The sequence below is a fragment of the Barbatula barbatula genome (assembly GCF_947034865.1).
Source record: "Barbatula barbatula genome assembly, chromosome: 16".
Lineage (NCBI taxonomy): Eukaryota > Metazoa > Chordata > Actinopteri > Cypriniformes > Nemacheilidae > Barbatula > Barbatula barbatula.
The window spans coordinates 11,252,068-11,477,659 of record NC_136779.1 but is presented as its reverse complement, the minus strand read 5'-3'; the positions used below and the strand labels follow the sequence as shown (position 1 = coordinate 11,477,659).

The 225,592-nt window shown below is 39.0% G+C and overlaps 11 protein-coding genes across 20 annotated transcripts; 2 read left to right on the top strand and 9 right to left on the bottom strand.

The window, feature by feature from the left end:
• Positions 1–3,841: 3,841 nt before the first annotated feature.
• cpped1 (calcineurin-like phosphoesterase domain containing 1) lies at positions 3,842–33,399 on the bottom strand. The gene is made up of 4 exons (XM_079476982.1): positions 32,865–33,399; positions 31,282–31,500; positions 18,732–19,154; positions 3,842–6,500 (listed from the first exon to the last, which is right to left on the bottom strand). Exons 1-4 carry the CDS (start codon positions 32,926–32,928, stop codon positions 6,277–6,279), a joined length of 930 nt encoding a protein of 309 aa, XP_079333108.1. The 5' UTR covers positions 32,929–33,399; the 3' UTR covers positions 3,842–6,276.
• A 3,015-nt stretch (positions 33,400–36,414) lies between these two features.
• Positions 36,415–63,839, top strand: shisa9a (shisa family member 9a; the record flags this gene model as incomplete). The annotated part of the gene is made up of 4 exons (XM_079477106.1): positions 36,415–36,929; positions 37,623–37,729; positions 56,082–56,207; positions 63,436–63,839. The coding sequence occupies 4 exons, from the start codon at positions 36,415–36,417 to the stop codon at positions 63,837–63,839; spliced, it is 1,152 nt and encodes a 383-aa protein (XP_079333232.1).
• Positions 63,840–99,970: 36,131 nt separating this feature from the next.
• On the bottom strand, positions 99,971–185,807 carry snx29 (sorting nexin 29; the record flags this gene model as incomplete). Of its 7 annotated transcripts, none has more annotated exons than XR_013787755.1 (22): positions 100,607–101,250; positions 101,716–101,917; positions 105,851–105,990; positions 116,486–116,626; positions 136,004–136,085; positions 136,543–136,598; positions 144,677–144,793; positions 151,941–152,047; positions 169,554–169,639; positions 175,124–175,252; positions 176,046–176,109; positions 178,578–178,654; positions 178,738–178,825; positions 179,114–179,235; positions 179,448–179,805; positions 179,955–180,209; positions 180,562–180,632; positions 181,771–181,951; positions 183,180–183,304; positions 184,681–184,733; positions 184,999–185,063; positions 185,389–185,807. XR_013787755.1 is itself a non-coding variant. In XM_079476381.1 (21 exons), 21 exons carry the CDS (start codon positions 185,393–185,395, stop codon positions 101,788–101,790), a joined length of 2,454 nt encoding a protein of 817 aa, XP_079332507.1. In that variant the 3' UTR covers positions 99,971–101,787. The 7 variants fall into 7 exon arrangements, 4 of the variants coding, with proteins under 4 accessions (XP_079332507.1, XP_079332506.1, XP_079332508.1 ...); XR_013787756.1 differs by having other exon boundaries at positions 100,607–101,276; positions 185,389–185,798; XM_079476381.1 differs by having other exon boundaries at positions 99,971–101,917; positions 185,389–185,798.
• A 166-nt stretch (positions 185,808–185,973) lies between these two features.
• On the bottom strand, positions 185,974–189,132 carry tnfrsf17 (TNF receptor superfamily member 17). 2 transcript variants are annotated; one of them, XM_079476710.1, is made up of 4 exons: positions 188,541–189,132; positions 187,172–188,279; positions 186,660–186,803; positions 185,974–186,420 (listed from the first exon to the last, which is right to left on the bottom strand). In XM_079476710.1, exons 2-4 carry the CDS (start codon positions 187,326–187,328, stop codon positions 186,197–186,199), a joined length of 525 nt encoding a protein of 174 aa, XP_079332836.1. In that variant the 5' UTR covers positions 187,329–188,279; positions 188,541–189,132; the 3' UTR covers positions 185,974–186,196. The 2 variants fall into 2 exon arrangements, with proteins under 2 accessions (XP_079332836.1, XP_079332835.1); XM_079476709.1 differs by having other exon boundaries at positions 187,172–189,127.
• A 1,011-nt stretch (positions 189,133–190,143) lies between these two features.
• On the bottom strand, positions 190,144–193,096 carry rsl1d1 (ribosomal L1 domain containing 1). The gene is made up of 9 exons (XM_079476202.1): positions 192,932–193,096; positions 192,507–192,646; positions 192,272–192,410; positions 191,857–192,005; positions 191,640–191,741; positions 191,326–191,419; positions 191,126–191,251; positions 190,893–191,042; positions 190,144–190,773 (listed from the first exon to the last, which is right to left on the bottom strand). The coding sequence occupies exons 1-9, from the start codon at positions 192,971–192,973 to the stop codon at positions 190,630–190,632; spliced, it is 1,086 nt and encodes a 361-aa protein (XP_079332328.1). The 5' UTR covers positions 192,974–193,096; the 3' UTR covers positions 190,144–190,629.
• A 375-nt stretch (positions 193,097–193,471) lies between these two features.
• Positions 193,472–200,743, bottom strand: gspt1 (G1 to S phase transition 1). The gene is made up of 14 exons (XM_079476388.1): positions 200,301–200,743; positions 199,456–199,497; positions 198,027–198,263; positions 197,849–197,882; positions 197,688–197,765; positions 197,396–197,576; positions 196,803–196,957; positions 196,584–196,724; positions 196,120–196,213; positions 195,386–195,466; positions 195,074–195,247; positions 194,896–194,985; positions 194,636–194,804; positions 193,472–194,524 (listed from the first exon to the last, which is right to left on the bottom strand). Exons 1-14 carry the CDS (start codon positions 200,464–200,466, stop codon positions 194,472–194,474), a joined length of 1,695 nt encoding a protein of 564 aa, XP_079332514.1. The 5' UTR covers positions 200,467–200,743; the 3' UTR covers positions 193,472–194,471.
• Positions 200,744–201,142: 399 nt separating this feature from the next.
• dmc1 (DNA meiotic recombinase 1) lies at positions 201,143–204,436 on the bottom strand (the record flags this gene model as incomplete). The annotated part of the gene is made up of 13 exons (XM_079476991.1): positions 201,143–201,212; positions 201,651–201,767; positions 202,294–202,354; positions 202,470–202,584; positions 202,676–202,749; positions 202,854–202,945; positions 203,040–203,112; positions 203,221–203,262; positions 203,373–203,425; positions 203,798–203,880; positions 203,999–204,145; positions 204,236–204,280; positions 204,380–204,436. The coding sequence occupies 13 exons, from the start codon at positions 204,434–204,436 to the stop codon at positions 201,143–201,145; spliced, it is 1,029 nt and encodes a 342-aa protein (XP_079333117.1).
• Positions 204,437–205,247: 811 nt separating this feature from the next.
• tomm22 (translocase of outer mitochondrial membrane 22 homolog (yeast)) lies at positions 205,248–208,098 on the bottom strand. The gene is made up of 4 exons (XM_079475825.1): positions 207,315–208,098; positions 206,780–206,898; positions 206,562–206,679; positions 205,248–206,185 (listed from the first exon to the last, which is right to left on the bottom strand). Exons 1-4 carry the CDS (start codon positions 207,405–207,407, stop codon positions 206,111–206,113), a joined length of 405 nt encoding a protein of 134 aa, XP_079331951.1. The 5' UTR covers positions 207,408–208,098; the 3' UTR covers positions 205,248–206,110.
• On the top strand, positions 208,019–211,303 carry maff (v-maf avian musculoaponeurotic fibrosarcoma oncogene homolog F). 2 transcript variants are annotated; one of them, XM_079475823.1, is made up of 3 exons: positions 208,019–208,213; positions 209,239–209,311; positions 210,247–211,303. In XM_079475823.1, the coding sequence occupies exons 2-3, from the start codon at positions 209,276–209,278 to the stop codon at positions 210,688–210,690; spliced, it is 480 nt and encodes a 159-aa protein (XP_079331949.1). In that variant the 5' UTR covers positions 208,019–208,213; positions 209,239–209,275; the 3' UTR covers positions 210,691–211,303. The 2 variants fall into 2 exon arrangements, with proteins under 2 accessions (XP_079331949.1, XP_079331950.1); XM_079475824.1 differs by having other exon boundaries at positions 208,185–208,561.
• An 853-nt stretch (positions 211,304–212,156) lies between these two features.
• tmem184ba (transmembrane protein 184ba) lies at positions 212,157–220,538 on the bottom strand. Of its 2 annotated transcripts, XM_079475821.1 has the most exons (10): positions 220,136–220,538; positions 219,309–219,530; positions 218,611–218,776; positions 215,984–216,074; positions 215,760–215,835; positions 215,496–215,587; positions 215,227–215,396; positions 214,909–215,103; positions 214,588–214,614; positions 212,157–213,899 (listed from the first exon to the last, which is right to left on the bottom strand). In XM_079475821.1, the coding sequence occupies exons 1-10, from the start codon at positions 220,142–220,144 to the stop codon at positions 213,670–213,672; spliced, it is 1,278 nt and encodes a 425-aa protein (XP_079331947.1). In that variant the 5' UTR covers positions 220,145–220,538; the 3' UTR covers positions 212,157–213,669. The 2 variants fall into 2 exon arrangements, with proteins under 2 accessions (XP_079331947.1, XP_079331948.1); XM_079475822.1 differs by lacking the exon at positions 214,588–214,614 and having other exon boundaries at positions 220,136–220,537.
• A 214-nt stretch (positions 220,539–220,752) lies between these two features.
• Positions 220,753–225,328, bottom strand: csnk1e (casein kinase 1, epsilon). The gene is made up of 12 exons (XM_079475922.1): positions 225,216–225,328; positions 225,032–225,093; positions 224,357–224,453; positions 224,167–224,277; positions 223,924–224,072; positions 223,184–223,412; positions 222,918–223,088; positions 222,464–222,612; positions 222,005–222,203; positions 221,777–221,913; positions 221,622–221,688; positions 220,753–221,546 (listed from the first exon to the last, which is right to left on the bottom strand). The coding sequence occupies exons 3-11, from the start codon at positions 224,430–224,432 to the stop codon at positions 221,656–221,658; spliced, it is 1,254 nt and encodes a 417-aa protein (XP_079332048.1). The 5' UTR covers positions 224,433–224,453; positions 225,032–225,093; positions 225,216–225,328; the 3' UTR covers positions 220,753–221,546; positions 221,622–221,655.
• Positions 225,329–225,592: the final 264 nt, after the last annotated feature.

The window sequence follows — 225,592 nt, the reverse complement described above, 5'->3', positions numbered from 1 at the left end:
TGAGACTATATTTAGATTTGGTACCTTATTTGATGCCCTTGTGTATTCTGTCTTGTGCTGGTTCATTGTGGTTGTTGGGTGAGTTCCTGTGTCTTGTTAGTTTAGTCTTGTTTAAGTGTAGTTAGTATTCGTACTGACTTGTTATTGTTTCCCTCTGTTTTGTTATGTTACACCCTCGTGGGTGTTTGTTTTGTCATTTATTAAAGTCTTCTGTTAACCCTTTACCCGCTGTCTGCACCTGGGTCCTCTGTCCCTGTCTCACCCCCGTGATCATGACAGGAATCCCTTAATTCATCAAGTGATTTGGTTTCCCTTTTAAAATAAAAGACTGGAAACCTTGAATAGCCTACGTCACTTTAGGAGTAACATCATTCCACGGTAGAAAATTATGAAATTGGCATCATAGACTGAACACCTAAAAAAGACAAACTGGTGAATCTGGAGGAAAAAGAAAGGGACCTTTGATTTAACCTGGTGCAGAGTTGAATATGAGCCATTCTAAAAGCTCATCATGTCAATAAAGACTGCGACAGTAATAAAAAGCAAACAAACAAATGTGGAGTACAGCAGTGACTGGAGATGTCAAGAGGCATACGAGAATAATCGAAGCAAGAAAAGATGGCAGCTCGGGGAGCATCTGGGTTTCAAAATGTTTTCCAAAGAGGCTAGAGTTATGTCACTCATTTCAATAGGTCCAAATGTTAACCTTACCATAAAGAGGAATTCAGAATCAGTATGTAAATTATGTATACACCATACGAACGAAAGAGTGGCTTCCCAAAAGAACAGATATCACTGAAATAGATGTTCTGAGAAATCACACCTGCTGTGTGACAGCCACAGGCTATACCACAAAGTTTAGGATGAAAGTTACTAATTTTCATAATACTGCCTGATATTCAGTTTGCGAATGAAAACGCCGAATGAAGAAACGGTGATAACAGTGTGACCCTGATTATATAAACGCTCAAATCACATTCTCAGGTCTTTGAACCTTTGACAATACACAATAAACTGGCAGGTTTTGTAGTAGTGTGATGAATGATCTATGTCAAACTAGAATCTTGGCTCCCATCACCATTTTGAAAGCCAGTCGCATTCAGTGCAGATGGGCAGTTCCATGCAAATGTTAACCTTACCATAGGCTACTGAGGTCAGATGTCAATAATGGGGTGTATGCCAGCTCTCTTACATCTGGCGCATGTGCTAACGTCCATATGCTGAGCCGTAGTGCTGTCTGTTCGCTGAAATTTGAATGGTTTATAACATCGTTATCGCTTGGTAAAAAATGACCTCAGCGCCATAAGAACGGAAGTGGCTTAGCTGGCTAAAATTTAGCGGAAGTACATCATGTGCATTAGTCCAAATATTATGAGTTGTAATCTAATTGAAGAAGGGGATGAAAACCAAGGCTGTCCAGTGTGAGAAAATCTGGCAGATTAACCGTATTAGTTGCTAGATATTTATAAGAACCAAAAATAAATGAATGTTCACATAAACCCCTCTGCATGTATAAGGCTAGTTTACAGTTTCACGTTGAAATGAGTCAAAACGCTAATTAAAGATGTTTTTAATAAGTTAATAACACAGCTCAAAAGCATAACCAACAAGGTCACATGCAACAGCATTAGGTATGAGGAATTATATATAGCGTGTTGTTGGGTTGAACATTTCATTTTAGCCTCTTAGACAGGCATTTATAAACTGTATCATTTTGCAATGCCAATGAAGCATCTTAATCTTAATGATGCAGTGTGTGTCTGCATCTCCTCATTTGACCTGTGTTCTCTCCATCTTTGCTAATGTGCCATCCACCTCACTGTCTGCTGAAAATGACTTACTGACCAAACCCACTGCAATACAGCATTCAGATGCAGACTGCACATCAAACTGTCAAAGTCTGATTGACAACCCGAAATGCTCACTTGTATAAAGTTTTTGCTTTAGAAAGTTTGGACCAAGTAATAAAACAATGGGTTCTAACTGCAGCATAAAAACCTTAGCTCTGTATTCTGTGGTAGGCTATATGAGACCAGTTTTACTGCACGTATGCTTTTTGTTGTCCTTATGTTGTTCCAATTGCTTCTATTGTTTATCTTATTTGTAAGTCTCTTTGGATAAAAGCGTCTGCTAAATGACTCAATTTAAAGAATGCCACATTTCGTGTTTATTGTTCGTTTTGTTTTATTGGGGTTGTGGTTTAGCTGGCTAGTGTGAGTATTATTTGAAACACTGAGAAATGTTGCCTCAGCAATAAACTGAAATACGTTAAAGGGATAGTTCACTCAAAAAATACAATTCTTTCATCATTCACTAACCCTCAGATTGTTCCAAACCTGTATTAGCCCCTACCTAACAGAGCTTCTATCACACTACAACCCATCACGCTCTCTAAGATCTCAAAACGCACGACTTTTGATAATACCTAGAATAACTAAATCCACCAAAGGGGGTCGAGCTTTCTCATACGTAGCACCTAAACTCTGGAATAGCCTTCCTGATATTATTCGAGGATCAGACACACTTGCCCAATTTAAATCTAGATTAAAAACGCATCTTTTCAGCCAAGCATTCACTTAATGCAAAATATGCTAAATAAACCACCAGGAGATGCTGACATTAGATATTATTTACTAGAATAATTGGATTTATTATATAAAACACCATGTAGTGTGTTTTACCCTTTCTTGGGTTTTTTCGTTTTTCCCCTGTAAAGCTGCTTTGGAACAATGCAAATTGTGAAAAGCGCTATATAAATAAAATAAAATTGAATTGAACTGTATTTTGACAGAATATTTTTTTGCAGTGATTACTTGATATAAATTGTAAATATTTCTTGATGCTATATTGTTAATGTTTTGTAGTGTCACGCTCTTACAAGCATCAAATGGAATTAACATCACAGCTCAGGAAAGCCGCTATAGTGAATGGTTCTGAACTCTGCGTGTTCTTGTGGAGCCTTATTAGTCACAGGCATTTTTTAGCTCAGGTGATTGGCTAAAAATAGGCTGTATTACTTTATCAATTCTATACCTGTATCAATATCGCGAGTGAAAATAAGATAGTTCTCCTTTTGATGCACTATATAATTTTTTGCTCTAATTCAGTTTTGGCTGTTTGGCAGGTGGTTATTATTGGTGGTTTATATGTCAGGCTGTTAATGCCCTGCGATTTTTACTCAGTGTAGGAGTTCATTATGCTGTGTGAAAAAAGCCAACCTGCTAAATGTCAAACGCCGTCCTGTTCCAAGTCTGAATTCATCTACATGCCAAACTGCCTGTCCATGCGAGAAGCCAATGGGGAGGAAAAGAAACCCCTCTTTAAGCTTTACAAACTAACCAATGCTAATAATTCAAATGTATACTTATATATTCCAATTTCTATGGCATCACTGTAAAGAATATTTTGTAGCACATTTTTGAAAGGTTCAGTGTGTAATTGTTTGGAGGATCTATTGACAGAAATGCAATATTTCATACCTATGTCTTCAGAGGTGTATAAAGACCTTACATAATGAAGAGTTATGATTTTATTATCTTAGAATGAGCTATTATCTATCTACAAGATATATAATATCTATTTATAATTAAATATAATTATATATATTATATACATACAGTACATACCCCGTGGGTCCCATTCACCATGTTGTTTCTACAGTAGCCCTAAATGGACAAACTTCTCAGAGTGTTTCGTATATACGTTATCTCCATCGGCAAAGAAACAAATACATTTTTTGACTCACTTTGTCCTGTGAGTTCTTTGTAGTGCTTTGAGGGGGGTTGGAGTTCGCAACCTCACCGCTATATGCAACTAAAATCTTCACATCGATCCTTTAAGTGTGTGAAGAAACGTGTCACGTTTTATTGAGTTTGACCATGATCTGCTCAAGCATACGACATACTTACAGGATTGCAATTGTTATGAAGCCATTACTATGGTGTGGTCACGGACCTGGACAAATTATTGTTATCATGTTGTACATCCTTCAGTACTGAATGTTGTCTAAGAGTGACATACAGAACCGATTACTTGCCCTTGGGCCCGAGGATTGCAACAAAGAGCATGGGATCACGTTTTCAATATACAATAATGCTTCAGCAAGGGACTAGAGGGAACATAAGGTTACTTGACATAGGCTAACTTCTGTTTAGCATCACTGAGCAAGATATTTGCCGTGAGTTAGCAAGCAATAGGTACAAACATTTTTGTTTAGGGTTAGTGGATGAAATTAAGAGGAAGACTAAGCAGATAACAAAAATATCTCATTTATAATCAATATTATGTAATTACAAGGAAAAAATACGATCATGTACAGAATATGATCATCTTTAAACATCAATACGTGAAAAGAAATCGAGGATCTGAAACAGTGCAATTTTACACATCAAGCACGCTTGCACAAAGGAAGGACACATGAAGTACGAGGTCACAGATGGAAGAGTTTGGTCTTTTGAAAATGTCTCTTTTGGACCCTTCTGGAAGTCACTCATGTGAGGTGAGGTCAGTTTGTGGTGATCCACCCATGGAGCAAGTGACTCGCAGTCCGCACCGTAGCCCCGTCCTTCAACGGTTACCATGGCGATTGCCTCTTTCCTCCTCTCAGAGTTGGAAGAGAGTAATGAGCAGAGGAGAAAGGAGTGAACTCATCAAACTGTCATCTATGATGTCCAGCGCTATTAAACTACTATTGTACCACAGCATTGCCTCTCTCCATTAGTATGATGAGCTGATTTAACTTCAGTGTTTCAGAAATTCTCAGACGCATTTGCATGATTAAAGTGTAGAGAGCCATGATCTACGTATCAAAGATCAAAAGTATCACTGGCTCATGATTTTAATGCTTGCTAATGTATTCAGAAGGTGAGAGTCATTTTTGTTCTGTTAAAACACAACTCATAAAAGCTTTACATGTAGACACAATTGCTCTACAATGAAATTATTACAAATTAATTCGTCCCAAATTAAAATTCTCACAAAAGCTAAAATATATTCTACGTGAATTCACACGATCTTATGATGCGTTCACACCAAACGCGAATTATACGGTTTGCACAAGTAAATTACATGCAAAGTTCGCTCGCGCGAAGGTAAACTATTGCCATAATAGTAATAAGTAATAGAGAGCGAGTTGAACATAGCACAAATCTATGCTATATTCACCTTGCTCTTTATTATTAGGGGTGGTTTTTCTACGAGTCGTACATTTTGTACGGTTCACATTGTACGATATCACATGAATTAGCCATCTCGTAATATACGTATACATTTCCATGAGATCAGGTTGGGTTATTCTTCTGTGGAACACAAATCCACCTCGGCCATCATTCACTTTCATAAAAAAAGACTTACACGAACACTCTTTTGTCCAGGTTTGGACTGCCTTGACAGTTACAACAACGAAAAGCAAGAAAGCATTGTATGCTTTAAGATGTACTTTTCCGATCACTGTACATACCATTTTCAGAAATAGACATTTACCAAGATACCTATTCTGTTGAAGTTTCGATACAATTCGTTCTGAACATTATGTGTTGTCACCTTAAGCATGAACGATTTCTTCCATCCATTCGTGATGTGTCTGACTCAGAGTCTGTTTATTTTGTGAAAATTCTGCCCAATCCTCATGACAAAAGGCCCCCAGGTCACAAGTTCTGTGCTTACTCTAAATACACTGCATGTTTGAGTTTTCCCCACAGTACCTGAAGGACACTGGGGTCCAGGGATAGAGAGGACCACTCCAGAACTTTCACTTTCTTCTTCAGTAGTCATTGTGGATCCACTACTTTCTATCAATGTAAGCTGAAAGTAGTTGGCTCTGAAATTCTTCTTGATCTTATCTTGGTCTCTACGGATCTGGTACTTCACTTGATCTTGACAATCTGAATAGTGCTGAATTATCTTTTTTGTAACCCTCACTATCATCTCTCTGTTGAGAACTCAAACCCACTGTGGTCCTTTTAAGAGAGTCCAACAACTAAGGGACCTAACGCCTGTTTGTCAGAAGACTATGCAAAAATTGCCACTCAAGACAATACAGGAACTCATGCAAAACTATCACAAATGGTTGCAAGCATTCAATAGTTCATAAGGGAACAGACAATATTCAGAAACAAGGATATGTACACTAATTTGCATAATTCTTATTTATTTCGTAAAGTATATGCAAAGACTGTTCTGTGAGATAGCTTCCTTGGGGGCAGTACTGAATAAAAAAATGCAAACAATTTTTAATAATTACTGTGTCTGCACAATGACAGACTGTTGGTGGAGCATTCAGGCTAGCAGTTTCTTCAGGTCTTCATCTATTCCTCTTTCTGTTAATTGGTCCAGGCTATGGTAGCGATGGGTGACCTCATCTTCCGTAACCACCACCACCCTCACGCCATGCGTGTCATCTCCCAACTGACAGCCAATTGCTGAGCTCACCACCATATCCAGCCCATCATAGATTCCCCCGGCATTTCTGTGGTAGTGACCGGCGAACACGGCTTTCACTCCTAAAACAGAGAAAAAACCGATGTCACTAATATTACTTAGAAAATGACAACATTCTAAAACATGCATGCTGTATGACTTTGGATATACGTAGTAGAAAGCTGAAAAAATAAATAAAAAGTCCACACTTGAATGGGAAGTCACTTCAGATTCAGTTTTCATAGTCAATTTGCATAACCACAGTATTTTATCTCTCCCTGCAGCAACGTTAAAGACTCTACCCATCGGGAATTTTAAACAAAATCACCATAGTCCATCAAACAAGTCAAGCAACTCAGAATACTAGTCACAAATATGCTCCATCTTTTTAAAAAGAAATGAGTTTGGGGTGATTCTTCTTAAAAGTTCATGCATGGTTTAGCTTCTGATGTGGAATTCTACTCTGGGAGGTGACCCCGTACTGGGGTAATGGATGCATTCGAAACAAGGATTTCATATGAATTTTTCATGCGCACAGAGTAAAGGTGCCAAGACCCGCAATGATGATGGTAGATGGCAAACCAAAGCACAAAGAAGTGAGTAGAATAATAGTTTGCAGCTTGTGTGTCGATCTGTATTTCAGCGGTTGATTCACATACATTCCATTTAAGTTTTTAATCTGGGGGTCTATTGGACAAAAGTCAAGAATGATGCTAATGAACACAAATTACAGCGACCTTGATACAACAGAAACAATTAATGGAAACAAATCATTAGGGCGAACCGTAATTACACGTAAATGGGAATGGGAAGACTATGGTCATTTCAAGCATCTCTCACATAGGATAACATCTAATCCACTGCATGGATAAAAAAAAAAACGGAAATACTACAGACCAAAAAAACCACAGCATCCAATTATCTGGAGATCTCAGACGTGAAACTGAGGTGTGGGATGAAAAATCAAAGCTTTTCCTCAGAGGACATCCTCTCTACCGCACTACAGCACAGAATAATTAGAAATGCAATACAGTTAATTACTGTAACTGCATCTACTGAAAACTGTAGGGTAGAAGACATTGACATATGGTTCAGGACTTTTTCTATTATTGTGATGACTAAGATTTAACTTGTTTATTTCTCTGTTTTGATTTTATGTTTTGTCTGCCCTAAAAACCTCGGCGTTCTGCAATAGCGTCTCAGCTTTGCTTCATTTCTCGGTTATGAATTTTGGCTGTGACTGTGTCAGTGACTCTTTATACTCCCACCCGTCCTGTAATTCAGGCTGATTAATAAGATTTGATTTTTTTAAAAACAAACAGTGCCGCGGTGGATTTAATTGTCAAAATTTGCTGTACAGTAGGTCTGACCACTCTGAGCTCTGTGGTGCCATGTTATTAAGATGTCAATCTAAAAATGATCAAAGAATGTGTTTCCAATGGGGATTCTGGGATTGGAGACACCATTCACGCCAGCATATCAACAGATTACAATCCCTGCAGGATTTTGCGATCGCAGAATTTAACCCATAATCAAACAAACTCCCTAAAATTTACTTGAAGGCCGCCAATTTTTTTTTATCTTTTGCAACAGTGAAGCACATTATTCCATATATAAAAGTAAAATATAACATGTACAGTTCAGTGGTAAGGTTGTGGGTTTGATCCCAGGGGATTGCAGATACTTAGAAACAAATGTATAGGACAATGCAATGTAAGTCGCTTTGGATAAAAGTCTGCCATATGCATAAATGTAAATGTATGTCCTATTGACATACTATTAAAATGGATTGTATAATGGCTAAAACATTGTGTATATAATAAATTCGAAATAATTTTGGTTATTAATATGCATATTTGTATTGTTTCTGACAAACAATATTAAAATGTATGAAAATACACCAAATAGCGTCTTTATTTATTTATTTTCTTTCTCTTTCTTTCTTTCTTTCTTATTTTAGCATTACATATATAGATTACATATATAAATTATCAACCATATCGGTATCAGATTATCAAATTTAGGCCGATATATTAAAGACGATAAATAATTTCCTCTGGTTAAACTTCTGCTGCTGCACCCTGCTCACAGTTAAAACCCAGTACAGTACTGTCTTTCTATCGTGATCATTCACTTACTGCTATTAGCAAAACAATGTTGATGCAGGTACAGTATGTAGATACAATATTTATGAATGTGTAAATGATAGGAACAAAAGCATATTGTTTGAATGAGACTGCTGTCTACATGCTTTCTGTCTTGAGACCTGTTAGACTTGAGAATGTTAGTTAGGCTATTGAGAACCTTCTTCTGGGTTGGTCGGGAAGAACATCTTTAACTTGTTTGTTGAATAAAAAATATACCAGAAAAGTTTGAAGGTTAAATAATCTTTAACTAGTGTAAGTAGACTTGGTACATGATTTTCAAAGGAAAAAAGAGAACTAACGGTTACCTTGTTTTCTGCCGTGAATGTTTTCATATAAAAGCAGTTTCCACTTTTTGCCTTTTGTTTCAGTTTTAGGAAATCTCCTTAGGTTAAAATTAGAATTACATTTAGTTTTCTTTTATAATTGAAAATATTTGTTTGGTTTCTAACGACAAATGCTTGTAGTGTAAGGCTATTACAACACACTAAGCCATACATCACTCTATACACGGAGACATTTCATACATTTTAAAACACTTTTTGTTTTAATCTGTAACATTGCCGACCCTTTAACATACATTTACTATATGATTATAAGATAGCACAACTAAACAGTCTTTGTTTGTGATATCTCATTGATGCCACATAATTTAGAAGGGTGGGAACGAAGCACAAGAGAATGAATTGAGCGACTAACCCAATGCAAGGTTTATTAGAAAGAGAAACAAGGCAAGGCTAAACGCCTTCCGTAAAGAGCAGTACACCTCACGGTTATTCCCAGAGACTGCCCTTCAGCCATTTCAACTCTTTATCCTCCAACCATGTTTTTTTAACAACCGGGTGTAAATGGATCTTCCACTATTCACCTACCTACTCAATTATTAAATTCGCAAACTTTAGCATATTTTTGTGAACTATTCCTTTAACGTTATATTTATATTTTAATATTTCTACATAATTGCAATATAATGCAATACATTTTTCAAATGTGTATTACTGTATATTTCTATATACTGTTGTTACGACAGAGAGACACGGAGCACAGAAGTCTGAAACAGAACAAAGGTTTATTAAACCACGACTCTTAGGACCTCGCGGAGGAGGATTAGGGGTGAGCAAAACTGGAACCAGGGAGGACACAGGAGACTGGAGACGAGGAGGATGACGAGGAGGAAGACCAGAGCTGGGAAGGCAGGTTGGTTTGTTCTTAGGAGTCCTTGACATTTACGTGTGACGTTAACGAGACCGGACAAGGAGTGAGGGAAACTGTGGTGGTTTAAGTGCTGGTGGTGATGAGGTGATGATGAGATGCAGGTGATCGTGATCAGAACTCGGGGGAGGTTGCTCGTGATGCTTGGGTGGAGCCTGGCGTGTTCGTAACATTACCCCCCCCTCCACGGCCCGCACCCGAGGGCCGAGGACCCCGACGACGTGGTGGTCGGCCTCTGCCTCGAGGTGCTGGTCGATCCGGGTGGGATACATGAAACTCTTCGAGTAGGTTGGGATCAAGAATGTCATCTCTGGGTACCCAAGATCGTTCTTCGGGACCATACCCCTCCCAGTCCACCAGGTACTCGAGACGACCACCACGCCGCCGGGAGTCCAAGATCTCCTGGACCAGATAGGCTGCGCCGTCCTCCATGATGAGTGGAAGGGGGGGTTCCGGGGTTGCACCAGACTCTGGGGAAACAGAAACAGACGGATGGTGAGGCTTGAGAAGTGATACATGGAAGGTAGGGTGAATCCGATAGTGTGGTGGTAGTTTGAGTTTGAAAGTGACAGGGTTGATCTGCTGGATTATTGGAAACGGGCCAATGAACCTGGGACTCAGCTTTTTGCAAGGTTGACGAAGACGGATGTCCCGGGTAGACAGCCAGACCTTCTGTCCTACTTGAAAGGGTGGAGTGTCTGAGCGGCGAAGGTCGGCTGTCATCCTCCGTCGTCGTCGAGCACGTTGTAATTGCTGGTGTGCTGAGTCCCAGACCCTCTCACTCTCCCGGAACCAGAAATCCACAGCCGGAACGTCCGATGTCTCCCCATACCAAGGGAACAGCGGCGGTTGGTAACCGAGCACACACTGGAATGGAGTGAGACCCGTAGAAGGTTGACGAAGCGAGTTCTGTGCGTACTCGGCCCAACCGAGGAACTGGCTCCAGGAGTTCTGGTGGCCGTGGCAGAAGGTACGGAGGAAGCGACCGATCTCCTGGATTTTCCTCTCTGTTTGCCCGTTTGACTGTGGATGGTATCCTGACGTGAGGCTGACGGTCACACCTAGGAGTTGGAAAAACGCCTTCCAGACCTTAGATATAAACTGGGGCCCTCGATCGGATACAATGTCTTCAGGAATGCCGAAATACCGGAATATGTGGTTAAACAGGAGTTCCGCCGTCTCCATGGCGGTGGGTAACCCCTTCAATGGAATTAGGCGGCAGGACTTGGAGAACCGATCCACCACCACCAGGATGCAGGTATGTGTCTCAGAGGCAGGGAGGTTAGTTAAAAAATCTACTCCTAGGTGTGACCAGGGTCGATTAGGCACAGGTAGAGGAAGGAGCTTGCCGGAAGGAAGGTGGCGGGGGCTCTTGGACATGGCACACTCCTGACATCCTTTCACGTACCTTCTGACGTCGAATGCCATACGTGGCCACCAGAAGCGCTCCTTTAGCAGCGAGAGGGTCTCATTGACCCCCGGGTGGCCAGTGCCCAAAGAGGAGTGAGCCGAGTGAATGAGGGGGATACGCCGAGTGCGGGTGACATACTGGAGATCTGGAGGGCAGCCCGGCGGAGCCTTTGTGGAGGTATTGGAGGCGGGCAAGGTTTCTTCTGACCAGATAATGGGGCTGACAAACACTTGGTCTGGGAGAATAGGTTCAGAATCCTCCTTTCGCTCTTCAGGACTGAAAACACGGGACAGGGCGTCTGCCTTCACGTTCTTGGATCCCGGTCGGTAGGAGATATTGAAATGGAATCTGGTAAAAAATAGTGCCCATCTTGCCTGGCGAGGGTTCAAACGTTTAGCCTCTCTGAGGTATCCCAAATTTTTGTGGTCTGTTATTACCAAAAAGGGATGTTTAGCACCCTCTAGCCAATGTCTCCACTCATCCAAGGCCAGCTTGATGGCTAGTAATTCCCTGTTTCCAATGTCGTAGTTGACCTCCGCCGGGCTGAGTTTCCGGGAGAAGAAGGCACATGGATGAAGTTTACTAGGGTTCCCCTGCTGCTGGGATAGGACTGCTCCCACTCCGGTGGTTGACGCATCTACCTCCACGATGAAAGGGATCTCCGGGTTGGGATGGACGAGGAGGGGAGCAGTAGTGAAGGCAGTCTTTAGAGCTTCGAAGGCCTTCGTGGCTGTTGGGGACCAGGACAGAGACTTTGGTTGGTTGCGAAGAAGATGGGTGAGGGGACTGGCAATGGAACTATAACCCTGGATGAAGCGTCGATAAAAATTTGCAAAACCGAGGAAACGTTGGAGTTGCTTGATATTTGTGGGAATGGGCCAGGACCTAGTGGCTTCCACCTTCCTCTCGTCCATCCGGATGCCACTGTGATCAATGATGTAACCAAGGAATTGTACTGAGGATTGGTGGAATGAGCATTTTTCTGCTTTCAAGAATAGCTGGAAGTTTCTCAGGCGTTGGAGGACCTCCGCAACGTGACGGCGATGTTCAGCCATGTCTTTGGAGTAGATTAGGATGTCATCTATGTAGACGAGTACGGATCTGTGGAGAAATTCTCGAAGTACCTCGTGTATGAAATCCTGGAATACAGAAGGGGCGTTGGCCAATCCATAAGGCATGACCAGATATTCATAATGGCCCGTGGGTGTCACGAATGCGGTCTTCCATTCATCCCCTTCACGTATCCGGATGAGGTTGTATGCGCTGCGGAGGTCCAATTTCGTGAACACAGTGGCACCACGGAGATGTTCGAGCGCCGCAGGGACGAGAGGAAGGGGATAACGGAATTTTACGGTGATTTTGTTGAGAGCTCTATAATCGATGCAAGGTCGTAGTCCTCCATCCTTCTTTGCCACAAAAAAGAAGCTGGATGCAGCAGGGGAAGTAGACGGACGGATATATCCTTGTTCTAGTGCCTCCTTGATGTATTCTTCCATGGCCTTCTCCTCCGGTCGTGATAGTGGGTATATCCTTCCACGGGGCACTGGCTCACCCGGCAGCAGATCGATGGCACAGTCCCATGGCCGGTGTGGAGGAAGCTTGGAGGCACGTGTGGGGCAGAAGACGTCCTTGAAAGAATTATAACAGGCAGGGACGTCTATGGACCGCTTCTCAACAGGACTCTCGATAGATGTGGAACAGAGGGGTACCGTTGTGGGCACAGGAAGCGCGTTGAAACATTCTGGAAAACAGTCTTCACCCCACTTTAAGATTTCCCCGGTCCTCCAAGAAATCACTGGACTGTGTTGTTCCAACCACGGGCGCCCTAGGATGATGTCAGCGGTGGATTCCTCCAGAACCAGCAAATATTGTTGTTCCTCATGGAGAAGTCCCACTGTTAGTTGTAGCGGCCCCACGAAGGAACGCACATGGCGGCGACTGAGGGGTTTTCCAGTTATCGAGTTGACCTGATAGACGGATGGGGTGACTTTCGTCTTGAGTTTGAGCTGGCGGCAGAGAGGCCCCGAGATGAAGTTCCCGGCTGACCCAGAGTCGAGGAGGGCGACAACTGTAAAAGATACACCAGCAACAGTAAGCGTGACAGTGGTAGTGAGGGGTTTCATCTGACGAAGAGAAGGGATGACGGCACTCACCACTGGTCGCGGAGGACGGATGGGACATTCAGTGATGTAATGTCCCGATGCTCCACAGTATAGACACAGATTCTGGGTCAGCCGTCGTTGCCTCTCTGCCATGGATAACCGGGATGAGTCTATTTGCATGGGCTCGGGGGCTGGTTCTGGAGGGCTGACAAAATCTGGTCGGCGGAGGACCGGCATGTGGGATTGCTGGCCCTGTTGTTCTTCCACACACGACTGCATACGAGTGGCGAATCGTATAGACAGCTGTATGAAACGCTCTAGCCCGATGGTGTCCTCGTATGCAGCGAGATGCAATCGCACCTGAGGATCCAATCCTTGACGATATGATGTCAACAGGGCTTGTTCGTTCCACCCACTCGCGGCGGCTAGAGTACGGAATTTTATGGCATACTCCGTTATCGGGTTCAAACCTTGCTTCAATTGATATAATTGTTCACCTACTGCCGAATCCCACGAGGGTTTTCCAAACACCTCCTTGAAGTGATCGACGAATCCAGAGAAGGAGCGCGTAATAGGATGGTCTTGAGACCACAGGGGTTCTGCCCACCGGAGAGCCTTGTCAGATAACTGGGAAATGATGAATGCCACTTTGGATCTCTCTGTAGGATACAGGTGCGATTGCATCTCCAGGACCAGCGAGCATTGGAGTAGAAATCCGTTGCAATCCTCCGCCGAGCCAGAGAAGGGCGCCGGTTTGGCCATGGGACTGGCGTTCACCGTAGGCGAAGGAGGCGTGATGTTTGTGCTTGCGGTGCTCGTTGATGCTGAGACGGGTGGAGTGGTGGTGAGTGTTCGCCGGAGGACATCCACCAATTCGCGAAAGGGATCTGTGGCACTCATGTCGACACTCTGTTTTAAAGGTCCGGTCTTCTGTTACGACAGAGAGACACGGAGCACAGAAGTCTGAAACAGAACAAAGGTTTATTAAACCACGACTCTTAGGACCTCGCGGAGGAGGATTAGGGGTGAGCAAAACTGGAACCAGGGAGGACACAGGAGACTGGAGACGAGGAGGATGACGAGGAGGAAGACCAGAGCTGGGAAGGCAGGTTGGTTTGTTCTTAGGAGTCCTTGACATTTACGTGTGACGTTAACGAGACCGGACAAGGAGTGAGGGAAACTGTGGTGGTTTAAGTGCTGGTGGTGATGAGGTGATGATGAGATGCAGGTGATCGTGATCAGAACTCGGGGGAGGTTGCTCGTGATGCTTGGGTGGAGCCTGGCGTGTTCGTAACAACTGTATACACTGGGTTAAAATCCTGTAAAAAACCTTGGGACGCCAGAAATAAACCGTTTGTTTCCTATAAATTAACATCTTTATTCCTGTTTTCCTGTGGTATTTTTCTGTAATTTTAAAGTATTGATTGTGTTTTAAAAAATACACAGTAAAATTCTGAAAATCTTTTTCTGTAATTAAATTTATTCTGACCATTGCAAAATTCTGTAAAATAATTTTTTTGACATAATACGTGAAAAATCGTTAGAAAATAACAGAATAATAATGTAAAATTGTGTTATTTTAAGTGTATGTTTGTATATATTTGGTCAGCTGTTATAGTGACTCATTTCCATCCCATGAACTTTAATTTCACACTTCAGAAAATCCCATTTATCTGTGAATGAATGGGCTAATTACTTACAATAGTAGTATCTAGAGATCAACATGCTTTTTGTCTCAGAGAGGTAAACGTTTATGAGCGGCAGATAGCAGCACTAAAAATAAATATTCACATAGAATAAGTGGAGTTCTGGCCCTATTAGGAAGCACGATGCCGTTCTGGATTCATATCTCCCGAGACGTGCTAAACGCGAGAGCCTTGATTTCCAGCTGGAGAACTGACGGATCTGCCAGATTTTGATGATATGTAAATCCTCACTCTCGTCTATTTAAACAACCGAGACTGCATTAACGGTTTAGTTTGTGTGTGTTTCTGCCCATTTATGTCAGCTGTCATTAGGCCACTGGGAAAATCTTCTTACCCAACTCTGCCAAGGCTAAATTGCATGATAGAAAGAAGTACAAAATGATTTTGTGCAACGAGAACATTGCCTATGCCGGTCATTTATCACTGTGGATCCTGTAACAGCTCTACAAATGAGGGACAGGAAATGATTTAATCTAAATATGCATAGAAGGCAACCGGCATAACAAAGTGGTTGTCAATATCAATGATTCCTGTACACAGTGGAGCTATGTTATGTGGCAAAAACATATTTGAAAGCAAGACATATTTTGACTGTTATTGCAAATATATATCGTGTGATTCTCTTCATGGATATTTGTTAATTTACTCCTTATTGAGCGTTTCTTCTGTGCAAAGCTATGACAAAACCAAATTACGAATCGGATAACCGACCTTATACAGTCTGCATGTTACGCATTAGCGAATACTACAAGCCAACAACATTACAAATAAAATTTCACTATATGCAATTTTCACAAACCAACTCATCAATAATGTAAAATACTCAAATGTTCTCTGACCCTGTCATTTTCCACCATTCGTTGTTTCCATTTCTTATCTTTCCAAGCGACCTGAAACACTCTTTCTAATGGTGCAAGACCTTGAGATAAACAAAAATAACAGCTGACCCTTTACTGATAACCATGGACACTCCATCATGCAGTATCTCTCTGTAAACGGTCTACAACAGTCTATTTTTCATTCTCTGTCCAAAACAACATGTCTTCCAGTTTACCTGCAATTCTCCAATGACAAGCGTTCCTGAGATTAACCAAAGCCTGCATTCATTTCCACCGGCTTGCATTGAATGAGAGCCGTAAGCCAGCAGAAATCGTGGAGGAAACACGGAGCTTATCGCTGCCAATTAACACGCTACACGATCGCACCACTGGCAATGTGAGAAGTATTGACAAATTAAAATGAAATGGGGTTTTGCATTATAAACAAATGCAATGGGGTTAGGGATAAAATAAAAGTTTTGATGTTTTATTTGTCCATTTGATGTTTTTGATAGATGATTTATCAATAAGATTTAGTCAAGGATGTTTTCAGAGCGTAGAGAAACTTAATCTTTACACTTTAATTCAATGCTGGCTCAATCTTAAAATGCTATTAGAATGGACGGGGAAGATGAAACAAAAATCACATGGTTTCTTTATCTCTGCATCTGAGAAAAAAGCATACACAGTATACATTTTCTAAACCTAAAGTAATGGTTAAATGTGTTAAACAAAACAGTACTAAATTATTACTTACTGGTAGCTAGAGCATAATGAAATAGAGTGTGGAGCCTTGTAAATGCGAAGCTTTTGTGGAAATCTCCAGAATCCATGTGCACCAGAGAATAATTTAATCATTCTTTTCAAGGACTTTGCGAGTAGTTTTTTCAGGAAATAAGGTCAGTTCAGTGTGTGCAGATTTTTTCAATCCTGACCCCTGATGATACGGTGCTATTAGTGACATTTATAGATGGAGACCCCTTAAAGAAAGCCTGAAGATGACCTGACTGCATTTGAAGTGTTATTTTCCACAGAACAGATCTTCTGAGGCTCACGGCCTTTTTAAAAATAGCTAAAATATATATAATTTTCTGCATTATATTGAATCTAGAAGCTACCAGCAAGATTTCTTTGCCCCCTTGCTGTATATTGCTCTGGGCCTCTACAGTCAATTAAACTAAGACAGGCTTATTTTTGTTTAAGCTAAAACTTTGATTATTGAGAAATACAAAATGTGAAGTGCAAATAGTGAAAGCTGTGTTTGGAAGTAAGCCGTGGGGTGGATATGTCTGTCCTGGAAGATCACATCCAGCCCCCTCAAATGATCAATGCACTATGATGCCACCTTGTAACAGTAACACTGACCCTTGCGTTAGTTAACATAACCTCTAACCCTGATGCTTTCCTTTTAAAAACAAACACAGCATCTCATGTCATGACTCATAAGTGCAGGTTTCTTGAGCCAGTATTAACTCCATGTAATAATAGAACAGAAAACAAACTAACATGTTTCACAAAATGAAAATCCTTTGCTTAGCTGTTACAATAATATAGATTTTTCAGGTAAAGATAAAATTTTCTTCAGATTAAAAAAATGCCTGGTACAAGTGAATATATTAATTCCCATTAGAAAACAACATGAAAAAAAGTTTATTGGGTGTTGAATAATGTACACAGAACGCGTAGTCTGCACAGTTGTTGAATAAAATAACATTCGCTCTGATCCAAACCCACACTGGGTTCTACAATCAATAATTAACCAATACATGGCTGTCATGTAGTCCAGACTCATAATAAAATCTGGAACATGCAAAAATGTGTAGGAACAACTTTTATTACACATCCCGCACAAGCACTTTGGGGCACTTGCAGCATAATTAAAGAGCCTCAGGCAAGACAAAGGCATTATTCCACTCGGTAACCATAAGAGTGCCATTTAGCATTTAAGTTTCAGGGGAAACATCTACTGTATATAGGTTTAGACACTGTTTCCTACAAAATCAGTGCTTATTTCTCTCACATTCACAATATGTTTTAGGCATATTTGTCAATACATCAAAATGTGCCACTCTTATCTCAAAATTAGGTGCTAGCACCCTTCTAATTTAAATAACCCATGTTTTCATTAGTTCTCTGTGCTGCGGAAATCTGTGAAATTGTGTATTTCAAGTGTTTTGATGGCAGAACGACCGGCATCCCGGTCCAAATCGATACAGTGTAATGCAGCACTATGGACTTTTATCCCTCTCAGCCTCGTTTTGAAATCAACATCGCGGCAGCCTGAATAAGGTATATTGGTAGTCGCTCTCTAATGTCGCTCATTATTTGCATCAAGTTGAACAATTCTTAACTTTGTTTTCGTCGCTAGACAAGGAAACTTCCTTGACGGTGTCATCCGGGTCGCTGGAAGTTGCCAAGCTTCCATTGAAATCAATGAGATTGCATGTCTGAACCTGGGCGTTACTTATTCAATATTGAAGATATTAATGTTTAATTTTTACAAAATGTTTGCTGGGTTTCACAAACGAAAGATATATATATAGATAATACATATGTATATATATATATATATACAAATTGTTGTCGTCACTGTAAAAACTCTGTGTAAGTCGCTTTGGATAAAAGCATCTGATAAATGACTAAATGTAAATGTAAAAACAAACTTACTGTAAAACTTTCTGTCCAGTTCAATAATGAATCACCTGACTGGTGCAGTTTTATATAAATCAAATTATTTTGCACATCAGCCTGAATACAACTCACTAAAGAAATATGAAACTTTAGGCACATCTCATCCATGAATTGTATGTGCGATCATCAGAGAAAGGGCAAACTCTTCAATAATTCACTCTACTGTATGAGGTATGGACACTCACAGCTCCACCTGTTTGATGTGCAACGCTTGAGTTCTTTGTACTCACCTGCTTGTTTGAACCTCCGGATCAGGCGCTCTCTGATCCCTCTCTGCAGGTTGAAGTAGTCGTCCTCTTCCTCGGGCGCACGGAGGAAGAGTGGAATGTGCTGAAAGACGAGCACGTGCCGGCAGGGGGTCTGGGCGGCCCTCTGTAGCTGCTTCTCCAGCCAGACCTCCTGAGCCGCCGTTAGCTCAGGGCAGCCTGATGAGTCGAAGAAGAACTGAGAATTCAGAACCAAACACAACACCCCGCCCACCCAAAAACTGAAGTAATCGTCGCCCCAGTCACGGCAGAACTGCTCCACGGTGTCCGGAGTGGGTGCGTTGCCGAGATCGTGGTTGCCGCTGACAAACACGAGAGGAATGTTTGGATCAATGCCTCTTAGTGCTGCTTTGAGATCCTTAACTTGAGCTTCCCTGAATGAATTTCCTAGAAAGAGGAAAGACATGTGACTCATTGACAGTTTTTTTTAGTCAAGAAATCAAAGCCATATCATAGCCAGATGTGTTTGAAAAACAATATTAAATTTCAACACTGAACAGCTGGGTTGGGTTATTTTGACCCAACTGGTTTATTCATTCTTCCTCTTCATGGATTTCTGGATTCTTCACTTGTCTTATTGTCAGACGGTCACGCACATCGCAAAAATACTTAAATATTAGTTATGTTTCAAGACTGAGTGTCATATATTTAACAGGTGGAGACCAACATGGTGAAATACTTGGGAGAATGCAGAGACCAGTGATGTATTCCTGCACATTTTGTGACTTGGAGACGAGGCAGCAACAACATCCCAGACCTTCGCCATTGTTTCGGGCCATGCCAATGATACTGACTGATCTGGGTTTCAAATCCATTTTTGTGCTTGATGTTAACAAAGCAGTGTCTTCCTTCCTGGGAATTTTCTCCAGCATGCAGATTATCGTATTGATGGACATGAGTCATGTGGGAAGTTATTTAGGGCAACAGTTTCTTTTCTGGACACTTGTAACATGTTTTAAGTTGTCACATGTATTGTGTGTTGTTTAAATCTCGTTTGGCTTAGTTTTAATAGCACAATGTTTGGACTGATTCTCATGTGGAAATAATACATTTTTGAGTATTCTAATGCTGCAATGTCGAATAGGAAACGTGTTTTATCTGTGTCTGTAGGTGTTGAATGAAATCTATGACAATTGCACCCATTCACAAATTGTTTTAAAAATTAATTTGATAAAAATGTATATTTACAATTGCATTTGTGTTGTGTTACAGAAAAATTATAATAATGTTACATTCCTTTGTGATTATTTATTTTTATTGGTAAATATAAAAGTAGCAAGGCAATGAGACAACATATAACACAATGTTTAGTGTTTAACCCAGAAACACAGTTAACCAGACCCACTGGTTGGGTCAAACAAACACCCCAACATTCTGGGTGAAATGGTTAAACCCAGCACTTGGGTCAAAATAACCCAGCGCGTGTTCTGTTCCATTGTTACCCAGCAGCTGGGTTAAGGTTGGGTTATTTTTAACCCAGCAATTCTTAGAGTCGATCGAAACCATGAGCATGGCATTGCTAGCGCCATGCACTAACCACTGAGCCACAGGAAAGCTGTATACTCCCAATATACTCCCATTTTGTGAAGCAAAACAAGATTATTTATATATTTAAATAATGGTGGCCATTCATATTTTTTAACCTAGTGTCCAAAAAAGGGACTAACCCAACCATTGGGTTATTAATTAAATGGGTTGTTTTAACCCATTATTGGGTCAAATATAAACATTGGCTAATTTAAAGGTTTAAATTCTGTAATCACTTGTTCACCCTCGTTTCATTCCAAACCTATATGACTTTATTCTGCAGAACACAAAAGAATGTTGATAACCAAACAGCACTGGGCTCGTTTGACTTATATTGTTTTAACACAAAACCATTGCGATATTTCTCAAAATATCCACAAAAGGAGTATAGAGGTGGAGGATTTTTGATAAAGTTTAAAGGCCAAGCAGCTTTCTTCTTTGGAATAATTGAACTGACAAATCATGCACAAAAAGACCTAGAATGTGCATTAGTAGGCTACATAGGACCAATTATAGTTTTATTGCACATTATAATTTTTACATTAAAAAATTATATTATTAATGATAAACTATATCTTTTTAAAAATAATAAAGAAAAGCATCCAGTCTTAGCACAGTTCTCTCCAGTAAGGCCAGTAGTCTGTCAAGTATTGAGTTTTGGTGCTTATAATAACAGCCTTAGGTTACCTCTAATATGACAAGTAGGACATCTTGCTAATTGCCTGCTGTGGATTTAAAACTCAATGAGCAGCGGAGCTGAAAGAAGAGTTGGCATTAGTGATTGCGGTGTTGTGAATGTGGTGTTGATGCGAGATAAAGAAAATCAAACCAACTGACCATCATTTCGATCTAAATTATTTGATTAAATTGAAAAAAATGCCTTTTCAGCTGCTTGTATCAAATTATTAAAATCGTTACAAAATCAAAATACAAAAAAGTGAAAAGTGTGGTAAGAAGGATGCGTCCATTAATTCTGTATAAAATTATTTTAAATAGTTGAGGTGTTTACTGTAGCTCAATTGGGAAAGCAATGAATTAGCAACACATAGAGTAGGTCATGGGTTCAACTCAGGAGGACAAACGCGCAGATAAATAAACATATAGACAGAATACACTGTATGTCGCTTGAATACAACCGTCGACCAAATGTGTACTTTTCATTAGCAAGTTTAAAGTCTATTAATTTACGTTACAACCACATTTTTACATTTTCCATTTGAAAAGATTTTAAAGGAATAATCTACCCAAGAAATGAAAATGATATAATGAATAACTCCCCCCGTATAAATTTCTTTGTTCTGCTGAACACAATTAAATATATTTGGAAAAATGCAACCAACATTTCTGGGACATCACTGAGTCCCATAGAAGTAAAAATAGCCTAAGGTGCCCTAGAACTGTTTGCTTTCCTAAATTCTTTAAAATATCTAATTTGATACAAATAATACAAACATTTTCCTACTATGGTAGTCAATGATGTCCCAGAAATGTCAGTTGCTAACATTTTTCCAAATATCTTTCTTTGTGTTCGTCAGAACAAAGAAATGTATACAGGTTTGGGACAACTTGAGGGTGAGTAAATGGTGAAAGAATTAAAAAATGTTTGGGTAAAGTATCCCTTTAAATTGACAAGTTATTCCAAAAGTATTACCTACAGAAAACATCTATTAAAATTGTCTAAGATTTTTTTCGTTCTATATTACAAATGACAAGTTAGATTTGAAAAAAGGTTAACCCTGTATAATGAATGAATTTGTGAAGTGTGTTGACTGGTTTGACGAAAAGAACAAGCTAAAAACATTTGTTAACTTATCACACCGATACAGTTCTCAATTTCAAGTCATTGACCCAATGATCTGGTCGCAGTGGTTCACAAATGAACAGCTCACTGGGGAACAACTAATCAGACTTCCCTTTCTGTCGGTTCTTCTGAATATAGCGCAGAAATCATGTGTACCTACAGTACTGTATGTAATGGTGCCACAATTTCCAAGATCTAAGGTATCTTTAAAACATCACTTTTTTGTTCCAGAAAGCCAATTTGTACAATATAAGGTAAAAGAAAAAATGGCAGAATCGTCATGTTTGCTGTAGACAGACTGTTCCTTCACAAAAAACAATGCAATCCTATGAAATCCTTCACACAAAGTGCACTTTGTTTTAGCTGTGAAAAAATGACTGACGAATAACATGGTTATTTTGTCTCAGTCTGTCGGTGTGAATAGGCCAATTACTACTCCTTCTTTGTGATCAATAGAGTTTCCCAATATCTTGCACAGAGCTTTGTTTTGACTTCCGCTTATTTACGTAACACTCAATCCCAACAGGTCTCCTTCTCTTACAGAGAAAGCAGAGCCAAATCCCAAAGAAACCCATTAAAACCCCTCCCAAAAGAGATGTCTATCAGCTAAACATACAGAGAAGCAGGAGCTCCTTCAAAGCTGATTTCCCTCTGGTCAGCCACAGATGTGCAGCTGTTCCTTAGAGAACTTTGCTTTTATCCGCTTTCAACGGCCATTAAAAGCCTAACGTTTGTAAAAGAGGATAAAGAAGGGAGACGATACCTCCTCTACTTCTCAGACATCCCCCGGCAGAGAACACGGCAAGTCAAACGTATTTACAGTCCTCATCAGGCCTGCATCAGGTTCAGCGCTCTCCAAATCTAATCACCTCCCTCGATGATCTCTCCTGCTGTCAGGCAGGAGAAGTCCTTGAACCGGAAAGCTCACAAAGGGTTCTTTGCCGATATCACGGAGCGACCCTTCCATTACAGTGTGGAACTTTGTTCGTTCTAGATGTTCCCCCTCGCTGCTCATTACGAGGTGGAACGTGGGGAGGCAGAATGGCTAAAATAGAATCAGATTTGACCACCAATGAGGCTTGAAGAGGTCGCAGCACGCGTTTAATTAAGGTACAGTTGACTGACAGAGGGCTGATCTGACCTCAATTCCTGTAGACAATAACAGTGCTGGGATAACTAATGTAGTGACATTTTTCAGCATCCAGGACCTCAGATTCACAGCTTGGCGAGACCCTCAATCAAAAACGTACAGTAAGCATACTTGGAAACCAGAGGGGATTTAAAGGATGCTTTTTAGATGCCAGTGAAAAGAGAAACTGATTTGGATGACACAGCGACGCCTTCTTTCAGGAGTCTGAAGAAGTTCAAAATGTCCCCCCAGACACCAAACTTCTCTAACAGGTGCACTATTGATGTTTGTCAGGTAGTGTTATGGTTGTTATGGTCCGAATGTACCACCAAGGGTGTACTGCCCATCCTTCAGGATATCCACACCAGCCGGTACAAGACTAAGGCCAGAGAAATAATAAGGATACCTGCATTCCTCTCATTGCTGTAATGAGAGAAAAAAAACTACCAAAGCCTCAGGGTCAATACTGTGGGGTTCAGGAGGAGTAACAACCCTCAAGCCGTTGAGACACTTAATGAGGACTCAGCCAGGGGCCAGGAGGACATTAGACAAGATTATCATACACCCATACATCTCAAAATACTTTCTGTATACAGTGGCCTCAAAAGGAATTATAACACTTATGGGTTGTAGCATTTTTTTATTTTATTTTAAGATCTCAAACTAAGTGGCTAGCTGTATGACTTAATTTCTTCTTCAGAACACAAAAGAAGATATTTAGAAGAATGTTTGGAACCAAACAACGATGGTACCCATTGCAGGGCTGTAGAGTGAGACATATGTTATGAAAAAAACGATCGGTGCTAAGAATAAATGTAATAGTGTAGCACACGTCTGATATTATTTTTGAATATGCATTGTGCCGTGGTTATATTAGACTTTGAGCATGCGAATTGTGGTTGGAATTCTGTAAGCGGAATTGTACTATTTAAATGTCACCTGCTTGTTCTGCGTGTGAACGAGTGAATGAGTTGCGGTCTAAATTTGTTACAAGCATGACAGTCATGGATATGTGTGTCTCTCACTATACGAGGACATGAAAACATGAACTTCACCCACAGAGTTATTTTAAGTTTATTAAGCATTTTACTGTTTGAGTGAAGCTACCGTCAAACACACACTGAACCTCAAGCGTCTTCGTGACAACCAGCCAAAATAAAAGTCTGCTTGATTTGCTTGAATTATCTACTTACAATTATTTACGTAGTAAATTTATAAACGGTTGCAAACACTATTGTTAAGTAGTGAACTATACTACTCTAAGAATTTAACTGGTTGAGGCCAAGTATGAACCAGATTCCGGTCAGAGAATCAAGAGTGAAGGAAGACATTAAGGCTTTGTTTGGCAATTCTATTTATTCCTGTTGCCACTATGATTGGACATGTGTGTTTGTTCTATAAAGGAACAAGGGAAATAATAACAATTACAAATTATCAATAACCATCGCTAACATTGTTAGCATAGCCAATAGCTTATAATGCAAATATGCACAGTACAAATGTATAACCTACATCTCCACCTGAACGCTAATACAATGAACACCACATATGATAATATATTACCCTAAATATTATAATAAGTAGTTATGTGTAAACCCGTTTGTAGCAGCTACATGTAGCGTTAGCTTAAAAACATCGGGGCAATCACGTCCGCAAATAACCGCTAAAGCGGAACAATACAAACAATGTAAACATTCGAAACAGCAGTAGCATACATAATACTGATTTCAACATTGTGCAAACTCACTTGTAATAAATGAACACATTACGGAAAAGGAGCAGCAACATGAACAAAGGATGAAACCTTTACTGATAATGATTTACACTAATACTGGTCCGTCTAGGAAACACTAAAAACACTTTAGTTCCTAGTTCCCAAGGCAGGCTTTCTGACTTAGCCGCCCCAATTTATCTGGCAAGATAAATGAACACTAAGAAAGTCTGTCCGGGGTGTCCGTGTAAGAATCGTCAAGGTGAGGTAGTGGGATCAATCGCACAACTGGACGTGTGTAAATCTTGTCTTTAACCTTGACTCTGGCAACTCTAGTTTTACCATCAGGCCCAGGTAACGTCTCAGTCACTGTTCCTATAGGCCACAGCAAGCGTGGAAGTTGTTGGTCGACCACGAGAACGACTTGACCTACTGTGAGTTCTCTGCCATTAGTCTTCCACTTGTGTCGTTCCTGCATCCCTGGGAGGTACTGACGAATGAAGGCAGCCCATAAAGAATCGTCCAGAACCTGGCTATATCTCCATCTCCGTTTTCAAAGCAGGTTGTTAGGATCATACAAGACCTGAGGTAGGGAGGCATCTTGACGTCCCATAAGTAGTAAGTTGGGGGTGACAGGATCTGCATCCGCAACATCTGAGGATACGTAACCAAGCCGCTTAGAGTTCAAGATGCTCTCAACTTCTACTAAAAGGGTCTGTAGTACTGGTTCTGGCACTGATTGCTCTCGTAGGACTACACGGAGTGCTGCCTTAACTGACTTTATCTCGCGCTCCCAGGTTCCCCCGAAGTGAGGAGGAAGAGGGTGGCGAAACCGGATCCTTTGCTCTGCAAGCTGTTCTTGTAGCTTTGGTGACATGGCTTCAAAGGACTCCCGCAATTCCCGATCACCTCCAACGAAGTTGGTGCCGTTATTACAAAGTAGCGCCAAAGGCTTGCCACGGCGAGCAATGAAGCGGCGTAGAGAGAGAAGGAAGGCATCAATGTTTATTTGCTCCAATAAATCCAAATGCACACATCGAGTTGTTAAGCATTTGTAGAGGATCCCCCATCTTTTCTCCTGGCGACGACCAATCTTGACTGTGAATGGGCCAAAGCAGTCTACTCCAGTCTTTAAAGCCTTGACCTCAATCGGAAATTAATCCATCTGAGCCTGTGCAAGAAGAAGCTTCTCTGCCTTGATGTAATCGGAGGCCTCTTTAGGAGGGTCGGTATTTGTGACGGCCGCCCCGTGCAGAGATCCAACTGTGGCCTAAACAAGATCTTGCCATGTGTGGAATTGGACTGGATCAGGAAGAGGATCACTAGGCACCGACACATTTCCAATAAAGGCAGATTTCTTTATTTCCCTGAAATCAGGTCCTTCTTTAGTTTTGGGCATGATTGGCCAATGTTCGGGTGGCTGAATAAGAAAGGCTGGTCCTACACTCCACTGATGAGGGCCTGCCAACTCTTTCAGGGTAGGACCCCGTGTGATGTGGTCGGCTGGGTTCTGACCTGACTCCACATATCTCCATTCAGCCTTCTCTGTTAGAGTCTGTATCTCAGCTACACGTGTCCCCACAAAAACTTTATAACGGCAGGACTCAGATGTCAACCAGTGTAACACAGTGGTAGAGTCAGACCACAAGGTGACCCTGTGAATGGGTATAGTCAACTCAGTTTGGATCAGCTTGGCCAATTGGGCACCTGTAAGGGCAGCACACAGCTCCAGGCGAGGCATAGACAGGCACTTCCGAGGAGCCACTCTAGACCTGGCCAAGACATAGTTAACGGTAACCTGTCCTTGGTCATCTGTGTTGGGCAAGTAAGCCACGGAACCATAGGCTCTTTTTGATGCATCGCTGAAGACATGATTGTTGGCAGAGGCTGTGGTGTATGCCCGAGGGAACTGCAGCTGAGGAAGTGTTGGAAGTTCCGCCACCCAAGCGAGCCACTTCTCTCTCAAATGTAATGGCTCTATGGGGTCGTCCCAGCCAAGGTTGTGCTTCCAGAGGTCTTGAATAATAACTTTGGCCCTTGTTAAGAATGGGTTAATGAACCCCAAAGGGTCATACTGACTTGCCAAAGGTCCGTGGTGTTGGAGGGCATAGATGGCACAGCAGGGGCTGCAGGTAGTGCCAAACGGAAGTACCTGCCACTCATAAATGTCAGGTTCTGCATCCCTACACATGTTTCTCCAAATGAAGCGCAGCACTGATTTGTCCCTAGGTAGTAAGCGTACCTGGTGGAACATACCTTTGATGTCCCCGCTGATGGCAACGCTGTGTTGGCGGAATCTCAGGAGGACGCCTAATAAGGATGGACCCAAATTTGGACCTGGCAGCAGCTGATCATTCAGAGACAGTCCTTGATGTTGGAAGGAGCAGTTGAAGACTATTCTGCCTTTACCATTGTGATGCACTATGTGGTGTGGAATAAACCACGACTCTGAACTCCGGTCTGCTTCCTCTTCAGTTATTTTGGCCACATAACCAGCTAACTCCAACTTACTGATTTCATTACAGTAGACTTCAGTTCTCACAAGATCTCGTGCCAGCCTGCGCTCGGTGCGACGCAAACTGGTAAGAACAGCTGTTTTATCCGCATGGATTGAATAAAGAGGCTTCCGTCTCAGCAATGGTGTTGCGTACCGTTGTACACAGTCTACGGTCACCCTGACAGTGTCATTCTGTAGTAAGGTATAAGCCTCTTTGTCCTCTTTGGACCTGGTCACCATCTTGGTATTATACGGGAGGGTTTCAACCTGCCAGAGTCTTTCAACGTGGTGAATCAGATCACCATTGGTTGGAACTGTCATGTGAAGACATTGCTGAATTCCCCGTGAGGGCTGCATTGGACTCATCAGGCCTTGGAGGGACCATCCAAGTGGTGTTTAAATAGCAATGGGTCCTCCAATTGGGCCTTGGCATATGGGCTGAACTGGTGTCAGGAGATGCAGCATGTCAGATCCAAGAAGGAGCAACGGTTGCACTCTGTCCACAGGAGGCAGTAGCAGGTCCTTCAGGTGTCGGTAGGCCTTCTGGAGAGCAGCCACAGGGTAGTTGTGCTCTGCTAGACACAGCCCAGTAGCGGTGAAGGCATTATGTATAGCATAACTCTTTCTGGGTTTGAATACGGATGACACTTCAAAGGATATGGATGATCCATCAAGTTCTGTGTGACATTGTTGAATAGTCTGTAAGGGGAGCAATTCAGGGGTACCCATTAACTAAAGCTGCTGCACTACTGGCTGAAGGACTATTGTTCTCTCTGACCCGTCATCAAGAACTGCATAGGTTTCCATAGTGCGGCGACCATTGTGTAGACGCACTTTAACCACTTTCAAAAAAATTATTTGGGACGATTAGGTCGATCAAGGTAGATCCTAGTAGACGGCGAGCTGACCATGAGAACAGCCCTGGAGGTGTCATTAACTGAATCATGGAGAACTGTGAGGTGTATCTCCTTACAGACACTACATGGGCGCTTGAGGTTGCAGGTGGCAACTAGCCCAGTAGACGATCCACATGAGAGCCACATATGAGCTCGTAACCATTCTGGCCTTCGAGAGTCCTCAGCATTCCTACTAAGGATTGTACGGAAAGTGAAAAGGAATCAAAGGCATTAGCATCGCCAAGTTTGAGTGATGGACTTTTCATGATGGAGCCCAGCTCTGACTGCACAAGCTGTCGTGGCTGACCGTACTTGTCTTGAAGTGACTGCAGGGCAGCTGAGTATGGATGGGAATGGTACATGTAGGCTTTAGCTAGCTGCTGGGCACTGGGAAGTTTCAAATGGCTTAACAAGACATGGTATTTGTATTGCTCACCAAGATAGCTGTGGTTACTCAACAAGTTGTCCAATGCCAATTTGAACAAGGCGAAGTCACTCTCATTGCCCCTTTCAAACACTGGGAGCTTAGGTTGTGGGATGCCATAAGCAGAGGCAAACATTAGCTCTGTGCCAGGGTATGCAGAATGCCCACTGGGGGAGAGATGCATGAATGAAGGTGGCTGAGTAAAGCTTGGAGCCTGAGGTGGCACAGCTGGTGTTCGCTGGCTGGTAACTGGAGGCTGCACTGGATGAACGTGCAGGGTAACCGGAGGGAACAATGTGTATCACATATGGACTTTCAAACTGCCTCTGCTTGATCATCTCCTCCAATGCAGCAGTCTGGACACTAGAGAGCTCTGGTGGAAAATAAACGCCTGATGAGATAACTGAACGCCTGCTGGTCCTGGAATGAGAGCTGGAACCACCATGAGACGATTTCCTCGAGTTGCTTCTTTGCTGGGCTGGACAGGAGGAAGAAGCTTTAGGAGAAGGGTCCCTTGCGGGTTGGTATCCAACCTCATAATCATCCAGGTGAGGTGGCAGGTTTGTCCTGCGGCGAGTTCTATCCGTGGTCTCTGCATCATTTACCGCTGGGTCCATACTGGTTTATGTTGCTCTCAATCCGGCTCGAAGGACCATATGTTAAGTTGTGAACTATACTACTCTATATGGAGTTAACTAATTTAACTGGTTGAGGCGGCCAAGTATGAACCAGATTGAAAGAGTTCTGCAAAAGAGCTAATTTTGTGACATTTTGTAGGTTATACTGTATTTTAAACTTTAAATAACCTGATCCTGTTTGATCAAGGTATGTTTCTGTTTCAATATACGTAAGTGTGTTTAAAGTTTAATACAATGGTCATGTATTACTTGGCCATTGTAATCTGATTTTTACTGGACTTTTTTTTAAATATCTATAGGATTGTATTAAATCTATAATCATTGACTCGAATCGAGAGATTGTGAACAAAATAATTTTGTCACAGTTATGGACTGGGGTCACATGAGTTTTGGAACATAAAAATATGGGTCACATTCTTAAAAAGGTTTGAGAACCCCTGTTCAAATGCTTTGTGACGAAATGGTGTTAAGGAACAGTAGAGTTTAGGAAAACACCATACAGAACAGAGAGGGGAAATCAACTGCATGATGGGTAAGGTGTGTAATGCATATGACATCCTCTGACTGCTCTGCTGGAATGAAACTAATAGGTCTTGACACCAGGCTGTTTAAAGGTCCACAAACCTTATAAAGTTTCATAGCTGTGCAGCTTATCATAACTTGACCTATAAATTAGATCCAGAAGGGAAGCCACAAGCCCCAACTGATTTACTATAAGCAAATATGACAGTTCCCCCCGATTCCAAAATGTATAAACTGATAAATCAGTCAAGTGAGTTAATGCCAACATTCAGATATTTTTTTTTATAAATTCATGTGCTGCTGAGAAATATTTTTGACAGCCTCAAGTGTACTTACACTCAGCAATCCAACACTTCAAGCGGTCGGTGAGGAATTACGCTTTTAAATATTTTCATCACCTTTGCGATTGACATTCTGTCAGCACATTCATATTTGCAGGAGAACTGCCTCCTGGTGTACAGAGTCTTTCATTTCCCAATGTGCTTTTCAGTTTGAGCCGAGGCAATTAGATAAGTGTAGAGATCGCAGGTGGACGGCTCAGGCAGATGGTCCACAGGTCCATTTCATAACTGCCATCTCAGAGATTAGAGGCATCAAAAGAATAAAGGACTAGAAAAGGACTTTCTGCTCCAATCCTGCCTCTTAAATCATTTTAAAATACATAAGCCTACAATGAACATTTTATTTAAATAAATTAATTCTTTGTTGTAGAAATCAAACCGTCTCCAAAATATGTAACACAAATGTTTCTTTGTCTACAAAACATGACTACAAAATGGATAAAACCCTTTAAAGGTATTTATTACACAAAATTATTTGGCTAAATATGCTAACTATAGCATATCAGGGAATATGGGCTTCATTCAAAATAAAAAAGTGAATAGAAAAACAAAAAGCTTGCATTGGTTACAATTTTTTGTGTTATTTAGCTGTGTTTTTAAACAGCAGGAACAATTACAATTGTAGTCAAAAGTACCCCAGAACTGTTTGCTTTACATTTTTCAAAATATCTTCAATATATCAAAATATATTTTGTTCAACGGAACAGCTATTTGTTCTACTATGGTAGATAATGTTGGCTTAGAACTGTTTGGTTACAAGCATTCTTCCAAATATCTTTCTCTGTTCATCAGAACAAAGGAATGTATACAGATTTGGACCAACTTGAGGATAAGTAAATGAATATCATTTTTGGGTAAAACCTCATTAAGCCTGAGGGAGCATTAAAATCAAAAACTTTAAGCTCAGCCCATTTGAGAGTTTTCCAACAGCATCTTTTGCATTTCAATAGAAAAAAAAACATTTGAACAAAAGAGTTAACACAGTCAAGGTCAGAAATTTGCCTAACCAAATAAAAAAGACTGCTTACCAGGCATAGCGTGGACCAGGTCTCCACACAGCACAACGAAATGAGGTCTGGGTTCAAGTTTGTTGATGGCCTGAACTGCCTGCATTGTGAGCTGCACCTCCTCAGACCACTCATCCCCTCCTGAATCACAGTCACCTATCCTCCACGCCTTCATCAGACCAAGCTGGGGATCAGCCACCTTGATGAAATAAAAAGGGCCATTCCACTCCTTCTGCTCATCTGTGAGAAACCAAAAATAATGCTCAGTTTACTGCAGCGTCGCACCTCTACCTGATGTAAAAGAAATATGTTTTGTGGATAAAACAAAGGGATGCGCCATTTAAGACAAATTGCTTATGTGTCTTCTGTCTTGCAAACCTGGCAATAAAGCTTATTCTTCTTAAATAATCATAAGACATTGTAAATTAAACTCTAAAAAACAGACAGTCCAAACACCTGGAACGTGTGGAATCGATCGGCACACGAAACTTCAGCTGTTTATGTCACCTTCACAGCTCTTGTGTTATAAGGAAACACAGTGGTATAAATTAAATGAATTTTCACACCTCCTCAAAGTGTTTACAGCACAAATAACAGTTATTTTCTGAAGTTTAGAAACGGTTTCTTCCCATGATTCTTTGAGGAACTTTCCTTGAAATACAGGATCATTAAGTCTCTTTGCTTGACAGTACACACACATATGCCTATGTGAACAGATTTTGTTGACATGTAAAAAATTATATCAAAACATGGCAAGTTCATCCTCATATTTCAACACAAATCCCTATAAACAGACGGAGATGTTTCAAACGAATCACTTTTATTCAAACGAGTCGAGATACCCTTGCCACTCACATCTCCATCATAAAACCTGGTTGCAACTCAAACAGCATTTACAATGTGCCATTGAATCTTGTTTGTAGTCTAGTTCTTTCATACACAGTCCCTGGAGACTAGAAACTATTTCCAACTTTAAACAACATGAATTGAGAGAAACTTAAAAATCTCAACAAAAGCGACTTCTGTAGCTTTCAAATACTGCTAATCATAAGTAAAGATAAAAGCATACTGTGGTTAGGCGCAATATATCAACTTAAATCTGATGCGTCTGCTATCAGTTGCTGCTGCAGGTTTTCCAAATAAACAAATAAAAAGAATTGGCAATGTCAATAATGTAAGTGCAAAGCAAAGAATACAAATCCAGACTTGATTTACATATAAAGCAGACAAGCAAAGAAACACAGAAGAACACCACGTTCTTTGGCAAAATGTTAAGTTAAACAGTCAAATGTGCAACCTTTCATATAAATTGTCTTGCTTATTTAATTATTTCTGACAAACCAGATCCCATAAAAATAAAAGGCTATGGAATAAACGATGATCAAAAACTATTAAAAAAAGAAATCGCTTGCAATGTCAAAAACTTGTTTGCATGTCTAAAACCACTCAATGTTTAACATGTGTAGTACTATAAACGATACGTGTTAATACAAACAAAATCACATTCATAAATGAAACTGTCATCAAGTAAGTTGACTTCATCTTTCCAGCACAAATGTCAATCGATGTTAGCTAGCATCAGCTAACGTTAACAGTTAAGTTACCTTCTGTCAGTCCCTTATAAGTACGATCCTGTGCTCGCAGAAAAATACTATCGTTCCCTGCCATTGAATACTAAAATAAGTTCTGCATATCGTTGTAAGCGCTGCTGTTTCGTTTTTTGCTGGGTAACGAAATGAAGGCGTTCACTGCTAAATCTGAAAGAGTCATTGGTTGCGGTAAATCGATGTGTTGGTGTGGTATTAGTAATGTCTGTCACTGCTCAGTGTGCATATAGGCTGTTTTAAACAGAACCTGCACTAGTTTCGCAACACCAACGGATTTAATAATAACTTTAACCAATCAAGGAGTGCCAACTTTTTTATTAAAATAACTTAGGGATACCTATATCATAAGGATCCTTGCGGTGATAATTGCGGTATTCAATGTTTGACGCATTCTGTTGGCAACAGATAGGCTTGATCGACATCAAAGTACCCCGAGAGCGATTCGAGAGCAAACTTTTTACGTTTTTTCGATCCGCAAATCGGACAAGTTTAATACTGTAAGGGAGACCGAGGTACATCAATTCCTCCAATCAGAAACAAGCTACAAGCGATGACACTTATTCTGCACATGCGCAGCTCTCTCTGCCTGTGGAAAAGTAATTGTGTGTTCACACCAAACGCGAATGAAGCGTTAAGCGCGAGTGATTTACATGTTAAGTCAATGCAATGACGCGATTGCGCGAATGACACGAATTGAGCGTTTTGAAATCGCGCGAGTTGAAAAATCTGCACTTTGGCGAAAATTCGCGCCGCGTTAACCAATCAGGAGCTTGCTCTAGTAGGGCCGTGAGCGAGCGGCAGAAGCCCCTCCCGTGACGCGAATTCGCGTCTTTAATGAAGCGAATTTCACGCGCGAATGATGCGAGTAAACGCAAAATGTTCAAGAGTCCAACTACAAGCGAATAGCGAGATTTACCGCGTTTGGTGTGAACATTCTATAAGGAGCGCGATCTTTATACCTCAGCAGAAGTTTTCATCAAAACACTGATTTCTTTAAGTATGAATGTACACTTTTGATCTTAAAGTAGGCCTATTATTCTTATTCTGTCTAAAGTTTAGATGACTGCGAAATTAAAATATCATATTTTATCTCAAGATTATTGATAAAAAATGTATATGAACAATCTTAGTAGGTGTTGCTCTAGCTAGCATACGAAATGTTATCATGGCTGCAACATCAGGGGCAATTGTAATATTGTGTTCCCCGAGCCACATGGTCCAATGTAAGCACCTTGTTTGTCTGTGTTCACACACTTATGCTCATTCACACCAAACGCAAATGAGGCGTTAAGCGCAAGTGATTTACATGTTAAGTCAATGCAAAGACGGGATAGAATTACTTGTGGTGCGATTCGCGCAAATAGAAAAATCTGTACTTTGGCGAAAATTCGCGCCGCATCAACCAATCAGGAGCTTGCTCTAATAGGGCCGTGATTATGACATCTACAGACAACACGTCGCACGAGTACAATCACATTAACTTTTTCTTTGAGACTGTCATCAGTTCTTACTTTCTTGTTTTTCACAACTGATGAATCCCCGGATTTCAACGCGGCTTGCCGTTTAAAAGTAAAAGTTCTAAACGGCGCCATAAATAATAGTAAAAGTTGTATAAAATCCTACCGTCACTCGCAGCATCCACGCTCTGGCCAGCAGCTGGATCCTCTTGACGCATAGACGAAAGACACCAATTAAGGATCTTCAGGAAAGACGATCCGACAGTGAAAATTACAAACCATTATAACAAGCTCTCTGTGGTGATTCCCGCAAGGGTAGTGACACAGTTTTAAACACCGTTCTTTCATGTACTTGCTCAATAATTGGTTTTAGCAAATGTTTACTCAAAATAACTTACGGACTGCCACTTTAAGCATGGTAGTGTCCATGACATATCAGACATATAAATGTTTGGTCTTGCCAGAATAGATCTGCTATGCTGCTGCTGCGGCGGAGCAAGTACAGAGACTTTCCAATGCCAATACATCCACAACATGCTGCTGCACATATAACATATATGAATAACCCCCATATAGCTTACATGATCATCTTGTAGCACAAGTGGAGCTGGGGAAGGAGGAGGGTTTCTGAAGTGAGCTGCATTGCTTCGACATCACTAGCCAATATTTAAACTTTGAGAAGCAAGCTCATTGGCTGTTGATACAGAAGGAACCTATCAGCGCCGTGTGGTCAAGTTATGATGTCAAACTGTGTTAGACTACAGGACTGCGCCATCTACAGTTTCAAGACAGAACTTTCTCTGTCATTTAAATCATACAAAATAAAATCTGTTATTAAATACTACACTGCAGCAGTAAAGTGATTACTTTGATGCAGGCTTTTATTTGACATATATTGGGTTAATTTGACTTATATTTCAGTGTTACTAACCGCCAAGGGGTAATTGTAACACTCTTACTTCTTGTATTTAGTTTAATATTTTAGTCTCGTCCTTATTAGTGAAGATATATAAATTGTTTTATTAATGAATGCACCCATCTTTCTTTATTGTATCGAACGATGACTATTTTTTTAGAGTTATTAAGGAAAATGTAAAATGTTCATATAAAATGTAACTTACCAGCAAAATGCCTTTATCTACAGACAATAGGCCTAAGTAGGCCTACCAACAGGTGCATATAAACATAGCACAATAGTTTTCTTTTAGGCTATTTATTTAGTTGCTGCAAATTCAAAATAGAGAAAATATGCTGTCAAGATTGGTAATGAGCAATCTAGTATGCTCTGGTTTACTCTTAATGCTTTAAATCAATTTGACCAACAATCCTTACTTTTTTATTTGCTATAAAAAAATAATTTAATGTTTTTACATTTTATACAATTGCAAAAAATATCACTCATTGACATTTTTTATTCTAAGTGGCTCTTTAACAGTCTCTCTAAAATAATAGCTCTGATATGTGTAAAGCTCGAAGCGGTGCCCACAGCCCCATACATTGCGCAGATAAATGCTGGACTTCAAAATAATAATGAACCATTTTAACAGTTGCCTTTTTCAAGCACAGCTAGATTGCTAAATTGCTTCTCTTTATTTCCAGACTATTTTATTTATAAATGCACGAGCCTCGTATCGGTTTAAGTCGTTGTAAAACCAAACTAGCAATAGTGAAATTTTACAGTGCAACTTTTCACTATATGATTATTTTACTAGTGCAATCCCTCCCATGTCTCCTCCTCTTTACTCTCTCTCTCTCCTTCTCAGACGCGCGCTAGTGTTCTGCCTCTGCGCTCCTGCATCTCACTTCTGTCATCTTCACAAACACAGACAGCCTTCAGGGTAGCGCAGTGCTTACAGAGGGATGAAAGTACTTCAGAATCATCATAACAACTGAATTGAGATAAGCAACTCTCTAAGTGGACTTCACAGAACCAATGTTCGTTATTTAGCTCCCCCTCACCAAAGAAGCTTTTTGAAAATGCAAACCTCCCCGAATGGCTTTGTTCACTCATGTGGATTTATGCCCTTCTGTCAGTGGTAGAACCAGCTCGTTTCACGGTTTCTTTTTGTCCTCTAAAGGAAGACTTCAGGATGAAACGGACAGTCTTGCTCTTAAAATACTTCTTGGTGAAAGTTCTGGTGCTGCTGTGCTGCGCGGACGGGGAAGCGCAGCAGCAACTCGAGGGCTTTATAATGCTCTCAGGATCGAATGGGTCCCGGGATGAGGAGAGCGGCGTTTCCGAACCTCCACACACAGAGGACAAATGTCGGGGTTACTATGATGTCATGGGACAGTGGGACCCGCCGTTCGTTTGTCAAACTGGCAATTATTTGTTTTGTTGCGGCACTTGTGGCTTCCGATTTTGCTGCGCGTATAAAAACTCTCGTTTGGATCAGAGCACTTGTAAAAATTACGATACGCCAGTATGGTTAACGGGACAGACACCATATAAGAAAAATGACCCAAGACATGATCCAACCAAGGATAAAACAAACATGATTGTTTATGTAATATGTGGAGTAGTTGCGATCATGGCACTAGTCGGGATATTTACGAAACTTGGACTAGAAAAGGCGCACAGACCTCACAGAGAAAGTATGTCTCGGTAAGTTAAGCACAGTTTTGGGGTGTTTCTTTGAATACCAAAATCTATTACAATCTGTTTGTGATTATGAATAAAAGTAGTCTGATTCACTTTGCGTTTTTTTGTTGTTAATTTGTTTGCTTCATCCATTTGAGGTTGCAGAAGTTATCTAGGCATTAAGGAAATACTTGCCTTTCATTAAGGTCCAATCTTCGTGTTTATTTTGAGCCTTTTCCATGTGCCTTTACATTTGATCTTTGTCTTTGTTTATAAATCTGCATTCTGTATTACAAATAAACAATCACTTTGATATTTGTGAGGGTTAAAACGGAAATAATTTTGAAAAAACAAAGGCAATGAACACACACGTTTTAGATTACAGCATGTTGCATAACGTCCAGTTGTTAGTTTTTACCCTTTAGCTACTCAGCTCGTTTAGTGGAGGTGGGAATCTCTCGTTGCCACTGATACAGTGGGTCAGAGCCTCCGATGAGAACTTCGCACCCCACAGTGGGCAGGTTGCTGAAAGAGTGCTCATTCATTTTGAAGGCAATAATGTTCTGCGTAAATCAGCACCATAGACAGCGATTACAATGTGACTGAATGAATACTTGTTTACTTTATATCATTGTGTTCCTGTGCGCTCGCTCTCTAAATCAAAACAAGACAATTCATTACAATACTAAATGTGGCAAATTGCTTGTTATTTAACAGAGCGGTGGCAAGTGTGATGCAAGGTGCCCGTCAGGCTCAACACGAGGAGGCCATCGGAATGCACACACAGCATTATGACACCGTGCAGGCGAGAGCAACCAACATGCGTAAGTTGCTTGTTGCCTACTTTGTCTTCTTTTCCCATGAGCTAAGCGTAACCATATGGACTACATTTAAATTGGTCTGAAAACGGACTAAGACGGTTCGAAAATAGTTTCTCCTTTCTCCATATTTTCCAGTATAATGCACTTTTAGTAGTTTTAAATTATACACATGAAAAATCCAGTATTAAAATTTAGTTTTGCTTGTGTTGCAAAAGGAGGCATTTGCTGGTTGTACAAATGGTTAGATTTTGTATTTTAAGATTAACTAATATAAGATGAGCACAAAGCGGTTTGAAACCCATTTTTATGAGCAGGGCTGTGCGCTGGTGGGCTGGCACTGCTGTTGTGTGTATTATCATGCTTAATACTGGGATCAAAAAGTTCAAAATGAATGCCTTTTTCACACGTTCAAACTCTCGTTTGTTATGATTCTAGAGTGATTGCATCACCACCTTTGTGGTTATCAACTCCCTAAATGCATCTGTGTTGAAATAACACAAAACAGACTATCAAAGCCCCCCTCAGAGGCATCCATTTTGCTTGCCACTGAAGATGTGAGTCAGTAGCTGGAAAATGTTTCCCTTTTATCTGATTACAAAGATAATGTCACAGTTTCCTCGCTGCTATGCTCAGATCTGAAGTTGTTGAAAGCTCAGATCACTTTTATACACCTTCTCAAGCCATGCACCTGTAAAGACTAAATGGCCCAAATATGGTTCTAGACTCTATTTATTTTACTTTTTTATTTGTTTTTCTTTTTTCTTTGTAACATTAACGACCCATTTGGCGATTGATGGAAATGTCCATTTATGCATTTAGCAGAAACTTTTATCCAACACTCCATGATGGAGATATAATTTTTTTCCCTAAATAACCAAAAGCTCTTAAAGGAACCATTTCTTTACATTTTCGTCACTAAAGAGACCTTTTCAACTACTCATAATCTGAATCAGAGAAGTTCTACTGTAACACAGAAGACGAACGATGGCACACAGGTTGAGTTGAATTGGTTTTAATAATGATTGGTTCCACGGGTTGGTGCAAAAACAGGATAATATCCACAAAAACAGCAAAAACACTGATAACAGCCATGTGATGAGGCAAAACAGGTAAATTCCAAGGAAAAAAAGGTCTGAGCTAGGGTAACAACAACAGGTAGATAATAACTAGACCGGTCAGGGAACAATGCCATTGTGATTCTGGTGCGGGGGCCTGGCCGGCTGACTAGTGAGATTGTTACAGTGCTCCTCCCTCCCCCGGCGAGTCTTCGCGCCTTAATGAACCAAAAGGGGAGGGGGGGCTCAGGAGGTGGACGGGGGATAGGTAGAGGGAAAGTGGCAGGGTATAGTCCTTTGGGATGTGGAGGTGTAGATGGAGGGAGAAGGCAGGGAGGAGTCCTCAGCAGGGTGAGCAGAAAGATGACCCAGAGACCAGCCAGGAGGAGGTCCCAGGGCAGAGTCGAGGGAGAGAGGAGCCATGGTGGAGAGCAGACAGATGACACCCTGGGGATGAGAGCTGGAGACGACAAGGGAGGAGGCCCGGGCTACACCCAAGGTCTGAGGCAAAGCTGATGGCTCAGGCGACCCAGGCGAAGGCATGTACACAAAAGACCGCGGCAGAGCCAGAGCAACAAAGGTCAGCTGTGCCTGGTGGTCAGAGCGTTGGGCTTGTGATCAGAAGGTTGCCGGTTCAAATCTCAGTGCCAGCAGGTCATGACTGAAGTGCCCTTGAGCAAGGCACCTTACCCCTGATTGCTCTGCAGTAATGTGCCACTGTAGAATAAAAAAACATCGGGGGCAATTGAAAGGCTGTGCTGGACCAGCGGTGAAGGGAGCAGCCAAAAGTCAAAGTCATTAGTCCATTCCAGAAGATCAGATGCCATTTGCAGCCCACCCTCAACGGCAGAAGTATGGGCGGGGCATCCCTCAAGTCCCTCAGTTCACCAGAACTCTCACGGTGGCGGAAGATGTTGCCGCCTCACGCACCTGGACATACACGTCTCAGGCCGGCCAGTGGGGTGCAGTGACTGATGGAAAATCAGGGTTAAAAGTCCAGTGACTGTGAACGAGTATAACGGTGAGGCGGCTCTGTTGCAGGCGTGTGGTCGGCTGACGAGCGGGATTGTTACATCTACGGATGTTAATGGTATTTTTATATGTTCTATTGTTCTGGTAACTCATAAAAATAGAAGCACCATAAAATAAGCAACTGGAAAATTATTTACATTCTTCTTAGTATGTCAATAATGATAAACTCAGACAACCATTACATGGAATCTCACGTAACAAGCTTGATACAGATTTTACCCTTTACCGTTCGCTATGAGGTCAGGTCTGTCCTCTAATACTGCTATTTTTCTATTAGAGTAATGACCGCCAACCTCTTATTCGACAATCATGATCATTAGTCACACGGTACCAGCTCCTAATTCATAGCCCTGACTGTAATTATGTGGAATGTTATTAACCTCTGACCTCCAGGATCTAATACCATCCTCTGGGCTACACATATGAGATAATGATTTGACTGGAAATAATGAAGAGCAAGTCATTCCAGAGATTATGGAGTGGATTACTTGAATTTAAATTTGCATTAGAGTTTTTTTAACTCTAAGGTCGACCAGTCAGTGGCGAATACTGAGGCCTTGCAATTAAATCTTAAAGATGTGTTTTAAAGCTTAAAGATACTTCAAACTTCTGGTTGTTTTCGAATAAGGCATCAGAGAGATGAAGGGGTAAGAGAAACCTGACATTTTGTTCCTGTTTTACAGAGCGGAATGTGAAACGACCTGTCACAGAGAAGATGATTAAATCCTGTCACATTAGAAGTTAATACAGTCTGAATTTCAAAGGATAGATGTGAGATTATTACTTTCAAACATGGCAAAAGAAAAGACACATCAGACTTTAGTGTTCTGAATGTTAACTGCCATTAATATTTTAATGTAAAGCTGGTCAGTTAACAGATTGAATTAAAGTGAATCAATTGACCGGACAACACTAGGATTATTTTTTTTACATATTGAGCAAGGTTACATTTATTTTTTGTCGGATTGGTCATGAGAACTTTTAGTGGTCATGAGACACTTCCATGGATGGAAATATTGAAATCCTACCTTGCTTCTTCCTCCGCGCATTTTCCTCCATTGACAAGCTGACAAAAAACCTAGCTTACCCAGTGTGCTGAATGATCCCATCAAAAAGGTCTTGTTACCTAAGCGAAGGTGCACAATTACTAGAGGTTTATTCGCTATATGAGCCACAATTCTGGAGGATACAATACTGTGCTCTATTACCATCACAGCTTGGCATTACAAGAGTACCCATGGCTTGGCGAGAAAGAAAGAGGAATTGAAATACTCAAGAGAGAAGCCAAGTGTTTTTCTTTTTTTATAGTTAAATTCTGAATATCAGTGACCTGAATTGTATAGCAATTCATGAGGAACATTTGCATATGACGCCAGATCAACTGGGGCTTTAAACAGCGAAACAGCTCAAACTAATTACTGTAACAGGATCTCCCAATAGAAACAGCATAACTCCATTAACCTGTATTAATTTTAGTTACATGCCAGCACAAACATCTGAAATCAAACACAGCTATTTGTGACTGTACAGGGAACAGTGTTTCAGAAACAGTCAAAGAAAAATGTTCCAACTCAAATTCAATTAATGTACCCAAGTGGAGATTATTTTAAAATAACGTGTTATTCCGCTTATGTTTTAAAGCCTATTACATTAATAACTTTGTCATTCGTCTTTCTATTGACGCTGTTTGCAAAGAGTCAATTTTCAGCAAATTGTTCACTCTTGATTCAAGCTTGTATTGTACTAGGTTTTTTGTTGAACATATTCTACCGATTTGATACCGATCAGCAAGATAACTTTAAAGGACTAGTAGAAAATCCTCTGACTTGCCCTTATGTATACGACTTCCCTTTCTTCAGCTGAGTACAAACTGTTTTTTTTTTAATATTCAATATCTCCATAATGACGCAGTTAAAATTATTCTTGATCAAATGATAGGAGTGGACTTTGAAATGGTAATATTAAAATATTGTTTCATGATATTGTGACTTTATAAAATGTTGACACCCATATGTTTTTAAAAAGGACAAAGCTTCCATTTGACAAGTTAATCAATTTTTTACATCAGCTATGTTTTCCACAAGCAAATATGCTAACAACCCCTTCATGATAATTCAAAACTGGTATATGTAGTATTTTCATTTAAAACCACTTTTAGTTTCAATTCTTGGTGCTAGTTGGCCAAAAATATGTGCATGTGCGACAGCACTTCTTTATCTAGCATCTACAGTATGTGGATTACTGCAGAGTACCCATAGACAACCATTATTTTTGTGTTGCATAGCACCATTCTGGTACAGTTTACTGTACATTTTAGGGACTACAGTATATCTTGCAGCAGAAGAACTATGCTTAATGAATAAAGATAATTCATTTTGTTGAATCTGTTGGGTTGCAATTAATTTGATTTAACGCATTGGCTTTCTTACTTTATGGCTAAAATAAATTCTTGTATTTTCTTCATGTTGAAATTATGTAACAAACAAATCACAGCTTCTAACAGCTGTCTTATTGTATTTAAAATGAAAGATGTGTCAACATAATGTTTAATTTATGCAAAGATAAGAAAAAAGTCAGATGATAGATTAACTGTTATCCATACTTGCTTTATCATAAGTATAAACAATAGAGACAAAATCACAAACAGAGATAAATATTTATGTTAAGATCTCTAACATTTCAGGAGAAATTGTGAAGTGTCCTCTGCTGTGTTTTTTGGAGCTTCAAAAAGTCAACACCCATTCACTCCCATTCTACCGCTTGGAAGTCAAATGATACGTGGTATTATAACTCCGACTGCATTATTCTTCAAAAAGAAAAACATATTCAATTGGGATGCCTTGAGGGTGAGTAAAACATGGGTACATTTTGATTAGATAGTAAAGTATTCCTTTATGCTGGGCAGCATATTTCTCTTGGCTGAAACGCAATGACAAATAACCCCCCCAAGCACATTCAGGTCAGCATGGTCTCCCCACGCTCAGAGAACTCCACCTAGGAGAACTGGCTCTGATTTCACACCCAGAGGACAGACTGGCATTCTGTTTCCTCTATGGCAGTCGACACACTGGGTAAACAGGGACATGTGGCTATCTAATGTGCGTCACTGAAACACCGCTCATACAGGTCTGCTACTTGATGCCAATGCTAAATTTACTTCATAAATTGACTTTCCCTTAAATTCCTTCTGAATGACAAAATGATGCAACACTCACGTCACATTTTATTAGTTAAAATCAATTACGTTTCGGCCACTATCAAGGCCTTCATCAGACATCTAGAACAGTAAGGGACAAACACACTTTATACACACTTAAACAAAGGTGTTTGCTACTAATTGTGCTTATTGTAGGAGGGCTTCCAATTAGAATTAAGAAAACAAGCAAAGCATCAATAGCTGCATTTCCATTACCATTCAAAATGCGCAAATTGAAATAGCCCAATGGAATGGGAAACACTTAAAAAAAATCAAAAACTACCACGTATCGCAAAAAAGTTCTCAAGCTCGCATGAAATGTTTTTCAGGCATTATGATAAAGGCATATTTCTCAAAACTGCAATGGAAACACTTTTTGCAGTATAAACGGTCACTTACATACACATGACCATTCGTGATATGTTTTGGAACATTTGGAAATTCATATTAAGTAATATTTTATATGATGGCCCAAATGCAGTATGGAGATTTATTAGGAACAGTGACGTAATATGAAAATATATAAAGTAATATCGACATTTCTCTTCACTCTTTCATCACAGTAGGTGGCACTTTGCACTAAAGTTGGTTTGCAACATGCCACAAAACGTACAAAGAAGAAGTATGGAGAGAAGGACTTATCGCGAAAAGAAACAAAATACAATTTAAACGCATAACATAGTTTAATGGAAACGCTGTAATTACTCAATCTACTTGATTGAATACGCTCAATCTTTTTTTAATCGACATTTAGAAATATTGTGTAAATCTGCAATGGAAACCTGGGAAATGTCCCCTCCCCAACCAAAAAATATGTTAAGGCGCAATTCCTTTCAACCTCCTAGTATATTGGCATTGGGGGCAATTTCCACACTTTAAGTTACTGTACAAGGTAGTAACACAGATGATAAAGGTCTAGGATGACTTTTATAAACATTGGCCCTAACTAGTGAATTATTTAAATGTTTTGCTCTACGAATTTTGGAGGATTTTGAAAAATGTAAGATTAGCCTGGATCAGAATTATTTCTTTGATGTATTAAAGTCCAGAGAAAAATATTGGGTTTTCACTCTAGATACATTGTTCCCCAAAGGGGTGAATTAAGAAGTTGCTTTAAGACTTGTGCACACCGGAACGATAATCGCACGCACTTATCGTCAATGTTTTTTGATACGTTTTTTGGCGTTCATCGCCAAACGATTTTCACTGGCGATGAGCCGTGTGAACGTGCAAATTCACTCCCTGACATAGATGGCACTTGGTAAAACAGAAATGCGTACACAAGGTTGCGCTCTCTTGTCACACCAAAGAATAATGAATCTTGCTTCTTCTTCGTCAATGTGTGCTTGGTAATACGTTTTTTGTGCTTGACCACCAAGTCGTGTTTTACTGTACCTGCAGCAGCTCCAGGCACGTGAACAAAAAAAAACGAGCCAGAGGCGTTTAAAATGCTTTTATGCCTGGGTGTTTTGTGAGACAGTTTGCACACTCACTTTGGTGGCCCTTTGTTTAGTCACAAGGCGTTAAAGTCCCAGTGGAATTAAAAATGAAAAATGCCTATTTTGTTATGAAACATTGCAGCTTTTATTGTAAATAACTCTCTTCTTAAGAGTTTATAAAGGGAAAATATTTTCTCCTTATAAACTTCAGTTAAAATCTGAAAATGCACTTCCGTCCTGTAATGACAATTCATCTTAGATGATGTATGTTAGACGGCTTCAGTGGAGCATCCGTTTACTCCTCCCCTTCAACTATCGGTCTGCTGCCAGATCTATTTCAAAATGCAATGGCTGTATTTATACATCCAATCAAATCGCAGAGAAAGACAAAAGTCATGCCCACTATTTTTCTCATTAAAAATTCAATTTCACTTAGAAATGCATCAAAACACGGAAGTAAAAACGATTGCAACTTCCGTTTCACGTGGACATGAAATGCCAACGAAAAACCGGCACAATTATCATCCCGGTGTGCCTTTACTCAAGCTTTGCCTTTTTTTCTTAATTTTATGAGGAAGCCACTCCTACAATCAGCACAATTAGTAGCAGACACCTGTTGCTGTGTTTGAGTGTGTATAAAGTGTATTCGTCCCTTGCTGTTCTTGATGTCTGATGAAGGCCTTGAGTTGCTTTTTGTAAAAGTAAACTGTAAACTGCCAGACTCGCAAATTGCATTCAAATAAAGATGATCTAAATGGCAGCACAGTACAAAATTTTGGAAGATCGTAAATGTTAATTGTAGGTTGCTTCCTTGCCCTTTACTCTGCTTTTTATGTCATTGCCTACATATATGCAAATGTACCATTTCAGCATGGCAATACATCTGATAGATGTCTGAATCTACAAGCATTATGGGTCACAAAAGAGTCTAACAGACTTTAATGTGATTATTTAATCAGAGAAGACTCTGTCTTGCAGCACTAATGCTTCATACATGTGTGTCAGGATCGTGGAAGGCAGGGTACGTGAACAACTTACAATTTATTAACTACAAAAAAAAGCCCACAATGGGGAGTAAAACAAGATCTTCACGCATCCTAAACAGATACAAAAGACTTCCCAAGTCCCTTGCAAGGCAATGCAAAAGGCAAAAGGCAAAAGGCAAAAGGCAAAAGGCACCAAAGCTGGATACAATCATGGTATGCACACACAGCACAACGAAACAGCTCAGGACAGCAAACACGAGGGCATTATATAAGGGAACTAACAAGGGAACTTAAGAATGGGCAGGTGTGGGTAATGAGACACAGGCGGGAAGCTAAACAATGCAATGTCTCTCTCCACATTAAACATGTGGGACTGTCTTGACCCTTCACAAGACTAGAAAATCATGACCAGAAGAGGCAGGATCAAGATTAAAATGCTATATTTCAGAAACACATTGGTTAGCTTAGAGAAATTCCTGATACGTTGATCCTGAATACAATAGATTAAAAAAAAAAAAGCAAATATGTACAGGAACTGTCCAAATGTTATTGATAAAATTTTTGTTTCATTGCACATGTTCAAGTTCTGTTGGGATCTGCTTGATAAAAAAATTCTTCTTTCCAAGTGCACATAACGCACATAGTTTGTAGAAATGACACGAACGACGATGAATCCATATGAATCCATTTGTTCACAATAAAAATAACATATACAGTTTTGATTTTCACATAAATTCTTGATTAAGTTGTAAAATACTTTTTTTACCGTGCAACAAGACATAAATCTATGGCAGAGGCTTTTCTGTTATGAGGCTCCTACTGAATTGCATTCAACCCAGACTGTTGTCACATATTGATGACATTCACGTACTGTATGCATTGATTTCGTCGGTCCGTGCGTTTTTTCCTTCCCTCAACATGACTGATTGTGTCTATTGGCACGTAGGATACGTTCATAGCACAAACACATAATCACAGACACATCGTCTCCAGTCCTTAGATCAACAAACCGTCGTCCAAATATTATGCATAATTCATTTCATGTAACACTCAGCAGTGAGGGGAAATTACAGATTAATGTATTTGCTGCACAACACTTAGCACCTCAAGACGGTTTATCATATAAAATGACAGAAACAGCAATCCTTTCTGTTCTCTGTCTGTTCAATTCTGGTTTTAAGTGGGCAGTCTTTATCACAATGAATACACAGCGCAAACACCCTAATGAATTATGTGCTTTCCAAGAGGACAAAAATTCAACAGAAAATAACATTCTAGGAGTAACAACACATTTAATTGATCATTTAGCTATTCCATTGACATATCATTGTGACTTGGTCAAGGATTATAGTTAATATGTGGTTTCTGTATTCATTGGAATTCATGTTGAAGCATGTTGAAAAGGCAAAATGCACCATTGAACATGACAAGATTACTTCTGGTTTGTTAAATTTTGGATTCAGTAACAGGAATAGTATACAGTATACAGTATGGCCGTTCATAATGTCTAGAATCAAACCCATGACCTTGTTGTTTCTAGCTCAGTTCAAGCTAACAATGTGACAAAATGTAAATATGCCTTCTAGAGTAGAGTGTGAAACAGAGGAGACAAGACACCTAAAAAAACCTATGATAAAAAACAAGGTTATCACGTAAAAAAACATTTTTCTAATATTTAATTAAAAAGTACTTTAAAATTCCGTTAATAAAACAGGTACGTTTCGTAAAAGTACTTTTTTTATTAATGTAAAGACTGATGTAAGTAATGTCATGTTGAAACTATCAAGTGAAACTAATTCTAAACGCTGGGACAGTATAAACACATGTTAAGTTATTTAATAAGGAATACGTTACATTCTGTTCTCCAAAATTATTACTAGATGTTTTTTTTGTAAGCTGTCCCAGACATACTGTCATATGTATCAAAGTGCATTTCCCATTAATCCTGCTTTGATGTCTGATATTCATAAGCTCCAAATCTCTAAACCTCTCTGTTTCTCATGCTCTCCTTCTGCAAAAGAGCTTGAAACTTTGCTCAATGGAAAACTCAGGTTGCATATGGGATTACCCTTTACAAGGATGTTTCACCAGTGGAAGAACAGTGTGCCTTGGCATCAGTTTTTATCAAACTGAAGGAGATCTATTGCTCCGCAGCACCATTTGTACTCTCATTTCCACCAATGATTTTTTTATTAGAAAATCAAGCCAAATAAAAAGAGAGTAAGAGAGAATGTCTGCAAGAGGCTGCATGGAGTCACATGTGTGTATGAACATTGTTGTGGACTTTGCGTATATGATCTTAACAGTTTATTGATGTGATAAGTTCAGTGACAACTGAAAATCCACAAAGTAGCTCTGCACTGTGAAGGTAATATCCGCCCTAACCCAATGCCTTTTTGGACTGCATGACATACCATAATGACTGATGTCAGATAGGTTTCAGACACAAGGTGTAATGAGCAGGCACATGTAGTCTGTGCGTTACAGAGTTTTACACAGATTTCCTGTGGAATTTAAACATCTGTGGATCACAAAGTTTTGCACGGATTCTACACTTGCATGTTCATTTATAAAAAGAATAAGGATAATGCCATAATAATTCCAGCGACCAATAAAATTGGTAAACCATGTTAATGTCTGTTCCACAAAATTGCCCATTCTGTCCCAAAATCAGTGCAGGCAATGAGTAAAAGAAAAAACGCTTCTGGTTTTGATTTCCTGTTCCTTTGATGATTTGACATGCAATAGTTTGAAAAGTGTAGAAAATGTTATAAATTACAGATAGTTATGAATGAGAGAATGATTTTAGAACGGTCAGTCAATATTTATATTTACATCAGCTATAAATTCATTTTAGACATCCTAAATCAAACAAGTATCTCCAAAAAAATCACACAATTAAAATGCCACCTTTCTAGTTTCCATCCTGGAAATGAATTACCAATGAATTACCAAAAACCTAATATGACCCCATTGTCCACAGCCTAAGTGGTAAAGATGATGTGACACAAGCCTGAATACAATGAGTGACACGTAGGCAATGATACTTGACATCTGGCAATAACTGTGCTCCACTCTTCCTGCCATGGCTGCATTTTGCTAATGTCAAGAGTAAGTGGCAGACAAACAGAGAATCGTGCTCTCTGATCTGCAGCAGATATCGTTGGTGAGCTGGTTCTGCCCTTACCGCTTCCATCCCAAAGGGATGTGCATCTCCTGAAATACTCTCCTGCATCTTTAATGAGAAACTGGAAAGGTATCTTATAGTGACACTGTTGAATTGAACTCCATGTGCTTTGTGATAACCTTGACATTTTTAACCTCAAGACAAATAGTGTGGGGACTTTTAGACACTTGGCAGCTGGTTAAAGGCAGATGACAGAGAGCTGAATCGTGGTAAAGGTATAATAGTAAATGAATGTGTTTGCATCAGACAGGTGTGAGGGTTGATTGACAGGCAGGCGCAGATGCAAATGGTTTATTTGTTGCAGTTTTGCTCTACCGACGTGACTAGACCCTGGGGTGAATTCTGTAAACAGTTGTGGCAGATTTGCGTACAGCGTTTCTTTTTACTTACCACCTGCAAACTACTTTGCAGGCTCAAAATGAATTGCTAAATGAATGTAATTGAGGCACTGAAAAAACAAAGCACTAATAATTCTGACTCTTTTTAGCACTAACATTCATTTCTATGTCAGGTAGGTGGATTAACGATTTTTGCTTTCCACAATGAGTACTTTGGTATTATGAGATAAATATATATGACGTCTGCACAATAATAGCTCCAATAAGTTTAATAATAGTTTCATACAAATGTGACTCAAACATGCAGGTTCTTTATTTTGATTTAACTTAGATTTTTAGCCACCTTTTATACCACCAGGTCATTACCAATACAGAAAAGACATTTCACATGTAATCACATGTTGTAACATGTTTAACATGTACAAAATCACATGTGAAACATGTGGTTTTGGATCATTTTTGTGTGAATCAAATTTAAATGTTAATGTGAAACCCATGGGACCACATGTTAAAACCAGTGGGACCATACAGTATGTGCACTTAGTATGTTGTGACATGTGAAAAACATGATCACATAAGATATAAACATCACATGACATAACACACTAAGACAAGTTTTATAAACAAATTTGTAAATTCTTATCCAAAAATGATCCAAAGCATTTATTAATAAAGGAATATCAAGAAAAAAATTAACCACATAAAACTAAATATAAAATCTCCAAATCAACATAAACGAATAAGAATGAAAATTAAACCTGGATATCCAAGAAAAATGAACCCATTCTCATCAATTGCATGTAAATAACACGGACTGTTGAAATATCATGTAATGCGTTTGCCAAAGTTCAATTATGCGTGCATACAATACGGCTATTTTTGCGTGTATGTGCGTACATATTAAAGGGGTCATAGGGTGCAAATACGTGTTTTTCTGTCTTTGGTGTGTTATTAGTTGTTCATGCATGTATTAGACACATAAAATTGCAAAAATTAAAGTGTCAGAACAAAATCTGCATTGTATCTTAAAGCGAATGCTCGCCCAGACCTGCCCAAAACACCTTGTGTAACCACACCCCCACAAATCTACGTCAGTTTGTGGTATGATTTGACTAAGATGGCCACCTGTAAGAACAATTGTTTTGAAGGCGTTACATTTCCGCCACATTCTTACAGTATTCCACCAATCACTACTCACTGGTTAACTGGCCAATCACGCACACCTCACCTTTTAGAGCGATGAGCTCTGTAAAAAATCTGCACGCTTCAGAGAGGCGGGGCAAAGAGGAGATACAAACATGCATGGTATGTGGAAAATATAGTGTTTTTGAACCATAAATCGTGTATACACATTGCATTACATCTAAAACAAATGACAATATTCATTTGAGCCGTGTCATATGACCCCTTTAAACAACAATTTGTCATATTAACATGTACCCTAAAACTAACGGTATTACTTTAATTATGTCAATGTTTCCTCTTCGTGTACCTTTCCAAATGGCTGCTGTCCACCGGGGTGCACTTGAACTTTGGCGTACGTATTATCGGCCTGTTTTTTATATGTAGATCGTTTAGAGCGGGTAGGAAAAATCTAAACCAATAAATAAAACATTTTAAGAAATGGGCAAATATCAAAATCTTAATTTAATCTTCAATTAAATGAACTTCATTTAATCACTTTCATTTTATTTTAATCTAAACAAAGATTTAGTTATACAACCATTTATTTATTGATTTTGTTTACTGGATTATTTTTATTGTTTAATGAAGATGCTTGAAACGTCCATTTACTGCTATTGGAAAGTAGGTGGCTAAACAAATAGCATTTTAATGGTTTGAGTTGATGACCAAATGATGGAGTAGTAATTATTGCAGGACATATCTAGACATGCACCCTTTGAGCATTTTCTAAAGCTTTTTAGTGGAAAGAACAATGTTGAAGTAACTACACTCTTATAAATAAAGGTGCTTCATGATGCCCTAGAAGAAACTTTATTGTCTAAATGGTTTCATAAAACACCCTTTAACATTTATGTTTCACTAAGGGTTCTTTGTGGCGAAAAAGGTTCTTCAGATTATAAAAAGGTAAGACAGAGATAGTTCTTTGAAGGGCATTTGACTGAATGGTTCTTTGTGGAAACCGTTCACCATTAAGTGAAGCAGTTAACTTGGAGTTACCCCAAACCCTAAACGTTTCATTTATTGTCTTCCTTAGCCGCACTGCACACAGACCTTCAAATGAAAGACTATAGAGTTACATCTTCTATCACATCCATCATTCGTCTAACAAGGACCGTGTCCAAACACAATGGTGACATTTTGCAACTCAGCACTCGTACTACACTTCTGCTGTCCCATTCAGTTGATCTACTTGAATGAAGTGTTTTCTTGCAGCACAGGGTAACTGTGATACTTTTCCTTACAGAAATGGTGTAACAGAAGCTTTTAAAAGCATGTGTAATCATTTTCCTTAATACGCAATTATTATAATATCCCAGCGCACAGTCCAGGAGAGGTTTCCAGGAATGCCGCGTCTGCCAGTGTTTATCTGCTGTTTTAGACACCGTGAAGGCTGCTGACCCAGATACACAGTGGAAAATACCCATGCATAACTTACCTGTGCTACCTCTAATAAAAGCCTCTTTTTTGGGCCAATAAAGTATTAAAAAGGGTGCTGGAACGGAGACAGGGTGAAATGACAGAGGCAAGCTGCGTTCTGCAAACCCTTGCATTCTTTCGAAAAAGAAGGCTGCTTTTCAAGAGGATTTCGTTGAATGAATTATGTTTGAATGTATGGTGTTTTATCCGTCTTAATGTAGCACTTATAGACTATCTGTGATATTCAGGTGCTTTCTAGAACTGTAATTACAGTGCATAATAAAAACAGACACATTTTTTAAACCTGTAATAGCTTAGAATCCATCTATTTGTTAAAAAATATATTTACTTATTCATAGACAAGCAGTGTTGTTTCTTTTTACAGTGCGTATCAAAATGCTAAACTTTTAATCAGATGTTTATGCAGGCACATATACATTCGTCTTCTTGAAGCATTATCTTGTCGTGCAAGAGTCAGGTGCTCTGCAAGAAAAGAAACTGTATCTATCGTTCTCCAAACTAGTTACTTACAAAAAACCAAAGTTGTTTTGTTATTTATTTAATCGGAATCATTTTCATTTTACAGAATAACAAGACTGATTTACTTTTTGTATTCTTTCCACTAATGTCAAAGTGTACCTCTTTGCTGTTTAATGACATTGCATCAGCAGAAAAGCGCTTGTAAGTTCTTCGCACTTTGAATGCGCGGCTGGCATTATTGTAATTCAAACTCATCACAACATGATCTGAAATATACAGTGTCTTTTGGAAATGCAATAATATGCTGACATTTGTGGGGTGTTGGTAATGACTCTGTGTTGATTTCTGTGGCGCTCTCTCATGAGAGGCAGCATCCTGCATGTCTAATGAGCACTGGTGAACAAATAAGCATATGGAGTGGATAATGAGGACATCAGTGTTTATAACACCAAGTAGTCCAATCTCACACTTTCTTACAGTTGCCAGTATTCGTATGTTTAATATGAATTGCACTGTATATTGTGTTGTTTGTGTAATATTGTGAACCCTATTGATTTCATTTTCTATGTTGCTCATGAAAGTTCTTCTCCACATCTTCGTTCAGCGTCGGGGCAGAAAGTGCTCATTATTTCCTTCCTCTTGGCATGTAGAGAGAAATAGATGTAAGCAGGAAGCAAGAGGTCTTACTGTGCACTCGCCCAACACTTAACACAAAATCTTTATCATCCAGTCACAACATGACCTGTGATTTAAAATGGAAAAACCTTATCAATCCTAACATCTCTCATGCGCAACATTCATGCTTGTTCGCCTGTAACATGAAATATCTTTAAAAAAAAGATTTAACAGAACTGTTCTGTTACTTTCTGTTATTCAGATTTTCCAAAATGTAAAAAAAGAAATTACTGCTTAAATTTTTTGGGGGGGGGAAATACGTAAAAAAACTTTACGTTTGTCACGATTCTGCCACATCATGTCATGTTTCTCTTGGTTTAGTGGCAGGATCATGACAGAACCTCATGTTTAATGTGGAGAGAGGCGACTATTGTTTATTTGGCTTGCCATAGGCTCTCTCTTGTCATGTCTTGTCTCTGTTCCCATCCTCTCGTTTCCTTGTTATTGATTCATTCCCTACACCTGTTCCCCTCTTGATTTGGTCCCTCATTTAATGCCCTTGTGTCTTCTGTCTTGTGATGGTTCATTGTGATTGTGTGGTGAGTTCCTGTCTTAGTTTAGTCTCGTCTCGTCTCGTCTCGTCTCGTCTCGTCTTGTCTTGTCTCGTCTCGTCTAGTCCAGTTATTTGTATTTAATTCAAGTGTTGTCTTAGTCTTGTCTAGTTTAGTTAGTAATCCTTGTTCCTGTTTCTATGCTATGGTTACACCCTGTTTCTATGGGTGTCTCAGCCCCGTGATCATGACAAAGTTACAGAAAAAGACCTCAGATTTGCGAGATAAAGGGGGGAAACTATTAATTATCAATTAATCCTTAAATCCTGTTATTTTACAGGGAAGAAACTGATATTTTACGGCATATTTCTGTCGCTCCAGCTGACAGAAAATTTCCGTCATATTTACAGATTTTTTACACTGCGTTATACTCATCATATAACTAATGTAGAGTCTCTACACCACTTTGCAAAATGTAAATGCCTCTAAACTTTTGAACTTGTGAACGTCTATCACTTGTCTGCAGCAGTTTTCAGTCACTCCTCTCCTTTAAAATCAATTTGTGACATTAGAAGTAACTTTTTTTCCAGCAGCTCCATTATTCCAATGGTCCTGTTCCACTTCTGTGCATACAATCAAGCCTCCTCACAAACCAAACATGGGGGTGGCTGTCATGTTACTAAAATCCATAAACAACCCAGTCCGTCACAGCCAAACATACCACTGTCCATTACAAATCTAGATGTTATCCCTGTAAAACCAACCTTCTTCTTAGCGGTACTGTAGATAACACTCATAAATGCGTTTGTATGTTTCTTGTTTAGCTGTCTACCGGAGACTTGTATTTAACAACACAATACAAACACTGAACTTCCATCGATTGCAAACACTGAGCTCACTTTAGCATGTGGGTGGTAGAAACCATACAAGAGACTGGCTGCATTCACTGCAAACAGAGCACAAATGGCTGCGTTGCCATGACGAGAGAGATAGCACGAGAAGAAGATGGTGTAAAGACAATTTGCAACCAAACACTTGGGAGGAAGTTCTCCCGGTGGAGATGAGTCAGCTTCTTACACAAAACAAAACAAACACTGAGATACCCAGGAAATTGAATAGAGCCGAGCATGGGATCACTCCCACCTATCTGCTACTTCTGTCAAATATTCAAGAGAGTAGGACGCAAAATCTGTGGTGTACAAATTGAACAGCATGTATGGTTAACAGGAACGTTATGGCACCCCCAAAAATGTAACAAATGTTCATGAAAAAAGAGGTGCTTATGTATTTTTGTTGTTGTTATTGTGAAATGGTTAATTCAACTCTCAACTTCCATAAGTGTTTTGAATTCACAAACATGAGTAACTTAACTAACTTAAGTAACGCCAATCATTTATGTAAAATCAGATTTCATTTTACTAAAATTAAAACTTTGAAAACGTTTCTGTTTATTGAAATCAAATCAAATATTGACCACTGAAGTAAGTTTAAAGCACTAAAATATAATGACAAAAGCATATCCCAAAATAGCTAAAACTTTACCTAAAATTTACATAAAAATGTAAAAGTAAAAGCTTATTTAAAATATTAATAAAACAAAACTGTAACAACTTTGTGTTGCTGTTAAAAGTAATTTTTTCCCATATTTTGACCTTTGACCATAAATGCTAGAATTTGGTACATTGTTTAAAGTTTGTCTAATGGGGGGACATGCACTGAATTCTGAAATTACAAAATGAGAAATTGATGCAAAATAACACTAACACTTAATGCCACAAATAATGCTGTTTTTAATTGTCTTTAAAATGAAAATGTTTGAAAAAAATAAAAGTTCGCTAAAACCTCTGTACAGAAAACAAAACATTTCGAGTTCTTTCTTTCTTTCTTTCTTTCTTTCTTTCTTTCTTTCTTTCTTTCTTTCTTTCTTTCTTTCTTTCTTTCTTTCTTTCTTTCTTTCTTTCTTTCTTTCTTTCTGAAGAGTGTGAAAGTGTCAGTATTACTGGGTAAAAGAAATCTTGCCGATTCTGGTCCCAATAAGATTTGCAACAAGATGCATTTTGACCGTCCCACAATACTCTTTCATTTTCTTATCCATGCACTGAATTTTGACCAACATGCACATACTGTATTTGATGTAAATAAAGTCACTTTGGCAAATCAAAGCAAAACGATTGATCATATTTGAAAAAATCTTGCCGAAACATAAAAACCCTTACTTACTTATGTGCATCCAGTAATGTGTAGTGTTTTTCAGAAGCGCCGTTGAGCACTAATCTGTGTTCTGTCTGATGTGCTGTGACTCATTGCATGGCTTTCAGTACAGACTTGTGTCAGCAACCCCGCCGCAGGGCTAAGTGATTAATTAGTCACAACAGGAGCTCGACGATGACAGCTCCGCTATACGCAGGTTACACCTCTTTCACTGCTGACAATTCATCTTTATGAACAAGAGGGATTCAAAGAAGAAAATCAATGGGGCCGCTTGTATATACATATCATTACTTATTCTGTGTGTGCTCACTTCGTAAGAGAGAGATTGAGCCCGGTTGTGACATTTGTGGCGTACACGCATCAAAAAGGTTTATTATAAAAAACCTTTCAGTTGTATTTGTCCTCCTTGTGTCTTCTTTATGAACTGCGGTTCGAGTCCCAGGAAATACACAAATTGATAAGAATGTATACATTGAATGCTCTGTGGGTCTCTTTGGATAAATGTGTCTGGCAATTGTGTAAATAATGTTAGTACTGATATCTTTGTTTGCCATTATTGCGAAATATGCAGATATGCAAGACGAATTATGGATGACTAAGAAAATGCTGTAGATTATGTGAAATTAATTCACCACTCTTTAACAATATTTTGTTTTGTTTGCAGAAGGCGGCCAAATAAACAACATGATGCAAACCCACCCGTATCCAGCTCTCAGCCAGCTGTCCCATGTCTATGAACAACAGCAACCAGGAAAAGAGTTCAACAAATATGCGTCGCTGAAGGCTGTGGGTAAGAATATAGTTTGAATGATAATTTTTAGCACCTCAGCGTTATACTCTCATGTGGATCTTTCCTGTGCAAAACTCATAAATTATTCCGCTTATTGAACGTAGCATTTACTGCAGAATGTATTCCAGATGATTAATATGTCTCAGAAGAAGAGGTCTTGAGAGGAAAAACTGTATTATTATCGCTTGCTCGGTATTGAAGGAGCCACTGTACTGCATTACAGTTGACATAAAGTCACTTGGGAGTTTTCAGAAATATCTCATTAGCTTTTTAGCCCAGCAGTAAAGAGGACCGTCTGTGGGAGTTATGCCCGAGAGAACGTTCCAAACATATTCAGGATGATTACAGAACATCTGAAACAGAAAGTTTTATGTTTTAAATGAGTGGTTACAGCAGTTTCAAATGTGTCTTGAGCAATTTCTTCTTTTTTGTTTTATTTTAAGTTTTCCAATGACCTGCTGAAATCATAACAACTACAATTTTTAATGTAGCATACAATCTAACTTTTATGTACTGTAGCTCAAATGTAAAGCATTGTACTATACAGGCATGTGATCAGCCAAGGACAAAAAAGAAGGAAGACTGCACGCACCCTCATCCAACCCCCCTCCAAAAAATACACAAAAATTAATGTTAATGTTAATAATTAACGGTCACCCTGGACAACAAAACTTATGGGTCAATTTTTCGAAAGTGCAAAATCTGAAAGCTGAATAAATTAGCTTTCCATTGATGTATGGTTTGTTAGAAAAGGACGAATTTGGCCAAGATACAACTATTTGAAACTCTTGAATCTGAGAGTGAAGAAAATGTTTAAATATTGAGAAAATCGCCTTTGAAGTTGTTAATCAAAGGTGCTGTAGCAGGCCGTTGCTAAGAAGAAACAGGTTTGTTTTAACGCTCTCTGTGGGCTTACCGTTGATAGACGTTGTGGAGAGCATATGAAACCGAAAGCTGAAATTCTAAGATTTAAAAAGACAGAACTCTAGTGGGTATTTTCCAAAGAGCAGGCAGCAGCGAGCGATGTTTGTAGGCATGTTTCTGGCCAAATTTGCTTCATCTACTCACAAAAATAAAGTTTTGATATATTTATGGTAGGAAATTAAAAAAATATCTTCATAGAACATGATCTTTACTAAATATCCTAAGGACTTTTGGCATAAAAGAAAAATCGATAATTTTGACCCATACAATGTTTTCTTGGCTTTTGCCACACATTTTCCTGTACTACTTAAGACTGGTTTTGCGGTCCAGGGACACAAATGTTACTTCATTCAAAAACATTAACACAAAAAGAAACTTAATTATCCAATTCTGGCAATTTTGGTATTATCAGTTAAAATGTTTAGTAATTTAAAAGTCACCTAAACATTGTTTAATCAAACATGTTGATACTTTGTGCAAATATCTTATTCTAATGTTAATAAGATTAACAAATGGCATGCCTTGAGAAGTTTACATTACTTTACATTTATTGTCATCAGCAATAATTCATAAAGTAATAAAACAATAAAGTAATTTCCAAACATATGACCAAAATCACAGTCCAATTCCAAATCAGGTGACTCTACACAGCCTGAAAGGTGTAGAATACAATGAACAAAACAGGGGTGCATTCAAAATTCTTTTTAGGTCCGGTCGACTTAAAAACACCACCACGTTCAGCGGCCTCTAATTAGTATAAAACATGTCTTTTGCATCCATATGTCCAAATAATTAAGTGCGCCCCCCAAATATGTCACCAAACCTGCCTCAAAACACTCACCTTGGCCATACTATCGGCCGTCCGACAATTAGTATATATACCAGGTTTATTCCTAACCCTAACTAAGCCTAACCTATATATAGCAGCGTTTCTCAAACTGTGGGGCACGCCCCACTGGTGGGGAATAGAGACGTGACAGGTGGGGCGCGCCAAACGGGAGGAAATGTTCCTTTTTATGCCTTATATGGAAACATGAGATCAAATCTTCCGGAATTTTGTATTCATGGTTACAAATGAAATTGTAGTGAGGTAGGCGGGGCGAGAGCCGGGATTCGAGGACGGTGCGTGAATGATAACGACGCTGTCATATATCACAACTATGCAGTGTTTTCAACCTAATAATGTTTATTTTAGGTTTCAGCCATTTAAATACACATATGCACTAGTAGCACAATACATTTGGAGTTTGTAAGATACACACTCATGTCTGTGGAAGCAGCAATAATAATCTATTCAAATGTAATTTGACGACGTGTGTTATTCACATCAGACAAACATAGTGGAAGTCACTATAAAGTTTACAAGAGTTAAAGTTCACCGGCCACTTTCTTGCATGTATTTCGGGAGAAACTGATGACAGACAAAACTGTCTGAACTGCGTCGCAAAGAAACATGGTGGCACCCGTCTCACGTATAGATCAAGATTATTTATAAATGACCAAACACACTCACTTACACATTTTTGAGAATCGGAATATCAGATAGTTGATGACGTGGTAAGCAAGTTTGTGAATATTTTGAAATAAAAAATGAAATTAAGGCGATCTGTCATAAGGCGTGGCTGCGGTGTGTCACGTGAAAAATATGACGCGTCGCCATGGAAACATTAAGGGGTAATCATTACTAGTCTACATGGAGTCTATATTAAAAGAACATTAGATATGAGACCCCGAGAAAAATATAACCTGGAACCGAAGTGCCAAAATAACATGACATCGGCATATTAATTAAACAAACTTTCGCGGCCATATTTAATAGTTTTTTTTACAGATTTCAAAATGGCACTTTTATATCTTTTCTATTTTTGAAATTAGTAGTGCACAGCTGCACTTTTATTTTCTCTATTTTTTTTATTTCATGAAAGTTATTATGACACAGCTTCACTTTTATTTTCTTTATTTTAGAACTTTCTGTTATTTGATGCATATAGTTTTTATTTTAGATACAACTTGTTACTCTGATACTACTTTTTAGTTCAATAAATTGGAACATGTTAAGCTTGTTGCGCATTTCATTAGCATTGTGTTGGGGCGATGGGGGCAGGCTTGAAAATTCCCCTTGTCTAAAGTGGGGAATGACCAAAAAAGTTTGATAACCACTGCTATATAGTGCAGCACAGCCCACTCTTCTCCATGTATGCCAAGATGTCCCCTCTGAAGAAAGCTACACAGGCTTGAATTGAGGGAGTCTCTGTTGGCATTGTGAGCTCAACGTAATCCTGCCAATTCCACTTCGCCTTCTGGTTATGGTTCACGTTCCAGTACTTCATACGTGAGAAGTACTTAAACGAAGACAAACCCAGCTGGACACAATGGTAGACGTCAAAACCAGCAGCAGAGACAATCTCAATGGTCCTTCTGTAGAATTGAGATAACCGAATCCCTTACTATCAACCAGCTCTCTTGCAAACTCTGTAATGGATCTGAAATCCATAAGCATTCCAATGGGCATGTCAGTCCCTTTGAGCATCTGCACCGGCCACCTTTCGTTTCGTTTGCATAAATGGCCCAACAACACCAGCATCACAGCTTTGCCTATGACCAGAGGACTCGATTGCACACATTTGGTGACTGGTAACACTTTCAACACTCTGACCTGCTTACTCTTGTCCCTAATCCAAGTGATCAATGGAGGTGGCTAAGGTGGGTGGAATTGACTCCCAGGCTGATGGCATAGGGTCTCGAGGAGTGAAACACCACGCAGCCAAAAAACATCTCCTCCAGGGCAAACTCATACGGCAACGCTTTCCAACTAATGAAACTCGATGTGAGTTTCACAGAGGTAACTTGACACTGAATGTACAATGTTGTGTAAGCCAAAACTGTCCTTCCTTTCACGGATCTGAACAGACATTGGGAACCGTTCTGATTGTAGAACTGGCTGGACACGATGACAGTTGGGAATTCACCTTTAAAGACAAAGACACATTCTATCCTGGCATCACAACGACAGCAGCTCTTCCTGCTAAGATCAGACATGATCTCCACGTAACGTTGGGCCTGCTTGCAGGATAGACCAGCTGTGCTTTGAGCTGTGTAGGTTGCAAGTAGTAATCAACTTGCTTGCTGGGTGAATACAAAGTTTGGGTTACGAACAGAAAACTGATCTATTTCACGACAAATGAATTGCAACTCATCTTCGACATTTTAATGTTTAGATTGTCGATATTCATCAGAAAGTTGGCAGTCTTGAACATTGAGAAGGCTGAGAACATCGTTCCTCTCGGTTCCTCAGGCCCAGGCGACCCCTTTGAGGTTAGCACCCATGAACAAATCCAGGATGTAGTACTCATCGTCCAGCAGGACACACATCTTTCTGATATTATATGTACCAATTGGCTTCGTAACTCTGTCTCCTTTCCACCAATTAGATCGTGTGTGGTGGGCGTTCTGGCATTACAAACAGTTCACTTTGCCTTTATATGTCTTCTAAAGCCATAAAGATATCATTGTGTAAGAAAAAAATATTTTTTAATCAAAATCTTTTGTGGATGATTGCGCTCCAGGAATGCATGGAGTCGTGCTTGCAGGTGACGCAATCGGAGCAAGACAGCCAATGCCGTTTCATAACGTAGCTAGCATAATGACGCAACGAGTCACACGACACACCTGACCCTATGCCATTTCACCATTGACGTAATTCTTCACACCGTGGCGGCAATTAAAAAAATGTGTCACTGCGTGCAGCCGGTCACAGTTTTATGGCGGACGGAGAAGGGGATCGCTTTTGGGATCGCATTTACGCTTGGAATAATGGCACTTTTTCAACAAACAGCATATGTAGCCCTGTTACGTATTCTGTGTATCATATTGTATAATGTACAACCTGTTTTATTTAGGGGCGGGTTACATGCTCAAATAAATATGTCTAAATAGTGTGCACAAAATATATATAAAAACATGACCTCTGATTAAATTCAAAATCATTAGACTCCAATATAATATATATGTTGTTAATGTACTCTTGTTGGAACTCGTTTTGCCGGGTTGCAAAATGCACCTGATGGTACATATTGTGTGGCACTGCAAAAAGTGTACAGAGGCAGGTACAGTCTTTGCTATGAGACCAGGTTGGCAGTTTCAGTTCATTTAAATTCATTTCAACACGATTTACAGACAAGGACTATATCAACCATTTGTATTTCAAGCCATTCAATTGTGGCATTGCTATTTCACAATTTTAGTGTCTGTATAGATAATGTTTCTCCAAATGCTCACCTCAAATATTCTCAATCACCATGACATGACTCCTAAAATCGAGCAAGATTATCGCAGGCACACATACTGTAATTTAATACTGTTAAGTTTACGGTACATCCCTGCCCTTACAAAGACAGCTAAATGTCCTAACCTTCGGATCAGTGATGACATACGATAAGATAATCGAGCAGAGAATTAAATGACTCTCTGGCAGCCTGGTTATAATTTTTTCCTCTTTAATTGCCTCCCTGAGTTCTTATCCTTACAGCTGATAAGTCCTAATTCTGCCAATCGATACGTCTCTCAGTTCCTAAATACATCTTTAAGGTCACAGAATTGGATTTCCAGCCAACACAGAGAAGTTGCACTAACTAATGAAGGCTTTTACCAATCTGTCCGCCAACTAAACCCACGTCACCCATCCCTTTGAGATGACACTGACTCCATGTGTTGAGGCACAGGCTGATATATATTTGAACAACGTCATGGGGCAGCAGATACAAAACCTCAGATTCATCTTGATTATGGCTCCTGAGGATATGCACTCTTGAGCACTGTAATTGATTTACCCGTCTGTTGTGATGATCAGTGTATCTGATTCGGAGGACTGTGCACCAGAGCAAAAATGTCTGCACACTCAACGTCTCACTCCCCTCCCATGGGGGGCAGACAAGCGATAAATAAGATTTATCATCACGCCACAGACCAAACTCGTTTTAAGTGTGAAAAGTTTATCTCCAAGGTCGTCAAAGCACCCGACCATCAAAAGCAGACTGAGGAAGTCACACTAGGATGCCCAATACTCTAAGAGTAATGATTCATCCTGTAACCATGAATCACCTGGTAAAAGGACAGTCTTTCAGTCCCGGTGGAACACAATAGGCCAGGCTTTCACTGCCCACAGATTCTGATTATTACTATTGCACTTTGTAGCAATGTCATAGACTTTGTTAGCTCATTTATTAAGGTTATGACCAAAACTATTCATTATTTCATACCGTACCGTACCACAATTCACAACTATATGCTTTTAATAATGATTCATAATTTGGGGTCACATTTCATGGGAAATATCATTTAAAAAATTGTGTTTCAAACAAATATGGTGACAGAGAGACAAAATTTAAGAATTGCAGATTTTGATGTTCAGATTTTAATTTCTGGCTATCTATATGTTTTATTTCAAAGGCTGCGTTTTCTAGAGATCGTATTTGTTGGCTGCATACGTCATCAAGTTTTATTATTTCAGGTTCTGTCTTCTGAAGATTAACTGTTCATTTTATAAAGTCTTAACTGAAATGAGACAACCACAATGACGTATGTGGTCGACAAATGCGAACTCTCGCGGACGCAGCCTTCGCAGCATATTTAAAAAAACTGAAACAATTTGGCTTCTGCCCCTTAAACTGCATTTAACATAAGCCCCACACAGGTTTGCTGTCAGGTTTTCAGTCTTGCGTCTATTGTGATGCCGTCATGAAAAATCAGCATTAAATGATCTGGTTGCTTGTTAGGAAATAAACCATGATCATCCATCAGGATCCTTTAAGTCCTGATGGGTGATCATGCACCAATGATCATGTTTTAGTGTGGGTAGGAATCTAATCACTTATCTATATAAATGACTGGATTTCTCATGACATCATTACACTGAAGCCACTGCGCTGTCATGTTGGTGTGCCCAAACAGTCTATTGAATTAGGGAGTTCTCGGTCAGTTGGGCATACAAACATGGCGGCTCGAACACTTCCGGTGGCTTCACCTCCTTCACCTGGTTAAGCGTTCTATGCGCAATACAGTCATTTATATAGATCAGTGGTAGGAAGTTAGAAAAAGCAATGCTGAAGCCCCACCCCTAACCTAATTCTTAAACTTAACCATCCCTGGTGCAAAAGCAAAACGTAATAAAGCATACGAATGAGATACCACAAATAAGCAACAGTGTAAAAATCTTGTTCCAGCAGCTGGGGCGCACTTTTTGTAAAGTGTTATATGTTTTCCACATTTTCATCTAATTCATTCTTCCTTTCTACCTTGCTGTCAGCGGCCAAATCAAATGGAGACTTTCTCAACAAGCAACACCGTCACCTGGTCGAGATGGCGTCCAAGGGAACTCTGCCCCTCCATCCGGTGAGAATGGAGCATGTTGAGCCCACAGCCTCTTACGTCACCGAGGTCCCGTGCCTGAAACAAAACGGACAGAAGCCCAGAAGCAGTAAACCCAGTGTGCCCCATCCCGCAATGGCCTACAGCTCCAACACCATTGCCAACCCCGGTATGCTGAGGAACTGGGAGGCCACAGAGACAATGGGTAGGCGCAAAACCTACGGAACTAGGAAGCTGTGCACAGTACAGCAGGTTCACGAGCTACACACTGCCCGCAGTCATCATTACCTACCCACGCAACCCTACTTTGTAACCAACAGTAAGACAGAAGTCACTGTGTGAAAAGCAGAGAGCCAAACGTGATAATCATCATGACTCTCTGCACTACCCCCTAGTGGACCGGAGGCCCGACAGGGTGAATATGTTATGCTACGACTGGCACCAGAGACAACATCAGCTGACTGTGAGCCAGGAACATTTGGAAATGTTCAATATTTATTTACACTGTAACGATGTTTGTGTTCCGCCGACAACAAGAGCAAAACAGAATCAAATTGGCACAAGAAAATATAAAACAAGCAATAAGATCTAATAAAGCTACTGAATGTGGAGAGAATGGCTATGACGAGATAAGACATAATAGAAAGAAAAGATTCCACATTATCGATTTCAGATATTAAAGGGCTGGCGTGAAGTATGAAATACAAGGTGATGATCTTATCCAAAATAATAAAGCGTGAACGGATCAGGTGCAGATATTGATTTGATGACAGGAACCTTGTCTTTAAAGGTGATATAACAGACACTGGAGTGAAACACAATGAAGTGGGCTGTGCCTTTAACAGTATAAAAGCAACAAACAACTAAAGGCTTGAAATATGTTTGAGTCTTGAGACAGAAGAGTGTGCCACAAGGTAGCATTGTCATGACGCAAGCAACACTGTTAAAAGGACACAAAAGCTTGGTCTTTGAAAAGAATCTTTGAAATACAGTATGTTTGACCTTTTTTACATACGTTTGACATTGATTTCATACGTGTACTCTCAATCGCATAAGAGCATGTTGAAATATTTGTCAAAACATTTCTTAACATCAGTGTATCTGCAACTTGGTTGCTGCCACATTTGTTTCGCAAGGTTTTTGCACTTGTGTGGTACGGAAGCTACTTTTTTATTTATTTATTATTTAATTACCAGACAGATGAGACTTATGGTGAGAAACTATATGTTTATATATATTTATACCTTTGCCAGTATATGTATGCACACTATACAGTACATTGTGCCAAGAAGTAGCTGGTTGAAGTCGTTGTGTTCCGTTATGATTTAGCTTATTTTCTGTTTTATTAACCCGTGTGTTCGAGAGAAAATGTTTCTGTGGCTTCATCATGATATAATGGAGTTTAGCTCTGGTAATGAAGATGTACTTTAAAGAACTGGAATAAAATGAGCTGTCCATATTCCCTTCATGTTTTTTCCTTCTATCGCCGTCTTTGATGTTAACAGAATGTTTCATTGTGAGAGTTTCGTAAACAGGTCGATGAACTTTGTTGTATCCAATTGAGTTAATTCAGCAATGCGTAAACCTGGAAACATCAGCCCAAAGAACTCAAAGCCCGTGTTCAGTGTGGAGGGGAGCCAAATCAAGTGGAATAGCCGAAGTCTAGGATGAATCCTGGGGACGTTACCGTCTGGCGAAATGTCTGGTTTATGATCTGCTGTGTTGTGAAACAGTAAGCGAGGACTTGCTTGTTTTTGCATCGTGGGATATGAAATTGGAATTGTTAGTCCATGGTTTTATTTTATCACATCATTCACTACACCACTACACAGAGAAGCATAAAAAAGTAAAGTCTAACAAAAACTTTTTAAAGGTCCCATAACTCTAAATTTCCTGAAGTTGAAGTCCATCAAAGGCTGTGGTTGTGTTTTTTTAGAGATAGATGGGAAATCTTTCATCTCCTGCAATTCAGAGAAAGTCCCATATGAGGGTCTTTGATTGATTTGATTCAGGCACTTTGCGCAAGAAAATCCAATCCTCAGCTGCACGCATTCACCTCTGAACAGGTGCCTGGAAACAGGGATTGAATGAGCCTGATTCTGTGGGGGCCTTGTTGAGATGCCAGAAATCAAAGTTCTGCTCGGCAATTTAAGCAAGTGACCTAGTTAACAGAATCAGCACTGGTCTGTTCAGCATACAAGCAAAATGTTTTAAGAAACTGGGTGGTCGATTGGAGCTGAGGTTTCAGACCTTTTAGAACCTGGTATTAACAGCTAAATATTTAACACACATACCAAACTTTATATGAGTAAATGCAATAATGGCAATCATTGCAACATAATGGTTTTAGAGTCAGACTTTTTTTAAATCAGGTCCAGTTATTCTATGTATCTTAAAATAATATGTATTCTAATGTTTGCTGGGTTAAAAAAATGTATTATTAAAAGTTTTTCTCATTTTAGTCACCCTCGTGTAATTATGAGACTCTTTCTTCTGTGGAACACCAACGTAGACATTTTGAGAAATGGTTTTCAGTGGATTTGTGTCTATTCAATTGAAATCAATGCAGGTCCATGTTGTTAATATATGTTTTTGTGTTTTGCAAATGAAAGAAAGTCATAGAGGTTTGGAATGAGGGTGGTTAATGATTCATTTTCATTTTTGGGTCACTTTAAAACATCGAATGATTACATTTAATTCAAAAACATAACAGAGGATTTACAATAATTCTTTTAGCATATGCTGTTATCCAATAGTGGAATACCTAACAGCATAGTACTGTCTCCATTTTTTTTTTAAGTCAACATGTTCTCACAGATGAGCTGTATCTTCAGACTCTTTGCCGATCAAACAATCAAATGCATGCATATTATTCCAAATTCTGCCATTTGAGATACGATTATTTCACATATTCACAGGTATTATGCAATGGCTATAGTCAGAAATCTCAAATTATGTGCACAAGTTAATTTGAATTCAAAGAAGAAATGAGGTTGAGAAATGCTATTGACTGTGATTAATGGATTGTGACGGAGATAAATCTGATTGTTAGAAGGTTATGATTCATTTGAAGTTCTAAAACTATCACATGGACCCCTTCTAAATAAACTAATCAGATTAAGGGCTTATCTTTTCTTTTCATACTCCAGCATTGCCACTTGTTCTTATCTAGGGGAAATGCAATTAATTTTGTTTACAGTTTATTGGGATTATTATGTTAAAATGTGGCGGATAAGATAACTTTAAAACAGTTGTGTATATTCAATTTGTGTGCAATGTGTTTGTTTACATGCGATAATTTAAAATGCACAAAACCCACTCCCAAATCTCAATAAATATGTTCATTTTATTGTTCTATGATTTTTCAACCATTTATATTAGATTGGGGTATTTTCATGACAAATGCTGTGATCATTGCTAAAAGCAAATGTATTTTATTTCAAAATTATATGTTAAATGTTATGTTCTCCAAAGAGGTTTATTTATTAACAAAACTTATGTCAAATTTAGGAAGATTTTTAAATGTTTATCAAACATATTCTGTATATGAGTTGACATTGCATTTGAGTGACCAAAATTGATCTTATCGCAGGTTTACACATGAATTAAAATGCCATTTTGCTTCACCTTTGTCTCTGTCATTATTTCCACTCTAGAGATTGTTGGCATTTAAGGCTTATCTTCTGTCTTCTTCTGTATGTTTTTTTATTAATAAAGGTATAAACTGAACCAGCCCAGCATCATCTTACCTTTGTGTTTCATATAAAACGCCTGGTTCTTTAAACACACCTTAAATGTGTCTAGCAGACCCCCATAAAACCAGCACAGTGGGCACCGGTTATAAAACAGGACTACAAGATTTTTACAAGCATAAGTTTCATGCTTTATCCTGCTTGCCATCCTCATGTGAGTTTGCCAAAACATCAACTAAAGAGAACAGAAATTGTCTCCTTAAATTCCAGAAGCACCCTTTTCATTTATACGGTTGAAAATGAGAAACCAAATCCTAATTAACTTCATAAAACAAAACCACTGATGCAATCTCTCATGTCAGAACAGAGGCTGCTGTGCTCACATCTGCATCTCATTCTCTACATTCAAGACAAATATTTAACCTATGGTGACTTATTTGCTATCCAAGTTGTAGTTTCTTTGGATCACAGAGAAGATCTCATTAGCAAAGCAAAGAAGCAAAGCATTAGCAAAACTGTCAAATATAGAACCGTAAAATAACCGTTTTATCATGTTCTTGTAAATTTACTGTTTTTCTGTATTTTTTTACTGTATTTCAAAAATATGTGAAGTCTTTAAAATAACTTATTTTACAATATAAGTGAAAAATCTGTCAAAATACCAGTAAAATTCTGTAAAACTGTTTTTTACCAGTGAATGTCAAGCTCAGATTTTTATTTTTTATTGCAGAAATTACCCTGATCAGATATGGCTGCCTTTTGGCTCAGTATGTGCTCACATGTGTGTCTGTATACATTTTTAATTGTTGGTCCATGTAAATGTGTGTCCTTGGAATTACATTATATCACTACAAGTGTCTCCGTCATTTTAGAATGATATATTAACCCTGACAGGTCGTAACACAGGTCATCAGGAAGGAGTTGAACTGTAAAATATTAATATTCTTTCAATTCTTTTCTCTCCACCGTGAGATATCCAGCTCTGTAATTAAGACCTGAGTGGCAGTTTTGGAAATTCTAATAATACCTTTTTGTTACTGTCAGGATCCCTTTTGAATCCTTTGTGCTTCTGAATAATATTATGATGAAATTATGACAGGCGAGCACTCGGCGGAAATGAAGCTCGCCAGGGCAATTTTAACGTCTTTAGATCTAACAATTAGGTTTTCACAAAACCCATTCTCGTTTAATGAACGTTTGAAGGAAGAGGGATTTTCTCATCAGATTTTTCCATAAAGAAAAGCTGGGTCACTTAAGATGCCACAAGCTCCTTTTAATAAGCTTCCACCGTGCAGTCCGTTTCAGGAATATTTCTCAATGGCAATCAGGCGTAATTTACTGCTTATTCGGCAGGTTTGTTGCGAAGTCGGCAGTCTGTTGGTGGTCACTTTGACAAATTTAGGAAAACTGCGAGAACTAGACCCCCAAAGCCTTGATGAAACCCATCCGTTGCCAAGGCAACAGAACTTGAGCCGCCTGCTTACAAATCTCTTTGTATGTTTCCACGGCAACAACAGTAGATGGGTGGAGAGGGGGTGGCTGTATGGAGGAGTGTGTGAGTGGGAGTGCTGTGTGCATTGTTTATGCACTGGAATTCACTGGTGTGAATCTCTCATATACAACCGACAGCACAGCAGTTTCAACTTGTCCACACAGAGCTAAACGATACTCGAGATATCACACAAGATTACGTTTTTGTTTATATTAGATCTGTTGCGGGGAGTTAAACTTGTTTATAGCCTTTATAGCCCACTTAACACAGTAGGTTATCCATATTCATATGCACCTTTCAAAACATCACAAACGTTTGCAACCCTCAGTGTTAAATAGCAATTGACAGTTTCTTTTGTTAAAAGAAGAATACGTGGATTCTTTTTGTGATATTTGGCAAGCTTCTGAACTGTTTTGAAGCTCGGTCAGGGCTCTACACAGCGATTCTGTTATTGTTGAAGATTCTTTTTTACCTGAGCATCTGTTAACCATAGCAACCACCACAGGAAGCAGAGCCAAAAACACTTTAAGCCAGGCTTTATGACACGGAGGTATATCGATAATCACGGCAAATTAATGTTACGGCGCTTCTCATTATGAGAGAATAGCGAGTACAGAAATTACACAGTTTTCTGCTCAGATCTCGCAGGCCCCGCTCAGCACCCAGGGCCAATAAAACCTCATCCTACTGAGAAATACTGTTTATCTGAGAAAAGAATTAGAATGGCATGCATGAAGCGAACCATACTGAGATACAGATACGCACACACAAGCTCAAATCGCCGTGGTATTTCTTCTTATTCAAACAAGCCAGGCAGGATCTTTTCTCAGTGTAAGATGTTGTGATGGAAATTTTCATGACGTGGGTTTCTTCATGCTAATCTCTGTAAAAATTGTTTCAAGACTGTCTATCTTGTTGTTCTTAAATTTCTGAGAAATGTTGTGCTACGTGGCAAACCACTCAGCTCCTCTGCCCTTGAGCAAAGACCAAGAGGTTCTGGTGAAGATAAGAAATGGCGACACATTTTTGTTACCAAAGATACGTTCTTGCTCAAGGGAGGGGAGAAGAAGGGGGGGGGTCATGTATGGATGATATAAAAGCCCCTGTAAATGAACAGGTAGGGGCCTTCACTCTGCATATGTCTTTTGATGCAGACTGAATGTCAATAAAATATAAAATACCTTGCAAGGTAACTCATGCTCTCTGTGTGTTGCATTTGTCTAAAGTGTTTAAAAAACTCACCTTGATTAAGGAATAAGAAAATTCCACAACAATTTGGCGACGAGGATGGGATCACAAGGCTGACGGAGAACGGACTAGAGTTGACTGATCATCCTGGACATAGCAAATCCAGCTCTAACCCCATACAGGGACGAGAGAACTCTACTCCGGACCCCAAGCTGACGTGATCCCAAAAGAACTCAGTGCAAGGCACAAAAGTGAAAAACGGTGAGTTGAAGATAGATTTTAAAGAGTCTGAAAAGAGAAGTGACTACTCTAAATCGAGATAGATTTTAAAGAGTCTGAAAAGAGAAGTGACTACTCTAAATCGAGATAGATTTTAAAGAGTCTGAAAAGAGAAGTGACTACTCTAAATCGAGATAGATTTTAAAGAGTCTGAAAAGAGAAGTGACTACTCTAAATCGAGATAGATTTTAAAGAGTCTGAAAAGAGAAGTGACTACTCTAAATTAAAAATGGGACAAGGAAGGTCCCATATGGATATGGATAAACCAACATACAGAGAAATGAGGAAAAGGTGGGGAACGGGAAGTTTACAAGGTGTACCCTATTTAATAGAAAAAGCTAACTTTCCAGAAAACGGTACATTTAGTACCACAAAATTAGGGAAAATAAGAGAACACATGGGGAAAAAAGACATATTTAAAATGTCTACAAAAGAAAGGGAAAAATATGACGAAGCGTGTAAATGTTTAGAATTATGGGAAAAGGAAGCAAATAGACGTGACCATGTTTTTAAAAAGAAGGCTTTGGAAGAACTTCCACCGCCGTGTCATACACCCCCACCGCCGCATGCTCCATTGTACCCTGTTTTGCCTGAGTATATTGATTTAACCCCTCTGTCTCCTTTACCCCCATCTATGACTTGTTACAAAAACCAACCGGAGGATGATTGTGTCCCTCCTCACCGACATCTGAACCCGATCGAGGCAGCGCCAGTGCCCCCACCAGCACCAGTGCCACACATGCCACAGCCCGTGGTAACCCCAAAGCAGGATAAAGACCATCCAGCCCCTCTGGTCGCCAGAGTTCCCGTGACGAGAGGAGCGGTAAAAAGACAGACACAGACGGATACTTCACCCGCATGGCAGAATACGTCTAACGACCTTTATCGCAAAGAATCTTTCGATGAAGATGGACAGCAGTTCCCTATGGTCGAGGTGGCAGGTCCAGAGGGACCCGAACTGGTTTTTAGACCCTGGACCAAAGCCGAAATGAAAGAGGCAGCGGAACATCTAAGTTCAGCAGAGAAAGGGGGAGTTTTGATGGCTGACGAACTGTTGACATTTTGCAAGGAATTCTCCCCCTCAACGAGAGAATTAGAGAGACTGTTGAAAGTCAAACTAAAACCATCTGACTTAAGAAAGCTACAGGGTAAATGGCCTGTGGAGGATAAGAGAAGGGAACATGTCGATTGGTCGCACGCAAGCAATGCTGAGTACAGGAGGATTCTGGAAGAATTCTTAGAAGGACTAAAATCTACTTTTCCCAAAGCTCTGAATCTGGATAAGATCGCTGCTTGTGTGCAAAAGACTGATGAAAGAGTGGAGGATTTCTTAGCCAGACTGGAGGAAGTGTTTAAAGAACATTCTGGACTTCAGCCTGATTCAGACGGACCAGACATTGGTCCGTTCGAAGGACATCTCAGATCCACTTTTCTGCGGAACCTCAGAGGAGAGCTGAGACGAGAAGTGGAAAAATCATGCATCGAGCCAGATCGCGCGAGAATGAGCGAGATCGTCCGTCACGCTGTGCACGCCGAAAGACAAACGGACAAGAAACAGTTTCAAAAGAAAAACACCCAAGATAAAGAACTCCACATGGCTCTAATGAATATCGGAGTACAGCACGGAGGAAGAGGAAACGGGAGGAGAGGAGGTCAGTGGCGTGGACGTGCTCAAGGAAGAGGAGGTTTTAAACCCTCTAGCACCTATGATCCAGAGAAATGTTTCAATTGCGGAAAGACGGGGCACTGGCGCAATGATTGTCCTGAGCCTCGAGGAGCGCGGAGGTCAAGAGAAAAGGTAGATGGAAGTGAGGAGGTGAGGCATCATTCCGAGGGTGGTGAGTATGATTTCCCTTAGCATATGCAATGAAGAAATGCTTTTTCCTACTGTATGCAACGAAGATCTGCTTAGCTCACATTCCATGATGAATGAAAACTGCTTTCTGAACTTTGCTAAAATGCACAATGCTTGTGTGCAACAAACCGCTTGAATTTTTGATAGATTCAGGGGCAACAAATAGCCTACTGTGATTCACAAGAAGTGTTTAAATTTGCCAGAGTCTAAACTAGCTGTGTTTTTCCTAAATGCTAGTGGCTCTAATGTAAAATAATTTATGTCAAAAGGGTGCAATGTGAGTTGGGGAGTGTCAAATTTCAACACAGGTTTCTCATGTCTGACTGCTGCCCGATTCATTTGCTGGGCAGAGTCATAATGTGTATGATGACAGATTGAGCATGATACCAACACGACCCGAGTGCAGCGCTCGTACAGCTGTACGATGTAATTTTGAATTACGTAAGTATGATGTAGAAAGTTTTGCCTCACAGAGCCTCATGACGTTGATTACAATGGTGTGGGGAGCTGTGGGTGTTTTTCTGACAAATGTGCGCACGCCATAGAATGGGTTAAAAGGGATGACGTGCAATATTCAAATTTGTTGCACGCCCATCGTGAGAATCATGCCTGTCTGTCAGCAACAAGGGGACTTGAAGTGTTTTCACACACAAAAAGATTAATGAAGAAATTTTGGGAAAGGTGCCCGTTCAACTGTTGGTAACAGGAAAAATATTATGTTGGGTTAATTAGGAATTGTGAGCCTGTTGTGATAACGCCGAAGGGTAATTTTCATCCACGCAAACAGCAATACCCCCTCAAAACAGAAGCCTCAAATCAGAAGCCCTCAATGGCATAAGGCCAATTTTAATGAGTTTAAAAAGATTAAAAAAATAAAGGCATAGTTGTGCCATGTCCAAATTTACCGGTGCGCAGGCCTTTGTTTCCAGTTTAAAAGATAAGAGAAAAGAACACAAAGTAAAATGTCTCCAAAGTCCAGCTGGCAAAAAACAATTTGTTCGTTTTTTGGGTCACGAAATTACTGACCGTGGCAGACAGCTGTCCGCAAAGCGTGTCTGCAATTACAGACATCGCAAGTCCAAAAGCAAAGAAGCAATTGATATAATTTTTAGGGACCATTTCTCTGCTCAGACAGCAGAGCTCATTGCACTCACACACGCATGCAAATTATCAAAGAATAAAAATGTAGACATTCACACAGATAGTAGATATGCATTTGGTGTAACTCATGATTTTGGCACACTTTGGAAACACAGGAACGTTTTGAAAGCTGATGGTAAAAAGATTCTTACACACAGGTTGCTGATATGCTATCTGCCATTCTTCTACCAGCAGCCATTGTTGTGTGTGACTATGCCACACACACTTTTGTATCTGAAACTATTTTTTGCAGGAAGCCGACGAGCTGACCTTGCAGCAAAGCAAGCAACATCGGAGCCACAGACAGATTGTCTCCAGAAATCACTAACAAAACTCTTTCTCTTGCAGAGATGCAAACATTTTGCAGAACCAGCTAAGCGTGCATTTTGGAAGGAGTGCTCATGTGAATACACAGACAATGTTTGGGGGGGGCCCAAATGGCCTCATCTGTTTGCCAAACATTTTTTCTCTGCTTTTGCGATTTTGACGCATGGCCTAGACCACGCGTCAAAAGGGGGGATGTTACAAGGCAATGTGTTTTTGTGTTTTTGCTCTCAAAATGTTTGTGCAGGTCAGAAGAGCAGGAGCAAATGGAGCTGACAAATCATTACACAGCTTCCAGGAAGTCGTAGGAAAGACATGCCTCCCACTGCAAAAAGGTGTCCAAGGAGTGGCAACTCCAAATGGCCAGCAAAATGGCATCCACAATGGCTCTTCGCAATGGTCGTGCTGACTGAAGCGACAGGAGGGGCACTATTGGTGCTCACAAAGGGAATCCACAGTTCGAGTCGGGGACACATCGAACCCCGAGAAATTAGAGATTATAGAATTTTGTTTTTGTGCAACACTATATTCCAAGTTTAATAAAATGGTTTGGAGAGGGACAGTGTTACCCTAATTCTGCTAGGTACTGGGGAACAAATATGTATTTGTGTAGAGGTACGTGTACCTCAGGTGATGTTGTGGATAAGGCAACAAAATTTAAAATGTGGGCCATTATGTCCCCTGGGACGGCCAAATAAAAAGGCAAAGGAGAAAGTTTTAGACTAGCTCTAACTCAGAAAATTTTAATTATGAGGGAACGGGAGCAATTTCACAAATGAGAGTAAGAATATGGAAAGTGACAAAGGTTGAGCGGGTGATGAAGGTTTAAGCAGGTCAATATTGGTGGATGTGGTGGACGAAGGGGAAAGACACAGGTCAGAAGCTTCAGATATAATTTCAGCCAAGTAATTTTCAGGCCGCAGAGCAGGCAGAAAAAGAGGCAGGAAAAGTCACGAGAAGCAGAGCTAGAAGGTAGATACGAGAATGGCAATATATCAATGCAAAGGCAATAAGGCATGTACATTGGCACTGATAGAAAAGAAAGAGGTTGGAGTGAATGACAGTTGTTGGTGGTGTATGCAACTCGAGCAGGCATGGAAAGTTAGTCTTCTGAAATTAGAGGACCGGAAGAGGCTAAAGGGTCAATTACCCTGCAAAGTCACAACCCTGTTGACAGTTGCAAACAGCACCAACAAGGCCGAAGAAAAGACAGAGTGCAGAGAACCAGGTGGTAAGTAAAGTACAAAATTGAACAGTTTGGAAGTAGGAAAGTAGGATTGCAGAGTAGGTTAGTTTTAGATGTGCTCACCGCAGAGAAAAGCTGTGTGTGTGCAAAATGCTCAGTTGTTGTTTCTACATTCTGGATTATGCTGATAATGTAATAGACATCATAACGCACAGGAAGAATGCTATAAGGGAGCCGGATGATATGACTAACAGTCTGTTGAAATGGTGGAATAGCCAAGGTTGAGGGGCGTGGGTGAGGCAGGTGGCATTGCCACTTCTAGTGGGATTGTTATTTCTTATAATTATGTTACCATGTTTAATTTACTGTTCTTAGAACTGTTTAAATAGAATGATGATAGGGAGCATGGCTACAGGCCATGAATCTCATGGAAGGAGAATTTATTGAGTACGATGACAACGGCCTATGAAATCTGTTGGAGAAAGGGCAGTGCTCATCTTACAGGTTGAGGCATAAAGATTTTGGTTATCATATATGATAAAAGATGGGAATGTGATGGAAATTTTCATGACGTGGGTTTCTTCATGCTAATCTCTGTAAAAATTGTTTCAAGACTGTCTATCTTGTTGTTCTTAAATTTCTGAGAAATGTTGTGCTACGTGGCAAACCACTCAGCTCCTCTGCCCTTGAGCAAAGACCAAGAGGTTCTGGTGAAGATAAGAAATGGCGACACATTTTTGTTACCAAAGATACGTTCTTGCTCAAGGGAGGGGAGAAGAAGGGGGGGGGTCATGTATGGATGATATAAAAGCCCCTGTAAATGAACAGGTAGGGGCCTTCACTCTGCATATGTCTTTTGATGCAGACTGAATGTCAATAAAATATAAAATACCTTGCAAGGTAACTCATGCTCTCTGTGTGTTGCATTTGTCTAAAGTGTTTAAAAAACTCACCTTGATTAAGGAATAAGAAAATTCCACAACAATGTATAAAGATCTAAATATGGAACGTGAATATAAAAACACAAAACAACAGATTGTTGGTAAACAGGTACATACTTTTATGCACTGAAATACATAATATTAGCACTCCATGAATAACAGCACTTTTTGGAGCTTGTGTTTGTTTGTTTAAAAGGTAAAATGTTAATTGTAAAACTAAGATTACATTTATTAACATTAGTCAATGCAATCACTAACATGAACTAACAATTAGCAATGTGCTAATTTTCCATCCATCCATCCATTTTCTTCCGCTCATCCGGGGCCGGGTCGGGGGGCAGCAGTCTAAGCAGAGATGCCCAGACATCCCTCACCCTAGACACTTACTGTAGCTCTTCTGGGGGGATACCGAGGTGTTCCCAGGCCAGCCGGGAGACATAATCTCTCCAGCGTGTCCTAGGTCATCCTCCCGGTCGGATGGGCCCCGAACACCTCCCGGGGAAGGCTTCCAGTAGGCATCCGTAACAGATGCCCAAGCCACCTCAGCTGACCCCTCTCGATGTGGAGGAGCAGCAGCTCTACTCCGAGCTCCTCCCGGGTGACAGAGCTTCTCACCCTATCTCTAAGGGATCGCCCAGCCACCCTGCGGAGGAAGCTCATTTCGGCCGCCTGTATCCGGGATCTTGTCCTTTCGGTCATGACCCAAAGCTCATGACCATAGGTGAGAGTAGGAACGTAGATTGACCGGTAATTCGAGACCTTCGCCTTGCGGCTCAGCTCTTTCTTCACCACGACAGACCGGTACATCGACCGCATTACTGCACCGATCCATCTGTCAATCTCCCGTTTCATCCTTCCCTCACTCGTGAACAAGACCCCAAGATACTTAAATTCCTCCACTTGAAGCAGGAACTCTCCACCTACCTGAAGTTGTGTTTATTTTAACAGAATTAATTTGCACATGGTGTATATTAGTTGATACAAATCTCTCTAAAAACCTAATATTGACTGATAAGGACAAATGTTTGTGAAAATTAAATCATTGTGAAATTAATGCTTAAAATCGAACTTTATTTGATTTGCTCGATATCTCGATATCAAGGAGCACTTTTCCACCATTGCGTCGAATCGATCTCGCTGCTTAATCGTTCCACTCCGTGCCGATCCACACAGGGCTGATAATGGAATACATTTTTATGTAAACACCAACGCGTCATGCGCTGCCTTGGTAACACAAGAGACTGAGCTATAACGCCTCTGCGCACATTTGTTAGCACTGTAAGACTGTGCTTAGAACGGTTCGGCGCGATGGTGGAAAAGCACTCAAGAATTAGAGAGCTAGTTTTAAAAAAATAAAAGTTGTGTAGTGTATTCCAGCCATAACCCACGTCACCACAACGGAAGCTTCTCCTTTCATTCGATTGAACAATGGGAAAAAAGGCGCATGGCGTCAAGTGCTTTTCTGCTCAAAGTTGAGTTTTTGTCAACTTCAGGCGCTCGAGCGCTCAGCCAAAAACATGAGGCACAAATAAGCAAAGTGCAAAACGTTCCCAACTAACAACTATTCAAAAGAGGCACGTAAAACAGCAAGAAGCATGTTCTGTCTGATTGGGCCCTTACAGTTTATACTTTACATATAGCTTATTTTAAGCAGCTATAACCTTTGCATATATGTTCTTATGATACAATTTATTCACACCCAGCATCCCTGTAGGCAATTGGAGCTTTTATAATTACATTCAGTGTAGAACAGGCCTATTCAGGCCAATTAGATCAACAACAGTATGTCAACCACAGAGTCAAGTCAAGTCAACTTTATTTATATAGCGCTTATTACAACTTGTTACAAAGCAGCTGTAGAAGAAAACATATGGACTTTAACAAAACATATAAGGTTATGCAAGTCAAAACTATAAAAAGGTAAAAACACAGAAGACACACACACACACACACACACAAAACACTCCACACAACACTCACACGCACAAATACACATGGACACACATAGAAACTTGCACACAGACAGACACACGTTCAGACACACGCACAGGGGCCATAACCTAGAACCACACACCCAAGATAAGGAGAGAGAAACACAGGTCAAATATTAAACAGACTACAAATTCCTATATGCAGTGTTAATTACATAAAACTTACATTCTAGCAGCCCCCCCGGCCTGGCAAACAGTGCAAAACAGTAAGCAAACGGTGGCCAGGAACCCAAAACTCCATTGGAGGAAAAGACCTCAGAGGGAACCCAGGCCTAACCAGGGGATTGCAGTTCCCCTCTATCCTTCTTTATCCAGCTGTATCATCTCATCTTTTGTATGGTCTGGGCATGGACTGCGTCCTGCCCACTCTGGTAACCTTGGACTACATTGGAACAATGAGACAAGACTGGCTGAGAGTAGAGTACTGTTCTGCACTCTTTGATGCAACAAATACATCAGTTGTTTTTGGAACTGTTCCTGGTTACAAGTGCTGCCTAAACCTTCAGAATATTTATATTATGATAGTGTACTGTACGCAGGATTAAAAAGATGCACATGAAGGACTGTAATACAAAAGAAGTTCACTCAAGTAGTGAGGAGCAAAACCATGTAGGGTTTTATAGGCAATAATCAAGATTTTAAAGTTAATGCGATGCATTATAGGTAACCTGTGCAAGGTTGATAGAACCGGGCTAATATGCTATTACTTTTTTGTACGTGTAAGGATTCGAGCTGCGGCATTTTGGACCAGTTGGAGTTTTTGTAATTAGCCTGCATGGCAACCAGCTCATAGTGCATTATAGTAATCTAGTAATATGACGTAGTTTAGATATAGTTTTAAGATGGAAAACGCAATTTTACAGGTGTTGGCGACATGTTTCTCAAATGACAGAGTACTATCGAATAAAACGCCAAGATTCTTCGCTGACTACGAGGGTTTTATGGAACATCTGTGAATAGTTAAGCAGTATTCCTGTTTGTTTTGTATGGCGGTTTTCGGTCCAATAGGTAAAACACATGTTTTGTCTGAGTTCAGTAATAAAAACTTGTTACTCATCCAGTTTTTTATATTGACTATGCATTCCAATACTTGATGGAATTGCTGTGTTTAATGAGGCTTCGAGGAGATACAAAGTTGTGAATCATCAGCATAACAGTGAAAGCTAACTCTGTGTCACATTATTATTTCTCCTAGAGGTAGCATGTATAATGTGAAGAGCATAGGCCCTAAGACTGAGCCCTGTGGTACCCCGTACTGGACTTGTGATTTGCTACATATTGAAAACATTGTAAAGCTATTGCCTTAATGCCGACATCATTTCGAGTCTCTGTAGGAACATGCTGTGGTTAATGGTGTCAAATGCAGCACTAAGGTCTAGCAGCACCAATAAGGAGATACATCATTGGTCAGACCCCAAAAGCAGATAATTTGTTACTCTGATCAAAGCAGTCTCTGTACTGTGATGTGCTCTAAATCCAGACTAGAAATCTTCATTGATGTCATTCCTTTGGAGGAAGAAACATAATTGAGTTGAGACTACTTTTTCCAAAACTTTAGATATGAAAGATAGATTCGACATAGGTCTGTAGTTAACTAGCTCTCTAGGGTCGAGTTGGGGTTTTCTGACAAGGGGCCTTAAAACAGCCACCTTTTACGCTTTAGGCACATGTCCTGGGAGCATCTCTTTTAGTAGATTTGTAGGTATAGGGTCTAGCATGCATGTTGTTGATTTAGATAATCTAATGATTTTAGATAGTTCATTTTGATCTAGGGTAGAAAATAATAGCAATTTCTCCTTGGGGCGCTGTAGTTAGTTGTTGTTTCACTTCTGGTTGCATAGTTATAATTTTTTCTCTAATATCTTGGATTGTATTTGTGAAGTAGTTCATAAATTCATCACTGCTATGCTGATATACAGAATCAGAAGTTGCTGACGATTGATTTTTTGTTAATTTAGTCACTGTGTTAAATAAAAACCTAGGGTTGTGCTGGTTTTCTTCTATTAGTGATAAAGTAGGCGGATCTAGACGTTTTTACAAACAACATCAATTAAGCAAAATGTACGATAATATGCAGTATAACGCTTTTTTACTAAATATCAACACAGGTGTTATTCAGGAGCAGATTATCACAGCAGTATCGTATATTTACCACAAGCCTCAGTCAGGATCATATCATTTTCAACAAGATTGTTTTTAAACATATTTTCAAAAAGATGTTTTTAAAGGAGCGTATGCTTTTGTAGTTTCCACTGTAGTCAACCTCTTCGCATATGAAAGAGTTAATATAAATAAATATGTAAATGGATTCAGTAGAGATGGGATCCTACTTAAGATCTATGAACAAAGACAAGTGGAGTGATACACACAGTTAACCATCCGAGGTCTGCTGTTGCTGTTATCCTACTGTAAATACAATATCAGCACTCTTGGAATGACACCAATAAGAACAGATCACTGCTAACTCAAATAACATTTAAGCACAAATGTTCTCATAATTAAAGTGCCAGTAAAAGAACAGTATTGACAGCAGAATATTATTTTGATGCAGCTCTGAACTAAAAGGGGTACAGTATTCTCCTCAGCCTGCATTATTTTGCATCAGATTTTGACAGTGTTTTCTCCCCCAACGAAATATGGATTGCACTAGTTTTGCTGAAGGCTGTGGGAGGAATCTAAGCACTGAACTCTTGCAAACCACTAAAAGATTCATCAGATTTCTCATAATGCTCAACAACAACAACCAATCATCTATCAACATCTCCCCCTGCCACTTGCAGATAAACATTATATGCACACGCTACGTGTTAAAGGAACTTTAATTGGTGCAACCAAACAAAACTTAAAGGGATAACCAAACCTGGATACATTTATTTGTTCTGCAAAACACAAAGGAAGATATTTGGAAGAATGTCAGTAAACAAACAGATATCCTCCCCATTTCTTGCCATAGGAAAAACAAATACTATGGGGATCAATGGGGGATGAGATCTGTTTGGTCACTGACATTCTTCCAAATATCTTCCATTGTGTTAAGCAGAACAAAGAAATGTATCCAGGTTTGGAACAATCTGAAGGTGGTAAATGATGATCCTTTGGGTGAACTATCCCTTTAAAAAGCACCTTTCATACGGTCCAGGATCGCAGGTATGATGTCAACAACATTACAACAAATTTTTAAAACAATATTTTTTTAAAATAAACACTTATAAATAACTTTATGACTAATTTCATGGCAAAGTGAGATTTAACTTTTCTGCAGTAATATACCAATATAGGGATCTAACACATTACTGTGTGTTACCCAAATTAAGTTCAAGTGATATTGAGGGGAGATGGTGCTGTCTTAGTATGTAGGGAGTATAATGGAGCTGTTCCTCATCTAATCATGCTCATTTTCACACCTCAGGCCTGAGTCAACCTGGCCATACTGGTTGTGCCCTTGTGTTGGGCTCTTAGCCAGCATTAACAGATGGCTGATTGGGTGACAAAGCTGCTGGAACCACATTCAATGAGATGTGAATGTTATAGTAGCCATTTGCTAAGGGCCCTGTAAGATAAATGAGCTGTTTAAAGCATTATATTATGAGCCTTGCAAATTTCTTTCAAATTTTCTGTATTTTTCAGTACCTTGCGCAGATACACTTCGAATAATCTATGCACAAGTATGGAACTTTGAATGCAGTTCTGTCTGCACAACAAACACACACCTGGTATTTGTCACACTTCACAGTGTAGCACGCATGCAGATTGGAGACGCACAGGTGTTGTCATACAGTGGGACTCTCGTCACTAATCAGATCTGATCAAGGGTGAACCATCTCCACAAAGACTCACAAGAACCTACTCAATTACACGTATCTGGATCGCAGAAAAACAGCTGGAGCAAATCTCTTCAATCTTTCCTTTCCCAAATAATTGACTATAGAACATGCTGCAGTTACACTTTCCCATCATTTAGAAATGGCAATACATTCAAAGAGGCAGTTCACCTACATTCATCCTCCCTCGTGTTGTTCCAAACCTATTTATACATTTTTAATAGAGCACAAAAGGAGATAAATTGCTCTTTTTTATATAATTAAAGTGGATGGAGACCATGAGCATCAGTAAATGCAATTTTCTTTTGTATGGTAAAAAACTGCTTATGTTCAGCAATTTATCCAAAGTCATACAGATTTGTATGACTTTTAATCATAGAGTCAAAGATTATATATTTTTGGGGCGAACTATCGATTTGCCTATAACAGTGACTTAAAAAATATTTTCTCTTATGAAACAACTTTACTTACTAGGATATGCTTACTGTTCAGTATATGAAGAACTCTGTATACTGTTTTTTTAAATGTTCAGAAATCATGATTTTTATTGTGCATAATATCAATCAAACTGCAGTTGGGTTGTTTTGAAGTAATAACAAAAAAAAACTGATAAAACTAACACAATAAAACACAATGAAAACATGATACGTACACAGTATGTGCAACATTACAACAATTATTATACAACATTAAACATTTAGACTAATAAACTGTCCAAGTCTGTTTTATAAAATATTATAATAAGCCATACAATCGTTCTGTTTATAATAATGGAAAAACTGGAACTGTCTTTGCAGCTTTATATGTTGTGTAGCCTAGATGAAGGTTTTCAGAGAATTCTTTTTATGCTGAACATTATATCGCTATAAAGTCTGTGTTCTCACAGGATTAAGGAGCTGAAATGGAAAGATCTGAGGTAATTACATAGAAAGACATTTCTGCATCTCTAAAACGCTTGAGGCAGATTGTTTCACAGGACTTTAGTGTTTCATGCAGCCCCAGGACAGTTTGTCTACATGTATAACAGTATACAGTATATGCTTATTATACCACATTATATCTTTCGTATACATACACTGAGGTCCAAAATATTCAGTGTGCATAGTAACTTAAAGCAAAGAAATGTTATATGATGTAAAATAATGTAGAAATATTTAAGATTGTGTATTATTTCCAGGTCACTAACACTAACAAAAGGTCACATTTCTTTTGCTTCCAATGAAGCACAAAAGAATCCTGCTGGGATAACATGGATCATCAAGGTTTTGCACATTGTAATGTTGAAAATGTCATTTGTAATGTGGAGGGATGTTTATTCCTTGTAGAGATGGCTTCAGGTAAGATTCCTTGTCTATTTATGTGCTGGCTCGTTTGAGCTGATAGGGTGGAAGTCGTGATTGCTGATAGTGAACCAACCGGGCTTAATTATATGCTCCAGCTTCTCCCAAACTTTGTTAATCAAACACAATTTCACGAGTTCGCCTGTGCAGATAATAAAGATAGCAGGGGTAGGTATGTGTATTTTGCGTGTTGTCCGAGGAGCGTGCTCCGACCTCACCGGTTCCTCCCGAACCCGGAACGCTCTCTCCCGCCGATAGGGTCGAGTTCTCCAAGCTTGGAAACCGCCCGAACCCAGAACTCACCCCAAAAGCGCAGGGAAAACGCTGGATAGCAGCCGGGTGGCGCATATACCCCTCAAAACGCTATACTTGAGGCTTCCTGGATGGTGGCTTGCGTTGCGTCTGGGGGTCGTGCAGACCCTGATGGTGCGAGTGTTGCTGTGGCAGCCGGATATGTGGAGTCTGCTGTCCAAGCTGGATCGAGATCTTGCCCCTGCTGGGTGGCTGATACTGTTTAATTTGATGATTTAGGATCTGCTGGGTAGTGATGTGGGTTCCTGCTGAGGTGTAGGTCCTTTCCTAAAGTTGCCTGCTGCACAGTGGGATGTAGAAATGCAGGCCTTCGTAAGGGGCAACAATGCAGAGGTGATGTCCGGATTTCTGGAGGTTGATTTTGTCAGAACTTCTATGGTGATGGTTTGTCTGGTCTCTAGGTGGGTTGGTTGGGCTCTCTGGATGCCCTTGATAAGCATGGAAGCTTCGGCATTCCGCTCAGGTATCCTTTGATAGAACTTGCTTGGAGATTTTAATGGTGTGGAGATGGTAAGAGATGAATGAACTGATGGAGAGGAGAGAGAAATCTGGGAAGGGGAGGTTGTATATGCTAAAATATATTTAGAAATTTGCTGTAAGGTAAGAAAGTAGGGTCCTAGGGGAGACGGCTTGAATGATTGAGTTGAGGGAGGCATCTAGCAGGGTTTTAAGAGGGTGTTTCTATTGAATATCAATTCCGAATAGGGAGGGACGGGCGTTGGTATTGGGTCTGCATCCGGTGCTAGCAGCCTGAATTTCTGAAATGAGAAATGGGAAAGGGCGTCATCTAAAAATCTACGGCCTTGGTAAAATCCTCCGAGACGGACCAAAGGCGCTGCGTCGGTAAATAAGCTTATGTCGACGGGGAGAGAGACCATGTGGTTGTAAAAAAATACATTTGGTTCCATTGTTCGAAGAATTTAATCCATAGACTGAGCTTGTCGCTGCATGATGAGCTAGATGGATTAAATCCTCCAGTGCATGAGAGCAGGATGCGATGGAGAGAAGATGCATAACGAATGGGCGACCTTGCGGGATGATGCGCATGGCGAAGTTCAGATGGCCAAGAATTGATAGTAGACCGTGTTTGGAACATTGTGGGGTGTCAATGAGGGAGGAAGCCATCAAAATCGTCCCATCAATCTTTTCCTTGGGCAAGGAAGCTTGGAATTTGAGCATATCTATCTTAATGCCTAGAAATCGATGGACGTGCTGGGTCCCAAAGTTTTTTCTGGTGCGAGAGGGATGCCGAGCTTCGTGAAGACTTCTTGGACTTTAGAAAGATGTGCAGCTGGGACAGATTGGACAGATTGGGGTGGCGAGATTATTAGAAAACCATATAGTAGGTGGATGAGGTAAGGAATTGCGTAGTAGTTAGAGAGAATCCAACAGATGCGGTGCCGCTGGCCATGAGCTTGATGTATTGAAAGGGACTGAGTGGAATTGTCCCTGAACCGCTGGTGCAGGCCAGCTCATGTTGTACTGGCGGTTGCAGGTCATGGGCGTGCAGGAAAAGGTTAATCGGAAGGCTGGCAACGGCCAACTTCCCTATGGATGGGATTGTTGTGAGGGAGGGGGATGCCTGGCTGGGCGCGGCGAGGAAGTGCAGCAGGCGTGGGGAGCAGCTTGGCGAAGCTGCCGATTTCGTACTGAAGCAGCGGGTTCGAATGTTAGATAAACATTAAAATTATGTTAATGTTATTTGTGATGTTAATGTTATATATGTTTCACTGGTCAGCACTCTATCTGACATTACCTTCCGTCTCATTTTTTTAAATATCCGTGTTTGTAATAGTTATATTTATATTCTGTATTTATCTGTATTTTTATATATTTATATTTTTTATTCTGTGTTAGTGTTATTTGTATGCACAATTGGTCTGAGAGTAACGCAATTTAAATCCTCTATATGGTCGTTTTTACAGGCAGTGTCACATTTGACGTACTTATCAGTCATAAAAAGAGAGCAATATTTGCAGTATGAGCACTGTGGTAATTTTCCGTGTTTGTCAGTCATTGTTGTTATTTGATGTTCACTTAAAAAGTCTTTCCACACATAATAAAGGATGTGTGATATGAAACATTCCCCTCAGGCTTTGTTGGTGCAGGCACTTTATAGTAATTGCTTGAGAAATGCATAATTCTGTGAGGTTTTTGTGCTCTTGATCCTCATCATCTACATGAGGTTTAATTGAATGTATGATGACCTCCATAGAGGCTTTTCTGCTTCCACGAGATGTGAAAATTTATAATTTGGTTTCATCTCTACTGAGATGCCAAATGTGTATTTATCTGTATGATGGCCGTGCTTGTTTTGGCAAGCCTCTCCATATTCACTAGAAAAGGTTTCAAATCAACATCGGCAACATTCAAAAAGTGACTTATTTTTACCTGTACTCTTTAATTGATTAATTATTCACTTTTATATTCAGATTTTAGCTACAGTGGTCATCAATCCCTGCTGATAAATTTAGATGAATAGATTATTTTGTTATAAGACAATCTCTATATTTTCATTGTCAAATTATTACTAGGACAGAAACTTGAATGATGCAATTGTGTGAAACTAGCCTCTAATTTTGAATAGTATCTTTTTTATATAAAGTTCCTCCAGTACATTATTACCAAGTTGATTATAATGCATTTTAATGTGAATATTGTACCAGGCCAGTTTGAAACCCTATGTACTGAAAATCGGTATATTGGGTTTCAACAATGATAATTAAGCCAAAACATTAAAACTGTAATATCCTAGCAGCTGGGGTGGAAGAAAAAATGTAAAATAACTTTGATTTATAATAAAACATACATGTTTGTCATGTTTTGTTACATCTAAGAGACATTTGCAGTCTCTTTCTGTAATTTGACGTTTTTACAGCTTTTAAAAAATGTGTGAAAATGATGTCAACAGATACAAGATCTTTTACAGTATATAGAAAAAATCTTTATAATAGAGAAGCATACAATCATTCAAGCATATACATTTAAAATGTTTATTTGCTTGCTTTGGTGACTGCAATATGTTCATTTTTAGACCAAAGGTTTGCCACAAGATTTTACACTGGACATCACTTTGTATTGTACATATATGAATTTCAATTGTTTCTACCTCACAAAACATACTGTGGTTACAGGTGGATCAATATTTAATGTGGTCAGGGAAATATTTGTATTTTTTCCTGCTATCCATAATCCTATCAGAACAGACCCCATTTTGGGATGTGACTAATCACTAAAGGACCACTGCTTTGACCATTACATAAGCGAGAGGTACATAGAACACAACCAAATCCACAAGTACTTTTTATCATCGACATGAAGCTAACAGTTGTGTAATAGGAACCTGTCAATGTGGGTGAAACTGTATATTAAAGTGAATCTGGGAGCACGTCCTTATAATCGACCACAGCTGTAACATAATGCTGTGGGTGAACAATAGGGTTCTTGGGATGTGAATTGCAGATGCATCGACAAGTCAACCACAGCATGAAAGCATATATGTTCCAGGAATAACAAATGGAGCTGATATGATCTGATCATAAGGAATTCAGTACTACATACCTATACAGCATAGGCCCTTCTGGCCTTGGGCTGGTGCATGCAATTTATCTCCGTCTCTCTTTATCATGTAGTTTTGCAACAAGGACCATCTTTAGACACTTGCTTGAGGGGGTAGAACAGAGGCTCTTGATCTCTAAATCAAGGGGAATGTTGGATCCGACCCCTTTTACTGCATCGCCTTGGGTTAACATTTCAACTTAGAACAGCAGAAATTTGGAGAATGTTCTAGCCACACGTGGAAGCGGCAGAGGGTTGTTTTGCGCTCTTTATAAATATCCCCCCAGAGACCACAGCCCAGACTCATTAGACCACTGTAATGTTCCAGCGCTCGGCACATCCTAAGGAACATCTGTGTTTTTGTGTTACATAAGTCAGTGTGCAGAACACTGTTTTTCACTTTGATCTGTTCAGCTGTCAAGGGAGAAAAAAGCTAATATACGAGATAAGCAAGTAGCAGGAGTCGTAATAAAATAAGCTCAGATATCACATCTTGACACCAATCAAGAAATGTTGAGCTTTGAACTGTAACCGAAAAAGCCTCTGAACAGCTGATAAAAACAGTGCCAAACCAATGTGATGATCAATACAAAGTACATTAAAGTTATAACAGTACAATATATTATAGCATAAATACAGTCCAATGCAAAAGTCTTGGGCATGTTAGTGTTTTTAACCCCAGAAAGGTTTTAAGCCAGCTTTTTATATATGTTGCTATATGCAAGTATTAGATTTATATATCCTATATTTACATTTCCAAACATTTTGTTTGCCATTCCTTCCCATAATTCATAATTGAGATTTTTATTGCTCAAGGAGTCTGATAACAACCGGTGCTCGACATGGCAATCTCGTCTGACCATCGTTCAGTTTTATTACACGAAGAAAGAGGAATATAGACGGACTAAATCCAGAAGCACTGTGGCAATGTCTCCAAGATGCTTGAAGAGAACTACCTGGAATACCACACATTATTCTTCCATTAAATCACAGGCGCAGTAAAAAACACGAATCAATTGAATGTGCAAATCTCTTTTTGTTTCTCTGTTACTTAAGCAATGCAAGTATGATGCTTTATTCAAAGGTATAAGCAAGACCTTTCGCATGTGGTAACGTGGTTCATGGAGCACTCAGTTCCAAACCAATCCGTGCTGACAACCTATTTGAATGAATTTTAGCGAGACAGACAACAGCAACTATATTTCCATGAATTTTGCCAAATATATTAGCACATTGTGCACATTGAATACTATGTTGACTATATTTATAGCAGCTGTATCTGTGATTATAAGATATGTCCGCCAACTGGTGAAAATGTATACAAACTGTTTGTTTCGCAAACTGTACAGCAAATGCGTTTGGGAGACATTGAAATGAATGGGCTTCAGTGAAGTGTTTAGAACTATTGGCAACTCCGAGACTCAAGTTACTTCCATTCTATTCTTCCAACGGACGTCAATGAGATTGTCATAACTCTGTTTTTCAATGGCTCTGGCACCAATGTTACAGCCATTTTGAATCATCTGCTTATACACAGGCTTTTTTCCACAATGACTTAGGGTCAGTGAAGTCTTTTGGGTTATGATTAAGATTTCACTTGTGTCATTTTGGTAGTCTAAAAAGCTCATCGAGGGCTTTCGTTTATATATATATATATATCTCCATTTCACCCAAAATGTCACTTACATGGATATGGGGACGCCCCCTTTTAATAAACATGTTAACTGTATCTATTCCATTAATTCCAATGAAAACACACATTCATTTTCAGGTTGGGATAGAAAAGGGCCTTGCCCAAACTGTTGCTATACAATTAGAAGCGCACAATTCTCTTGAATATCAATATGTGCTGTCGCATTAAGATTTGTACTCATTCATAATATGTCAGAGAATAACCTGTATATCCGTATATGTAATTTCTGAACAACAGCATTATGACGATTTAATTGAATTATTATTTGAGCTATGTAACGTTTGTTGTCACAGTATGCATACTGTATAGCCTTCACCTATTTTTCCTCACCAAGAAAGTCAAAAGCCATTTCCATATTTATGGTCCTTGAGTGCTATGAATAAATCACAGACAGCTAATGGCCTTTGTGCGTTGTAGTAAAACATGTTTATTGAGCTTCATTAAGTTTCCCAATTTGTGGCTGGAAATGCCAGGAGTAATTCTTTTTTATTTGCCTCGAAATGTGTTTTTTCATTTATACTTCTTCTGTTAATGTCATTCCAAGGGGGATGCTAACTCTCTTGATCAAAAAGTAACATTTTCAAAGCGGTCTGTTATGATTGTAGCAATCTGCTCTATCATTTTGCTCATCCAATCACTCCAAATGTCGTCCGACAGTGGCATATGTAGAAATATTTCCACACATCACAATTCATCAAAAGTAGGCACTACATGAAACTGGAAGAACATCTTTCTGAAACATGAAACAAATTACTGTATGTGTTCAAGTAATGAGTCTCACAGGACATTATTTTCGAAGTGTGTGCAAAATTATTGGAAAAGAAATGAAGGGATTATGTCTGTATCTGTGTTTCTACGTAAAATGCAGAGGAAGAGATGACTGAGACTGTAGGAGGCAGTCGGCTGGTGGGGACACACCTTTTGTGCTGATGGTATGATGGGAAGTGCTGCTGTGTTTTGTCGATTAACAGAATACCTCAGTGGATTATATGGAGCACACAGGTTTCACAAGACTCATAACTTCCCCACACCCTTGCGAGTGTATTATTGCTCTATCAGTTGGGGAGCTGAGAGTCGTAGAGAGAGACAATGGCAATCTCGATTATCGATAAAATCTCGATTATGTATTTTTTTATGCGAAAAATCATTAGGGTAGTAGAGCCCCAGTGAAATCAAAATGAACGTTTTTTCCTGCGACTGTTATGTTTATGAATGTTTATGTACGGAGCTAGTCTCAAACTCTGCAAGAGTTTTTTAAGAATGTTATTAACCTTGCAACTCTGAGAAAAGCACTAAGGTTACATAATGAAGAGAGAATGAGGTCTGTAAGAAGCACATGCTTCAGTACCTTCACCTTTAGCCTGAGCATTCTTACCGGTCACCTGCTCTGCTCCAGTCAGTGCACATTTGCCCTCAGACACATCATTACCTCAATCCAAATGCAGAATGAGAATCGAATGACATGCTTTCACTTTGACCTTTGACGGGATGGGTTTCGTTCTACCAGACTTGAAAAATAGGTCATCTGAAGTCAATAAAATGTCCTTTTATGATTCTGCAAACTTCCTCATAGTGGACTAATAAAGTGGCACACACACACTACTCAAATAAAATAACATTAGTATCAACTATAACACACTTACCTTTGCAGATTAGATCAGAATGGCTTGAAGCACTACAGGTAAGCAAACACACATATTCACACAAACTACACAAACACATGTCATTGTTACATGATTGACCGAATGAAAAAGAACCTCAAATATTCATATGAAAGGGTTGCACAAAAGCAAACTACCCAATGGGAGAAATTTCATGAATATTTATTTATTTGTCTGAAACATAGACAACACACTTTGTAAAATCATGTGAAGAAACATCAAAGCGTATAACTCAGAGGAAATGAAAACTGTTTGTCAAGATCTCAGCTTATATAATAGGCATAAATATCAGTCTGTGTGAATAACGGTTTGCATTTACTGACGCTGTAAACATAAGAAAACAAAAAAAATGGTCTTTGTGTGATGCTCACAACTGCTACGCTGAATACAATATTTTCAGGCTTTGTCTGCTGATGTCTCAGCTGCGATATGCATGTGGGCTGTGCCGCAAAAGCCTGACACAAACACATTTTAATGCATGTTACCGGGATGATTGGTTTGTATCATGTTATTATTATTACTTTTATTAAAATGTTCCTTTGTTACCCCATTTTACTAAACTGCTGTTAATATCCGATCAAATTCTCACCACGAAATCCCCACAGGCTTTGGTCAGATGTTCATTTGATGAATATGGATTGAGAAAGTTCTCCTGATACAGTGTGTACAGTGCACATGGTAACTACTTAATCACAGTAAATAAAATACAATAATTTGTTCAGCCTTTTGTCATTCAAAACTTGAATGACCAGAATATTATATAGATATTTTTTAATTCCACATTATTTTTTACTGTGGGAGTCCATGGGGTTCGGTGTTGTTTGGTTACTAACATTCTTCAAAATATCTTTTTTTATGTTCTGAAGAAGAAAGTCATACAGGTTTGGAATGACATGAGGGTGAGTAAATGATCAAATATATATATTTTGGAGTGAACTATCCCTTTAACTGATCTTTGCACAATGCACTATATCAAAGTTGTCTCTCTGCCCTATGCATTTGTTTTCCCACAATGCAACACAGCCTTTTTTGCACGTAGAAGACACCAGCTGCAAAGTGCAGAAAAACAAGGCCAGATCGAGGCTACGGCCTTGTCTTAAAGCATACTTGATGTAAACATGAGGTTTTGTGGCCTTCGCTTGCGTGTGTCTGTGATATGTAGACGGTTTTATTTGTCTATTTATATTTCCGAACGGCAAAGTTCGGAACAGTACGCGTTTCCAGAACCAGTCAGTTTAATATTATTTAAGTTCAATTGACTCATAAAGGTAATTGGATTCAACTTAAAAAGGCAGCTGAAATTGGTGAATTTTTTTAAGTATGTTTTGTTACTTTTTTGGTTCGAATCTTACTAATATTACTAAACTGTATAACTTTTTAATTTTTGTCTTGCAATTTTTTATATTTTTGGGGTCAGTGATGCAGTCAAGGAAAATAATGTCACAAGTGGTCATAGAAGACATATATGTCTTAAAATGCTACTACCGGGTGTAAAAAGCGACGTCTCGGCTAATCACTTGGATCATTCGAGCCAAATGTTACTAAAGTTGTGAACAGGGGCCATGTGTCTATTAAACAGTGTATGTGTGGACACTGAGGGGATAATAAAGCATTTCTAATATTACACCAAATCAACTGTGCATATCCAATTTTCTTCCTTATATGGCAGGTCCTCAGCTGGACTCTGTGTTTAGTCAGGGTGAAATAGATACTATTATTCTCATGGGTAATCTGAGCAGACCCACTTAGGTTGTCTAATTTATAGAGATGCACAGATGTGATGATCTCTTGCACCTGCGTGATGCTGAACCTACTTGGCCATATAAAAGAAATGCCCTGTAAATAATGCAAAAAGTGAATGTTCGCACAGGTCATCATGGGCTGTATAAGACTGTTGAATTTAAAAGTGATTGATTTAAGTAAAAAAGAAATATGCCGCTCACAAATAAGAGCAAAGCAAATACCATCAGAATAAGTAAAAAAAGGGATGATTTATTTTTGGGTTTGATCATGTGGAGATTAAACAAAGAAAAAGACGTAGGAGCCCTCGGTATACAGCCAAATGTGTGCTGGATGGGAACGATTTTGATGAAATTGTTTATTTCTTTGCTTTGAGGCATTTTTTCTGCAAATTGTTATTCTGCTGAAAGATGGATCTTTTTTCTTTTTGTTGTTGCGGTATATGTGGCTCGATGATGATCACTCGGAAACTCATCTGATTTTACATTCCTCACACACGCCCTCATACAAAAGAAAAATCACAGCATGAGATGTTTCCATGGTGACATACAGCAGCGTGAAGCGTTCAGACTGTATGTGATGCACATACATGCTAAATAGGGAGCGGACTGTTAGTGTCTGTAAATCTGCAAAACATGACAAGGCATAAAAAGAATCAACAGTAGAGGAAAATCAATAATATAAATGTTTTAATATCTATGAAATGTCTTGTGCTTGGCAAGTGAGCATTTAGAGTTGGTTATATATTCAATAGATGTAATTGTTTCTTGACCATGTACGCTATCAAGCCGCTGTGCACAAGATGAACAATTGGCCAGCTTTCTGGTCGACGATCCGTGCCGATGTGTCCCTATAGAGCGGATTACATGAAGATAGAACACAGCCTCCAGGGCCTATCATGAAACTGCAGGGTGCAAGGACAAAAGCCATCATAAAGTTACAGGGAATTGAGGACTTGCGGCCCCAGTAAGAGATAAGTGTGGATCAGAATGTCAAAGTATGCACTTTAGATGTTAAAGTGCAAACAGCTCTTTTATTCAATGACTAACCAATAACTGTCTACGCCTTGTGTATAAATCCTTGCTTTAATCCTCATAGTAGCATGGCCTTGTAAACTAACGGTACTGTATAGCGTGTTGACAAAATGTTACATGCTTTGGATAAAAGCGTCTGCCAAATGAAATAGTTTAATGTAAATGTTAACTAGGAATGACCCACGCTTACATAAGCATCTGTAGTATAAAAGAAAAGTTCACTCAAAAATACTGTCAGAAGTCAGTAAGTCATGCAGTATTTCTGGCATAAAGGCATGTAGGCTTTTGTTTTGGTAAACCTTCAACATCAGAATACACAGACGGCTGCCAACTGTGTATCAGACAGTCTCACACATTTCACAGCTACCCAATGTGAAAATCAACAAATCAGGATCTTCACACAGTTATAACTGACATTAAAGGTGCAGTGTATAATACAGTATCTGCATCACTATCATCAACACATGAAACTGCAAAAATTTAATCCATTGATTTCGAACTAGTGAGTTTCAAACGCTCCACCTGTCTGTCATTGGTCAAACAAACAAGAGGCTCCTCTAACATGCACATCATCTCTCACATTTAAGCCGCACAAACATAAATTGAAATACACCCGCATAAAGACATCCAGACAAAGTGCTGCTGGTTGTTTGTAGACGAAAATCAAATGTTGGTTAGTTGATTCTCTTTTGAGACTTCTTCAAAAGCATACTGTAGTTCACCCAAAATGAAATTTCTGTTATCATCTACTCATCCTTATGTCTTTCCAAACCTCCAAAGATTTTTTTCAAGAGGTCAGTAACCAAACGACATTGGACCCCATTGACTTTCATCAAAACCACCGAGACCTTTCTCAAAATATCTTCTTTTGTGTCCCACAACAACAAAAGTCAAAATGAATGACAAGAGGGTGACTAAATGACGACAGAATGTTTATTGTTGGTTGAACTATCCCTTTAAATCTATAAAGGCATCTATAAAGGCTACATTGTCTATATTGTGTTTTTCTATTGATAACCTAAGAATGTAATGAAAGACATTTCCTATATTGACTGACAAGGTCTCCTGTGGGAAGGTCAAAGTTTCACCTCAATCTCAAGGACTAAACAGCCCGTCTTGAACCACAAGTAGCACCTGAATGTTTCATTGGTTTTCACAGCACCGTGACCCAGCGAAACACAGTGTTCCTACACGTACACTGTCCTGACCTCACAGATCTTAATTTCTCCTGGTTCACACCTCCATATCTGTCAAGCGGGTTTGATTTTGCTATTAAACTGTTGTGAGATGGCAGTTCAAAGTGTTCTTGTAAGGTTTCTTTGGCATCTCAGATCAGCATTCAGTGCCAATAAAAGCGTGCTGTGGGACCTGCTAAATGGATCCAGAGATGGTGTAATGCTGTAAAGTCTGAGAAGTACCTTTGTTTCATGCGCACCCAGCGGAGAAAGCGAGCTGCAGAGGTGTGAGGAATCGCCCGCGCCGCACGTGCAGGGGAAATTCTGCAGTAAATGAGTGTGAAATGTAACAGGTTTGTGTGGCAATGCATGAGTTGTGAAGGAACAAACTTTTTAATGTGTAACTTTCTGATTTTCTTTTAACTTTCCTGATGAAAAGCGCTCTGTAGCACAAACGTCTTGGTGCATTTCTACTGAGGAACATCAATCTAGGGGGTGAAAGTGAATGATAGAAATGAATAAAACCAACCTCAGTGGACCTGTCCATGTCATTGTTCATCTACTTTCCCATAAGACCAGTGATGAATTGTTTGAAGTGCTAGACAAATCCATTTATCAAATGTATGGTTGAGTACATTTTTTGGAGGGAATGTTGATGGTTGACCTTCACAGTGGTGGAAGTTTATCACCGCACATGTAACATATGTGAGTGTGATGTGTTTGAGTGAGGCTGTATAAGGTCTTGCTAAAATAATATTAGGTTAGTCATGTAAAATAAGAGAAACAATCTCATGTAGAATATTGTTGTGCCTGTTTATGTTATTGACCTCCACTTGTTGCAGTTTTACTCGTGTTTGTTTTGGTGCAAACAAATGCTGTTCTGTGATGAAATTAAAATGTACATTTCAAATCAAACCCAGTGTGCATAGGAAAGGGATTTTTGTATGTAATTCTAAAGAGCTATGTGCAGATATAACATTATGTAAATGAACTATGTAAAACAAAGAGCCGGTTTCAAAAAGACCACAAAATAAGACTGCTGATCACTTTTCGTTATAATCTATGTTGGCATAGAAACCAATAAACTGTCCACAGCTCTAGATTCACAAAAGTGGCCTGACTTTTAATCTTTATTTTTAACGGGGAATAGAAGAGAAACCGATTTCAAAGATCTTCAAATGCATTGGAAAACCTTTATGAAAACAACAGCTGGAGAAACTGTTTTCCGTTTGGGTATTGGAGACCGATCAATTTACGCTATTCATTTAGTCAGTTATTGTAGTCCAGGTCTTGTGCTTTTTATTATCTGCACTTGATTCAATAAATGTGTTTGATAAATGTGACTTGGTATCATTGTATTTCACAAATATCCAAATGTTTTCAGCAAAGAAACGCTGTGACCGGGCTCAATTTTGTTCAACGTCTCACTTTAATCCACAAAGCAGTGTGATTCGTGACTGTCTTACTAAAGATATCCATGAACTTATTTCAGGTAAAAATCTTTCTTCACTGACGTTAGATTAATTCGTAAGATAATGGCTGTTTTCCTATCGATACGCAGTACGCTACGGGGAAAAACTCCTTTTTCTCCGATGACTGAAGCTTTTTTTAATAGCACAGTGAAAACTGCACGGCCATTGGTTTGTGAAAAGTAAAACTTTAAACCAATGGCAGCAAAGCTGCACGGACCGATGGTACACGCTTATGGCTATATAAGGGCTTGGAGTGGTCTCCCCCGGAGGAACCAGCTTGCAGCCGCCTGGATGAATTGTTTTTGCCGGGGCGCTGTCAGGCCTCCCGTCAACGGACTTCACCGTTCTTCTTGTGCGCGCCCAGTCACCCCGTTCAGTTCCGGGTGCCGGCAGTTCCGGGTGCTGGCGAAAACTTATTTTGGTACCATGGGTTCCATACCCACGGCTCCGGGACTAACTGGTGTTTTCCGTTCCACTTTTAGCACAGCGGGATTATTCTGGTTCCCCATAGCAGTGTAGTGAAGTTTTGATAAGGATTGTACTCGGTTACTAACAAGATACGGGAACGAGTATGGCGTTCCTGGCTGTGCTTACAAGCTGCATATTGTCGTCGCTTCAGTCGAAGTAACCTGAGCACCCTACAGCGATGTGTCTCCTTATAAAGCCATAAGCCCCGCCCCTTTTGGCAGGAGCATCGCCATTGGTTTAAAGTTTTACTTTTCACAAATCAATTGCCATGCAGTTTTCACTGCGCTATTAAAAAAAGCTTCAGTCATCAGAAAAAAAGAGTTTTTCCCCATTGCGTCCTGCTACGCTGTACCCGTTCCCGTAAACTACGAAACATGTTTATCAATATTGGCCAGGAAAACTGATTTTGTGAAACATTTTTACAACAAAAAATTGAAAAATATTATATATTAAAATACTATATTTTAAATAGCTATTTGAAACAACCATAACTATATTAACATAGACACCTGTATAAAAAAGCATGGTATTACTTTACTTAAAGCTTTTATGTATAATGCATTTTTGAAAAGATTATTAAAGAGTACAACACTTTACAATTGTTCATAATGTGTGATGTAATAAAATAAATGTTGTTGTAAAGTAAAAAATCAAAAAATGCAAAGTGCAGCAATGAATCAATTAGTGTTATATTTTATTAAGTGTAGTTACAGTTAATCATGAAACATCACAATGCATTATAAGGTTTACAATGCATTATGAAAAACTTTTATAATGCATTATACGTATATGCTTTAAGTAAAGTGTTAGAAGCATTTGTATAATTGAACTTGCCTCAAAATTGACTCAAAATCGTATTTTGTACTTGTTCCTAATATAGTCATTGTGACTGCATAGACGCCATATTCTCCCTTATCGACCATCATAAAGGTGAAGCTGTATGGCAGGTTAATCTAGTTGTGTTGGTGAGTCCACCATATTTGTGAATAACTGGCTCCAGGTGTTCAAAGGATGAGCAGACTATCGTGTCATATATCATCTCTGGATCGTCTGGTTCTCAGAACAAATAAGGCCAGGGAGATCTAAAGAGACCAGCATACAGCGGGCACACAGCACTGAGTCAGTCAGAAGAGCAAGTCTACACAAGTCATGCCCTAACATCTAAAAAAATCAATAGAGTGTGAACAAGTATCCGCTTCCTGTTGTTTCCAAAATGACACCCAGGTTTCAATTCCTTCCTTGAGTACCTGTTCTTTGTTGTTAAGTGTTTTCGTGTTTCCCTAAGACTTCTACGCCCCAGATTAGCATAATCACAATAATTGAATCATAATTACATCTGCAATAAGCACAAAGGCTTCATGCACAACAGCGTATAAATAGCCTATCCATAATGGGGCCAACCTCCCAGTATTACTGCCTACAGTTTTCAGCACATTGAATCATGCTTGTTGGATAGAGATACGACCGATGTTGTTCTTCGCTCACCGTGAGATGTTCTTTAGACAAAATGACAAATAACTTGCCGTGTTTTCTTATAAGCCGTGACTAGGGCCTTCTCCTTTACATCCCAGATGGGCCAAATATGATGTCTCCTCCCGGCTTTCTCACGAAAGCAAACACAGCTGACTGTACAGATGATCCCAGAGCGAAGCTGATTCATCATCTAAATCTGGCTCGTCTTTCAGCCCAACTGTTTATGCAGGCGACACATGTTGTATTTACAAACCTGTCGGCTGCTCCTCCTCAATAAGCATTAGATTTGGAAGCTGCTGTGAATTTTGGGAGCGATTCGTGAGAGACTGCACGTTCCCGGTTTTTTGACTGGTGTGGTTGTGCTTCTTCAACTGGTGGCTCTAGCTTCCAATAAAAAAAGAAATTTCAACTAAAAGTTAACTTTGTAATGAAGTTTGAAGGTTGTCAGGAAACAGAGTACAACATAAACAGGAATCCTGTCCAGAGGAGTCTTTGAATTAAGCAACAAAAAATGTAAACGTCCATTTTTTAAGGATGAAACTTCTTCATAATTTAGAACTAAAAAACTTTTTCTGAACACACCGCCAGAGCTTTGAGATGCAAATCAATTATATAAAGCCGCTGAGAAAAGAGGGTTCAAAAAGAAAAAGAATTTCGTATACAACAGCCTTGACTTAACTACGGTCACTGTTCTCTGCGAAAATAAAATTTATACCAAAAAAATATTCACAGAAATCCAATTCAGCCAAACAGTAAATGTTAGCAATGTATTGTTTGTTTAAATTTGGATGAACTGTATATAGGTAATTTCTCAAAGAGTGAGTGCATTCTAATAATTCAGATATGACAGGAACATTTATAGCATCATCGCTCCTGGAACAGTAAAGCAAAGACCCTTATTTTTCTTTTTTAAAAGCTGCTAAGCTGTGACCAGGAGCACAAGTAACATCATCTGGATGTTTATACGAGTGGAAGCATGCAGATTGCCTGGCCTGTATTAACTCAGCTGTGAATATTCCCTCTGATCTACGTCTAACTGTGGGTGGCACCAAGGGTGTGGCTTTCAGCATTTAAAACTGAATGTTTTAGTACCAAGTCGTTTTTTTCACTAATAAAATAATTCAGAGCTGCAATCTGCTCTATAGTCAGATGTTGCGTTGCCAGCCAGACGTATGACTATTGGCATAAAATCTGGCCGGGTTTGTAGCTTATTCCGCAAGAGTGTAAAAGTGTAATTCATTTCAGTTTCGGCAGAGTATTCCATTCTGCAGAAAGCCCTCAAGAAATTAGAGGAACTTTTTAGTTTTTGGTCAGTGCTCCGAGTAATAAGTATTTCAGATACATAATATATAAAGCAGATTGTAAATTTACAACTTTAACATACCCACCTAACTGCCAACAACCTTAAAAACTTCAAGCAAAATCAAGCAACACTTTGTTTCATAAGCACTTATTTTAACAGCCCAACTGCCTCTAAAGTGGGTGACATATCCTGTACATCCAAAATAAAAATGCTGGATCATTTTTAACACAACGTTGGGTCAAAAATATACCAACCCAACAGTTGAGGTGTACTTTAACCTCCAGTATACTGGGTTGTTTGAACCTATTGTTGGTTTTGGATAATTGAACCCAGTGGTTGGGTTTGTCTCTTTTGACCTAACGCTGGATTGAAAATTACTCAAAATTCGAGGTATATGGGTAAAAAGTAGTGAATGAATGTAGAGGTGGCGAATTTGGACATAGCTAAGGAAACAGTACAGTATTTTGTATTTGAATGTATCAAGAATTGGCTCCATGTGTACGGTGTGCACTTAAATTTTTGCCTTTACTGTATATGGGTGCTAAATCCTAAAATTCTTTAAAATATACAGTACAAATATACTTTAAAAGCATTAAATCAATCGTGCTTTCCAAAAGCGGATAACCACTTTGGATAAATGCAAGGCACTTCAATTATTGTACGCATTTGTTACACTTCATTCAACCTAACAAGATATTGATAAGTCAAATCATGAATGTGAGTGGTGGAATTTGACAAATGCATGTATAATAGGGGACAGTTACCAATACTATGAACAATGTATGCAGCTAGCGCATTGCATTAGCAGCGTAAAGGTCATAGGTTTAATTGCCATGCACACATACGAATAATGTTCATCTTGTTATGTACAGTTGTATAAGAAACGATCATGTGAGACACGATGAAACTTCTCTTAACAAGACCATTGCTATCATGAACCAAACCTGTGGTGGATCACAAAATAATTAAAAGCAATTCATTGACTTCAATGAGGACAAATATGATACATGGACCTTTGGAAAACCAGAATGTTTTTTAGGTAGTCTGAATGTTGCCTAGTAATGTCCACAAAGACTTTGATTAAATGGTGTTTTGCTGAGACCACACTATAGATCTTGTGATAACTGAAAAGCTTATAAAGAATTCTTCAAGTACAGACTCAATTCAAACTTTGTTTTAGAGAGAATATCTGCCTTAGGTGTGCCACACATTTAGTTGTTTTATGTAAGTTCGAAAATGTAAATTTCCACTTCATGAACTTCATTAAAATGTAACCAACATCAACAACATCCAAATGTTTGATTAATGAGTTGCAAATAGTAATCGTCCTTCTTTCTGCATACTGAAATGTAGTGCCTTTCTAGCACCATTTATTTCACACAGAATAAGTCAAAGAGACAAACTTGAAAACCTTTTGAAACTTGGAAACTGTTATGCAAACACTGCTGTTTCCTGGCAATTTTTAAATGATGGAAGATCTTAGGTGTAAAAGTTAAAGTTGCAAAACCAACTTTAAAAGACTGCTCACGATGTCTTTTCTTACCTCTTTATCGAATCATCAAATTAAAATTGTATTTTGTTTCTAGATTCACAGTTATGTTCATTTTAGTTAAAGTTTTTGCAAATTTGGTGTTACATTTTTGAATCTCCGCAACCACCACCAATGTGCAGCATCCGACGCCGGCAGCCATATTGCGCCAGAACACCCACCATACACAGCTTATTTGTGGAGAGGAGACAAAGAATATAAATGATGTAAAATCACATAATATTATTATTTGTTTTTGACATTTTTGCTGTCACACCATGGGAAACATTCACAGTTTATTTGTCGACTAACCAATTAAGGTTAAAGTCCAGTTGAATTAACACAACCCTTATAGGACAAACACACCCCCAACGTTTGCTTTACCACCTCCATCAAAAATCTGCATCCCATACAAATATGACACACAACCTGAACGTGTGTTTGTACTTGTGTATTTATTAATGTATTCAGAAAGCTCTAAGGCTGCCGGCAGTGGCTCTGCGATTCAGCTTGTTCCCTTCACACCAACTTAGGACAGAAAGGTTTGCTTAAAAAACATCATATACAGTTGCTTACTCCTACTGTACGAAGAGTGTGAACAGACATACATGGAAAGCACACAATAAAACTGATCTGCGTGAGCCTGCTATGCGACAGAAGGCAATTCTAATACTGTACATCTGTTCGAGGACAATTTATGCGTTTCATGTATCCTCCCCTCCCCATGACCTTTTGTTTTACAAAACACATTTGTGAAGAATCATAAAAACGATTTATTCTTAATGTTGGCCGATCTTTATTGTGCTTCGAGTTAAAATAGGGCAAACTTATTTCCTCGGTCATTCAGCATTGGCTCCCCGCTAGGAAAATCTCTCCTGTTCATTTGGCACAATGCGGATCGCCCGCCTGCTCCCGTAGTTCTCTCTCAGGTCATAGAGGATAATGGCTGCCCAGGAAATTTCCAATGAAAGCTTCTCAGGGTCAGAGAGACAAAGGCTCCGTCACACAGGAGACCCGTCTAATTCTTTGCAAGCATTTCATCACATTTTGACCGTCGAAAGACATTCAAGGCTGACTTGCTGATTTACTGTGGATGTAAATCAGAAGCAACATCTACATAAGGGAGAGGGTTGAGAGTGATTGTTTTCTACATGTATAATAATGCAGTCATAAAAAATAGGCAAAGTGTGGTAACAAAATGTATACAAATGAAAAAGTCCCTCCAGTCAAGTCATAAATGAAAGCATAATGATGTGCAAGTTATTTCTAGATGATACTGTACCACGATTCTCATCGCAGCCTCATAAAAGTTTCATGTCACTGCAGTAAAAAGTACATCCTGGCTCTTGCCCAAAACAACATCTGCTATAAATCGCTAGGCACAATAGTAACTCAAAGTTTCACCACTAAACATACACGTGCCAAATTTTCCCTTCTGCAACATTGTTGATTTTGCCAACTGCGGTGTTTGTACATCCATAATAGAAGAGAGGGTTCTGGATTCAGTACAGCCATACTAATGAGCTCCGAGGATTGTGGGAAATCTTCGTACCTCTTGCACAACTTCCTCGGATACTTCACTCTGAAGTTCTAGAAGCCGGCAGTCGATCCTGCGCATCAGAGGTTAAAGGTCTCCACTCTGGGGTTCAGGGTTGCGGGTTTCTCGACCCGAGTTTCGACCCAGTCTGGGGAATCTGCCGGAGGCTTTGGATCGGGCAGTTTTGTTTCCACTCTCGCTGGCCGCTGGGGTGTCCCTATTAGAACACAAACACTGTAATGCATTTGAAAAAACACCAGATTTCCACCAGGCACCTAAATGTTTAACTGAAGTGAAGGAAACAACAGTTCAGAGATGTTTTCTGTTCTCTTACATTGACTAAATGTTACATGCCAGAGTCTCTGCAGTAGGTAAATAAACAATGAAACAAGCTTTCTGCAAACCAAATTCTTTTCTAACAACCTTGCAGGCAGCACAGAGACACACATTACTGGTGATTAAACCGGAATAAGTCTATAGGTTCGGCACAAAGCGGACAACACCCGAGGCTGAAAGAGTATGTACGTGAGTCCTGAGGGCTATATGGACATCAGATGGGGTCGGGTCAGGGTCAGCATCTATACACACAGCAGTGGCTCGGTAACACAAGAGGAGAACACTTTCTCTTAATCCTTTAAGATGGCATTTGCGGAACATTTTGCATAATTTTCTGCAAAAACCCTGAAGTAGCTATTGTCCTATAAAGCTGCAATATGTAACTTTTGCCTAAAAAGAGTCATGTTTGTTTAAAACATAAAATTGCAGGTTATTCAACGTCTTTATTTTTAAACGAGTTAAAAGTAATAAAGAAAAAAAAAATATTACAAGCGTACTGTTGCAAATCGAGGTGTGGTTTAAAGTAGCGATAAACGATAATACATTTCTCCGCCGACACCGATAAGTAGATTATTCAGTATTCTGAATATTTCTTAACTTTTGAATGTTATTAATTCATATAATGACTGTTAATATTGAACATCAAACGGATGATGTTTCTTAACATCTACTATGCAAAGCACAAATTCATTGCATTTTCCTCTTTTGTTTGATAGTATATATCGGACCTTATATCGATAGTGCGAAAAATATAGTTTCTCAAACGATACAGATTATAGGCAGATATATTGGTGCATCTGTAGTATAAAGACCATTATTATTTATATACAGTAGCTTTGCTTAAGTATTCATACCCCTATATTTTTTCACATATTGCTACTCTGCGTTCAAATACTTTAAATACATTTTTTCTACACTCCATACACTACAATGACAAAACAAAGAAATGATTCGTGACAATTTGTGTAAAAGCGTTTTCACTCTTGCATCACCTGTGTACAACGTTACACCTTCCAGCAGGTTATACATTCACCGGCAAACAAACGCTATGAGATGTGTTAGGGGCAGCACAGGAGGTGCTTGGAGAAAGCAACCTGCTAGCTTACAAATCATTTTAAATGCGGAGGGAACGGAGACGCCCGAGGATGGGGGACAGACAATCAGAGTGCTTTCTGAAGAACACTGTCGCCCCGGGTGACAATATCTCACAGATTCACCACAGCACTGTCCAACTGAGAATCATAACCAACCTAAAAGACAAAGGCATCAAAAATGTCTTTGTTTCTGCCATGAGGTTTGAAAAGAACGGCAACTTAATCCACACATCAATGCTGTGTGTTTTACATACTTTACAAGTATGACAACTGTTTGGGTCGTCGAAATGTGCCTCTTGCTGGATCCATTAACATTGAAGAAAAACCTTTGGTGGGTGTTCATCTTAGAAAAAAAAAATCACAGCATCGTTGCAAAGCATGATGGGTAATCTATTGAAAGCAAACTTAGCCGTACTGATCACACTCGACAAAAACATTTCCAAAGGAAATTCAATTCGAACGTAAGGCTGAAGTGCAGTTATGCAACCCGCAGCCAAACACCATGATGTGCATCCGCAGTGCTGCTGCTGTCATATTGGGCACAGGGCTGAGATACAAAAAAAAGAGGCAGAAAATGAAAACGGTTGGGCAGGGAGTAATAGACAACGGGAAAGAATGAAGTGCTGAGCAGCTTTCAATCAAGTCTGAGCAGTGGGGAAGAAGTCAGAAGCAGGTAAGTGCGGTGTTGCAATGCCCCCTACCAGTAAATCCATCCATCCGCCACAGCTCCTCAAAAATGAGAATACACACACATGCAAGCAGGCAGTTTTCAGCCAGTTCACGTGGCAGAACGCTGATTCGCAGTCTAAACAGTGGCCGCTCCTTACGTTACATAATCTCTAAGAACAAAGACTCAGGTCTTCATTTACCGATGGAACACGGTGTCCATCTTTTCTCTTCAGCTCCCCCGGGGAGGCTTCTTGTTGAGGTTTTAGACGGGTAATATCTAAGAAGCGCATTTTGAATCGAGCCTGTCGCCTGGAAACTGAATCGAGGATTACCGGATGCTGTCCCTCTCACAACTCGATACTCCCTTGTGAGACCACCTCTGCGGAGACCTCCTCGGCTCTTTGAAGCGGTACTGTAAAGACGCAAAGACCCCAAGTGTCTTCCATTTCAAAGGCAGAGTTGAAAATCGTTCCACAAAAACCTCCTCACAAGAAGGTCTTTCAAAAAATAAACTCAGACAAAGGTGGCGGTGATGCCAGGAATGGCACACAAAAGCTGTTTCAACATGAAAGGATTTCAACGTTGGCAGTGTTCAGTCACTGTAACCCCTGTGTGACAGCTTTCCACTGTCTGTTTGCCAGGAGGAAGATTCATTAGCACGTATTTACTATCACCAATGTGTTTCAATGGCAGGAACAGCCATTCCTGGTTTGAATGCAGCTTCCAAAACACAGGAACAGAAAGAGCGAAAACGTTAATCACATAAATCACATTCGTGAACTGATTTGACAGAAAAACATTTACATGTGTGACAAACAATGGAAGCAATTGGCCAAACATACGGACAACAAAAAGCATAAGTGCAGTAAAACTGGTCACATATTGTCGACCACAGTATACAAAGCTAAGGTTGTAACATTTATGAAGAGTAAACGCAGTTTTTAAATGACTTGAAGATAAATAACGCATCTTAAACTACTGCCAGCAGGACTGCATTAGTGATAAAACATGACGCTCTTAGTAAATCTGCCGACGTAGCTCGCACACCGCGTCCAACTTTCTCCACCAGCTGGATTCATCCGTCCACGGCACGCAAATTATCTCTGGTCATGGCCAAGCAGAAGCCATTATCTTGCCCCAAGGTTTTCTTTTAATTAAATCAGATTTGATGTAAAGCTTAAATGAGTTTTCATTAATTTCCTGTTTGTAATTGGGTCACACCGGCAGACGCGGGACTAACAATAAACCTATGAGATGCAGCGCGTGAAAGAAAGTCTGAGAGCTGATCGATCCACGAGCCAACTGAAATAGACAATTAGACGGTGAAATCCAGGAAGTGACTGGTCTCTGACAAATCGAATTTCCTGTTACAAAACAGTTTGGAGATGCTGGGTTTTGACTCATGTTTGTGTTCACTGGTGCCTCTTAAATCTTTTAAATGCTTTTTGTTTTAAGCAAAAGCCAACTAACCATGCAAACGTGATTTGGGTGACCATTTACAATAGGGTTGTATTTGTTTACATCAGTAAATGCAACAAACTTACTAACATGAACTTACAGTGAGCAATATAATTTAACTAATGTTAGTTAATGTCAATACAATTCTTCAGGGTAGTTCATGGTGTATTAACTAATATTAAAAATGTATTTGTAAATGCTGAAATGACCATGAACTAAGATGAAAAAATGCTGTATTGTTCATTGTTAATTGATGTTAGCGAATGCACTAACTAATGGTAACAAATACAACCTTCTTGTTCAGTTATCATGATAAATAAACATGTTTAGCACTTTAAAAATCAGCTTCAGGCATCTGGATCAGGCATCAATGGCAAAGCAATGATGCACAAAAGCATTTCAGATCCTAACCCGCTGCTTCTATTCCTTCCTTCAGAATGCATTTGTAGCATCTGAAAGTTTGACTGGACTGGACGCTGTATCTCACACCAAAGCACAAAATTTCAGTTCAAGACAGTTCATTTTCTAGAGTTCATGGAGTTGTGCTGCATGTCTCTGATGGTTAATGCATGTGAATGTTTGCATCTACTCACTGGCAGAAAGGCAGCAGCTGCAGTAAGGTCTCCTTGGTGGGCTGGGCAGTGATTTCAGGCAGTGTCTGGATCAGTTTGTTCATAACCATACGCAGGTAAGACTGCAGCTGTTTCCTCCTTTCTTCTACGAACTTGGCATCCTGCAAACACGCACACACAAACACACACAGAGCTATGTTTGCTGCAGGGTACAGTTCCTGAACACTGGCAAATCATGTTTGTTCTTTGTTCACCAGCTCAAATAACTGAAATCTCCAACTAAAAGGAGTAATGTTGGTATGAAGAATCACATTTTCCATGAGCTTTTGACATACAAGATGTCTTGTTAACATTCATTGATTAATTGATGTCCTCCTCATCATCAAAAAAGCATTTTTGTAATCCAGCTCCCAAAACTATATCGATATTGTTGGATTTGTGACATCACAGGCAAATTCATGTTCAATACCCGGCCTAAAAGCGGTTTTGTGGCCCAAACGTAAATTCCGTTAGACCTCTGCAATGAATCAATAACTTTTGAGTAGTTTCAATTTGTATTTATTACAATTAATATACAATGAAATATGAATGAACACTCGTATAATACATTAAATATAAAATCAATTGTTGTTTTATAACGTAAGACTGACTGGAAGTTAACGTCGGGCCAGTGTTTGTTTCCGATAAATCCATCAGCAAGACATCAACAAATTGTTGGCTCCACCCACTATGCTAATATTTGGATGCACCGCACTATTCCAGCACTATTTGGGATGTAAGTTAATATCAATATAATTATTCGAGTTAGTTCAAGGTACATTTGTTCATTTGTGCATAATTGTTAACAAATACAACCTTATGCCATATGGGTATACCTTGAATGCAATGTACTTGCTTTGGATAAAAGCATCCGCCAAATGCACACATGTAAATGTTTTTATTTTTCCAAGATCAAACACTATTGTTAGTTGAGGGTTTGAACTGCTTACATAAAATAAATTCATTATTCCATCTCTTTTTTTCTTTCAGAATTTACAGCATCACAACATCCTGACGTTGCCCAGCATTTTAAGCTGATGGATAACCAGATCAAAGTCAGTTCTGTGGCGGGGGTGACATCAAAAGCAAATGAGATAGAACGAGAAACGTTGAGTGAGAGAGATTAATATGTTATTTATGTCCCCTTGATGGCTGATTAATTGGCCCTGATGCTCCCGTTCTCACCTCTAGGTGTGTGTGGGACATCGGTCATGTGTTGTGTGCATAAAGAAGATGACTACATCTCTGTTCTATCAGAGGGCGACCGCTCAATCACCCGATTAAGTGTGTGAGAGTGAACTTGCGTTTGTGTGCCATCTGAACCGCTGTCACCCTGCATCTCAGCATTGGTGCACTGTCAGGGCATCAAGTTCTAATGGTGATTCATCGTCAACAGGCATGAAAAGGCATAAAAGTTGATTATGATATGGGATATGTGGTGGAGATCACTGCTGTCAGATTAGCTTACCCGTGAGGGCCGTGCCTGCCAAGGCTGATTTAATGCCCACATCATCTCAGAGCCTTCTTCAAAGTGAAGAGATGTGAACCGTGACAACAAGCACTTTGTTTACCTAAAATGATTGATTTACTTATTTTATAAGTATTTACTTATAATAAAAAATTATGAAAAATGTTCTACAGTATTTTATACTCCTCTTAAAAGTGTAATGGATCCCTAATATCTTATTATATTTAATGACCTCAGGAAATCTCAAAAGAGTTCAAGATGTTCTAAGTGTTAAGGGAGGTCACACTAAATTATTTTATACTAAATATAATACTAGACTTTTACCTGAAAAGGCATTACATTGTGACATGTTCATGATTCTGTTTCAGGGTTTTGCTCATTACTAGATCGAGCAAGTCGTGTCCCAACTAAGCAAAAAGGTAGATGAAGCAGCAGAAGTAAAAATGTCATCCAACACCGGTGTTTCAATGAAATCAGGATGAACGGTGTGAAACTGTTAACATACCAAGCCAAACTGGAAAACTGACTAAAGGCAAGTTCAGATTGCGGGAGATGCGAAAAAGTAAAACGAATACCTGACAAAACCAGTTTTCATATTAATGACAAAACGAATGTTCGCTTTTTACTATCTGACGCCCGCACGGTAGATGGTGCTGATGGAGAATACATTTCACGCCTAAGCATTAGGTGTCGCTCAACCGCTATTCAGGCTTCGGACTTTAGCATGATATAGCAAGCCAAATATAGCATAAGAGAAAATGAGACCACTGCAAATGTTCATTTCAAATCATCATTTCTAGATGTGTTGTGGTCATTCCAGTCCAGTGTCTGTTGAATTTTAACAAAATCAAACCTCAGGAGTGACAACGTCATTCAACAGCAATGTGAAAGACTGACAGCATGACAAGCCACAGGAAAACTGTGATAAAATCTGAGGTTATCACATACACATTTTTTTTACTTTTCTTAAGTACATGTAGAAATATTGCTGTAACACTTTACTACAGGCACTAATACTCACAATTAAGTCGTTGCTAATCAGCATGCATTTTATAAGCATATTGGCTGTTTATGAGTACATATAAAGCATGATCATATTCTACCCAATAACTAAACCTAACAACTACCTTACTAAATATTAATAAGGATCGTGAGGCGAAAGTCATATTAATGGTTTGTAAATGGCGAAAATTCGACCTTAAAATAAAGTGTGACCAATATTACTGTGGAAATGCTTAAAAGGGAATATGAACTTTTTATTTCTTTGCAGTATTTGAGGTCTGAAAAAACAGAGCATCTTTTTCTGTTATTTTGAGTAGTTTCTCCTGTTTTCCTTTCTTGCAATAAATGCACAAATAAATTTCTATTTGAAAATTGGGAGATTAGTTAGGAGTTTACAGAATTAAACAAAAATTTGCATTTGAACCTTACCACATACGTATATTTAGAAAAACGGTCTCTTAATTTTTTTCCGTGGCTGTATATCCTTACTGACGAGAAATACATTCCCAAAAAAACCACAGTCGCACAACCAGAGTCTTATTGCAAGTGTGATACAACTGGTGTTTTTAGCCACTTCTGTCCACAGTAAGATGTTCCAACGATGTGCTAAGGCAAACAACACGCCCGCGATTCGCACAAACAACTCGCGACAAAACCAACAAGCGATCACCCCAGCCAAATAGAATGGAGTGTTTCTCTGGAAAACAGTCTTCGCTGAGTGCCGCTTCGAGCCAGTTTTGTTACTTTTCGTAAACGGCGGGCTCCTCTCCAAATAACTCAAAGCACCATTCTGCCATCTCTCTCAGACACAGAAAAAAATCTCTGCCAGACGCTTCCATTATAGCCAGTAAAGACCTGCTAAAGTGCTTCTCCATCTTCACAAGCTATTGTCTGCAGGAGGACATGGCTTTAGCCAGCTGGAGCGACGAGCATTATGCCTGTGTTAGGTCTTGTATATATCACGTGTGCTGTATTTATGGACACGTGTACAGATTTGAACGACAAAGCGAAGTGTGGTCAAAGCTGGTACAGTGAAAACCAACAAAACCCATCATAATATACAAGAGAATTTAAAAAACATTTGTACTAAAAACAATGTCAAATGCATGACATTTGGGCCATGTAAACGCTTTTGTACAAAAGGTTTTCTTGCCTCCTTTCCAATACACAAATCTTGCAAAATAAAAAACGGAATTTCCAGAATGAGGGCAAGACGGAGCAACTGAAGGATTACACAAGCTTCCTTAAGAACCACCTGCCAAGCGACGCATGAGGGATCACATGGATTTCACGCATGTTCTCCTGCACGTTGAAGCAAGAAAAAAACCTGCACGCACAAGGCATGTTGCATATGCAAACAAAATCCAGGAGTCATAATTTATTCACTTTGACTTGGGAAAGCAGAAATGGCAAACACTGCATTAATGAGAACGGGTCACATTCTCCCAGGGCTGTCATCTTTAATGCAAAGATAATGCGCAGCAGTTCAATTTAAGCTGTGCAGATGAAGCCCAAACAGACAACAGACGGTCTACTTTTTCTATGCTTCCTTCAACCTTTTGTTGAAGCTAAATGGTGGGGAAATCAATAATGTACGACGCAGGAAGCCGGTACAATAATGACCGTGCGATGCGAACCAAGAGCCGTCTGCGCTCTTGGTCTTTAAAAAAGAATACGGTTACTAATGTCATGAACAAGGTCTGGAATGAAGCCATGGATTAGAACAAATGGGTCAGTAAATTTGTGTGGACCTGCAGAAGATTTGTGAATAATTCAGCGCACAGCAAGCGGCTGAAAAGAAGTGGTCTAAAACTCACAAAGTCTTAGAAACAGAGTGAAATGACTGAAGAACAGTTCGCCCACGTATGAAAGCTCTCTCTCTCTCAATTGTTTTTCCCTACTACGGTAGTCAATGGTGGCCAAGAACTGTTTGGTTACAAGCATTCTTCCAGATATTTTCCTCGGTGTATATCAGAACAAAGAAATGATTACCGATTACGAACAACGTGAGGGTGAGTTAATGAAGACATCATTTTTATTTTTGGGTGATCTGTCCCTTTAAGACTATGTCAAGTCTTCACTCGCAGCCCCTCCGAACCTCCAAAAGCATTCTGGCCAGTGGCTATGTACAGTAGTAGAGTATCATCTCTCTCTACATCTGTGCATCCCAGCTGCGCTGAAGATCTCACACTAACTGCCTCAAAGCATAAGGAAACATGAATATTTACTTTTCTCAATCATTGCAAATGTGGGTCATGAGAATTTTCAGGGTTCCGTTCATTTTCCCTGGAGACCAGATATGTAATGAACAATATGTGCAAAATGTGGACGTCAACAACTTTCAAAGTTTTTCAATTTTCCTACAGTCTACTGTATCTATAGTAAATGATCACACCGGGGGCTTACTTCATTAAAAATGTGCGTAGAATCACATAAGATGTACATATTCATATCTAAATTTCCCATGTGGTTTTGCCCATATAAAAAATGGATGTCTTTCAAACCCCCCCTGTGGTGAAAATCTAATTTTTAATCTTAATTGATGTATTTATGTGGTGTTTTTAATATGCCTTAAAACAACCCATGTGTAAATCTATCAGTCAGTGCCATTGCTGTGAATGTACTCCTGAAACCTAACTGCAGTTTACCAAAGACCATCTTAAAAATGAGGTTTAAGAGTGGGTCAGGTAGGCTGAGCTGGTATCTTTGAAATGAGGCTGGGACTCGTGTTCCACAAACACCAAATGAAGCAAGAATTCACAAATATCACAAATTCTAAAAAGAAGAATGTTGGCGAGTAAAAAATGGCAGTACCCAAAAACAATGGAAGTCAATGGTTGACAACACCGTTGTTCGGTTACCAACATTCTTCAAAATATATTCTGCGTTCTTCTGAAGAAAGAAAGTCATACAGACTAGATTTCTGGGTGAACTATCCCTTTAAGTTCAGCTCTTCCTTAAAAAGAGTTCAAATCACAGCCTCATATGCGTCCTGTATATTTCAACGTAGCTATGAAAGAAATAAAAGCGTAGCTGAGGAGCTCATGAGTTGACATTTTGACTGGTGTGCTGACAGTCGCTTCTCTTTGATATCATCATTCTTCACTTGGTTGGCCGGGTTCAGCACAGCTCTGCTTGGTAGTCAGGGCACATTTGACAGGAGGGCTGGAGAGCATTTAGCATTTAGTCCGGAGAGCCTCTGACAAATCAGCTGTTTAAGAGCTGTCAGGATGGCTGAGCACCGAGGGGTGTGACATGCCTCGAGCGGATGAAGTCACAGACGAAGATCAACAACAAGATACCAAATTCATATTCCAAGATCAATGACAATGACAAATCACAGAATTTTATGACAGTAGTGCAAAATTTGTGCAAGGTTTTAGGGGCATTAGTGGTGAGGTTGTGAATTGCAACCAACGGATCACCCCACCCCTCCCTGTCGAAGCACTACGGAGGCTGACACAGAACTAACATGTCGTCGTGTTTTTGCTTCTCAGCCAAAGGAGATAATGTATTTACGAAACACACTAGTGCAGTTTGTCCATTTAGGGCTTCTGTAGAAACAACATGGCGAATTCCATGTAAGGGGGCCAGTGGTGTATGTAGATAGAAAAAGCTCATTCTAAGGTAATAAAAACATAACACTTCATTACTTAAGGACTATACATCTCTGAAGACATAGTTATGTATATTGCATTTTTCTCAATAGATCCTCCTGAATATTACACACAGCCCCTTTAAGTAACTTGAATTGTATTGTTGTGTACTGTTTACTGCACACAGAAGAAATGTTTTATATTTATATTTGGAAAAAATAAAACAGTTTCTGAAAATATATTTACGTTATACAGTCAAATTATCAAAGCAGATGCAAGAGCAGGCCTAGTGTTGTTTATTTTATAAGTTAAAGGACCTGTAAGGGTAATTCCACAAGCTGGTGTCTCAAGCTGAATGATGAGACGAGCGATAAGAGACTTTCAGATGCAGATTACACAAGGCAAGGTCTCAATTTCATCCAAGTACAGAAGATCAGGAGCACACACTTTCAAAGAGTCTGGAAAGATCTCTTAAACCAAGGCGCTATTTGCATTTCCCATCATTACTCTAGTCAATGTTACAAGCGCCCCAGAATCAAGCCTGAGGAGAGCACGCTTCTGCAGGAAGTTCAAAGTCGGCTTTAAGTTCAGTGAGGCAAGATTACAGTATGGTCTCTCACGACCAAAAGACATCAAACACACTGTAAAAAGAGCGAGAAAGAGAACATTCAGGCAAGAAACCACATGCAATATGTTGTACATGCACTTCACTAAAGCTAACACTTCTGTAAAAAGAGCAAAACAAATAGAGGGCCCTTCAATTTTGAGGGAGTGCTTTTACATTCAGATAAATTCTTGAAAACACGTACATACTACAGGCGATAAACAGCATGAGGTCTAAACCAAACACAAGGGTTAAAGAGGTAGTTCACGTTAAAATGAAAATGTTGGTAACCAAACAACGGTATACTCTGTGACTTGCATTGGTTTTGAATGGGTGTGAATGGGTAACGCCGTCTTATGGTCACCAACGTTCTTCAAATATCTTTTTTTGTGTTCTGCAGAAGAACAAAAGTCAAACAGGTTTGAAATGACAAGATGGTGAGTAAATGATGACAGAATTTTAATTTCTATGTGTACACATTTCTGTATGTACAAATCTTTGTAAATAAACATTTTTTTCCACACACCAAGACTATATCAACTATCACACCGTCCAGCACAGCCAGAAACCTGGCGGTGGTAATCGATGATCGGCTTAACCTCACAAGAAATGTTGCCAGCACCACCCGGTCCTGTAGATTCATCCTCTACAACATTAGGAAAATTAGACCTTTCCTATCGGAGCACTCTACGCAAGTCCTAGTCCAGGCTCTTGTCCTGTCCAAACTGGATTATTGCAATGCGCTTCTGGCTGGACTTCCTGCTTGCACAATCAAACCTCTCCAGATGATCCAGAATGCGGCGGCAAGAGTGGTCTTCAATGCATTTAACTCCGCTCTTCAACAGGTTACACTGGCTCCCTGTTGCCGCCCGCATAAAGTTCAAAGCTATGCTCCTCGCCTATAAGACCACCACCGGGTCCGCACCATCGTATCTCCACTCGCTAATGCAGATCTATGTTCCTGCCAGATCACTGCGGTCTGCAAAGAAACAACGACTAGTGGTACCATCCCAAAAACGAAAAAAGTCACTCTCCCGTACCTTCTCTGCATCTGTTCCACATTGGTGGAATGATCTACCAGCTGCTACAAGATCAGCAGACTCGGTTGCCATCTTTAAAAAACGCATCTCTTCCGTCAACACGTCTCCGATTGATTTATCCTAATTCTTTACCCTTTCCTTCTTAAAAAAAAAGAAATACTAACCTCACCTTTCTTAGCTTTGTATACTGTGCTAGGCTTTAATGGACTAGTTTTGATGCACTTATGTATTTTGTTGCCTATGTTGTTATAATTGCTTTGGATAAAAGCGTCTGCCAAATGACTAAATGTAAATGTTAATGTATTATATGAAGTGCAAAACATTATTAAATAGGTAAAAATAGCATATAACAAATTCAATATGCATTGTTCTTATTGTTGTTATTTTTATATCTTTTAATAATCCATTTTAATAATCTTGCCTAGGTCCTTGCATACAGGATGTAATCATAATAATAATAACTATTCTGTTTGTATTGTATATTATCTGTCCACCTATACGAGCCACTCAATAAATCTAAAATCAATTATCAAACATAATAATTGAACCTGTCTAAGGACACTCAAAAACTCGACTAAGGATCTGCTACACGCAATGGTGCGTATCACAAAGAAAGAGAATCTGGCCCTGTTTTTACGAACCGCCACCAAGCTCCAGCATAATAACAACTGAATTAACGACTACACGCAGCTAATCTCAACGGGGCCGATTACCAACAAAAGCCCTGTTGCCATCAAACCTGCACAGCTGCCATCATTTCGATTTAAAAGCCCGCTCTCTACGCACCCTTTTCTCTCCTGCTTTCTTGTTGAAACGGAGCCCTCGGGGCTTCCACACTCCACTTTAAATTTGCATGTCAAAGTTGCTGCCGAAACTACAGCGGAAGGCAGTTAGCAGCTTTCGGCTCTGAGAAACAGGAACAGAGAGGCAGGTGCGTGGATTCTGCGCATCAGCACAACCGAGCTATATCTAGACCGTGCATAAGCCTGTCAAGATCGTGACATTTTTTCTGAGGATTATTTGTCATGCAAATAATTGCAATTTACAAAAGTGCTCATATCACTTGCAGCGTAAGCTTAACAGACAATCAATTTAAGAAGTTACACACAGTATTCATATTGAACTAGTAGTAATCATACACTATAAAAAAAAATCCCTCTTCCAAAATGTTCTCCCTACAAAGATAATAAAGTAACGTGAACAGAATTTTTTGTTGAAGGATCAAATTATTGTTTTATATATACTTAGATTAGACTAAACATGTTTCTAACAAAGATTTGGTTGACTGGAATTAGTGGAATTAGATTCTCAAGTTTTTGTCAAAAACGTGTACAATAAATACAATTGTAGTAATAGACAAATCTTTTGGGAGGTGAGTCGACTTCAGTCCTTGTGTGTTGAGTGCTTGTGATGGTCGCCTTATCATATTCAATTGACTCAACATTTTTTTCCAGTAGGTCCTTCGGAATGCTTTGTAAACAAATATTTGACGATATATTTTGTTCGTTTTTTTTTTTAAGTCAGATGAATATTTTAAAATTATAATACAACATAAAAATGAGCATTAATAAATATTACTTATAAGTTTATTTAATACAGGATTAAATATTATCTTCTCAATCTATATATAATATATATCTATATATAATATAATATTACTATTATAGCAATTTTTTTTGCACCAGTCTCGAATCTCTCACGGTCGACTGCCGGCCATACAAACACACTAAAACACAACAAAGTCCAGGCCTGGTCCCGGTCCTCTCTCGTCGTACCCTCCTGTCGCTCGTCCTTTTATGCTCCCGGAGCTTCTCGGTTAGAGATTCAAGACCGGTGCAATGCGCAGCTGACACTCATCATCACTCACATCACCGGCCTCATTCCTTAATGCTAACAAGAGAAAACCCAAGCATGAGGTTAAAAATAGCCAGATTTTGATCTGAGACCAACTACCAACTGCTGGTAGTGCAAAACGAATAAGCTCCGAGCATTTACAAAGCGTGCTGTCTACACGCCAGACCTGGGGTTGATTGACTCTTGATTGGCTGTCCTTGAGGTGGGATACAGGCTGGCAGTGCCCGTCTGGGTCCCGGTAAATTAGGTCTGCCTTTCATGCTCTAAAAAGTCTACCTTTGAAGGGCTGCTCAGGGGCCACCGGCTCTGGCTGGCACACTCTCCAAATCACATGCGGAAGAGGGCGAGGTGCCACAAGCCAATTACCAGCCCCTGGGTGAACAGAGGCAAACAGGAGGAAAATGAAAGGACAGGGAATCAAGAGTGCTGTCAGAGTGGCCCATCCTCATTAGCACATACAGGGCCCCGTTGATGCTGCTGATGAGAGCAGGGGTAGAGAGGGCAGCACCACGGGACACAGTACCACAGCGAGAGCAATCGGGTTCTTATACGCACCATTCGAAAGTCTAAGAGCGCATCAGCCTCAGATATGAAAAGCTGGAAATCTGTCGATAGCACGGAGCTCCCCGGGTGGCAAGATTGATGGTGATTGATATTGGACTTTAGATAAGAATATAAATAAATGGATGAGAATTTCCTAAACCCCACATGTCAATACTTCAAAATCTTGGTCTGCGAGGTTCTCTAGTATGAAATTAAAGTGCTGGAAAGGTAGCCATCAGAGTGTAGTTCCAACATGTCAATTTCTAAAAATCATCTGAAGGCCACCTTTAAAGTGCCACGTTGATATTTGTACCAAAAAAACTTTCTATAAGAACAAGCTAGCTTTATTTGCCATTTTGTGCACCGCTGAGCTAAACCGTATCCGATTTTCTTTTACTAAATATGCTGGAAAATTGATGCAAAACTGACTTGATTCTGTCAGTATTTCGTAAGATTAATTATAGCAACACATGTTTGAGGTACAAGATGCAGAACGAGAAACAGCTGTACCTTGTTGCCGATGGCTTTCTTAGGCGGGAAATTGAAGGCGTCAACCAGTGGGAACTGCGACCGCAGGTTATTGTGCAGTGCTCTGAACTCAGCATACCGCCGATACACGTTCCACTCATTGTCCAGGATCCTGATGTATACCTGAAACAACAGAACGCACATATTTCATCCATTACAGTAAATTGCATAAGAGCAAAGCATTTATGCGTGTGTGATGTATTTTAAGTCAAAACCAGATTTCATGTAATATTACAGTCAATGGCTGAAAAGGTATAACAAGGTGGGAAAAAGGAAAAGATCATACATTCTTTTATCATTTACTCATTCTCGTGTCATTTCAAACCTGTATGACTTTCTTTCTTCTGCAAAACATAAAAGCAAATTATTTGAAGAACCTTGATAAACAAACAACATTGGACTGCTTTGATTTCCACTGTATAAAAACAAAACCACTAAGACATTTCTCAAAACCTATTTTTTTGTGTTCACAGATGAAAAAAACTATTTACAGGTTTGGAAGAGATAACTATATTCCACCTTAGAAAGGTTGCCAAATGACAAAATATTCTACTTAATATTCTGGAACAATGCACATTGGAAAAAGGGCTTAGAAAAGAACTAAAAAATAGATACAATTTAATTGAATGCATGTATTATTATTATTATTATATTAAAGCTATTTTTCAGTTTGTTGTTTTAATTCAGATTAGTCTTTGTCTTGTACTCTGCGACTGTACATTTTTAGTTTATCAGTATATTCAGTTATTATTTTATGTTTTAGAACTTTAATATTTGAAGACTGTTAAAGGTGCAGGGATAGTTCATTCAAAAATAAAAATGTATGTATTCACCCTCACATCATTCAAATTCTTTATTCTGTGTAAGATATTTTGAGAAATGTCACATTGGTTTTGTGTCCATGCAATGGAAGTCAAAGGGGACCGATGTTGTTAGGTTACCAATATTCTTCAAAATATCTTCTTTTGTGTTCAGAAAAGCCATTAAGGTGAATAAATGATGAACAAAAATATTTTTTGGGTAAACCATCCTTTCAAGTAACTGATATTATCATGTACAACTTTCTCATATTAATAAATTTGAATATTACAAACCGTTTCATTGTAAACATCAATTTCAAAGGAGGAAGACGAAGGAGAAGTTTCTATTTCAAAGCCTTGCTTTATCCTTCAGAGCAGGACAGAGAAGCCCGGATCACATTTCTGAAGCAAGTCCCGCCTCACAGTGAAACAGCACACTAAAGTCTCCTAAACCGGCAGCAGTCAGTCCACTGGGATGTAAGCAGTGTGTGTATGTCTGGTTTTAGTAACAGGATCTCATGAGAGGTTAAACTCTGACAGCCTGTTAGTACCTGTGAGGCCACACTGACAGTGAAAAACTCTGATGTCAGAGCGTCATTGCAACCGGCACGCGAACCTGAACTGCTGGCAAAATAGCTCAAACGGCCTTAAAAACGTTTGCACTTTCTTTCATTCGCAGCGTCGTTCCGCAACCTAGTGAGATGTCTGCAAGTTTGAAAAGTGTGTGTGAAGGCAAGCGTGTCTATGAGTGATCAAAGAGGCTGATGAAAAACATCTCTCAGATCTGAGATCCAGATCGATAACTAAAGGGCACCTGAAAGCTTTCCCCATAGCGCACTGGGAGAAAACAAGAACGCCTTTATAAATCTCACCTAATTTGAAGAATTTAACAACGAAGTATTCGGTTGTTTAGTCTGACATCGCACTCCACCACATATGGAAGGTCATATACGGTTTCCGGGTCCAAATGCTCAATAAAGGGGCTATAGGCAAACAACATAAAATGCTAATGTACGCTCATTGCGGGCTGTAAAACTATGGGAAAAACACGATCCTAACCTTTCTCTTTGTAAGGAAATCCCACATGGCCAGGCAGTGATTCATTTTTCATAATTTATTCAAGTATTGATGTCGGAGATTCCGTATGCTCTGGTGCTGGAGAGAGACGTAGCAGAATACCAAATAAGAATTAGTCACAACCAGGAGGCTATTACGCTTTTACCAACCATTATCCTTAATAGGTCGTGTGCTCAATTTCAGTTTAGTTTGGATTGGTGCTTTCGTGAATAGGCCTGTAGGATGTTTATTAAATGGAATTCTCCTCACAAATGAGCTTGATAGTAACTTCCTTGTGTAAATCCTCCTTACGATTAAACCTCCAAAATCTGTTAAAATATTAATCAGTGGAATATTTCATTGAAATCAGATTATGACACATAATGATGAACATCCTCACTAAACCACTCACACAAACCGGAAAGGTTTTATGGCTTTAACTGTTAGAAATCAAAATGACAAAGTGACGGTGTGTTAAAGCGATCATAATCCCATTGAGGCGGTCTCATTAGCATACATATTTATGGCAACAAATCATCCTCTAAAGAGTAATCACATCCCACCTCAATAATCAAAAATGAATTCTCCTAAAAGCGTTTGAAGAATCCTCGGAGCTCTCGGTGAAAAGCAACTCTTTCTTGACAAAAATAAAACCATTTTCAAATTAAATAAAATTTCAAGGCACGTCAATTCAATACTGGAAAAGGCCAGACAAGGAAAACAGCCAATATTAAAGTGGAAAACCTTAATAACATTTCATCATATTTATCTACAACCTCGAAGAAATTTTAAGTGATGCTTGGCAGTGTAAAATCTTCAACATGGTTACTATTGTATTCAGGTCCGGGGTGGTTTTGTTTCAATGTTATGCAGTTTGCTTGGTGTTATGCGTGGTCGCCTGCAGGTCTGAGTCAAAGGAGCTCATTCCCAAGTCTATGATATTCTGACCCCTCGACATTACTGGGGATCCTTCCTTAGGTGTTTTTTACACACCTTACACGGCTCGTTGGAATGCTTGATTCTGATTGGCCAGTCGCAACATTTGCAGGTTCGTTATTCCCAGATTACAACCTCTCAATCCTAATAACACACGTTTATCAGTGGTTATACGTTTTTTTGACAAATTAAATATAAATATATCTTTTAAAAATATATATGACATTATATTTACAAATGATTAAACCAAATTTCCTTTCTCGACATTTGAACACAGTTTTCTACCTTAAATCTAAAAGTAAACAGCTTTCCGCACGGAAGGTCTGCCTTCGGTAAAAATGAGCTAATAAAATATTTGAATTTTAATAAATCTATTGCAACATGTAACATTAGCCGTGTAATAAGCGGGAAAGTGTACAAACAGCCGGCTGCGAAATAAGCCCCTTCAGCCAATGTTGTGGCTTATTTCTGCGATAACAACTGGCTGCCTGTGTATTATCCCTTGTGTATCATATTCACTTTTACTTCCCTAAAGGACACAAAACAGAAACATAATTAAAGCTCTGTACGTAGACTTGAATGCCGAGTTGCCAGATCCTGGGTTGACAGATTTTCTGCGCATTTTCAAAACATCTAAATAGTTAAGACAGAAAACCCCACAGAGATTGCACATTCCGATACTTCTCACCACCACACTAAATTGCCGCATCTGAAAAACGCCCCCTTATTCCGGCACCTCGGAATTTACAAATGATGCACTGACCCCAGCCCAAATACAGAAACTAAAAATATGCCATTCATTTCTTTCACGAAGGAAATAACATTCATTAAATAATGAACTCAGTACGATTAATACAAATTGTAATGCTTGCCGAACCAAGGACTCCAAACTAATTTTGCTTTTGTTTTTAACAATCACAATTTAGGTAAAAGGTAAGTAAAATAGTAAGATTAAAATCTACTACATTAATCTGGGACTGTCAGGAAAACATTAAGCAATGAGTTCAATTGAGCAGCCTTGTATTTGTTTCACCATGGACATAATGGAAAAGCCATTTATCTTTGGAAACAATGATGGAGGAAGAAAAGAGCAGCCCGTGTATGATTCATACTAAAAGCAAATGTCAGCCTGGGGGAGGATGCTAATATTTTGCCCAGCTATAAAGGCATTTACAATATCTCATTATATCCATATTGCGAGAGGAAGTGTTTTCTCACAAAGATATCGTGAGATGCACGGAAAAGACACAGAGCAACTCACACATGCCGCTCACACGGTCTCGGTTCCAGCTCAGACGCCCTACACTGTATCTGCCAGGATGCTATCGGTCTGAAGATGGAATGCCGGGCGTTAATGTCGGTTTTGGCAGAGTGTCTAATTGGAGGTGCCCAGCTGTGGTAAAAGCTGTTGTTTGACCCCTTCCATTTCCAGTGAAATCATACAGGGGAGACGCCTCCTCATGTCAGAGAGAGAGCGGTACACTCCTCTACTTACAGAGACTCCGTACATACTCTGCCGAGCCATTCAGCTTAACTACAGCTGTCAGAGTGCCTGCGGGAGTGCAGGGGTCTACTCCCGCTGTGGGCTCACTGGAGAGATTTGTCTTTCAGACAGTACTAGAATTATGTGCATTATTCTAATTTGCCCAATAAGGTATGTTTTGCATTCTTGTGCAAAAAGAAAAACGCACAATGCCCCGCTGGGTTCATTTAACTCATTGTCGTCAACAAGCTTTAATCTTGCGGTCCCCGATGCTACTCTAGCTGGAATAGAACAGAATGGAATCGACTGAAATTGCTGCCAAAGTTTTGAGCAGGAAACTAACTCCAGTAACAATCCACTCTGATCCTCTTTGCTCACTTTAAGATAAAACAAAGGAAAGTCTTCAAGGAAAATCTTCCCACTTGGTGGCCATGTTTTCGACAGTTACCAACAATTAAACCTGACATCATTTGTACCATAAAATGTGTTTTTTAAAGAAGCAAAAATATTCTCCTCGTTCACACTCATCTCATTCCAAATTCACAGGAAAATATTAAGAAGAATGTTGGAAACCAAATAACAATGGAACCCATCGGCTTCGATTGTATGGAGTAAAGAGTCATATAGGTCTTGACTGACATGAAGCAAATAAATATTGAGTGTTTTGGGATGAAATATCCAAATTGTGTTGAAAAGCTCGGCTGCATATGCGCGGGGGGTAAGCAAGTAATTCACAACACTCTGTCAGGAGCCCGTCCCACAGAATATAATTTAACAAAAGGCGGGACTCTCGCGGCTAGAGCAACCACAATTTCCCCAATTAAACTGCTTCACCTTCTTAATATTAACTGTACCATCTTTGAAGTTATACCATTCCAAGGGAAAGTTCTGCTCTTCACTTAAGGTAAAAATCACAGAAGCTCATCACTGTTCTACTGCACTACAGTGACGAACTGACCTACGGCGCATCCTTCCCCCGCCCTTTTCGAACCACTATGACGGCTGATACTGGACAAAGACGTTGTCATGTTTTCGCTTATTAGCCGAAGAAAATAACATATTTACGAAACGTGCTCTGTAGTAGGGTTGTCACAGTACAATAAACATGTCTTACGATACTAACCCGGCTTAAGCATCTCGATACCAAGTAGTATCACGATGTTGTGAAATGTTCATAATTCAAATCTATACAAAAAAACATAGATTTAGAGTAAACATTTTGTATTGACTAAAGTAAACTGTATTATACTTTGCACTAGAATATGTTGTTGTATTCACTGCAGTAACTGGATAAATTGTTGCAAATACTGTAGTAAAGTTAAATATTTACTATGGTAAGACTCAAAAACACTAGTATGAGCTTTAGTAGTTTACTGTAGTAAATACTAAAGCACACTAGATAAGTTTTCACATGGGAACTTTCATTTCATTGATACAGCAGTCTTTATAAAGGGAAATATTACGCTTCATTTAAGTGCAGTTAGTGAATCATTTAACCAAATCCTTCAAAACGCTAATTTTTATAATTTTCTCGCCGAGTCATTCAAAACACACATTAATTTAGGAGATAAACACAGCTAAAAGGCAGATGTAAATATTAATGCGAATATGCAACATTAACTATGGTACTTCTATTAAAAAAAAGAGAGGCATCGCGGGTATTTTGAAGATAAAGCTTCGCGATGCTACCGTAGCACCGGTACACGTGCAACCCTACTGTGTGGAGCACTTTGTCCATTTAGGAATATTTTAGAATAATGATGCGCGGATTGCGGATAAATCTGAGGCCGCTGCGGATAATCCGCGGATCGGGCGGGTAAAGTAATAAAAACAAGTACATTCTGATTAATTGCGAGTGGGTCGCGGGTGAATAAGATCAGCCATTAGTTATACAAATATTAACTACATTCTCTAAAATATGAACGTGTTTTAAATGCATTTTCATCAGGTAGGCGGGCACTAATTTGCAGACTCTGATTAAAAAAATGTGCGGGTCCATTCTTAAAGCAGAAATGGAGGCAAAACAGATCCGAGTGAAAATTAAAAAAGGAGAATTAAATCAAATTAGAGTCAACTGCACTGTAATTGGCGCCGATGTTTATACGTTTATCCAGTAATTGCTCGGGCTGAACATTATAGTTTGTGTGTTGCAATGACAGCGATATTCCTATTAAAGTCTGAAGGAAGAAATAAATCCTGTGGCAAAGTCAAACTTTTGCGCTGTAAATAAAAGTGTTTTATTAAAAGCAGCCTAAGATCGCCGTATTAGTTATCATTAGCTCTAACATCACTGAAGCTGCTGTAAAAAATGAATGACCCACTGACATCACGCTTAAATCAAAGAATTAGAATTGGAATGAATAATGTGATGATCGGACGCAGAGATCTAGAACAGAGAATATTATAGGTGCGGGCGGGTGGTGGGTGGATGATTTGTTAAAAGCAGCGGACTCTGATCCGCGCATCTCTACTCTCTACTGTAGAAACAACATGGTGGAATCCATGTAAGGGGACCTGCGGTGGATGTAGGTAGAAACTTTAAGGTAATAAAAACATAATGCTTCATTGTGTAAGATCTGTATTCACCCCTGAACAACATATCCACCTTCATATCACACACTGCGCCTTTAAGAATCAATATTGAATAGCAAAATCCAATGATATAGTTTTGATTCTGGAAAGCAGTCATGGCAGTACACAGCTTCGCAATCTGCCACACACCCTGAAGTTCATTCTTCTCTCTGGTTCTACCGAGACAAAACATTTGGCAAATTAGGCAGAAAATAGAACCCATTTGGAAAATTGCTGTGCCAGAGCCATGATGTACTGTAAGAGAATGAGTGAGCCAGAGAAAGAAATAGAGAGGAAGGAACGGAGAAGAGGGAGCAATAAGAACCAGTGACGAGAGTATTTCATTAGAAACATTCAGCCACAGCATCTGTCACCTGTGTGCAGAGTGCGAGCAGGTGTGTGTTTGTGTTCAAAGGAAACCCATTACCCTAAAAAAAAACCAGAAGAAATATGTGAAATTAAGGAATAATGCACCAAAAAAATAAAAACGGTTATTTACTCGCAGTCTATTTGATTTAAACACTATCTATATAGTCACGTGTTTAAGTATTGTGATTTATAGCTCGTCTGATGAACAAACCGAAATTTACGTAATAATTCATTGCAAGTACTTATGGTCAGACCTCATCTGTCACTCCAAGATCTGACCGGCTAAATCGTCATCAACAACCAATCGCAGTTGAACGGCACTGAAACTACAAGAATTAAATAAAGGCAAGAATAATCCAGCAGTAGATTCTGTGCACTCGCCCTCACCTCTCTGTCCAACGTGTATCAATCTAATTTTGGTGTGAGACTTCAGGCGTGATGCCCTCTAAAGTTTCGGCCACCGTGGGTCAAGACAAACAACGCAGAGTGAGCCAGTTTGGGTGGGAGGCAGTGATGCAGACAGGGGGTGAAGACAGCAGCAGATGGGCCCATAAATACTGTTCGACTGGGTTAGTGCCATCACACGCCAGCATGAAAGAAACTCTGCTAAAATGTTTATTAGAGGTGTGAATCAAGACGGATTTAAATGGGGATTTGGAGAATTAAATAGAAAAAAGGTGAAATGAGGTGAAATAAGGAACAGGGTTATATGATGATACCAACAGAGACCACAAATGGTATCACCTTTTAAATTGAGCTAAATTTGTTTGCAGTCTACTAAAATGTACATCTCATATAGTTCCATTTCCCTGAGCTCCATCCAATTAATAGGCAATTCTATCAGTTCATTGCCTTATACAGTAGGTGAAGAGTTTGTGATTGCCATAAAAGCTTCATTTTTTTAGCAGCGGGCCGGATTATCCAACGGGCATTCTGGGTCCAAGCCCAGGGGCCCATGCGCGATTGGGGCCCAAGCAAGGGAAAGAAAATTTCACACAACAGTGTTTCCGCTATATTCATTCTTCCGTGCGCTTCTCTGGCCCGCGCATACAAAACAGTGTTAACTTTGTGAATCTAACTAAGGAGGTCTATCTCTTGATTTAACTTTTACGATCCCTTTAGCAGCTTTTGTTCAGAAAAAGCGCAGCGACAAATCTAATTACTTCATGGATAAACCTTACATTTCATTCAGTGGGAAAATGTCGCCACGCGAGTGCGAGGTCTCTCTCTTTGGCGTAACGCTGTACAGTGAGCCACAGGAAGAAGCAGCACATTTAATTCACCATATGACAAGTGACGCCGGAATGAAATGAGTATCCTTTGGCGTTTCCAACAACCTGTCACTGTTATCGACTGTTTAGATATACTGTATTAACATTAACATGCACATGCACATGGTTGCCTAGTCGGAGGCTGTGTGAGAATAGCCAAAATCATCTGTGATTTCAGGTAAAGGCTGGCTACTCATAATATTCGTTAATGCCGTTTTACACATTACTCGTTTGCATAAGAACATGGGTCGCGAGGTGCTTGTTACACAAACAAAGATCAACAAATTACTAAAGTATAATCATTGACAAAGAAATGAAGATGCTAATCAGAAAATATTTGAGAATTGCACTGAACAATATTCTTAAGCACTTCCCATAATTCATCTTTAAAAGTTCTTATATTTTCTCTTGAGAAGGTTTTTTGAATCCGGCGTGTTTGTGTGAATTATGGAAAAAATCTGATAAAACTGAATTGGTAGAGGTGTGGCAGTGTGTGCTGCTTGCATATGCCAGTGAGTGGCATTTCATAATATTGTTGCAGCTGGTCCAGGAACGCATTGTTGCAATCATGTGGTGTAAATCCTGTATGATAGAGGATGCGTCCGGGTGTTGATATTGTCCTTCAAAGTTGTGGGCAAAGTTTGTAATTTGTCAATGTAATCCTGTGGAAGATAGAGGTGTTTCCTGGTACTCTATAATTTATAATGTTGTTGTGCGTATGTGTGTGTATGGGGGACCACAAGACACTTGTGCCCAGGGCCCTTTGAATTCTTAATCGGGCCTGATTAGCAGTGTGAGCTCAGGCCTGCTGTATGAACCTTCTAAGGTCAGTAGTGGAGCCAAAATAAATGTAGGTTCTTGTCCATTTAACTTTGGCTAAATTGCCTCTTAAATCTCCAATTCACTAGTTGATGTTCTGATCAACATTGTGTGCACGTGTGTTGACACGGTTTTACTAGATATAAAATGGTTAGTTCTGGGGCTTCATTCTGATTGGTTAGTTCTGGGGCTTCATTCTGATTGGTTGTGTCGGGTTCTTAACTGTTGTAAAATTCCCCAAAACATACACCTGACCTCATTACATAAGTGTCACCGTAAAAACAGTACGTTCTATATACAGGGAATATACAGGAATCATGGAGCTAAATTTAATTCTTTTTAAGACCTTTTTCAAGACTCTTTCAAGTCATTTTAAGACCTCACCGCCACTTTTTTGTTTAAATCGGTTACACTTTAACTTACTATATAATGATTGTAAGATAGCACAACTAAACTTAGTTTGTAATAACTCCTTATTAATTAAAGATAATTTAGAAGGGTGGGCACAAGAGAATGAATTGAGCGACTAACCCAATGCAAGGTTTATTAAAAAAGAGAAACAAGGCAAGGCTAAACGCCTTCTCACACACGGAGCAGTACACCTCACGGTTATTCCCAGAGACGGCCCTTCAGCTGTTTCAACTCTTTATCCTCCAATCATGTTGTTTAACAACCGGGTGTTAATGGACCTCCCACTATTAACCTACTGTAACAAGATTCAATAGAAGGGAAGGGAAGGAAGGAGACGGGAACCGGCGAACATAAACTAACTTTTAATTAACAAACTCAAATGTAAGTAAACACACACAAACCACAACATAAATTCCAGGCCTGGTCCTCTCTCACTGACGGTCCGATCACTTGTCCTTTTTGTCATGTGCTGGTTTAAGATGGTCATGTGCTGGTTTAAGATGGTCATGTGCTGGTTTAAGATGGTCATGTGCCGGTTTAAGATGGTCATGTGCTGGTTGAAGATGGTCATGTGCCGGTTGAAGATGGTCATGTGCCGGTTGAAGATGGTCATGTGCCGGTTTAAAATGGTCATGTACTGGTTTAAGATGGTCATGTGCTGGTTTAAGATGGTCATGTGCTGGTTTAAACGGTCATGTGCTGGTTTAAACGGTCATGTGCTGGTTTAAGATGGTCCTGTGCTGGTTTAAGATGGTCATGTGCTGGTTTAAGATGGTCATGTGCTGGTTTAAACGGTCATGTGCTGGTTTAAACGGTCATGTGCTGGTTTAAGATGGTCCTGTGCTGGTTTAAGATGGTCATGTGCTGGTTTAAGATGGTCATGTGCTGGTTTAAACGGTCGTGTGCTGGTTTAAGATGGTCATGTGCTGGTTTAAACGGTCTTGTGCTGTTTTAAGATGGTCACGTGCTCGTTTAAGATGGTCACGTGCTCGTTTAAGATGGTCACGTGCTTGTTTAAGCTGGTCACGTGCTTGTTTAAGATGGTCACGTGCTTGTTTAAGATGGTCACGTGCTTGTTTAAGATGGTCACGTGCTTGTTTAAGATGGTCCTGTGCTGGTTTAAGATGGTCATGTGCTGGTTTAAGATGGTCATGTGCTGGTTTAAACGGTCTTGTGCTGTTTTAAGATGGTCACGTGCTTGTTTAAGCTGGTCACGTGCTTGTTTAAGATGGTCACGTGCTTGTTTAAGATGGTCACGTGCTTGTTTAAGATGGTCCTGTGCTGGTTTAAGATGGTCATGTGCTGGTTTAAGATGGTCGTGTGCTGGTTTAAGATGGTCGTGTGCTGGTTTAAGATGGTCATGTGCTGGTTTAAGATGGTCATGTGCTGGTTTAAACGGTCTTGTGCTGTTTTAAGATGGTCACGTGCTTGTTTAAGCTGGTCACGTGCTTGTTTAAGATGGTCACGTGCTTGTTTAAGATGGTCACGTGCTTGTTTAAGATGGTCTCGTGCTCGTTGAAGCTGGTCACGCGCTCGTTTAAGCTGGTCACGTGCTTGTTTAAGCTGGTTAAAATTAAAACAATTATAGAGCCCTCTCCCTCCCTTCTTAAATAGCCTATATTAGGCCTATAACTGACTGCTTAAAGAATGTACTGTACAACAAGTGTCCTTCAACATTATAAGTGAAAACTATGAATAAATGAAAGTTCACGTCTCTCCTCCAAACTCCGCCCACAAAATCTGAATGTTCTCTCAGGTGGACTCATGGCCGGGATGCACAATTCCCTTTAGTAAAGGGGTGCACGTGCCCACTGTATGATGTTAAAGGATCTCGCGGGTGGCGGGGCTACTGTCAGACCGCACACTCCAGTCTGAAGTACACAAGTTACCGATCGGTAAAGATGCTTTCATTCAGAAATTTCCTCCGGCGCGGCAAGTTCCGTGCTGTGTCTTACTCTGAATTTAAAAGTGCTCCACACACTAACAACATGTTTGCAAAATGGCAATTAAGACTTAAGACTTTTTAATGGTCTTAATTTTCTCTAAATGTATTTATGAACTTCTAATACTTTTTAAGACCCTGCATATACCTTGATGTCCTATGGGAGTATTATGAATACATTTCAGACATACACTGCATCCACCATGTTTTTGCGTCATGTGAACCCTATGCCCTTTGACCTATGACGTATTCACAACGACCTACATTGGCATTGATAAAAACATAATTTAGTCATGAGAAATTCCATTATTGGCACTTACATTTATACAGATACAGACATCCACCTTAGTTATCCACTATTTTATTTTATTTACTTTTGAAATTTGAGCATTGCTCAGCTTCCGTGGCATCATGGGATAGAACGGTGTATGTCCACTGTAAACTCTCAAATCTCGGCGGAAGCCTTACACCATCTAGGTATTTCAAACCAGTGTTGGGCAAGTTACTCAGAAAAAGTAATGAGTTACTAGTTACTAATTACATATTCAATAGTGTAATAATATTGCTTTACAAATGACTCTCTCCAAACGTATTTAATAACTTATTACTAATTAATGCATATATCCTATATCAAGCTTGATTAGTTAAGTGATTCAAGGATAGACATGAAACGGCTTTTTGTTTTAAAATTTTTTTAAAACTACATAAAAGTATTACAAATGTGATAATTATAGATTAAAGCACACATTTTAAAGTTAGACTTTGACTTTTGATGTCAATGCCACTATTGCACACACATATACACAGTAGTAAGTTTAATTACTTCAGATGTAACTGTAAATAAATGACAGAAAAAATTATTCCCTTACTTTACTTTTTCCAGGGAAAAAAGATTAAATTACAGTAACTTTTTACTTACTGTAGTTTCACCCAACACTGCTTCTCACCTACTGTTTTGTGCATAATGAGCTTTCAGACATACAATTAATGACTCGATTTTGGACGCAGGGATTGTTTGGTGGAGTACTAATACTTTATTTGTTGTGTTTCATTTCATGAAACCTTGCTACGCATATGGAATAATCATTTTATAAAAGCAATAAGCCCTGTGAAGTCTTGGTTTAAAGTGATTCTATTACAGCTAAGGGTGTTTTAGGAACTAAGCTTCACATCGTGCCTCCCAATGCTTCCTATCAGTTAAAAAATCACTGTGAAGCACAGCAATCCATATAGTTAAGTATACACTGACAAAGATACAATTTGCCGTATTACACAAAAAATGGTTCAAATATACAACTCCAACAACTGCATCAAAAAAGTACAATGTACAAAATGATTTTCATTGATTCACGTTGTGTTACGTTGTGTTACGTTTTTGCCGACATTTGGAAACTCTTTTAGGAAACGGTCTTTACCTCCCGTTAGTAAAAAACTGACCACAATTCATAAAATAGCTGGCAAAGTACCTAGTGAGCAGTGAATAGGAGATCATGTGTGCCACAACCTTTGGCTTTTTATAATAGAGACAAGCTCCCGATATGGCCTTTCAAACTTTCTTTTCGAATAAGAAAGAAAACTTGGCACAAGATTTAACATGATCTTATCTTCTATACTTGGCAAGGGATTAATACACTCCCCATACTGTACATTCCTTGTTCACGATGTTTCATCCGGCTCAACTATAAACCCTTGCACAACAACGTTACCAACAATGTACATGTTCAAAGAGTATGAAATATAGTCTAATGTTTTACCAAGATTCCATTCAGACAGTTCTCACTATTTCAAAATGATATATTCACCGAGATGACACATAAACCTCAGGGCCGAAATCAGACATCATTATGAAATACCGGCCACAATCTATCAAAACTGTACTACTGTATATTTATAAAAGTTTTTAGACCAGAGTAAAGTGAGAGAGAACAGAGGAGAAGAGCCTTAGAAAGCTGCCATCTTTTCCCTCACTCAGCTAGGATGAAGACATGTAGTCTCCTCAGCATTGAGTCAAGTCTTGGCCCTCAGTGAGCTCCAGCCGGTTCCTCCGTATGAATTAATCATGAACGCCGGCTCCACAGCCATCGTAATGAGGATGAGCAGGAGATCGGTACGGCTTTGTAACAAGCCTCTTTCTAAAGGTTAAACATACTCTCTCGAACCCTCCTTCCTTCCCGAAGTATTAACCTAATAATCAACCTCTCAGACATGAGCAAAAACCATGCCAGAGAGTGACCTGCCGTGACCCGTGACGTATCTCTGAAAACATCTCTGTATGATTGATGTCGTCGAAAAAATCTGATTACAAACAGGACAGTTTTCTAGCATCTTTGTAAACACGACGTGTGAATGTCTATCAATCGGTTCGTAATATCTAAGATGAAACGGTCGATAGTCCATCTATCACAAGTGTCATCGCTGCCAGATTTCAATCATGTGGAGTGACACAATAGCCGGCGGGCAATATTTTTATGTTGACGTGCAAAGTACTTTGCAATTAATAACGGGCCGCCGATGATGTGACTGTGATGAGAATCATTATCTCACTAACAGTCATCCTGATTCTCATTATAATTATCACCACCGGCTTCACCATCCCGATCATCATTACACTATAATCAGCATAATATCCTTCAAAATACATATGCAGGGTTCAGCGTAGCCCCCCGCCGTGTGCTCGTGCATGCCGCGTCTCTCATACTCCTCAAATTTGGTTTAAATGAGACGCTTTTAATGGGAAGGCAAGTGAAGACTGGGATATTGATATTACAGAGCTTGTTTCATACTCAAAAGTCCATTTGACATAAATTACAGAGATGTACATTTTGTAAACAGATTCAGACTTATTGAATAGCCGTCACTTATGTGTTCATATTTAGTGATTTCCATATTTGATTCGGAGTTGAATTTCTACCTTCATCATTAGCTAGAAAATATTAAAATAACAACGGTGAAGTACGGATGAAAAATGAGTTTTGAGAGACAGGGTCTTGCTGATCAGAGGGAATGAGTCTTTAAAAAAAACTGACAGAGCAGATCAGTGCTTATAAACGCACTCCAGAAAGCTATGAGCAACCCACTGGTGCATATATTTGGAGAAGATATTTTTAGTTGTTGCATGTTCAATATAATAAAAACTAACAGAAGACAATGTCATTGCGAGCAATACATTTCAATAGTCAAGTAAAAAAAATTTCATTATCCATTTGCATTGGGACGACTGCAAACAATTTCAATTAAATTATCAAAAGTTTCTTTAATCAATTTGCGTGCAATGAACTGGATCAGAGTTATTATAGTTTTTGATTTTAGTTTCATTCAGTTTTTATTAATATTTTAAATTAGCTTTTATTTTTCGATTTCTGTTAGTTTTAGTTAAATATTTAGCAACTTTGTTATATGCTTTTGTTATTGATTGATTTATTTGTATATTGTTTATGTTGCTAAATAAGATTAATTCATTTTAGTTTTTGTTTTTGCACGTCAAACACTGATGCACAAATATAAATGAAAACCGGCGTGTTGCCTACAGTCGTAGGTTCTACACAAAACCATAACTTGCCCTTAACTGTAGCAAAACCCCTGCAATCTAAAAATAAGGAGAAGAACCCATCCGGGAACTTGTGAATTATTGTGTGAAGGCCCCCAGAGTATCAACTTTTTTTCAGTATGTAAAAGGTGTAATAATATTACTTTTCCAACTGCATAAAAGAGACATCTAGAGAAAAAGGCAGCTCACACATAACGTCCTAAGAGGCAGGTATTTTATCCTCTTAAGTACTGAATCTGGTCCAAAAAAAGTAGTTTCTTTGTCAGATGCATCAAAGTACGCAACCTCAGCCGTCTAAGACATGTACGGAGTGATGCAAGGATGAAGTCTTCTAATGTCTTTTAAAAAAGGAAAGAAAACATGAACAGGAAATGGAGAAGAGGGGAAAGTGTCTCGTGTAAGCTTCACGCTGCTGATGATGGCTGAGATTGCTGCCTGCCACCGTATTAAATTCCCCTAATAAGGCGCTCTTCGCAGCCGCTCTGATTTAAGGAGGACATTTACAAAGGCACAGCAGCCCCATTAAGACTCACAAGGCTCTGCATACATCACCGGGCACAGCAGCTTACATAGAATACGGGTCATTTCTGCCAGATAACTGAAAGCTTGTATCTTAAAAGAAGGAAAACAGCAGAACAACAGAGTCACATAACAACCCTATATTTATTTTCACAGAGTCATTACATCCTCTTTTTAATAACCTTTTCCCGGCGAATTTGTATAAGCGTGAATGAGTTGTTTTAGGCAGGTGTTATATTTTTTCATTACGTGACACGAGATCGAGGAGGTGGAATTCTTGCCAGCAAAACAAAGCTCTGCTAATATTAGTGAAGATCAATTACGCTCTTTCTATGGAGTCCAACGGCACTCTGGTTTGATTTTATAGAGGGTAATTTGGAAGCAGAAAGGAGAGGCAGAAACACAAAAGTGGACAATGGAGTAGCTGTAATTTTGGGAGGTGGTGGTAATGTCCCATAATGTACTGTAGGGGGTTTACTGAAGGAGGAATGCAGATTAAATAATCATCATTTACTCACCCGCTTGTCATTTCAAACCTGTATGGTTTTCTTTCTTCCGCAGAACACAGAAGAAGATATTTTGAAGAATGTTGGTAGCTGCCCCCCATTCACTTGCATTGGTTTTGTGTCCATAAATTAGAAGTGAATGGTAGCAAGTGCAGTTCGGTTTCAAATCGTCTTCAAAATATCTTCTTTTGTGTTCTGCGAAAGAAAGAACGTCAGAAATGATGTTTGAAATGACAAGAGGGTGTGTAAATGATGACAGAATTTTTGGGTGAACTATCACTTTAATATTTATTTATAGGCATGTGCAAGGTAAGGGGGCCTATACGAATTGCAAAGAGTTGTGGTGTGCGATTAATAGAAGTTACGGGAATGTTAACAATTCTGTTTAGTATTACAGATGCTGTTTAGAGTTTATTCGGACATACTTTATTCTGGGGTTTATTTTGAATGAAGAACAAATGCAAGAGCAGACATTCAACATCCGTATCTGGGATAAACTAAAAAAAGATCTTGCATCTAGTCATTCATCTACACGGGAACCCTGCAGTGAAATGCATTTAAGTAAATTAAACATGAAAAACTCTGGTTGGGGATTACAGAGTTGACTTAAAAAAAGTCAATCTCTTGCAAGCATTGCATTTAAGTTCAATGAGCATGATTAGATGGTTCCATTTCCATATAACTAAGATAAAATTACAAAAAACACAGAGAATGTATGTTCTAAATATATATATATATACATATATATATGTTCTGAATGTTGATTTTAATACTTCCATTTAAAAAGTGAAACTTGTATATTATATTCATTCATTACACACAGACTGATATATTTTAAAGGTTTATTTCTTTTAACTTTGATGATTAAAACTGACAACTAAGGAAAATTCCAAATTCAGTATCTCAGAAAATTAGAACAGTGTCACACTGTTATCAGCTAATTAACTCAAAACATCTGCAAAGCCTTTAAATGGTCTCTCAGTCTGGCTACACAATCATGGGGAAGACTGCTGACTTAACAGTTGTCCAAAAGACGACCATTGACACCTTGCACGAGGAGGGCAAGACACAAAAGGTCATTGCAAAAGAGGCTGGCTGTTCACAGAGCTCTGTGTCCAAATTAATAGAGAGGCGAAGGGAAGGAAAAGATGTGGTAGAAAAGAGTGTAATAGGGATAACCGCGTCCTGGAAAGGATTGTTAAACAAACCCCATTCAAAAAAAGGGGGGGAGATTCACAAAGAGTGGACTGCAGCTTGAGTCAGGGCTTCAAGAACCACTACGCACAGACGTATGCAAGACATGGGAATCAGCCGTCGCATTCCTTGTGTCAAACCACTCTTGAACAACAGACAGCGTCAGAAGCGTCTTGCCTGGTCTAAAGACAAAAAGCACTGCACTGCTGTTCTCTGATGAAAGTAAATTTTGCATTTCCTTTGGAAATCAGGGTCCCAGAGTCTGGAGGAAGAGAGGAGAGGCACACAATCCACGTTGCTTGAGGTCCAGTGTAAAGTTTCCACAGTCAGTGATGGTTTGGGGTGCCATGTCATCTGCTGGTGTTGGTCCACTGCATTTTCTGAGGTCCAAGGTCAACGCAGCCGTATACCAGGAAGTTTCAGAGCACTTCATGCTTCCTGCTGCTGACCAACTTTATGGAGATGCAGATTTCATTTTCCAACAGGACTTGGCACCTGCACACATTGCCAAAGCAACCAGTTCCTGGTTTAAGGACCATTTTATCCCTGTTCTTAATTGGCCAGCAAACTCGCCTAACCTTAACCCCATAGAAAATCTATGAGGTGTTGTGAAGAGGAAGATGCGATATGCCAGACCCAACAATGCAGAAGAGCTCAAGGCCACTATCAGAGCAACCTGGGCTCTCATAACACCTGAGCAGTGCCACACACTGATCATGCCAAGCCACATTGCTGCAGTAATTCAGGCAAAAGGAGCCCCAATGAAGTATTGAGTGCTGTACATGCTCATACTTTTCATGTTCATACTTTTCAGTTGAACAAGATTTCAAAAAAATCCTATCTTTGTATTGGTTTTAAGAAATATTAAAATTTTCTGAGATACTGTAATTGTGTATTTGAAATATATCAGTCTGTTTGTAATGAATGAATATAATATACAAGTTTCACTTTTTTAATGGAATTAGTGAAATAAATCAACGTTTTGATGATATTCTAATTATATGACCAGCACATATATATATATATATATATACATATATATCAAAATGTTATTTCATACATAGCCTGTATTATTAAAAAGTTTGTCAAGCTGGAATCATTAAAAATAAGAGTCAACTAAGAATCATTTTGGTTGTTTTGTACACATCAGATTGCACTGAACCCTTTATTTAGAAGATGAAGAATCAGATTTAGTGGCAATGTGGAACCATATGACATCATTGCAGTCTCTCTCTCTCTCTCTCTCTCTCATGCCAAAAGCTCTGGTAACAAACAAGACCACTGACAACACTGGTGAGGGTTATCCTGACCTCTTTGCTTGCGCTCATCCATTACTTTTAAGGTACACGTTGTAGCCACAGGACAGAGCATCATATGTACAGAGTGCATTTTCTGAATGGTTTCCAAAATTATGTGAACCTTAATGGACATGGAATGGGAACGGGTCTCTCTGACCAGTAAGATGAAAGAATACTTGTCTAGAATTGCTATGTGAATCTTCTTGTGATCATTTCTTTACATGAATGCAGGTATGTGCAAAAACACATAAACATGCCAATATTAATCGTGAAAATTAGTCGTGATGCCTGGATTCAGACAATCCCACCAGGAAACATGAAGCCTGGTTATACAGGGTTAAATGAGAAAAAATGCAAAGAATTATCCATCATTCATGAAGCAAGAAACAGATCTGTTTCCATAGGGATTCATTTCAAGGTTAGACTCGAGGGAAAACTTAGAGAAAAATCAAAAAACACTGTTAAAAGCAATTCACTCGGCAAAATCACCTAATCTGTGGAGGAACTATTGCTACATGGAAATCTATGAGTGTATATAAAGTGCATGGCCCAATATCATATCTATATAGGAGTATTACAAGGGTAATATAATGGCATATGTCAACATGTCTTCACCATCTAAATGATAAGACGTTATATAAGGAATTGAATTTTATACAAATAATTAGTTTGTATCACAATTCAACAGAACTACATGATTTAATATCAGCCGACTAAATGCATCCCCTGCATATAAAAATAAATAAATATTAGACCCAATTCTGATTAAAAGCGCTACCTGATATACGTGATAGGTGTTGGCAGTTCGACCTCGAAGGAACACTGAAGGGATCCACACGTTGACAAGAGCACGTTGAGTTCTAGGACACACAGGGAAGGAAACAGACAAGGGAAATTTTAATTGAGAATACCTCAACATGTTACAATAATACATCAGAGTGGCTACAATAATTTTTTCACCCAGGGGTTTGAAATGGACGGGAAAAAACGGACAAATATTGATGCCATTAGTCATGAATGAGACCAACAGGGTCTTTACACGGCACAAGGGTTCGATGTCCTATGCGTTTCCTTCAGGCCTTTCGTATGACTGACATCCTTTCACATACAAAGTTTACTGCTGTGCGAAAGCACTTCGAAGGTAAAAACAGAAACAGTGTTCAACCTCTTTATTTTTAGATCATTCTCTTTCTGCAAATCAGAGGCATTGGGTGAAATTCTACTATCGATCTGATTCTCTAAAGAGACATGCAGCATACCACCTCCAACACACATACAGACCATTATAAAAAGAACAGCGAGGAGGAGGCCACTTACGTCTCAAAGTCAGATAGGCAGGGATCATCAGAGGTTTGACTCAGGTCTCCTGGAACCTGCTCAAAAACACAGCACAGGAAGAAATGGTGAGAATTTCTGTGAATCTCCAGCCAAGTTTGCCGATCAGAACTGTATGGTTTCAAACACTTTCAACACCGGCCATCTTCCCATCTAATAAAGAGCATTACAGTACAGTAACACGTTTCAAAAATCTTTTATAAATCAAGTATTGATACAAATCTATCTTTCAGCTTTTAGTATTAAAAATTAGAGGTCGACCGATTCGTCGTATGCTAACATGAAAACATTAATATAAAACACAAATACGAAACAATGTTTACATGTTTTGATTGTTACTGTATTTTGCCAATGTTTAAACCTATCACGTTTGTCCATTTCATAAGATAAATGTTTAAAGCGACCGATTAGAGAATATAATTTAGTCTTCATGCAGCCGAGAGAAAAGTACAAACAGTTAAGGTCTAGTTTCAGCTCATTTTTATCATCATTGAAATACAGAATTTGTTATATTTATTAGATTACCGAATGTGCTCTTAAGGCAGTATGCGAAATCGATCGGCTGACAGCGCGATCGCTTTTTAAAGCGCATTTATGCAATACTTGTGTCTTCTGTACAGCCAAGCTTCGCAGTTATAAAGTGAAGCTTGATTGTATTTTATTCCGATTTTATATTCTATAAAATAGTTATATTAAAGGCACGTCCTTATTCAACCCGAGCTGCGCAGACACGCGTCTTCTTTATACAACGCAGGCTTTTTTTTGACTGTTTACCTGTAATATTTTAACTCCTGGGGAGTCAAGGTGGGCATAATTTAGGATTCCAGGAGAAGACGACTGACTGGACATCACGTTCAAAACAACTTTGTTGTGTTATGTTTGAGCTCAGTGAATGAGTTGTTTTGAGTGTTGTGTTTGAATTCAGTAAATGGTCAAAACTATCGGTTAATTTATAGGTTATGGGCAGTTAGTGCCCAACTTAGTTATCATTATCGGCAAATCCAATATCGTCGACGTCTATTAAAAATGCTAAAAGTATATGTCCTACTAATAGCATTACAATGAAAAAGATTAAATAAAACATATTCTTGAGTAAAGAAAGTGTTCATTTTCAATCAAAAGATGACAGGAAAATGCAAGGAATTTGTTTGCTGTTCAATATTCATCGTCATTCTATGAATTAAAAACATTCAGAAAGTTAAGAAATATTCATTTCATCTTCAGTATCGGCTTCGGCAGATAGTACCCAATGGAGACATTTTTAATCGGTGCATCTCTACTTTGAATAAAACATCAATGTACTTGAATTAAATTATATAAATATATAAAATGTTCTATTATTCAGTCTTTCAATGTAGTTGTACAACATTTAAATACTCAACCTCGCAATCAAGATTATGTTTTGTACTGTAGTTACCTGTGATAATGTTGCCGATTTTCACCATTGCTACAATGGTAGTCAATGGGGTCTACGAACTGTTGGTTATAAGTCATGGCTCTACGGTAACTTATTTTTTGCTCCTTAATTTAAAACTTTAGGAGCACAGTCAAAAAAAATGGGCACAAAGACAATTGACATTTTTTTTAAATTAACCTTTAATTTGGCACTGTTTAGCCTGCACAAAGTATGGGAAAGCATGATAAACTAAGCTTATTGGAAATTATTGATTATACCAAGGGGTATCATCCCTCATTGTGATTGTATGGCGAACATTCTAAGGGCGTGCATTGTTTTTCAGGAAGCACACACACCTATCAAGTACACTGTAAACATAAAAGGTGCCTCAAATAGGGATGCTCCGATCCGATATTTGTATCGGGTATCGCCGTCGATACGTGATAAAATTCTAGATCGGGTATCGGTGCAATTTGTCACCGATACCCGATCTGACATAAAATTTGTGCTAGACGATGTAAAAGTTCATGGAGACAACGGCTCTTAAACTCTCTCGTGGGCGGCTGTGCTTTGCGCAACGTGTGACATACGCTAGCAACGTGCAACATCATACGCTAGCAACGTGCTCTGTACGTAGTGCACGTGAACAAGTGAACATATAGCAGCGAACAGCATGGAGCGAGCCAAAATATCTGTCATTTGGAGTTATTTTACAACAGCTACGCCAATAAGTTCCACCGCTTTCATTGTTATGGATGGGCAACCGCTGTCCGTCGTTGCGAATAATGGCTTCAGACTCCTTATAAACCACCTGGAGCCGCAGTACGACACGCCGAAGCGTAAATATTTATCTGATATTTATCTCTACCTTGAATTGTACCGAAAAGTCTGCAAACACATATCCGGAAAAATTAAAGGTGTCAATGCGGTGAGTTTTACAACAGATATCTCGAGCTGCGACGTGTCGCTTTTGAGTTTAACCACACACTGGTTGGATGAGAAATTTGTGCCACAAAATGCCACGTTAAATGCAACAAACGTGCAGTTTTACTAAGCTAGGGAAGCTAGTGTTTTATTCATCTGTTTCTGTGTTGGATGTTAAATTTTATTTTCACTAAACTTTAGTTTAGTTAAGTGGACTTTGCTTTAGTGACTTAAGCATTAAAAAGATCTGATTCATGTTATTTTGAATATCTAAAGCAGTAAAGCTATTACTTTTTTGCTCCATTTCAGCTGCTTTATTGCGAATTGATTTTTAAATTATTTTTGCACTTTCTTAAAAATGATTAAGATATTTTGTTTCCATTTATTTATACCCGTTTATCAAGCTAGTGAAGCTGTTGTTATATTCAGCTGCTTAATTTGCACTTTAATTTTGAATGTCTTTTGTCCAAAGATAGTGAACGCTTTTGTTTTATTTTTCATTTGTTTTGCACCGGTGCTGGTTTAATAAACTATTTACTAAATTTGTGAATCATTAGTTTGTTGTTTTGTTTTACGGGGTCAGGAAATTTATGTTTAGTCGAGCCTGATGTCTTGCACAGCAATGCACATAGTTTATTAAGTAATTGTGCACTTTAAAATTTTAACCTTAGTATCGGATCGATACTCTGTATCGGCCAATACGGAATCTCAGGTATCGGAATCGGTATCGGAAGAAAAAAAGGTGGATCGGAGCATCCCTAGCCTCAAATACCCTGTTGTAAACTCAAAGAACTTTTAAATGTATTTTAAGAGTTTCAAAGCTCTTTTACTCATAATAGGGTTATTGGTGGAACCATATATTGGTGGTTCTTCCAAGAACTGAAAAGGTTCTTGAATAACCCCATATCCAGCTCTAAAGTTCTGGAGTCACCTCAAAGTGCTGTACGGGTTATTGAGGGAACTCAAATTAAAAAAAAATAGTTATCGTAAGATCCGTTAACATCTAAGAGGTTCCTGGAAAATATCTCTTGTATAACACAGCATCTCGAGGAACCCATGAAATAGGGATTTTTAAGTGTCTGATTATAAGTTTTATAAGAATAGTCCAAAGTTACGTTTTTGGCCCCTACTATGTAAACATACATTAAAAAATCATGCACATGATTAGAAAAGGCGAAACGTTATTAAACAATTCTCAGCAAGCTTGAGATTTCACAATTAAGTATTTTATATTTTTTAGATAGAAGCTGTGGAAAGAGATGAATTGTTGCTTATTCTACAAAGATATTTTAAAATGGCCTGGACACATTTGTTGGTAACCCTTAGAACAAGTAATACATAGTTGGATTATAGTGATATTTCAAACTAATTTGTTTCTTTGATGAGTATCACAATTGTGTTTCCAATCTTGTCATCAGTCATTCAGACGATTTAAACAGAGAAAAGTAGTCACTGTGCTGTTTGGTATCATTGTGTGTCCCACACTGAACATGGACCAGAGAAAGCAAAGGATAGGGTTGTCTGAGGAGCTCAGAAAGAAAATAATAGACAAGCATGGTGAAGGTAAAGGCTACAAGACTATCTCCAAGCAGCTTGATGTTCCTGCGACAACAGTTAAGAAGTTTAAGGTCATTGGAATTGTAGCCAACCTCCCTGGGCGCGGCTGAAAGAAGAAAATCGACCCCAGATTGAACAGAATGATAGTGCCACAGGTAGAAAAAGAACCAAGGATAACTGCCAAACAGATACAAGCTGAACTAGAAGGTGAAGGTACATCAGTTTCTGATCGCACCATCCGTTGCATTTTGAGCAAAAGTGGCTCCATGGTGAAGATCCCAGGAGGACTCCGCTTTTGAAAGAAAAGCCAGACTGGAATTAGCTAGAATTCATATTGACAAGCCACAATCCTTCTGGGAGAATGTCCTTTGGACAGATGAGTCAAAACTGGAGCTTTTTGGCAAGTCACATCAGCTCTCTGCTCACAGAGGAATAAAATCTAACTTTCAAAGAATTGAACACCATAACTACAGTAAAACATGGAGGAAGCTCGGTTATGTTTTGGGGCTGCTTTGCTGCATCAGGCACAGGGTGCCTTGAATCTGTACAGGGCAAAATGAAATATCAAGACATTCTGGAGTGCAAAGTACTGCCTAGTGTCAGAAAGCTTTGTCTCAGTCGCAGGTCATGGGTCCTACAACAGGATTTCATCAGAACAAAGACATTTATACAGATTTGGAACAACTGGAGGTCGAGTAAATGATGCAAGTAAATGATTTTTAGGTGAACCGTTCCTTTAAACCCTGAATCTTTGGTCAAAATAATTTATTTTCTATTTAAAGGTCAAATATACAATAAATTAAAAGTATGGTAAAGATGTCTTTGGCAAGCAGGAATTATAGAAAATAACATAATTAGTGGAAAAGATCCCAATGAATAAGAATTAATCCCACATTCCAGGAAACACTCAAACCCAAGCAGCAATGCCACTCTAATCCTATTGGTGTGTGCATCTTATCTCTTCACGAAAGCGTGGTAATGTCAGCATTTGCAGGGGTCACAGGCTGCAGAGTCTCGGCAGACAGTGGCACCGGAGAAGAACAGACACATGAGCCATGGAGGTTAGATAAAGCATCCACCGTATACAGCTAAGCACAGTTACAGAAGGCCGCTGCTGTCAGATGTATCTAATCCATGGCCGACAGATAAGCAGCCAAGAGGAAAGAGAGAGAAGGAGGGAAACTCCACTGAGTCCTCCACTGTGCCCGAGACAGATCAATAGTCCTGGTCAGTTACTGAAATATTAAACTGAAAAAAAGGCTTTATATGAAGTAAAAAATGTATAATTTAATATTATTTGTATTCAGATTAGGGAAATCACAATATCAGATTTGTACTAGATTACCGTGGCCTCAACTATTCCTGATAACAATATTAGTGCCATCAATTTAAATATAAAATCATTTCGATTATGTCAGTAGATTAGTTCAGAAGTCATTTCTTTTTCATTTATTCACCCTCATATCATTCTAAACCTGTATGACGTATGCCACCCTTGGATACCAGTCCAGGAAAAATCAGGACTGGTTTGATGGAAATGATACAGAGATAGAACAACTTATCTCCAGAAAACTAAAAGCCTTCTGAGTGTGGCAAAATGATATAACATGTGAGGCCAAAAGGGCAGCACACTCTAGAGCCAAGGCGGACGTTCAGAGATTGGTGAGGGAACTCAAGAACAACTGGTGGACAGAAAAGTCTCTAGAACTCCAGAGAATGGCAGATTCAGGTAACATCAGAGGTTTATTTAGCGCCACTAAGGCTGTCTATGGCCCTAGCCACCACGGTTTAAATCCCCTTCGCCCAAAAGATGGACAGACTCTGTTGAAAGACAATGACTCCATCAACGCACGTTGGAAGAAGAACTTTCAAGAACTTCTGAACTGTGACAGTTCAGCTGAACCAGACATCGCCGACCATATTCCGCAGAGACCCATCAGAGAAGACATGGGGGAACCTCCTACCCTAACTGAGGTTCACAATGCCATCAGAAATCTCAGGAACAACAAGGCCACTGGTCCTGATGGGATCCCCGCAGAGATTTTAAAGGAAGGAGGACCAAGGCTCTGGCACCACATTTACCATCTACTCATCAAGGTCTGGGAAAGGGAAGAGGTATTCAAGAAAGGGGACAAGGCTGAATGCGGAAACAACAGAGGCATCTCGCTCTTGTCAACAACCGGCAAAGTCCTAGCTCATGTCCTTGCTAACCGCCTGGTACCACTAGCTGAGGAGATACTCCCAGAATCACAGTGCGGTTTCCGACCATTTAGGGGAACAATTGACATGATCTTTGCTGCTCGCCAGCTACAAGAAAAGTGTCAGGAATAAGGACTCCCTCTGTACATGGCCTTTATAGACCTGGCAAAAGCCTTTGACTCCGTGGATCGGCAGGCACTGTGGAGCATACTATCAAAGTATGGATGTCATGCAAAATACATCCGTGTACCGAGGCTATTGCATGACGGCATGTCAGCCACAGTGCTCAACAGTCATTCACTGTGGAAACTGGGGTTAAACATTGCACCTACCCTATTTGCCATCTTCATTGCAGCCATACTTCACCTTACTGGCCAAGAGTTGCCAGAGGGGATCCCAATCCTTTATAGGACTGACGGTAGGCTCTTTAGCCTCAACAGATTTAAAGCCAAGAGTAAAGTCAGGAATACCAACGTCATGGAGCTGCAATACGCTGATGATAATGCTATTGCAGCACACTCCCCTGAATACCTCCAGGGCATCCTAAATGCCTTTGTCAAGGCATACAGAGCCCTGGGTCTGGCCTTGAACATCAAGAAAACTCAGGTTCTGTATCAACCACCATCCAACCAGCCATCACTCCAGCCCATCATCAAACTAGATAACACCACTCTGGAAAGCGTGGACCACTTCACCTACCTTGGTAGCATTCCCTCTTCCAAGGCTGATATAGACTATGAAGTTAAACATCGCCTGAGCTGTGCCAGCGGAGCCTATGCCAAACTTAGGACAAGAGTCTTTGATGACCGAGACCTGATGGCTGAAACCAAGGTCCTGGTTTACAGAGCTGTGATTCTCCCAACTCTGCTGTATGGAGCGGAATCCTGGACAACCTACAGCAGACATCTGAGAGCACTGGAACAATTCCACCAAAGAACCTTAAGAAAAATCTTGAGGATCAACTGGGAAGACAGACGTACAAACTCCAGTATTCTGGAGGAAACGAATATGTCCAGCATCACTACCACCATAATGCAGATCCAACTCCGATGGACAGGACATGTTATCCGCATGCCTGATAACCGTCTCCCAAAGCAGATCCTGTACTCCAAGCTAAAGGAAGGACAGCGAGCCCCTGGTGGGCCAAAGAAACGCTTTAAGGACAATATCAAGACCAGTCTGAAAAATTTTAACATCACGTCCGGTGACTGGGAGAATCTAGTGTTTAACAGGGACTACTGGAGAAAGGCAGTGCAGGAAGGTGCAGCACACCACGAAACAGATCTCCGCCGTGCCGCAGATGCAAGGCGGCAACACCGCAAGGACAAACAGAGAAGGGCTCCACCACTACATACCACCACGGACCTCAAATGTCAACATTGCAGCAAAATCTGTGGATCACAGATCGGCCTTTACAGCCACCTGAGGATCCACAAATAAGGCGACCCGACGGAGAGGACAGTCATACTCGTTTCGAGTGACCGCCGAAGAAGAAGGGAGAAGAGGATGCAGAACACAAAAGATGATATTTTGAGGAACGTTGGTAACCAAACATCATTGGATCTCATTGACTTCCATTGTATGGACACAAAACCACTGAGACATTTCTCAAAATATCTTCTCTAGTGTTCCACGAGAAAGAGTCCTATGAACCAAATGAGGAGGAATAAATTATGACATCATTTTTCTTTTTGGGTGAACTGTAAGAAACTGTTTGTTTGATTCAACACATCATGCCATTTACCATTGACAACAACCGATCACGTTTTATTTTTTAAATCATAAACGTTTTCTTCACATTGTTTCAAAAGAAACAGGTCTAGTCATGCAGATAGCTATACAAGGTGTATGCGTGTTTGTGTCACATGGGTGGGTAAAGGTATATTGGCACAGACAGATAAGTGGTGATGGAAAACGGGGCAGACCTATAAAAGACAATGATCTGTCCAGAGTGTCTGTTGAGCAGAGATAGAGAAGGCGTAAACAAGCACTGAATGAATGTACTGTTATATGAGTGTGTGAATGTTTGCATGTCCATACCGGGCCGCGCAAGTCGATGAGTTCCTGTCTCATATGTCCGATCAGGTTGTCTTTGGCCATAAGAGAGCGGTACAGCCTCTCGTTAAACTCTATCAGCTCTCCGTGCATCTCGGCGACCTGGAAAAAAACGAGCACAGATGACAAAACTGCAGCAAAATCTCACTGAGATCAGGCCGCTGCCTTGAAAAGGCTTGTAGAAAGTGTCATATTTTTAAAGGCATGCTGAATATGTGTTTTGACTCTCAGGTGCGGAAGCGTTTGGTTGGCGAGCGGTAGCTGCTCATTAAAGCCTCTCCCACACCTGCCAGGTGACTCGTCAGCTGTCACTTACAGTAACTGACACAGACATGGAGGAAGCTTACTGCCTGCCATTCCCCACTCGCATTCATATGTTTATGGAAAACTTGTGTCGGGGTGTATTTGGGTTGGCTGCATTGTGTCACTTTTTGACAAGTTTGTACTGGTAGCAGGGCCCCACCTGGCCAGACTAACAAGCATGAATAAGTAAAAACAAATAAGTGATAAACCCTGATAAATTCAATTAGGATGCAAATTCAAATGTTTTTTTTACATAGATCGACATTTAAAAAATAAGTGAACTTGCATTTATATGTATTTATGTGTGTCTATTTACATAATGCTAAATTATCTGTATTTATGTCGAGATAACACAAGACCAGTTGCTTTCAAACTGGGGACTGGGGACCCCGGGAGGAGGGGCTCCAGAAGGTTCAAGGAGTCCCCAGTAAATCTAAAAAAAAATGCCAATGCAAAAGACTACTCAACATTATTACATGTGTTTATATTAATTAATAAAGTTTTTATCTCTTCTTTCTTGCATACTGTCCATATTTTGTTCATTTATTTTTAGGGCTGTCAAACGATTATTCACAACTTGAATAAAAGTAACATAATATATGTCTGTGTACAAAAACATACACATACAGGCATATATTTAAGAAAAATATATACCCTTTTATATAATTAAAATTATTGGTTAAAATAAAAAATAAATGTCAATATTTGCTAAATATGTATGTGTATGTGTTAATTCACAAAATTAATACACACAGACAGTACACAGACATATCTGTAAACACAATTTGAATATTTTTATACAAATAAATAAATAAATAGTAACGTTCCTCACAACGTCTCATTGGTTCAAAACCCTGATATGCATAACTGTATATTAAACATCAAACATGTTTATCAAACTTGATTATCAGTTCTCGTGCCGTGTTGTGGTTGGTTGTAAGTTCCAAAGACAAGAAGTCAGACAAAAAATAGACGAAGACAAAAATAGTGACCCGTTCCAAAACCCTCATATGGGAAATAAGCAAAATCCCTGCATTTCTTCCATATTTCACTCTGATCAATACACTCGCTGAGCTCATTTATAAACACGCGCTTATGTGCAGCATGTGTGGAGGATTCATTCATCTCCAGCAGACAAACACAGATACGCCTTGTAGTATTCCCATTCATCATATTTATACATATCTGTCCCCGTTTTCAAATAGGACATTAAAAAATGGAAATTAATTTTAAGCGTCAAGAAACCCAATTAATTTTCTGCAAGGAAGCTAATCAGTTTGTTGTTCAGTAAGCAAAAAGCACACCGCGTCCTTCATTTCCGACCTGCGCTGTCGTGTGCTACAACTGATCTAAACAGTCGACAGGTTCACGTACTCTAGTCAGCCTATCCAGCCCCATTAGCGCCAATCCACACGTGTCACTGTATCTGTAATTATAGGCTGCCCCGTCGCTCCGACGCAGATATCGGGACACCGTATTCCTCAATAAGTCCTTTTCATGAATGAAAGAAAAACAATTGTGTGGAAAACAAACAACATGCAAGTGTACCATCACAAAAAAATAATTTCCAGCAGAAATGGGAAAAATGTCAAGAAGGGAGAGAAGCATGTGTGCGGTTTCATAATCTGCCAAGAACCGTGATAAGAACGAGAATTTGGGTGGCGTTTAATGAGAGGTGCGTTAGATGAATCGCAAGGATTCTGTGGTTCATTATTTCCACCTGGTTTATGTGCCAGACGCTTTTGTAGATAAACAGCGGCAGAGGAGATATTATATTTAGCGAATGACAAGTTTGCCAGATGCTTCGCTGATTTTCAGCTTGTGAACTGCATTCGAAATGAAATTAGACTGCAAACTAATTAAAACTTTACAAATTTAAGCTGCTTTGTGGCTTAAAGATATTTATGCAATGTCACACAAGCGAGAATACAAAAACTACTGGGAGTGTGACACTCCTTTAATTTAGGAGACCCAAAACTGTTATCATTTTGTATCCAGTTGCTGCTTACAGCTCGTCTGCACTGCTGTCAATGCAAAGATACAAATGCTGAGCCAAGTGTCCTGAAAAAAACAGTCTTGGTCAAAAAGGGATTGGGGAGATGGGGAAGTGCGGCCCGATGGCGCTCTTGTATCCATAATTGGATGTGAAACAAGTTGGAGAATTGAGCTTAGAGAACAGGCTTAGCAAACACAAACTGAGGTGTCAGAGATGCAGAGCGAGAGAGAAGTGGGAGGGGACCGAATGTGTGACAGTGAATGTGCTGGCATCACTTTCGTTCCCAAGCAAACGCTTGCTGACGGAAAGAGAGTTTCGGCTTGGAAAACAAGATCCTAACCGATGGATCAAAATGCAGCAGGGATGAAATAAGAATGGGGAAATCGACATAGAAAACCAGAAACTTTACTATAGGAATAATGAGAATGCAAGCTTTGAAAACCAGTTGCAGTGTGTGGATCGAGCAGCGTTCATTAACACAATTTGTTTGCTATTGGTGTTCATTACACAAAAAACACCAAACCAAGCTAATGAACATCGCACCTCATTCTCATTCAGTGTAATACACAATTACAACCCCATCAGATATGCAGTGCTTGAAAAATGTATTAGATCATCCCCACCCAATATAAGGTTTGTGCCACAGCTGCCCTAAACTGACAGTATTAGTGACTACCAAAATCATTTTCATGTTTTTGAATTGAATTGCAACCAACAGCTACCTCCACCGCTCACCCCTCACTTTCAAAGTCCTGTGGGTGAAAGAAGACTCTGCATGGCAAATCCTCAAAAATAAATAAGATATTGAAACCCCCAGAATGGAGCAAAAACACCAGCTGTAAGGAATTCCTCTACCACCACACTGAAAACAATGAGATCTGGTCCAATAAACAGAGCGGGTGTGAAGATTGAACCCTGGGGATGCAGTACACAAGCAAACCTGTGCTGATCATTCACCACATCTTTAATGAAAACTCCCATCAAAGAGCGATTTCAAGCACATCTCTTCTGAACTGACCGGTTCTCCAGACTTTAAAAGGGTTTCCAAGAGGCGGGCTTCGTGTTATTAATCACAGCCATTGAGACGGGAAGAGGGAGAACTAAGTTTAATGAAATCCCGCCCCTTGTACCTGAGAAAAACTGCAGTAATCTTAGTTTTGAATGCTGCATTTACAGAACTGCAGAATCGGTGGATGTACAATCACAAAACAACAACAATTTTTGGTCACTTGTTTAATTGTATGTTGTTGCTCTTGTATGTCATTTGTCAGAATCCACCTGTTTTTGTGTACTTCATTAATGTTTGAACAAATGCATAAGAGAAATGTTTTCACAGAACATTTCTTACATTCAAATTTTCTCACCACAATGGCAAATGTTGTTTGTCTTGTAAGCACAAACCAAACAAAACGTAATTTAGTTTAACCAAAAAAGGCTATTTGCTAATGGGCTGAGAAAAGCAAACTTCAATTTACTTAAAGAATTTACTTAAAACATTTATCTTATTGTTGTATGTTTTATTCGGGAGAATAAGAAAAAGATACATGTTGATTAAAATTACTTTAAATGGGCAATCTAAAAATTAGATTTTATGACTTAAAGCAGTCATAACCAAAATAAAGTTGGGTTGTTTTTGACCCATGCTGGGTAAATATTGGACATAACACACTGCTGGGTTAAAATGACCCAATGCTGGGTTATTTTAACACAATTTCTGGGCCAGCATTCGGTCATTTTTTATGTATTATTTTATGTCCAATATTTATATTTCCAATATCTCGATAAATCGCATTCAGAATGAAAGTTTGTGTTTACATAATATGTCTGTGTACTGTGCATATAAACTTTGTATTTATAAAAACATATATTATAAACATGTGCATATTTAAGAAAAATAAATATTTATATATAATTAAAATTATTGGAAAATATGAATAAATACTAATATAATAAATATTACATTAAATATACGACGTCATGAAACCCTTGACCAAAACAAATATATCATCCAGCAACATTCTGGACGCAGATCTCCAGACACAATTCATTCCAATGTTTTCCCCTGTCCAGCAGAGATCAAAGCAAAACATGCAGTTTGAACACGCTCCGAGCCTAAAGTCCCACTGAGTCATTAACTGGCGTGCGGCAGTGTTGCACAGCCACTGAGATAGAGGCAGAATATCCCGCAGTGATAATATGAAAGAGAGTGAAAGCGTGTGGGTGGCAGAGAGATCCTCTGGTACCGTTTCATAGGAATGATGACATCTACAATCGTTTCATGCATTTAAGACGGTACATTTACTGTGTTTCAGGCAGTTGTAAAACATACTAGAAAAACTCTTCGCACAAAGACTCCTTGGACTGTTGCGCGTGGTATAGAATGGAAAGTGAACTCAATTATTTGACTAGATTTATGGACATAAACGCTGGTCTTTATATCATAACTTACGACTGCGGCTGATTGAGTTTGCAAAGCAGCACGGCTTTGAAAATATGAATTTAGTTTCATAAATACACCACGAATGTAATAAAATTTCCATTTGGTTCATATTCACTGCGGCTGCTGCAGAAAGCAAAATAAATATCCTATATTTGTCAACAGAGAAGATCGCAAGTGTTTTGCATATCCAAGCAGGAGATGAGAGAGACGTATGTGTGCCAAACAAAACCAAAATTAAACACTGCTCTGTATTTAACTGTTAAAGGTCTCGTGTATGAAATTCATCTAGTGGTGAGCTTGTGAATTGCAACCAACGGCTCGCTCCACCCCTCCCTTTCACATTTACATTTACATTTAGTCATTTAGCAGACGCTTTTATCCAAAGCGACTTACAGATGAGGAAACATTGGAAGCAATTATAACAACATAGGCAACGAAAATACATAAGTGCATCAAACTAGTCCATTAAAGCCTAGCACAGTATAAAAGCTAAGAATAGTGAGGTTAGTATTTTTTTTTTTTTTTTTTTTTTTTATTTATTTATTTTTTTTTTTTTTAAGAAGGAAAGGGAAGAGAATTAGGAAAACCTCAATCAGCAACGTGTTGACGGAAGAGATGCGTTTTTAGGTGTTTTTTAAAGATGGCAACCGAGTCTGCTGATCTTGTAGCAGCAGGTAGATCATTCCACCAATGTGGAACAGATCCAGTGAAGGTACGGGAGAGTGACTTTTTTCCTTTTTGGGATGGTACCACTAGTCGTTGTTCCTTTGCAGACCGCAGTGATCTGGCAGGAACATAGATCTGCATTAGCAAGTGGAGATACGATGGTGCAGATCCGGTGTTGGTCTTGTAGGCCAGGAGCAAAGCCTTGAACTTTATGCGGGCGGCAACAGGGAGCCAGTGTAACCTGATGAAGAGCGGAGTTACATGCGCTCTCTTCGGTTCATTGAAGACCACTCTTGCCGCCGCATTCTGGATCATCTGGAGAGGTTTGATTGTGCAAGCAGGAAGTCCAGCCAGAAGCGCATTGCAATAATCCAGTTTGGACAGGACAAGAGCCTGGACTAGGATTTGCGTAGAGTGCTCCGATAGGAAAGGTCTAATTTTCCTAATGTTGTAGAGGATGAATCTACAGGACCGGGTGGTGCTGGCAACATGACTTGTGAGGTTAAGCCGATCATCGATTACCACTCCCAGGTTTCTGGCTGTGCTGGACGGTGTAATCGTTGATGAGCCTAGTTGAATGGCAAGGTTGTGGTGAATCTTTGGGTTGCCCGGGATCACAAGCAGTTCCGTTTTTGCAAGGTTTAGCTGCAGGTGATGATCCTTCATCCAAAGCGAGATGTCACTAAGGCATGCCGCGATGCGAGCAGCGACCGTCGGATCGTCCGGTTGAAATGACAAGTAGAGTTGTGTGTCGTCCGCATAGCAGTGATAGGAGAAGCCATGCTTCTGAATGACCGAGCCGAGGGATGTCATGTAAATGGAGAAGAGTAGCGGTCCAAGCACTGAGCCCTGTGGCACCCCCGTGTTGAGCTGTTGGGACGCGGAGACCTCATCTCTCCAGGATACTCTGAATGACCTACCCGAGAGGTAGGACTCAAACCATTGCAACGCCATTCCAGAGACACCCATAGCACTGAGAGAAGCCAGGAGGATGTGATGATTGACAGTGTCAAAGGCAGCAGACAGATCCAGTAGGATGAGCACAGAAGACATGGATGATGCTTTTGCCAGTCTCAGGGCTTCGATGACTGAGAGCAGTGCAGTCTCTACAGCGGCTGACACAGCACTGAGATGTCGTCTGTTTTTGCTTCTTTGCTGAAGGAGATAACGTATTCACGAAACGCGTTCTAGACCAGTTTGTCCGTTTAGGGCTACTGTAGAAACAACATTGTGAATTCCATGCAATGGGACATGCGGTGTATGTAGACAGAAATACCTCATTCTACTGTAATAAAAACATAACACTTCATTATGTAAGGACTATACATCTCTGAAGACATAGTTATGTATATGATATTGCATTTATGTCAATAGCTCCTCCAAACAAATTACACACAGCACCTTTAAAAAATAAGCAAATGAGCCCATAAATACTAAAACTGAACCATGAGCCTGAAGCATATTAGTTAAAGGATGCTGCACACAAGTAGCTTTAGAAATCATTTATAGAAATAAAGAGAGTGTGTGAATTATTCATAAACATTCATTATCAATTGTCCAGACAGTTCTGAAGATGTTGCTCTGTTGGACTCATCACACATTTATGGCAACGAAAGACCTTTTTCAAATTAGGGTCATTTTCAAAATGAACCTCGGGTGTATTACGTGATGCCCTAAACAAGCTATACATCACCTTCGTAAAAGCAACACAAAATGCTGCAAGAAAACTGAATCGATATTAAAGTCATTATTATTCACCACTGACATTAATAAAAAACAATTTAGGTTGGTTTATTATAAGGCTGAGGTTAGAATTTGCAGGGGAAACGACAGAAATTACTCACTTCGATGAGTTTACGCTCATAGGTGGAAGCCAGTTCCTCTATATCAGCCATAGACTTGTTCTGTGTGGCTGGAGGCGGACCGTCGCTATTCGTCTGAATGATTAATGCTGTGGAAGAGAGAACAAAATGTAACAAGCGTTAGAAAAAGAGTTCAAACAAAAAAATACAACACAGGTCTTCATATTTTTTAAAGAAAAATGTGAAAATTACACAAACTAATTTTTCTCAAGATTAGAAAAATTGTTGTCAATTGTATTTGTGTACATAAAATGTAAATATACATAAATAACTACTGTACCAAAAGCCATTCATATGTGTAGCTTCCCAATGAAGTTACACATATTTGTGATCTAACATTTCAACCTGCAGCTCGACCAATAGCATGAGCTCAAAGGTATACTTCCTGTTTGCCCAACAAATGGAAGACATTAAACACTTCTGGGGCACCATTGACCATCGTAGTAGTTTTCTTTCCTAATATGGAAGTCAATAGTGCCAAAGAACACTTTGGCTACGAACATTCTTCCTAATTTCTTTCTTTGTGTTCAGCAGAACAAAATATATAAAGCTTTAGAACAACTTGAGGATGAGTACATTTTCATTTTGGGTTGAACTCTGTCGCTTAAAAATGGGGTAAACTATCAAATCGGAGTTTCTTGGTGTTCACACTTAAGTGTGCTTTCTTCAATGCAGCAGTACTGTAGCCTCCCAGTTAATCTAGTTCCAGTAAAGCAGCCTGTGACGGATGAAATGTTAAACTTATAAGAAGCAGGAAGAAATCTTTCGGCAATTGAAAACGCAATTAAAATCAGCACCTTCTCGCACTGCGAACGTCGCCTGAGGCACCACGGGCCAACTGAAACCAGCAAAGCAATAAGAACACAAATCAACCCCGGACCTGGCCGCCGTTCAGCGGAACAGCTGTTAGGTTCTCATTTCTTCTCCCAATGAGAAAGTAAATCCGCATATGTATAGAAATGGAGAGGGAGAGATTGATTTCAGGTGCAGCGATTGGTGGATTAGACAGCACGGGACTGGAGTTAACACCACCGGGTGATCGAGGGTTGAATGCATCATCGGCACAGCAGAGATATGCACGCAAAGGCTCCATAGGGCGCATATCTGCCGGGGTAACGATAAAGTGGAGGAGGTGGTGCTCAGCTAAAAAAGTTTGCAATAAAGCCGGGAATAAATCCACGCAGTACAAGTCAACAGTCCTGAACATTATCACCTCACCCGCACACAGCCGCCCGCCATTTCAGCGCTGAGTCTTATCTGTGCTCTGCCAACAGTCTACACATCCCACTAACTCACACGCCACCACTGTCAGCAAGAGTGGACTGGACTCGCATTACCTCCAATGTGCCGCTCAACCTTGATTTCTGTCGACCACAGTCACAGCTGACAGCATTAATAATACATGCACTTATAAAGCACTGCTACGTCTGAGGTTTCTCACACTGTGCCACCCTTAAATTGGTCCATACAACGTTGTGTTATAGTCCTGTGGAGCCAAATGAAAAACTTGTGTGTAGGATTATTCTGTGCTAGCAAATCATTGAGCCAGCCAGAAATACACCTTATAAAATTGGACCTTATTTTTATTTTATTTATGTTGTTTAGGGCATGCTGTAATAGTATATTTTTGGGGGGGCGTTGGACAAGTTTTATTGCCCATGAAGATACAAAGCAACCCCAGAATTGGGAAAAGGAAGATTGTAAGGACTGCCCTGAGGGGCTGGTGGAGGTTATCATTAAGGGGATACCTCAACCAAAAATTCTGTTATCATTTGCTCGCCCTCAAGTTGTTTCAAACATGTATACATTTCTTTGCTCTGTGAACACAAATTAAGATATTTTAAGGAATATCTGAAGTCTAATCGTTTTGGGGCACCAATGACTACTACAGTGGTAGTATTTCTTCCTATGGTAGTCAACGGTGACCCAGAAAAGTTTGGTTACAAACATTCTTTCAAATGGCTTTTTTGTGTTCATCAGAACAAATCATTGTATACAACAACCTGAAGGTAAGTTAAAGGATGAAAGAAGTTACATTTTTGGGTGAACTATCCCTTTAAGATTCAACAAACATTTGTTATGCAATCTGGGAAAACCCAAGACAAGGTGAAAATGTATATGGTACAGATGTTGATATCGTATGAAAGCTCAAGTCCATTCTAAAACAAATTATTGTTATCCAAAGTTGGCTGATCTCTATAATTTTCAGAATTGGAATTTTGAGAAAAAAGTCAGGCGATGAAAATAAAAGCACAACAATCAAGTATCACAAGTTCAAGTCATTTTTCATACTCCGTTTACAATTTTATATAATGAAAAAACATTCCCTAGTGTTAAAATATAAAAACACGGTATGAAAAACGATTGAATAAGTATGAGCATATCTGAAAGTAATACATAGCTATACATATTAAATAGCGAAAACCTTTTATCTTTTTCACCAGCTATATATATATATATATATATATATATATATATATATGACATCTGCTTTCAATAAGAACCTCATGATTATTCATATAATCAAGTATGATTCAGGAAAGGTGGATTGAAAAAAAAAGTATGCGTACACGTCTTGTAAAGATATGAATAAAGACACGCAGGATATTAAAGCCCACCCCTGAATACTTTTGTGGGAGTAAATGTTCATTATATGCATTGATAGACATATGGAAACGAAGTCCCTGCTGATGTGATGAAGATAGAATAAAAAATATACACAGACTTAATGAGAGTGTTGATCAAACTAATCTCCATCTATTTTCCCATCATTGCACCAGTCGCTTCCTGCGAGACTGCTTGAGATAACAGCAGCGTATCATTCCATCAACGATCTTTACTTAGTACAGGATGCAGTCAATCTGAAGCCCAGACGTGAAACTGCATACTAACACTGTACACTTTGAAGAGGGCAAACGGAGGGTGGGTTTTAAAGAATAACCGTAGAGAACTTTGCTCACAATCACATTTGAGCACCTTCATCTGACCTCAATCTGATTTGAAAGAGATTATACAACAACAACAACAATTTTAATGAGTAACTCAAAAACACGGTCAGACTCGGATGACAATGTTCTGCTTTTTTCTTTGAAATAGGTTAATCTTTCCCTGGAGTTTTTAGATTTTCACTGCAATTGTTACCATTTCATCGTTATACTTGTCTATTTTCTGGTCACATCCGGTTTGTGAAAACAAAATCCTTGAGGCAGTTCAATCCAAACAACTGATTTTATCACCAGCTGGTTTCTCCCACATCAAAGAAAGGGCATTGGGTGTGCGATTAGGCCCTTCTATGAAAAAGCAGAACAAGTATCAATAAATGAGTAAAGCCTGATAACAGTAATGCCACGCGTCTTACAGGAAGCGATAAAACAAGATTAATGAGGAAGAGGTCAGAGATGTTTGTCTTGCAGGTGGCGATGCTGATGCTGAGTCTTGCATCATCAACACAGATATATATTTGGCTAGGGTGGGCTGGGCGATGCTGCTAAAATGCAAAATACTGTGCAACATCCACAACAACAAAGAGATTTCACTACTGTTGGAGTTCCATTTTATTGTCAGGTGGTAAAGCTGTCTTATAATAGATCATGAGGGGATGGAAAGATGGTGATGTTTGATCAAGAAATCTCTTTCTTGAGCACTGTGGTTAAAATAACCCAGCTTGTAATCGTAGCTTTATTTTGAGAATCTTGATTCTGTTCTTCATCATTAAGCCAAAATATGCGATGTAAAAAAAATCTCAGACATGAGCAAAAAACTGACAGATGTAAATACTTGGCCATGCTTGACAATCTGTGAAAAATTGATCATTTCTATATCTCAGAGTAAGCATGTATAATAAACCACAACAAACAAAACTAAGACTTTTCCTTTGGGATGTCTTACCACAGCAGACATCTTTTAAAAGACTGAAAACAAAGCCAAACAAAACTAGCCATCGTTTCTCTTCACTTCCGATTTGTACATATCTTCAATATGAATTGCACTGACAACACAACCAGTGTTTGTTGGGGCTCATTAATGGTGAAATTCTGAAAACACCATAGCATAGTACAAATAAGACCCAGGCTCGAATCGACCGTAATTGAGATTCAAATTATATTCCTGTAACCTTTAGTGGCCTTAATAACCCGTGATTCATTCACCGCGTCATTAAAAAAGTCTTGAGGTAGACACAGTTTCCCAACTAGTGCTTTTTGGTTGTTTAGTTCGTTGTGGGCCGATTAAATACGGGGGGTTGGGATGCTTGTTGTTATTTGCTGAAAGCTCCTTTATTGGACACTCAACACTCTAATTCCAGTCAATGTAATTGACTGCCATTTCCAAAAGTCAATCTAATTGCTTTTTGGTTATTGTGTTAATAGTCTTGACAGCGGGTAAGGGAAATGCCCCTCCCCATGAGAGGGACCAGAGCCTACAGACGATTAATTTGCCTAAATTAAATGCACCGCGCCTGATAAACCTGCAGATGACTAATGAGAAATGTTAAAGTAGGTCAAATCAATTATTTCAACACGCAGCCACCAAAAAAACCAATAGGAAAAAAACTGCAAAAAAACAATGTCCGCCAGTCTCGTGAAGCAACATTAAGCAAGTTTTTCCAACATGGCGAGGGAATTTTAAACAGCGTCTGAAACTAATCATGGCTTCATGCCTGTCAGGATTGATGGCGAAGCGAGAATGTGGGAAGATGCGTTCAATCTTCATTCCAGGAGAAAAACACAGCGTATATGGGCGATAATGTGCGCAAGATGATTCAATTGAGAATATGCAACACAATCTCTTAGGAATTCTTTACTTTTTTACACGGTGGCTCATTTGTGTGAATTACGTTTTAGTATGATCGACTTTCGCTCCAGTGACTATTAGGGGTGGGGTTAGGGGAGGGGCTTCAAGATTCACATCATGTGAATTCCTATGAACCTCGTGAAAATAATTAATAAAATAGTTAGGTTGGAATATCATCTGGTGAAAAAAGCAAAGACATTGTTGCATTCTGAAATCAGCTACTAAAAAAAAAGATGCTGTATGATGTATTCTTCAAATTGTCGACTCAGTAATATGGAAATATCTGTAAGCTATACAGAACAAGTATATGCATGTACATAACACTTAAGTAAGGAGCTACACACTTGCTAAAGATTTTAGTTTGCATACAGGAACGCGGTTCAAAGAGTTACAAAAATAATGACAGTAGGGTTATGCAAAGTTGGGAATTGTTTTCGCTCACGCCTTCCCCCCAAAAAACAACAAATAAAACACAATACAGTAACATTCAAAAGTCAAGCCACTAGTTTCATAGATAAATAAGAAAAAACTAGTTTAAAGAATCGCATTTAATGTGAGTTCCTCCAAAAATTCTGTATTCTTTTACTCGCCCCTATATCATTTCAAATATCCTTCTCTGTGTTCATGAGAACAAAGACATTAATGCAGATTTGGAACAACTCAAGGGTGAGAGATGATGACAGAGTGTTTATTTTAGGGTGAACTGTCCCTTTATGTTTGCGATTGATCAGTATATTATTGATTTCCTTCATGTATTGTGTTCTGAACTAGGGCGTGAACATAAGGTATTAATGTCCTCCTGTATATATTAAAAGATTGGAAACGCACAGTAAAATCAGAAGAAATGGGCTGAGTGCGTGTGCATGGGGTGCCCGGTTGCGAATCTCCACTTTTCCTCTTAAATAGTTAATGAGAGAAAGCCTTTCATTTCAAATATGCAAGATGTCCCTGATAGAAAATTAAAAACCAAGCAGCAGGACGTGAAAAAAAGAATTGTCATCTCTGCACTCCATTAGCAAGTGTAATTTAGATATTTCCTATTTGGAGTCTTGGGAAGTACAGAGGAGGCTTAGCTGGCACAGAGACCCAGTGTAAGTCTGATGCCATCACACTCTATTATGAGAACTTGCAGTCTGACACTGGGGTACAATGGCCTTCACCCACGGCCAGCGTTCATCACTATGGACAGAGTCTCTGAAGAGAGCTGAAAATGAAACCTACAGGAGAGGCCGTTGGTTTAGCACCTCTGACACACAGTTAAATTACAGGCTCCAGCTGAAGACAGTGATTCAGTACATCAGACTTTGGGAGTTTTATAGATAGGTGGTTTCTGGTTATGAGATGGAAATGAATTACAACCCACAGGCATTCAAATCAGCTTATGTAAACCATACTGTGCAACAATAAAAAACAAAGCTGTGCATATGTGTACTTATTTTACATTGGTTGTGTAGAGTACTTGATTCTGATTTTATTATGAGGTTGTACGGTCAACCGTATATTTGACCCCTGTCCTTTCCAAATTGATCTCACAGGAATTGGTAACTATTTTACGAGACAGCTAATGGTTAACGCCAACATTATGGAGTTACATTTTCAGTGAAAACTTGAAATTCTCAGAGAACTTGCGTACTTTAGACTGGAGCGGGCAGTCTGAGAGTAGCACCGCCACTCGCGACATCTTTTGATATAATACCGTAGTCGCGTGCAAACAGTTCCCTTTACTAAACAACTTGTCAAAGTATCTTCTGTGCATCCTGGCCACGAGTGCACCTTCTGAGAGAACAGTCAGCGTTTGTGGGCGGAGTTTGGAGGAAAGACGTGAACTGTAATGGTTATCAGTCAGAATTGCTTGCAGGGATGTTTTTTTTTCTTTCAATCATTATGCAGTGTAGCCTATAGTTATCCAACATTTTTTGTTTATTCATATGTTTAACTTATAATATTGAATGACACTTTTTAATGAAGTATTTTGTTGTAGGGGTACAGAGTACAGTACATTTAGAATACTTGTTTTGCACAATTTTATTTTAAGTAATATTGTATTACACTGTATTGTATTACAAAATATAAAAAGCACATTTTGACAATTCCGTTTTTGCTTTTTTTCTGCTCCGGCCAAGAATTTTCATTTCGGTGCATCACTCATAATAAATTAAATCAATATTTCATGTCCGTGACTGTATGTTTTAGTAAGCAGCTGAGTAATAAGTATAATAATATACAGACAGCTGGCAATTATTGCAAAGTGAACACTTTCAGGGTGACAAGACTGAACTCCAGACAATCCTTTTGGCTTTTTTTTCTAAAATGGCCAGCTGTGCTCATAAACATCTAATAGGGGTAAATATAGTGACCGAGAAACCAATAAAATTTGTATAATTTCTGAACGACTAGTGACTTCCCCCCAACAAAAAAATGTATACGACCACCTGATCGAGGACACAAACTACGTGGTATTTCACTTTCATGTATGAGCATTTTCATCTTGTGAAACCTGAATTAAGATACCAATTTACAAATCCCAGGGAATGGACATAAATCTAACACTTTGGATAAAAATATGTACCAAATGAATATACGTAAATGTATTAAACGCATTTAAATAGATATTATTACAATAAAATGTTTCTATTGTCAATATCTCAACTGACGCAAAACAAACTTTCCACTAAACTTTCCATTTTTAATCGCGTTGTTTATCCGACAGCGAGGTCATCACAAAGCAACCCCTGAGAAAGATGCTATTCCATGCAATTTCACTGAGAATTACTCTTTTCAAGTGGAGAGATTACGGTCCATCCGCTCGACCCCGAGCAGGAAACGCATCAGAGCATTTTTATGTGATACTTTTCTATATCCAGAGGGCTTCGGCACTAATCTAAAAATGTAATATAGAGGAAGCGTATGGCCTTCGTAATTACCACGCCTGTGTGGGCCTGTGACATCACTGCTCCATATGCCGTGTGCGTATCACTGCGAAGAATCTGTCACTGCAGACTAATAACAGTGGCTGCAAGACAAAACAAAGAAACGAAAGAAATTGTTCTGAAATTGACAGAAAATTGTGTCTTTGTTTACTCATCCTCAGTTTGTTCCATGTGGTGCGGTTTTGTCAAACGCAAAATTACAAATGATTATAGAATTGTTATGCGGCTCTTACAATGGCACACTTTGACAGTTCACAATGACCAGAAGAACAATACAAGTTATGAATAAAAATCCACCAAAAGAGGTGTCTAACACAGATCCACACTAGAATTGGCAAGTAAAGATGCTTCAAGATGCATAATTTGTGTCTGCCATTGATTTACTTTTCAACTCTTTAAAATGCCGTTGCAATGTAGAGCAAAGGCACTGATCTTTTTAAATGGACAGACACAATAAGGTGGAGTTATTTCAGCAGATAAATTAACACTATAAAGTTGCAAAGGAAACAAATGCTCACTGCCAAGCAAATACAATCTGAAGTATGCACCAACACGACTGTCAAATGCTATTGAACCAAAGAGCAACCAAAGCAGTCGAAAAATTTATTGCAGTTTCAAGGCCTCGGCTTTCAAATGATAAATTAATCTCATCCAGAAAAAAAGTTTGCGTCTACATAAAACATGTCTGCGACTGTGCATATTAATCTTGCATATATATCCATCTATTCATCTTTTTGTAGTCTCCTTTAAACCACAACAGTGATACAAAACAGGCTGATGGCGATCCCCGAACAATATGATGTCACATTGATTACACCCGCCCATGACCTCTCACAGACTGTTGCAGTTCCACCTTCCGCCAGAGACACGCTGTCAGCCATTTTCAGGCAAGAGCAGATGAAGCCAGTGACAAAAATAGCTAAGAAACAACAAAGGTGTGCTGTTGTTGGATGATAAATGGAACATAAAAGTCTTTATGTTCCATCAATGCGGAAGTGACAAGTTTCATAGTAAAGCCAAAACAGAGAGAAATTTAATTTTTTCCAACAAAAACGTATTGGTGGAGAAAATATCTAAATGCTATTTTTTTTTAAAGGCTTTAGAAGAGCTTCAGAACTCATATGAACTATATATTTCCATGTCGAATTCTATTTGCTTGTGGAGATTCTACATAAAGTTGCTAAATGACAGGAGCCACCAAGCCATTTTTACTTTTAGTTGTACACAACAAATAAAAGCATATGAAATAAACAAGTACCTTCATTGACTTTGACACATGACAAAGTAAAAGCCACTAATATCCTTCTCAGTTCTTTAAATAGGTTTAAAAGTTCTCAAACAGAATTCTGTTGCAATGATGGAAGATGTCAAACTTTTCTGGAGTCTTCAAGGCTGAACAAGGACATTTTCGATAGGGAGGTAATCTCTTCCCTCGGCATCCATGCAAGTACACAAATAAGCTTAAACATGCATATCCGATTTAATCAGCCAGGACCGGAATTACTGTTCAGATTAAACTGTCATTAGATATTAAGTCACAAGTGGCAAAATGTTAATAAAATCGAGCATTGTGATGCGAAACTTACAATCGCTGTACCCTTGCAGTCATATGCTATTTATGATAAATAAGTATCCTAGAATAACAACCATTATTTCAAATGCAACTCAACCCTACAGATCTCATGCATTTAAACGCATATCGACAACAAGCTGTCTTTCATTTTCATCTGATTTGGAAAAGTTCGAATGTTTTCCTTGAAAACTCATTACAGACCCAACAAAAAAAAAACAGCACAAGGATAGCATGAACCAAAAATAATAGTCATATTTGAAAAGCCTTTAGGCCTAATGATGCTGGAAGAAATCCTTTCCTTAGAAATATTGATGGCAGCTGCCGTTTGAGACGCTTATGAGATGAACTCAGCTGGAGCAAACAGATGCGCCAATAGTTCCTGATTTTGGGTGAATTTATGTCAGATGCCGTGTTGATGAATTTAGAGACGCAAGAAATAATGTGAATCAGTTTTGGCTAGAAAAAAGGGGGGAAACAATTTACCTCGGCGGCCCACGCTGCTTAAATATTTCAGTGTCAGCAGAAAGGAAACACTGAAGTCCTCAAACGATAAGAGGTCAGAGGGTCGGCTGCATCAAAACGTACATGAAAAACAATGTCAAACTCCTGCCTGCATAATTAATGCACAGACACCATTATGGAGCATTAAATGTGAGGAGATGTATTGTTCTACGACACGGTTGTGTGTTACTGGAATCCTCTCAAAATGGTTATATAACGTCAAGTTAGGAGAACGTTTTTGAATCAAATCACCCTGAATTCGTAAAAAAGGAACCGTTGCTGAACTTAAGGCCAAAATTAAAACCTGTAAAGTGCAGTTACAAAAAATGGTTACAAAAATGAACAGACTGTATAATGCAGGGGTGATTGTTGTAATCATGTGGTGTAAAACCTGTATGATGGAGGATGTGTAAAGGTGCTGATATTGTCCTTCAGGTTGTGATCGCGTGTACAAGGCACTTGTGCCCAGGGGCCTCTGAATTCTTAATCCGGGCCTTTTTGTCTAGGCGCGTCAGCGCCATATCGACATGGAAATAGTTTAACATTTCAGGGTCATTTGACAAGAGAACGTGGCGCGGCTCGTGTTTTCCGCATGGTTTTAGGTGCGAAGTGTGAATAGTGTATAGAATAGCAAAAGAGAGAACCTAACAAATTATTAATAAACAAACTTAAATGTGGGTAATATGATGATTTCCATATAACACGATCTATCTCTCATAGCTTGCAGTCTATAGTTTCATACGGCTTTGATGCAATTTAACCCTAATGCTTAATGTTACATAGCTATGAACGTAATAAAAAAAGTTGATGTAAAAGTATGATCGCTAGGTTAACATGAAACAGTAAAGTTAACCCTGGCAACCAATCTGCATGTTGAAGAGCTCAAATCACTGTACTGAAAAGTACATTTGTATGGGCCAGGTGTGATCTACACCTGCGTTTCCTCTTCATGTGAAGCCCGGGGACAGACAGAGCGGCCGGCCCCGCTTTGATAAGCCAGCAGCACATGTCTGCTACTCTAATAAGCTCAGCTCGGTTCAAGTGCAGAGTTCCTGGAGGGCCTCGGCGTGATGCAGGCCTCTGAAGTCCAGCTTCATCTGAATAACGTCAGATAAGCAGCTGGTACTTTCTGGAATGCAACAGTTGCATTGGTTCCTCTACATTTGCTACTGCATTCAATAAATAATTAATCATTTATTCAACTTCATGTTGTTCAAAATCTGTATATGACTCTTTCTTACGTGGAACATAAAAGGAGATAATTTGATTAATGTCTCAGGGGTTCGTGTCCATACAATGGAAGTCAATGGGGTCGATGTTTTTTGTTGGCATACGTTTTTCAAAATATCGTCTTTTGTGTTCTGCAGAAGAAAGAAAGTCATACAGGTTTGGCATGACATGAGGGTTTTCTAATAATGAAAGATGTGTTTGTAATAATAAAATAAAAATAAACCCCCAGAGTGTTGATGGATGAATGTAATCTCTGCCCTTTTCCCTCAGCTGTCTGTTTCTCTCTTCCTCTCATTGTGCCATCGAAGGACCCAAATCGCAAATTAGTGCCACTGTCGCACTCCGGCTGTCAGCGGAGTCGAGAACTAGAGTCGCCAGAGGGGAGCATCCGCAGAGGTATCGGCCGACTGCTTGACAGTAAATGAAAAATAACCACAGGCAATGAAAGGCATCACCGGCCAGGTGCTCCTACTGAGGTATCTGGCGTCCACCCGTCTGCCCTCTCTATATCAGATCAGCCTTGCAATAACCAACACGGCTTGAACCTGAGGCCGAGTGACAGTGTCCCTGTTTAACCCACAGGCGATGATTAAAATGTTCATTAACACCAATGGTTAACAGGTGATCAGGTACGTCATCCCCCTCGCAAAAGACCACCTGGCCATGCCTACGCGCCCTCTCGTCTCCGTTTAATTAAGACCAAGCTCTCTCGCGCACGGCGGGGATCCACATTAGTTGAAGTAAACACAATAACCCACTTTACCCACACACGGCTGCACACTCATCCACACCTCTCGACCAAAGCGGAGGCGCGAACAACACACCGATTTGGCTTCCAGAGCCAGAGGGGGCCGGGTAAATACAATCCACCATGTAATGAATTCAAAACGTGAGATTATTAACAGCTTGCTGACCGCGCTAGTGAATAATGGCCTTCATTGACTCATTAACTGCGGCTGTACCGAAAGCGAGGCCAAAGCCCGGCACGTTTATTCATTTTTAAATAGCAACCCTGATCTATTTCCTGCACCAAGATACATTTGATCTGTCAGACGCCCCAATAAATGGATGCATTACGAGTCGATGAGGGCTGATGAAGCAATGCATCTAGTACGAGTTGAATGCTGTGGAAATTTGGTATCATCATAGACATGGATTTGTCAGAAATCTTGCATTTTTAGATGATCCATCTGATGAAGGATATAATTCTCAACCATTTGTGTTCTGTGATCACTCATTGGTTCTTGCATGTCTCCAGACAATGTTGTCCACATGTCGCATTTTTTGACGTAACATGCTATTACGTACTATAGATGGCCGTTGATATGCAACATAAGACACGCTAAATAAGCCTAATATACAATTAGATTATCTTACAAAGGTATCATTTGACGTTAAATACATTTATTAAATCACTGGTGTTGTTATGCTGTTCAATGAATGGAGCTTTATCATGCTGGCTCCCATATGAGATGCCAAAAGACATTACATAAAAATATAAATGCGTGTTTAACTGAAGAAATGAAACTAAGAAACCACTCCAAAACTTACGCAAGTTTTCCTACATGTATTATTTAAGATATGGGTTTAAATAAAATTAATATTGTTGTTTCCATTTGTAAACTAGTGACAACATTTCTTCCAAATAAAAAAAAGGTATTTTTTCTTTTATTTGCAGATAATTTAAACAAGACAAATGGGTTGAAATGACTAAAAGATGCTTGCAGATCTTGAATACTGCAAACCAAACTAGTTCACAATCATTGAACTAAAGTGTCTTTTGTTTGTTTAAAGGGGTGGTGCAACGGTGTGTCATGAATTCTGACTTCTCTACAATTGTAAACGTGCTGTCGTCGCATGCTTAACATGGTCAACTTGTCAAAAATCTAGTTGGATGTATTATGTAGTATTGCTCGATACAATCCCCCAGCGATCGTACAGGTTTTTTTAACACGAAAAATTGTTACGCAACAACTGTTCTTAGTCCCTTATTGGACAATTCTCCCGGAAAAGCACGCCCATGCATCAACCAAGGAGAGCGGGAGAAGGAGCATGCGCACAAGTCACTTTCACTTGTGTGCGAAAGAGAGAGAGAGAGAGAGAGCCCGAAAACTGACGCAACAGTGCCCTCAACTGGAAAAAGAAACTATTCGCGAAGTTCAGCCGTGTTATTTGTTCGCTGCATTTGGGTTATGAATGTTATATAAACGGTGGCTATAACGCTGGATTTGGAGATCATTTGGCGGTCCCAAGGCTTAAAGATTCCGGACATGAACCGCACGCTGTGAGTGAAACTGATGTCTGTTTTTTTCTTGGCAATTTGTGCGCACTTGTTTTAGTTCCGCCCCTTCCCCCACACGCGCCGCATGTTTTCGGAAATAATCGTACAGCTGTATCTGTCTTTTATAATTGCGATCAAACTAAAGACTCTGCGGATATTTGAAGGGTGCAATACTATTCTGTAAGTACTCAAGATTAACATGAGATATACAGAAATTGTGCGAGTTAGGGCCACTTTAACTTTTTAAATAATACAGCTTGCCTTGAAGGTTGGTTGAGCTTGGTATCAAATTCAAAATATATGCCAGACATGAGTGCGTTTGTCCTGCAAAGTCTTACTCAGATTACGCTTTATAAATTGATAACAAGTAAGGTCATGTTAAGGCGTAAAATGGTTTTCTTTTATCGTGGAAAGCTCATAATCGGCATAAGCAAAACCCACTCGGCAGAGGTAGTTTTTTGCTCATTACTTTTACACACATTTCAGAATGGGTTTGGAAAAACTAATGTATGAACTTAGCATATTTTCAAACTGTCTACGAACATATTAATGTATTGTTGTGATTTAATACAGTAAAATTATTAAATAAATAGTTTACATGCGTAGTTTCCCAAATGGGGTCACAAAAAACCCTGGTGGTTCACGATGGAATTGCAAGGGGTTTCATCGGATGCATGTACCTTGCCTAAAGTTTTTATATTTTGTATTACGTTTATTCATATTTTTATATTAGTTTATTTTATATTTTCTTTGTGTTAATATATTCTTGTAAATTAAATAAAATTAAAACTACTCAACAGTGAGAGGTCTACCAGAAGTTAAGTTTGGGCCACACAAAACTTGTTTCCAGTACTTTGAGATAAAATTGCAAAGAAATGTTACAGGTTTAATGATAACAATAGTTATGATATAAAATACTACTGATGTAAACGCTAAAACGGATAGAAAATGTTGTATGGTTAACAGACAATGTTCTCTTAAATATATTGATTATTTAAAAACTTACATAAATGATTAGCTTGAAGTACCCCTGAGAATTGATGTCAAAGGCGTTCAGCAGACAAAAAAATATATAAAACCCTGCCTTATGGGATGGCAATATGTTTACTGGTTGCACACCTTGAAATTTCAGTACATCATCCAAGCACCAAGTCACCTACTATATCATGAATATTAAGTGCTCAGCACCCTACTCATCTGACATACTACTTTTTAAACACATATTCGGACACGTAGATTGATATCTCCACAAAAATCAGGTAATGAGCATCTGCAAAATACATCACGCAAGTTCTCAGTTCAGCTCACACTGATACAGATGTATAGCATCCTACAGAACCCCCATATATATTCTTAGGCAAATGTAGGGATTCTCTCAGCTCGGGTTATCCCAGAACTGATGACTCTTCCTTTGACCCACATATCTGACGAATGAGGAGAGCGAAACCCCAGCTGCTCCAGCTCCCCTTTCATTCTCCTCCAGCGATGAGACACTTACAGTAGCCTCCTTTATTTGCAAGAATTTCTGCTCCCTTCCAAAGCCAAATGAAAGGATCCTTAAAATGGCAATGAAAGCGATTCTTCGATTCCCAGTTTTATTCAGAACGGGGCGTTTACCTAAATGCACAACTTAATACAAAGCTTGCAAAACGGTGACAGTTCGGCTTCAGGGAGAGGAATTAAAAAAAATGTACCATGTACCATGACCTCAGGTAGCATGAGATCAAATCAGGAGCTTTTTTTATGTGATCACATCCTCAAAGAACATGACAAAGGTCTGTATCGTGTGAATGTAAATTATCTTAATATGTCCTAGTCATCCTTTCCAGTAGCTGTTCGACATCAAAGTCAGAGTATAGTAAGACACATCATTAGCCCAGAGGACATGAAGAAGAGAGGAATAATTTAGACTCGGCTGTTCGCGGCTTCAGGTTTTTTGTAACAATGTGAAGACGAGAAAGGCGTAGAAGGAAAATTGAAAAATTAGCATTAATAGTGCTGCATTAATAGCGTCTCATCCTACAAGGAGCCATAATAGACCCAGCGCTGCATGCAGCCGTAAAAGGCCTTTTATTAGGCATCAGTCTGGTGTTTCTCTCAGCTCCCTCTCCTGTGGGACTTTCTGTTCACACACAGATCTGACTGACACTGTAATCGCTGGAGTCGCGACTGCTGATCTGTGGAGACGCGCATGTTTGTCGAATCCATTACGACATGAAGCCCAACCACAAAGGTTTCCAAACAATTGTTGCTAGGTGAGCATCTCCCAGTGAGTCAGATTTATTCTGATAAACCTTTCACATTTCAGTTCCTGCTAGGGATAGGACGGTGATAATATTTTCCCACCGGTTAATAAAAGTGTAATAACACCAGTAGTACCAGTGACACCGCGGGTGGGGGTTTGCTGTGGGATGGTCGAAGATGCGGCCGTGCGCATGACACATTTTACTTTCAGTTTTGAATAAGGGGCAATTCGGGAATAGCAATTGCTTGAATTAGTGGTGAGTTCAATATCTTTCTTAATAAAAACACACAAAACTACAAAAAAGTACAATGACATTTGCTTATATTAAACACAAACGAAAACGAATAACCACTGCACACGGCATACAAAAAAATAGGAGACGAATATAATTAAAACTTGACATATTCTACTAGCATACATGTTCTTTGACAGAGAAGCCTCCGCCACCGTCTTGTCAGTCCGCACTTGACTCTCCTCTCCAGATAAATAAAATCTAACTCCTGCTGCTAATCTTTGCTGTGGCACTGTTTCCGCTTACGCTGAATACAGCAGATGCGTTCAGACGCACAACTGTAGCTTGGTCTTTAACTAAACTAAATGATTTATTACTTTATAAAAATGATGGTGGCGGTCGGTGCCGCTGTGGACAAGTCATGTAATCGGTCACCGGTGACACAGACTATCACAACAAGCCTAGTTCCCGTCACAATTGCATTGAAAAAACACTTCACGCTGAACTTACAGAAACAATAATCTTCTGATGTTGATCAAATGATGTATAGATAAGTGAAATATCCACTATATCGCAAGACAGCTGTGAAATAAGACACAGGCTGTTCAAACATACGATGGCTTCCCAATATGGGATGTCGTGTCATTTATCACACACATGCTAATAGTCTGCAGAAGATAAGGAACAACTGCAGTGCAATCATTCAAGGACATTTCTTAGGAATAGGAATAAATAGGAAATCTCTGCTTGTTTTAAGCTGTGTTTTATGTTTTAGCTCGCCAAGCTCAAAACCTGTGAAATGCAACTTGTGATATATAGATAAAACATTTCTGATTACTATAAATAGAGTTTTAAACAACTATTTTTTATTTATATTAATTAGAAGTGGGCGATATGAGAGAGAGGGGAATAGGAGCCGGGAAAGGACCACAAGCCGGGAATCCATCTTGGGTCGACCAGATGTTGGCACACAGTCCACAGGACCCCTGACACTGATTTAAAATATATTTTTTAATAAAGACATCTTCAATTTTCAGCCAAGTGCATCCTGAATTTTGGGATAGATTCCAGCCGAGAGTTTTCCTTTTTTTTTTCGCATCACAACTCAGAAATCTTTTTTGGAGTTGAAAATGTCTTGCCATTAAACGCATCACAATAATTCTGGGTAATCTTATCTGTCTTTGTTAAGGAGGTTTGATCTGCACACCTTTTGAACACAAAACATATTTCGTAGTTCACGAGAGACATAAAAAGTCTATAATTACACAAAAAGTTTAATTTCCTTATTCTCGATGGGTTAAAATTTTTATTAAATTAACGAGACGTTATACTAAGAATGAATGGAAACGAAAATAGTAGTTATCATCACTTCACAGAAAAGTAACATATTACATTAAGCGCATTAAATGTATTGTACATAATTACTAAACTCTGGAAAAAATGAAAGTTCTGTCATCATCATTTACTCAACCTCAGGTTGTTCCAAACCTGTAAACATTTCTTTGTTCTGCTAAACACAAAAGAAGATATTAGGAAAAATGTCAGTACCAAACAGATCTCATTCACATTGACTCCCATAGTATTTAATTTACCTCCCATGGCAGTCAACGGGGGTTGAGATCTGCTTGGGTACTGACATTCTTCCAAATATCTTTCTCTCTGTTCATCAGAACAAACAAATGTATACAGATTAAGAACAAAGAGGGTGAATAATGATGACAGAATTTTCATTTTTGGGTGGACTGTCCCTTACCATCTGAATATATAACCGAGGTTCAAGAAAGGAGCTGAACGGTGACCACAATGCCTTACCATCATTGCCCTGGCTGCCTTCTCTCTTCAGCATCTGTACAGCACCAACATACTTCTTCAACTGGACCTTCAGAACCTCATTCTCCCTGCAAAACAAACCAAGAATTAAACAAAATATTTGAGATTTATTGCAAATAAAAAAAAATCTTGAAAGTACGGAAACCTTTGGGAGGCTAACAGAAGAATCTAACACTGACACACAAAGTTTAAATGAATGTGCAGCATGCACAGGCAGCCCACGGTGAGCCTTCCACGGAAAGCCCACCAGAGAATTCAATTGCAGGAGCTGTTTTACACTTTAGGTTTAATAAGGCTGTTCCAGAAAAAGAGAAGTGTGCCCGTCCGCTGGCTTACAGGGCTGGTAACTGCTGGTTTGGGAAAAATCAATCAGAATCAATCCAGGTTGTGATACTGTGAAAAACATTCTTTGCTCTTCCTCCAGGATGTCTTTTGTAACTCGCTCATCACCGCCCATTTTATACCCTTCAATGGATTGGAGAGAATGAAGGAGCTCGGAAAGGCATCTGGAAGCCTCTCAAAGGAGCGGACCCGGTCGTTTTTCGCACCGGCGAGCTGTGTGTGGTTCAGCGGCGATTTAATTAAAGTTAATAAGTGACAGCGTCTCTGTGGGGAGGACTCGGCGAGTCAGGTGTGCCACATTGATCTTTTCCATTGCCCCTGCAGAGTGAGCCGTGGTATTCACACATGATATATTCATGTTAGAGAATTCACATCCAGCACAAGAGGGGGGAGCGCTGCCTCTTGATGCCCCTTCTAAGGGCTTATGGATCACATGATGTTGTAGTTAATGAGTGCCACCTTGGATAGACAGGTAATGTCACTCACTACAAAGTCTAAAAGCGGCGGTATTAATGTGTGTTCAAATCATATATAACACTGATGAGAGTCAATGATCTTGACATTATTCATTTCACACCAGGTCAGTGTTTAAAAATAATAGTTTCAAATAAGACTAAATTTAAGCCTTTAGCTTTAAGGTGAAGATTATAATATTTTATATTGAAAAACCACCCTTTAATCCAATTCAATGTGCAGAATCACATTTACGTTGTTTGCTTTTGCATCCCAACAAGCCGGTATCATCAATTTCTGGCCCCGCGGCACACGTTTAGGGCGAGACTATGACACATGTATTGCTTACCAAGAATAGACAGGTAAACCAAAACACCGGTCATTATTTTTGCTATTTTGTTCCAATGGCGGTGCCGAAATTACACAGTTCACCTTGACTTATGAAATGGTCTGTCATTTGGAATAGGAGTTGAGTGCATAGTAACATTTTAGTAGTACTGTTGTTTCCATCAGGTTGAATGGGGGCCTATTCATGTCCAAACACACTCAAAACCTCACAACAAAAGGAAATTGCATTTTAAAGGCACTCTTCCTCAATGGATTCCTTAAATCTAAATCCATCAGTGAAATTGGACCATAGACAAAACATTTACTAAATAAGCAACAAAGAACAGAGAAGCAGAACGACCTGAATGTCCTCAGTGTGATGAAATACAGAGCGGCACCAGTCAAATGGCTACAGAAGACTTGACAGACTGTCAGATTACACACAGCACATTAAACTGATCACGAGCATGTTAAGATGGACATGAAGACATGACCAAGCTAGGAACCAAATCTGTAGACTAATGTGTTTGTTTCACACTGATTTTGCCTTTATAACATACTGCACATGTGGCACATAAGTTTAGTTATTGAGACTGACTCGCAGTTTATATTCAGGCATCCTGGCCTTTCTTATTTTGGAAAATTGTTCGTTGTTACAAATAATCACAGTGTGCATCAAGATTTACAAATGATAGCTTTACAATGCACCGTGAACTGAATTAACCTGGGCATCCCAAACAAAAGTTTAAGATTCCTTACTCATTCATTGTTTATATTTTTCTACATCTTAGAATAATAGTATACCCTGATATAAATGAACTCACAATTATATTTCAGCATCTTCAAAGTAGCCACCCTTCGCCCTACAATTTGCTAAATCGGGCTCTTGGCATTTTATCATCCAGATCCTGAGGTCTTAACCTTTTTTGAACAGTATTGAAACGGACTCTTATTAGCTGCTTTTATAAATGTTTTGTTCCAAGAATTTTCTAATTAAAGAAATTAATATGTCAGCACAATTATATCTCTGTCTACAAAGTAATTTCACACAGTGAAAAAACTACAAATTAAAATATTTTTACATTACAGTTCTGCAGAAGCCTTCTACCAAGACTCCATGTGGGACTGGACATGAGTACACATGAAAGAGTCTGACCAGATCTAGTGTTCTCAAAGTTTACATGCAAAGGTCCGAATCTGAATTCTCATCAATGTCAAAAATTCCGGTACAATTGTTATTACAAAACTTGCTTTTAATAAACATTAAAAACAACTTAAAAAACTTTAAATAACCAATCAATTTATATGAAGAGTTTAAAGAACTACATTTTTAATCATGTTTTTAACATGTTTTATCGTGTAAGTTAGCTATTTGTTACATTATTATTAAATCAAAAACCCAACTGCAGTTTCATTGATATTCATTTGAATGCACAATAAAAACGTTTTTTGCAAATCAACTCTTCAAAGCGAATCATCATCTAGTCATACTTGCATCTACTGTCTTAACTGTAGAAAAATTATTTACATATTTTCGATTTATGAAATAGTGATTCAATGTAACTTTTAGTGAATCATGCAGCACAAATGTCCGTCTATGCAACAAACTACGTTCATGTTCATATGGCCAGGCATTGACAGAGTTTTGGAAACGCCGTTTTGTTCGGTCAGTGGAATGTGCTGCTGTTTTCTTCCGGTCACTGCACTCGGCGAAGCAAAACCACGCACTCGCTGAAATGTACAGGCAACATTTTATCTACGCGTTTTACCTGAAGATGTTGGTAAACACTGCTAAAGGCTTGCTGATCTAGGGTCTCCACCCAAAACCCATTTCTATCCCCCAAACAAAACCACAATGAGAGTCAATGGTGGCCCAGAACAGTTTTAAATTTTTCTACTTTTGTGTTCAACAGAGCAAATAAATGTATACAGGTCTGTAACATACTGCGAGTCAGTAAATGATAAAAGAATTTACATTTTTGGGTGAACTATGCCTTTAAGTAATCCAGAACAGGAAAATTAAGGTCAATCCTTTCCAAAGTGAAACAGCTTGATCCCTGGACGTCTTGCCAACTAAACGCTCACAAACTGTGAAATATAAAAAGGTTCAGTCTACAGCGCACTGGCTGTCAGCACTTAAGAGACATAACTGAAGTGACTTTAAAACAAGGCCAACTCTGTGTCAGTTAGCCTAAATGGGCTGATGAAGAGTAAGCGGAGGGATGCGCTATCCAGGCACGGTACAGATGTCAACAGCACGATACTGAATGTGGTTTTCTCCCCAATAATCCTCACTTTGACACATTATCATCCTGACAAGCCTGCCGCCTGCACTGAGCTGCTGTCCTCCTACGGAGCTAAATTAATTTGTTCATTCACTCCCCACATTATCCCCCTGAGGAACCACTACATTAAAGCTGATGAAATGCTCACAAAAGCAAGATGCCTCTCCAAATAATCCAGAATCACTTCAGGAAGACAATCCACTGGCACAGCACTGGCACCTGCAGCAGACTGTTCCCAAAATGGCCTGCAAAGGTGATTCTCAACCGGATCGGCTTCAGTACCCAGATTTTACTTTGAATATCAAGTGGCGACCAAACTCACAACCGAGATTAGTTCACCCCCCAAAGAACATTTATGCACCCTGGTATTATTAATAACCTTTATATGAATCTTTTTACTGTAGAACACAAAAGAAGATATTTAGAAAAATGTCTCAGTGGTGTCGTGTCCATACAATGGAGGCCAAATGTTGTTTGGTCACCAATATTCTTCAAAATATCTTCTTTTAGTGTTCAGCAGAAGAAGAAAGTCATACAGTAATAAACATTAATAAACACTAATTACACATGTATTCTTTTGTAGATTCTACCAATTTTTTCTACCAATCTTTTCTAGATTTCAACAACCTTGAAACCCACCTCAACCCATCAGCGGCGATTCCCTTTGCCGGTTTCTCTTAATCTGGTTGGATGTCAAAGTGTGGGAGAGCTTCACATTGACAGGAGTGTGAGTATTTTGGCGTCTTGTATGGATCCCCACTTCTCAAACACTGCCAAATTGAGCCAGGCCGAATCAATGGAGCTTAGCTCATGAGCACGTCTCGCAGGTGCTGCCCCCCAGCACACAGCCATACCGAGCGTTTCCAAACCTTATTTTTAGTCTTTATTGACTGAGCCAGAATAGGATTGAGTTAGACAAACTGGCTGGACCCTCAACCTTCCAGCACACAGAGAAAGGAAGCAGACTTGGTTAGAAAAACACGCATTACGTATGTGGCAATACGCATGTTATGCCAAGCACAGCTGCGATCGATGAGCGAATCCGTATTTTATGTGAAAACGCACTCTTGAAGCTAATTATGAAACTCTGTGTGGCTTGGGATAATTTAACAGCTGATGAACACAAGCCTTTTGTCAAACTTAGACTCTTGTGAATCTCTGTAAAACATTCAGAATGATATACAGCCGCGGAAAAAATTAAGAGACCATTTCAGAGACTGTTTTTCTAATTTAAATAAGTCCTAATCGTAATAAAATGACATTTAAGACCCCTACCATGTGGCCTTTTTTCCCCTGAACTAAAAATATGTTTAAATTAATATCAATCTACGTAAATAAAACACGGTGTATATGACATGGTATATTTAATAAACTTTATGAGCTTAATGCCAGTTTTATTGTTTCCACCAAACATTTAACATATTCTTGAAGATTTCTATAGGTCTTGTTACAGACCTCTTGTCCTAGGACTCGGACTCGACCCGGTCTTGACTCAAACTCGAACTACTCTGGACTCGGTCTTGACTCAAACTCGAACTACTCTGGACTCGGTCTTGGCTCAAACTCGAACTACTCTGGACTCGGTCTTGACTCAAACTCGAACTACTCTGGACTCGGTCTTGACTCAAACTCGAACTACTCTGGACTCGGTCTTGACTCAAACTCGAACTACTCTGGACTCGGTCTTGACTCAAACTCGAACTACTCTGGACTCGGTCTTGACTCAAACTCGAATGCGCTCGACTACAACACTATACGGGGTACCCCTAATTTCTACATGTATATTTAGAAAAAGTTAAAAAATATTTTGTATGTGATAACCTTGATTTTTATCACAGTTTTCATGCATCTTGTCATGCTGTCAGTCTTTCACATTGCTGTTGGATGACTTTATGTCACTACTGAGGTTTGATATGTTGAAATTTCCTTCGGCCATATGTGGTTAGAAACTATCAAAAGTTTCAAACAAAGTCAACACTCATTTTCTAGTTCTTTTTTTGGTGTGTTGTTGTGCACCACAACACATAAACCTGCTGTTCCAAAGCTGTCGTATGTTGCCCAGCCTTTTCCTTCCAAGTGTCCGATATTTGCCCAGATTTAGAAGTCTTATGTACTTTTTGGTGCATCATATTCCTTTGACATTACCTCATGAGAGCCTGGACTTTTACTGCATGTCTCTCCTCCAGCTCAGCCAGTCTCTTCTTCAAGCTGTCCACCTCCTGCCTGAGCCCGGCAGAGTGCTCCATCTCTCCATCCAGAAGACCACGCAGAGACCTGTGCCAAAAACACACACGCACAGAGCTGACCCATTTTTCATTAGCTTTCTTTAATGATTTAATGATGTAATGATTACATAATTACTCAGCTGGACATTATTGGCTATGCAAATTACACTTGTTTTATGAATAAGGGGCACCAGTTTTGTCTACAATAGGGGTAAAAACCTTGATGTGCCAAATTTTGTTATATATGTAACTATAAAAATCTAAATAAATTAAAACAGAATATAGAAAATAGAAAATAAATAGCAATTAAAGGCTAGAATGTGTAATAGGATTGCAAGTAACAGTGTTAAGGCTGGACTGTTACATGACTGTTTTTATTTATTTTATATAAAACTTTGGTAACACTTCAGTATAGGGGGCAATTCTCACTATTAACAAGTTGTTATTAAAATGCCTATTAAATGGCTGTTTATTAGTACTTAGAAAGCACATATTCTGCATCCCTAATCCTACCCAATACCTAAACCTAACTACTGTTTTACTGACTATCAAGCAACAAATGAAGAGTTTATTGAGGAAAAATATCGGTTTGTTAATAGCAATAATTGCCCCCTATACTGAAGTGTGACCAAAAATGTTATAGTAAAACTAACTACTAGCAAAGTAAACTACATATAATTAGATACCAATACTAATAGAAATAATTATATATTATTATAATAATTAGATACTAATACCATATAAATAATTAGTATCTCAAAAAACTAGATACAACTAATACATACCAAGATTTTAGTTACAATTTAACAACTTTAAAAACAAAAAAGAAGAGAAATTCTCACGTGTTTTGCTCAGTGAGCTCATCTTTCCTATTCATCATGGCCACAATGGCTTGCCGCAGTTCAGCTGGATAGAAAAATCAATGTTACAAACTGTAAAAACTGAACAATGGCTTTTGTCCTCACCCATCCAAAAAAAGTGATTTCTGAACCATAAGACGCAATATCTCAGTGGGACTTTGTATCCCATACAGACCCGTCGCAATCTTTCAATTAGGGTTATGCTTTTCTACTGCTGACATTTTCATTTGTGTGGCACCACAGAACTAATAAAGAGAACTATGCGAGCCTTACAATACCGGCACGACATTAATTTCTTTAAAGTGAAGGTGACATGAAAGGGTAAAACATATATAACAGTCGAAAGGAAACACTCTGCAGATTTTGTCTCGAAAGACGTACGTTTATGAATAATCAGACTGTAACGTATAGCTCTTGCTGTGAAATATTATCAGAGCACATCATAACACTGCACGTCAAAATCCAGACTTCCATTGCAAGCTGAGAGCTTTCCAAGTACTCTCAAAGCTGGATAACCTGGCTCAGGATAACCTAGATGACCCCAACAACATGCTTCCAAAAGACAAAGTCTCCACTTTCCTATCAGCCCATTATCATTTAATGAATCTCACAGGAACCTAAAGCTGGCCTGACGCCATCTATATAAACCTAGCTGGCCTGATTCGAATTTCCCAAGCTTAAAACACCTTCGCTACATGGAAACCTCAGATGTCTGTGTTATTTCGGCGATGAGCTTCAGCGCTTGCTTATATGAAGACCGATATGGTTCAATTGCTGTCTTTCTTTCTCTCTCAAAAAATGTATCAGATTGCTGGAAATCAATTTGGCAGAAAGCGGTTTAATGAACGTATGTGTCCATTCCAAAACTCATTTCCGAAAGTGTTTACAGAAATAACAGAGCAGAACTAATATATGGAGTCACAGATGTGTATGCATACGTGTATGCTCAAGAGGGATTAGGAGAACTCCAAAGAGCAGAAGAACCCGCTCCCCCTCCCCGAGCCCTTGATATGAAGGTAAAGAAACACACCAGGATGAGCTGGTCTAAGTATGTTTGTAATCCAAGCAAGAAGCAGACAGATAAACCTTTGACCTTCTTGCCAGCATGAAACTTCTTCAATTAGTTTACATTTATCTCAGATTTGTCATTTGTCAAGTTTATTGACAGTGCACTACATGCAGAACGATTCTCACTGTAGTAACCTGGGGTTAAGTGTCTGGTTCAAAGCTAACAAATCAGTGTTGTGATGTCAGTGCCTCCACCATCCCTACTAGGGACTAAACATACAAGTTTGCTTTAAAGGTAAAGCGTGTCATTTCTGTGCCGTCAAACTGAATTACAAAATACTGACCCGACTGTGTTATCCATTAAAACATGTTTAATTGTATTCTGGAGACATTAGCATTTTCAAGCCCCAAAGGTAACGTCTTTCATATCGGTAATTTAAAAGCAATTAATAAGTTATTAAGTCAAGCTGAGTAAGCCACTTTTCATCTGAAATTGAATTTTACTCATTTTGTTTCGAAGAGCGGGCAGATTTTGGCACACTGCTTGGACATTTTCTCTTTTCATCTTCTACTCCTATTTTTGAAAGCCAAAATATAACTGGATCAGTCACCTCCAGCTCCATCTCCATCTCGGAGTTGCATTTTGTCCAGACAAAAAGACAGAGAGAGAGACAGAGAGAGAGAGAGAGAGAGAGAGAGAGCGAGAGCGAGAGAGAGAGCGAGAGAGAGAGCGAGAGAGAGAGCGAGAGAGAGCGAGAGACAGAGCGAGAGAGAGCGAAAACTGACGCAACAGTGCCCTCAACTGGAAAAAGAAAGAATTAAGAAAGCAGTCCTAGGAATAGGCTAGAAGATAAAGTCCGGTGACAGGTAAGCCTGTCATATAAGTGTAGTTAAAAGAAAGAACATTAAAAAGCTTCTTCATTACCTTAATATTAATTTCAAGGTCTTTTAAAAGGGAAAAGTTAAATGACTGTTTAAATAATTATAAATGCCTCACATCTGCCAAATCACTACACAACAGAGCAGTATTTAACACAAATTACCTAGTTGTTGCCATCTGTTCACAGTTCCACATACTTTTGAAAAGGCTCAAATACACAAAGGTATAGATAAAAGATGAGATCATGCAAAAATTCTTATTAAATACTCACTAACCGGCAATTTCCATATGCTGTTACCTTTTCCCAGAGGAACAGAAATGGAGTATGAAAAAATTACAAAAATAAATAGAAAATATGAAAAGAAATGGCGGAAAAAATTGTATCATATTTGTATGGACATTTTTGTGATGATGGTCAAATTATAGATAAGACTTGCATTACGATTATTTAGATTTTACTCTCGTGTTTTTTCACAGCAAAAATAACACCGTACATGAATAAATAAAAAGTGAGTTAAAAAAATGAAGTTGAAGGTGGCCGGACTAAACACTACAAAAGAGCTTTAGAGATCCAAAAATGCATCTTTTTTGGTCATCAAATGCATCCAATTCTAAGGTCATCTCACCAACAGTCATGGACTCGGGAAGTCCAGGGGTCGGCAGAACACTTGACAAAGGTCCAATCTGATGTGGCGAGTCAATGCTAAAACATAAATAAGCATTTCTTAAAAAAAAACTTTACTTACAGTAATCTTATGAAAATGTGTTGTCTTTTATATCAGTTACCTAAATTGGAGTTGGCTTATTTTGTCAGCTGGTGGGCTTGAGCTCTCCTTCCGTTCATGAAATTCAGCATTCTCAACTGAACTACCAGCTGAAATATAAAAATAGCACATTGCGCCTAACCATAATCAATATCACTCATTATTTACTATGATATTGGTGATCATTTACCCCAATATCTTCACAAACCTGTATGATTTTCTTTTTTTCTGTAGAACACAAAAGAAGACGTTTCGAAGAACGGCGGTAACCAAACAACATTGACTCCCATTGTGTAGACAAATCCACATTTCTCAAAATATCTTCCTTTGCGTTCCACAGAAGAGTTATAAACAGACTATGAACAACATGAGGGTGAACTAATGACAGAGGGTCTGACCTTGTGTATAGAGCTCAGTAGAGGCCACGGGTATGAAAATATTTGAAACGTCATTATCATTTTCACTGATGAGTTGCCTTGGACTCCATGTGGAAATACTGGACAAGCTCCCGACAACCATCCTATGAAGAACATAAGGTTTAAAGTTACCGTCATATCAGGGCAACACAATATTCTTTCCAAAGAGTTCAATGTACAATGAAAGCATTACTTTCGATACTTTTGAGAGCTACAAAGCCTGTTTATCCTTTCACGTGCTAAGACGGTGTTTCTTAAAGACCCAGGAAGAAAAAAGCATGACACTACATCCCAAGAAGCATGAATGTAAACTCACGGCTCCCCACTCCCAAGATCCTCTTGCAACTCTGGCCTTCTCTTTCCATAAATATCCTCCTCATCTTCCTCTTCATCATCAATGCTCTTGGTATCAGGCAGGACCCCGTTCTGTGGAGGTGTTTCGGCCCAGCTCAAAATTCCTGGCTCGGTCAGTCCGTTCTGAGTAGGAGAAATGGAGTCTGGAGGGTCCAGAGCCTCCTCAGAACTCACATGACCCACCACACTCTTCCCGAGACTCCTCACAACATCCTCACCTGCCTCGTCATCATCTTCCTCACCCCTGTCCAAGTCATCGTCAAAGGAGATGATGTGTGTTATTTTCTTTTTCCGCCTGCGCTCCTTCTTCAAACCGGAATCTAAAATGCAATTAAGTGCTCAATGAACCAGATTTCAATTTTTATCATCGGTAGCACTGAAACACTATAAACACCTTCATCTGGAGCAACATAAAAAGTTGCCGTAGTAAAATAAACGGCATGCATCAGCAACTAAAGCACGTCTGTACCTGCAGAAGTGCTGCGGGGCAGGACAGGCAGCGGGTCTGACTGAACATCTGTGCGTGGAATAAAACCAGGAACCACTGCAGTGGCAGTACCAATTTCCCGCAGGAGCGTGCTTACACCCTGGGTAGACTCTTTCCATAAACTGCTCATGCCCTGGGTGGACTCTTTAAGGAGGTGGGACACGGATGGCCCTCCGCGAATCTGCCCGTTTAGATCCGTGTTGTCAATGTTGATGGCAAATAAGATGGAATTGAGCCCTGTTTAGACACACTCTAAATTTACACTTGGACAGTAAAAGACGCCCAGCATAACATCGGAAAATATTATACACACTTTGTATAATTTAAAAACAAAAGGCAAAGGTTTCGAGGTCAACTCTGTCATTTTCAATATGGCAGTTTTTAAACTATGAACACTGTGTTCTGGATGGTATTGGATAATGTATGCTGTATGACAGGTAAAAGTCAGTTTTGTATCAATATTCAGTATTTACTATTGGTGCGTCCCAGTTTACTGCACTTAAACCACTAACAGGCAAAAAAATTTAGATGAAGAATGATAACAACAGTTGGTCTTCATATACACCCTGATAAAAAAAACGTCTTTCACCTGCAGCCATTGTAGGCAGCATACTGGCTCTCTCCTCATCCAGTACAAAAGCCCAGTCTTCATAGAAGGCACTTCATTAGGAAAAAATAATAATTTCACATTAGAAACTCTTACTAGTATGGCTGGGTTTCCTTTTTCTATTTACTATTGTGCTGAAGATATAAAAAAAAAAAGTTTTGAAAATCACAACTAATGTGCCTAAGATGGAACCAACAGGCAATTTTACTCTCCCTTTATCTCTAGGTACAAGTTCAAATTGTGCAAAACTCATCATAATCAAAATGGCAAAAGGAGAGGATGATGAATTGGCTACAATTTTCACTTTTCCTGAATAAACTATTATTGGTATTAATTGTTACTTTATTTTTCTAATAGAAATAAATATTCTTTCTATTTGCACTTATTTGTAGAAAATTTAAACTGGAGAAACAGATCATAAAAGATCATACATTATTTTTTCAGATTTGTACATTTATAAAAAAGTTGTAAATAATCATTTTTGTATATTTATGACTGTTTTTTGGCTTTTTGAGTGTTCCATTCAAGATACTGAGACATAACGTTTTAAGTAAGTCCCAAATATATTAAAACACTCAAATATAGTGATTACAGTCCAAATTATGTAAAATATGTGGAGAAAATTGCTGCGTCCCAATTTGCATGCTATCCGTCTCAAATAGCATTCGAAAATAGAATTAGTATCTCCCAAGTCACAGCATGCTGAAATGAGTATCCAGATGGTATATGGTTTCCGGTGAAAATCGAAGTGTGAATCCATGGACACTTAACGGCTAATATTTCCCACAACTCACCGCGAGAGGTCGGAGTTTAGTGACCCTTCCCTGCATAAATAAAATTAAATAAAAGATGCTTCGCTATACTAAAAAGTGTGAGTATACAGTCAACATTACATGCAAAATAAGACATGAATAAATACAGTGCTTAAATGCAATGAAGAGCTGCATTTTGATGTTCATGACAGTTAAGGATCTAGGCAACAACGGCTACTTCCCGTTTCATGTTAATATGTCCCAGTGTGTGCATACAGTTTTGCTACGCACCAAAATGGATATACTTTTACAAGACAAAAACAGTACATACTTTAAAAGCATAGTATAAGTAGGCGAATTGGGACGCTGCAAATCTTTTGTTAAAAGCTGGGACCCAAAAAGACAGAAAAGTACACGATGACATCATAGGGGTTTTTACCTAACGCGAGCTCGGTCAGCCAGCAGCATGTGAAGGTAACGCTCTAGAGAGTGCTCATTCAGGGCACAGCGAAGCCATGCTCTGCCCCGTCCCAGCTCAGACGTGATATTCCGCAGAGAGTAGAAACGCTGCAGCTCATGGCGGTTTAAGTGCTCCTTTACATAAAACCAGAACGTCAGCTCTGTAACACAAAGATATGTGTTTGAATCTGAACATATTCAATTCCCTGTAATAGCCCTAAGGAGGTCAATTATTTGACCACTGAAAATATTTCGAGGAACAGAAAAGATCATCAAGACATAAGAAAAATGAAGAGTAAGAGATTTGCAGAAGCAGAAAAATACAAAGAATCCCAAACACACAAATGTTTCTATAAACTTAGTTTTTTTCTCATCCTTATGTTGGTCATTTGTATTCCTTTTGAATGATTTGTTGCTGGTTTTATGTGTACAGATCGCTGCTTGAATCAACACAATGAAGGATCTGTCTATAAGAGTTTTTAAAGTGTTATTGCTCAACGTTTGAGGCGGTGATGAATACAGAGGCTCTATGGCATATAGGCAGGCTGGACATGGGGTGATGCAGCCAGGTGGTCAAAAATCTGGGGTGGTAAAAGATAACCTGTGGGAACAGTCATTTCAGATTTTATCCCCAGTCATAAATGGTTGATAAATTAACACAATGTTGCTCGATTTGCTGTTACTGACAAAAAGATCTTAATCCAACAACAAAAATGTATTTGTCCGTTTTATTACATGGTAAATTCCATGTAAGGGGACCTGCGGTGTATGTAGATAGGAATAGCTCATTCTAAGGTAATAAAAACATAACACTTCCTTATGTAAGATCTTTATACACAAGATGTAGTAGATTATATTGCATTTCTGTTAAAATATCCTCCAAAAAATTACACATTGGACCTTTAAAAACAGGACAGTGGAGAAACTCATCAAAAGAGAACATCAACGAACTTTCTACAGCAAAATCTGAAAGTACTCAACTTTGATTCATAGTATCTTTTTTTAGTCTCGCTATTCATTTTAAACAACTCAAAACCACAAGCAGGTGCAGGGACAAACCTCAGAAAAAACATGTTTCTCTTTTTAGCCCTTTTACAGGGCTAGTTGCATAACCATCTGGTTTCATAAACAGTATCATCACCTAGTTTTCCTGTATATGCACCAATGAGCATCTGTTTCCTCTATGGACAACCCAGAGCACAACATGTGTTCACTGTTACCAGGGAAGTCTCGGAGGCAAAATCTCTCATGAGAAACAACTAAACTCATTAAGTAGGTCAATGAGGTCACAGAATGAAAAATAGTGACACATTCATTAATTCATTAATAAGGCTGGATATTGACCAAAGCTAAATATAAGAAAATAAGTATATTTGATAGAATCTGTACCTGCTTCAGTTTTACTGCTAAATCCGGCAGCTTGTTTTAAAGCAGCTGCTGTGAGTGCTAAGCCACGACTTTTCCTCAAGCCGTGCTGAAGTACCGCTTCAAACTGAGCACACAGGCATATGACTCTATAGAAACACAGCAATCAGATTAAAAAGAATCACAAAATAAAAACAAATCATGTAAATAAACTTAATAAGTTGCAGTAAGATGTTGGGTCAATTCAAAGTCAGTTTACGCAAGTCGTGCCACTCGGCGGCCAAGTTTACAATACATCCAGGACGCCATTTATATCATAGCAAGACAACAGTCCTATCTACCTGTATACGGGAAGGCAGATATTTTTACAGGCAGCGACTTTTTAAGTGTAAATAGCACCAAGTGTAAATAGCAATAGCAGATAACGTTGCTATTTGCACCTCAGTATTGTTGTGAAAAAGGTAAAAGAGTGTTTTCACTTAGGATACTGAAGTCGTTATTTGAAATGTCGTCGTTCTTACACTTTCTCAATTCCAATAACGTATTGGTGGGTGGAGCTAGTGCAAATAGTATCTGCCAACAAGCCGGGCTATTTGTACTCGAGTGTACACTCTGATTTAAAAAAGAAAGAAAAAAAGAAAATCACAGTGAGAAAACACATCTTCAATCAATTATTAAACCTGAAATTAACTTTATCATACCTTTGGTTTGCTAAGCTTCAATTGCACTACAAAAAAATGTAATGTTGTTATAATTGCTTCCAATGTTTCCGCATCTGTAAGTCGCTTTGGATAAAAGCGTCTGCCAAATGACTAAATGTAAATCACTTAAGCTACTGCACATGTGCAAAGGCTGGCAAGCACCTCACGAGCGCCACGAGCCTTAGAATCATACATCTTTATCATAGACAGATCCGTGACGCCACCCGTAGGTTTCAGAGGAGCTTTTTTGAAGCTTAAAGTGGGTGGAGCCGGCCGTCACCACCTAAGCAACACGTCACTGCCGGATAATCGAAAATAGGCAAAGAGGCAGGACGGGGTTGGAGCTGAGGCGCCTGGTTGCAGAATTGGCAGAATTTTAAGAAAGTTAAACGGGTGAGTTATAATAAAAAAAATCACCCTCCACACAGTTGTCATGAGTGAAGGCTAAAATGAGTAATATAGACCCAAAATAATTTTTTGTAGCGGGCTAATACGTGAATTTTCTGCTGTAAAGTTGCCCATTTTAACATTGTGCTCAATGAGATTCTGCTCTGTTCTGGAGCGAGTCTCTAGCAGCCAGTCGATGAATTACATTTTAAGTCACTTTCATGTTGGCTTCACGAGTCTTTATCCGTCAACGATTGGCTCTTTTTACTTCTTTCACTAAAACGTCCATATTGAACGTTTTCGTGATTTATTCTAATGCCAGGTGCATAACTTGTTCATATATATTATCTTTGTGCTATAGATCTACTAAATAAACAAACGTTTAATCTGAAAATCGTTATGCAGAAAACTGACTAAAACAATAATAGTATATTCACCTGCTATCTGAATCGGAGGCAATCTCCTTCCTTCCACCAAAGCGGATTTGGCACTGAAGAGATAAACAGCAAGAAGATCTTTTTTTAATCCGACGTTACCCACTTTTTAACATTATTAATGGAACAGGAGAAAGATGTTTGGTTTGTGAACATTGTTGTTCATTTGCATGACGCGTTTATCGGAACTATATCAGTCATCATGACCTTTATCTGTCTCACAATCAAACAGTTTGTTTGTGGTCATCCTCCAAAAGAATGTGTCCTGTTAGCAATGAAAACACGCGAGATATTCGTCTCACAAAAGAATATTCACCTTACCTGTTTAACTGCATCGAGGAGTCTCTCCAACAGGTTTTGTCTTTTTAGGTCATTTTGCTGTGTGCCTGTAAGACATAGTGTGTGGTGCATTACTGGGTAAGCTATTATTTAGTAACATGTAAACACGTAAAACCCCAATGCATGACATGAACGCCACTTATTAACGCTGAGGTAAAAGATCGGAAAATGCTTCATACACAATTTACATACTAATGGTTTCGTCTGGTTTTCACATTTGTAAGCAGTTGCAATTTAAACAAGGTCTCAGATATTCCAGACGTTGCCTGTTCGGCCCGTGTTGACACATTGAACGTATTGACACACGCTGAACGCATTGACACCTGCAGGTAAACAACACAGTTCAATGAGGTCCGAGCCCATGCAACTCACCGTTCATTCTCAATATCCAAATAAAACGTGGTAGCGCGATTTAGCATACGGCATAAATCGCGGTTGTGTCTGTCCCCCAGGTGTCAATTCGCGGGAAGGTTTAACACGACTGTTGTTTACATCTCGAGTCCATAGTTTCATTTAACGCTACTGTGACTAAAACAGACGTTACCGCGGCCTAACTCGGTCAACGCTGACACATTTGAAGCAATTTAATCTTTGGCAACCATAAAGTCTTTTGCTCTATAAAGTAACTGTCACTTTTCCATCGCACTGCAGTGATGAAGTTCACTATTCATGCGGACTTTCACTTTGTACATACGAGCTAACTTGAGCTCGCTAATCCCACTGCCGAGGGCTCGTGTGAGACACATGACGCCGTCCGGGTGTCACGTGACAGCAACAGTGTCACGTGGGGAGATGAAAAAAGGCGCATAAACGTATTTTAAATTGTGAATTCATTGCACACTTTTAGCCATTTCTTTCTCGTGATGCTGCCGTGCAGTACTTGGCACGTACGCAGGCAAACATAGAAAAGCACTATTCCAGGTAGATCATTGTTCACTTCAAAGAAAAAAATGCAACTGAGACAAATAAGATTTTTATACGAAGGTTTGTTCTTAAAAACTGACATCACAGATCATGAATACATCAAAAGAACCTACAAATGGCTGCTGTTCACCCGTCAGATGACATGAATGTGTGCATCCTGCATTTAGTTGTTTTACACACTCGTGATGTCTTGAATGTGCCCATTATAGCAGCAGGTTTTAAAGTGTGCAGTCGGTTCATAGTTATCATCTCTTCACTATATGACAGGAGAGCATTGGTAGGCCTGCACTGTTTTTGTGGTCACCAGCAATGTTGTGCCTTCTTCAGTGGAGGGGAGAGGGAGGTTGGAGTTGTAGTGATGTTGACTCAGTCTATCATCAGCTGACCTCTGGTCATTCGTAGATCCCTCTGCGTCTTCAGATTGGTTTGTGACATCCAAACTTTTCTCACTTACTGATGTCTTTTGTTCTTGACCTATTACTGTGTGATATTTCATTGACTTTAGGATTTGGTTACAATACCATGTCACTATTAAGATACATAGATAGAGATACTGTACATTGCATATCAAATGTATTTACATGTTCAGAGAAATGCAAAAAAAATGTTATATTCAGTAAATGCACAACCTTTAGAATTGACAGTGCAACAGTGTTTAAACAAGTCTACCAAAAATATGTCTGGCTTTGATGTCAAAGTGAAATTCTTCATCGATATACCTTTTTTGATGTCGATGGGCTTACAGGTTTTTTTGCGAATGACTCGCAGAATAATGGTCAGGACCGTGAAAGCTCCCAGGAACACAAAAAATATTATAAAAATAAAGTTTATATTTTGTGTTTTTTCAGATTCATTTTCTGGTACTGAAAAGAACACAATGAGGCTCTGTGTGAGATTTTGAAGTCAAACAACAATGTGTAGATCACAACTGTCCTTCTGAAACCTTGCATCTCCATTATTTGTGATTTGTAGTTTTTGTCATAAATCATTATTAGTCACTCTTTGTGTTTGTCGCTGGGTTTTGCAAATATCTAACCAATAAAAAGTATTCAAAAGTGCGTGTCACTTTGACAACACAAAATTTGATCATTTTAAAAGTACAGTGTTTTCCCTTTCCTGAAAAACAGCAAATTTGGACATTCAAGGTTTTGGAAGAACAAGGATAAAATGCAATTCACTTGTACAACTATAACAAGAATTCATATTTAATCACATATAAAACAGTACTTACGTGAGGTACAGTATGTTGTGCAAATACTGGGTGGAGAGTTGCATCTAATGGAACATGGTTGACATTCTTCAAGAAGTCCATCGTAATAATAATTTTTGGCACATTTTCCTTCGGCGTGAAAAATAATGTAAAGCAGCAGCCATGCATAGAGAATCATCTTCTGCTGTGATGTTAAGGAATCACTGAACTTACAGAGTAGAGCACATTTTATAAGCCCAGTATGTAAATAGGTCTTGGGAAGGGGGTGTCCCTAAACTATCAACTCTTTTGTCTTTTACATTGTGATCAGTTAAAATTTTAGTCACATCTGCGCATGACTAAAATGGGACTACCCTCATATACCACATTTACATTTTCACTTTACATCTTTTCACAAATTATTATTTTGGGTTTTCTTAAAAAAAAAGATGACTGTTAAAAATAACCAATATTCTGTTCTCACCCCAACCCAAATTTGCAACTTTAACACTGTTGTTTCCTTGGTACGCCGATTTACCCACCAAAACAAATCATTCAGCGCTCTCCAGCTCAGAATCTGAATCTATTTTTTTTCAGTTGGCTTAGTTTTGTAAATGCATACAAACAATTCAAGTTTGAAAAACATGACATTTCGAAACCTGATCATATGGCAGCTGACAAGTCACTTGAAAATTCATTTAAAGAGTTGAAGTAGTTTTTTTTAAACAATAAAATATATACACAATTAACAAATAAAAATAGTTGAAAGGTACTTCCAATATATACTTACAAAACAGTACGTATGCCTCTGAATGGAACATAATTGTGTCCATATTTACAGAAATGCTTATGTACAATTTGTTTTATCTTCCATTCTTTTTTAGTCCAGATAAAACTCATATAATATATCAGAATATGCCTAAAATAAATCATTGTGGAAAACTTAAGCAAACATTTTACTGTGTTACTATGAACAGAACAGTTAACAGGTGTTATTAGTTGTAGTGAGAGTACCAGCAAGTAATATAAAAAACATAATCATATGTATGGTTATACATAAATGTGATTAAAGAACACTAATAATGTTACAAATCTATAATGCATTTCTCCCAGTGTAAGGCATCAGTGGAAGGGTTTCTCCTGCAAAGCACTGTGGGAATAGAAGTCCATACAACAAGTCAAATCACAGTATGACATATAGAGCAAAGTTTGCTGTGCATGTTGCAAAAGTCATATTTGACTCTCTGTCCTGGCCAATCGGAGCTGTTGTAAAAGCTAGCGTACTATGAATGATTAACAAGTCCACACGTTGCATGATCGATAAAAGATCATACACGTCAAATAAATAAAATACAATTATTTCCACCGCATTCAAATGCTCACATTTAAAAACAGTTGGAATTGATGTTACCTGTATGTTATATCACTAAAGAATCTCTGTTCAGGTGGTTGGTCATCCCAGATGGTTGCATATTATTCAGATAAGAACTCATGACAATCGTAACCGGTTGGTCTGCTCTGGCAGTCCGTGTATTGATTCTCCCATTCCTCCTGAAGGAACTTCTCAGTCCGTTGGAGAGACTGCTGGAGACCTTTCGCACAACACCAGAAATTCCTTTAATCTGTTTGTACTGAGCAATGTCATCTTCCAGCTCCTCGGGGGGAACTTCAATATTACCAGTGTACCAGAAGACCCACCAGATGAGACTGAGAAAAATGATCACGGCTCCAGTATATATTAAAAAGTCATGGAAGAAGACCTCCCAAAACACCCCAGTCAGAAGGATGAAGAGTCCAAAGATGTCGTGAAAAACAGCAAACCAAAAAGCACATTTGCAACGACCGACTCCAGGATGTTTTTTCTCCATAACAGCAATCACGTGTAGTATTATTGTTCCTTTTAACTCAAGTTAACATGAGACTGCAGCTTTATTCAGATATACAAGCATCACCTGATAGACTGTCACAGACTGAGTCTGGTATAATGGTGACGTCCAACTATACAGATGTTCAAAGTACATTGAAGTGAATAAACCTTGCGAGGTTTGGCAGAACAAGTCACGCTTTTATCTTCATAGATACAGTATCAGAAACTAATCCTAATCAAAACACACCATGTGAGCAATATTGGCAATGGTTAGACAAATAAAGTATTTTATAGGATTTTAAGTATAGTTGTCCATTGCCAATTTAGTAATAAAATACACAATAAAATATAGAATTCTGATCAATAATATGCTTTCATCTACTATTCATCCCATTCTAGCCCTCGCCCGCATCTTTCGCTCTTTACGTTTTACTTTTCGTTTTGTGATCGACATCAAGACTGCACCGAGCACAACAAACACTAGCCCGACAGACAAACACAACGGCCCCACATCAAAGCCATCATGGGTCACTTCAAACATGGTCATATTCCTAGTCGGTATTAAATCGGTATAACTGTGCAAGAGGCAGACAAACCCAGCGCCTAACAGAAGCCCACCGAAGACCAAGATGAAGATGGGTTTGTGGTAGTAAGTGCAGCAGGTGGGGGTTTTGAGAACTGTGTCATGAACTGGAACTAAAGCATTCCGCACAGTGCAGTCTTCACTGAAATCACCCTGAGCCTTGGAGCGCATCCTTATGCTCCAAATCTTATTAAGAGAAACACAAATTAAACTTTAATGTTTAAAGACCAGCTCTATAGCTGAAGAAACAGAAATTTCATTTCGACTTGCCTGTTCAATCTTGTTCCTTGTGTTGCAACGAGCCAATGCTAATTTCCTCAGACAATCACTGCAGGTGCTAACATTCCAAATCTTGACCAATATATCTCCTAACCCTGTTTTTAAAACATTTCAGGACATTAAAATCCAAATTCATGAAGTCATGACAAAACCATACAGACGGCGAGGAAAGACTAATACTCCAAACCCCTGTGACCTAAACTTGTGAAAGCAGAAACATCAGCACAAACAGAACTGCAGCTGACCCAACATGTCGCTGGGCGTGTTGTCTGCCTCAACAAAAGTAATATAATACTTGTGTTAAACAGACCTAATGCAAACAGAACATTGTATCATATATATCGACAAATCCAGACATGACTTTTCATTAGCATTTAAGTGATAGTTCACCCAAACATAATTCTGACACCATTTACTCAACCTCGTGTCGTTTCAAACCCATTTGTCTTTCTACAGTAGTAACAAAATATATTTTAAAGATTTTTGGTTACTTGCACCTATTATGCCAGCGCTGTTCGGTTAACAACTTTCTTCAAAAGTAAATGATGAAAATTTTTGGCTGAACTATCATGTTCTCAATAAAAAAAAACAATTCACAATAAAATCTTCTGAATATTTTAATCTGTCAGAGAACAAAGGCAGATACAGATTTTATAAATGTAAGAATGTAAAAGACATTTGTTTTTAAACAGACAAAACTAATATATGAATGTGTCCAATATATTGACAGCTAACAGGATTGAAAGCTGTCCATCAGGTGCATTTCTGTGTTTATTTGCTCCGAGCTTTGCCTGTCAGACCACGTGCTGTGACCTTTGGGGTTTTCTTGGACAGTGTCTTGTCTTTCAAGGTTTTCGTTAGTACTTTGCCAGCAGCAGGCTTGGGTGCTTTTTTCAGTCCTTTTTTAGGCAAAACCTATAAAATAAGTACATATTTCTATAATTTCAGGAGTATACATTTTTATATCTAAAAAAAATCAATATGCATATAAGACCAATACAAATTTTACACTGTGATGGGCATTCATTACTTACCAGCCGTTTTGGCCTTTTGGTTGGCGTCTCAATTGGGACAAGCTGTGGAATCTCTTCTTCTTCTTCTTCTTCACGGCCCTTACCATCCTGTTTTATTCCATTCTCCGGTACTTCCATGTTGTCATTTTCTGTCTTTTTCTTTTGTTTCCTCTAAAATTAAAGGACACTAGTGAGCAACAAAACAACAGTAATGAACGTGTGTGAAATTAATGTTGTTATGAGGGCAGCTTTACCTTTAATAACGTGGCTTTTTCCCTGCTCTCCTCCACCAAGGTGATGTGACTCAGATCAGAGGAGTAGATGGGCAGCGCAGCAGACTTACGAGTTTTTAAATGGATGATCTTTATATTTTTTCCTTTCTAGGATGAAAAACGTATTCACAAAAATAATAAAAAGATGGTTGTCTACGTAACAAAGCTTCAGACCCACTCACCATTTCTAACTTCGTGGAGATGGTGGAAACTGCTGCAACCACATTCTCCACAATCTCATCTGCCGTCATGCCTGAATGTGCTACAAATGCCATGCTGCAAACAACAAATACACAATCAGCATAACTGGAAAGCATCATTAAAAAATGTTTGCCACGGTTCATGTTTTAAAGCTTTAAGCAATAAGTTTTAACGGACGAGGAAGCTCATCTGGAAGCACATTAAGCTACTATAGCTTCTTAACCACTTCCAGCTGTGAGGGTTTGCAGGCATACTTCTAAATGTTTGTTTCATAGCAAATAAGCATCGTCCATACCAACAAGACCCTTTGTTTGAAACGGTGAGTGTGGTGCCCTGAATCAGAAGTTCCATGTCTTTGGCCAAGTGTTTGCTGAGCAAATCTACTGACAGAGGAGCTCTGAAATAAACAATTATAATTCGTCATTCACAATAACTGTAACCACCAAATCAATACAGCACTAATCATCTTTGTTCTGCTTTGAATTTGTAGTTGGAAAATGCCATTTTCTTACTTCTTTTTTTCATAGAAATGCTTCCCAATATGGGACGGTAACCTGCGGCGAATGCGTGCATCTGAAAGAAACAAGTCAAAATTTCCCAGCAGTCTTCTCTTGGCTTCAAACGGCTTGAACTCAGTCTTCAAGGCTTTGAAGGGAATCACCTAAAAGTGGAAATCTCAAAATTAGACCACTTTTAAAAGAGCCACACTTTGTTTTGTCAAGAATTGGACTTGATCTGGAAGTCAAGGATGTTTCAAAGTCTGTAGAGACAAGCTTTAATAAAGAGAAAAGACTCGTCTGGACTTACTCTGATTTACTTTAGCACTTTTTAACCCATGACCAGCACTAAGATGGAAGGACAGGGTTTGCTGAAGTGCACAAATACATAGCAAGGCAATAAAGAAACAACTGAAGACAGATCGAATACCTCTGTGACATTTTTGACTCCTCTCTCTGCGAGCAACTTTCTGTAGAATCTCTCTGTCTGTTCGGACGTCATTTTTGCTTCATCTTTGGTGAAGAGACAGACTTCTGCCGACTCTGTTCTCAGCCCATTGGGTAAACGACTGTAAAGCGTAACACACTTGTTAAGAGAAGCACATTAATCCTCATGAGATGTCTGCAAATTATTGACTTTCAATAATGGAGGGCAAACAACTCACATGCGTATGGTTTGCTCTTTTTTGGGGATTTTCCATAGAGTAAACAAAAGAGAGATGGGTTGAACATCGTTCATTAAGAGTTTCTTCGATGAAGCGGTGCTCTTTAAATGAGCATTTAACGCCAGTACAGCTGTCTTTACCTGAAATAAATATTATTAACAAAAATAAATATTACAACCAAAAACGTGTTTTTATTTACAAGGCGAGTAAAAACTTCCGTGAACAAACCAGAACATTAAAATAAACAATACAAATTTGCTTTAAGGTTTCAAAGGCACTCCGCCAGCACAGCAGTTCGCAAACACGCTGCGTCGCTGATCACTCGAGTTTTATAAATCACTTACTAAAATTATAAACACAAACCCTGAGAAAAGAAATACAGCGTATAACTTGTAAAGGGAAATGATAATAGTTTCCTGAATTACCTGAGGTCGATCGAGAACCACATCATCTCGTGTAGACTCCATGATGCACGTGTATCGAAAACGACAACTGCGCAGGCGCACCTTCGGTCTAAACGTCACATGACTTTTATTTTGAAATGAAAACCTTTTTTATGTGAAAGGGCTCAAAGCAAACAAATATTCTGGACATCATTAGTTTAACTGATGTCTATATATCCATATATTAACTTTTATCTGAATAATTTATTTATTTATAGATATTTATGCATGTATTTATTTATTTATCTATTCTATTTATCTATTTTATATCAACGTTGTTTTCGTCCTCCATATCTGAAGTTAGATTTATGCGATTTCACTTTCGGGCACAACAACATATCGTTATGTGCGTCAATCTATTTCTAAACACATTTTGTGGGCTTTCACAAGCAAATTGACCTTTCCAAAAATGCAACATTTTTATTTACAGACACTGATAGGAGTGCAAACCGCATTTACGTGACTTAAGAGTTGCTGTACTTCATTCTCAGCCATTCAAATATGAAAGAAACGTGTTGTTTTCATCTGAGATTTTATTAATGTGTCCATCTGGTGTTCTCTACTGCCCCCAAGCGTCTACTTCATGTCTTTACAAAATGACTGATGCATCATGCATTAGCAAAAAAAGGGTCGTCATCAATGCTTTTTTTCTTCAAAGATTCTTTTTTAATGAATTCCATTTGATCGTGTATTTATTTGTTTATTCTTCATAAGTTTTACCTTTACATCCCCAAAAGGAGTGTACAGAACACTGGTAAATGTGACAATTGAATTTATTTCCATTTAAGTGCATTTGTTTTTATTATGTAATTACATTACAGTAAACCAATTCATATGGTCATCTTGTGCATAAGTACATCTCTACCATTAGTGTCATTTTATTTCGAGGACCCATGCCACTTTGGTATGGCCTTCATCTGTCATTTTAACATTAACAGGACTTGCCGGGTCATTCAGGTTACTAGCAAGCTTAGACTCTGCATGGACCCTATTTCATGCCTTATAATAAACAGTCAGCAGTCCCTAACTGTCTATGTAACACTGTTATAAAATTATTTCCAATAGAGACCCTGTATTTTTGTAGAGGATGTAAGGGTACAGGTATACAGGTGTTCTTTATGTTTGGGTGGGCCATTCAGGAATCGCCTTAACCTTAGTGATGACAGTAACCTGAACAGTCATCTGTTTCTCCAACATCAAATTAAAAAGCCGATGCTTTTAAAATAAACTTGCATCCATTTTAAGATTTAAAGTGTATCGGTGGAAGGAAACTGGTTTTAAAAATTGGGCTACATGAGTGGCATAGCTGAGCTCTCAATATGAGAAAGCTGTCACACTGAGCTTGTCTTCCTATATATTAATGTTCTTCCTAAAATTTATACTGTTACTTTGATATTGTCCTTTCTCCAAAGTAATTTTCTAGACTGATCCACAATGATGGATGGATCAGTCTGGAGGACATCTGGCACCACTGCATCCTCCTCAATCTCTGAGTGCACAAGGGCAGTCCTTCGATCCGCATTTAGTCCTTCTCGGGTACCAACTTCAGCACCTTGCCAATTGCGATTGTCTTACCTATAAAAAATAAGCCCACATTACATTGAGTTTGTTTGATGTCGGAATAACAGGTTAAAAAACACAATCTCTACATGTGTACAAATGGATGAAGATTTTTTTTAATCTTACCCTCGTCTCTCAAAGTAAAACGTCCCATCTGAGGGAAGTCTTTAAAAGTCTCTAAGCAGATAGCTCCTGCAGCCCTAAGACGGGCGATGCATACTTGGTCTTGTTTGACAAAGCGTGGACGAGTCTTGCTCTTTTCTCCCGTCTTCTTGTCCACCAGACAGATTAAGGCCTTTTTATGAAGATATTAAGATAACAATAAATTATCAAGTAAATTACTGTCTAAGTCTATATGTGAATGTTTTAACTGGTTAAAAACTTACTGTTATCTGCACTTCTTCTATGCAGGTATGAATGTGTAGTACTGCATTGTAACCTGGGCATATAATGGATTTGTGTTCAATAATGACAATCTGTAAACAAGAACCAGGAAAAAATATAATTAAATCTTCAAATCATATCAAATAAACAAAAGAATACACAAACTACACAAATTAAGACCTGTGCATCGAAAGTGCGCCCCGAGTGGCAGAGGTTCTCAGCATTGCATAGGAGAAAGCCTGGGAGAATCTCTTCCTCCTCTATGCCTTTGAGCCGAAGCTTAAGGTTTTCACCAGGCCCGGCGTACTCTGTCTCCACATCATCAGAGAGGAGACTCAACACCTCTACCGTGTGCTGGGGAATAAAAACCAACACAATATTTGAAACACTCGTGTGTTAGACGCTACCATGTGAAAGGCCATTGACCTAACAGCATCAGCATTCGTAATTTATAAAAACTCTCATGCATACTTTTGTTTTGCACAGTCTTACCCTATTTGGCATCATAATAAGTTGTTGTGCTTTGCAGATACTTCCTGACTCCAATTTCCCAAGCACTACGGTTCCCATGTCCTATAGAGCACATCGGTAAAGAGACAAAAATGAATTCCGAGTCTTTGGTTATGAAAGAATGACAAATTATTTTCTGCTTCTCAATTTTATTTAAAGCTTTGAAATTAGTCAAATATAGTCTTGTTATGGACACTCGACTGAATCAGGGGTTTACCAGCTCTTTGACAATACTAGGCAAGGCTTTAATAATCTGCACTTAATCTCATTTCGTGAGTTGAATACAGGACCTTGATTCTTGATTATGTAATATCTCGCTCATTCAGTCTCCCTGGTATCTGTTGAGAACACCATTTTCTCATTCCATTATACTAGCGATTTCTTTCCTGACAAAATAATCCCCCACACTGCAGAATTTAAATCACTGGGATTCATCATTATAAAACTAAACTAATAGCAGTGTTTGGAGCATTAAGGCAGTCCTGATAATAGAAAGTCACATTTAAGCATAATCTAAGCATAATGTTTCAGCTAAACGGATGGAACTTTGAAAGATGTTAGAAAGATGTTACATATGCAAATGTCCCTGATAAGATTAAACAAAGGTTATAGAACATCTATCACAGAACCATAGAGTCATTAAATGTTAGAATAAATGTTTGACGTTAGAATTTTGAGAAACTTATTATGTTTCTCCTTCTTTTCATTCATTTTACCTTGTATTTGTCTACAATAGGAAATCTGATGGGACCTTCAGTTGATCTGTTGAGGTATGGCAGACTGTCCAGATGTGAAATAAATGGTAATCCCCTAAAAAAATAAAGGAGGATTTCCTTCTGTTTGGTGATACACATAACACTGCATATATATTTCAATAACACTTTACAATAAGATTGTATTTGTAAACATTAGTTCATGCATTAGCTTACATGAACTAACAATGTTGAATACCTCTACAGCACTTATTTACCTTAGTTCATGTGAATTTCAGCATGTAGTTATACATTTTATATGTTGTATGTCAACATACAAAACACTACCAAATATCAATATATAAAACTACAGAATATTGCTAATTTATAGTTCATGTTAGCAAATTGTATTTACCAATGTTAACAAATACAACTTTACTGTAAAACGTCACTACATATAAGAAATACTGATTGTCATGTTTACTTACGTATACCATGGGCACATATCAGAAGGTTCCTTCAGGTTGGCTCCCGTCAGCCCAGAGCAGGGCATAAAGTGAATATCTTTCTTTGGATTAAAGCCCACCTTCTTAAGAAATGGCACTAACTTCTCTTTACATTCCTCATATCTGTGGCAAAAAATGAGCAATAATCTGTCAAAAAACAGCATGGTTGCAAATCTAAAAGTCAAGCTGTATTTTATTAACCTATCTAAGCTCCAGTTCACAGTCGGATCATCCATTTTGTTGATGAGGACTATCAGGTGTTTGACTCCAGCTGTTTTGGCCAGCATTGCATGCTCCCTCGTCTGACCTCCCTTCTCAAAACCAGTCTCAAACTCCCCCTTTCTGGCAGAGATGACCTTCAGAAAAAGAGAATGCCACTTTATAAGTGTTCGGCAATAAATCTAGGCAAATACAAAGTTGAGGCAAGACCTAAGAATGTCAATGTACCACTTTGTTCTAAATCACTAAAGCTGAAAGTCCAACAATTATTCCATACTGGTTAGAATTGAACAAGCAATATTCATATTATTACTTTATCTTTATCTGTAAACTTTAAAAATAAAAATGTGTACATTATGAAACAATAACAAAAAACCATTTGTGTGGAAAAATAAACGAGGTGCCAAATGTATAAAATATTCAGTATGCACCTGCTTTTTGTTTGACATTGCTGTTATTTTGTCATCACCAACCATATCTCAGACAGATGCAGTATTAGCATTCTACACAATTTGACTAATTCACTATGCACATTGTGTACTGTATGTGACAATGACAAAAGACTCTGAACATACCAGTACTGCCAAATCAGCTTGAGACGCCCCCCCAATCATGTTGGGTACAAAACTTTTATGGCCTGGAGCATCAAGAATAGTAAAGTGCTTTTTCTCGGTTTCAAAGTAGGCTCTTCCAACTTCTACTGTTTTTCCTTTGTCTCTTTCCTCTTGGTTTGTGTCTAACGCCCAGGAGAGATACCTAAATAAAGAGATTATATGTAACTCCAACCCAGACTGCTTTATATGAAGACTTTTATTTCATATTTATAAAAAGTGCATATAAAGGACGGTGTAAACACTGGATGCTCACCATGTCTCTCTGTTCTTCTCTTTTGCCTCTCGTTCATATTTCTCCAGTGTCCGTTTGTCCACCATGCCAGTTAGATACCTTAATGATCAATATTAAGCATTAATACTAATGTATTACAGATGTCAATTAAGAGCCAGAAACGCACGGAATAATCCACCTACATGATCTGCCCACCAATTGTTGACTTGCCTGCATCTGTACAACATCAAAATACATTAGACATCATCAAACAATAACACCGACATTAATGTCAGAATTAATATAATCTTTGGCATGCTCTTTAACAAAAGATATTTCATGATTCTACATATAATACTATTAGAAACTGTTAAAACATACCCACATGTCCAATAAACACAACATTAACATGTTCTTTCTTGGGAGCATCCGGTGGAGGTGGAGGCAATTTGGGGATGGGCATTTCCTCATCCTCTTCCATCATTTCATCCTGTGTCTCGTCTCCACAGCATCCAGTCACCGCTGGGGTTCCACCTCCCGGTTCCTCCTCATCCGGCTCTCCTTTCTGCTCCCACGTCTTCACCGTGCTGGCATCCGTCTCTCCGTTCTCCACTGCAGCTGTGGGGACAGTCACATTGACTTGCTTGTGTTTTGGTGCAGAAACAGACAGTTTTTTACCAAAGGTTTTCACCATATTCACAGCACAGATTTGCGGTTTAAATACCCAACTTTTTTAAGTATTTAAAAAAAAGGAATTTCCATAGTAAAGCAAGTGCCGCTTTCAGAATTGTCACATATTGTCCATATTCCACATAAATGGGCACACGAAAATGTTTATTGAATGACATCCCTTCTCCATGTATTCTTCTGGTTTATGCATTTAATTCACAGAAATCATACAAAGTATGTTGCCTCTCAAAAATGGCGTCCTTTTTGTGACGTCAATGACATATTTTCCCTTTTTTTAAATAGAAAGCTTGTGCAAAGACTGACAAAAAAATACATTCTCTGAGCGTGTCACATCCATAACACAAAATGTCATCCATAATGCTGGAATTGCCCAAATACCTTAGTGGTGTGTCCAATATTCAGCGATAAAAAATTTTAGCCACATCTTTAAAAACATCTTTGAGAAAAGAGACATTCGGAAATAAATACTTAAAAATAAATATTTTGCAAAAGTACTGTATATTATATTGTAATATAATTATGTTGATACTTGTAATTCAGAAAAGGACCTCCTCAGCACACAAGCAAGCAAAGAAACTCCTAGGGACAATTGCGGGAACTCAACACAGGAATTTTAATAAAATAATTCATATTCTACTACGAGCACTACACTGAATAACAAATGACAGAATATGAAATTGCATTCATTATTAAACACTTTGCATATACAACGCAATGTTTTTATAGACTCACACAATGTTCAACAGCTTGGAAGAATCAAGCTACCAACTGAGACTATGTGCAAGTATACACGTCACAAGAATTCAAATGACCAGTATAAAATGTTGCCCCTTTATCATATATACACTGTATATTCAGATTCAAGCCTAAATTATTAAACACTACTGATTCATTCATGGAACAAAAGCTGAATGCTTATCTGGGTTACTGTCTGTGACTGGAGGTGCATGTAAAAGTATAAATAAGGCCTGTAACACGAGCACATGTGTGCTGATGTCATAAGCCCTAGTTGGTTTCCGTATGGCAGATGAACCTGCATTACAGGCAGCGCAACACACAACCCAAGTAGAAAAGTTCGGCTTGATCCTTAGTACTAGCTATCCAAAAAACACTAACATACCCACTGGTTCTGAGATCTCCATACTTGCCACTCCATCTGTTCCTGTAGACAGAAAAGTGAGTAATAAAGACATTTTATAATGTTCTTATAAATCATACCCAGTTATAAAGATTATTACACAATGTAAGTCTTATAGGCTATTTAACATTTGTGACACTGTCATAGATGTTACATTTCTCCGACATCAGTGTAATCGATATACTGACACAGGGAAGGCACCATACTGTCAACTGACTTCAATATTGACAAATAATCTGACTTTAGGTTTACAGCTTCCTCCAAGTTGCCATGTCTCCCCAATGATCTACGCTGAGGTGTAAATATACAACAGGTGTCACATATTAACTCCCTTTATTACTTATTTATTGACACATTGGGATAACGTGTCTGTAAATTGGCAGGGCTTAACAGAATTGCATCACTTTTTTTTTTACATGAAAGCAAGAATAGAAATCCACTTTGTCAAGACATGCTCAACAACATGCATTTTTGGCAGCTGTTGCTCTTACGTTAAAGGGATTGCCCATGTATGCACTTAAAAATGGTATAAGCAATCATCATATAAGCAAAATAAATGAAGGGGAATTGTTCGGAAGATATCCCGGTGTGCCGCTAAACCTGCCACGCAAGACTAACCAGGTTTGAGGTTATGACGGAACAGAAATTTGTATTAAAATGCGTCAAAGCACCGTTTTGTCAACTGACAGCTCGCAACACGGTTGCTTTACACGGCACTCCACTATAAACACCGTCCCCTCTCCGGCTAACCTCCTATAAACATTTACAGCTAAAAGCCCTTTTATGGCCAGACCGTATCAGCTCTTGCATTAACACCGTCGGTTTACCATCAGACGTGGCGTTTTCCGCTGAACCCCTGGACAAAAAGGACGGGACGAACTCCGGCGCGTTCACGTTGAGCCCGGTGAAGGCGGACTGAAGTTCAGTCTCAGCCGCGGCCTCGACATCGTCCTCCTGTTCCCAGGAATCAGGGGCTGTGTCTCTCGAGTCCATAGCGGCTGTGACGCGAATAAACTGATGTTTCTAGCGGGCTGCGCTTTAACCCACAACGCAGTTTTACCAAAAACTAAGCCTGCTGTATGTCTGTGTCTGGTTGAGGTGAATTGAGGGATTGGGAAACTCCAAATGTGGTGAAATGGTGCATGGGGCGTCCGTTCTTCCTGCGACACCATAGACGTGTAGCTGGTTAGCTGCTCGCGGCTCTTGCGTGCGCACAGTGGAAAAGCGTGGACTGTGAAAGCAGCGATCATGTGTGTGATGATGACGGCTCGTCGTAATGGCCACCGCGACTAGTTTTCAAAGTAAGACCATTAGTGTGAAGTAACAACGTTCAACATGATAAATGTTAACAAAAAACGAGGAATCTGCCATATTTTTCACTAAATATATTGAAATAAGGATTAAATTGAAAACTCATCATAATGAAGAACAAAAACTTCGTAAATGTACATAATTACTAAACATATTGTGAAGCATTTTTATTTTAATGTATTTATTTAATTTAAAATTACATTTAAAAAAGCGGATAAAATATAAATAAATAAATTGACAGGAAGTAGGTGAACGTTCGAATTAAACAACTGTTATATGCAATAACTGGAACATTAATGAATAATACTGGAAGACATTTTCAGACATTTAGGTAACATTTGCTTTTCTGTGTAGATGTTTAGTCTTTGGCGTCTGTTATTCCTCCTCCAGTAATGGCAAAAGTAGCCTCATTTTCTGGCATGTCTGGGCTGTAAAAAGCATGCTTTGTGTCACAATTGATATATTATTGGCCATTCAAACAGTCATACAAATGTTTGTTTACATATTTACACACATCTAACTGTGTTAAAGGTCCAATGTGTAATGTGTTGGAGGATCTATCGACAGATGTCTTCAGAGGTGCACAGAGACTGCTCTACCGAACTCGTTTCGTAAATACGTTATCTCTTTCAGCAAAGAAGCGAAAACATGACGACATATAAGTGCTCTAGATGCTGCTAAATTTCATACACTGGACCTTTAATATATAAATTATTACTGTATTATTGAAACTTTATAAAACAGTTTTGAAATGACATCTATTGTAAAATATCTTTAAAAGTAGTGGCTAAAAGCAACCTTATTTTGTATAATTTACTGTTTATCTTAGCTAAGCAAAAACATTAACTAAACTAAGCAAACATTACCTATCAAATATCTTGGCAATTCTCAGTTCAGCACGGCCTTTCCTTAAGCTGATACGTGTGGTGGATGCATGTGCCAGTATGTGTCCTCCAATAGGCTTTTTTGGATCTGCTTGAAATCTAAGATCATAATTTTCAACCAATTAGTTCGTAAGCAGTAAGAAAGTTAAAATCAGTGTTGGGTGTAACTAGGTGCTAAGTAATTAGTTACTTTCATTTATTTACGTTCCCCTTAATAAGAAAATTAAGTGATTATTGTTATTGTTTATAATTTAATTACAATTGGAATTGACATTAATTCGAACTTTAAAATGCATGCATTAATGTATCTTTCTGATATATGTAATACTCAGTTAATAAGGGTACTTTATTTAGTTTTATATTATTTATTTAAATGAACGAAGAGTCGTTTCATTTCTAAAGTATGCTTGAATTAACAACACTTAACGAATCAATGTTGACATATGATAGACCTATAGAAAATAATAAGCAATTAAATACGTTTCGGAGAGAGTAATTTGTACAGTAAGCTAATTACACTATTGAATATGTAATTAATTACTTTTTCAGAGTAATTTATCCAACACTGGTTAAAATAACTTAAATATGAGATATTTTAAAATGTAAACATATAGTGTATACATACGTCATCCCAGCACCTGGATCTGCGGTCATCTGATTGGTAACAAACACTGCAACATTGTACTCTATATCAACCATAACAGATATTATTGATCAGATGTTATGTGATTATTTTTACTAGAGATGTATTTAGTCTTATCAAGGAATATAGAGTAGAAGATTTTTCACAGAAAAGCAGACCTTCGGAGATCTTCTGCAGTCTGGAGAGCATTTGTGCAAGCTTCTGTTGTCTCTCAGCCAGCTCACCTCTTCCAGAGAAGTCCACCCGAAACAGAGCCATGATTGAGTCTATTATCTAAGAAAAACTAGTTGTTGATGGCTATAAGATTATGTAGAATTACTTTCTAAAAAGTTAAACTTCAGCAAGTTTTCCCTTTCTGACTTACCAGAAGCTTGAAGACACCTCCCTCCTCATGAAACTTGGCTGCAACAAAATCTAATAACTCCATCTGATGCTCACCTATCCGCACATTAACATATAAATCAATACAGGCCTTTTGTGCATTCCCTTCTATACTGCAGAGTAAATGACAATTAAAAAATGTAAGAGATATTTCCACATACTTGTATATGCACGTGCATACAGCACATTATCCAATACAGCTTCATGGTCCACATTAAACCGGTCAGCCATGTCCTTCAACCTCTCTGGGCGACTGGTGTCACAATTATTAAGGTGAAAATATGGGCTTCTCTATATGAAATAGGTGTAGTAAGGTGATTTGAGCACAGAAAATGTGGAATGGATACAAGGTGTTCTCTGAATCAATAAAGATGACCTTTCCTCCCGTGTATCCATATTCACCAGGAAGCTGAGCAGTTACTTATGAAAAAAAGGAAACAGTGAGATTAAATATTCAAAGTCAGAGAAGCGCTTTAATTCGAAAATACATTTGACTTTATAACCCAATATCAAAAAGCATAACCTTACCACACAGTGTATGGGAGAGTTGAGTCTTTCCAGTTCTGAACTCTGAATGAGACATAAAATGGTTTTCACAACTAAAAACACTATACTTTGGGTAAATCAAGGAAAAGGGCTAGCATACAATTATATAATCACGTAATAAAACATGACCTTACCACCAAAAGCTTCAGTAATGGCCATACTCTCCACACCTCCTCCAAGGAGTTTACTAAACAGGATATAAAATGGGCAATGCCGATCTAACAAACTTTCTTCAAAATATTAACAAGTGTCATGTTGACTGCTTGTCGTTTTTAGAGGAGATGATGTCAACTGGTTTTCCTATGACCTGATTTGTACATCAGTTGGCAAACCACCACAATAGCAAAACTGATTATCATACAAAATATCAATAAAAAGTGGCAAATTTGACTAGACACACAGAATTTTACACCAACAGCAATATATTCAGTTTCCTCGTCCTGTTCAAAAGAAAAGTCTAATTGTTTTGCTTTGTTTATCAAGTTTTTCTTTGCTCTCGACAAGACATTCAAAACAGACCAGCATCCGTTATTGTGTCTCAGTAGCATCTGTTCCTTACTCAAACTCCAAACTTCCAGTGGTGATGTGGAAGACTTGTTTCCTTTTCATACTGTATTCAGAAGCTGTTTGAAATCCACATACCTGTATAGAATTTTCAAGCATACAAAATAATTAAATGGGTACAATCCTGCATTAAATTATAATAATAATAGTTTTTTATTAAATATTTTTCATGCTTTCGGAGGTCATATCAAATTACCAGCAACTTTCCAGCTGCTTCTTTTATTTTGTCCACTTTAGCCTCTGAAAGTCCCTTTACATTACAGAGAGCACGACGTGTGGTCATCTGGATTCCTTTCACAGTACAAATCCCCACAGACTTCAGTTTCTTAATGTCAGCCATGTTCTTGACATAAACAGACACGAATTACACCTACAGTCATGGACTTTTCATTACTTTATTACATTATTGAACTAACTGAGACATTTTACTTACAATGCCATGCTTCTGTAAGAGTTCTATGTCCTGGAAAAAAGATTCCTGTGGGTAAAAAGTTAAATAATATTCTCTTTAAGACTATTAAGTCGCAGTACTGAAATTGAACATGGCTTTGGCGTCATTGAAATGAATGTGCATCACCTCTTCTTCCTGGTACCCTGCTTCATCCTCCAAAGTCTGGTCTTCCACACACTTCATTCTGTCATCGATGTTAAAAAATATAACATAATATTATATGTCATAGAATAATATATACTATTGTTTCGGTGGCTAAATATCTTTATTTAACTGATTCTGTTTTACCTGTTAACCTGACACTCGTAAACAGCTATGCTGGGTTTATCGTTATAATTGTATATACAACGTTTTTAACAAAAAAAGGTAATAGATGACATTTCTCCTCACGTTTAAGTCTGAGAGGCCGCTGACAGAAACGTCTTCAGTGATCACGCGCTGACTGATTTTAGCGCGGGACTCTCGAGCTCCGTCTAGATTGACAGCCGTCATCAAAGCGATATTTTCGTCAAATTTAACCTTTGTGTTTGTTTATTATTTTTGTGTTAGATTTAAAAGAAAATATTTTTTCTTTAAGTCTTTAATTTATAACTGATAACTAACATAACCACTATAATGGAAGATACATGAAAATATGCACTATTAGTCTACTTTATTAGTAAATGCCCACATAGACATTTACTGTAACCTACGTAGGCCTATTGTTTCTAATCCACATTTGACTGTAATAATAATAGTACACTTTTTAAAACTCTAGAATAACTAAATGAGTTTTAAAAGATCTAAGCTTGACACATTTTTGCACTTGTAATGCACAATAAAAAAAATTCGGTGGACATCTACAAATAAACTCTTCACGTGTGCTCTTGACTTTTATCACTTCTAGATCATGAGAAACTTTAACTGAAGGGACCCGAAACTTTTGAGTGGTTCTGTATTTCTCTGGAAAACACTTTTGTGGAGGTTTTGCTCACTGTGTGAAAACTATTCCTCCTGAAATAAATAAAAATGCATTGATTTCACAACGTTGTTATGAGTGAATCTTCATAGTACATAACTGGATCATTTTGCATTACTTAACTGAGAGAGGCAGATCATTCTTTTGACAAACTCTTTTTGTCAAGTCTTTACGTGAAAACATGACGTTTAAGTCATTCTGTTATAAAAGTATGTGACACAAATATACAAAGACAGAGATGGACTGTTTTAATCTCGTTATCACGTGGAACAGACAGGATTGCTTATTGACAGCACTATGTTTTGAAACAGGTTTTTTCCAAAACCTACAGAGATATTTTACGATTAATTGCACTATGGCTTGTTTTGGAAAACACAACTGGCAGAGACCCATTTCTGAAGGCTTTAACATTTCTAAATCAACAACAACAAAAACATCCTCTGTAGACAATTTGACAATCAACAATAGGCTTGGTGTGCCCTCATAAAATATACAGATCATTGATAACGAATGATTTTCTACGACTTCAGCGTTGTTACAGTGTGTTATAATGGTCAATGTTGCACCGCAGACTGAACAGTCCTTTGAAAATATAACAAATATGTCACAAATTACTGTCAAACAGCAGCTGAAGTCTTAAATTAGCTATAAAAGTAAAAGTCATCTTGGATATCCATCTTAACAGAATGTTTTCATGAGAAAGGCAGAGGGAGAGAGTGAAGTTCCTTAAAAGTCAGAACCTGTCCCTTGTAAACACATCATCTTTACAAGGAAAATTATTTCTTAATGTTAACCAACCACAGTATCTGAACTTCAGTTCCAGCTCCCTCTCTCTTTCCCCTCTTTTGACGTGTCTACAGTCTTTGTGATATGCAAATCCAGGATGTTAAATTATGTTATCAGAGCTTTCCAGGAGCAGGAGGCATCATTCCAGGCATTCCTCCAGACATGCCAGCATTTGGACCTAACAAAATCTGCATAACAACACAAAAGTGAATGTTACTCGGAACTGAAACAGAATAAATATGCAAATATTACAATGAGTGGTCATTTAAAACTAATTTCTTCAAAGATAAAGACACGTGTTAACTATCAATTATTTAAAAATAAATCCTATGGGTATTTTTTATGACCATACAAATATAAGCAAGTATTTGTAAGACGACCTGTTTATTTTTAGAGGCTGAACCATCACAATGGCCATGATACAGTTCACCAAAAAAAGCAAAAATGTAAAAGAAACAGACTAAAGTCACTCTCACTATAGTGAACACTAAGTCAGTGACTGAACTTATGAATAAAGTGGGTAAGTTTTCATATTCATCCACATTATTTGGTGCTTCACTGTACCTGTCTCTGCTGTTGTAACTGTTGTTGTTCCAGCTGTAACCTTTCTGTCTCAAAGACAACTGGCAGAACCAGAATCATAAAGGACGTTGTACCGACCCAAAGAGCTGAGCGGGAAAAACTAATGAAAAAGCACATCGGAGAAATATTATGCGAGTTCTTCAAGGGTACGATTTTGTAGTTGTTAGGCCTCAACATTTTAATTTGATGTCTCATCTCACCTGTACAGTTTTTTTGCAACAGACATCGAACACTGTGCAGATACTTCAGCTGTTGATCGCAGTGAATCTGGAAACATCTCGGTTAGGCCCCAGAGTCTCTCCAGCACGGTTTCATCCAACTAGAAGACAAAATCAAAATATCACACAAGAAGAGAATCAAATGGGTCAATGAGATAACTATAATGGATGCCATAGAGTATAAGAGGAAATTACTTTAGTCAAACAGGAAACATTCAAACGAAAGGCTTCCTGCGATTCTTCAAATTTAAGCTCCTGACAGAATGAGGTTTCTGCTACTGATTTGTTAAAATTGATATTTGAAATCCATATGCATAACATTTAACATAATTCACTTAGTAGGTTTCGCTTGTAAGTAACCCGCGAAATACATTCAAATGTCTCAAGAATCCCTCAACAGCTCAAAAAGCCGACTCGGACGAGAGAGTAAACAAGCTAAACTGCTACACTTCTCCATTATATCTGCACTTAACTAATTATTTTTCGATGTATGTTTCCTACAGCAGGTAAATCATACCTCTTCATCTTCATCATCTCCTTCGATCTCATCTGCAAGGGGTCGTGTCTCCACACGGCCCGATTCCGGAGAGAGCTCCTGGATTGATGCCATTTTAAATCTGACGCAAGGTAAATTAAACGTAACCTTCTGTTATAATAATTAAGGATATACGCTCGTTGTTAGACCCTATAATTTACACACTTGCAACGACTCAACAGATCAACAGCGCATGCATTGAAACCTGAGGTCACTTCGGTTACATGTGAGGCGGATGTACTACCCGGCGCATGTCGGGGAACACAACAACCTATTGGGCCACCTATTGACAGGGAGGCGCTATTGCAGCTTATGATGGCGTAGCGTGCGATTAAATATATATTTCAAGTCGTCAAGTTTAAACTCGAAAGTTTGCTACATTCGTCTTTATAAACTTTGGTTGTCAACTTCTAAAAGAGGTCTTCTATATTTCGGGAAGTTTAACCTTCTCTCACTTTTACTTTCATTTAACGTTACTCGGTTCTCTTTTATTTTATAACTCAGTTTTACAAAGAACCTGAATAAAACACACATTTACGCAATGAAATAATGATGGGGTGGTTAAAAGAGAAACTATCCCTACTCCGGGCGTTTCACAAGGTTGTTGACAGACATTTGTGCAGTGTGTGTCTGTGTGTCTGCAAGGTCCCGCCCTCATTCTTAAAGCCTTGAGTCATCGTGTGTGTGTTTTTTATGAATGAGAGGATCCAGCCCGCGGATGGTGGAGTGATTCCGGGAAAAAGGCGTTTTGCTCTCTGGTCCGTCTAAACACGGGCCGTTCTGCCATAACCTATAATAGTTCAAATATCGAGCCGAATCGCGGACTTCTGGGTATTCGGTGACGTGTGATATAAGGCAAAGAAGAGAAAACAACACAACAGGCAAGATTTCTGTCTTCTCCTTTCGGTATTTGTTTACACTACGGAAACGGGGGTGTTAGCGAACCTGCTGTAGTGCACGCAGTCAGCGTATGTTTTAACATAATAACCACTATTCATAATATTACGTGATGGTTTTTAGTTCCGATCGTTCGCGTACAGCCGTATTTAATAAATTCCAATAGTATTCGTAAACATGAACGTCAGTATGGCGTGTGTTTTCATCAAGTCACGAGCTGTAGCAGCGAGCTAACGCGAAATAAGGAAATAACGTTAGCAGACGGTTCACGTTGTGGAAAATATCACGAACAACATATTTTCGTGGATTCATAAACAAAAATAAAAGATCACGTAAGTAATAATACATATTATTTTTACGATCACGTAAACGCGTATTTAGTTTTTACGGAGAAATGAAGTCAGCGAGGTTCGTACATATTACTACGTAATAAACGAATTCTTACATCGTTAAACGCTTATTTGTGTTTTTCTCGGTTTTTATTGAATTGTTGCGGAATGGACTTTCGTCAAATAAGCAGTTTGAAACTTGTAAGCTGATTGGGAAACAGACCAACAACTGGTGTGTGTACACACATTTATATATACGCCATGCAACAGCTATATTAATATGAGCGAGAACATTTCTCGAATTTAACAAGTAAGAAGACTTTATAAATGAAATAAAACACGAAATGTTAGTGAAAATTGGGCATCTGCTGACTGTAAAGGCAGGAATGGAGGACTTGCTGAATCACGGTGACTCCGTGAAATGCTGTCGGTCGGTTATTTCAGGCGCTCTGCCCACACATGACTGGAAACTCATGGTCAGCGGCGTTCTTTAAGTCCTCCATCTGGACTTTGACCGGACAATATTTACTGTTATGGAAGCTGGAATTCTGGAAGCCATGATTTAAAAAATTCATGTCAAATTGGTGGCCTATGTTTTTAAATGGCCATGACATCAAACAAAATACAAACCTCTGGAATACCGTCTGATTTTCTGCTCTTTTTTGTTTGAACATTTACAGGTTTTAGGAATATATACAGGGATACATAAACCAGACAATGACGTCAGACGGCAGAGCTAGTAAAGCTCTTAAGGTAAAGATCATTGGCACACTACATCAGATGATATATGTGGAGCATGAAATCTAGTGTCCGACCACAATTACATCAAGTCTGTTTATGCTTCATTTAAAGGGACAGTTCACTGAAATATAAATATCTTGTAATTTATTCAATGTCAAGTCGTTATTTTGAGAAACGTCTCAGTGGTTTTGTGTTCATACAATGGGGGGCAGGGGGCAATATTGTCTGGCCACCAACGTATTTCAAAATATCTTCTTCTGTGTTCTGCAGAAGAATCATAAAGGTTTGGAATGACATTAGGGTGAATAAATGATGATGTTTTTGTCTGTGAACCATCCCTTTAAATCTGTTTAAGGGAATTTCCATTTATTTTAGTAATATTGTATTTAAATTAACATTACTGTATATATAGTGTAGTGTTGTGTTTATCATAACATTATAGCCATGAGCAGGCCCATGAAGCAGAATATCACAGAATTCTAACAATGTTGTACGCCCGCTCCCCCACTTGTTTATTACACATTTTTAACAATTTGAATTACTTGTATTATTCATTCTGACACCAAAATAGTGTAGGACTTTAGCTCTCCTCGACCAATTTAGCTAAATTTCACTTTGTTCTGCAGATTTAACTGAAAAAATAAACACAGGAAAAGCAAAGAAATGATTTCAGAGTTTCAGATTATTTATGGGCCTGGCAATATCCATTGATTGATTTACCTGCTGCTCTGTGGCAGGTGGTTTTGGGGTGGGAGACATTTGATTGGCCAAAACTCTGTGTAGTGCGGGTTGAGTCATCAATATTTTTGCTCCAGTTTCTTGCAGGAGACTCTGCAAATTTGGAATGTCTCTCTACTTGTAGTTATAAATTTAGGTGAACTCTAGAATATAAATTACTTGAAACCATTATTTAAAATAATTGAAATAAAACTGTGTCATGTTTTCAGGTGAAGAGGGAATGTGGCGAGAACGTTCCAGTGCTTAGCGACAGCGAGCTCATGTCATTAACAGTGCGTGAGCTGAACATGCACTTACGTGGTTTGTCACGGGAGGAGGTTCAGAAACTGAAACAGAGGCGGCGTACGTTGAAAAACCGAGGCTACGCAGCGAGCTGCCGAGTGAAGCGTGTGTCCCAGCGCGAGGCTTTAGAGCAACAGAAGAAGGAGTTGCAGCGGGAGGTGGAGCGGCTGGGTGCAGAGAACGCAGGCATGCGGCGGGAATTGGAAGGGTTGGGTGCACGTCTCGCTGCTTTGCAACGCTTCGCTCGGGGTTTGGAATCTGGAGGAGGCAGTCTCTTGGCCACCACTCCCCGCCTGAACACGGCTTCCGTCATCACCATTGTGAAGACACCACAGCAGGTGCACGCGTCCAGAGAGCAGGGAGCATCCTAGGGCACAGTGGAACCATATTCGCATGGATACACAGACACACATAGGTACACAGACAGACAGGACCACGTTTGCTCGGTTGCACGGGACTATTCGGAGTGATTTCAAACTTATTTATACTCACACAGGAGCAAAAACACACCAGTTGGGAAAAGTTGTGTCTGGGACTGTTAGATTCACTTAGATAAATTTATATATACACAAATACAGTCTAATAAATGTCCAAGAGTAATCTCAGTACTGTTGTGCTGTCCTCCATATGACAAATGTGTACATCTGCATAAAGCTATTGCAAATGATATACCATTAGGCTACTTTTTATGCCAGTGTTGTTATTACTGTGCTTTTTGGGGGGTCATGCATGTTGAATATAGTCACACTTGTCTTCACTAGACAGGGTGAGCTTGATTCATAATGTGTGACCACCAACATTTCAGAAGCTGGTTAGTTTTGCTGGAATATCCCCATGGTATTTATTAATGATGGGACTAGAGAATGTCATGTCAATGCAGATCTATGGATACATGCAGTTTATTTTAATTTGTGTATAGAAGACAAATGTTCAACAACATTAAAGCTATTTTATTTGTGTTAAATACATAAATGTTGAAGGTAATTTGTGCTGTGATTGGTCTAAATACTACTTATATTTGACTAGTTTGGGGTCAATCGTAATTATTGTAATGGGTTTGAGTATTTTTACGTAACGTTTACCTGTTGTAATGAGTAGTTTAGTAATGGTAAGGCCCCATTACTTTTCATATGATTCAGTACGCGTGAGGGTCATCCTTGTACTAATATTAGAGCAGCTTGTTTGTAGTGGTATTTTTGTATTTAAAAACCAAGACCATATTATTTGCTATTTATGACGACAAACATATCTGAATATTTCGAACAGTCGGAATATTAAAAAAATGCCATTGGATGGAAAGTGAGGAAGGGAAATTTTAGAAAGATGTGAAAATAGAGGACAAAGAGGATGCGGGAAGGCTAAATGGGAAGTGAGCAATTACAGTACAGCTCACATGGGAGAAAGATGAAGGATTAGAAAGTGACAGAGGGAATATAAGAAAGACGGAAACGAGGTTATCACATGTGTGTCACATCAACTCGTGGTTGTCAGTATGATTCCTGACAACTACAAGCCTGCTTTAGGGGTAATACTGTATTGATCGTAAACATGATATCTCTGGTGATTTTCTAATTATATATATTTAGCTATGTCATTATCAATATTGAGAATCATTTAACCCGGATAATATCATGACCGTGACACCTTTGCTTTCAAACGTGTCAAATGTTTTGTAAAAGGGTAAAGCACAAAAATGTTGTTTGTATTTATTATCTGTATTTTTCTATGGTAAATTCATTGTCTATTTTATATCATTTAATTAAAATAAATGTTGTATATATTGTACATAAAACAATACCTGTTCATTGAGTGTGCAAGGAAGAACTTTGCAAAAACATACAGACAATTCTTTATTGACTTCTAGATATTTATCAGAGCCATCAAAGGGAAAAAACAGAAGCGCAATCTTTGACACTGTAATACATAATGCTCTGACTCTGACAACAAGACTGTACAAAGAAAATATATAACTTTCTTAGTGTTACTACAAAATATGTGTCCACAAAATATTCTTTTGAAATATAACAGGACTGCCTATGTCTTTAAATCCCATACGCCATAACTCTCTGAATAATAAAATACATATACAGCTTTCCAAAATATACTAAATATTTGGATTCCCCCTAAATATACAGAACTGCTTAGTGCAAGTAACAATAACGTCTATATTAAAAGAAATTTTCCTGGAAAGAATACACTGTAAAACGCTATCAAACTAATAAGCATGTACCACACAAACTCGTTCTTGGTTTCTGTTGCTTTGTTTTCATACTGGCCTACACTCAACCAATAAAAGCAAACTGCAGTTAATATGTAACACCGAACGCACCATTTAACCAACCATAAAGCTTGGTCTTTGAGGGCCAAATGCTCTGAATATATGCAACGGTGGGTGCTTCTGAAGAAACGGAGACTTTGGTGTGGCTCTCAAAGGGTCAGTGATAACAGACATGTCCCATGAAGATAAGCAATGAGCATGTGTGTCTTTCCATTTGAACAGTTAAATATGCCTCCCTCTAGTGGGATCTCTAGACAAAGTGCCTATTTTAAAATGCATCGGTAAGTTTTTCCTCAAAAACAGTGTGCGTGAGCTTGTCATTGGATTTATCTAAGTGCATAACCTTGATCTATTTTTTAAACCGCTCCGCTAACCTAGATAGTGGCTTAACATCAGGGGTCGCCACATTTGATGAAAGCCTGTGTTAATCTGCACCAGGCAAGTAATGCCCAAATTACACCCCTATAGTCCAAACAGCCGAGCACTGCTCACCCTTATCCAAGCCTACAGCACATTTCTATAAATCTGTAATCTTGGACCATTAACCACTCCTGTGTTGTCCCTCGGTTCAGTCAAAACAACAGCAGCATGTTACAAAGAGCCGACAGTCACTCCACCCTCACGGCACTCTCTCATTTCAGCCACACCCTCTCTATAAATCACTGGGGACGCAATAAACACTGTTGAAACTTAAGACGTGAAGGTGTACTTAAGCCAGAATAAAAGAAAAGTTACTGTATCAAATTCCTGCCACTCTTTTTATAAATATGTTGGGATTTTAAAACACCCCTTACGTAAAACAACAAGCATAAAAAAAACATTGATTCAAACGCTGAAGAGGACATTGAAAATTTGATTACGAATTCCATGTATAGCTGAACGTGTTATTTAACTCTATTTCAAGGACATTAAACAAAAGCGCAGGAAGTCTGCGAGCAAGCAAGTATGAGCAGCTTAAACTGTATTCTACTTAAGATGGCCCTTTAATAACTTGCCCCTATGTTAACTTCACCATTATACTATCGCAACAATACACGGTCCCTTACTAGGTAACACACAAAGGGTGAGTGGATTAAAATTCATCATCGGAGCTGAGCAGGAGGGTTTTCTCATTGTCCCGAGAGCTAATAGAGCTGTGATTACGGGAGATCGGCGGGGCAGTCACTCCCTGCTCCAGCGTCGACTGCTGGGTGTACTGTTGGTAAGCTGGGGAGAAATTGTGGATGGCATCCTGAACCATGTCTCCAGGGTTCATGGTCTCCTTCAAGCTGCTGGAGATGCTCTTCATGGGGGCACAGTGACCTTAAGAGCGAGGGGGGACATTTGTTACATGCAAAAGGACACCTATACATGAAGAGTTTAGCTGTGCAAAGCTTTAGAGAGAGAAAGACTGAAAATACTGAGAAAGACTGTGTTTTTAGACTCACTCTTAAGGTATGTTCACACCAAATACAGTTGTCAGTCGGGTTTTAAGGATTACATTCGCACGCAGTTCAAAAGTGACAACTGAATTCTGTAATCGAAGTAACTTCTTTAAAAGGTTTGTTCTCTAAAAAAAGAAATTGGTTTATTTCATTGTCATGACTGAATTTCTTTTGTGGAACACAATAACATATGTTTGTCCATACAGTAGAAGTTAATGGGGGGAGGGGTATGCTAGTATCATAATGAAAACAACACCCGTTTATCAAGATTTGATGGTTGAATTGTCCCAATTTCAATTACACTTTCCGGTGTTATAAATAGGAACGATTTCAGTCACTGTCACTATGATTACAGGTGTTATTAAAGGCCACTGGAAGATTATAAAAGGGGCTTGACTTTGGTTGATTGTTCAAATAGATAGTATTCAGTTTGTTCCTGTGGGCTTTTTGTTTGAACAGTCGCACCTGTCAGTAAACGCATTGTGTGAACATAGCCTTAAGCTACACAAGTCCGTACATCAACGAACAAGGAGAAAGTAGAGTTAAGATCAAAAACTGCTGCCTACCGAACTGTCCATATGTAGGAACAGGGCCTTTAAAATGCAGCATGGAAAGAACAAGAGAAATGACAGGGGTGGGGGGAGTATTGCATGGCATGATGGAAATTAAAGGGATATGCAAGAAAGGCGAGGACAGGAATAAAGCAAGCAATGAGCAGAACAGACAATGTTAATGAATTATATTCATGAAAAAGGAAGGAATGATCACAGAAAAAGCAAAGTCAGCCATGGAAGATCCATTTACAAATTATTTGATAATCCAAAAAGTATTTTATATACATCATTATTATCGTGTACAAAGAAACCAAGCTGCTGTCTAAAACTCACCTAGAGAATCCAGTCTCTTGTCCATGTAGACTTTATATGTAAACGCATGTCGCAGTGCCAAGGCGGCAAAGAACATCTCAATACAGATAATGAAGTTCTGGTAGCCAGCCGCAACCGTTCCTTCACCAACGGAAACCTCGGCAGAGCTGATCTTAGGAATGGCACCAAACTTCTCCAGAATGGCCAGCAGCATGCCTAAAAGGCCAATGACATCACATGACAACTCTGACAACCACACGGCATATATCGTGGATACCCCTGGGCATCACTGCCGGCAGACAAACACAATTTGTTTTGGGGAACAAAGCATTTGCTTACCTTGCCAGAAGGAGAGGAAGATAACCGATTTGACCATGAAGAACTTCAGCATGGGCCTGTAGGGACTCAGGAGGTCTCGGTTGGCAAAGTAAAACAGGAAAAGGGCGTAGAGGGACAGGCTGACGGAGATGTTGTAGATGATGGTCACGTACAAGTAACCACTGGCAACGCTATTAGGTGAGAAATAAAAGCCAAGCAAATAAAAATGTCAGTTTAATACATATGACCTGTAGGTTTTTTATATTAGACGAAGCATATGAAGCACGTACTTAAAGTCACCGTCACGGTATTTCCCGAAGGCCTGCAGGATGACTGTAATAATGGCCATCAGAGGTTTGATGACACAGAATTGTAAAGTTGCCTGAGAAATTCATAAACAAGCAAAACATTTATAAATAAAATGCAAAAAAATTTAACTTAAGAGACATATTGTAAGGACAAACAGCATCCTGGGTTTCTTTTTTAAAGGCACTATATTAAGCATATTTTTGTTGTTTGATATTAAATATTTGTGAGGTTATAAGTATATGAACCTGTTTGCAGAATCTCAGGAAGCCAATAGAGTAGGTCTTGCCCCAAAGACAACATGTTCCATAGATACAGCTGGACCTGCAACAAAAAGACCGGATCTTATAAAGCCATCGCTCAACTTGAACTTGCAAAAATGCACCTGCAGAGTCTCATTAAAACATCATTAAGATGACTGATTCTGGGCCAAACCATCACACAAAGAGAATGAATAAACTGTGACACTTACTCAATTGGTTTTCCTCTGATCTCAGCCATGATAGCACTTTCACCTCCAAGATATTCATAACAAAGGCTCAAGAAGTTATAGATCACAAATGCTGCAAAAAACAATAAAAATGAAACATTAGAATCTGTATTAAATATACAAAGAATAAATTAAGAGTTTGGTTCCAAAATGATAAATCAGTTTTTAAAATTTCCCTAAAATAATGTTTTTTCAATTGTTCATTCCAATAAAAATCAATTTATATATATCAAATTATATATATATATATATATATATATAAACAAAATACTGAGTGTTGCTTGCGTTTTCCATTGCAAATGTATTTAATAGTATTAAACAGGCATTACATTATGATAGTGGGATGGGAGGAGTTAACGGATGCTCCGCACAAGCCATCCAACTGACATCACTGAAGATAGATTTAGTCTGGTTTTGACTAAAGATTAAGAGGACACATGAATTTTAAAATGAGAAATAACTCACACTGATAAGCTATTTATTAAAAACACTGCAATATTCCATGAAAAATAACAGTTGTAATTCAAAATTTCACAGGGACTGTAGGGATCTATTAAACACTTTATTTAAATAAATGATTTATACCATCTACAGAAGTAAGGCTGTTAAACGATTAATCACATCCAGAATAATAGTTTGTGTCTACATATGTACCTACATAGACACATATACATATATATATATATATATATTTATACACACACATATACATATATATATATGTATATATATAAATAAATAACTAAAAATATAAATAAATATAAATATATAAATATATATATTTATAAATATAAATAAATAACTAAATTGTTCTTAAATAGATGTGCACGTATGTGTTTGTGTTAATAAATACAAGATGAATATGTACAGTACATATATATATTTAAGAACAATTTAGTTATTTATTTATATTTATCAACAACTTTCAATGTTTATTACCTTGTATAGTTGTCCTATATATATGCATCTGTGTGTATGTGTTTATAAATACAAAATAAAGCACAGTACTAGGGGTGGGCGGATTGACCAAAAATCTATTTCGCAGAATTAATAGTTTTATTTCACGGAAACAATATATTTCACGGTAACAATCTCCTATTTTAATTCTATATCTTTAACCAAATATTTCCTAGATTGATTTAATTTATTTATTCATTACAGTTCACTTAAATGCAAACCATATTTAAACTGAAGGGTAGTTATGAAAATGAACTAAAGATATAAAATGAAGTTCTGATGATCAGATTTATTATTTATTTGGATTTATCTTCTGGCAATATCATATGTATACAGTAGAAAGATAACAAGTATAACAATAAAGTATGAATATATGCACAAAAGATGAGAGTACAGTATTTGACCGGTGTTATAAACTGGTGTTCATTGGGTCTGTACTGTAGGTATTCATCGCTCTTCACTCTCTATTAGATGCGCACTTTGAGGGTGATGCGACACTCTGTCTTTAGGTTTGTTTATTCTCGCGCTTGTCTTTGCACTGCGAGTCTCTGGTGACTCAACACGCGTCTCCCAGTAGCATCATTGCACGTTCCAACACAAGCTTCGCCTTGGCTCGCCTAAAGTTAAACTTTATTAAAAACTATCAACAGCTTTAAGAAGCGACCTGACTTCTGAAATATGTGAGATTTAGCTTTTTTAAATGCACGCGCAGATCACTGTGAGAGAGAAAGTGCCGGACTGGAGCGGATCACGAAACTACAGACTGAAAGAAGGTCAAAAGAGTGTTTAATTTGTTATGTGTGCATTAATTCACATGTTTTTTTCATTATAACGCCCAACTTGCAGAGCGCCGAGTTAACCACGTCTACATATTTACATTCCACCGAATAGAAAAATCTCTTACGGTTTTTTTTAGTTTTTTCCCTATAAGACCTCTGGTGACAAACCCTTCATGTATCAATTTTTAAACAAAATGTGTGACTTGATTAGATTCTGGATATTTCTTTTGAAACTCCAGGAATTAGCCCTTGTAAACTGTGGCATTAATAAAAAACATCTCCAGTGGGTGTTAATTTGTCCTCTTGCGTTGCTTTGCCATGTGTGAATCACTGTATGTGAGACTGGAGGCTGAAGCGCTGCTCTATATACAGCACACGCACCCTGTAGCCACAGCTGCTCTTCACTGTAGTTTACTGCTGCCGAATCAAACACCAGTCAGTGCAGCTAAAAGTATTACGCAGATAACGTGGACCACAGCTTTATATCCCACCCAAATGACATCTCAAACAGTCTCATGCCTCATTGGGCAAAAAATAAAAAAACAAGCTTAAAGCTTTCTACCAAATGTCCATAAATCCAAAAGTTTACCTCCATTACATAAAATCCATTCACAAACAACATCTAATGAGAATATTACTATGGCAACAAACAAGACTGGTGTCAAATGAGCATCAGCTTTATTAGTTTATCCATGATCAGTTGTCCTCTGTACCCTCTGCACTGATGCATGATTAACACAGTTACCACGCAACAATCGCTTGTGGAAATCCCAGCAGACCGGAGACTCGGAGTACGGTTTAACAAGTACAGACCACAACATGCATGCTGCACCACTGTAAAAGTCAGCTGGCATCACGTTGACAGCTACTTACCTTCATAGCAATCCCTGATTGTGTCAAAGTACACATAGTACTGGTCGTTGGTAAAGAAGAGAAGGCTGAGCCAGGAGTCAAAAGCGTAGATGGGGACGATGAAAAGGATGCGCACTATGTGCCTCTGCTCCTTGGGAGATCTGTAGTAACGCAGATGCATGTAGATCTGCGAAAAACAGCCAAAGGCATTTGATCGTGACTTATCAAGATAATAAAGATTTAATAAGGTTTAGAATAAACTGAAGTGAACGAGAAGTATGCAAAGATCACATTCCTTGCGGTCTTAGAAACTTTAGATTTTAGAAAATGTTTCATGTTGTCAGCACACAATGAGCACTTTTTCACCATCGCTCCGAATCGTTCTCGTTGCCAGCCGGTGGGTAAATGGTTTCCTTTTCCATCGCAGGGCTGATAACGAAAATTTTAAGAATGTAAACACGAACGCGTCACACGTCGCCTTGGTAACACAAGAGAATGAGCTATAACCCCCCTGCGCGCATTCATTGGCACGAGACAACCGTGCTGAAATCTCTGAGCCGAGAACAGTTTGTAATAGTGCCGTGTCGATGCAGGCTCACGTTGAAACATAACTGTAGCCGGTTCAGACTGTACGGTTTAGCGCGATGGTGGAAAGGCGCTCTATTATTACTGAATAAAACAGGACGTTGGTGAGAAGTGGTAGATATCCAGCTGGTTACCTGATGGCAGGTAAGCAGAAGCGCCGTCCACACAAAGAAGCCCGACACAGCCTGGGCTGTGGTGGTCATGAGGAAGGTGGGCTGATCCGGTGTGAGCAGAGGAGCCTCTGGAAACCAGGAAATGTTGGGCCCGGCAGGAGCCATCGTGGCCAGAGATCCAGGAGCCATTCTGACAACGCCCCCTCCAAACTGATCCAACAAGGGCACGTCACGTCTGAACAGCTGTGAAATTAGATTAGAAAACACTCAAAGGAATACTGTAGGATTTAGGTCTACAAGTTTCCAAACCACATTTTGACACAATGTTTAAAGCGCTCACATTTTCATTAAAGGGTCTGCTCAATGAATACATTTAAATGGCAAACGTTACACAAAATGAGAAATGCTACCACGCTAATTGACTATTTATTCTCCCAGTAGAAAGACTTCAGTAAACTTTATTGAAAGCAAATTCAGACTATTATTTTAGAAGTTAAACCTCAACGTAAAACCTCAACGTAAAACACGCCCCAATTCACTCACTGTTTAATTCATTCAAATAACGGTCACACTACGTTTAATGTACATATTGACAAACACAACAGTTTGACCAGACACAGGTAACAAACGGACCATTTTGCACGTTTTATATTTTAGTATAAACAATATACAACATAAAAACATTCCTCAGATTAACCGAAAGTATGGTTCAAGCCTTTAAAGATTTTAGCGTTTTAAACAATAGCCTTACTTTTTAGGACGTCGTTTTATAGCTTGTTCATAGGTTAGCCGCTCATTGTTTATTAAACAAAGTTTTGATACCAGCGTTACAGATGTAAGGAACTTACCGACAACATAAACGCGGTTTGAAAATCATGCGCCGTGTAAAAATGAAAACAGATTCGGCCTTAAATCCACACAGACATCGCTACTGTCCGTCATCCATGTTTATACTCCAGCGCGGATGCTCTCTGCTGCTAAATCTGCTCGCTGTCCTTTTATTTCTTCCCATGAAGTAATTCACCGTCCCTTTCAACGTTGACCATTTCTTTTTTACTCTTTCTATCGACTTTTTACTCTTTCTTTGTTACTCTTTCTAACGACTTTTAAAACTATCTTTGTTAATGGCAATTTCCCCTTTGCCGAAACACAGCACTGAGTAGAATCTCTTGCGGATTAGTTTAACGGAGATAAAACCAGAGAACAGCTGTGAAGAAGGACACAACAGAGAGCCTTTGACTTTTCTAAAATGGGTTGCAGCTTCAAACTTCAAAATAAAAGACCTGTGTCGAGTAACGTAGCTGTCTTAATGATCTAATTCAAAAATGTTTAAGTCACATATATAGGCTATATGGTTTAAATTGTTTAATGCTAAACGTCGTATTTAACGTTTGTTAGCACGGGGATATTTTTGTTTTATTTTGTGTTAAAGTCCCATGTGTTTAAACAAACTGAAACGCTTAGTACTTTCATATGTTATAAGTTTATTTATAAATGGAGTCATGGTTGATGTCAATGTACAAGTCATCATTTCATCAAATTTTCTGTATGCCACGTTGTTGTATTTGTAAGAGAGAAATTCAGGCCTGTAATGATATTCAGTTTGATATTCGGGCTCACTGGAGCTTTTATAACCTTCAATAATTTAACGATCATCCACAAAATCTTTACAAATCCATTCAATTAAGTGCACAAGCCAAACACCAGTTTTACTGTATACAACATTATTGGAAATTCTTAACTTTTACATATTTAATATTGTACGTGGAAAGGATGGTTCCACAAAGCCTCATACGTCAGCAAGGTATCAACATACAACACTCTTCTGTGTAAAGTAATAGTGTGAGGGACAGATTTTTTTACAGTCTATCAAAAATTAATTTTAACTTTACAATCCAACAAGCAAGTCCCTTTCTTTCGCAGCATTTCAGACAAAACATGAGAACAGCCAGAGTAAAGACCATTATCAGAGTGGACGTAAACATTTCATTTTCCACTTCCACTGATTTTCATCTAGAACTTGTGGTCCTCATAAAACCTTTTCATCCACTGTCCACAACTCATTCATGCATCTGCATTTTCGATGTTCCATCCCAACAGCAACAATCTGTGGTGCGTGAAGACAGAGCACGTTGTCCATTGCAAAAGTGTGGTTCCTTTCTTTCTTTTTTCCTGCCTACACTTAAGCCTCGGTGTCGCACTCCCATTTTATATAGAAAGATGAATATAAATGCTTTAGGGGAGTTCTATGTTGTAATCCTGCAAAATGAGGGATGTTAATATTTTAAACAAGTTATATAACATAACATAAAAAAATAATGCTACAAGACTGACCTCCTAAAAACATTAAATTACTCTGAATATGCGCTCACTTCCCGATATGTTCGAATGGAACGCTGACCTGTGAGAGAGAGGTTAGAGAAATACAGCATTAATAACGATAATATGCATCAAGAAAATGAAGAGAAAAATCAGCATGTGAACAGAACCTGTGGGGGAGTGATGCGGATTTGATCATGGCGCAGTGGGAGATCAGGGGAGGCGTTGGCAGGAGCGCCACGGTGAAGCCGTAAACAGACTCTCCGTTCTCGCTCAGCTCCTCGACCTGCTCTTGGAGATGCATTTCCTGGAGAAAACAACAGCTTACAAGAGTCACAACCCTGCTTCAAAAATGACCCACTAACAGAAAAAGTGCCTCAAGTCATCGTCAAACTGACCAGACTGGGGAACACGTGAGGCAGGTGTGGAACTGGGTGGATCTGGGCCATTACGGACCCTGTTAGGGGCCGGGAGGTTGGGGCCAGAGGGAATAGCACGAGCCACTGAACTCTGGGGTCCACCTCCTGTCTTTTCATCTCTCTCCTCTCCTTCTCCTCTCTGCTCCTTCTCTTTATCTTCAGCTGTCCTGCTGGAGCCCTGAAAGACCCAGAACCCATAAGGTTAACAATGTAATACAAATGAACTGTACTTCAAAGTACAGTATGCGCTGCTCCTGGACATCTACATTTATGTAAACTATAGATGCAAGCCTCCCAAAAAAAGCTAAATACAGTTTTGGAATTTGTTTAAATATTCAAGTGGGATGTGTTTGAGTGTGAATTCAACCAATTTATTCAGAAATGTAAATCTCCAGGATTGAGCATTAAATAATGTAAATAATGTTTTAGATTGCATACAAATTTTAGCATGTTCCAGTCAAACACGTAGTCGTAGGAAAATCCCTGTCTGTGGAAGAGATTCCTGAACAACTGTCTCAAGTAGGAGTAGTCTGGCTTGTCGTCAAATCGAAGTGAGCGGCAGAAGTTCATGTAGGTGGAAAATTCAGCTGCAGAAATATCAGAGAAGATGAAATTTCTTTCATCATTTAGTAATTCCTGTATGAAGAAACCTGTATGACTTTCTGCAGAACAAAATATAGCTTGTTTTGAAGAACGCTGGTAACCAAAAAACATGGCCCCCATTGACTTCCATTATATGGTCATAAAACCACTCAGACATTACTCAAAATATCTTCTTTCGGGCTCCACAGAAGTAATAGTCATATACAGGTTTTGAATGACATGAGAGCGAATAAGAGCCATGCAGAACACATATTGTATACGTAACATCAATCAGCGTCCATTTACTCACATGGATAGCCCTTGCAAAGCACCTCAATGGGGGTTGACATCTTTTTCTCACTGATTCGCTCATACTTCTGCCGTTTTGTGGCTGCTTTAAGGCCTTGCCAGGGAAGAGAACCCAAGTTGAAGTACATAAGCACATAGCCGAGGGATTCGAGATCATCCCGCCGAGATTGTTCTGTGAAAAAAGAAAGAAAATAAGGAATAGCTCAAAATTAGCAGTCCAATGTTTTTAATACAAGAATGTATTGCTGGACCCTCTTGTGCTCTTACCAATGCCCAAATGAGTGTTAATAGAGGCATAGCGGGCAGTACCAGTCAGGTTCTTATTCTCACGATATGGAATGTGTTGATGTGTGCGGGCATCTCTGTACTTCTTGGCCAAGCCAAAATCTATGATGAAGACCAGGTTTCCCTTCTTGCCGAGTCCCATTAGGAAGTTATCAGGTTTGATGTCTCTGTGAATGAAGTTCTTGGAATGGATGTACTCGATTCGGCTGATCTGGATCAAAAAAAATGTTGTGAGTACTTAGAAAGTTTTTAAGTGTTCCAAATGTGCAAAATGGATTATTGGCTGTTATGTTTATAGTAATTGTTCACCCAGAAACTAAAATTCTGTTATTATTAAGTCACCCTCTTGTCATTCCAAACCTGTAGGACTTTCTTTCTTTCGCAGAACACAAAAGAAGATATTCTAAAGAATCTTGGTAACCAAACAACGGTGCTACCCATTGAGCTGCATTGTTTTTTAGTCCATAGACTCCATACAAAAAAAGTAAATGGGTCACGCAATTGTTTGGTTACCAACATTCTTCACAGTATGTTCTTTTGTGTTCTCCAGAAGATAGAAAGTCACGCAGGTTTGAAATGACAAGAGGGTGAGTAAATGATGACAGAATTAAAAATTTTTGGGTGAACAATCACTTATATACAGTTTGTCTATATTCAATTATATAAGCAAAAAGTTCAATAGCCAAACTATATCAAAAATATGAATAACATTGTAACTGTACCATCTGATCTGCGAGCAGTAAGACAGTTTTAAGTGTAAATTTCCTTGAGCAGAAGTTAAACAGGTCCTCCAGACTTGGACCCAGAAGCTCCATCACCATGACATTGTAGTCTCCTTCAGCTCCACACCATTTGATTGAGGGAATACCCACTATAGATAAAAAGAGATCAGTGACACATTTCTGGAAACCCATTCACAACATAACCGATTGAACTCTTGGAAACGGACAGCTGCAACCTCTCACCTCCACCTTGCATCATCTTATAGAACTTGCTCTCGATATGTAACTGTGGATGTTTAGTCTTCACACTCTCCAGCTTAATGGCTACCTCCTCTCCGGATGTGATGTTTGCGCCTGAAAGATTGCACACTTAAAATCTCACGAAATCTAGATCGATCACGAATATCTGAAAATGCATCGAATGAATGTTTACCCAAGTAAATATCACCAAATGAGCCGCTTCCAATCTTTCGCCCGAGGCGATATTTACTCCCAACGCGTAGCTCCATGACGTTGTCCCTAAAAGCAGCCTTAAAATCACACGAATAGTAGTATTATGCAGATCACATATACACAATTCTTCTTCTATATACAGTAGATACAATGTATCCACACACAACTGTAACACACATGAGCATTTCTTACATAATGATCAGATTTTGAACATTTTGAACAGAAAATCGGCACACAAAACACAGTCAGCATCCATCTTACATCAAGTCATGTGATGCAGTGCAACACAGTAAATGTCCAATACGAATGAACTTGCAGTGAACAGGTTAATATTTCTTCTCTCGCACCACCATCACAGATCATCAATGTGCACTTGCACATGGTGCATTCAGTATTTTAACCACTATAAACGCCAAGATTGAGAATAATACAGCCGTTGCGTGATCGTTTCGTGACGTTTGCATAATTGAACAAACCAGACGAATCACTATTCAATGGTTTTCGACCAGTTTTGTAGCAGCCGCACCCAAAAACACGTTGACTACGCGGTTTCACTAACTGGACGCAACGCTCACAATCACTCAGCGCAAACAAACGAATGTTAAATATTCATTTGATCCCCATATGACCTTAGAGCTGTAACACATTTGCTTACCTAACGTGACGGTCGTGGAAAAGTGAGGCTGATCGACAGTCTTGCGCTCGTACGACAGGACCCTGGACAGCGAAGAGTGAAAGCGTCATTTACACGTCTCATTACAAATGTCATTCTTACCACAGCTTCCCACTTCACACATTTAAATCCTTCGTTTTATTTGGCAACACACGGATTGACCTACTTGCATTAGCAGGCTAGCGAGCAGCAGCCTCCCTTGTTTGTATCCCAGCGCACTTCTCGCAGAAATGATGTCATTCACAAACTAGCGAAAGGACCCGGATCACTTCAAGGGGCAGCGCGCTTGCTGTACGCGTTATGATAAAGAAAGTTTCCCTTTTCTGTTAGGAAACCGTATAGGTTGGCAACAGATGTAAAAGAAACGACGTATTTTTGAAATAGTGTTAAACAAATAGTCGTTTCGATTAGAGATTTTTGTAGCCTAAAACCGATTCTACTGGGGCTATGGATGGGTAGTTGACATGTGTCCTATGGTGTGACAGCAAAGAAATGTGAAAACATGTTATACATGTAGAAAATAGCACTAGAGATTTATCTTCA

Coding starts and splice junctions, on each gene's coding strand:
- cpped1 (XM_079476982.1), bottom strand. CDS start 32,928: ATGGCAGGGAACGATAGTATTTTTCTGCGAGCACAGGATCGTACTTAT. Junction 31,501..32,864: donor TTATAAGGGACTGACAGAAG/GTAACTTAACTG, acceptor GGTTTCTCACAG/ATGAGCAGAAGGAGTGGAAT. Junction 6,501..18,731: donor CCGGAGGTTCAAACAAGCAG/GTGAGTACAAAG, acceptor TCTCTGTTTTAG/GAGTGAAAGCCGTGTTCGCC.
- tomm22 (XM_079475825.1), bottom strand. CDS start 207,407: ATGGCATCAATCCAGGAGCTCTCTCCGGAATCGGGCCGTGTGGAGACA. Junction 206,899..207,314: donor GAGATGATGAAGATGAAGAG/GTATGATTTACC, acceptor TTTGTCTTCTAG/TTGGATGAAACCGTGCTGGA. Junction 206,186..206,561: donor AGTTACAACAGCAGAGACAG/GTACAGTGAAGC, acceptor GTTGTTATGCAG/ATTTTGTTAGGTCCAAATGC.
- tmem184ba (XM_079475821.1), bottom strand. Junction 216,075..218,610: donor AATCAGGGATTGCTATGAAG/GTAAGTAGCTGT, acceptor TGTTTTTTGCAG/CATTTGTGATCTATAACTTC. Junction 215,588..215,759: donor TCCTGAGATTCTGCAAACAG/GTTCATATACTT, acceptor TGAATTTCTCAG/GCAACTTTACAATTCTGTGT.
- csnk1e (XM_079475922.1), bottom strand. CDS start 224,432: ATGGAGCTACGCGTTGGGAGTAAATATCGCCTCGGGCGAAAGATTGGA. Junction 223,413..223,923: donor TACTGCTCGCAGATCAGATG/GTACAGTTACAA, acceptor TTTTTGATCCAG/ATCAGCCGAATCGAGTACAT. Junction 223,089..223,183: donor TAACACTCATTTGGGCATTG/GTAAGAGCACAA, acceptor CTTTTTTCACAG/AACAATCTCGGCGGGATGAT.
- tnfrsf17 (XM_079476710.1), bottom strand. CDS start 187,328: ATGATTCTCTATGCATGGCTGCTGCTTTACATTATTTTTCACGCCGAA. Junction 186,804..187,171: donor CACAACATACTGTACCTCAC/GTAAGTACTGTT, acceptor TGTTCTTTTCAG/TACCAGAAAATGAATCTGAA. Junction 186,421..186,659: donor GCCCATCGACATCAAAAAAG/GTATATCGATGA, acceptor AATATCACACAG/TAATAGGTCAAGAACAAAAG.
- gspt1 (XM_079476388.1), bottom strand. CDS start 200,466: ATGGACTCGAGAGACACAGCCCCTGATTCCTGGGAACAGGAGGACGAT. Junction 197,883..198,026: donor TGTGTTTATTGGACATGTGG/GTATGTTTTAAC, acceptor GATGTTGTACAG/ATGCAGGCAAGTCAACAATT. Junction 196,725..196,802: donor GTGAACTGGAGCTTAGATAG/GTTAATAAAATA, acceptor TTTTTGCCACAG/ATATGAGGAATGTAAAGAGA.
- maff (XM_079475823.1), top strand. CDS start 209,276: ATGACGTCAGACGGCAGAGCTAGTAAAGCTCTTAAG. Junction 209,312..210,246: donor GAGCTAGTAAAGCTCTTAAG/GTAAAGATCATT, acceptor TCATGTTTTCAG/GTGAAGAGGGAATGTGGCGA.
- rsl1d1 (XM_079476202.1), bottom strand. CDS start 192,973: ATGGAGTCTACACGAGATGATGTGGTTCTCGATCGACCTCAG. Junction 191,252..191,325: donor TCTCCACGAAGTTAGAAATG/GTGAGTGGGTCT, acceptor TTTTCATCCTAG/AAAGGAAAAAATATAAAGAT. Junction 191,043..191,125: donor AAAAAGCCACGTTATTAAAG/GTAAAGCTGCCC, acceptor CTTTAATTTTAG/AGGAAACAAAAGAAAAAGAC.